General features: G+C 42.5%; 1 protein-coding gene and 1 long non-coding RNA gene across 2 annotated transcripts; both read right to left on the reverse strand.

The window, feature by feature from the left end:
* Nucleotides 1–3947: 3947 nt before the first annotated feature.
* On the reverse strand, nucleotides 3948–60754 carry LOC126198819 (facilitated trehalose transporter Tret1-2 homolog). The gene is made up of 5 exons (XM_049935390.1): nucleotides 60650–60754; nucleotides 47619–48067; nucleotides 28130–28280; nucleotides 12376–12678; nucleotides 3948–4709 (listed from the first exon to the last, which is right to left on the reverse strand). Exons 2-5 carry the CDS (start codon nucleotides 48044–48046, stop codon nucleotides 4422–4424), a joined length of 1170 nt encoding a protein of 389 aa, XP_049791347.1. The 5' UTR covers nucleotides 48047–48067; nucleotides 60650–60754; the 3' UTR covers nucleotides 3948–4421.
* A 63-nt stretch (nucleotides 60755–60817) lies between these two features.
* Nucleotides 60818–232952, reverse strand: LOC126199204 (uncharacterized). Its single transcript, XR_007540129.1, has 4 exons — nucleotides 232888–232952; nucleotides 145392–145527; nucleotides 128236–128372; nucleotides 60818–60912 (listed from the first exon to the last, which is right to left on the reverse strand). It is a non-coding gene; the product is annotated as an uncharacterized LOC126199204 (long non-coding RNA).
* Between the last annotated feature and the right edge of the window lie 55406 nt (nucleotides 232953–288358).

Genomic DNA, 288358 nt, shown 5'->3' on the forward strand with positions numbered 1-288358 from the left:
GCACGATGTTGGGGCGTGAGCGGAAGACGGGCTAACGGTGTGCGGGACCGTAGCCCAGCTTCATGGAGACGGTTGCGAATGGTCCTCGCCGATACCCCAGGAGCAACAGTGTCCCTAATTTGCTGGGAAGTGGCGGTGCGGTCCCCTACGGCACTGCGTAGGATCCTACGGTCTTGGCGTGCATCCGTGCGTCGCTGCGGTCCGGTCCCAGGTCGACGGGCACGTGCACCTTCCGCCGACCACTGGCGACAACATCGATGTACTGTGGAGACCTCACGCCCCACGTGTTGAGCAATTCGGCGGTACGTCCACCCGGCCTCCCGCATGCCCACTATACGCCCTCGCTCAAAGTCCGTCAACTGCACATACGGTTCACGTCCACGCTGTCGCGGCATGCTACTAGTGTTAAAGACTGCGATGGAGCTCCGTATGCCACGGCAAACTGGCCGACACTGACGGCGGCGGTGCACAAATGCTGCGCAGCTAGCGCCATTCGACGGCCAACACCGCGGTTCCTGGTGTGTCCGCTGTGCCGTGCGTGTGATCATTGCTTGTACAGCCCTCTAGCAGTGTCCGGAGCAAGTATGTTGGGTCTGACACACCGGTGTCAATGTGTTCTTTTTTCCATTTCCAGGAGTGTAACTGCTGTTCGTCAATGAACAAACTTTTGTGTTTTGTTTCAAATGATGAAAGCACCATTCAGTTTTTTATTTATGTTGGGTAAATACGTTTACCAGGACACCCGCCTTCGACAGAATGTACCAGCACAGAACTTTCTACGGCCAGTCACGCAGAACCTGTCCTTCGCATCAGGGCTGAGCACAATAGGGGCTGTACCTGCCAATACTCACCAGCAGTCAACTGCCTGCATTCTCAACAACAACGGCTCACCATCTGGTAGTCCCTTAGGGATCATCTAAACTGACAGCTGACAACAACGTCAAGTGATAACAGTTTGTATGTTAACAAATCCGCCACCACTGCACTAAAATCAGACAGTTTCTGAGTCGATCTGTAACAGCAACTAACTTGTTTGGGGCTGCACTGATCTATAATCAACTTCTTCACTGTGCTGCTCACAAAATTTGACATCATATGTAAAAATAACGAATACTATGTGTAATGACTACCTCGAGATTTTACGTCGGTGTACACAAAATGTGATCTACAATTAACAAATGCGTGACTGCGTTCACTCAGCAGACATTAAAATTTTTATAATATTTGCTTGGTGTGAGGATGAACATTGCTAGGCATCTCACTAATGCATTAGTTCCTAGTAATATACTTGTTTATTACAAGCAGGTTATCGGCGTGGAAAATAATATTATCCACTCCTTTGACCAAACCACAAAAATGTGTTCGATCAACCAATGAAAATTTGAATCCAACATCAACAATCATAATGCACTTCCGAGAAATGAACTATAAAACTCTGCGACCAATGACCGTTCTGAAATCGTGACACTTCATCTGCCGAAATTTCAGTTAGAACCATCCTAGTATTGAAAACTGTGTTTTTGTTTTGATACAGTGCAGTGTATTTACGTGTTGTACTATGATGTGTTTGTAATGACTACATATAGTTTATTTGTGGTGTACTGGTGCCTTTTATTTTCAGCATCTTGCCAGTAGGCCCATTCTAACAGACATTTAAAGCTGATCAGTGGCCCACTATCCACATTAAACTACCAAATTAATTCAAATTATTAGTGGCATAAGAAAATTCGAATGGAAATTAAATAAACACAGCCTACCGCGGTGGCCGAGCGGTTCTAGGATCTTCAGTCCGGAACCGCGCGACTCCTACAGTCGCAGGTTCGAATCCTGCCTCGGGCATGTATGTGTGTGATGTCCTTAGGTTAGTTAGGTTTAAGTAGTTCTAAGTTCTAGAGGACTCATGACCTCAGATGTTAAGTCCCATAGTGCTCAGAGCCATTTGAACCATGTAAATAAACACGAATGATTGTGAATGTAATAAGTACTTCTCAATTTCGTTTCTATTCAGTGCAGAATTCATGCAATGTTTTTCTGTATGTTGGGCTTGCTGGTACACCGTGTCAAAGTGAAGGACACAGTGGTCCAACGCCAATCGTGTCGTAAATATTTGCTAGATGAAAGGCGAGGTCTTGAGCGGGTATTCTGGACGGAGGGGCATTTTCAGAGACAATGTCCTACACTCCGATATAAGACGTGAAGGCTGCACTTGCACACGCCGAGTAAGCAACTCTTTCGGAAAGGTACGAATCTGCAAGAGGTGAAGAACACGATGCATTCAGGGCGAGATGAATGAGTGGTCTCAGAGGAGATCAGCAGGCAGCAGGAATTAATGTTCAAATCTTTATTGGGCTGTTTCATCACAATATTTGTGTAGTGAAGATGAAGGCTCATGGGTGCATATGTCCAGCCTCTGTCGTTGGCTGAAAACTGAAAGCGCTCTCATAGTGGGAGAGAAGATATGCTCTCTGCCCCACTCTTAGAGAGAAATGTGTATCATTGTTTCATCACAGAATACTTTTTGGGACAAGGAAAGCTTTGATATTGTTATAGAATTTTCATTGGTCGGAAGTCTGAAGGCCTATAGTAATTGGCTAAAGGCAGTGCCGTGTAACCGAACCACCAAGAGTTATCAGTAAGAGAACACATACACTCAAGGTCTCAGATCTCCATAGACGAGTCACTAAATCTTGCAACTGCAGAGACACAACATGTGGTTTGAGACATCCAAGGATTGAAGGGTTCATCTTGCAACTATTAAGATGAAGAACTGCGCCCCAATGCTGAAAATAGTTCACAGAGCTGGATTTATAACGCTCAACCATCACTGCAGCCTTCCTCTGCATCTGTGTTTTCAATCATTGGTAAGCATTAGTGGCATTTCATGCGTCGTGACGAGTGGACCACAAGATTGTTTCTTCAAGTTAGAGTTTTGTTTTCCCAAGTTAATTCACGCAGTCAGCGAGCTAAACACAAATGCGCTCAGTAGGCAAGGATGTTAATGCTTGCATGTTCTTTTACTTTGATCTGCTGACTAATTCCGCAGTGATTCAGGGTTTACGAGGAATTATCAGACTGTACCGTTTCATTTCCAGTTCCACCACCTGAGCCAAGTCCTTACTGTGTTCCTTGTATAATTCATTTCAAACTTTTTTGCACTTTATTTTATTGCTTTACCTGTATGTAGGCTGTATGAAGTTCAACAATAAACAGGATTTTATTTGACATTAGTTTTCATTTCGTTGCTCAATAAACGCCCTCTCTCATTATATCTGAGCTGTGGTACCCATAATTCATGTTTAATTGTGCAACACCTGTTTCAGTTCAGATACTAATTTTTTAATAATCCATATGATCTTATGGGGAGTGTATAGGTGACTGGGTTGCGATCTTATTAGCATCTCATGGGTATTATAAATGCCCAATTGAAGTCTCACATCTTGTATATATTCGATGCGCAATCTGCCAGTATACTGGACATAAAATTCTGTAAATGACTTGTGGCTTGAAATAATATACGTGCTAATTACTAAAATTCAAATAAAGAAAAGAAAATAACTTGATGTCACGAGCTCACGAGTTTCTAGCTCATTGAGTGAGAGGCCCCAATATGTTGTTGACTATCTGGTGAGAATCCGTTACATGGCTCGGTGTCTCCATTTCTGCAAAGTTGAGAGGAAAATACAATAACTTTCCTCAGTGTATGATGGCATACAATACCGAGTGCTGTGAAAGAGTATTCGGTGAGGCTCCTCAAACAGACATCCCCAACAGGGGATTTAATTTTTTTTATTTCGCCGAGTACTTGTGTCAATAACAATTAAGCAGATCACTTTTCATATAATACCCACTCCAAAATAAATCTGGTCGTTCACCACTAACATTGCATTCATTGTGAGATAATGTCGTGTAATTAAAGGTTTGTTAGATTCTAAGTCAAATGAAGGAAGTAGACTGGATTATTTTATTTGTCAGCCAAAAATACTTTCTTGTACCACGTCTTAATGAGGAGAAATTTTATGGCATGGTTAGAAAATGAGATCATTCGGCGACATTCAGTATGTATTCTTTGTATGAAATTAGGGAAAGGGGAGCTGACATGGCGTAATTTACTGACGATCAAACTTTTACTGACGTCACGTTCTTCGTCCACACACACTGTATGTAACAATAGTCTTTTACACAAGTACACAGGAAAAAAATATTGTCCTTAAGTGATAACGCGAAGAAACACAGCGGCCTGTTACCCATCTGCGTCTGAAACTCCCAAGTCTGCCTCTTGTCCCTGAGAGGCGGCACGAATAATGTTGTTTAGCAGTGGTCAGTACGGCGTATCTTACAGGCTGATTATGGTACCAACTAGAAAAGAGCACGATAGTACAACTGTGAACAGGGCACTGTGTGAAGTCCTCTTCGTTCTGCTCCTACGAGTACCGAGGAGGAGCGACAGAGGCGCCGTAGTCGGCCAGCGGCTGCTGCTCCCCGGCGCCGGCGTCTGCGCGGTCGGTCGGCTTGACGCGCTGGCGGCTGCGTGCGCAGCAGGGCAGCACGAACACGCTCTCCTCCAGCAGCTCCCTCTGGATGGCGTCCCGGGGCTTCCCCCGCGTCTCGGGGACGAACAGCAGTGCGAAGAGCGTCGTCACCGCGCTCAGCACGCCGAGTAGCGCGAACGTCATCTGGCGGCCCAGCTTTGCCACGCTCTCCGGGAACACCTGCCGATCAAGTCTCTGCTGTTACTGAGATCAAAGTGGTCGTTCCAACATTCGTTATGTGGCCCACACGTTGACACAAAACATTCATTGCAGAGAAACGTGATATCCATCCTCGAACTTCATGTAAGATTTTTATTCTTGGACAAAAATTTTGGTACTCATAAGTGGAGGAAGAGCACCTGAATCGGCAGAGAACTTCAATACAGGGAGAAAAACAATATTTCATGCTACACTTCACCTAGGTGTCGCGGTACTATGGAAAAATCCTCCACAAAACATAACAGAGATAACAATACAAGCTATTATGACCACTCACGAAATAGATCACATCAGATCATTCAGCCTAAAGACAGCGATGGCACTATTCAAAGCCAGCCTCTCGCCGATACGGACGTACGGCATAGAAATCATCGGACCATATCGCATCGAGCAAAACCTAACAACACAAGAAAAAGTGAAGGCGACCTATACAAAGAAAGCGATAAGATTCTGCACGATTCTGAGTCGTATACCTGCTGGCAAGAGAATCCTTCCTTAATGATAACGTACTGACATAACTAATGTTATCCAACACCAGTGCTTCGGAAAGATCACTAAAACATCGAAGAAAATAGCGGAGGTATACTTCTAAACTTCTGAAGCCGAGGAGCCATTACTGTGGTACATGGACAAAGGAAATCTCCAAGGTTATCAGAGTAGCAATCCACGACTTCTGTCATCTAATGTGTAACGTAACATACAGTGAACCAAAACCAACATGCGAGTGTCAATTGTGCAACCGAATATCTGAACGTTACCGTATACAACTATGGAGTAGTCAATAAGCGACTATGCAAACGAGGTGGTGTGAAATCTCTACGTTCTTGTATTACTATAATATTTTGAACTTGCATGCCTAGTTCGCTGCAATAAATGCATTATTTTGTTCTTCGGGCTTGTCCTAGAAGAGCTGTAAGAACCCAGCGAGAGACCAATAAAGACTTTTTCTCATGAAAACTGGTATACAGCGTTGCCAAATCTTTTTGTTCTTGTTGTTGAGGTCTCCAGTCCAGAGACTGGTTTGATGCAGCTCTCCGTGCTACTCTATCCTGTGCAAGGTTCTTCAGCTCCAAGTACCTACTGTAACCCTCTGAATGTGCTTACTGTATTCATCTCCTGGTCTCCCTTTGGTCTTCGCCAAACCTTATGTTTCACTATCATTATTTTTATTACATAACGTTGGTATTATGTGTGTGTGTGTGTGTGTGTGTGTTTTAGATTAGATTTAAGTGTCAGGAAGTCGTTTCTGAAAGTATTTGTATGGAGTGTAGCCATGTATGGAAGTGAAACATGGACGATAACCAGTTTGGACAAGAAGAGAATAGAAGCTTTCGAAATGTGGTGCTACAGAAGAATGCTGAAGATTAGATGGGTAGATCACATAACTAATGAGGAGGTATTGAATAGGATTGGGGAGAAGAGAAGTTTGTGGCACAACTTGACTAGAAGAAGGGATCGGTTGGTAGGACATGTTTTGAGGCATCAAGGGATCACAAATTTAGCATTGGAGGGCAGCGTGGAGGGTAAAAATCGTAGAGGGAGACCAAGAGATGAATACACTAAGCAGATTCAGAAGGATGTAGGTTGCAGTAGGTACTGGGAGATGAAGAACCTTGCACAGGATAGAGTAGCATGGAGAGCTGCATGAAACCAGTCTCAGGACTGAAGACCACAACAACAACAAGCAGCATTATCATTATTATATGTTATTGTGAGTTGTTAGCTCCTAACACGCTGGCTTTGCTTAGTGTAGTGCACAGTTTGTGAACTTCGTTTGGTATTTACTCTTATATTACTGTTCACCTAGCTAATCAGAAAATACATTTAACTTTAGTCTTGATCAAATTGGAGTTTTGTACTCTGTTGCCAGACAGTTACTAAAATGTCGTGTACACAGTAAAAACGTGCTGTAAAAGATATAATAGACATAATTCACCTGATAATGCAGGCATAACCCCCAAAACGCATAGTGTAGAATTTAAAATAATAAATTTTAGTGGGAACTAAAATTAGTATTTTCAATCGAACTTTTGATTTAGTGAATAATTCAATAACTTCTGTCAAGGTTTTTTGGTGTTCAGATCGCAACAAATTGGAGTTAAAACTCGAGCTTTCCGAAAATTAACACGATCTACTTCGTCAGGAGGTGACTGTATGCATCTGTGCATGCGACTATAGCCCTAGCACACTGGACTCGCATTCGCGAGGACGACGGTTCAATCCCGTCTCCGGCCATCCTGATTTAGGTTTTCCGTGATTTCCCTAAATCGTTTCAAGCAAATGCCGGGATGGTTCCTTTGAAAGGGCACGGCCGATTTCCTTCCCAATCCTTCCCTAAGCCGAGCTTGCGCTCCGTCTCTAATTACCTCGTTGTCGACGGGACGTTAAACACTAACCACCACCACCACCACCACCACCACTATAGCCCTCTAGATGACGTCACCACTAGTAGAAAGAATTCAGTGTGACGTCATCCGACCAGTCTCAAGCCTAAATACCACGATAAAGGAAGCAGACTTCACATCCGACAGACAAGTCGTCTGACGATGAAGATGGTGCTAATCCTTGAAAACTCTTAATACAATGAAACCGCTATGAAAAGCTACGGTGCCAGTTCTACGACTTGTACTGCGAAGCATTGAGAATGTACAGCGCTTGCCTGAATCAAACGCGCACCTTAAACTTTACACCTGTCTATATCTGTATCTATGCGCCGCAAGCTACTTCATGACGTGTGGCGGACGGTACTTTGTTTATAAATATCACTTCCCCATTTCCTCTCCAGTCGCGAATAGTGCATGAGAAGAACAATTTTTGGTAGCTTTGGTATGATCTCGTAACTCCATGATTTTAAATTCATGGTCTTTTGGTGCAATATGCTTATGAGTTATGTGTATGGTTGACTCTTGTAAGAAAGTACTTTCGCGGAATTTTACCAGTGGAGCTGGATCAGCACCTTCGTGACACCTCCGGTCTTACTAAAAGGATCCGTGACGAAACACGCTGCTATTCTTTGGATCTTTCCTATGTTATTCAACAGTTACTCTAGCTTGGTTCCCAGACCGACGATCATGTTGGATTTTGGAAACTGTTTATTTCATGGCAGGGGACACTTCATGAGAATTCTCTCAGTCAGTCTCAGCCTTGCATCTGCATCTCCAACTATTGGTTATTATGTGTTCATATCACTCTACATCATTCTGTATTCACACTCTAAAATATTTAATGGATGTGACTGCTCCCGGCCTTTGGTACTAATTCATGTAATCGTATAGTAATGCGTCTTTCCGCCGAGTTCTGTGCAGTACGTGGCAGTCAGATGTGCTGAGTGTGAGTAGCCAACTCTTGCAGCATTTAACACAGTTGTCTGGCTCTCCGACCTCTCTGTAAACGAGCTTCTAATAAATACAGCTTACAATTCCCTTTGAGACACAACCTGATCAAAAGTATCCGATCACCTCTATGTAACGCCGAACTGACCGACAGACATCACGAGAGACGAACCCGCCAGTATAAAAAGAGGCAGGCAGTATTGTGCTGTCAGCACAGAAGTACCAACACCAGAATGGCTCGATCAGGTGTGATCAGTGCCTTCGAACGTGGACTAGTCGTTGGATGTACTTGAGTAACGAGTCCATCAAGAAAATTTCAACCCTTCTACAGCCGCCCAGGTAGATTGTTGGGTCTTGGGGCATATGAGTTTGGAGTATAAACGCAATGTAACGACCACGGTGAAACCAAGACCAGGCAGATCTCATGTACAGACGGACAGGTACCATCAAGCTTTGCGAGGGGTGGTTGAAAAAAATCGCCTTAAGTCACTTGGTTCAAAAATCATAAAAGAAGGTTGTATACGTGGATGAAGCCTGGAGATACTGACAGATTTCAGATAGATTATATAATGGTAAGACAGAGATTTAGGAACCAGGTTTTAAATTGTAAGAGATTTCCAGCGGCAGATGTGGACTCTGACAACAATCTATTGGTTATGAACTGTAGATTAAAACTGAAGAAACTGCAAAAAGGTGGGAATTTAAGGAGATGGGATTTGGATAAACTGTCTAAACAAATGGTTGTACAAAGTTTCAGGGAGAGCATAAGAGAACAACTGACAGGAATGGATGAAAGAAATACAGTAGAAGAAGAACGGGTAGCTTTGTGGGATGAAATAGTGAAGGCAGCAGAGGATCAAATAGGTAAAAAGACGAGGGATAGTAGAAATCCTTGGGTAACAGAAGATATATTGAATTTAATTGATGAAAGGAGAAAATATAAAAATGCAATAAATGAAGCTGGCAAAAGGAATACAAACGTCTCAAAAATGAGATCGACCGGAAGTTCAAAATGGTTAAGCAGGGATGGCTAGAGGACAAATGTAAGGATGTAGAGGCCTGTCTCACTAGCGGTAAGATAGATACTGCCTACAAGAAAATTAAAGAGACCTTTGGGGAAAGGACAGCCACTTGCATGAATATCAAGAGCTCAGATGGAAACTCAGTTCTAAGCAAAGAAGGGAAAGCAGAAAGGTGGAAGGAGTATATAGAAGGTCTATACAAGGGCGATGTACCTGAGGACAATATTATGGAAATGGAAGAGGATGTAGATGAAGATGAAATGGGAGATCTGATACTGCGTGAAGAGTTTGACAGAGCACTGAAAGACCGTAGTCGAAACAAGGCCCCGGGAGTAGACAACATTTCATTAGAACTACTGACGGCCTTGGGAGAGCCAGTCCTGACAAAACTCTACCATCTGGTGAGCAAGATGTATGAGACAGGCGAAATACCCTCAGACTTCAAGAAGAATATAATAATTCCAATCCCAAAGAAAGCAGGTGTTGACAGATGTGATAATTACCGAACTCTCAGTTTAATAAGTCACGGCTGCAAAATACTAACGCGAATTCTTTACAGACGAATGGAAATCTAGTAGAAGCCGACCTTGGGGAAGATCAGTTTGGATTCCGTAGAAATATTGGAACACGTGCGGCAATACTTACCCTACGACTTCTCTTAGAAGTTACATTAAGGAAAGGCAAACCTACGTTTCTAGCATTTGTAGACTTAGAGAAAGCTTTTGACAACGTTGACTGGAATACGCTCTTTCAAATTCTGAAGGTGGCAGGGGTAAAATATAGGGACCGAAAGGCTATTTACAATTTGTATAGAAACCAAATGGCAGTTATACGAGTTGAGGGGCATGAAAGGGAAGCAGTGGTTGGGAAGGGAGAGAGACAGGGTTGTAGCCTCTCCCCGATGTTATTCAATCTGTATATTGAGCAAGCAGTGAAGGAAACAAAAGAAAAGTTCGGAGTAGGTATTAAAATCCATGGAAAGGAAATAAAAACTTTGAGGTTCGTCGATGACATTGTAATTTTGTCAGAGAAAACAAAGGACTTGGAAGAGCTGTTGAACAGAATGGATAGTGTCTTGAAAGGAGGATATAAGATGAACATAAACAAAAGCAAAACGAGGATAATGGAATGTAGTCGAATAAAGTCGGGTGATGCTGAGGGAGTTAGATTAGGAAATGAGACACGTGAAGTAGTAAAGGAGTTTTGCTATTTGAGGAGCAAAATAATTGATGATGGTCGAAGTAGAGAGGATATAAAATGTAGACTGGCAATGGCAAGGAAAGCGTTTCTGAAGAAGAGAAATTTGTTAATATCGAGTATAGATTTAAGTGTCAGGAAGTCGTTTCTGAAAGTATTTGTATGGAGTGTAGCTATGTATGGAAGTGAAAAAGGACGATAAATAGTTTAGACAAGAAGAGAATAGAAGCTTTCGAAATGTGGTGCTACAGGAGAATGCTGAAGATTAGATGGGTAAATAACATGACTAATGAGGAGGTGTTGAATAGGATTGGGGAGAAGAGAAGTTTGTGGCACAACTTGACTAGAAGAAGGGATCGGTTAGTAGGACATGTTCTGAGGCATCAAGGGATCACTAATTTAGTATTGGAGGGCAGCGTGGAGGGTAAAAATCGTAGAGGGAGACCAAGAGGTGAATACACCAAGCAGATGCAGAAGGATGTAGGTTGGAGTATGTACTGGGAGATGAAGAACCTTGCTCAGGATAGAGTAGCATGGAGAGCTGCATAAAACCAGTCTCTGGACTGAAGACCACGACAACAACAACTACAGCCGCCTAGGTAGATTGTTGGGTCTTGGAGCATATGAGTTTGGAGTATAAACGCGATGTAACGACCATGGTAAAACCAAGATCAGGCAGATCTCATGTACAGACGGACAGGTACCATCAAGTATTGCGAGGGGTGGTTGCAAAAAAATCGCTTTAAATCAGGGGAAGGAATCACTCGTGAGTGCCGCAGTGCTACCGGCAGTCCAGCTACATTATCATCTACTTCTGGGAGATGACTCTGCAATTCAAACTTAACAGTCTGGCACAGCGTTAATCGAAACACCTTCAGACTATTTAACTACGGTCGCATTCTCGAAAAATGCGTCGGAAAAATCGGGGACATTCCTTAGGACCTCTTATTTCTGTTATTTTATTGCAATGATATATTCTCCCCATGCAGATTTCCGTCAGCAAAATTATTTGTCATTCATAGGAGTAAGTTAGTGATCGAAATATCTTGAAAAGATCTCACTTCGACGAGAAACGGCTTTTTTTTTCTTAATATTTGCCACCCCAACCCGCTTATCATGTACGTGACACTCTCTCACCTATTTTGCGATATTACAAAACGAGTTGCTGTTCTTTGTAGTTCTTCGACGTCTACCGTTAATCCCACCTGGCAAGGATCCCTTAGCGCCCAGTAGTACGGTAACAGAGGTCGACCGAGCGTTGTGTACACATTCTCTCTAGTGTATCTGTGACATCTTGTCAGTGTTATATCAGTTAAACACAGTGTTCAGTTTGCCCTTTCCACAAAGTTTCCTTTGTCATCGTTCCAGTTTAAATTGTTCGTAACTGTAATTCCTAGGTAGCGCAATAACGGTGCGCAGGTAGCTATCGACCATCTCCTCATTATCCACATTAATGGACAGTGACTCCTGCAGTAATGTAAAGAGCGATGTCACTGCAGAGATGACGACTGGAAACGATTCGTGTGGAGTGCTGAACCAAGCTATGCTCTGTGGAAGAGAACGTTTCCTGCCACTAACGATGTACGGTGGAGGTGATGTTTCGCTAAGGGGGTGTTTTTCATTGCGCTAAAGAAAACGCTAAATGCACGCGGATATGAATGTGTTTTACAGCATTGTGTACTGCACGCAGTAGAGAAACAATTGAAAGACGATGACTGTGATAGTTCTCCATGGCATAAAACAACATCTAGGAGATAATGGTTTGTGGACAATAACTTCCCTGGCATGGACTGGTTTGCCTACAGTTCCGACCTGAAACCAATGGAGCCCTTTTTGGATGAGTTAGAGCGTCGGCTTCACTCTGGACCCTAGCATAGAACATCACTATCGTCTGTTGTTTCGGCTCTTGAGGAATAATGGACTGCCAATCCTCCACAGACACTAAGACAGCAGATCGGAAGTGTACCCAGAAGTGTTCAAGCTGTCATAAAGGCTAAGGGTGTACCCAGGTCATATAGAAGTCCACTGATTTATCCGGATGATTTTGATCAGATCAGGCTCTGGTGTTGGGAATACCTTGGTGACGGTGAAGATGAGCGCCCAGTTGGACGCGACGGCGAGCCCACTCATCCATGCGGCGTCTGGCGTGGGCACCACCTCGGCCGTGATGAACCAGGGCAGCGAGCCGAAGCCGGCCGCGAAAGCGACGAAGAAGACGTTGATGGCGAGCAGTGGCAGCCAGGTGGCGCCCGCCGCCCACGGCGACGCGGAGAGCGCGAGCGCAGCGTGGCTGATCGCCGCCGTGGCGCCGGACGCCAGCAGCAGCGGCCGCCGGCCCGCGCGCTCCACCACCGCCCCGGACAGCGCCGTCGCCACCAGCTGCGGGCAGCGCACCACACCGCGTCTCAACACCGAGCGTCCCCTATCTACTGCCTTGCAGGGTCTTTAGCGGAACGGTGAACATCGCTGAACGCCGTGAATCATCCTTCACTCCAAGAAACTTTGCTCAGACCTACCCTCGCTTACGCATAGCGGTTGGTTATAGTCAAACTTTGCCATATTTAACTCGTTATAACACGAAAACTAACTGCGGTAAGAGTAAAAAACTTGGCAGCACTAATGTCAAGGACATGGGGGAGAGAAATAATGCAGAATCAGCACTGCTACGGTGCATCATACCATTACATACCGGTGCCATTACATCTACAAATGTGGCTCAATATGTCACCCATCAGTGTCCAGAAGAATCTGAAAGCGCAGGATTGCATTCTGCACAGCAGAACGAAGCATGTCCGTAGTTGTGCCGTCTGCCTCTCCTAACGTGCTGCGCTTCAGATCGGCACAGGTGCGAATATTCCTCTGTTAAACCCTGTCGTTGAGGTAGCTCCACAACCGGAAATCACAGAGAGCGAGATCAGGTGACTGTGCCGGCCAAGCATGTGGAAACGATCGGCTGATAATTCGATCGTTTACAGTTGCGTTTCGGAGAAACAGGTGAGCTTCACGAGCGATGTGCTGTGGGGCCGCCTATTGTACGAAGGCTGTTGAGTTCAATGCGTCTCTCTCCTGTAGGTCGGATATGACATGCTTGCGAAGCATATCGCAGTAACACTGGCCAGTCACACTCCACGTCTTCGGCCCTTGAACACCAACGTGTCCAAAAAGAGATTGCACCAATCATGAACGTAGCCGTGAAGCCACACCATACTTTAACAAGTTCACCATATAGAGGAACTTCATGCACAGTGACTGGAGGTGAAGATCCCCACATTCGGCAATTCTGTGTGTTCACCTCATCCATCAGAGAAAATGAATTTCATCTGTCCGTAGTATGGTCCAGGGGCAGTCCTCGTCAACTTCAGCCCTTGCGAGAAAGTGGTGAGCGAAGTCAACGCGTCGTTGTGCGTCCTGTGGTGCACGCTCTCGTACGATATGGATCTTGCACGTATATCATCTGAGAATGGTTCAAAGCACCTTCCGTACAGTGGACCACGGGATGTTCAACTGTCGTGACACAGCACCTGCATTGCCTGACGATCGGGAATTGCGCGTAGCTTAGTCTGCCATAGCAACAGCGATCTCATCAACCACCTGTGGTGCAACCGGTTGTCGGCCCCTTCCCGGAGCGACGCCCCGTTGTCCAGTTGATTCTAACTTTTTCGTCATACCCATAAAAGAAGGTGGAGAAAGAACAACCTTCCGTAATCCTTTCAGACGGCGATATTCTAAAAGTGCAGATGCAGCATTACTGTTGTGTTGATAACAGAGTTTCACCACTAATGCCCTGCTCCTTTAGTCCAAGCTCATGTTGACACGTCAAAAAGTGCACTGCGACTTGTCAGGTATGTGAAGCTGCGAATCACGATGACTGATCACGACACCTGGTGTCCATAGTTAGAACTGGAAATCATGCACCCCATATTCTGGATGTTAATGCTACCAATTTTGGTACTCGTACGGTAGCTAATTTCTGTGTTATAATGTGTTAAATAGGGAAAGTTTAGTTATAACCATCCGGTGCATTGACAGAAACCCAAAGTGTTACATCGTGAAGCACGAGTCCAATACATGTCAAAATCTGTTGAGGTTCTTATCACTACACCGGGTATTGAATGGTTAGACCTTCATTACATTCGAAGCTGGTGCCCGCCGTTGACAGCAATGTAAGGTGTGACCCCCACGGAAACCTACACATTGTTTTCATTAGCAAGAGTTACAGAATACAAATTGTAGAGTATCTGAATAGTCAGCATCGTATATTCAGTGATGAGGACGATAATGTGGAACACTAACCGAAAAAATTCAAAAGTATTGTTCAATATGCCTGTGACAAGTATGTTCTGAGCAAGGTCTTAAGAGATGTGAGAGATCCGCGTGAGCCGGCCGAAGTGGCCGTGCGGTTAAAGGCGCTGCAGTCTGGAACCGCGAGACCGCTACGGTCGCAGGTTCGAATCCTGCCTCGGGCATGGATGTTTGTGATGTCCTTAGGTTAGTTAGGTTTAACTAGTTCTAAGTTCTAGGGGACTAATGACCTCAGCAGTTGAGTCCCATAGTGCTCAGAGCCATTTGAACCAACCAGATCCGCGTGGTTTAATACGCCTAGTAGAAGTCTGCAACGTAAACAAACAGAGCTTCATTATGAATTCAGGTGAAGTCAAAACGTAGCTGCAAACAAAAGCTAAAAGAAACGAAAATGAGTTTAAGGATAGTAATGAAAGTAGCGTTTAATGACTTTGAAACAAAAATTTTGTCAAACAATCTAAGTAGAGAACCAAAGAGTTATGATCTTATGAGAAATCATTGAGCGGTTCGAGATCTTCTATTCATCCGCTCGGTGACCATGCTGGTAACGAAACGAAGATAACAGAGATAAGGTTCAAATACTGAATTAGATCGTCTGGAATTTTTCTCCGCGAAATATTGTAACACGATCCATCCTTTCAGTCGTCGTACCAACGCCGAAAACTAAGCTACTGAAATGTTCAGTATTCTACTGTACAAATATTGTTCGAAAGAATCTGATCCTCTTTCAGCAGCAGTTTATCGAAGATCGCTGGAGCAACGAAGTGTACCTAGCGAGTGGAAAAATGTGCAGGTCATTCAAGTTTTCAAGAAGGTTCGTAGGAGAGATGCGCATAATTATAGACCTATATAGCTGACGTCAATCATGGAGCATGTTTTATGATCAAGAATTATGACATTTTTGGAGAACAAAAATCTACTCGGTAAAATTCAACTTGGATTACACAAATAGAGATCTCACCCCGCTACGTTCCTCCGTGAAATCCATTGCAACTGCAGACAACGGCGCTCAAGTTGGTGCTGTGTTCCTTGACTTCAGGAAGGCATTTGACATCGTCCTGCGATGTCGGTAAAAAAAAGAGCTTATCGAGTATCGGACCAGGTTTGCAACTGGATTTAAGACTTCCTTTCGTACAGAACTCTACACTTCACGTTCAATGGAACAGAACCGACAGATGTAAAGGTAATTTCTGCAGTACCGCAAGGAAATGGGATAGGACCATTGTTGTTTGCAGTCTATATAAATGATGTAGTAGAAAGCGTCGGATACTCTTCAAGAATATTCGAATATGATGTGATTATGATGTGATTGTCTATAAAAAAAAGTAGCAACGCCAGAAGACATTATCGATGTGCAGAATGAGCTGCAGAGTATTGAGGGGTTGGGTTGGGTTGTTTGAGGGGGGAGACTAGACAGTGAGATAATCGGTCTCTTCGGATTAGGGAAGAACGGGGAAGGAAGTTGGCCTTGTCCTTTCAAAAGAACCATCCCGGCATTTGCCTGGAGCGATTTTAGGGAAATCACGGAAAACCTAAATCAGGATGGCCGGACGCGGGTTTGAACCATCGTCCTCCTGAATGCGAGTCCAGTGTGCTAGCTACTGAACCACCTCGCTCGGCAGAGGATTGATGAATGGTGCTGGTTCTGGCAATTGACCCTGAACGTGAATAAATGTAACATATTGCGCAAACACAGGAAAAGAAAGCTGTCATTGTAAAACCACACTATTGATAACAAACTGCTAGAAACAGTACCTACCGTAAGAAAATCTAGGAGCCACTATCAAGAGCTACCTTATGCTGCAAAACTACATATAACTAATAGTAGGAAAAACTGACGCCAGACTGGAATTCAAGGGCAGAATCTTAAGGAATTCTAAATCAACCACGAAGGAAGTGGCATATGAGGCGCTTGTTCGATCGATTCCCGACTTCCGTTCACCAATATCGGATGTTTACCAAGTAGTAATGATAGAACGGATAGAGAAGAGCCAACAAAGAGAGCGGCGCGTTTGGTCACAAAATCGTTCAGTCGGCGTGAGAGCGTTACAGCGATGCACAACAAATTCCAGTGGCAGACGTTACAATAGAGGCGTTGTCCATCACGGAGAGGATTATTACTGAAACTTCGAGGGAGTGCATTCCAAGAAGAGTTGGACAACGCACTGCTTCCTAACGCATATATCTCGCGAAGTGACCACTACGATAAAATTTGAGAAATTAAAGCTGATGCGGAGGCTCTCCGACAATCGTTCTTCCCACGCGCCATTCACGAGTGGAAAAGGGAAGGAGGAGTCACAGATTGGTACCAGAAGTAAACTCCGCCACCCACCGTTAAGTGGCTTGCGGAGAATGATATACACTCCTGGAAATTGAAATAAGAACACCGTGAATTCATTGTCCCAGGAAGGGGAAACTTTATTGACACATTCCTGGGGTCAGATACATCACATGATCACACTGACAGAACCACAGGCACATAGACACAGGCAACAGAGCATGCACAATGTCGGCACTAGTACAGTGTATATCCACCTTTCGCAGCAATGCAGGCTGCTATTCTCCCATGGAGACGATCGTAGAGATGCTGGATGTAGTCCTGTGGAACGGCTTGCCATGCCATTTCCACCTGGCGCCTCAGTTGGACCAGCGTTCGTGCTGGACGTGCAGACCGCGTGAGACGACGCTTCATCCAGTCCCAAACATGCTCAATGGGGGACAGATCCGGAGATCTTGCTGGCCAGGGTAGTTGACTTACACCTTCTAGAGCACGTTGGGTGGCACGGGATACATGCGGATGTGCATTGTCCTGTTGGAACAGCAAGTTCCCTTGCCGGTCTAGGAATGGTAGAACGATGGGTTCGATGACGGTTTGGATGTACCGTGCACTATTCAGTGTCCCCTCGACGATCACCAGTGGTGTACGGCCAGTGTAGGAGATCGCTCCCCACACCATGATGCCGGGTGTTGGCCCTGTGTGCCTCGGTCGTATGCAGTCCTGATTGTGGCGCTCACCTGCACGGCGCCAAACACGCATACGACCATCATTGGCACCAAGGCAGAAGCGACTCTCATCGCTGAAGACGACACGTCTCCATTCGTCCCTCCATTCACGCCTGTCGCGACACCACTGGAGGCGGGCTGCACGATGTTGGGGCGTGAGCGGAAGACGGGCTAACGGTGTGCGGGACCGTAGCCCAGCTTCATGGAGACGGTTGCGAATGGTCCTCGCCGATACCCCAGGAGCAACAGTGTCCCTAATTTGCTGGGAAGTGGCGGTGCGGTCCCCTACGGCACTGCGTAGGATCCTACGGTCTTGGCGTGCATCCGTGCGTCGCTGCGGTCCGGTCCCAGGTCGACGGGCACGTGCACCTTCCGCCGACCACTGGCGACAACATCGATGTACTGTGGAGAACTCACGCCCCACGTGTTGAGCAATTCGGCGGTACGTCCACCCGGCCTCCCGCATGGCCACTATACGCCCTCGCTCAAAGTCCGTTAACTGCACATACGGTTCACGTCCACGCTGTCGCGGCATGCTACCAGTGTTAAAGACTGCGATGGAGCTCCGTATGCCACGGCAAACTGGCTGACACTGACGGCGGCGGTGCACAAATGCTGCGCAGCTAGCGCCATTCGACGGCCAACACCGCGGTTCCTGGTGTGTCCGCTGTGCCGTGCGTGTGATCATTGCTTGTACAGCCCTCTCGCAGTGTCCGGAGCAAGTATGGTGGGTCTGACACACCGGTGTCAATGTGTTCTTTTTTCCATTTCCAGGAGTGTAGATGTAAATACTGCGCTCATATTCTGACCTCAAACATAATGTGATAACTCGAACAAAATGACCTACTCCATGTCAAAATATCCATCATGTCAAACCCAACTCTCACTCTTCTCGCATGACGTACTGAAAGCCATGGAAGAAGACATTCGGGTATGTGCAGTATTTATCGATCTCCGAAAAGCATTCGACTCACTACCGCACCTATGTTTTTTATCAAAAATCGATCGTATGGGGTATCGAGCGAAGTTTGTGACTGGACTGAGGATTCTTCGTTAGGGAGGATGCAGCAATCTATCTTGGATGGACAGTCATCGAACAATGCAGACGTAACTTCGGGAGTACGCCAAGGAAGGGTTTGTATATTAATGAACTTGCAGACAAAATTAATAGCAGCTTCAGACTTCTCACAGATGATGCAGTTATCTACTGTGAAGTTCAGTCTGAAAGAAGCTGGACAAATATTCAGCCAGGCCTTGATAAGAATTGAAATTGGTGCATATATTGGAAACTTACTTTAAATGCTCATGAACATAAAATCGTGCACGCAACAAAATGAAAATACATAATGTTCAATAACTACAGTATTAACGAACCACAAACGGAACTGGTAAACTCATACAAATACCTGGTAGGACATGAAATGTAATGGTCACATTGGCTCACTCATGGGTGAAGCAAGTAGCAGACTTCGATATACCAGTAGAATGCTTGGGAAGTGCAATCAGTCTAAAAAAGAGATTGCTTACAAATCACTCGTAAGACCCATCCTAGAATGTTGCTCAAGAGTGTGGGAGATCTACCAAGTAGGATTAACAGGGGGTAAGTGCCAATTCTCGACGTAATATACCTGTGGCAGTACACATTTCTCACAACAGTGCAGCCATGACTCCATGATCGCTGTGAACGGTGGTAAGCATGAATGGTCTCGTATTTGTCCGACCCTAGAAGAGTGTCACAGGGATACTGAATGAACTTAACTGGCAGGCTCTTCTAGATGGGACGCAAACTACACCGAGACGCCGCCCGCTCTGGATGAGCGGTTCTAGGCGCTTCAGTCTGGAACCGTGCTGCTGCTACAGTCGCAGGTTTGAATCCTGCCTCGGGCACGGATGTGTGTGATGTCCTAAGGTTAGTTATGTTTAAGTAGTTCTAAGTATAGGGGACTGATGACCTCAAATGTTAAGTCCCATAGTGCTTAAAGCGATTTTTTTAAATACTGAGACAAGCTACTCACAAGTTTCAAGAATCGCCTTTAAATAATGGTTCTACGAATATACTTCAGCCCCCTTTAGGCATCGTGAGAATACGATTAGATTAACTGTAGCACGCACAGAGGCATTTAAACAGTCATTCTTCGCGTCTTTCCTTGCGCGAGTGGAATGGGAAAAATCTCATACAACTGCTACAATGGTACGCACTCTCTGCCATGCACTCCACAGTGGTTTGCAGATGATATATGTAGGTACAGATGTAGATTTATTCGTTGTGACACGGAAGTAGGTCCTGTCAAGGACACGTACATTCCACAAGCCGTTTGTGGCGTGAACGGGATTGTGAATCTTCTGTTATCCTGTCGGCAGTTGCCATATGGCACCCTGGTCATGAAGGATATGACAGACTGATCTACATCTTTTGCCACTTGGTGGCAAGGGTTCATGCTCGTTTGCGCAAATACCATACCAATCATCTTATATTATCCAATAGCCCCTTCCCCCAGCCCCCCCCCCCCCCCTACACACACACACTGCTCAAGGATTTGGAGAAATATTGGTCTCTAGCAATGCCGCTTCCTGAGAATTCTCGTCATGTCGTCTACGGACACTTTGACATCAATCCGATCGTCAAGAAGTGAAGCGAGTGTAATAGCTGAGCACCACAGACTACCACTCAGTGCCCCAGTTGACCCTCGCTTTACATCATTGAAGTCTCTTTGGTCCGTGGTGTGCTTCAGCGGTAAACACACAATGGCAGCTTCATATCTCAACCCAAATTTAAGTATTTTGTCTCCGACAAGTTCTGGCGATAGTACAGGCAACTTCTACTCAGGTTTGAGCTGTTGTTATCCATCAGCTCCTCACAAATACTCGCACAATCCTACAATCTTGTAACTGGCAGTCTTCTTGGAAGGGCTCGTGCCTCCTATCATTGTTATACCATTATCCTCACTCTACCTTGTCACCATTCACACTGCAATCTAGCGCTCACTCTCAAGCATATGTGACGTGTTAAGGGCTATACAAAGAGTCCATTCCTCTCTTCCTGACATGTGTATTCCCCACATATCTAAAACACAGAGCTATACTTAGTTCTGTTTTTTATGTAACCAGCCAAGAACATGTAAATCACGAAACATGTATACAACTCAATGTCTACAGTTACTTGTAAGCCATACACCCTGAAAGGTGCTGAGCAATCAATTAAAAATAACTTGTAAAGAAGACGTGGTAATTCCATGTAGCTAAACCTTCTCAAAAACCTGTGTTGCAGTGAGCGCATCCTTTCAGCAACGACCAGCTGACTGGTAGTGTGGTGGTCACCTCTGGAACTCAGTAAAGTATCGTTCCTGCGTGACATGGATTCGACAAGCACATGGTAAGTGTTTGGCACATAATTCCCTTAAATCACCAGCTGGTGTTTTGTGACGCCCGATAGCGTAACAAAATTGTTTAATCGGGTAAATATCAGGAAAAACAGGTGGCTAAGAGACCAACGGCAGTTCACTATCACCTTCCTCACCGCTGCAGCACGGTTGTGGCCTTGTGACACGAACTGTTCTCTTGCTGGTATGTACCCTACTGCTAACCGATCGGGGTGGCACCGAGCTTAGCATACTGGACTCGCATTCGGGAGGCCGACAGATCAAACCCGCGTCCGGCCATGCAGGCCTAGATTTTCGGTGATTCCCCTAAATCGCTTCAGGCAAACACCGGGATGGTTCGTTTGAGAGACCAGGGCCGATTTTCTTCCCTATCCTTCCCTAATCCGAGCTTATGTTTTGTCTCTAATGACCTCGTTGTGGACGGGACGTTAAACACTAATCTGCTCGTTATTCCCTTTACCATTACCATTGGGGAAGACATCAAGAATGAAGGGATGCAGCCGGCCTGCAGTGACGTCCACATAGACACATCTGTCATGGCTTCTTCGGTGATTATCAGAGGTCTTATGGATGCCAAATGAATGTCCCTCATAATATGATACTGTCCCCATCCATCCGTGGCTACGGTTCATGTCTCGTGCAGCCGTATACCTGGATGATGTTGGATCCTGGCATAACCTTCGATCTAATGTTATGATAAACAAGATTCAACCGACCAGGCGACACGTTTCTGATAACGATTATCCTGTGCCCAGAGTGATTCTATATGACGTTATCTCCGGTCGACGTCGGAACATGGAGGATTAGTCAGCTACGGAGCCTCATGCTCAACAATGTGCGCTGACCGAAGTGATCCGAAACACCCGTTCCAGAATCAACATTGTAGGCAGAGATCCTGAGGCCTAGTCTGTTCTACACAGCTTTTAGGCTTCTGACATCCACGCTATCTGGTGAGGCGCTGATCTGCAAAACCTTGACGTCTGCTTGTGGTTTCACTGTTCACAGTTTCTCACGATTGTAGCACGCGAACAGCCGACAAGATTCACAGTTTCCAAGACTCTTGTACTCAGGCACCGGCCGTAACAATCTGACATATGATAAAGATCCTTGTGTCAGGGTATTTCCCAATTTGCTGCCTGTAACGACGTCAGAATTATTCCCCATTCGTCTCTGCCTTACGTCTCACGTATCCACAACGCTGTAAGGCGGTTTTCACTCTCACTATGGACTGTGGTCATAATATTTTGGGTCAAGATTTCGTATATGTACAGGCTGAGTTCCGTCATTGCTTCTTCGTTGTATGGATTGAACAATATGGGCGAAAGACTACATCCCTGTCTTACACCCTTTTTAATCCGAGCACTAAGTTTTTGGTCTCATACTCTTATTGTTCCCTCATGACACTTGTACATTTTGTATACAACACGTCTTTCCCTATAGCTCACCCAGATCTTTTTCCCAGAATTTCGAAAACGTAGCGCCATTTTAAATAATCGAACGCTTTTTTGAGGTTGACAAATCGTTTTAACTTGTCTTCATTTTTCTTTGGTCTTGCTTCCATTATCATCCACATCAGACCAGCCTCTCTCGTGCCTTTACCTTTCCTTAAGCCAACGTCCTCTAACACATCTTCAGTTTTCTTTTCCAGTCTTGGTCCTGCCAGCAACGTGAATGCAAGAGCTTTTAAGCTGACTGTGTCAGAATTCTGGCACTTGTTGGTTCTTACAATCTTCGGAACTGTGTGAATGATATTTCTTCGAAAGTCAGATAGTATATCGCCCGACTTATACATTCTATACACCAATGTGAATAGTAGTTTTGTTGCCACTTCTCCCAATAATTTCAGAAATTCTAATGGAACGTTATCTGTACCTTCTGCCTTATTTGATCTTAAGTCTTCCAAAGCTCTTTCAAAATCTAATTCTAATACTGGATCCTCTATCTCTTCCATACCGACTGATGTTCCTTTTTTATCACTTCATCACAGATGTCTTCCACCTCATAAAGGCATAAAGCTGGTCGTAGGCTGTGTTCCAAAAATGAACAGCATAGAGACAGAAGTGAGGACACTTTCTGCAGGGCCTGATCATCATTTTGCAGGACAATGCTCAAGCACGTACAGAGCAAGCTGTTACTGATTTGTTTGATTGATGGAGCTACTAAGTGCTTTACCAAATACTTCACTCCTCTGACTTAAGCCCTCGTAAGTTCAACTCGATTTTGAAACTGAAGGACACACTTCACGGCATTCGCTTCAGATGTGCTACAAATTCGTCGGGCAATAGACCGCGCCGCTCAAACTGTCAACACAACTGGCAATGCTAAGAGTATCCTACGACTTCCACATCGCTGGAAACGGGTTATACACAATGCTGGTGACTACTTTGAAGGTCAGTAAAACTTTGAAGCGCGTATCTAATTTGTACGAGTTTTAAATAAATAGTTGCCACTATTAAAGTTCCAACACTCGTAGTTTGACCTTCGTAAATTATTAAATCGGCCGTTATAGGATTTAAGACGGTGGTCCCCAACCTGGGGATGATCACCCCCTGAGGGTTAAAATGAGATTTTCTAAGGGGTAAGAAACCCAAAGGGTTGACTTTGTTCCAGTTATGAAACTAAATTACTTTAAAAACATTATTACTACTACCAAAATTTTGTAAGGCTTTAATATTGATTATGGAAGTTATCAATATTTACTTTTTCCTCGATTACTAACATTAACGCATAACACCATTCGGTGGAGGTCACAAGCACCTCACATAGACCACCGATTGCACACACACTTTGTACTTTGGACTGTAGATCTGTGAAAGTAAAAGTAAGACATACGTGACAAAAGTTATTTATCTCATGAAGACATCTTCTGGAAGTTGTAGATAGTTCCTGTAATAGACGAGAAATTTCGTTATTACTTCCTTTGAAACAGATATATGAACTAACTGGTGGCACAACACTATAGTGCTGTACACATAATGATCATCATTATTGTTTTTAGTAGAGTGGTCAAACACAAAGCGTTAACAGCCTGAAGTATTGCAATGTCTGCCACTTCAGAAGTAAGTAGTCCAGCAGTCAAGTGAGTTACAAGCAGTAAGTACAGCAAATGCTATTAGTGAGAGGAGGAAGCAAATGCTGTTGATGAGAAAAGTAGTGCAGAGAAATAACGTTTTGTAACAACTACCTACCTTGTTGTGGATAATTAGCTTTCGTAACTGAGTTTGTAGGTAGTACTGCGCGCGCGCGCACACACACACGTATCCACACACACAATTACTAAATATCCTTTATCTTTTATTATTTTGGAAACAAAAGTTTTCAAAGAAATTATTTTCCATTCGAACTTTTACTTAGGCATTAAAGTGGATTACGGTGGCTGAAAGCGGTTGAAGGGTGGGAGTGGTGTAGGGGGTGACTACACTCAGGGGCGGTGGTCTAAGAAAGGTTGGGAACTCTTAATTTAACATGGTATGATTTATTAACGTGGTGGAACGGGTAGTACGAACAGCATTTATCCTACTGGGATTTTTAATAGGTGCAGCAATTGTTTGTTAACTTTGTCTGATCGCACAGACGATAGCGTCTTCGGAAATAATCTCAGGCCCTGTCGTTAGAGGTTGGTATTTCTCGTAAGCAGCCTAAACCGAATGGGATGATTTTCTGTAATCCACTTCAAGTGTGCTGTAGGGAAGATTTCTTCAATATCCACTAACAAGTAAATAATAATGCGATCCGGGGTGTAGAAACAATTCCGCTACCAGTCACAGTCATACAATGCGATCAGTCTTCCCAGGAGCCAGCATTTAAAAGTGTTATTAGAGGTATGATAATTAAAAAACAGTCTTGACCGCAAATTTCTTTTAATCGGAATGACCGGTTTCAATCCTTAAGGGTCATCTTCAGACTCTGAAACAGCACCCGTACAGATAGAGGGATCCTTACAGAAACGTATACACACTGAAATAAGAAACAGCAACAGTCTATACCGAAAACTAACAATACAAGAAAATTACTACATACAAAAGGCTATAGTCGAAGGGGAAAATGTAATAAATGAAAACACAACACTCTGCAACAACACACTCTTTACCGCTCTGAGAGAACTGACCAAGGACACAGAACAGAAAGCACACACACGCAAAAGAACCACTTCTCCATCACACACAGAGACATAAATAATGAACAGAAGTCCTCGTAATTCACGCTACAGTTTTTCATAGCCTTTCTCGCCACATGCGATACGCCTCTCGTGACACACGCGAACAGCAAGATGGCGTAATATTCTGGATCAGAAACAAAGTGTAATAGTTTTGTTTTTCTGTGTATAAAAGCAGCCACATACCATCCAACGAACGTGAGTAAACGAATAGCTAAGCAAACGGCTCAGTACACAACAAATAACTGGTTTCCACAACACTACCACAACCCCAAGTATATACTGCTGACATACAAAATTTACCTTTTAGTATTTGTTTACTAACAGCCGCTCACATGGTTGCAGATGACATGATGCTGACTAAGTAAAAATACGGTTACAGAGAAAAAAAGAGCACAGAAAATATGTTGCAAACAGCGTCAATAATTGCTTAAAACATGCTGTAACACACAATAAATAAGGTAGTATGAAAGTATCAATAGAAAACTATATTTCAAAAACGATTTGTAAAAATGTAATAATGTTTTACTGTGTTTATACAACCATGCCATTTTCTGCATGTTTTAGATTAAAAAAAACTCACTGATGATGGTGATATTTGTCGCCGAAACTAGTTTGGGATAATAACTAAATAAACGAATAACAAGGTGTTTTGCATCAAGGCGGACTCAATTGCCGATATTACTGTTTTTCATTGAAATCAGATTACAAACTACATATACCCAGAACGGCAGGTGGACTTCCATAGAACAGGCTGCGCCGATCCACGACGCTGAACTGATTGTTAAGCAGATAGGCAGAAGTGGTCTTAAACAGCACTAGTTCCACTCACCGTCCTGTGTATGACATCAGTCTTAACCAATCAGAAGTACATTGTGTATTATTAGCATGAAATGTATTACAATAGCCTATATTACTTAGATTTGAAGAAGAGTTATAGGTAAAATACACCGTAAAATTGCTATGAAATAGCTATTCGTCAAAAAATTTAAACTGTAGTAAATAATTAGCTTAAAATAAAGTAGTCTAGGCTGCCCTCTGTAATCCGTTGTGGTAGACGTATAAACGCCGAAAATAGAACAGGACCTGCCCGGATAAGCGAGTGCATGAAAGCCTCTACAGTACTTCCGGGACATTGAGAAATGCTCGTAGCCCGGTCAACAATGACCGAGAGATGTGTATTTGGGGGAAAAATCGCGTAATCGCAAAACGATCTTATGGTGATGCGACCGAGTTCCATGAACAACATACTGGAAATGTTGGCCGTTGGGCTGTGAGTGTGGGAGAGAGGTGGATGTTTAGCGCTTTGATGGTCACTCTTTTATATTATTCTTGGATGACGCAGAAACCGCAACTTCTTACGAAAATGTTTCATAGTACGAAATTAAACAGTGTGAAATTTCCTACAAGAGATCCTAGTCAATTTTTCTCTAGGACCAATAGTTTTAGTGTTGTAGCGGATGGAAAAATCGCAGTTATTTGAAAATAGTGATTTACTGATAGCGAGTTAACATCTGTTTTTAAATGAAGTGAGTTAAAAACAAATATTAAAAGTGTGTCCCACATCTGAGTATAAGTGAAATATTTTGTTCTGGGAGTATGACGAGCTAGCCGGACGGGGCTAGACATACGAAGGAAGGCTGGTCGCCGGATTTTAGTCGTGCCCTTAAGTCCTTTGTAAGTCTGCTGCAAACTGAAGATCGAGCAGGCGAGTCGCCACTCTCTCTACCCCACTGTCGATACAACGCGCTGAAACGCAGGGCGAGGGGGGGGGCGGTAGATGTGTGTTTTTTATTTTCCACCAAGTCCTTAAATACTATATAGAATACAGATATGAGTTACTTATAAAACTAACGGAAAAAACGCATATGGACGGTTTCGCCATAAATCTCTGCACCCCCCTTTACACTGCTAGAACGGAAACTGATTATTAGTTACAAAATAACTTCATCCAGCTCGAGTTGTGTATTGGAGTTGTTCTCAGTTTATTAAGTACTTATTTACAGTTGTTACGTGAGCTTTTATGTAAAATATTTTCCTATAAACAATACCTCAGAAGTATTTGATGTGCAAGAGTGAGGTTGTCAGTGACGTACGTAGCCTTGCAAAAAAGGGATTAGACTGGCAGTTTCGGCACATGTTAGTGTCTACTGTTGACAATATTCTACGAGTATAAAGCCATGTAACCATACTGCAGCCACTTGGTGAATTAATGAATGACCAGACAGTTACAGCACGTCTCTCACCATTACTTCTTTTTCTGTGGAACTGTGTAAATCTCTTCCGTTTCTTGTATGGTGGACTGGACTGGTTGGAGCCACTTACCGAACATCCACAATATTTATTGCGCGGTGTGCGTGAATATGTCTGAATGGAATGGGATCAGTCATGTTCAAGTCTAGAACTGTTAGTTGCAGAGGGAGCCAATTTGAGCCTATCAGCCTCTTCAGGTTTTGGGAAAGCTGAGGATGGGCTGATGCGCTTGATACATCTCATTTGTGACGTATGTTACATAATAGCTCACAGCCTGGTGAGCATCTGTACTGAAGAGTTCATTGTCCGTCTAGCCTTAATTATCTACACACGTTATGTCTGCTCTTACGTGCGTGTACGAAGGGACAGACAAGACGCATTATATAATTAAGCCTTGATTTAGTTTTTAGACGGTTTCCCACATTCGACAGGGTGAACGCCAAGCTAGTACCCACGTCCTGCCTCGGTTGCACGATTCGCTACCATTTAAAAAACATTCTCAGTCTTGCTTGCGACCTAACTCTCTAAGCAGAGAGATGGAGTACACAAATTCTGCCCCTGGAAAGAAGTGCTGCACTCAGGAATGGCATCCAGCTTCCCACCATCAGTAACAGCGCCAAATCCGTATCAACATGCCGACTCCATAGGAAAACACGATAAAACCAGGAAGAAGACGATAGCTAACGAGAGACATAGAAGTTACGTCCATCTACGTGAATGTAATGAAGTTGCTCACCTGAACGATTCCAACTACCAAGGTGGCCATCTCTGGCGATAATGAGCTGCCAGCTTGTTGGAAGATGTCGACTGTGTAGTAGATGAACGCGTTGATGCCTAGAAACTGCCGCAACGTCATCAGTCCCACGACTATCAGCAGCGCCCGACACCTGCCGAAAGACGATCGTGAGTGCTCACAAATTGACAGATTCCATCTGCAAGTACTGATTGAAACTGTAAGAAATGTGTCATATTTATCTCAGTTTATTGAAACCAGTAAACATGGTGCTAGCTCTTACTGCTGCGTGTCTCACTATCTACCGTGCGTGCTCACCTGTGTGTGCATGTATGCGCGCGCGCGCGCGCCCGCGCGTGTGTGTGTGTATGTGTGTGTGTGTGTGTGTGTGTGTGTGTGTGTGTGAGCGAGAATGAGAATGAGAGAGAGGGAGGGACAGAGAGAGAGGGAGGGACTGAGAGAGAGAGAGAGAGAGAGCGAGAGAGAGAGAGAGAGAGAGAGAGAGAGAGAGACTTGTAGCCTATCGAAACTTATGATGACTAGGCCAGTGCCCTTTCTGCGTCAGCACCCGGAGATAAAACTATTTTATGAATGTGCTTTGTCTTTTGTAGAAACAACACAGCTGCGCAGATGCATTTTTAAACTCCTCTACTTCACTTGACCAAGCACTCGTGCTGTACAGAATTATTCATAAGTAACTCCAGGGATCAGAAGACGAGTGCGTGAAAACTGCACGATATTATAATAAAAATGAAAATCAGTTGATAGAGTAAGTCACGAAGTTTCAGTCTGTAATATGCGCCAAAGTGTAGTTGTACAGCGCACCACTATGGGGCAGGCGTACTGAAACAGGTAGAGTCTGTGAACAAAACATCCGCTCCGAATGGCCGCTTCGAATTAATTCGCACTTGTAGATAGGCAACCCCACGAATAAATATCCAAACCGGGCTGCAGCTTTTCTGAATGCACGCACGCACATATTGACGCTTCGATGTCAGAAACGGTGCCTACAATGAGCACCCGTAAAATGAGTAACAAATTCAGAGAGGTCCTCTATCCACTAAATTGCGTCTAACCTACAGTTATCGCGCGGTCGTCTTCTGAAAGCACTACGTTACTTATGAAAAACGTTATATATCAAGTACAAAGGTTTATTCTACATTAAATAAGGACGGACAGACGATCAGTTGGAAAAAGTGGCCTCAATGATCCTGTTTAAAGCTGTTATGAACCAATATTGAAAAGGAACGTTAATTTTGTAAAATGTTCTAAACACAAACGTATTGTGAAACGTTTTGTATTCACCAAGTTTTGTGAAGGCAATATGCAATAAATGAGTAACATAATTTTTAAAATAATCATAGATTTTTGTGGCGATGTTAATATGATGTACAGCCATGCTCAAAAGTATCCGAGTGATCTGAATTGCATTTCGACTGATTCGCATGCAACCCACATAACGTAACTGTCTAGCAGGTCCTCTTATCGCTCCTGGGTACAGTCGTTTGACTATTGAAAATGGTTCCAACAAGTCACCACTAGAAAACGCTGCTGTGTATCGCAATAACTCAAGATGTAAAGTAATACCACGATACTAGAAATATCAGGGAACACCTTATCACAGATAAGACTGTCCTTAAGGCTTGTAAGCTCACATTTATTGCAATAAATGACATACCTGAAATGTTACCACTCGCATTATTGCGTCAGATAGGAAATGCACGTAGTAACTTCGTCGTATTCACGATTTCCTCTTCAAAGTAACATACCGTACTTGTTATTTAACACAAAATGGCGTTAAAATTTAAGTTAATCACGAGCAGCTAGTTGAGAACATGCATGAACTTCAAATGACACGACGAACCGTCTCGTTCTGCTTATGGATTCAAACCCAGGTCATGCAGACTAAGATTTCGTGACTAACGAAAACTAACAGTCATTCCTGACTAGGCATACACAGAGTGATATACCTCGACTTTAGACAGTATCAGTTAGCAAATATCAACTTTAAATTACATAACCCAGCAACTATTGTCCCTGTTAACGAACTACGAGAGATGTTAAATATTGCTTCTTCACAAGTAACTTAATTGAAATGCCGTGAGATGTAGATGTGTTAGACAGGGATTCGAACCCAGAACCTAATCGGAATGTTATCGAAGCACAATCAACTGTGGCATACCTGATTTTCTCGGCAGTAGCTAGTTGTTTTTAACTGAAATGACGAGAAGAAACATTAATTTTTTCCTTCCTAGGACTTCAGCCCGGCACCTATCGCTGTTATAGTCTAGAGAAAACCAACATTAAATGTGGGTTTCTTACACCAACAGCGACATGTGAGCATGCTGGAACTAGAAATAATATGACGAAGTCTTCAGTGCTGACTGGGAATCGAACCCAGCACATATCGTTTCTACACACGAACAGACGTCAGCTACCGAATTTTTCTCCACCAACAGCTCAGAATAACATCCTTGAACTTGCAGTGATCTCGCAAATAGTCATACGTCTCACTGGTAGTCAAAAACGTCAGATATCGATAGTGTTGGCAATGAATGAAAATGCATTAGAAATCGAAATCATTATCCACCAGCAGATAGGTGTTCTCATGCTAGAGCTTGATAATTCATAATGAAAACCTTAGTGCTGGGAGAGAATTCGAACTCATTCACGCGCAATGTGTGGAGATGTTGAGGAATATGCAGTTTTGAACAAACAACAAATTGTAGTCGAGCTGTATTGTCAGGCAAGGAATCAAATTCCGCGTTAAGGGCGGTCTGAGTTGCATTCCCAGTTCAGAACATATCTTACCGGCATACAGAAGCTCAAATAAAAAATGGAATAAGTGTCCTGTGACCCTACATAGCGTTTTTTTCGTCACTAGAAATAAATAACTAGTATAAGAAAGGATACTGGTGATAGAGTGTTTTCATGCTGTAGCTTTGATAGCAGTAAACGTAAGTAACCGGCCGAGCACTATCACCGATCGAGTTGTCAAGGTGGTAGACGACGATGCTGTCGACCCCAGTTATAATCATGGTCATGGCTATGTTTCAGTCGAATACCTCTATGTCCCTTTCTGCGTACTTCAAGATACACTTTTAAACACTTGGTACGCATCCAAATTGATAGCTGATAGAGCTGTATTTAGCAACATGAATCAGATATGTTTACCGTGCAATATATCGGACAATACGTCAGTGCAGCGAGATTTCGTTTGTGTGTTGCACATGGTGCAAGAAACATTTGTGTTTTGCTTGCTTTTGTGATAGGTTTCACCCCACTGAATGCGAGCAAGCTCACGAATAGATTGTCAATAACTGGAATTACGCAATAATACACTTCAAAGTTGTATTTTTGCATTACGTATCGCAATGAAAATAACTGTAAACAGGTTATATGCCTACTTGCTTGTCGATGCTTTCCTCAAAAAATAAGAAGAAAAAAAAAAAAAAAGAGAGAGAGAGAGAGGCAGAGAGAGAAAACAGAAAAGTATTTCAAATATCAGCTCAGTGACGCCATGTGCGTCTCGTGATGTAAAGCAAGGATAGTTGACAGGTAATAACTCGTTGTACTAGCGATATGTATGGCTTCAGGGTTCTTTCTTTTCTCTCTACAAACAACCAGAACAAAATTCAGTAACAAAGTGGTAAGAAGACCTATCTTGGTTTTTTTGTTAGTCGTCTGTAATGCAGTAAACATTCTAGATTATTGATTCGTTATTACTACCATTGTTACTGTTATTCTTCACCTCACAACAGCTTTCCTATCACTCGTTGCCGCCGACGCACGTAACGCATGGATCACGATGAATGGAATATGGGGTGTTTCGTCACGGAGAATATACACATTTATCTCGGATTCTTGTTTCATGGTAATATGAAAATCTCAATAAGAGAAGACGAGAACTGAAAGCCGGTGATGCAGGAAATAATACCCAATTATTTCTGCCGACTTAACACCATGACGACAGACAAATAGGCGGTTCACTGTATTTTGATTATAATTCGTTAGCCGTCTTGCGACCTCGTTTTAATACCTCGTGGGAGCACCCATTATATTTTGCTTTTTGAACACCGAACAATAACACACAAAGATAGTAGATGGAAGGATACAAAGAAACAATCAAACTCATGGGTGTTGATGCAGTTCATCATTAGAAGAGTAAACAAGATGGAAACATTACAAAGCCAATGAATACGCTGGTTAGTATACATTATTTGTATAGATCTGAAGATGAAAAAGTGCAGATCTGCACAGTGCCCACATCAGCACTTTAGTTTCTGTCTTAATGGGCATAATTTTTAGTTTCTTCTCTCCTGAATTTTCAAATGAACTGATTATTACGTGGTACAGAATAATTAGTTAACTGTGTTTCTTACAGCTTTCATTCGCACCAAAATTCTTCTACATTCTCGTCCAGTTCATGAAATTCTTCTTGTATGATCACAAGACTGCACATAGATGCAATCGATTTCTAGGTGCAAAGTGTTTGTTATCTTACTTTTCGTGACAGGTGGGCAAGGTTGATTTCTAAAGACTTTTTATTGTACTGAAATAATCTTTTGTCACAAAGTAACTAGGTAAGTGTTTTATTCCTATATATTTTGTGGGGAACTTTAATCGTGATGGAAGATTACACATCTAAATGTTTGACACAATTGGTAGGAGAAAACGCTGCATATTAACCAAACCCCGCGCCTCCTGTCCGTAACCCCCTATGACAAGAGCACGGGATTCTCCTCCTATAACGCTACATAGCTGTTCCTAGCACAGCTGAGAATTGGCAACATCGTCACAAACATTTGGCAACACTGTGACAGTGCAATCACTTCCGCGTATGGAATTGAATTGACTCGTTAAATTCACTTTATGTTCCCTTTCCATTTGAATGACTCGTGCTATATAATCATGTAAACTAAGACACTGAGACAGAAAATTCAATTTTTTGGCTACAGAAATTCTGTTCTTCACATGAGTGACAACTTTTATCATCATTCACGATGCGTTATGAGTCTGAGCGACCAATACCATGATGAGAGTGTAGCGCTGGAACCAGTGCGTCCATAGCCCCGTGGTACTGCCCGTGTCTCGTGTTGCACCGGTTCAAGGAGTCGTCAGTTCTAGCCGTGGTAGGAACCAGCAGGAGCGAGCTTTTTTTTGTGGTCTACTTTATGGAGCTGCGAATTTTCAGAAAAAGTTCTGTAACGAAAACCTTCACACATAAAATCTTTTTGGCAGCTCGACTCAGTAAGTAGTGTTAATGGTCATAGATCTCGGCTTTCTGACTGCCAAGCTTCTTCACAATACAAGCGTCTCCTAAGAAATTCGAATCGACCGTCAACGATACGAAATTCAATATTGTTCTTCACTTAAGACTCACCTGCCAAGGTGATAAGTATGAAGGAAATGAACTGATAAGCAAATCACAAGAAAATACTTTCAGCTCATAGTGCAATGGTGAAAAACTTACAATGCTGCACAACAGGTAACGCCTCTTTCCGCTGCTGACAAGCAAATTTTGGATTTCTAGGAATACATAACTTTATTTATGAAATGCCACATTTGCATACCTGTTGAGCATGATCCATCATACCAATTAAACACAGACGCAATCGAAATCTAAGTGAGTAGTATTTTACAAATTCGTGCCGATAGAGGCACGCTTGTGTACAGATACTCAGTTTTATTAAAACAGACTTTCGTAGTAAGGTTATCGTGGGTAGTTTTATTTCTTATAATACAGTGCACAATTTTCGTAAGGTTTCTTTTAGTGTTGTTAAAACAACACTAAACAGGAGAGAGAAATTAATCATCAATGATATATGCGGATCTCTGATGTCTGACAGTGCACATGCACTTCATTGATTACATGCACTTAGAAAACTTGTTCTGTGTTAAAGTTGTCAAACAAGGTTTGAAAAAGAATAAAATGCCACTACTACACGACAGCTAATGTAGAAAATAGTTTTCTAATTATTTTGGCATGATGCGCTCTCCCCATACATTATACAAATGCTTCGAGATGCATCTGCTGCCTGGCCGTCTATCAAACCTGTAAAGAACAAAATGTCGCTGAATTTAGCCCTTTTTCCACATGCGACTGCCGGCCGGTGTGGCCGTTCGGTTCTTGGCGCTTCAGTCTGGAACCGCGTGACCGCTACGCTCGCAGGTTCGAATCCTGCCTCGGGCATGGATGTATGTGATGTCCTTAGGTTAGTTAGGTTTAAGTAGTTCTAAGTTCTAGGGGACTGATGACCACAGATGTTAAGTCCCATAGTGCTCAGAGCCATTTGAACCATTTTGAACAGGCGACTATTTTGGGTTGAGCAGTGAAGGAAATTATGTTCAAAACTCCATTAGATTGATAACTTCAGCAGACAGCAGAATGCGTTATAAAAAGTGTAGCAGTGAAGGTACACGACCTCACGACATCTTATTTACAATGCACAACGCTTTCCACCAGGCTAGCAGCTAACACATAGATACAGCACCTCCAGCAGTCAACAACAATTCCTCTAGAACTTCGGCTTTCCACAGTGCTATAAGATAATGCATTCAGCCAGATCTAGACTTCTGAGAGACAGACAGTTGCAGCTTTTCTTTGCACTGCACGACGTTTTCAACAAACAGATAGGGCAATAGGATAGCTCCAGTGGAAAGGAACACTTCCTATTTAAATTTCTGCTTCCTTCACTGTTAGAAGTTTCTGTGTAGGTGACAGTTATGTTATTTTATTTCGGTGATTACTAAATAGAGTCCAATGTATGCACCGGATAGCCAAGGCCGCTAGTTCATGGCGATTCGGTCAACCAAGTAAATGAACGTACTGAACAAGCAGCAAACTACTACAGGGAGCCTGTGTGTCAGAATTCTCATCGAGTGTGCCGCATCTGCGTTCTTCTTCTTCTGTAGTGGTCAATCCAAGGATTGGTTTGCAACAGCTACAATGGCAGCTTGTCTCCATTCTGTGCGTCTTTCAGCTTTTCTCTTTATTTCTTTATAGGTGTTACATCCCACATCTTTCACGATTTGATCCATGTACCTCAGTCGTGGTCTTCCTGTTGATCTTTTTCCCTCGATATATCTCTCTATGATTGTGTTCAGGAGTCCTTTATGTCTTAATAGATGGCCTGTAAATTGCATTCTTCTTTTAACAATCAAACTCCAGAAACTTCTCTTCTCACCTGCTCTTTCCAGAACCACTTCGTTTGTGACCTTGTCGATATATTTTATTTTGAGCATGCGTCTATAGCAGCACATTTCAAAAGAATTTAGCTTCTGGTCTTCCTCTGTCCCGAGAGTCCATGTTTCACACCCATAGCATGCCACACTCCACACATATGATTTCAAAAATCTTTTCCTGATTCCACGGCTGATGCTCTTAGATGTTAATATGTTTTTCTTCTTGTTAAAAGGAGCCTTTGCTTGAGCTATTCTACTTCTCACTTCTGCCTTGCTCCTTCCATCCCTGGTAATATTACTGCCCAGATAAGTAAATTTATCAACTTGTTCAAGCAGTTCATTGCCTACATGAACTTGGACTTTTACATGATCTTCTTTGTCGCATGCCATTACTTTTGTTTTTGCTTTATTAATTCTCATATTATATTCTTCACCCATAACTTTATCCATTCTATTCAGTAGGACTACAAGATCTTCTTCACTTTCAGCCAGGACAGCTATATCATCGGCATATCTTATCATATCTATTCGTTGGCCATGAATTACTACACCTGTCTGTGAATTTTCCCTTACTTTTTTCAGCGCCTCTTCAATGTATACGGGGATAGTGCGCAATCTTGTCGGACACCTTTCCGTATCTGCACCTCTTCTTGTTTTGTCCGTCCACGCATAACTGCCGTCTTGTTTTTGTACAGGTTCCATATCATTTTTCTATCTTTATGGTCTATTCCTACTTTTTGAGTACCTCAAACATCTTATCCCATTTAACATTATCAAAGGCTTTCTCTACCTCTACAAAAGCTATGTATGTTTTCAGGTTCTTATCTAGTCGTTTCTCTATTATAAGTTTTAGAGCAACTATTGCTTCTCTGGTTCCTCTATCTTTCCGGAATCCAAACTGGTCTTCGGAGGGTGTAGCTTCGACTTTTTGTTCTATGCGTTTTAGGATAATTGAGGTTAATATTTTAGAGGTCTGCGTAACTAGGCTGAGTGTCCTATAATTTTCACATCTTGTAGCATTTGCCTTCTTTGGAATGGGGATCATAATGTTTTTCTCAAAGTCTGTAGGAATTTTACCCTGCTCGTACATGTTGAAAACAAGATTATACAACTCCTGATTCAGTGTTGCTCCTCCAGATTTCAGAAGTTCGGCTGGGATATTATCTATACCAGGCGATTTGTTGTTTTTCAATTTTTTCAGATCTAGTTCAAACTCTTCCTTTAATATAGGTTCACCTATGTTGTGTGCATCTACTTCTGTTTCTTATTCCATGATGTTTTCAGACAGGTCTGGTCCGCTGTACAGTTTCCTATTTATTGTTTCCATCTTCTTGCAACTTCATCATCGTCATCCAACATATTGCTATTTTCATCCATCACAGCCCTACAATTGTTTCTTCTGTCTCCAAAGCAATGTCTCACACATTTATAAGCCATGTCGATATTTCCCTTGATCATGTTGTCCTCACCTGAAATACAGAGATCATCAAACTATTTTTCTCTTGCTTTTTTTGCCTCTCTGTTGATTCTGTTTTTCAGACTCTTGTATTTCTCTTGGTCTTCCTTCTTCACAGAATTTTTTAATTTCCTTCTTTCTTCCATCATATTTAGTAGGTCATTAGTGATCCATTCCTTCCTTTTCTCTGTCCTTTCTTTTCCTATTACTTCTTCTGCTGCTTCTAAAATACCAGTTATTATTTTTTCCCAGCTGCTTTGGATGTCATTGCAGCCCTATGTATTTGTTTTCTTGTCTGTTTCTAGTTGATAGTGCTTCAGTGTATTTTCGTTTTTCAGGTTTGTCAAATCCCATTTACATGTACTTCTTTTTTTAATGTTCTTAAATTTTAGTTCAGTCGTCATCATAACGAGTATGTGGTCACTTTCCACATCACAGCCTGGATATGATCTGCTGTCCTTAACTTGGTTTTTAAATCTTTGCTTCACTAATATGAAGTCAATTTGATATCTGTTAATGTCACCAGGCATTTTACAAGTATACATTCTTCTTGGATGATGATTAAAGAAGGTATTTGTAATGCAAAGTTTATATCTGTGGCAGAATTCTACAAGTTTATCCCCTCTTTCATTTCTTAATCCTAATCCAAAATTCCCTGCCATGCCCGCATCTCGTGGTCGTGCGGTAGCGTTCTCGCTTCCCACGCCCGGGTTCCCGGGTTCGATTCCCGGCGGGGTCAGGTATTTTCTCTGCCTCGTGATGGCTGGGTGTTGTGTGATGTCCTTAGGTTAGTTAGGTTTAAGTAGTTCTAAGTTCTAGGGGACTGATGACCATAGCTGTTAAGTCCCATAGTGCTCAGAGCCATTTGAACCAAGCCATTCCCTGCCACATCCTCTTCTTTACCTTCCCCAACAACGGCATTCATATCTCCCATGCTGACAAGGTTTTCAGCTCCTTTAATTCTGCCAATTACTTCTTCAAGGTGGTCATACATCATGTCGATTTCATCATCCTCGCCGGCCGCGGTGGTCTAGCGGTTCTGGCGCTGCAGTCCGGAACCGCGGGACTGCTACGGTCGCAGGTTCGAATCCTGCCTCAGGCATGGGTGTGTGTGATGTCCTTAGGTTAGTTAGGTTTAAGTAGTTCTAAGTTCTAGGGGACTTATGACCTAAGATGTTGAGTCCCATAGTGCTCAGAGCCATTTCATCATCCTCGTGCCTCGTAGTTGGCGTGTATACTTGGTTTAGTTTCCAATCGGACGTAAATTATCCTCTCACTATGTTGAACAAATCCTTTTACTCTTAACACCATCTCTTTACTGAGGATAATTCCCACTCCTGCAATCCCGGGATTGTCTTGTGCTGTTCCAGTGTGTATGATTCTGTAATTCCCTGACCAAAAGTCGCCTGCGTTTGGCCATCTCATTTCTGAGACTCCCAGTACATCAATATGCATTCGTTTCATTTCCATTTTCAAGTTTTCCAGTTTACCACATTTAAGGAGTGAGTTGACGATCCATGTTGCTATTCTTCTTACATTAATGCTTTTGGATTTTGGTATCTCTTTAGTTGTCCCCGCCCGGAGATCCGAATGGGGCACAATTTTACCTCCGGAGAATTTAAACAAAGAGCTTTCCATCATAAGCTGTTGATACTTGGGATACCCGCCCGGGTTTTTGACTACCAGTGAGACATGTAACTATTTGCGAGATAACTGTAAGTTCAAGGATGTTATTCCGAGCTGCTGGTGGAGAAAAACTCGGTAGATGACGTCTGTTTGTGTGTAGAAACGATATGTGTGGGGTTCGATTCCCCGTCAGTACCGAACGATTCGTCATATTATTTCTAGTTCAAAGATGCTCACATGTTGCTGCTGGTGTAACAAACCCACATTTAACGTTAGTTTTCTCTATAATATAAAAGCGATAGGTGCCGGGTTGAAGTCCTAGGAAGGAAAAAATTAATGTTTCCTCTCGTCATTTCAGTTAAAACATCTGGCTACTGCCGAGAAAATCCGATATGCCACAGTTGATTGTGCATCGGTAACGATCCGATTAGGTTCTGGGTTCGAATCCCTGTCCGACACAAAGCTTTTACCTCACGGCATTTCAAGTGTGTTACTTGTGAAAAAGTAATATATAACATCTTTCGTAGTTCGTTAACAGGGACAATAGGTGCTGGGTAGGAATTCGCGTCCGTGAAATATGTTTACGTTATGTAATTTAAAGTTGATATTTGCTAAGTGATACTGTCTAAAATCGAGGTAAATCACTCTGTGTATGCCTAGTCAGGAATGACTGTTAGTTTTCGTTAGTCACGGAATCTTAGTCTGCTTGACCTGGGTTTGAATCCATAAGCAGAACGAGACGGTTCGTCGTGTCATTTGAAGTTCATGCATATTCTTAACGAGCTGCTCGTGATTAACTTAAATTTTAACGCCATTTTGTGTTAAATAACAAGTACGGTATGTTACTTTGAAGAGGAAATCATGATTACGACGAAGTTACTACGTGCATTTCCTATCTGACGCAATAATGAGAGTGGTAACATTTCAGGTATGTCATTTATTGCAATAAATGTGAGCTTACAAGCCTTAAGGACAATCTTATCGGTGATAAGGTGTTCCCTGATATTTCTAGTATCGTGGTATTACATTACATCTTGAGTTACTGCGATACAGGGCAGTGTTTTCTAGTTGTGACTTGTTGGAACCATTTTCAATAGTCAAACGTCTGTACCAAGGAGCGATTAGATGACCTGCGCGACAGCTGCGGTAGGCTGGTTGCATGCGAATCAGGCGAAATGCAATTCAGGTCGTTCGGATACTTTTGAGCACGACTGTACGTAATCCGTCTAAGGTTCCACAAAAAACGTAATACGAAGTATTTAGTATCTGTAGAGCTACCGTTCAGACAATAAGGAATAAATCTGTGATACAATTTTATTATAATGAGAGACTGATATGCAGACATTAAGACAATGTATATCTACAACTGTGTCTCACTGAGTCGTATGGAATACATTAATTTCATTTGTATGCGCAAATTACATGCAGTTCTTGAACTTTGTTTAAGTTTACGATTACTTACTCAGAAATTGATGAATCTATGGATGTTTATAAATAATGACATAGTTATCTGAACATAGTTACAAGTTACAAAAGAGTTGAAATAATAGAAAATTTCGTAATCCATACTATTACCTAAACACAAGACATTGTTTAACGTTCTCAGCAAAAACCTCGGAAAATTCTTGACGGATTCAATTCAACTTTCTACACGATACTCATTAAACATCTGGAACACTTCGGCAGGCGTAGGACACATGTTATATACACAAAGATAAACTTCGGTCAGTGTTGTTACGAAAACTCCCGGAAAAACCGATTTATTTGAATTTTTATGTGATATTGTAGTAAACGTTATGATGGGTATGGATTACATATTTTTAATACAAAATGGGCAAACGTTATCAAAAATCTCATGGAACTCTTGACCCATTTAATTCGTACTTCTATGCAATACTATAACATACATTCATATGGTCTTAGACCAGCCATTATATTTTTTGAACAACAATATACAGAACTTTTCCTAAAGCGCTCTACTGTGCTCTGAAAAGGTTCGTTTTTGTTTTCTTTGACTCGGTCAGCCTTAACTACGGTATCAGGGTATTTAAGCAACTATAAAAGAATTTTCCCCCATATACATTCTTTCTCGTGTCACACAAACTTCAACAAAAATTGATACACAATGATGTGCTGTTTTCTTTCCTCCCCCGCAGTCGGTTTTAACAGAAAAGAGCAATGCTGTGTTTATGGCTTATCGGTTCATGATTGGAATACTACTACAGAATCTGAATCATCCGAAACTTTGTAATCCTACCCATTCGCAGATTAAATCTATTCGGAATACAGCCACTCATCACAGATCCAGCAGAGTGTTCTCTCTCATGCCCCTTATACAAATGATCCCGTCCGATGTAGCTATTCATTTTAAGCGACTTCAATTCCCAATCAAGTTTTCATTTGAAATTCCAATAAACAAGGCTCGAGGTCAGAGAGTGGGAAAAAGAGGAGGTGGACTGAGAGGTGGGGCGTGGGTGGGGGTGTGGGGAAGGAATCGACATAAAGAACGGGAAGGACAGAGAGGTGGGAGAAGAAGATTAGGACGTGTATCCATTTCCCATATGTATGTAGCAATTACAAAACATTGTCGGGTTCGTTAGTTCATAACGAAACTCAACGGTATTCTCTCATTGTTATCGGTATATGAGAAGTTCCAACATCCTGAAGTATGACACTAGATGGTAACAACTGAGCTCCGTGACCAAAGTTCAGTCAGCTGGCACTAGTCTCCACGAAACTAACTGGCAGAAATTAATATATTTTAATATTTATGTTGGGCTGATACAGTTTTCTGTGGGAAGACTGGTTTCGCGCAACTCTCCTAACTTACCTGTGCAAGTCCCCTCGTCGCTGCCTAACTGTTGCACCTACATCTATTAGATCCTGCTACTTACTGAAGTCAAGCCATGATCTGCTTCATCAATTTTTATGGTTCATATTTCCGCCGTTCAACAATTTAATTATTGCTTGATACCTCCTGATATGTCTGTCAACCAACCCCTCGTTGTACTCAAGTTGTGCCACGAAATTTCCCTAGGAACTGTTCTCTTCTTGCCTCGACTTTTTGTCGTCCACCTTTCACTTCTGCACAACGCTATATTCCAGAGAAATATTTACAAAAAGGACCTCCTAGCACTTAAAATTATATTCACTGTCCACAAATCTCTGTTCTTCCAAACCGTTTATATCGCCATTGCAAGTATGCATTTTACATGCACCGAACTTCGGATAGCTTCAGTTATTTTGATTTCTGATTACCAATCCTAATCTTCTGCGGCCTCTCATTCCCCGACCTAATTAGCTAACCTAATTAGCTCTCATTCCCTAACCTAGGGCACCCGATTCCATTCGACTATACCCAAGTAAGTTGCTTTACTTTTATTGATATTAATACTTAATCTATCCAAGATCATATCCATTTTCTTCAACATTTTTCATAATGCTTTTTCGTGTCTAGCAGATTTATAATTTCATCAGCAAACCTCCCCATTTTAATTTGTGCTCCCTGAACTTTGATTTCCCTTATAATTAACATCTTGTTATTGTTTCACAAATTGCTCAATGTACACATTGAGTAATGTTGGGAACGCTGGAACGCTGTTATACTTCCTTAACAACAACTAGTGCCTATCAAGTCCGTCGATTGTTATAACTGCAGTCTGGTTTCTGTACAAGTTATAAACAACCTTGAGCACTCTGTGTCTTATCCGTGCTACCTTCAAATTTTCAAGCAATGTATTCCAATCACCATGGGCGAAAGCTCTTACTTTAATCTACAAATTCTATGAAAGTACTTGTGGCTTTCTTTAACCTATATGGTAACTAAAACTGTAGATTCAGTGTTGCGTCGGATGTACTTTCATTTCTCTTGGAAACAGTCGGGTCTTTATTGAGTTCAGTGTTTAGAAAAATTTTCATCATTGTATAAGTAATTAGTGTCAGTATTTTGCAAAAAAACACTTATGAGACTGAAGATTGCGTAGTACTCATACGTGTCAGTACCTGCTATCATCAGAAAGAAATGGTTCAAATGGCCCTAAGCTCTATGGGACTTGACAACTTAAGTCATCAGTCCCTTAGACTTAGAACTACTTAACCCTAACTAACCTAAAAACATCACACACATCCATGCCCGAGGCAGGATTCGAACCTGAGACCGTAGCAGCAGCACGGCTCCGAACCAAAGCGCCTAGAGCCGATCGGCCACAGTTGCCGCCGTTGTCATCAGACTTGGAACTGTTACAATCTTATTGGATTCTGAGCGTATTTCTCCGGGCTGATAAGGTTCAAATCTGTTCGAGTAGTTTTGCCATATTCTCCTAAATATCTCAAAAACTTTGAGGGATTGCGGTTTATGCAGTTGCTTTTCCACACTTTTCTATCAGTGCTCTGTCAACTTATTCTCTAAGAATTACATCTGTCATCTCACTTTCCGGAATTTCCTCTTCCCATTTCCATCGCTCGTTTCTGAATAACAATTTCTGAAGGTAATAAAGCACATGCTCAAATTGGCGTCACATTCTAGATAACCCAATTTGGGACTACCTTTGCCCCACCAGCAGCTTGTCTGGGACTTAAGTGAAAAGTTCCTGCCTCTACACAGATTATTAAACGTACAAACCACTCAACCAAAAACCCAAAAAGTATTCTAAAATTATTTGCTTGTACTACAACAGAATTCGTAAACGGTGTTTGAGCATCCCATTCACTCCAGAAAGTCTGAATGGCTTAAGAGAAATTTCTTCGGAAACCTGAGTATTATATACGGAACGTAAGAATCCAGAGCAGTGACTACTGCTGAATTTCGCATGCCTGTTTCTTCTAGCCACAAATCCCTAAACTACGCGGATGTTTATCACCCAAAAGCCCCGAAATGTCTAAATATCATTTATGTACTACAAAAGTCACTCGCAAAAACTGAATGTGAGGAACTCAGCGAAATTACATCTTCAAAGAGTTCTAAAATACACTCATGGAAATTGAAATAAGAACACCATGAATTCATTGTCCCAGGAAGGGGAAACTTTATTGACACATTCCTGGGGTCAGATACATCACATGATCACACTGACAGAACCACAGGCACATAGACACAGGCAACAGAGCATGCACAATGTCGGCACTAGTACAGTGTATATCCACCTTTCGCAGCAATGCAGGCTGCTGTTCTGCCATGGAGACGATCGTAGAGATGTTGGATGTAGTCCTGTGGAACGGCTTGCCATGCCATTTCCACCTGGCGCATCAGTTGGACCAGCGTTCGTGCTGGACGTGCAGACCGCGTGAGACGACGCTTCATCCAGTCCCAAACATGCTCAATGGGGGACAGATCCGGAGATCTTGCTGGCCAGGGTAGTTGACTTACACCTTCTAGAGCACGTTGGGTGGCACGGGATACATGCGGACGTGCATTGTCCTGTTGGAACAGCAAGTTCCCTTGCCGGTCTAGGAATGGTAGAACGATGGGTTCGATGACGGTTTGGATGTACCGTGCACTATTCAGTGTCCCCTCGACGATCACCAGTGGTGTACGGCCAGTGTAGGAGATCGCTCCCCACACCATGATGCCGGGTGTTGGCCCTGTGTGCCTCGGTCGTATGCAGTCCTGATTGTGGCGCTCACCTGCACGGCGCCAAACACGCATACGACCATCATTGGCACCAAGGCAGAAGCGACTCTCATCGCTGAAGACGACACGTCTCCATTCGTCCCTCCATTCACGCCTGTCGCGACACCACTGGAGGCGGGCTGCACGATGTTGGGGCGTGAGCGGAAGACGGCCTAACGGTGTGCGGGACCGTAGCCCAGCTTCATGGAGACGGTTGCGAATGGTCCTCGCCGATACCCCAGGAGCAACAGTGTCCCTAATTTGCTGGGAAGTGGCGGTGCGGTCCCCTACGGCACTGCGTAGGATCCTACGGTCTTGGCGTGCATCCGTGCGTCGCTGCGGTCCGGTCGCAGGTCGACGGGCACGTGCACCTTCCGCCGACCACTGGCGACAACATCGATGTACTGTGGAGACCTCACGCCCCACGTGTTGAGCAATTCGGCGGTACGTCCACCCGGCCTCCCGCATGCCCACTATACGCCCTCGCTCAAAGTCCGTCAACTGCACATACGGTTCACGTCCACGCTGTCGCGGCATGCTACCAGTGTTAAAGACTGCGATGGAGCTCCGTATGCCACGGCAAACTGGCTGACACTGACGGCGGCGGTGCACAAATGCTGCGCAGCTAGCGCCATTCGACGGCCAACACTGCGGTTCCTGGTGTGTCCGCTGTGCCGTGCGTGTGATCATTTCTTGTACAGCCCTCTCGCAGTGTGCTGATCAAGTATGGTGGGTCTGACACACCGGTGTCAATGTGTTCTTTTTTCCATTTCCAGAAGTGTATTTTTGACTGTCTCCTCCCACCACCCCATCCCTCTCCACCATCGAGATAGTAATCTGAAAAATGTTTCAGTATAACCAACACCTGAGTTGGCAAACTCAGGGGTCCGCGGTAATGTCGTTCTTTTTTACATTAAATTCAAATAGATAAAAAAATTGAGATAAAAATATTTAGAGAAAAATGCTTAGAGATTACATTTGGACATATTTCACATTTTCAGTTTTTATCCCACTTGGAAAATGCAGCTATCGGAATAACTGGAAATTCAGTGGTGCAATATCGGGTGAGGCAATATCCGACATCCCAATTCAATAATTCTTTAACCAGGAATCATTCTCGCGCAGTGCGGTCTTGCATTATAGTGTTGCTGAATAACACCTTTTCTGTTAATAGTAGCCGGGCACTTTTCAATTAAAGACTGATTTACTTGATGTAACTGTTCACAGCAAATGTCTCCGTTCACAGCTGGTCTAGGTTTCAGCACCTCAAAATGAACGGCCACGTGAATACTCTACCAAACACACAAAAGCTCCTTTTTCGTGTGTTAAGCTGGCTTAGCTGTACTTCGTTGTGATCCATTCGGAGAAGCCAATGCATTTTGCCTTTTGGATTATCAGAGAGAGCCTATTTGTCATTTCCAGTGATCAAGCTATCAAAAAACGCTTCTGTATAGTGTCGCTAAAGCAGTAAGTTGCAAGTGGTGGATCGGTTAGCTGTGTTTGTCTTTGCCGATCTCCTGCAAATGTTCTGCTATGGTCGATCAAAGACTGTTGAGGGTGTCTGTCATTTCCTTGATTGTCTGATAGTGATTTGATTTAATTTCTGCCCTTAATATGTCACTTCATAAAATTCTTCGTGCCGAGCGGTTCTAGGCGCTTCAGTCCGGAACCGCGCTGCTGCTGCGGTCGCAGGTTCGAATCCTAGCTCAGGCATGGATGTGTGTGATGTCCTTAGATTAGTCCGGTATAAATAGTTCTAGGTTTAGGGGACTGACGACCTGAGATGTTAAGTCCCATAGTGCTCAGAGCCATTTGAACCATTTCCTTCTTTGAAAGTTCTTGGTCTTCCTGACTAACAAAAGTATGAAAGATCAGTATTACCGGATTTGAAAGTAGAAAACCATCTTTGGATTTTGTGAACGTGTAATACACTTGGATAAACATTACAAATGTTAATTGTAGCAACTGGAGCGTTACTACCCTTACGGATATGTACTAGAACGTCGTGAAAAGTAACGCCTCCGAAATTTTTACGTGAAAACTCTTAACATATTTAAATAAAACAAAATGTTGTTAATGTTTTACACCTTTTTTCTTCATGTCTACAAATTGTATAGACCTCTGCCGCTTGAATGATCTGAATCGTAGCGTGTAACATGGTAGTGTGTACCAAAACTATGTCGGTGAGTGAGAAACAGTGTGCTGTAATTGGGTTTCGAATTCGAAGAATTTATCCACACATGGAGCATCCTCTCCTTCAGCATGACCACACATGAGTGCTGCTGCATGTGCAGCAATATGACGCACTGGGTTCATCGTCATCGATCATCCTCGATACAGTCCGGACTCAGCACCATCCTATTTTCATCGGCTTCGAAATATTAAAGAATACTTTCGAAGACTACACTTTGTAATGATGAAGATGTGCAAGCAGGGGTGAGGTAGTGGCTTTGTCAACAAGGCCAAACTTTCTGCAGTGACGATGTCAACAAACTGGCTTCTAGTTGGGAGAAATGTCTCCTTCACCAGGGTAACTACGTTTGAAATAAATATGTAGACAAGGAGAACAAAGATGTAGACCGTTAATAACGTTTGTTCTATTCAGGAGCTTCAATGAGTTGGGAATAACAGACTACCATTTGTAAAATACAGATTTATTGAACCTTGACTGTCGTTTTGACAGTTTTAAAACTCTCTTCTTCAGAAGGTACTGTACATAGAATCTCATTATGTATATCCAGTAAGGAAGCCGTCGGCACTGTCTAGTACATGTACGTGTTATTCACATAATGATCATTTAAAATTTGAAAGTATTTGCTCTCTGCTGTAGAGCTTTGTCTTAAAGTAAAACACACTTGACCGTGGATCCAACGACGCGAAGTGTAAAGTGTGTGATATTTAAAAAATTTTAAGGCAACGTCCTACAGTAAAGAGTTACTACTTTTCAATAATGTGTTTTAAATGGCGATTAAGTGCATGACATATACATGTACTGGACAGAGTCAACTATTCCCACATTGGACGTAGATAATGTGATTCTGTGTAAAAAAACTTCCGAAGTAGACAATTTTCAAACTGTCGAACCCGCGTCAAGGTTTAATAAACATGTATATGGCTATTAGTAGGCTATAATTCCCAATCCACTGAAGAAAATTCGGGAGAAATGTTTTACATCGCACCCTCGTACTACTTCTGGTATCTGGCTGATCATTTCACGATAAATAGCCAAAAAATATTTGAGGTGTAATTATTTACAAATAAATAGATCTCCTAATCTTAAAATGTCTTTGTTAAGTGCACAATGAACAGATAAATGTCAAAAGAATGTTGACATTAGCAGAAACGACATGAATACATAAATGTCGCTGCCCCGGTACCAATCTCACCACGAACGAAAGACCTCGGCGTATAAGGTAATCTAGAATGATTGTGGAACAGCAACAGCAGCTGTGTAACTGGTGACTCAACCTTCTTCCCATAAGTATTCTGAAGGTGTCGATTTGCTGCTATGCTGCCTTAGCTCGCTCAGTCAGTGCCCAGTCAGGAATGAATTTGTAGAGGAGTACCCTTCAACCTGTACTCTGTACTTCACCGCTGACCTGTCACCGTGTGCTCACCTGACCCTGAGTGGAGGCGTCTCCTTGCCGCCCCTCGCATCGGCCTCCCGCCTCCGCCGCTCCAGAGGGTCCAGCTCCAGCCGCAGCCATCGCGCCGCCTTGGGCGCCCGGCGCATCGCCTCGGCCTCCGGCGCCGCGGCCAGGTGGGCTGGGCTCTCGGGGATCCACAGCAGGGCTACCAACTGCACCAGCGGCACGGCCACCGGCACCAGGGTCTGCGTCTCCAGCGACGCCCCCGCAGCGCCCAGCGTGTAGGCCAGCAGGATGCCCGCGTCGATCTGCAGGTTCTGCGCCACCCCCAGGCGGCCGCGGATGGCCACGTCACAGCTCTCCTCAGAGTACAGAGGTGCCACCACCGTGGCGACGCCCATAGCGACACCTAGCAGGACTCGTCCGCTCAGCAGAATCCACAGTTTCGTCGAGTACATACCGCTGTCTGCTAACGATCCCTGCAGGCAAATTAAAGCGACGTGACCACTTTGAATAAATATTTTGGGTGTAAAGTGAATTCATTGTTCGTTCATGTAGCTACGATAGTCAGGCGTTTCGATACTGCTACATCAACTATGTACTCTAACTACTGAAGTGTGTGGCAAAGGACACTTAGCACACTGTCATTTGCCTTTGTTTCTAACTTCGGTTGTGATTATCAGACATTGGAATACATATACACCAAAATAGGTAATACACATGCTTTGCTAACCACTGTAGCGCATAGCACCGGGTACTTGCCACTGTGCCACAGTCATTGTTCCTTAGTTTAGCCGTGATAACTAAGCATTTGAGTACACCTACTTCTACATTCATATTCTACCTACTCTGTTATCCTCCTGAAATGTGTATTAGAGGTGGCTTAGCGTCGTACCATATGTCTCTGTGTTTCATCGAGCTTTGATAATTAGGCATTTCGTTAGTTATACGTCTACATAAATACTCAACATTCTCCTATAACCACTGAAGTGAAAGACATAGGATACTTAGAATTGTACGATGCTAGCGCTTCTTTCAACTCCAATGGCGTATGGAGCCCCTATTGAATGAATGTTTAAATTCTTGGTGCGAGCTGAAGTTACTCTAATCTTCTATTCACGGGTTCTACGGGATCGAGACGAAAGGTGATGAAGTGCACCTCCAGATTTTACATTTATTACTAGTTCTTGAAAACCTGTAAGTGGGATTTTCGTGGGATAATCAGTGCCTATATGCCAGTTATGGTTTTTACGAATTTCCTTCCAACTATCGTGTGAGGAAAAAGAACAGGTGACTACTCGTTTCGCACTTTTTATACTCTCAGTATCCCCTTTGGATCTTATCTGATATGGTCCCACGCACAAAGCAATGTGCTTAGATGAGATGCACAAGTATTTTCTAAGCAACCACCTCTGTAAACTCACAGCTTTTTCCCAGAACCTTGCGAATGAAGCGAAGTCTCACACCTGATTTACCCACGACTCCTAAATATTGTTACAAATATGCATTTGTGTGAGTTGACTGATTCCATTTCTGACTCGTCGAAATGTCGGTCTTCGTATATTAATTTTCTGCAATTTGAAAAGCTGCAAAAATCTGCTACTTTCAAAACAATACCCAAATTGTTAAAAGAACAAAGCGATTTCCGTAACAAGGATTTTTCAAAGTATTTTTTTATCTTTTATGACGCTTATTTTTCATTTCTTGTGATATTCTTCCCTTTATCTACCGGCTTTGTCTTACCTAGTAGCAGCCTGACTTAGGAGTCCTTCTTATAGCGGTTAAGTGCCCACATGCGACCGTCGTAGCTAATTTGTCACTCGAGACTCAGGTCTGTAGGCAGGCGTCATTTAACCAGGTTCTAGGGTACAACTAACAACTAGTTAAGTAACTATTTACAAGGATTCGCTTTGTGGAGGATATATCTGAGAAGCAATTTTACCTTGTGGACATATTAATCTTATATTTATGATTTCATACATTGCTCGACAACTGCTAAGAAACCGAGGCTCTGTTGCACTCGAACAAACATAAGCAATCATGGACAACATGGACCACAGTACATAGGTAATAGAAGTGTAACGATATATTTATAACGAAGAATGGTACAAATTTCACCATATGAGAAAGAAGGATCAGAGGCAATAATAACGTCCAAGTTTCACACATGTCGGGACTACCAACATGAAGGACGATATAGGGCTCTCAGTAAGGAACTGACGAAATCATATAAAGAATTCGTGAACAGGCTTCGCTGTAGTTAACACGTCCGGCCCTCTACATTTCCCTTTACTATAATTGCTCAGGTGTCCCTTGGCAAGTGTTGGTTGTTCTGTAGCAACTGGTAGTTGTGTTTTTAGCAACTTTCAGTGCTTCCTTAGCAGTTCTCATACAGTTACCGACAATAAACTATTACGTAATATATAGCAGCCTTCATTTCGAACAATCAGAGCGTAGATTTGTTTAAATCGTTATTACCTCAACTGGTCTTGTACTTTGGGTGACCACATTAGTTATAGTGATGCAAATAGTTACGTAAGACATATTTAGTGGTATAATGGAGCATTTAACATTATTGAATCTGTAGAGGTATGAGGGATTGTAAAATAATTGCACAAGTCAAGGTATAAGTGCTGTGTTTTGTTCTCGTATTCAATTTTGCTTATGTTAAGGACTCAAATGAATAAGCTGTGAATTTCTTCCTTAACTTTAATGTGTGTTGACCAAGTGAGTTATAAGTTAGTGATAGTAGTATGGACGGCAGGAACCCCGCTGAAAGGATGGCATACTAAACGGGTAGCTGGCATCCAAGTAATTTGTTTTTTTGTCTTTGCTGTAGTTAATGGCTCATACAAATCTTTAAAAGTGAAGAGTTTTGGTAACTGAATGTAAGACAAAGTTTTATAAAACTATTTACCATGTTATGTTAATTAAGATAGATTGATTTTGTTGATTTTGTATTATGTTTCTGTAGGGGCAGCTTGCTACCGGAGACAATAGGGTATTATTTGTGATACGATGTAATTTTCAGTATTTGAACCAGAACGTATGCTTCTCATTTTCATTTATATGCTATGTGATAATTTTTTCCTATTATTCTTTTTCGCCTGTGGCTACAAAGAAGGTTTTTAGGGCGGGGATGTAAGGAATCCGTGATCCCACGAACATAGATGCTAGTATCCGACGCCCAGGTCGATAGCAGACAGGAGTCGATTGTCGAGTGCTGCAGTAGGTAGTGAGACTAGTGTCAAGTGCGTAGTAGCACTGGAGAGTGTCGAGTGAGCAGTAGTCTTGGAGAGACGGGCAAGAATGGTGGTCGAGTGAGTGGTAAACGGTAAAATTCACCGGAGTATGACGAGTGAGCACGTCCCCCTGATCGTCGTGGGGTTGACCCTCACTAATACCGATTCGCGAGTGATATGAAACAGAAAGTGACAAGTGCCGAATTACGTGTTTCGCGTTAACCGCGTCGGCCAGCAACAACCATGGATTGCAATAGGATTGTTGTGAATGTTAACCACCAGCATTGCGTGTGACGAAGTACTGAAAATCAACAACCAATAAAAAGATATAACTGTGATTAGACGTGTAAGGCGAAGGTAGCAACTGCCTCAGAATTGGTGTGTTAGTAGGAAATATACATCAGTTTGTACATCGTAACCTTTATGGTCCTTAATAATAGACAAACTTTCAATCATTCCACTATTCAGTCTTAGAACATCCGCACTCGGTTGAAATACCCCCGAAACCACAGCAGGAAAACCGACAGCCTTCATCCATTAAGCACACGGTCATATAACCATAGAAATTAACTGTTAGGCGGCTTCGGTAAATTACACAAAACCCAGTAAATGAATTTAAACGGGAGTGTTTCAAGCCGGAGAAGACGTTAAGGACGAGTGGGTGCAAATGGTCCGTAATGACGTTCATGTATTCCAGAGCTGCCAATGTGCTCTGGATTACTACCAGCGAAGTCCAGGTGAGTGTCCCACATACCACAGTACTGCTCTCACAGCCTCCGTGGAGATAGTGCAAATTTCGAACATCTCTTTGACCGGATTGCGTAAAAATCCTCACAGAATGACGTGTAGCCTTATTTCGAAGCTATATTAATTACATGCTTCTTTTCAAATGGAATGGTATAGATTTCTGCTGCTGATGTTGTAGTTGTGAGAGACACAATTTTAAAAACGTTTCACCCAAAAAATCCAGTTAGTTTCTTCAGATTAATTAGAATGTTTGGAATATAGGATTTTTCCTGCTTTGGCCACGGCACCTGATGCTAGTCTATGCAGAAGTTGGTTTTATGGTACAGCACCCGTAGCCTCAGGCTGACGGGACACCTGATTTCATGTGCTTCGACCGGGAGATCAATGGAAGGAGAAGGACATAGCATCTAAGGATTATTCAGCGGTTCACTATTGCAATAGTTGTGGTCCTGTTTCTGCCACAACTTTGATAGAAAAGTACTCGTCAAAAATTGAATGGATTTGCAAAACAGCTAATTGAGGTGCACCAACTGTTAAATAATAACTTCTTCTCAAGAACATAATATCAAGATACGTAATTACATTGCTAACTTAATCAGCAACTACTGCTATAATTAAATCACATGTGATAAGGACTTCTCTGAAATTCCATTGATGTCGTCAGTCCATCGTCTTCTGAGGTACACTGAAAAAGGCGCTCATGCAAGAATTTCTTGTCAGACTGAACTGATTTCTTCGATATCACCGCTATAGTTGCACTCTACCAAACTACGGTTCGATATTTCTGTTACAGTACATAAATAACATAGTAAATGATAACATTACCGGTAATCTTGACAGCGTTGGTAGGGTGTGTGAGAGAGAAACGGGGAGCCGATGACTTTTCTTTGGTTTTTTGTTTGTTTAACACGTAATCAGAACGGCATATCGTTCAGTGTTAGCCCATTGCGTATTTTATAAACTTATAAATTTTATTTTATAAGTAACAAATTTATTTGATCATGTAAGTTCTGATTTTTTATGTAACAAAAGCAGATACTTTTAATGCAAGGACATTTTGCATATACTAACTTGAGAAAAATCTATAGAATTATTGTTGCTATTTTGTACTCATTGGTACTTTCTTCATCATTACGAACGGCAAAAGTTTCGTGTTATTATTGATAAGTTTAATAGTTGTTTATGAATAACAGAAACATGTTCCACGTATGACGAATTATTCAAGCGTTGTTTAACACTTTTTTTGGAGGAACTTGCGTTGTCTAGCGCTGTATGATAAATTTAAAATTTGTATTGATTTTTTAATTCTTATTTTTACTACGACATCGTCACGTTTCAAGATAGAAATCAATAATTGTCTAATAACATCTGAATTAAATATTGCCATTCTCAAATATTTCTGTAAATAAAGTTTATTTTTAAGTAACAGACAGGAGAATAACTATGTACAACAAAAATGTTCTGTGGTTATACGATCATATATATATATATATATCCGTGCTTAGTTTCTAGACAGTTCAGCACTTACAGTGTAGGGGAACCACGTAAGACACTGGTCGCGTACGCAAACAATGAGATCGAAATGAAATAACGCCCAAGAGATGTGCAACACACCTAGCGTACAGGTAACGCTCAAACGGTCCACACTCCACTGCGTCTCATGTTCAAACTTCGTAAGCCAGACCACATTTTCAGTGACACAAGAATGTAAATTCCTTACAATCAGCTTTCCATGATTTGTGAAGGGAGCTTCATTGGTTAGTAAGATTCTTTTGATGAAAGAATTTCATGCAATCTTCTGCAATTCCTCATGTTAGTCTGCTCCTGAAGCGACACATGATACAGACAGAAGCTGTCTGCACGCAAAATGGGAATAGCGCTTGTCTGACCCATTGTAAATCTACATCTCCATATATACTCCACAAGCCACCTAACGGTACTTGGCGGCTGATACCCGGTACCAATACTCGTTATCTCCTTCCCTGTTCCACTCGCAAATGAAGAAGGGCATAAACGCCTTTCTGTATTACTGTACGAGCCATCATTTCTCCAATGTTATTTTAGCGGTATTTACACGGGATGTACGTTGCCGGTAGTAGAATGTTCTTTACTCAGCTTCAAAATGCCGATTCTCTAAATTTTCTCAATAGCCAAGATGCACAGGATTATAGGCATTAGGTACCAGTATATTTAGATTAGTGGAACAATCTGAAAATTTGTGGCAGACCGGGCGACAGATGACTTTTACAGACGAATCAGCTATCAGCTTTTATGCTCCATCGGAGAGACTGCCGATGGATCCTCGGGAGGGTCCAAATTAGGAGATGGAAACTTACGGCGGGGGGGGGGGGGGGGGAATTTTGCGGCATACCATGAATGACATGCAGGTGGAATGTACTGGAAATGCAATGGATCAAAGCAAGTGTGCGTCTATCCTTGGGAACCATGCCCACCCCAACAACAAGCAGTTTGTTTCTCCTTGGCACAATGGCATTTACCAGCAGGGCAATGCAACATGCCACATAACTCGCAGTGTATGTGTGTGATTCAAACACCACCAGGATATGTTTAATGTACTTCCCTGGCCACCGAAATCCCCGGATTGAAACCCAATCGAGAATCAGTGCGACCACCTCTATCGGATTGTTCGCGCCATGGGTCCTCAACCGAGAAACTAGCGTAGCTGGCCATGCAAATGGAGTCTGCACAGCTGCTCATTCCTGTCGGAACCTTTCAGGGCCTAACTGACTTTCTTCCTGCACATCTCGCAGTGGTCCACGCTGCAAAGGATGGTTATTCAGGCATTTGACAGGTGGTCACATTTACATGACGGGACAATGTACCTTCCTCAGTGGTTCACGTGCCCGCTACAGCGTCAGTCGTAATTCAACCTTGCCGTGGACACAACGGTTTGGCTCGTCAATGTATATAGGTTGATTGCGTGATACTGTTACAAATTTGCATTGATGTTGGAAAAGTATAAATGTACCAGTTGCTGTTGAGGAGTCCTGGCCCGGAAACGACTAGGCAAAAATAGTTCTGATACCTCTGACGGTGGGCTTTTTCCAATGCAAGCTCTTTGCTTTCAATATTTTGAGAGGTATCGGTATAGACCAAAACAAGATAATACCACCCAGTAAACGTGGACTCTAACGTGTATGTCAAAGGGCTATGACCGCTGCTTCATCTTTGCTACTGTGAAACACATACCATCTCCTGAACAAGTGCTCATACCACTTAAGGTATGCTTGTTAGAGCCCTTATTTGCTGGACATTTTTTTATTGTTTCGATACACCCCGCCTCATCCCAAAATGGGGAAACCATAGAGCGTGCAGAGGAAGAGGTCAACTGTCAGATGTATCAGAAACATTTTAGCTTGTAACTTTCGACTCGGTCGGTTTTGGACCAGGATCTCTTACCTCACATTGATACAGTCACCGTTCTCCATCGTCTCTGAAAGTTTGTAACGCCGTCACGGTATTACCCCCAATATATCCACTACCATTGCTGATAATGGCAACACTAACAGATTCTCCGTCACAAGTCATTGGGGGTTGTTGACAACATGCTTGATTCATTAATATGCAGCTATTGAATTCGTAACTCCATGTCTACATGATGTGCTCTGTTGTACCTCTGTGATATGTAAAAAGTTTTACATTCCGATCAGGACTCGTTATTCACGTTGAAATTCGACAGTGTTTTCTCTTATCTAGCACGAAAAATGGCGTTTGCTCTCCCCGTTTGTTGGGCTTAATGGTGAAACAGAAGAGCACACGTATAGAATAACATGGTGTTTTTGTCAGCTCTACCTCAGTTGCACTGCCTTATATCTGAATGTACTCATACCAAAGCATCACAGGCCTAGTACTTACATGGAAAGTAGGTAAAGTACATTGATGATTATTTTTCAGAACGCAGTGGGGGCTAACTCTTTATACTCATGAAGTAATGAGTGCTATCGACAGGGGATGTCAAATTGATTACATATTTTTGGGTTTCCAGAACACTTTCAACAACGTTCTCCACAAGGTCTTCTAAACCAAATTGTGCGCCTACGGAATGTCCCCTAAGTTGTGCGACTGGATTCCTGATTTCCTGTCAGAAAGGTCACAGTTTGTAGTAACAGACGGAATGTCATCGAGTAAAACAGAAGTAATATCCGGCTGTCCCAAAGGAAGTATTATAGACCCTCTATTGTTCCTGATCTATATCAACGACGTACGAGACAATCTCAGTAGCCGTCTTACATTGTTTGCAGATGATGCTGATATTTAACGTCTTGTAAAGTCATCAGATGATCAAAACGACTTGCAAAATGATTTAGATAAGATATCTGTATGGTGCAAAAAGTGGTCATTGACCCTGAATAAAGAAAAGTGTGAAGTTATTCACATGAGTACTAAAAGAAATCCACTAAGTTTCGATTACGCGATAAGTCACACAAATCTCAAGGCTGTAAATTAAACTAAATACATAGGGATTACAATTACAAATAACCTAATTGGAACGATCACATAGATTATGTTGCGGGTAGAACAAACCAAAACTGCGATTCACTGGCAGAACACTTAGAAGGTGCAACAGGTCTACTAAAGAGACTCCCTACACCACGCTTGTCCGCCCTATTCTGGAGTATTGCTGTGCGGTGTGGGATCCGCATAAGATGGGAGAAATGGATGACATCGAAAAAGTACAAAGAAGGGCAGCTTGTTTTGTATTATCGCGAAATAGGGGTGATAGTGTCAGACATGATATGTGAACTGGAGTGTCAATCATTAAACAAAGGTGTTTTTCGTTGCAACGGGATCTTATCATACAATTCAAATCACCAGTTTTCTCCTCCGATTGCGAAGAGATTCTGTTGGCACCCATCTAAGCAGAGAGATACGATCATTACGAGAAAATATGAGAAATCAGGGCTGGGACAGAAAATTTTAAGAGTTCGTTTTCCCCGCGCCCCGTTCAAGAGTAGGACGGTAGAGACAGCTTGAAGGTGATTCATTGAACCCTGTGCCAGGCATTACATTGTAAATAGCAGAGTAATCACGCAGATGTGGATATCGGCCTCGTACGTGACAGCCATGTATTGTAACGCTGTAGAGGGAGGAGATGTGACACAGCTATTACTATTGTATGGTGACTGAAATGTCTGATAGGCACTTATCTACAGCTTTATAAATTGTGTTGTCACACACTCCAGGGATGGCAGTCTGTTATCCCTACATAAGAAATGAGGTAATTAGAGATTATCATTACTTTAAGGCTAGCAATGAGAGTACTTTATGAATTAATTTTGAATATAATTTAATTTCTGATTTTCTGTGTGCTGCGCGGGAGGATTGGAGATAGGTAGGGACATCTGAAAGTCTGTTAAAACATGCCGACACACGCTAAAACCATTGCCAACAAATGAGGCATATTGTAAGAAGGTAGTACATGTTCTGAGTTTTCTACACAGATAGTTCTGCTGCAGTATTGATAACAGGTGCATCACAGTGTGCGAGTGAAGTGGAGTGGCAAATGGAAAGGTTCTCCAAAGTTTAGGTTCAAAAATAGTACAACGTTCAAAAATAGTACCATGTATCTGTGTTACTTTGAAGAAGAAAAGTGCAAGGTTCAATAAAAGTTACTTGTCTTACCATAAAAATGTGTCACTTAGTTTTAGACAACCCCTCTTATCAAATAGATAGCAATGATGCCCCGGTACAGAGGGAATGTTCATAATTTTGGCTTAAGGTAATAGCAGTTAATTCAGAGGTTAGTAATTTTCGTCAAGACCGTGTTTCTCGTGGTTAGAGTACAGTTTGTACTAAGTCTGAACGGCCCTCCACGCATGAATGGTCCACAGAGGCGTCAGAAAAGCGGTTCTGGTTGCCAGAAGAAGTCATTGTCTAGCAGTCTGTCCTAAGTAAGCAACCTGCCCAAAAGTGTGCACATGAGCAGTGTTAAGTTGGCTGTGCAAAACAGTGTTCTCTGAGCAGTCGGTCGTTTTCTTCGAAACCAAAGATTTTAAATAAACCCTCACAGCTTGATCAGTGCCTCACCAGCAATCGAATTCTGCCGCTGTAAACTGACGTTGCCTGGCTTGTAGATCCGGCCTCAAGATCACATGCTCCTACAATTTCGGTGCTATGTTGAGATAAACTATATGAGGCCGATAAAAAGATTACCAGTTGGTGGAAAAACAGTTAATGATCTTCTTCCTCGCTCGTCACGGTAATCAGATCATCCGGATGGCGATGGTAACTAATAATTACGATTGCATCCATGCCACCGACGTCTCCATGCCTCCGCTGAGGTAATGCGACACGTTCACCTGTCACGTGCAATCACTAGACAGTATATTTATCCATCTCAAAACCTCAATTACGTGTTTTATTTCTCCATCTTGTACGTGGTCTCCGATTTCTTATGACTGTTGCTTTCCTTGATTAACTGAGTGCTGGCTCTGGGTCCATTATTTAGTGTCTCACATCATATCATATTAGATCATATATTTTGACATCTATTTCGTAACCTTTTCCTTTTTTTCAATTACGTGAGTGTGATCTAAAAACTTGACGCAGAAACAGCAGGCCTCATGAGTAGTATTGGTCTCCTTTGTTGAACTGCACTGCAGCGGCCACACTTGCAGTCAAGTATGCCTGTGTGCCTGTTGAGAAAGACAGAGGAGGGGATGGTCAGAGTTAGGAGGAGGGGGAAAGGACAGGGAGGGGAATGGGAGGGAAGTGCATGATGCAGGTGAAGGTGTTTAGGAGAGGTGTGCAGATGAGAAAGCAGGAAGGGAAGGTGGAAATTGAAAGAGAGAGGGGATGGACGAAATATAGTGTACGAGGGGGGGGGGGGGGGAGCGGATGAAGGGACAGAGAGAGGGGTTGGAGGAGATGGACACATAGAGGTGTAAGGGTGAGGTGAACAGACAGTGGGAAGAAGAGCTGTAGACAGAGAGAGGGAGAATGAGGTGTGTTCAATATGTGCATCAAATGCATGTCTGGACGAAGCTGCAGCTAAATACTAGTTATTAATATATTTGTGTGTCTTTATCAAAAAGGAAAATTTTTATTGAACGTGTAGTCCATTATTATCTAAGTAGACTTGTGCTATCCCATACCATCCTTAACCTATCATCACACATGGTCCACTCCACTGTGACTGTGAAAACAATGTCGAATTACACCAGTAGTAGGATATGAATTTGATGCTGTAGGCAAAGATGGACACTGGCTGCTTGCTTCCATGACATACTGCTGGGAATGCAGTTTCAGCTTTTCACAATCCTTTATACTGGATCACCTATTTGTTCCAAAATCGAAATCAAGTTTTTCTTGTTTTATGTCAGCAGACAATAAACCCCCCGCGGTGACCCTAGTGCTCTTTCCCTTACTTTCTGCACTCTACTCAGAACTTAACACTCTAATTCCCCATGAACGTTTAAGTTCGAGCTGTCACCGAAATCGTGAAGTTACTGACTCCGTAAGTGCTTGTACAGTGAGGGGACTAAAGTCATGGGATACCTCCTAATATCGTGTCAGACCTCCTTTTTCCCAGCTTGACATGGCTTGCACTCAGTAAAACGTTGCAAGTTCTATGCAGAAATACTGAGCCATGTCACCTCTACAACCATTCATAATTGCGAAAGTTTTGCCGATGCAGGACTTTATGCACGACCTGGCATTTCCATTATGCACCTAAAAATGTTCGATGAGGGTAACGTAGGACGATCTGAGTTGACAAACAATAAGTTAGAACTGTCCTGTATGTCCCTCAAATGAATGGTAAACAAGTGTGGCCCAGCGACTCTGCGAATTGACATGAAGTCCTATAGTGGCTACAAATGACCTTCTAGTTGCTGAACATAACCATTTCCAGTCAATTGTCGATTCAGTAGGAGCAGAGGACCCAGTCCATTCGAAGTAAATACAGCCCACACTATTATGAAGCCACCACCAGTTTGCACAGGGAATTTTTGACAGCTTGGGTCGCCGGCCGGGGTAGCCGAGCGGTTCTAAGCGCTACAGTTTGGAACTGCGCGACCGCTACGGTCGCAGGTTCGAATCCTGCCTCGGGCATTGATGTGTGTGATGTCCTTAGGTTAGTTAGATTTAAATAGTTCTAAGTTCTAGGGGACTGATGACCTCAGAAGTTTAGTCCCATCTTGCTCAGAGCCATTTGAACCATTTTGAACAGCTTGGGTCCATGGCTTTGTGAGGTCTGTCCACCAATCGAACCCTACCATCAGCTCTCACCAAGTGAAATCGGCACTCATTGGAACAGGTCAACGTTTTCCAATCGTCTGGGGTCCAACTGATATGGTCAATATCCTAGGAATGGCGCTGCAAGCGATGTTGTGCTGTTAGCAAAGGCACTCGCGTCAGTCGTCGGCTTGTCATATCCCATTAACGCCAAATTTCACCCCACTTTCATAACAGAAATGTTCATCGAAAGTCTCACTTTGATTTCTGTGGTTATTACTAACAGTGTTGCTTGTCTGTAAGCACCGATCGACGACTCTACATAAATGCCAGTGCTCTCAGTTGTTATGTAAAGGTCGTTGGCCACTGTTGTCCGTGCTGAGAGGTAATGCCTCGTATCTGGTATTTACGGTACACTCTTGACACTGTGAATCTCGGAATATTGAATTCTCTAATGATTTCCCAAATGGAATGTCCCATGCGTCTATCTCCAACTACCATTCCACGTTCAAAGTCTGTTAGTTCTCCTGCCTTAATGACGTCGGAAATCTTTTCTCATGAATCACCTAAGTACAAAAATTCTTTGGCCGTGCGCTGCCCTTTTATAGCTTATGTACAGGACACTACTACCATCTGTATGTATGCATATCACTATTCCATACCTTCTGTCACCTTAGTGCAATGTTGGGTGTTCTTGGGAATAATATACAGTACTGAGGAAAAAAAAAGACCTCTGTCTCAATGAAAACTGTGGGAATCGGTTATAGTGTGACGATTATGACGACCTGCGCGGCTGGTGTAAGTCGTATAGTGGGGCCTGTGATGAACAAGGCGTGAACGCTACCGCGCCGGTAACCAGCAGAGGCGGCGACCCACCTCCAGCGAGTCGATGTCGCCGATGGCAAAGTAGACGGCGAGCCAGGCGGCGGCGCTGGGCACGGCGGCAGCGGCGAGCAGGCGGCGGCGGCCCAGGCTGGCGGCCAGCAGCCCCGCGGGCAGCGCCCCCAGCAGCGCGCCGGCGGCGGGCAGCGCGCCCACCCACGCCAGCGAGGGCTCCGACAGGCCGCGCAGGCGCAGCGCCGGCGCCGCGTTGCTCGTCCAGCCGCCCACCAGGCCGGCCGTCGCCCCGCCCAGGGTGGCTGCCCCAACCCAAACACGCTACGCTACACATCGTTACTCTGAGCATCCACAGATTTACCTGTAAAACGCAGCACTGCTTGTAGATATTTAAGCATTATTCTACGTGAGAAAAGAAACCTTCTAGAACATGTAAAATCTGTTACTCAAAAATAGTTCAAATGGCTCTGAGCACTATGGGACTGGACATCTGAGGTCATCAGTCCCCTAGACTTACAAGGGAACCTCCCCATCGCACCCCCCTCAGATTTAGTTATAAGTTGGCACAGTGGATAGGCCTTGAAAAACTGAACACAGATCAATCGAGAAAACAGGAAGCAGTTGTGAGGAACTATGAAAAAAATAAGCAAACTATACAAACTGAGTAGTCCATGTGCAACATATGCAACGTCAAGGACAGTGTCAGCACAGGAGCGCCGGGGTCCCGTGGTTAGCGTGAGCAGCTGCGGAACGGGAGGTCCTTGGTTCTTGTCTTCCCTCGAGTGAAAGGTTTACGTTGTTTATTTTCGCAAAGTTATGATCTGTCCATTCGTTCATTGACGTCTCTGTTCACTGTAATAAGTTTAGTGTGCGTGTCTTGCGACCGCAACGCAAAACCGTGCGATTAGTGGACGAAAGGACGTGCCTCTCCAATGGGAACCGAAAATATTTGATCGCAAGGTCATAGGTCAACCGATTCCTCCACAGGAAAACATGTCTGATATATTCTATATGACACTGGTGACGGCATGTGCGTTACATGACAGGAATATGTTTCGATGTTTGTTTAGGTGTAGCGTCCCCATACTACGGCGCAGTTACCTCGCATCGGACGGACGGACGGACACATAATAATTGCCTGAATATAAAAAATCAAACTCTCCACTCGAGGGAAGATTTGAACCAAGGACCTCTCGTTCGGCAGCTGCTCATGCTAACCACGGAACCACGGCGCTCCTGAGCTCACACATTCCTTGGTGTTGCCTATCTTGCGTATGGGATACTCAGTTTGTATATTTTGCTTATTTTTTCATAGTTCCACACAACTTCTTCCTGTTTTCTCGATTGATCTGTGTTCAGTTTTTCAAGGCCTATCCACTGTTCCAACTTATAACTAAATCTCAGGGGGGTGCGATGGGGAGATTCCCTTGTTAGAACTACATAAACCTAACTAACCTAATTACATTACACACATCCATGCCCTGGGCAGGATTCGAACCTGCGACCGCAGCCTCAGCGCGGTTCCGGACTCAAGCGCCTAGAACCGCTCGGCCTCACGTCCGGCAATCTGTTACTCAGAAGCGTTTAAGGTTAGGCATCAGACTGCCTATTCTGCAACTACTGACTATAAATTACCGTTGCGTGTGGTACAGCCACTAGAAGCACTGCAAGGTGGGTTCACAGTACATCCAAAAACATCAGGAACAGAGTGAAACAGAGTGACATTGCTCCTACTCGAGGTACGGTGGAACTATCATAAGATCATTGTCCACATCTCAAAGATTTTCATCAAGTGGGATGTAGTAACACACTAATCTGTGAATGTGGAGTGAAAGGTTCCGCTGTTCATGCCTTTTTTAGCTGCCCTCTTTCTCAGGTAGAGACAGATTGCAGACAATTTGACTGCGACCTGGAAACAACTGTATGTGACCAGAACTAGTGAAAAACGGTTACTATGATTGCACAAAAAATATCTGAAAGGCAAAGGCAAGTGCTTAACTTTCAGTCTATAATATCAAGTGGACGCTCTGAATATCAATATAACAACAGAGCATAAGAAGCTATTCCTTCACTATAGACAATGACAGGAACATACAAATTTCATTAGGAGAAAGATTTTTTTCAAAAAACAGAGGAAAGAAGGGAAGAAAGAATGCCATGGCCATTTACACAGGTAAGCATAGACTTGAGAATCGCCGAGGTATGCACTTACCAGTGTGGGAAATGTAGAGTATTATAGCAGCAATAGGTTTAGAAGTACATATGGTTGTAGTTATGGGTCAACCTCGAAATATTCCTAGGCTTCCTGTAAGATGTCTAGTGATAAAAGCTCGAAGTTATTCACTTATAACTTGAATTAATTAATTTCAGTTTACGTTTTCTTTAACAGACTCTTATTTTCGATTTTCTGTTTAATTTCTACATTAATATTACCAATCGTTGCTGTTAACGTACTTCATTACTATTTACATAATATAAACCATTATATGTCACTATGATTATTGAATATGTACTACCCGTTTAGAATTTGTAGATAATAGCTCAAAAATTTGTGACAATAAATTAAAATTTAATTGAAATTCAACTACACATTGCACAACTTTCATCTTTCTCCAAGAAAGTGCGGACGTCAGCTGATACACATTCTGTGCAGGGAACCTTACACCGATGAGATGAAAGAATGTGACCACAACCAACCACGAAACTCAATGCCACCTATTGGTGTTGGGGGACCGTGACGCGTTAAGGAAAGCGCTGTGTACAGAGTGTTCCAGAAATGAATGTAAAGTATATATGTAAATTGAAGTTGGAGGTGGGGAGGAAGGAAAGAAAAGGGAAGGTATTACTGATGTTAGCTGTTTCAGGACATTAAGCGGAATCAGCGGTGACGAGTGAAAAAGTGTAGCACACAGGGGTTCTAAACTTACTAGGCTGGTGCGGTAACCACTGCGCCATCCGGGACACAGTGCTAAACCAATTGCAAAGAATATCTTGGCACCTCTCACAGCAGATCCACATTCCCAAATAGCGCCAACTATCTGCAGTCCCTATCCATTTGCCCCATGCTCGCTACTCTGAGATTCCCGCAGGGGGTCGGACGTAGCAGTAACAAGGTTAAAAGCGGTGCGCGCCGCTGGGAAGGTAGGCATACAGCCTGTCATCCTGGTCGAAATGGTTACAGGTATACCTGGAGGGGCAACACAATGGAGTTTCGCCTGTCATTTGCTTGGACGCGAACGCGTCGCGTTTGCCAGTGCAAATATCTGTTTGATACGAAACGGTATAGAGAGCGGCATCTATGTACAGTGGAGAGTTGGATTCGCCCATCAACAAATGGGGAAACTCTTGAGCGTGGTTCTATGTTGAGAGGAGGGAAATGGCGCGCTTTCCGTCAGAGGAGGTAGTAGAAATGCACTGTGCTTACGGGGTGGCAGATGGAAATACTCTCTCTGCTCAACTGTTGTACTTTTAGCAGTTTCTGAATCGTCGAGTGCCAGAGCCATGCATGTCCATCTCCATCCACAGGTCCCAAAGAGAGGCAGGTGCACCAGAGATGACTTATCGGCTAACAAGGTATCGTAATGCCGTATGAACACTTACGGCCTACATCGAAGTCCGATGCATTCGTTTTGTGATGCGGGTTCGAAGGCCAGACAGACATGGCCGTCGACGCACAGCGCTTACACCATAGTCTGAAGAGAAGGCGTTAGAACAGATGCAAAACACGCCCTCAGCAAACTCACGGCAAGCAAGCTCGGAGTCTGGCATGTGCGGAATGAAGACGATTTGCACCCTTAACCACCATCAGAAAATTCAAGCCGTTAACAGAGAAGATTTTTCGCATCACATTTGCATGGGGGCTTAATTAAATGAAATGAAAATAATTTTAATTTTTGATTTTGTTAGCTGTCTGTTCGATTACGAAGTCTCGTAAACGGTTGGCCCTGACTAGTATTATTACGCTATCTGACTGCATAGAACAATAACAAAGAATGAAATGGAAATTTTCATTAACACAATTAATTAATTAAGTCCCCAGCAACTATAAAACCTACGGAACCAAAGCACAAGTATAACTGTTCTGTGTGTGGAAGTGTGATTCAACGTACGCATCTGGCACGGTTCTTCTTCAATAACACAAGAAATTTTAAATATCATTTATACTGAATTAATTAAAGAAAATAGAAATACCATAATTACTCAAGAAAACCAGAATTACACTCTAATGCAAGAACACAAGCCAGATGCTTTGTTGACTGAACCTGTAATGACGCATTATTCAGGACATTGAAATAACGAGAAAGAAAAGAAAAGTAGTTTGTTACCTTAATTTATATTGATGAAAAGCACTCTAGACATTACAATCTCTCCACACCGACTCGCTACTATCACATCTCAACAAGAACTTTTCAGTATCACATCTCAGCAAGCATTGCCTACTAGCTCATCTCAACAAACACTCCTCACTACGACATCTCAGCACTGACTACCTCGAGCTCTCCCCAAGCACTGACTACTACGAGTTCTCAATAATCACTGCCCTCTACGACATCTCAATAATCACTGCCAGTGGAGGCGGCGGAACAATACTCTCTAGCGCGATCTCTGGCGCTGTGGCTCAGTGTAGCCACCTTTCATATGCCCTTCCTCCACGGGCTAGAATTTGATGGTATTTTTGCCAGCATTGGTGGTGAAAATACCACCAAATTCGTCAAAAAAATACAGACAAAAATAAAAGATAATATTAATGCGTAAATATCATATAACTAGATAAAATTTTGGCTTTGCACTGACCTTTCAATAACCTAATATATAAAATACAGTAAGCAATACAAATTCTTTCATACATGTGACTTTACATAATAGTTTACACAAGTATTATGTAGTTAAACAGTTCAATCAATAGCGTCAGCAATGACGAATATGTGCAGGTAAGAGTCTCATAACTTTTCACAAACAGTAATACACAAAAAATCAGTTTATACAAATATTCACATAAACGCTTTCCATAGCCCAAGAAACAAGTAGTTGACAGTTCCAGCAATAGCACCCAGAAATGGTCAACAGGTGCAAAAACCAACAAGTGACATTTTTTCAGTAGAAACAGTCCATCAGTGGCACCCAGCAATGTTGAGCAGGTGCACACAGCAACAGGTGACATCTTTTCAGTAGAAGCAGTCCATCAGTGGCACCCAGCAATGCTGAACAGGTGCAGACACCAACAAGTAACAACATTTCAGTATAAGCAGTTCCATTAGTGGCACCAGCAATGTTGAACAGGTGCAGACATCAACAGGTGACATCTTTTCAGTAGAAGCAATCCATCAGTGGCACCCAGCAATGTTAAGCAAGTGCAGACAGCAACAGGTGACATCATTTCAGTAGAAGCAGTCCATCAGTGGCACCCAGTAATGTTGAATAGGTGCAGACACCAACACGTAACACCATTTCAGTAGAAGCAGTCCATCAGTGGCACCCAGAAATGTTGAGCAGGTGCAGACATCAACAGGTGACATCTTTTCAGTAGAAGCAGTCCATCAGTGGCACCCAGCAATGTTGAGCAGGTGCACACATCAACAAGTAACACCATTTCAGTATAAGCAGTCCATCAGTGGCACCCAGTAATGTTGAGCAGGTGCAGACCATTTCCATCAGTGGCACCCAGCAATGTTGAGCAAGTGCAGACATCAACAGGTGATATCTTCTCAGTAGAAGCAGTCCATCAGTGGCACCCAGCAATGTTGAGCAGGTGCAGACACCAACAGGTGACATCTTTTCAGTAGAAGCAGTCCATCAGTGGCACCCAGCAATGTTGAGCAGGTGCAGACACCAACAAGTAACACCATTTCAGTAGAAGCAGTCCATCAGTGGCACCCAGCAATGTTGAGCAGGTGCAGACATCAACAAGTAACACCGTTTCAGTATAAGCAGTTCCATCAGTGGCACCAGCAATGTTGAACAGGTGCAGATATCAACAGGTGACATCTTTTCAGTAGAAGCAGTCCATCAGTGGCACCCAGTAATGTTGAATAGGTGCAGACACCAACAAGTAACACCATTTCAGTATAAGCAGTTCCATTAGTGGCACCAGCAATGTTGAACAGGTGCAGACCGCAGTCCATAATATTCACTTTCACTAATCACCCTGTTCATCAGCAGAAATTAAACATGACTAAATGTCACACATCATGTTGAAAAGTGCAGCACCATCACTAATCAGACAGTTCAGGCATGAACAATAGTTTGAATACACATACAATGCTTTTACACTAAACATACAAATCATAACAAACACACAAATGATATCAGATAATTGTCCTATTAACTATTACAATACACAAATACCAGTAAACCTATAATATTTATGGGTGTCAGTGCAAGCCACAACAAACAAGTAAAATAATATTTAGGAGATAGGTTGGGATCACTTCTCTGGGATTATAAAAGGAAAACACACAAAACACACTCACTCATCTTTCATCCACATTAGTGCTACTGTGTAATTGAATAGTGTTAACTGTGTGAATGCAATTCTGTCAAAATTTTATGTTCATCACGTGTATCAAGTAGTAGTGGCAGCAATGTATAACAGTCAATAATAGTTAGTCAACGTCATAGTCATCATGTCAAGACCAATGTTTGCCAAGCCAAATCAAATGTACGGTTGCTGAACAACTGTCAGTGTGCCAAGATATGCAAATGCTTCCTCTCTCCAAAAAAAAAGTATATACTGCTTAGTGATTTAACAAAGTGTGTGTGTAGACAATCTTCCTTCTACTTGAGTGTTGTAGTCTGCCATCTTGATCCTCCTTGTTCCATATAGACCAACAAAAAAAAATATGCTCCTCACTTACTTTACCTCTTATCCACCAAAACTCCAATAATCATCAACTTCACATAATCTCAATACCTCTATAATAACTCTTCAATACGTTGATACATATAACCTCATTGCCAATATCATTTCACTTCCATAACAACTCTTTCCTCTAGTCAGTCTCCTCGAACAAGTGCAGACAAAATCCTAATGCAAACCTCAATTCATCATCTCATACAATCCGAAGACACAATGTCAACACACAACCTCTCGTGTAATCCATCTGATCCAAATCTGCTACTCATTATAAATTATAAGATACATTTTGTTTACCTTGTCCATCATTAAATAAAAGAAATGCGTACATGACCTCTAACAGACTTAGTTCGAATAACTCTCAGTAATTAATTACGATTACGGAGTGTGAATGATCATAATATTTCACAGTGTGTACACCACTTCAAGAATCATGGCAGAAGCAAACATGTGGAGTATTTCTTGTGTCAAGTGTCACTTCCTATTTCAATTGCTCACGAAGAATGCAGTGTAATAACTGTTAATGGTCTAACCTAGTGTTGGTATGTCATGTCGTTAGCTTCCTTCCTATTAGCATAAATTTATACAGCTTCCATAAAACCTCCGGCTCATGTGACTTCTACGCAGTTTCTTGTACCAATGTCGTTCGTAGAATTATAGCAGTTCATTTTCTTATCTTAAAAATATAAGGCACTGAGCGTAAGCAAAACATCCAATAGCGAGTAAATATACCAGTAGAGAACAGAATGTCAACAAGTGAATGCAGCACAATCCTTACAACGAGGCTCTGCCAAGCGAACAATCTACAATTAATACCATAGTGTGGCCTAAACTCCATGTTCGTACACCGTATATCAGCATTTCTACATACCAAATTAAAGAGTAGTTATGACAACAAAACAGAAACGTGTAAATATGCAATCCATACGCAAAGCAGCAAATATATATCTCACATAATAAACAGGTCATTATCATCATATCAGCATAAGCAAATAAATGTTCGTGTGTCATCTTAATAAGTAAACATGAAGGCGCAAGCAGATAAATCACAAAGTATAACTTACATACATAACCACAGTCAGCACAATTAATCAGTTGACAATTACAATTTAAATAAATAAGCACAGCAGGCACATATATGACATCAGTGTAAAGGCAGTGCAGCCAAGCGATGCATAATATACGCAAGTAATAACACTGTTCATTAATAAAACATTGTCAAAATCAGTTAATGTACGCAAGCACGTCGCTTCACAGGTAAATTCATAGAACATAAAATTTAGCACAAAGTATAAATCACGTAATTGCGAACAGCAAATTACATCTAAAATACGTACCTAAGTGGAATTATGTTACCTGAAAAATAAACTCAATTAATAGTTACCATTTTTAGTTTATTACTTTTTTCTTCGAATTACATTCTTCCTGAAATTTTCTCCATAGCAAGTCGTCTTAACGTCGGACACGCACAGAATTTACCTGAAGGTCTTAAATATTTTACACAACCGTATCCTGAAAAATACTGAACGTTAATAACATAATTTATAAAGTCACCATAGCTTTATACAGAATTTAGTCGGAGAAATTAGACTGTGTATTTGTTTACGTCTGTCAGAGCATTCGCACTGAGCGCTCGATCAGCTGTAGACGCGTGACGTAGAAAGTAATTGTTTGCGGTCAACGACTGCCTTGTGCGGCGCGCAGACTGACTGTTGCTTTGAGTATGTGCCGCCGCCAAAACACAGCGCGGTATCCTTGTATTCTCTGCATGTTTACATGTAGCTGTTAGTTTCTCTAAAGTATGTCATTCCACAAAAATTTTAACGTTAGATATGTGATGTATTCCCTTAGAGCGCCGAGATTTAAGAGTTTCTACTTCAACAGTATTATCATGAATAATTTTGCGAATCCTATATGGACCGTTATAAAGCAGAAAAAATTTGCGACATAAGCCTTTTCCTTTATGAGACAAACGATGAGACTTAATTAACACCTTTTGACCAACTGACAAAATTTTTAAACGACCATGACGTTTATCTGATTTCTCTCTTCTTGCAGCCGCAGACGCAATATTTCGTAGAGCCAGGTTGACAACTTCAGAATGCCGCAGTTTCCGTGAAGGCGGTAAAGGAACGATTTCAGAAATGCGATTTGTTGGTACTTTATTTTTTAATATCAATAGAGGCGGTAAAGAAGTTGAGTCATTAGGAAGTTCATTCAGAATGTTTTGAAAAATATGAAGATACTGATCCCAAGTTCTGTGATTCTGATGACAATAAAGACGGCACAATTTATTGATTTCCTTCATCCATCTATCTGAAGCGTTAGATTGAGGGTGAAAAAGTGGAATGAAAATTGGTTTAATCTTACGACGCCGTAGAGTACGAAGCCAAATTTTAGAGCGAAACTGTGTTCCATTATCTGATATAACCTTATCAACATGACCAACTTCTTTAAGAAAATGTTTGATGAAAGCGTTAGATACTGAACGAGCTGTTGCTTTGCGTAAAGGTGTAAAACACACATATTTTGATGTCAGTTCCACTGCTACGAAAATGTACGCAAAACCATTAGTAGAACGAACCACTGGACCGAACAAATCGACTGCATCCATGTCCTTTAATTTCGCTGGAATGATAGGAAACAACGGTGCTCTGTGAGAAACAGATGGCGGCTTAGCCTTTTGACATAATTTGCATTTGGCAAGAACAGATCGAATACGTTTTTCCATATTACTGAAGTAACAATTTTCTCGTAATTTATGAAAGCATTTTCTGGGACCAAAGTGCGCATAACTGAAATGCGTATACCAAATCAGCTTATTAACCCACTCATCAGGAATACAAACTAACCAAACACAGTTGTCGACCGATTTTCGTTTAAAAAGAATGTCGTTGCGAACTAAATAATGCTGTCTAATCGCTACGCTTTCCTTTCTCCTCCACTTCTCCTTAATGTCCTTCCAGATTGGATCCTTATTTTGCTCCATAGCGATGTCCTGGAGCGAAGACGAAATAAAGTTCTCAAACGCAACACCTTGAATGTACATCAAACAATAATGGTTTTCTTTGCAGTCCTCTTCAGCACTTTGTTTCAAACCCATAGGTGCACGTGATAAAGCATCAGCAACAATATTTGAAGATACCTGTATGTAAACAATACTAAAATCAAATTCCTGTAGGTACAACGCCCATCGTGACAATCTGCCATGAGTTAATTTTTTCGACATAAAAAATTCCAGAGCTCGATGATCAGTGTAAACCTTAGTATGTCTACCGAACAAAAATGTGCGAAATTTTGTGAAAGCCCAAACAACAGCCAAAGCTTCAAGTTCCGTAATCGAATAATTCTTTTCGGATTTAGAGAGAACACGACTTCCAAATGCAATAGTCTTCTGTACTACAACGCCGTTTTCTTCTATCTCTTGAAATAAATGTGCACCTAGGCCTTTGTATGGTGAGTCCATCGCCAAACAAAAATCTTTAGATAAATCCGGATGTGAAAGAAGTGGAGCAGCAACTAAAGCGTCACGAAGTTGTTCAAATTCTGATTGAGCTTCCTCATCCCATCACCAATTAGAATTTTTTCCAGATAATTCACATAAACGAGGTGTGGCCAAATTGTCCAATCTAACAAAGCGTCTAAGAAAATTACAGACACCAAGGAAACTACAAACATCACGTTTTGTGGTAGGAACAGCATAATTACGAATAGCGTCTAGTTTCTCTGGATCAGGAAGAATACCGTCTGTAGAAATAATGTGACCGAAAAATTTCACCTGAGAACGACCAAATTCAGATTTTTCCAAGTTCTCTGTAATGCCAACTCTTGCAAAAATACGTAATAATAAATCCAAATTTTTTTTATGCTCACTCCAAGAATGTTTAGCAATAAGAATATCGTCAACATATGAAGTAATATTGTCACGAAGATAAACAGGTAAGATTTCGTTTAAACTACGAATGAATGCTGCAGAAAATATAGTAAGTCCAAACGGTAATTTCCAAAGTCATTTTTGGGTAAAACAGTCAAATCCGGTTATTTTTTACCTACTGTCTAGATAGTTAGATAGTAGAACAGTTGTTTTTATAGATGCAAAGAATAGTATAAGAGTAGGCAGCGGTGCAGAAAACTAAAAGGAAAATAGCACCACTACAGCTCGGGGCCCTGTGATCGCTACGGCACATATTCACTTAGTGTAGTGAATCCCCTGAGGACTTTAATAGCTGCACATAAATTTCAGTTTGTGATTTAGTGGCAAATTTGGCGGAAGTGCGTACATAAATTGATCTAACCATGCACATGGATGTATGTCATTCTTAGAATTTCGCAAGATCTTAAATTTCCGAACAGTTAAGAAGTGTTTATAGTCAAAGCTTCCGCCTCGCGGCGACAAAGACCTACCGCGTCTGTCCCAGTCCCAATGTCGATTATTGTCAAGTTCCCGCGCCTGGCGCTCTCTTGTTACATCCCGTAAATGAAACAAATTACTTTCTTCAAAGCCCTCTGCTATCTGTGATACTAAAATTCGTCTGCTGTCTTTTCCTACGATTTCGCCTTCAATTTGTTTGACTTGCTTTCGTAATGCCTCAACTTCCCTTTTAACGCGTTCATTAAATTTTCCCTGATTTTCAACATGCTTATTTATTTTCTGGTACTCTTCGGTTTCTGCAAATGGTAATAGAGCTGTATCATCTGAATCTCTATCCCCATTTAAACTAAGACTTGTCAATTTATCTGAAATCTCCTCAACTCTTTCCGATAAGTCACCTATTTTTTCTTTCTGTTTATTTACGTCTTCCGTAAGTGTCGCGACTCGGGTTTCAGTATTGACACATTTGGTAGTTAACTGTTCATATTGTTGTGTTAGGTTATTTAATCCGTCATTTGGTACGGATTCCTCGATTTTCTCAAATATTTCTTCCTTATCATGTGCACGTTGTAAATTTAACTCTGAAAATTTTTGTACTATCACGCGATCTCTTTATTCCTGTTCTCTATCCTGTTCCCTTTGTCTAATCTCTACCGCAATTAATCTATTATTGTGAGCATTCAAAATCGGTTGTACTTCTTCTCTAATTTCTTTCTTTAATTCATCCTTCATATTTTTGAAACATGTCCCTATTCGTGAGTCTAACCGTGTTTCCATTGTTCCCATCTCAGTTCTAATTGTTCCTATCTCTATTTTTAATTCAGATCCTAACTGTGATCCAAGTGAGTCTAACCGTGTTTCCATTGTTCTCATCTCAGTTCTAATTGTTCCTATCTCTGTTTTAATTGTTCCTATTTGTGATCCCTGTGAGTCTAACCGTGTTTTTAATTCAGATCCTTGTGAGTCTAACCGAGATCCCAAATTTAATATTGCATTCATCAACTGCTCCATGTTAACTGTTTCAAAATTCTTTTTGCCCCTAACATTTCCCACAAAACCAGCTTCCTTCGTCATAGCTGTAAAGCTATCTGTGTTCGATACTATTCCAGAATCTTCTGTCATTAATCTCGTATTCTGAAAATTTTCTGATTGAGAAAAATTTTGAAATGGTTCCGGACTATTTTCCCGACTTATTAAATTGTTTTCAACTTCATTATTCATGATACTGTTTTCCTCTGTTGGAGAGTTCGCCATGTTAACAATTTCGTCATTCTCACTATCCATCATTTTTGCCTTTTTCATCGATCGCGTAATCATTTACAAAATATACAAAACTCGTCACTATACGAAAATTACACACAATGACATTATATTTCCAACAATACCATTCACACGAAATGTTTCCCTCAAACACGATTAATCGAACAATTGAAATAATTGCACTAAATTGTCAACCCATAGACAAGACAACAGAAATGAAATTTTGCAAAATACCATTAGAAGAATGCCAATTACCCAATCTACACATGCAATATAGACTACAATTACTAAACTACAAATTACTACAACAATGCTACTGTCTACTATTTTTACAATCAGAAGAATTCCAAGGGACGATCCTAAGCAGCGGTCGCCACGTGCATGGGGGCTTAATTAAATGAAATGAAAATAATTTTAATTTTTGATTTTGTTAGCTGTCTGTTCGATTACAAAGTCTCGTAAACGGTTGGCCCTGACTAGTATTATTACGCTATCTGACTGCATAGAACAATAACAAAGAATGAAATGGAAATTTTCATTAACACAATTAATTAATTAAGTCCCCAGCAACTATAAAACCTACGGAACCAAAGCACAAGTATAACTGTTCTGTGTGTGGAAGTGTGATTCAACGTACGCATCTGGCACGGTTCTTCTTCAATAACACAAGAAATTTTAAATATCATTTATACTGAATTAATTAAAGAAAATAGAAATACCATAATTACTCAAGAAAACCAGAATTACACTCTAATGCAAGAACACAAGCCAGATGCTTTGTTGACTGAACCTGTAATGACGCATTATTCAGGACATTGAAATAACGAGAAAGGAAAGAAAAGTAGTTTGTTACCTTAATTTATATTGATGAAAAGCACTCTAGACATTACAATCTCTCCACACCAACTCGCTACTATCACATCTCAACAAGAACTTTTCAGTATCACATCTCAGCAAGCCTACTAGCTCATCTCAACAAACACTCCTCACTACGACATCTCAGCACTGACTACCTCGAGCTCTCCCCAAGCACTGACTACTACGAGTTCTCAATAATCACTGCCCACTACGACATCTCAATAATCACTGCCAGTGGAGGCGGCGGAACAATACTCTCTAGCGCGATCTCTGGCGCTGTGGCTCAGTGTAGCCACCTTTCACATTGACGTCTGCCAGCGGTTTTTATAGAAGAGCGCCACTCAATCTCAATTCCCGTACTTTGTACTTCTTACATACGATATGTCCTTTAGAAGGGAAAGTGGATTCAACAGCCATAATCAACACTTATATACAGGGGAAGATCCGCATGTCGCCTATGTTCGTGGTACCAATGGCGCTTCGTCGTCAATGTTTGGGCTAGTCTGGTAGGCGATTGATCGATACTTGCTTTACCAACGACTGAACGTAAACAGATACTTAATCTTCATAAGGGAGACAGTGTCTGAGTAACTGGAACATGCCAACATGCGACAGTGCATGTGGTATCAACATGATGGTATGTCTTCGCACTTCGCTCATGCGGTGCGAAATCATTTGCGTGAGACTTTTGGTGCGAGCTGGATATGGCGCCGTGGGCCAGTGGCATGGCCTGCGCGTTCTTCCGACTTAAAAAACCCTTGACTTTTTCATCTGGGGACGCCTGACATCTGTTGTTTGTGAAACACTTATCGAGATGAATGAAGAGCTGAAAGACCGTCGTTACGGCAGCCGCTGATGTAATTCACAGTTTTCCCTATGTATTAGAAATTGTGCGAGAATCCCTCAGCCATCGTTGTGCGCCATGCATTCAAGGAAGACGGCGTAGCTTCCAGCAGTTTTTTAAAGTTTGCAAGTAAAACGTTACTCCGTAGCCTGCTGCCGTTTCTAATTGTGTGTCTGATTGTATACGCAAATTCCTGGCGGCGCGCTGCGCTGTTAAATGACGTATAGGACCGAACGCTAAGGGGTGCGGACATGGTTTGTTGCTATGCGGAAGTCACTTATTGTGAGACACGCTACAAGCCCTCTAATTTTTTACATTCATTTTAGGAACACCCTTTATAAACTGAACAGCTATCACAGGGCATTGGTGTTCAGGTAAGATAAGCACTGAGAAAGAAAGAAGTGACGCTTACAAGGCGCAGATTGTCATGGCCTGGCTCCTAGCAACGAGATTCTCGGAAAAGGCGAAGCTGGTGGTCTGTTAGAGTACTACGGTAGTGAGCAGCTTTGAAAAGTGGTTGAAGGATGGTGAAACAACGAGTAGGCAACAAGGTGTTGGACGACCACGACTCATCACAGATCGGAGACTTGGTCGTGCTGGTAGACAGCACAGGCGGAGATCTGCGGCAGAGTACGGTATTGATGCTAGCACGAGTGTTTGGGAGCACGGCGTTCAAGGCTCCTTGTCGAACCTGGAGCTCCACAACAGACGACTCCTACGTGTTCCAGGACTCGATCATCAGTTACGATTCAAATGGGCACCATATCATCGGATCTACAGTAGATTATGGAACAATCTTAACATGTTGCCTGACTGGATGCACTAGTTTTCTGGTCATATCTATGTGTGCCATCAGCCAAAAAACAAGCAACGTGTGACAGACGGAGTATAGTGGGGCACAGTTACTCTGTGGGTTGACATTCGCCTGGGTACGTGACATCTAAGAACTCGCAATTGGATTCCTACATGCATGATGAATTCCGTGACGGTGATTGACCCTTCCAGGAAGATACGAGGGCCATTGGAAAAGTAAGGTCAGATCGATTGCGAAATGGAAATGACAGTGAAAATCCGATGAAACTTGGCACAGAAATAATGGGCAGTGTCTCCACTATGCCCGTCGATTGCGTCACGTCGCTCTTTTCAGTTTTGAGCGCACCCTGAGAACCTAAAATTGCCTAGAGAAAATGCACCCCCCTTCTAAGTGTGAGGTTCTAGTGAGAGCTTTCGCCTGAAGCAATTGAGCCCACGTAACGTGACTGTCATACGTTTCCTCCTTCATGCTGGGCAATGGAGATGCTCCTGCAGCGTTTTATAGGGGATGTGTTTGATTACCCACATTACAGCTCACAATACTATTCACATGAGCATCTGGCTATGAAGACAACATTTTGTCACAGACAACGAGCTGTAGGCCAGCGACGAGGTGTGGGGCGGCGGGTAGAATTATTGTTATTTACATGTAGAATGTTTTGTAATGTAGAAATTATGCATTTCCCGGCCGATTAACTATATGTGGGGCGGCGGGTGGAATTATGTTGTTTAAAATGTTCCTATTATTTATGCTATCTTTTGCCGTTCTCAACACTGGCTCTCTAACTACAATATTGACAACCAGAAAGTGATTAGCAAAACGTGAAGCCTGTAATTAGAATTCCTAGTGCTCACTTCATCTGAGAAATACACTTATAGCTACAGCATATAGCTCTGTGGAATTAGGAGATCGTGTAAAAAAAGTTCTCTGTATTCTGGAAGTCACAGATGAAAAAAATTAAGAATCCACACAATCTGACTAACAGAGCAGTTCAGAGTCTAATGCGCTGATGCAACTATAACTGTCCAAATAAAATGTTTAAGAGAATGCTCGCCATAATTTGATGATAATGTTCATCAAACGCCAAGCTAAATAATGGTAGAATGTCTGTCCCGCGTCGGCACGTGAAAATACGACATACGCAAACTGAAAATAGATAATTAAAGTCATCCAAGAAGTAACACTTCACTCGAAAATGATTTCATGGTTACGCGTATCCCGAGTAACTTAATACGGCATCCGAGACTGTTTATAGCAATGATACCGACGCGTCTGGAGAGAACTGGGGCCTTGCTTCCTCGCGCAGCGTTCTTATATACAAAGCCGCGGTGCGGACGGCTAAGGGAACGCCTGATCAAATCGGCTCTCCCGACTAGCCGCTGGGCTAACATCAAGTTATCGAATAAATCATAGCTTCTTTTGCTGATGGCAGATGAAGCTCTCAATTTAAATGCGCCATCAGCACACATTTAAGTAATCATAATAAAAGTTTGACGTGGCTAAGTTAAATATTTTGGGCGAGAGAATTAATTTAATTACACTACACGCAGTAGACGAGCTCTGAACTTGCCCTTTGGAGATACGCTATCGCTATAGTTTTACAGTTATTGAGTTGAAACTTCTCACATCTTTATGATTATAGCGGATCTCCCTTCTACTTAAATTTAAACAACCTAGCCTTATTTATTAGCCTACTTAATCTATCTTGCTTCCTTAATTTTTAAGACAAAAACCAGAAAATCATGAATTTCAACTAAAATCTTAATTTGTGAGATCCAGAAGACTGTTTCTATTAAATTATTATGAAAAAGGAATCTAAATATAAATTTTTAAGTCTCTAGCTCTTTTCTGTTGCGCCAATGATTTTTACAGAAAAACGTCCAAATTTCGAAAATGGTTAAAGTTATTGAACCGATATTCAAAACATATTAATTTAGTATTACTCCTGACATGCTAGAAACATTTTAGGTTATTTACTTGATTTTTAAAGTATTGCGCAACATTTATGACGTCAGAGCTAGTTACAGCGGACTGGCTGGCACACAATGGAAAGACTGATGTGAATTTATTACGGCGTGAGTAGGCTGCTTCCCTACAGAGGGCATTGAGGAATTGGTACAGCGCAGAGATAAATGTCTAAGTCGGAGCGGCGACTATGTAGAGAACTAGCTGGAAGCTGTATCTAACTGTTGCAAATAAAACATTTTTGATTTTCACAGTGCTTTCCTTTTCGCGACCGATCGGACCATACTTTCCGAATAGCCGTCGTAACTGTCCACGTCCAAGGGTAGACCCGTGCTATAGTGGTGCCGGCCGTGGTGGCCGAGCGGTTCTAGGCGCTTCAGTCCAGAACCGCTCGATTGCTACGGTCGCAAGTTCGAATCCTGCCTAGGGCATGGATGTGTGTGATGTCCTTAGGTTAGTTAGGTTTAGTAGTTCTAAGTTCTACGGGACTGATGACCTCAGATGTTAAGTCCCTTAGTGCTCAGAGCCATTTGAACCATTTGCTATAGTGGTTTGAGGAGCATAATAGCGAACGCGTACTGATGACTTGGCCACCAAATGTGCCATATCTGAACAGATGAAACACACCTGGGACGCTATATGACCCTAGCTTCATATCCACAAACCACTTACCCGTGTTTCGTGGGAATTGTGCGACCAGTACCTAGGCATCTGGTGCCAAATACCTTCGAACATACACTATGGCTTCGTCGAGTACATATCGCGCTGCACCGTTAATGTATTTCGTTTCAAAGTCGGACCAGCACGCTATTAAATTTGTGGTTATAATGTTTTCGCTCATGATTGTGTATTGTCTTTATAGCGATATCAGCTTAACACCTGTATTTAATGTTTTTTATTCATCGTAATTTTTTAAATTCTAGACTTAATAAGGATAACATAGAGAGAGAAAAATTGTCTACTATATGTACAGAAACCAGACTGCAGTTTTAAGAGTTAGGGAACAGTTGAGAAACGGCTGAGACAAGTTGCGCTACCTCACAGAGCTATCTTCCTACGCGGAAACAATGAGAACTTATTTCACTTTGCGAGCGCGGTAAATATTGACAGTTCACTGGTATTGTAAACTCATTTCCTTTCCAGTATCGGACAGTGCAAGGGGTCGGCAGCAATCCTTCTTGTAGGGCGTCCCTGATTTATTTCGATTTCGGGAAACATGGGAGTATATCACAGAACTAATAAGATACGAATTAAGGAGTAAAAATCAGAAATACGTTCTGAGACCGAAACAGAGTTAACAGAACACTACGCCGAGGGTAATCTTCGCCGACATCGTTATCAGTCGGAGCGAGAGACAGCAGAGCACGCTGAGCGAACGAAACGGCGAGCGAACTCGGACGAGAGTGTTGTGATCTGTTTTAGACGAGTGTGTTGGGTGAAAATACTGAAGATTTATTTCGTAGGGGCGGATCCTATTTCGTTATGATGGATCGTTATCAAGTATGGTATCACCTTTACTGGCCAAAGGCGGATCCATGCTTGATAACGATCCATGATTAAGGAATATCGTAATATACTTTGTGGTTCTACGGCACAAATTATGCCTGGGCGCTTCGAAATCGATAGTGATTAATAAACAAATGCAGGTGTGTGAAGTGGATATGATTATAAAGAGGTTGAACAAGCTCAACGCATAGTCTTGTCTTACTTGCTGCAGACACCACAATTAATAAAATGTGTGCGGGTCTCAAAGCTTGTAAGGTACCCCTTTGCAGATAAGAGCGCATTTTCTTTATTCCAAATTTTTCTGTTTTACATAAGTGGAATGAATGTATCAGCATTGCAGTACGTATGGAGTGACCAGTAGGTGCTGTGTGTGTGTAGCAAAGGCGGTTGGCCATGTTGTGCTTTGAGAGCCAGTGGGATGAGGTGCCGCTGCAGAAAATGCTCGTGACTTCAGCGAAGAGTTACGTAGGGGACATAAATTTACTCTGGAGCGAATCAAGTAAATGGTATAGATAAATATTTGCTGACAAAAGTTGCCTTCTGACACTCAGACATTAGGAGGAGTCATAGATGCTATTATTCAGTACTTTTACAGTGCGGGAAACATTTATATTAATAAATAAATGAATAACTTTGGCATAACGAAGATGTTTGATCTTATAGAAACAATACCGGTTGTACGCTCAAGTTACAGACTGTGCGCCATAGACGGCAGTCATCGATAGGATACCTTTCGATCTAGTCCTCCGGTAGACCATGATTTGGTACCGTTGATAGTTAGCTTGTAATTAGTGTGAGCAAGTTCATTTCACGCTGTTTCTTAGAAAAACGCACCATAACGGCATCCCGTGCAAAAATTATATGCACAAAAAATTTCTTCCCGCTTCATTCTATAAAACATACACAGTAGTATTGCACTTTCAGAATCCGACAACGCTGCTACGATTCTGCAAGAAGAACTACGAGAGCATCTCCACATAACAGATAGGAAGAGCTCCAATGCGGCGCCTCACTAAGTCAGTTCAAGGACGTACTGGCTTAATTACCACTATACTCGCGTGGGACAGCGTGGCCAGTTATACTGTACACACCTTGTACCACCATCTACGGACTCAAGGGCTAAACTGAGACATTTCTGGAGGTTTATTACGAGTCCGGGGGTTTTGCAAGTTGTTCATACTAGCCGAAATAGCACCAGCAAGAATTTATCCAAAAGAGGGCAATATTCTTCAGTCACCATTCTTGGTATCACTGATGCATTATTCCCAAGGCCCAAATTTTGCTGAAGATACACACAAAGAGACATATCTCAAACGAGTGGCAGATGTGCAATTATATTCTATTTTTTATTTTATTGAGGAACATTAAAGCAAGTTCTTGATTCCCCGGCTTAATGCAAATCCGACACTGCACGGATGACCTAAAAAAGCTTAATTCAAAATTCTAACGTTTTTTTGGTTCCGTACTGTAAAAACGTAGCCGTTATAGGAACACTTATTGTCCGTCCGGTTGTCTGTCTGCCCAGCTATTAACACCCGTTTTCCTTAGGAACAGCCTGACGTATAAGGTTGAAAATTATATCGCATACTAAGGGGCAACGGTCGCTTAACTACTTAAAACGCTTAAACGTTTAAGTCATTGCTGCCAAAACCTACGGCCATTAATGTCACATAGAAAATGTTGTGGGGAAGGTGACCAAAGAAGTGCGTTTTGTTACCAGAACACTTAGGTGATGCAACGGATGTACTAAAGAGACTGCCTACACCACGGTTGTCCGTCCTCTTTTGTAGTACTACTGTGCAGTATGGGATCCTTACCGGAGAGGATTAACGGAGTACATCGAGAAAACTCAAAGAAAAGCAGCACGTTTTGTGCCACCGAGGAATAGGGGAGAGAGTGTCAAGGACATGACACAGGCTGCGGATGGACTTCATTAGAACAAAGGCGTTCTTCGTTGCGGCCGAATCTTCTCACGAAATTTCAATTATCAGCTTTCTCCTGCGAATGTGGAAATTTTTTTTTGGCGCTGATGTACATAGGGAGAAACGATCACCATAATAAAACAAGAGAAATCGGAAGTCGCACGGGAAGATAATAAATGTTCGTTTCTTCCCCACGATTTTCGACAGTGGAATAATAGAGAGTTATTGTGAAGGTAGTTCGATTAAACATCTGCGAGGCACTTAAGTGTATTTGGAGAGTATCCGTGCAGATGTGAATGTAGATATAGAAGTAGATTCTGATACTCGCAGAATCTGTCATTGAAAGCGATAGTACTCCCCACTGACGTAGAATCACGAAACTTGGTAAGAAGCCAAGTAAGAGAAAAAAATACGAAAGTTGTTAATTTGTAATTACATCGCACGGACAAAAATTGTTTTTTATACGACAGTCTGTCTGTGCGTCTATTAAGATTCGTTTTCTTAGGAATCTACAGACGTATCAAATTATTTGTGCAACATTCCAAGGTCGACGGTCCCTTGGAGGTGTAAAATGAATGCTTCTACGTCTATGCATTAAAAAGTACAATCAGTTAGATCACATATTTTGATACTCCTAAACTCATTCATCAAAACCTATAGAGTACTTCCCGTTGACCTACCATCAAGAAAATTTGCAAGAAGCGAGGTTTTACAGTACCTGTAAATGCGTAATCACTCTTGCCTTAAACATACCAATATTGTAGTTCGACGTTTCATGAACTGTTTTGTTTTATATAAAATATCTACTTTTATTTTTGACGGGAATTTAAGTCCCTGGAATAAATTTCGAAACTCCCTATGGTTTGAAAGGATGTATCAGATGTCAGAATCTATTAGTCAAGTTCTGTCACAATTGAACTACTTTTAATAATGTAATTTAAAAACTTAAATGATGCCTGAATCCATAGGATCACAAAAAATTACGCTCAATTATCTTTATAATGTAACTAAAGCAAAATTACACAAAAAATTGAACTTAAAATTAAAACATTCTCGAATATCTTGGAATTCCCGGAATCTGTATTTCACCAATATTGTTATCAATAATTAGCAAAAATCGTCGACATTCTTTATTCCCGTTATGGATGATCTATCTGTATACACAATTAAGATAGCAAGGAACTCTTAAAACGCGAGTCCTACCCGCACTTGGCCACTTTTTATAGAAATTTTACAAATAGTTAAGTCGTATGCCGTTGTTGGATGGGAGACCCTGAGTGGGAAAGTGTTTTGTTCCAGCGCGCAGGATGTCGCCTTTTCTAGCGGATATCAGAGAGTTGCGTCTTATGGAGTGTAGGAGGGTGTATGGATGTGCGTATAGTGTGGTGTTATACTTGTGTTGTATAGAGAGGAAGAGAAAAGGGAGAGGGTGAAACTCGGTGCGAGCACACAACCTGCTCCTCTCTTCTGCCACCGACGGAGACGCCAAACTTAACGTTGGAATTTAATTCAGAAATTGGCGCACAGTGAGGTGATTTGTAGCCTTACACCATCACCTATCCGCGCTCTTCCTATCCATATAATCGCTGTGTAAATTTCATCCTGGGCCAGGATTTAAAGCGGGATACCTATTAGTGTAACGTAACTGCACAGCCCTGCGATAACGACCCCACATTCGGAGGCAGGAGCCGGAATGTGATAGATACCGTATTTGCAAAACGTGTCACGTTCTAAAGCCCACTACATTATACACAGTCCAGTCACATTAATGTGTCGACCGCCTGTGTTCGACGTCAACGTGCAAAAAACACTCAGAGACCGTAGGTGCTAGCGCTAGCAGAGGAGGGAGCAGGGTGTATAAAAGATGCCCGGGGGACGCAGAAAACAGTGCTGCCGTTGTGTAATGCACAAACGCACCTGTTTATCTGACGTCCAAAAGTGTGTGATCATTGGCTTTGGTAGGCATTTCCGAAACGGCTAAGTCTGTGATCTGATCGTGTGCCGCCGTGGTTGAAGCATACCGTGCAACGGAACGGTGTTATCCAAAACCGGCGACGAGGGAATTGTGGCGCATCTCGGGCCATAGATGATTGGGTAAACGACGGCTGTGGAGATGTGAGCACGTGAATGGACGTGCGACTGTTGAGCAACTGACGCCCAGGTGAATCAAGGCTGTACAGTAGTGCCTCCTGAACGATCGTTCTGTGAACGTTTCAGTGAATGAGCCTCTGCAGCAGGCGCCTGGTTTATGCACCCACGCTGACTGCTGTTCACCGGCGACGAAGGCTGGAATTTGCACGCCAGTACCACTACAAGACGTCCACTGAATGGTGACAGGTGGTTTTTCAGATGAATCACGTTTTATGGTCTGTCGGGCACAGGTCCGTTGCCGTGTGTGGACCTTCAACAATCGTGTTAATTGTCGAGGCCGGAGGAGGGAGAGTTGTGACCTGAGGAATGTTTTCGTGTCTCACGTATCACACAGCTCGAGGTATACGCGCGAGGTTCGAAGAGCACCATATGAGCTTACCATACTACCCTGGCCACGAAACTCCTCGGATGTAAACCCAGTCGAAAATCTGAGGGACCTCCTCGATCGGCCTGTTCGCGCTATGGATGCTCAACCGAGGAACCTAGCGCAGCTGACCACGACACTGCAGTCGGCATGGCTCCACTTCTCTGTCGGTACCTTCCAGAACCTCTTTGGCACTCGTCCTGCATGTCAACGCTGCAGAAGGTGATTATTCAAGCTTCACGCAGGTGGCCACATAAATATGCCTGAACCGTGTAATACTTGTGCGCTACTCGCCGAAAATTTGTATGCGCTTTTCAGCGTCAGAAACATGTCTCTCGAATAACCTGCCTCTTTACATTAGAGAGCTAAATGACATCTACAGTCTCAAAAGAGATTTAATAACATATATACTTTGGCAGCAATAATGATGTCATTGTTCCTGTACGCACTCATTATCACTTAGATTATTCCTTCCAGCCTAGTCTTCCAGGTCCACTCGGGTTCCTGGGTTCGATTCCCGGCGGGGTCAGGGATTTTCTCTGCCTCGTGATGGCTGGGTGTTGTGTGCTGTCGTTAGCTTAGTTAGGTTTAAGTAGTTCTAAGTTCTAGGGGACTGATGACCATAGATGTTAAGTCCCATAGTGCTCAGAGCCATTTTTTGAACCAGGTCCACTCTAGGAGCAGTCCCAGGTAGCACCTGATGGAGGTTACGAACTACGTTACCGAAATATCGAGCCAGTACGGCGCTGATATCCGGCAGAACACCCGACAACACAAGATGTCATAATATAGGAACTTCAAAATGGGTTATTTAGAATACTTGTTACCTAGGAGTTTATTACATGATGTAATAATAAATACTGTAGTCAGCACTTACAAATAAACGTGCAAATAGAATTGCAGCTCGTTCATCCCGTCATTTATACAGGGTGGTCCACTGATCGTGACTGGGCCAAATATCTCACGAAATAAGCGTAAAAATGGTTCAAATGGCTCCAAGCAGTATGGGACTTAACATCTGAGGTCATCATTCCCCTAGACTTAGAACTACTTAAACCTAACTAACCTAAGGACATCACACCCATCCATACACGAGGCAAGATTCGAACCGGCGACCGTAGCACCAGCGCGGTTTGGGACTGAAGCGCCTAGAACCGCTCGGGCACATCGGCCGGGATTTTCCAGCGCCCTTCGTTGCTACAGTCTCCTTAAATTTCCCTTCCCAGAACTCCTTGAATCATAAAATATCTATATTGTATAACTACATCTTCTTTTTATATATACCGCTACCGTTATTATTCACATTCTCTGTACAGAAATTCAGATCATTATATTAATATTTGTCCTATTATAATTATTGTTATTTCTGAGGTAATTGTGCTGTAAAGGAAGATACTGAGCATCTGTGCAACTCTGGGTCGGATGTAAGCGAGGACTCGAACGCCCTGGCCTGATCGGGTTAAACACATAAATACAAGTAAATAACATAAATAGTAGTCACAACAATGCGTATATCCACACCTCCGAACATGGTGAAAATGACAAAATGCTGACAATGCAATCGCAATAAACATTTTAACATATATATGAGGAACGACTACATACAATAATAATAAGCAGTAATAAATATAGATATTTAAAACTTCTTAAAAGCTTCATATATATAGTAGTACTATCGTTAGCGTGTATTCGATGTTTAACAATTTATAATGTAGTTCCGTAAATACAGCAGGAGAGTGAGGTGAGAAGAACTTTTTTGCGTAAGAATCCATTCGTCCTCTCCATGCCGAACGTGGTAGGGTCCTGTCTGCTGTCAAGATTTTATCTGACAGGGTGGAGAAGGAGAAGCAGATAGTGTAGAAAAGCGTCCGCCTGAAGAGGGAGTGGTGGTTGGTGGAGGGGTGGGAGGTTTGGGGGGGGGGGGGAGAGCGGTCGGAGGCAGGCTGCTATTTATATGCCCAAGGACCGTCGGCAGGTCGCTGATGAGCTGTTAAAGGGCACAGTGCCTTCGTCTTAGTTCGGTGGTCGCCTTGCGAACTTGTGGGGAAACACGGAAGAATATTTTCCATAGGTTTCCACTTTCCAACGATACGTTTAAAACGCACCGTGTAAGACCAAGTTTCTTTTCTTCGATAGGATATAACAGCTCTTCGAAAAGAAAATGGTGTTTGTTTTGGTCAAATATTAGTAACCTGTTCAAAATATTCTGCACCAGCTATACATCTGTGAAGATAAGTGAGCTTAGATTGAAGGAGACAGACAGGGATTGAAAGAATAAACATTAGGAAGCAAAAATAATATCTTTATTGAGAAATAAAAACAGAACAATATCCAGACCTGGGGCAGTTTGCACCAAAGTGCTCATGTTTGGACGTTAGTGAAATCAAAATCTGCTCCTGGATAACTTTTAACACACTGTTGCACAACTCTGGGTATCGTATCATACTTGTATTGTCATTTGGATGATGTTCACAATGGGGTCTAGTCATTGCTTCTAACTGCTGTCCAAACGATAACAACCATACCAACATACATAAGAATTCAGTCTGCTGAAATTTGTTCCAGCATATCTTGAGCTTCTTTTGCGTAAGAAACTACAGACTGTACGAGAAGAGTTCCTGCGAGTTTGATCAGGTCTCATGCATGGTCAATCGTTTTCATGTAGCAGACGCCACAGGTCTGCATCTTGCAGGGATGTCTACACGGGCTGGCGCGATGTGCACTTGCGTTATCATCACGAAAGAGGAAACCATCTACGTAATGATAACATCAGGGCAGGATAACAGGTTGAAGGATTCTGCTAGGATAATACATGGCTGTCAAATAACCACCCATAACGATGAGAGGCGTCCGACACCTGGCCTCAACAGGATTGACCCATCTTCCTGCTGTTTCAGTGGGACAGCACGCCTTAGACATTTGTTGCTGTCAGATCGCTTCCACACACTTCTACGACTGGCATCAGGATAAGACGAATCCTGTGATTGCCAACGAATGGAACCGGATACCACTGATTCAGGGCCGGCGAGAGTGGCCGAACGGTTCTAGGCGCTACAGTCTGGAACCGCGTAACCGCTGCGGTTTCAGGTTCGAATCTTGCCTCGGGCATGGATGTGTGTGATGTCCTTAGGTTAGTTAGGTTTAAGTAGTTCTAAGTTCTAGGGGACTGATGACCTCAGAAGTTAAGTCCCATAGTGTTCAGAGCCATTTTTTTGAGCCACTGATTCAGGAACCCTTTCAGGTATATCCTAGCCCACCCTCGATCACCTCAGTTCTGTGGTGTCTGTGCTGTTGATCGTAATTGACACCCAGAGGCAAATTAAATCATGCAGGGGCAACTGCGTCTGTCAGCAGTACACTTCGATTAATCGCTTGCATGCTTTCAGGCCTGAACGTAAGTCATCAACAGGCGACGCCGAGAAAAATGGCGGTTCATTGCTTTACATATGACGTGAAGTCTTTGTGTTTTGAAATTTCAGATTTCTGAACAGGAAAACTAAGCGAACTTATTGAGACAAGCATGCTCACTGCATATTGCTCGATTATAAGATGGGTTCCTTACATGTGTTTAAAGTATGGCTATGAATATATCACGAGGTATAAAGCCTTTAGAATTCAGTCAAATCATCATATATACTCTTCGTTATTACGTTCTAGAAAATAAAATATTCATATCCTCTAATTTTATTAGTTTTTAAAGTACTGAAGTCAAATAACTTTAAAATATCATGTCATGAACCTAAACGTTACAGAAGATTGCATTCTTGTTCAGGGCGTGTTTAAGAATACACTTTTCCGTTCTGTCTGAGTTTCAGAGAGAATGAGATGCTTGCAGTATTAAAAGCAATCCTGCGTTGCTGCCACAAAACCGTTTCCCACGATCACTTTCCGTGTTTCATCTCTGAGATAGCTACATGTCCTACTTTGAACTGGAACGTAGCTATAAGTAGCCACACACCCAAGTTATTTACTTCTGCAGCGTTGTGTGCGATTCGTTTGGTCCAATAATAGTTCGGCAGCTAAAAAATGATCTTGTCAGCACTATCAGGTTTGTGGGGGACCAGCTGCCCCAGTCCTCATTCTGCCTTCCTCACCACAAATTTTGGCATGCGACGATATTTGCGCTCTTTTAACACAGAACATTCAAAATCCTTTTACTAAGTCTTTCTTTATCTTTCTCTCCCATTACTAGTGTCCTCCTCCTTCTCTCGTCACTGTCTCCCTGCTACTCCCTATCAGCATAAGAAACGCGAATGTGTCCGCAATCCAAAATGGATTATCATGCAGGTTGAACGAGGATTAATGCGGTTGGTTCCTCTCTTCCTTTGTTTTAAAGAGGAGGATATTCGCATTTTTGTGTCCGACAGGGTCATTTTGCAGCTAGTCCTCATTTTTCCTGTTACTGCAGGGTGTGTTGGTTACAAAATACGGATTCGGCAGGATAATAATTTATTTATACACTTCGACCCACTTACATGCTTTGACACATATAAACAACAAAGTACACACAATACACGGTTTACGCCAAAACACTACCCTACACAACGCACAACATTTTTAGGCTGCACCTAAAATATTCCAAGATATGTGGTATTTCGTTTGCAAGTACAAAGAATTTCATATAAAAAAATAAATTTTTGTAAGGTGCTTACCGCACCACGTTGCTCCATCGAATAATATCCAGTTCAGGACACCCTGTATAGGCGTGACATCCCCATTATACAGAGACAGAGCAACATAAAGATTTATTAGTGAAAAGATGGAGACTAAACGTAGTGACCTCATAAATCTTGCGATGATACTAGAGCCCTTGCCATGCATTCAATGAATTAGTTACAGACCGATGGCCCTAGCAGTCTGGTCCCCTCAATCCCACACACCAACCATAATTAGTTACAACTACATTCATGCCTGGCACCGGATATTATCTGCATATTTCACGTGTAAATGTACAGTTAATTTGAGCCTCTGGAGCTGGGCAACGCATTATAATACAGAAAAAAGCTTCGAAGTTCACCGAGAACATCATCATATGAAGTTACTGGAAAAATTTCGAACATTAGTTCTGAATGGAATTCCTCACAACTGGTACATTTTGCACCCACAAATCATAGTTTTTCGGGATTTTCTGAGGAACCATTCACGAACAAATGGAGTTTTCGTAAGCTGTATAAGGCCCATCCTAGACTACACCTAATGGTAAAGAACCAACCTAGTCGGTCAGTTTGCCTGGGCTGGAGTAAGTGTGTAATGCTCAAATTTTGTTCCTGTTCTCTAGAGTAGCTAGAGTATGCACGTTCTTCCGATAGGTATACAAATGGTAGCTAGGCCAAGGGCTATTCAAAACCTGACCCCTTATCTCTGTGATCAATAGAGCCCGAAAAGTGACACACTGAAAAATCGCATTTTCACGCAAGTCTTTTTGAAACATGATGGTACAGTGCACAGTCGTGCATGGACCGATGTACGTGGGCGACACAACATCGGCGGTGCAAGGACCTTCTTTCATAGCGACTGAAGACAGACTAACAAGCAATTTAAAAATCTATCAATCCAGGTTTATCCAACTGACTACAACCAAACTCCAATTAGATGCTGTTACGTACCTTTCACTTAAGCAACGAGGTAAAGAGAGGAGAACTTTGTCTTGCACCAAATTCTCTGGAAATAACGAGGGACTGCACACTGGGATTTAAACAATACTACACTTTAATCAAAGGGAAAGTATGCGAATGGAATAATATTATTCAGCCTTTTTACACTCAGAACATCTACCCATGCTCATGCGTATTTGAAGCTGAGGAACGCCACCTTGGAGGGCATCAGCTGTCACGCAATTCATCCATATTTCCATGATTAATACTGCATGTATAGTGAGTGACCAAGTGAGACGTTACAATCCCAGTCCACTGTCTTTAACCACTACTTCTGGTAGATCTGCCTCATAACAGAATAAATGTCGCTACAGATACAGAAAGGAGCTCCGGAAAGAAGAATTTCCGTCAACAGCTTTACGGACGCACACCAGTTCCAGCAGATAAAGTAGTCCAAAAGTAGTCCATGAGGAGATAACGTGATCGTAAAATTCTTTAAAGCAGTATTATTAGAGAATTGGTAATTTGGGAACCAGTTGGTAGCGTAGTCTCATCAGAATTGTACATATTAGGAAAACTAACATGGCTGAGATCACAGTTGGCCCAAAAGTTAAAAATCAGTGTCGAATACTCTCATTGTTATAATGTGTTGGGTGTTGACAGACTTGTAAGAGTAGCTGATAGTCTCTCTGCTTCAGTTGCACAATAAGGTTTCTATATGTTCATCTTATGCTAGCAAAGTCAAAATATCAACAGGCGCTCATTAAGCGACTTCAGTTTGTTTTGTAATGTTAGATTTTGGACTATGACAGACGATGGCAGCACAAAAAAATAACTGTAGTACGCCATTACATAATCTCACACCTTGCTGATCGCTAAGTAGGACGAACATTCTTATATGGTTTTGATCATTCTCAGTGTGATGTTGAAAAGTCGTTACTAACAAGATTGGCTGCGATGGTGAGTGTGAATTTTTATCATCCTTGAAAATATGGTGTGTAGTGTTTACGCAGATTTAGATTTACCCTCGCTTTCTTATTCAATATCCCACGTGGCATCAGTATTATTGTGATATCAGGCGGAAGTGTCTAGCGATCTACATTTAAAATTGTTTCTTATTAATCAGAATTATCCGGCACTATAGAGGCTCCGGTGATTATGGTACGTGGAAATTGCATTTTTCTACTTGATTTGTTGCTGTAGTACTCGAAACTAATTAGAGGACATGGGGCTCCCATAATATTGTGTAGCATGCCGTTTATGTAGTGGCGTACGAACCTTTTCCTGGACTGTATTAGTCAACTCAGATAGCAACTACGCCACACCAGTTGGATAACAGCCTAAGGATGACCGTAGACCAGGACAGACACTTTTTAACAGGTAGAGGACGTGCAGATGGATTAGAACTACTCATACCCAGAAGGTAGGTACCTTTTATTACTTGATCCCGCACCCTCGTTATTACTCCACTTATAGCTGCAGATGGCGCATTCTGACATCTATAGCAGGCGTGTTTTTGACGTTTTCTTCCTATCTTGTCCATTCGGGAGAACGGCGGTTCAATCCCGCGTCCAGCCATCCTGATTTAGGTTTCCCATGATTTCCCTAAATGACTCCAGGCAAATGCCGGGATGGTTCCATTGAAAGGGCACACCTAACTTCCTTCCCCGTCCTTCCCTAATCCGATGAGACCGATGACCTCGCTGTTTGGTCTCCTCCCACAAAATAACCCAACAACCAAACTCCTACCTTGTCTAAATCGATGGATTAAGTTTTAATGGGTATGGAGGTTTCACGTTCCAGTCTTACCACAGTGAAAGATACAGTTCGTTTTCTCGAGCTGAAACATAATTTCTCATGAAACTTCCTGGCAGATTAAAACTGTGTGCCCGACCGATACTTGAACTCGGGACCTTTGCCTTTCGCGGGCAAGTGCTCCACCATTTGAGCTACCGAAACACGACTCACGCCCGGTGCTCACAGCTTTACTTCTGCCAGTATCTCGTCTCCTACCTTCGCAGGAGAACTTCTGTAAAGTTTGGAACGTAGGAGAGGAGATACTGGCAGAAGTAAAGCTGTGAGCATCGGGCGTGAGTCGTGCTTCGGTAGCTCAGCTGGTAGAGCACTTGCTAGCGAAAGGCAAAGGTCCCGAGTTCGAGTCTCGGTCGGGCACACAGTTTTAATCTGCCAGGAAGTTTCATATCAGCGCACACTCCGCTGCAGAGTGAAAATCTGATTCGGGATAATTTCTCCTCCTACAACTAAAGCGTATTCAAGAGAGCACCGGTTGCAAAACTATAACTAAACTCCATACAGTGTTCTGCAATTTTAAACCTGCTCACCAATTGGATCATTTTCTTTAGTGTTGTCGTCAAAAGTAGTTCTCGTAAACCATAATGTTATAGCACACTGGTGAACTTCTCACCTGAAGACATATCCTCGTTGAATACCAAAAATTATATAATTTTTTTTTCATAAAGATAACAGCAGTCGGCCATGAATTTCATGCATTTGTCGTATTATTCTCGCTTACAGAAATTCGTTAGATGTGTATACTTTATTCATAGGCCTTCGTGTGACCTTTGTTGTTAACAAGTCGCAATACCTAGCATGAAAGTTCCTTTTATGTATTAGGACAACACGAAGTAAGCACAACAGATAAAAAAAAACACTTCTGGAAGCTACGCTAATTGTGTGTAACGTTACTTCTAGCCCTAATAAGGGAATCAGTTTGACGACAAAGGGAGTTTGCAGTTTGGTTCCAATTCTGAGGACTCCATATCGTTAACTCCGTATCGTTACATGTCTAGACATCTGCAATTACGATGGGCATTCAGTAAGAAAAGCTACACGTTTTTTTCCTGAGAGCAGGTTGGTTTTGTTCATGATTACAATACACCATATTATTCCCCACTCGTTTGGCTATAAAACTCGATTTTTTAACATTATCCCCGTTTAAGGCGATGGCCTTACGCCACCTTACTGGCAGGGCACTTATGCCCGTACCGTACCAATATAATCGACACGGGAGCCAATATCTTGCTGCATCAGTAATCTCTCCATCATGCTCCCTGCGGAGTGCATCCTTCACTGTGCTAAGCAGATGAAAGTCGGAAGGTGCGAGATCTGAGCCAGAGGGTGGATAGGGAAGAACGGTCCAAGGTTCTGAAGCGTGCACAGACTTGTGTGCGGCGATGCGTTATCATGAAGAAGAAGAAGAAGTTCGCTTGCATTTTTGCGGCTAAGAACACACTAAAAGTCGTTTCTTCAATTGCCTGAGGGTAGCAAAATACATTACAGAGTTGATCGTAGCACCGTGTGGAAGGATATGAATATGAATAACTCCTTCAGAGTCCCAGAAGACTGTCGCCATTAGTTTAGCGACTGAGGGTGCGGCTTGAAAACTTTTCCGAGAGGTGAAGTAGTGTCACTCCATGGACTCCCTTTTTGTGGTAGCTATGTTTCATAGTCCGTTACGATGTTCTTCATTGCTCTTTAGGGGCTTCTGTTAGGTGGCGAGCAAGTCAGTGGGCACACACCTCTGAATATCCCATCCGGTGAACGAGTGTGTTAACACTACCAACAGAGGTGTCCCGTTGAGCAGCGAGGTGTTTTATTCTGATCCGTCGATCACTTCGAATGAGTGTCCGCACTTTTCAACACTGCGGAAGCCACAGCTGTGTGCAGCCGGCTGGCAAGCGGGAGGTGAGACAGGTTTGTGGGACTTTGTTGGGATGATGACAGACGCCTCGCTGAATGACTCGCCGTACTTCTGTTCACTATCCGGTCTCCGTAGACATTCTGCAAGCGCCTATGGTTTTTCGATGAAAGCACCTCAGTGACAGCTCTTTATTTGGAACGCACCTCCGTAACAGACGCCATTTTGATAGCTGCAACAGGTCCGCCAACTATAGGAGCTTCATTAAACTGCAGGCGCTGAAACGGGAATACTGCACGATGTCCAACAAGTTCCACATCTTTTCAGGCGAAATTGGACGGAAAAGAAATGTGTTTCATTACTTATTGAAAGCCCCTCGTATTTATAACGTTGGAGAGTAATGCGATATGAGGTGGAACTAGCGTGTGAGAACTGTGGCAGGGAAGGCGAATTGTCGACTTCGGTTTATTGGGAGAATATTAGGAAAGAGTGGTTCACCGGGACCGCATAATAAGACGCTGGTGCGACCTATTCATGAGTTTTGCCCACGTGTTTGGGATCCGTACCAGGTCGGAATGAAGAAAGACATCGAAACAATTCAGAGGCGGCCTGCTAGATTTGTTTCCGTTAGGTTCGAACAACACGTGTTGCGAAGATGCTTCGGGAACTCAAATGGGCATCCCTGGAGGGAAGCCGACATTCTTTTCGAAAAACACTATTGAGAAAATGTAGAGAAACCGTATCTAAAGCTGACTGCCCAACGATTCTACTGCCGCTAACAAACCACGAAGAAAACCCAAGAAAAACTAGGCCTCATACGGAAGCATACAGAGAGTCGTTTTCGCCTCGCTCTTTTTGTAACTCGAACAGGAATGGAAATGACAAGCAGTAGGAGAGGGTAGTCTCCACCACGCACCGTACGGTGCCTTGCTGAGTATTATATAGATGTAGAATTTATTGAAGTGCTTTATTGTAGTGACGATGTTGTAGCTACCTCTGGTTTGGCCAATGCGGAATTTTAGAGTAATCACAGCCAGCGGACAATATTTTAAATATAATATGATTGTCGTTCCTGCCCGAGATTAGAACTGTTGATATTTTTAAAAACATCGGGATTCCGATACATCGATATTGAAGAACATAATTATAGCTGCGCGGTTTGGGGCACCATGTCACGGACTGCGCGGCCCCTCCCGCCGGAGGTTCGAGTCCTCCCTCGGCCGTGGGTGTGTGTATTGTTCTTAGCATAAGTTACTTTAAGTTAGTTTAAGTAGTGTTTTAGTCTAGGGACCGATGACTTCAGCAGTTTGGTCCATTAGGTATTCAACACATTTGAACATTTTAACTATCGGAAATTTATATATCGACGATTAGTAGCGATATATCTAACAAAAAACATCCATACATTGGCCTATAAAAATATGGGATGCTCATTCTTAACATACTGCCGGTTTGAGAGGTGTATATTTAAGTACTGATTTATTATCGTATATTTGTAAGTAGGCTGTTTAGGTTTTTTTATTGGTTACGCCACCTCTGTATGAAAATCACTGGCTGTGCTGTGTGCAGTCTGTGGCTGCTTTGCATTGTTGTAATACTCGCCATTGTAGTGTGAGCCGCCAGCAGTGGTGGATGTGGGGAGAGAGATGGCGGAGTTTTGAAATTTGTCATGAACTGCTATATATACACTCCTGGAAATGGAAAAAAGAACACATTGACACCGGTGTGTCAGACCCATCATACTTGCTCCGGACACTGCGAGAGGGCTGTACAAGCAATGATCACACGCACGGCACAGCGGACACACCAGGACCCGCGGTGTTGGCCGTCGAATGGCGCTAGCTGCGCAGCATTTGTGCACCGCCGCCGTCAGTGTCAGCCAGTTTGCCGTGGCATACGGAGCTCCATCGCAGTCTTTAACACTGGTAGCATGCTGCGACAGCGTGGACGTGAACCGTATGTGCAGTTGACGGACTTTGAGCGAGGGCGTATAGTGGGCATGCGGGAGGCCGGGTGGACGTACCGCCGAATTGCTCAACACGTGGGGCGTGAGGTCTCCACAGTACATCGATGTTGTCGCCAGTGGTCGGCGGAAGGTGCACGTGCCCGTCGACCTGGGACCGGACCGCAGCGACGCACGGATGCACGCCAAGAGCGTAGGATCCTACGCAGTGCCGTAGGGGACCGCACCGCCACTTCCCAGCAAATTAGGGACACTGTTGTACCTGGGGTATCGGCGAGGACCATTCCCAACCGTCTCCATGAAGCTGGGCTACGGTCCCGCACACCGTTAGGCCGTCTTCCGCTCACGCCCCAACATCGTGCAGCCCGCCTCCAGTGGTGTCGCGACAGGCGTGAATGGAGGGACGAATGGAGACGTGTCGTCTTCAGCGATGAGAGTCGCTTCTGCCTTGGTGCCAATGATGGTCGTATGCGTGTTTGGCGCCGTGCAGGTGAGCGCCACAATCAGGACTGCATACGACCGAGGCACACAGGGACAACACCCGGCATCATGGTGTGGGGAGCGATCTCCTACACTGGCCGTACACCACTGGTGATCGTCGAGGGGACACTGAATAGTGCACGGTACATCCAAACCGTCATCGAACCCATCGTTCTACCATTCCTAGACCGGCAAGGGAACTTGCTGTTCCAACAGGACAATGCACGTCCGCATGTATCCCGTGCCACCCAACGTGCTCTAGAAGGTGTAAGTCAACTACCCTGGCCAGCAAGATCTCCGGATCTGTCCCCCATTGAGCATGTTTGGGACTGGATGAAGCGTCGTCCCACGCGGTCTGCACGTCCAGCACGAACGCTGGTCCAACTGAGGCGCCAGGTGGAAATGGCATGGCAAGCCGTTCCACAGGACTACATTCAGCATCTCTACGATCGTCTCCATGGGAGAATAGCAGCCTGCATTGCTGCGAAAGGTGGATATACACTGTACTAGTGCCGACATTGTGCATGCTCTGTTGCCTGTGTCTATGTGCCTGTGGTTCTGTCAGTGTGATCATGTGATGTATCTGACCCCAGGAATGTGTCAATAATGTTTCCCCTTCCTGGGACAATGAATTCACGGTGTTCTTATTTCAATTTCCAGGAGTGTATTATGACTATTGAGGTAAATACATTGGTTGTTCTCTATCAAAATCTTTCATTTTGCTAACTATGCCTATCAGTAGTTAGTGCCTTCCGTAGTTTGAATCTTTTATTTAGCTGCCAGTAGTGGCGCGTCTGTATTGCAGTAGTTCGAGTAACCAAGATTTTTGTGAGGTAAGCGATTTGTGAAACGCATAGGTTAATGTTAGACAGGGCCATTCTTTTGTAGGGATTTCTGAAAGTCAGATTGCGTTGCGCTAAAAATATTGTGTGTCAGTTTAAGCACAGTCATGTATAAATTGTTCAAATGGGACGTTTCATATTTCGTGCATCAACAAACTAGCAGCCTGTTCTAAAATATGGTTCAAATGGCTCTAAGCACTCTGGGGCTTAACTTCTGAGGTCACCAGTCCCCTAGACTTAGAACTACTTAAACACATCATGCCCGATGTAGGATTCGAATTGCAACCGTAGCAGCAGAGCGGTTGCGGACTGGAGCGCCTAGCAGCCGGTCTATCATCCTTAGAACGAGAACTAAAAGAGAAACGCTTAATTTGGAAATCCAGAAATTAAAAAGGGGAGAGTTTGCAGATGAAAAGCTTGTATTACAACACTTATTTGGTCGACGATTGTGTTGTTAGGCAACAACTGTTTACCTGTCATATTATCAGACAATATTCCATTCCAGTCACTGACTACATGTCGAATAAACCTTTTTTTTTCACGCTGATGTACGAAAACCGCGTGGTGACACTAAACATTAAAGTTTCTGCTGGTAGTGCTGAGAGCCGACTGCGTTAGCATTTACCTTCATAGTCTCTACCCGCCGCAAAGTACAGTCTTGTCACTTAGATTTTTTTCATCATTTTCAACAACTGCTTTTCAAGAATGCTGATGTGAGGAACTAGCACACTAGTTGCGTTAAACTTGTTCTTTAACGCAATTCGTATGCTATTTATTCACATCGGAAATCTTATTATTCCATTCACACCGCCGCTCCCCAGTGCAATTGGACATTTTCTTTTGTGGCACCTATACTTGCTTCACACAGTCAAAGAGAAAGGTTCGATGTGATGAAAACTAAATAATTTTTTTCCACTACAGTTTATACCGAAAATTAGGATAATGGTATAATATGAAATAAAAATATCAGCACTCTGTATTGTATGTTAATATCGACATATTTTCTTGTAGTGATGTCGATATTTTATGAACAGCCCTAGCTGCGAGTGCTTAGTAGTAGTCGCAGGTAGAGTCGAGTGGGGTGAGTCGAATCTAAGGGTCGGGATAAAATAATAGGCAGGCCGACACTGTCATGTCGAAGTTGTTAAATCGTTTTTAATATGATTATTCGCGTCGTGTTTGATCAGTTGATAGTGTCAGAGTGATAATATCTGTGTCGTATAATGGCACGTGGACTCTTAATTTATTGTACATACTTAAATAGGTTGTCTGTGAGTCGTGCATCCAACAATAAATGAAATGCATTCATAGATACGAACAAGAACAACCATCAGGTGTATAAGGGAATGAGGATAATGAAAATTTGTGCAGTACCGGAAGTCAAACCCCGATTTCCTGCTTCATGAGAGCGGTTGCTTTTTCCGGTTTGGCTACCCGTGTACGACTCACTACGAGATCAAAAATTCCATATGTCGTTGTTCCTGTGTCGCAACCTGAACTCGTACAATCATTCTGTAACTGTCGTATATGAGAGGACATTTTTAATTGAAAGTTGCTGCCTGGCATCGGTGGATAAATATGATACTGCAGTGCCTGAGTTGCTAAGAGGGAAAATTCAATGTTGTTTGCGCCGCGCACGCATGTCCAAAGTACAATACAGGCACTGCAATATCGTACTTCCGACGGTAAATTGTTCTGTTCAAGTTATGCTAACAGTAACTGTTCTTAATCCAACCCGATATTATCCTTGGATTATCTGTCTCTTAATTACTAGAGTTGAGGGGGACAGCAGAAGCGTCGTAATGTGGCTTGCTCCCAAGGGTCGTGATATAAATTGATCCACATACAACCGCAGTCACTCATTGATGATTAATTTACGTAGAGCTTCTAATTTGCGGGATTTATGATTACAACGTTTCATTCACTGTTGCAAATAGTCCCAGACATTTTACAGGGGATTAAGATATGGTGATTTAGCGGGCCAGTTGAGGTGTGACAGAGGCATATTCACGAAACCGTGTGAACACTGTTGCTACCCTGTTGGAACATGGCCGTGTGCACAACAATCTCATCACGAAGATGTGAAATAAAGCCATACTTTCGGTCATCGGGTATCTTGAACCAAATTCATGTTCCGTGTATATCAAAGTTCGTCTTGTTTCCTGTACATCACAGTATCGTTGCACACAATGAGGGCTGAACTTCTCTTTGGAACATCGGTCCATTCGACACCTTGCATCGTTCGGAGAGAATATAAACTGTGAGTCATCGGACCACACTACACGTCACTCGTCGGCTTCTGTCCACTTTCTGTATTGTTTAGCCCTTTGGATACGAGCATCTCCGTGTGACTGTGAATAGCAGGACATTGTGAGGTAGCCTACTCACCCCAAATGTCTATTCCATGTTATTCTCTTCGCAATGTTCGATCGGAAACTAGTTGAGATTGACCAGCATTCAACGACAGAAACAATCCCTGTCGGGTTCGAATCTAATTCTCATTCACAAGGAATTTCTATGATCTCCCGTCCTTGTGTGTTATTATATTTTTGTGACCATTATTCTTACTCTGCATCATTACTTGTAGACACGTTGGTACAGGAACAAATCGGGCTGCTTCATTCACGGTGTCATCGTGGACACGTTGAAACGAGATAGCTCCTCCTACTGCGCGTCTCCATACAACCAACTGCCAGATGCACATCACTTCACTGCCATGATTTACGTCAGCGGTGGTGGGTCACGTGATCAGATGGTAGCAGTTCTACACCGTCTACAGTGCTCCAAAGCGACCAGTGTTGTATTTTAAAGGGATCTACAAATGACGAAGTCATCGTACGAAACCGTCAGTGGAACTGCCCGTCTTCATCGCTACTATGTCTTTATTTTAAGAGTACATCTTCACGCGTTTCGGCCACAGCGATCAGCAGAATATGTCTGATAAACAAAACAAGGGAGAAGTTATATTTTTACAATAATTACAATGAAATGTTCATCGGGGCAGTCTGTCTTAAATAAACCTCTGCGGCCTTAGGTGACGTTAAAAGCAGTAAGACTTCACTGTTAAATTCAAATTAACGTCTACAAATTAAGCATACAGTTACATAATGGAAGAACAAACTACTCTCTCAAAATATCACGCTTAATGATAACGAGTAGAAACTGTTCTTAGACTCATTAGAGTGGCACACAGATATACGGCGAAGAAAATGTATTAATACTTAATTTAGACGTATATGGCTATGTGAACAATTTTGCATATATTGTTTCAAAATACAATATGTTACCTGTAAGCATCGTCGATCACAAAAGATGCATTAGCACTACAATAAAATTATACAGTGTTGTTCCTCTGGCCGAAAAAATGGCAGTATTTTTCCCTACTGCATCTGAAATTTCTTAAAACAATTCGATTTTGGTGCAAAGCATTGAATCATTCGATATTTTCCTCATATTTACAGTCGATTATTCCAGAGCGAAAAGTCAGCATCTGAATTTTGTCCCTTACTCAGGCAAGTGAACGAAGCTGTCGTATTCTATATCATTCATTGGCGTAGGAGCTGCTGTTTGCTTCTTATTCTGCTCTTGTCCCTCCAAAAAGCCAGGCGTTCTCTTTCCAAAAAGGAGAAGTCCATTTGCAATGTCCCAGGTGAGAATTTGCTAATACATCTGTATAATATTTCATCTTCAAGACTACCTCTTTCTGGCTGGAAGCAACTTTCGTTTGCACAATAAAAATAATACAGCCACAAAATCGAAAGAAAATGTTGCACCTTTAAGTGATATTCACATAATCTTGCACGATGTCTGCAACAGATGCGCAGTATTCACGAACTTTTCACCGGAGACGACGGAATGTCGTCGTATATGAAAGCTTAAAGTTTACTAGCAAGCACCATTACCCACCCAAATATGAAATTTGAAACACGTTGCAAATAATAGTCCGCAATTTTTATGTAGATTTAGAGCAACATTACGAAATAAAGGGATAAAAAATTACTGTGAAAGTGATGAATACGACTTGACGCGTGAAAAAGTAAGATTTAGGTCATTTCACAAAAATTAATCTACAGAGATTAAACTAGAGAAACGTGTTGATAAAATATTATAACGTACAGCTGTCACATTATACAAGGCGAAGCTTAGCGTAACTATACCTCCACTATATGTTATGTAACAGCTCTCGGCACACACTTTTATCCCACCTTACCCCGAATTTGCGAACCATGCAAACGAACAGAAAGAATGATGTGTGAACTTCTTGCCCCCAGTCATGGTACATTTGTACAAAAATGGTTCAAATGGCTCTGAGCACTATGAGATTTAACTTATGATGTCATCAGTCCCCTAGAACTTAGAACTACTTAAACCTAACTAACCCAAGGACATCAGACACATCCATGCCCGAGGTAGGATTCGAACCTGCGACCGTAGCGGTCGCGTGGTTCCGGACTGTAGCGCCTAGAACCGCTCGGCCACCGCGGTCGGCTACGTTTCAACATGTTTCAAAATACACATTTGCACGTTAAATTACCAGGCAGTTAACTTGTCAGGAGATCTCATGTACATTTTGAGCATTATAGAATTAGAAAGGGTCGGCTTCGGCTTTCGGAAAAAAGATACTTTTCCCTTCCTCTAGTGATGAATATAGTTCGTCAAATTCGTCTGTTCCGAGAAAGAAAGTTAAAAGATACGCAAACATCTTTTTAAGCCTACATTTTACAGCACGAATATAATTTGGAAAATGCATGTTAACTTTATTGTAGTGAATTTTACACATTTATTCCGACCAGTTTCGATTGTCAACCATCATTCTGAGACGACACGAAATAGACAAAAACAAAGAATACATGTTACTGACGAAAAATGCAAAATCCTTAATCGTTAAGCAAAATAAAAAAAAAATTAAAAAACCTTTTACATCTCGTACATCATGCTACAGACACATATCAACAGCAGTCAGTGAAGTATTGTGAACCATTCAACTCAATTATATAGAGACTCAGCATCAAGGACACTTGAATAACAACAGTAAACATATGTGTCACACCAAAGCGCGTACCCGTGAAAGATTTCAAAATACGGTCGAAATACTTGCGTAAAATTCAGTACAGCAAGGTTACACGCATTTTCTTAAACAACAGATGCGGGGCTTTCAACAAATTCTGTTTACAAAACAGAGATAAAAGAAAACGACTTCACTGAAAAGGGTGTGATTTTTCCTGCCATGTTTTCGATAAAATTTGAAGAAATAAAAGCTGTAATGGATGAGAAGAAGACAAAAAAAACACTTCCTGTCACAACAGCAGTGCTATAAAAGTAAAACAGCAACAACTTTCTTTGTGAAAAGAAAACGACTGTAATAGATGCCGTGATACGGGCTGCAGTTGCATCTATTTATCACAGTGTAAAAAACGGCCTCAGCTACAAGTTAATGGATTGTCAAATGAAATTGTATCATCCAGTCAGTAATATTGCATCTAATATTTGGTTTGGGAGAATGAAGCTAACGGCTATCTCTGAAACTGTTATTGGCCCATACAGTCAAAATGTAGTCGAAGGCGAGCTTCACAAAGACATATTTTTCTGTGTACTCAGATACTTTAAACCGAGGAATTACAGGAACTTATTCTTATGCAGTTCAGTACTTTGATTTTAACCATGGGATAAATCAGTGATTGCTAGATCTTTGTGAAGACTCCAAAGAAACCCACAAAGACATTTTCCATGCAATAAAGACCATTACAGAATATAATGTCTACCATGTAAAACAGGTAAGTGCATACAGTCTAACATTGCTCCAACGAACATGGCAAGAAATTTCAGTTTTTCTCTTACTGGAAAACTAGCTAAATGCACAAAAACGAGCTAAATGCAATTCCCATACCATAAATAATACTGCAGAACATGGTCTTACAACATTTGATTTTGATTTTGTGGCACTAGTTCTCATGATCTGCAGTGAATTTTGTTCCTCTGCATCGAATGTTCAGTCACTGGGAGTATTTTCAGAATGTGTGGAGGTAGAGTTTAAGGCAACACGTCCGTACATGATGACTCTCGCTACATCCTGAACCGACCGAATTATGCACTGCTGGTCTACCATTAAGTCATACATCATTTCGGAGGGCGGGGAAGTTTGTGACATCACATAGGGAACATGGTGCTAAAGAAACGAAACATTCACTTTCTGAATGCTACCACTTTTTTGGCAGAGTATTTTGTCCCTGTTTGGAAATCAGTTCAGTTACTTCTCTTCAGTTGGACAAAATAATAAGGGACCTTAAGAGCAAGCTCAAGAGCAGATTGGTCCTATGATATTTTCCAAGACTTAACAATGTAGCAGTTCCGCGACAGGATGGCAGCGGGGGTGCGCCTAGGAAGACACTGGCCTGTCGTGCTTCGTTTGTTAACTGTCTATGGGCCTCGGCTGATACACAACAACCGCGGGCTGGCGAAAGGTACCGAAGCCTGTAGTAAAGTCTATGTTAATGTTGTAATCCCTTGCTATTTTAAAATAAAGTCTTTACATTTTGTATCCCCAACTTAAGAAAACAAAAGTGGTTGCAATATGGATTTAAATACCTAAAAACAAGGGTAAAATTGGGTCAAGCTCTGTCTGTATGCTTGGTACGTGCCATTATTTGAATTCTTAACGTTGCAGGTCCTGCTCATTATTTTTGTAGATTAGTTTTTATGTTGTGACTCTATGCGTAATTAGTAGACTCCATTAGGAATTTTAGCGTGAGGGTTGCAATTCGTTACTTTTTACTTGTAATAAATGACTGTATACTTCATTTGTAGACGCTAATTGGAATTAACATTGATACTTTCTATTGGTTTAAACACCACCTAATGGTCGCAGAGTCTTATTTCAAGCATGGTGCCTCAATGATCAGCACTAGTCATAATAAAAGTATCAAGAGTGTGTTAAGAATACCACATTTGCCGGCCGGTGTGGCCGAGCAGTTCTAGGCGCTTCAATCTGGAACCGCGCGACCGCTACGGTCGCAGGTTCGAATTCTGCCTCGGGCATGGGTGTGTGTGATGTCCTTAGGTTGGTTAGGTCTAAGTAGTTCTAAGTTCTACTGGACTGATGACCTCAGATGTTAAGTCCCATAGTGCTCAGAGCCATTTGAACCATTTGAACAGCACATTGCAAGTATTACCGCTCACCAAGCACCACACAGTGGCTGACCGCCTTCACTTAATGACTGAGACCAGCGGCTGCTTAGAGGAGTCAGTATAAAGAGACAAGCAGCAATGCATGAAGTAACCGAGGTAATCAACTTAGGCCTTACGACGAGCGTATCCGTTAGGATATTGCGGTGGCAAAAGACGACCAAAGCGAGGGTCTTTGATAACAGCACGACATAGCTTGCAGCGCTTCTCCTGGGTTCGTGACCATATCGGTTGCACCCTAGACGACTGGAAGACTGGCCTGGTCAGAATACCGCCGATTTTGTTTGGTGAGATCTGATGGTATGTTTCAAGTGGAGCGCAGACCCAATGAAGCCATGGACCAAGTTGTCACAAAGGCACTGTGTAAGCTGGTGGTGGCTCCATAACGGTGTGGGCTTTGTTGACACGGCATGGCCTCGTCTCTCTGGTCCAACTGAACCGATTATTGACTGGTAATGGTTGTGTTTGGCTACTTGGAGACCATTTGCAGCAGTTCATGGACTTCATGTTTCCAAACAATGAGGGAATTTTTATGGCCGTCGATGCACCATGTCATAGGGCCATAATTATTTGCGATTGGTTTGAAGAATATCGCCGGACAGAGTCGCCGAGCGGTTCCATGGACTGCAGTCTGGAGCCGCGCGACCGCTACGGTCGCAGGTTAGAATCCTGCCTCGGGTATGGATGTGTGTGATGTCCTTGGGTTAGTTAGGTTTACGTAGTTCTAAGTTCTAGGGGACTGATGACCTCAGAAGTCCCATAGTGCTCAGAGCCATTTTAACCATTTTGAAGAAAATTGTGAACAATTCGAGTGAATGATTTGGCCACACAGATCACCCGATCCGAATCCCATCGAACGTTTACGGGACATAATCGAGAGGTTAATTCGTGCACAACATCCTGCACCACGAACACTTTCGCAATCATGGACGGTCCTACAGGCAAATTGGCTCAGTATTTCTGAGGGGACTCCAGCGACTTGTTGATTCCATGCTGTGTCGTGTTGCTGCACTACGCCGGGAAATAGGAGGGCCGACAAGACATTAGGAGGTATCCCAATATTGCTTCTTTTGTTTTTTTACTTTTGTCACGGCATTGTGTAACTTCTCATTTGTTTTGTTTATCTGATAGTTTCTGATAACAGCTGTGGCCGAAACGCATTAAGGTGAATTTTTAAAATAAAATAAAGGTACAATAGCCGTCAAGATGAACCATGACATTGACTTTTAACTGTAATGTACATACATGTGCCCTGTATAAATGAGAGTTAATGGGGTAGGTAAAACTTAAGGAAAGAACGAAAGAAGTGGGTCTTTCATGACCTTAAGGCATCTATCTAATTTTTAGCATCCCGGTTCATTAATTCAGCGACACAATCAAGACGTAACTAAACAAAGAGGGGAGTTTTAATGCAATCCTTACAAAAAGCTTGTCAAAAAAGTAGTAACTTCAGAGACATTGCCCAGCCGTGTGAGAGAGAGTTCATCAAAATGAGCGCAGCTTTGGCAAAACGTATTCTTAAATGGTCTAGAATTCGAAAGACACGGAAATAGGATACCAGTGTAACTCAACGACCGATGTCACTCTGTGGTCCCCTACACAAGCAGACTAGAACACAGGACCAGTACTGGAGTGTCAAATAGGACCGTGGCAAGTATGCAATCGCTCTCCCAGAAAAAAACAACAGTATCTCGTACGTTGATTCTTTCGCTTTATGTTCCTACTCTGCTTCACTCTCGTTCACACTGGCGTCGAAATGTCACATGTGTGTTTGTTCAGTGACAAAGGTCGCGGCTTCCTCCACGCATCAGTACACACGAAGCGTCAAAGCGGTGCGCATCTCTTTGCGCACAGTACCATGTTAGTTCTCCTTTCCCACTCAGCACTGTGCAAATAACTGCGATTTATGTGTGCTGACAAGCAGTGACAGTACTCGTATGCTGCAAGGACGTCCTCCAAACTGCTCAACAAAATGAGAATGGCGTACAGATTCACTATCATTACGTAGCTAAAATACAAAAGCACTTAATCAAATCATTATGCGGTTTTCTGTTTAAAAATTATTTGTTAATACTTAATATGCCGAAAAATGTGCCTAACGGTTCTTGACACTGTGGAGTGAGGTAAGTTAGATAACATTAATAGTTAGATGTAAAAGCATTTTTCAGCTTTGTAAATTTTAATGGATCTTCTTTCAATCTATAATAAATTATTTTCACTAAGACTATACAGGGTGGTCCATTGATCGTGACCGGGCCAAATATCTTACGAAGTAAGCGTCAAACGAAAAAACTACAAAGAACGAAACTTGTCTAGCTTGAAGGGGGACCCAGCTGGCACTATGGTTGACCTGCCAGATGGCGCTGCGATAGATCAAACGGATATCAACTGCGTTTTTTTTAATAGGAACCCCAATTTTTATTACATATTCGTGTAGTATGTAAAGATATATGAATGTTTTAATTGGACCACCTTTTTCGCTTTGTGGTAGATGGCGCTGTAATAGTCACAAACATATGGCTCGCAATTTTAGACGAACAGTTGATAACAGGTAGGTTTTATTAATTAAAATACAGAACATAGGTACGTTTGAAGATTTTATTTCGGTTCTTCCAATGTGATACATATACCTTTGTGAACTTATCATTTCTGAAAACGCATGCTGTTACAGCGTGATTACCTGTAAATACCACATTAATGCAATAAATGCTCAAAACGATGTCCGTCAACCTCAATGCATTTGGCAATAGGGGTAACGACATTCCTCTCAACAGCGAGTAGTTCGCCTTCCGTAATGTTCGCACATGCATTGACAATGCGCTGACGCATGTTGTCAGGCGTTGTCGGTGGATCACGATGGCAAATATCCTTCAACTTTCCCCACACGAAGAAATCCGGGGACGTCAGATCCGGTGAACGTGCGGGCCATGGTATGGTGCTTCGGCGACCAATCCACCTGTCATAAAATATGCTATTCAATACCGCTTCAACCGCGTGCGAGCTATGTGCCGGACATCCATCATGTTGGAAGTACATTGCCATTCTGTCATGTAGTGAAACATCTTTTAGTAGCATCGATAGAACATTACGTAGGAAATCAGCATACATTGCACCATTTAGATTGCCATCGATAAAATGGGGGCCAATTGTCCTTGCTCACATCATGCCGCACCATTCATTAACCCACCAAGGTCGCTGATGTTCCACTTTCGCAGCCATCGTGGATTTTCCGTTGCCCAATAGTGCATATTATGCCGGTTTACGTTACCGCTGTTGGTGAATGACGCTTCGTCGCTAAATAGAACGCGTGCAAAAAATCTGCCATCGTCCCGTAATTTCTCTTGTGCTCAGTGGCAGAACTGTACACGACGTTCAAAGTCGTCGCCATGCAATTCCTGGTGCATAGAAATATGGTACGGGCGCAATCGACGTTCATCTAGCATTCTCAACACCGACGTTTTTGAGACTCCCGATTCTCGCACAATTTGTCTGCTACTGCTGTGCGGATTAGCCGCGACAGCAGCTAAAACACCTACTTGAGCATCATCATTTGTTGCAGGTCGTGGTTGGCGTTTCACACATGGCTGAACACTTCCTGTATCCTTAAATAACGTACCTATCCGGCGAACGGTCCGGACACTTGGATGATGTCGTCCAGGATACCGAGCAGCATACATAGCACACGCCCGTTGGGCATTTTGATCACAATAGCCATACATCAACACGATATCGACCTTTCCCGCTATTGGTAAACGGTCCATTTTAACACGGGTAATTTGTCACGAAGCAAATACGGTCCGCACTGGCGAAATGTTACGTGATACCACGTACTTATACGTTTGTGACTATTACAGCACCATCTATCACAAAAAGAAAAAAGTGGTCCAACTAAAACATTCATATTTCCTTACGTACTACACGAATATGTAATAAAAAATGGGGGTTCCTATTTAAAAAAAAAACGCACTTGATATCCGTTTGACTATCGCAGCACCATCTAGCGGGCGAGCCATAGCGTCATCTGGTTTCCCCCTGCAATCTAGACGAGTTTCGTTCCTTGTAGTTTTTTCGTTTGACGCTTATTTGGCCGGCCGGTGTGGCCGTGCGATTCTAGGCGCTTCAGTCTGGAACCGCGTGACCTATACGGTCGCAGGTTCGAATCCTGCCTCGGGGATGGATGTGTGTGATGTCCTTAGGTTAGTTAGGTTTAAGTAGTTCTAAGTACTAGGGGACTGATGACCATAGATGTTAAGTCCCATAGTGCTCAGAGCCATTTGAACCATTTTTTTTACGCTTATTTCGTGAGATATTTGGCCCAGTCACGATCAGTGGACCACCCTGTATAAATGACGGGATGAACGAGCTGCAGTTCTATTTGTACGTTTATTTCCAAGTGCTGACTACAGTATTTATTATTACATGATATAATAAACTCCTAGGTAACAAGTATTCTAAATAACCCATTTTGAAGTTCCTATATTATGACAATCTTGTGTTGTCGGGTGTTCTGCCGGATATCAGCGCCGTACTGGCTCGATATTTCGGTAACGTAGTTCGTAACCTCCATCAGGTGCGGCCTGGGACTGCTCCTCGAGTGGACCTGGTCCAGTACTTATATCTGTGACCTTTCCCCTTCACCGGTGGTTGCAGGCGTTCCCTCTGCGGTCCGCGCCCGCTGCTGCGATCTTCTGGAACGTTGCCGTTCCGTTCTCCGTCTAACCCACTCCTGGACGTTCCATCTTCGGTCCGCTGCGCTTGGTACTCTGACTGGTAATCGTTTTCCATGCCCTCGCCTCCCGTTCTTCTATTCGTGGAGTGCTGCAGCTGTCCCCGTTCCTCCTTTAACAATCCCAGAGCATTATCCCAGGCTCTATTTAGCCTGAACCCCATGTCACGGTTCATAAGATTTTCAGTCACTGTTATCTCAATCATTTCCCTTATAACACTGTCCCAAATTCTGTGTGCCTGTGCTATAATCTTGGTTTCATCATAGTTCATGGCATGATCTAGTTCTAGACAGTGTTCAGCAATGGCTGACTTCATCACCTGTCTTAATCGTGTGTGCGTCTGATCTTCTTTGTACCTGATATCCACTGTTCTTGTCGTCTGGCCAATGCGGGAAATGCCACATTGACAAGGTATATTATAAATTCCTGGTTTCCGTAACCCCAGGTCGTCTTTAACACTCCCCGCCAGCGCCCCGATCTTGTTGGATGGACAGAAAACACACTCGATATCGTGTTTGCGGAGGGTCCTACTGATTCTGGCAGAAATAGGACTAGCATAGGGCAGATACGACATCTTCTTTGCTTCATCTTGCTCTTCTTCGGGAACCTGTGGTGTAGTGGCTGGTTGGAGTGACATCTCAATTTATTTTTGTGGTGTATTCGGTTTTCCAGAACACAGTTTTAAGATGCTCTGCTTCTGTCGGTATACTCTCTTGGTCTCATAAGTCACGTTCTCTGTGGACCAATGTTTAAGTACCCCGTCCTTCTGCGCACGATGGTGACAGCTGATGGCCTGCAGATATCAGTCAGTGTGTGCGAGTTTTCTATATACACTGTGGCGAATTCATTCATCAGCTTTCCTTTTGACTAGTACATCCAGAAACGGCAGCTGGCCATTCTTCTCCAGTTCTATGCTGACATTGATATTTGGATGGCATAAGTTAAGATGTTCAAGAAACTCATTGAGCCTGTCCTTCCCATGAAGTCAGATCACGTATATGTCGTCCACATACCTGCAGAAGCATCTGGGTTTATGTCTGGCTGTCTGTAATGCCCTTTTCTCAAATCTCTCCATTAACATGTTGGAAACCAGAGGAGTCTGTGGGCTACCCACAGCTACACCTTCAGTTTGCTCGTAATATTGGTTCCCGTACAGGAAATACGTGGATGTCAGTGTATGCCTGAACAGGTCCTACAGAGCACGTCAAATTTCTCCGCAATCCGTTCTAGTGAGTCGTTCAGTGGGACCCCAGTCAACAACTTTTGCAGAAACCAGACAGTAGTTACAAGAGTCGATTGGCGTGAGAGAGAAGTAGCAGTTGAGAATCGAATGATGGTTGTAGCCTATTCCCTATGTTCATCAACCTGCACGTTGAACAAGCAGTAAAGGAAATCAAAGACAATTAGCAGTAGGAATTAAAGTTCAGGGAAAAGAAATAAAAAAAATTGCAATCTGTTGATAATATTGTAATTCTGTCAGCGACAGCAAAGAACTTGGGAGAGCAGTTGAAAGGAGTGGACATTATCTTGAAAGGAGGATGTAAGATGAACATCAACTAAAGCAAATCAAAGATACGGGAATGTAGTCGAGTTACATCAGGTGATGATAAGGGAATTAAATTAGGGAACGAGAAATTTAAATGTGTTTCGCTATTTGGGCAGCAAAATAATTGATGATGCGTGAAGGAGATAGGATATAAAATGTAGACTGACAATGACAAGAAAAGCATTCCTGCAGAACAGAAATTTGTTAACATCGAATGTAGATGTGAGTGTTTGGAAGTCTTATCTGAAAGTATTTGTCTGGAGTGTAACCATTTGTGGTAGAGAAACATGGACGAAAAACAGTTCAGACGAAAAGGGAATATAAGCTTTCGAAATGTGGAACTAGAGAAGAATGTTGAAGAGTAGATGGGTAGCCTAGGTAACTGATGAGTAGGTACTGAATAAAACTGGGGAGACAAGAAATTTGTGGCACAACTTGAACAAAAGAGGGAATCGGATGATAAGACATGTTCTGAAGCATCGAGGGATCACCATTATAGTACTAGAGGAAAGTGTGGGTGCCAAGAGATGAATACAGCAAGCAGATTCAGAAGGATGTAGGTTGCAGTAGTTATTCAGAGATGAAGAGGATCCCACAGGGCAGAGTAGCATGGAGAGCCGTATGAAACCTGTTTTCGGACTGAAGACTACAACAACTTGATTTCTGGATCGCAAATTTAAAAGATTCTGTGCTGTAGATCTTACAAAGCGTTAATGACGTATAAATTTTACCTTTGAATGCAAGAAAAACGATGTGTTTAAATCATTATGTTCGGAGTTGAGAATCACTGGCCACTTTAACTTACTAGCATGAATCATCATAGTTTTAGAATACACTACGTCGTGTTCACTCTATTCTGGTCTGTTCTCCTGAGTTCAGTACTGCACTGGTGCGCTTAGTTCTGTTATTTGCAAAACTCAAGTGATATACTACTGGAAGGTACAAATTGTAATGCAAAAAAAGAAAGAAAAAACTAACAAGGCTCTACAGTATTTTATTTCTAAACTTTATCCTTTACTGATACAAAATCTGCACTCCTCCCAGTTTGGTTGGACCATACCCAGAGTTTGAGACAATTCATGGAAACTTCGAGAAGGCATCGGGAAGGAAATCAGTTTAGTCCTCTTTAAACATATACATAAATTGTCCCATCATTCTATCTCGTCATATGAAGCTATGCAGCTCTGATTAATTATCGCCATTGAAGACCGCGGGAGAAATATAGAATTTAAATGTTCGAAGTATCGGCAATAGAAGGAAGAGGTGAGAAAATCAAGTGGGTTATTATTATCAGTATTATTAGGGTATGGCCCTTGTTTGATCACTTGTTGCTTTCAGATGTTTTTTCCAGAACTTCCGCGTGGCTGTCACTCTCTCTCCGTGCAGTATTTCCCTTTCTTCAGTCCACTAGGGTCTTGAAATTTTTGGAACCACATTGTCTAGTGGTGCTACCCAACAGTTCACATTTTTACTCAAGATATTCCTGTCTTCTGCTTCCGAAGCTTCCCGCTGCGTTTCCTCGGGGTCATGTTTACTTGATAGGTCGATGGTACATTTTGTATTTTGCCACGTATGTCAGTTTTTGGAGTAAAATTCGTTGCTGGGAGTTTCTGAAGGCGGTAAAAATTTTCGTTTTCTAATAACTTTTGATAATTTCTCTGATGCTTTAAGGGATTTCAATCTGTATTCGTCCTCTAGTTTTCGTGGACAAGGAATTTTCCTCTTAATCATTCGTTATTCCTACACGGAGTTTTAGAGTTCGCTACTTCCGTTGAGAATTAAAGCGGCATGCTAGCCCATACTTTGTAATCAATTTGTGAAGTTTAAATTTACTACAGATGAACTGAGCCTCTTCAAGAAAGATTTGTAGTCCAGCTTTTTCGGCACAAGTTTTGCAAACTTCTTTCTGTTCTATTTCTGTGATTGCACTACCCACAAGTACCACTAAAGCGTCAGCGAAAGTTTAATGAGAGGTCTTAATACCATCTATTGTTCGTCCAAGACGAGTAGATTACCAGAGATTTATTTTGTTTTAATTCTTTTTCCCAGTCTCTAGAGGCACTGTCTAGGAAGAGACTGAAGAAGAGTGACGACAGTTAATCTGTTTGGCAGACATTGTTTTATTTGCAAAGCTATATTTCTCCCATAAATCTTGCTTTGACCTTTCTGTACGTAAGTGTCTTCAGGATTATTATTATTTCTCATTATTATTATTATTATTATTATTATTATTATTATAAAATTCTGCTGCATTTACGCTTTAGTAAATGCGAACTGAGGTTAAATTTGTCCGAAGTTTCATGTCTAACTGCAGGTGGTTAAATATTGCGTTCTTGGCCAAAGCATGCACTCTCTCTTTTCATTTTCGGTCAATGGCTTCAGTCCGAGTTTCTGCCACTGAGTCTATTTCTTCCATGTGTTTCACTTACTGACGGTTTACTACTCGAAATACCCAACCTCTAAAATGAATCTAAAAGAAAAACTTCCTTTAGAAAATGGAACAAATGGAAAGCGCCAGTGCCAAAATCCGTGTTTGGGGCAGATGTTCCAGCAATCCGTAATTCAAATCCCTAAGTATTTTCATTACCAAAGCAGCTTGTTGGGCGTGCGTATCGTCCAGAAGAAAGATCCTGTTTCAATAGAGGCATCTTGTCATTTATGTTTTGCTGGAATTGGTCTGGCAGGCCTGAGTAGTACTAGACTGTTGTTATCATATCGGTTGCAATGCAGTTACTAACACCAATGCCGTTGGATACCATTTCTAGGGGGTGCAAATGACGTTCTAGACACCGTTTTGTTGCTGTTCTCTTACGCCGAGACGTTGTATTCCCACATCGCATACATTTTAATGAATCGAAGCACAACAACAGTGAAAGTGTTACTGACGTAAGAAGTGGGAGTGAAGTGGTGAGAATGTGCCGGCGGGATGCACGGAAGCAGCACTTTGAAATGTGTCGACATGGAGATTTAACAAAATGGCAGAAAAGAACTATCGTGTCTGGGCGTGCCGATCACCACACAGTGAAGGGTTTGACAGATTCGTCCGTGTATCGTCGTGGACTATTCAAGATGAATAGATGGAATACTGTATGACTCGCAGCTCCATGTAACACGGCATAAAAACAGAGGTCTTAAAATGCGCATTTGAATAGAAGTGGTGGAGACCCCTTCAAACCCTGTCAATGATAAGCTGGTTCAAACATGACAACAATTTCTGCTGACTGTGAATGTAGATCCTTATGATCTAATTTCTTGGGGGGATACTGCGAAGGGAAGTTTGTGCAGTAGGCATATGGACCCGGATACCTTGCAAGAGGCCATTTCTCACAGCATCACATTAAGCTGTACGTCAATAATTTGCCAAACAACTCAAAAACTTGCCACTAGCTGGCAAGAGGCACGTAGAATGCATCTACGGGTCTTGATATGACCACTTTTTAACTCATTTTCATTATGTCACCTTCTTCTCTGTTTGTTTAGTACAAATTTTGCAATTGATTTGAAACTATTCTCCCGATGAGCTAGAGATGTGAAACTTCCAACATAGTTCAGCTGTATGACAATGCAATACTAACTCGCTTTCATGTCTGGTGAATGGCAGAGGGCACTTTGCATACCTCTTCAATTTCCTGATGAATTAGAGTCTTGAAACTAATCCACTTACATCGCTGGTGGGTGACGGAGGGTACTTTGTGTACCACTGCTACTTCTCCATTTCCTGTTCCACTTGCCAATATTTCATGGTAAGAGTGGTTGCTAGTATGTCCCCATGTGGGCTGGATTCTCTCTAATTTTTGTCTTAGAGGTCTTTTGGTGAGATAATCGTAGGATGAAGTAATGTACTGCATGACACAGATGAAGAAAAACGAAAACAGTCCCGAAAGTTACCACATATTTATGTTGTAATCTCATCAAAATATTTGAAATCGATTGAAAAATTTGACACAGACGTGAATAAATAGCAGAGAATAAAGATTTGAAGAAAAAATATTCAGTATAAGATTATTTAAGAGACAAACGAAAAAGCATGGCCCAATAAATATTCCAAACCCCTAAAAGACTGCAATGAAAATTTTTTCTTGTGAATTTTTAATATCAATGAAAATACACGTAGAAGCTAAAACGAAAAACGTGGGCCACACGAAATACATAAGTGGTGCACGAATAGTTCACCTCCTTTACTATTACCTATTGTATGCACCCCATATTTTAAGTTTTAAAGTCTATAAGTATCTTCATAGCTATGAAAAATCACAAAAACAAATTTTCAGGACTATCTGTAGGGGGTTAAGGATTTGTATGGGGCTAGGAGAAATTGTCTCATACTTTCTACTCCATCTGAAAAACGTATTACATTGAAAAGCTTTTTATTTACATAATATTTAAATAATACAAGGCAGAGTTGTAAAGGTGATGTCTTTGATTCAGATTACTATGGACATAAATCAAGATGCTCATTTCTGCATTCTCGGTGACGAATTGTTGATTTCCTTCTATGTAATAATGACAAATATGCTGAAGACGTTACCGCCTTTCAACATGACAACAGTCTTGTCTGCAGGATTGTGTGTATAAAGTGTGATTTTACGAACTCTTAGGCAACCTATCGTATCCCGACTGGCTCAAATTTACACCATATGGGAAAGTGTAGGAGTATTTGGAACAGCATGCTACTCTTGTGCATTAACTCCCCCATAATCCGGCAACTCTTTGAGGTCTAAGTATCAACGAATGTTTCCACATGCATACGTCACGCTACGAAGAATATTTTTAAGTCCCTTGCTCGCCAATTTGAGCCCATCCTCAAGGCTAGTACCGTATTACACTGTGTTAATCTCATGTCTCCTGTTTGTTGTTTGTCCGTGCGCTTATAAATTTTTCAAAGTGCTTGAAGTATGTCTTGAAGTATGTCTTTCAGATACACTCTTATGACATTGTAAACATATCATACAGTACAACGTTATGTCGGTGCTAAATGTAAGATGAAGATTCTTGCATTTGTAGCGGTATTTGCAGTGACTATGTTATACGATGTATTGTGCAATGTCCTTCAGACATGGATGTATGTCTGAAGGACATAGGACTATACATCGTGTAACACAGGCACTTTAAATGCCATTTCACTCCTAGACAACTCCGTGATAATAATATTGAAACGCTCTCCCCGTGCGGGAATCATAGCAACTATGCAAGTGCAGATCGTATACACCCAGTGATATATGGAGGTTTGGGTCGTCTTGAAGGCGTGCTCAGGTAGCCTACGTGGTTAAGCCGACCCCTTGCTGTGAACTGGAAATCCGGCTTCGAGTCCCAGCCCGGCACAACTCTTCACTGTTATGAATCCATTGTGCAGCTGAAGAGTAACTGTAATTGGAGAATCGGATACATGTAAATCATTTCTGCATTACGTGTATCTATTACGCCAAGTGTCTCAGACATCTTAGCTCACTCTGAGTCCATTTCCATATTCTGTGTTTCCTCAGTGTTTTTCACGACGGAGTGAGGTGTCCGAAGACGGTTAGCCGTGGACTCACGAGTCGGCACCGTCACTGTTATCGGAACCTAATGGGTCTTCCGAGACACGACCAGCGAGCGCGGTTACCTTGCTCGGTGCGATAAGAACGACGAGACCACGTGAATACTGTATCCCAAGAAACGTGTGCTGGATGAGTTTTGTGGCAGCAAGTGAAGAAAGATTTGTTTCCATCTTAAAGTTTGTTTTTCTGTCGCCCTCAGCTGTGCCTAATATTACGTTGTCAGTTATCACTTTGAAGCTCTTTGATTGACACTGAATAAACCGAAGTTTTTTGTGTCATACGCATTTCGCCTTTATTATTTAGAAGGCATCAGCATTGGCCTGAAATATATACTTGTTTGAGTTTATACGATTTTGCTATAAATCGTTCTGGCACATTTTATTTCCTGTGATGTAATAACCATTTAAAATTGCATTTATGAATTAAGACGATACTGCTCTACGGGTGGTCTCTACTGTCTCTGAACTCTCTCTCTTTTTCTCTCTCTCTCTCTCTCTTTCTCTCTCTCTCTCTCTCTCTCACACACACACACACACACACACACACACACACACAAACAAGCAAACATACACACACACACACACACACACACAAACACAAACATGAAAAGCTCGCTTGGAGAACGCTGTCAAAAGGAAAGATTGAAAGTTGACCGAACTTAGGAATATATGTTTTCAGCATTTCGGGAAGACAATATAGATCGAACATCCGTTTCGTCAGTCCGTATTAAGGAAATAGCTGGATTACGAAAGCTGACTTTTCAGATCATGTACTTGGTTGTTCGATACGTGTAACAAAAACATACTTACATTAACGATCCAAAATTCGCCGTATTGCTGTGTGAAATATGCATTTAAGACTAGAAACGCGTCTGATAATGCCCTCCTGACGCTGTGTTATCCATGGAAGAACTGCAGTATTTTCTGTTTACGACAACTGTTGGGTTTAACACGACACAAATTAAGAACAAAAAGCAATCGCAGAACTGTAAATGAAATGTCGAACAACTGTAATAGCGGAAAGAGAACTCATTAATGTATACTTTTTGGTTATTGTTTAGATATTCACTCATTTTACACTGTCTTTTACAACACTCAACATAGCATTCTTAATTGTCCAGAAACTTTTCCATTCAGCTTCCGATATAGAGTACGACATGTCTGTCCCTCCAGAACTCCTGAAACTGAGTGACTTTCGCAGCCGATGTACTTCGTCTCTTAGGCGCGGCAAAGCGACCCGAATGTGTCCGAAGCAGTTTGGTTGCAATATCGTTACTCTTATGTTTCTCCACGCTGGTGAAATTTAATAAACGAAACCCATGAGAGATTGTCATGCTAAAAACTGTCTTAAATACGATGAAAAGTACATGAATAACACCCGAATTTGCCGAACAATCGGAAGCAAGTTCAGTACTACTGGTGGTTCTCCCACGGGACTTGTACATACTGTACCACATGTCGCTTGTACTTCACTCCATTTTTTTACAATATGCTACTTTGCGTGTATCACGCTGCATCAAGGCGAGCTTCTAGCAAAACAAAATACTAGCGGCCACAGCCAGGCATATCACAGATTTAAGGTAATTTATATTATGAATTGTTTATTACATTCCTGTAATCCTTAGTGTACTTGTGCGAGTAAAACTCTGTTATTTGTAAATAACTAGTTTCTGAGAAACATCATTTATGTAAAACATTTGCTTCTGTTTATTTGACTTTATTTTATTTACTTCGACACTGAGAGATACCATGGAAATTCCAGTCACAGTCAAAAGCCGGGATAAAACAGGAGAGTTGAACGTGGGGCTCAAAATTCTACCCCAGTACAAAGAGTTCGTTACGGAACCAAAGGAGAAAGGAAGCCGGACGGATGTAATGGACAAACGGCGGCCTTGGCAACGGAAACGGCATATGAATTGCTATTTAGCGACATGGATTGTGAGGACACTGAAGAAGACTGGACGACTACAGAATCTGAAAACGAAAATGAAGACACATAATGTGACAATGACGGCAACACAAGAGGTGAAATGGAATGTTACCATTTGGGACACTCACATTATCTTACAGCTGTGGAAGCAGAGGATATGGAGGCACAGACCTTCTGGTTGATATTGTTCATAAAGCTGCCATATTGAACTTTAAGCCTGTCAGCGAAAGAACCTTCGTCCTACGAAGGAAAACTCGCTGCTTCAATAAATCCTTCATACGTAAATACTATATGCTCCAAAAGAAGATGCAGAGTCGGTGGAAAAGGTATATTCCATGAGCTACTACAACAGGAAATAGGAAGGGTTGCAAAGCATGATTTTAAGGTCGTTATGTGGAAATTCAGTGCTCAAGTAGGAAGAGAAGATGCATACAGAAAAACAGCTGGTAACGAGAGTCTGCTGAAGCTTCTAATGACAATGGTATCAGACTAACTGATTTTTGCCACGGGCACTAACGTGATTACTAAAAGCACATAGATGAAAAGGAAGGATATAAGGGAAAGTACATGGTGCTCTCAGATGGGATCACAGAAAATCAAACTCATCACTTAGTCATACATAGGAGACATCCTTCAGGTATATTAGATGTGGGGGTTGGGTTGTTTGGGGTAAGAGACCAAACAGCGAGGTTATCGGCCTCACCGGATTAGGGAAGGACATGGAAGGAAGTCGGCCGTGCCCTTGTGAAGGAACCATCCCGGCATTTTCCTGGAGAAATTTAGGGAAATCACGGAAAACCTAAATCAAGATGGCCGGACAGGGGATGAACCGTCGTCCTCCTGAATGCGAGTCCAGTGTTGTAAGCACTCCGCCACCTCGCTCGGTTATTAGAAGTGGATAGCTGTCGTGGTGAAGATGGAGATAGTGGTCACCATTTGGTAAGAATCAAATACAGACAGAGGAGGGTAGCCAATTACAGACAGACCAAGAAATGTATTGTGCTAATGTTTAATAGTGCCAAGTTAAGAAATGATGAAAATACAGTACAAAAGTATTACACTATTTTGACAAATAATCTTAATGAAGCCGAAGATCGGTAGGAGACGGTAATGAAGAAAGATGGGAAACGGTCAAACATACAATACGAGGCTTGGAACTTAAATAGTGGCAACTATTTATTCATAACCGATACAAAAGAATTACATGTTTGTACCTGTTACTGTCCTTCAAAGTAGTCACCAGCGTTGTGTAGAACCCTTTGCAAGCGATGTGAAAGGCGTAGTATAGCGTTTGCAGTGGCTGTTCTGTTGATGGTGCGAATGGAGCGGTCTCTACCTGTCGAATATCTGGAACAGTTCTGAAGCGAATGTCACGAAGTGGTGCCTTCATCTTCGGAATCAAATCAAAGTCACAAGGACTTAAGTCCGGGGAGTATTGTGAATGGTACAGTACTTCCCGGTTCAATCGCTGTGTGAGCTGTATGCGTCCGCGCATTGTCGTGGAAAATGATGGGTGGGTTGCGCAGAAAGAGTCGCCGCTTCTTACGCAAAGCTGGTCGCAGGTGATGCTCCAAAAACGAACAGTAATACTGTGTATTGACGGTCTGCCATGGAGGAATGTAATGCATTAGGTTAACATCATCACAGTGGTACACCTGACACACCATAACTTTGGACGGCCCTATTCGCACCATCAGCAGAACAGAGTCCGTAACTGTATTCTACGCCTTCCACATCACTGGGAGACGGGTTCTACACAACGCTCGTGACTACTTTGAAGGACAGTAACAGGTGCAAAAATGCAATACTTTTGTGTCGGTTGTGAACAAATAGTTGCCACTATTTAAGTTCCAATCCTCGTACATGAGAGCTGAAACTATACCATGTGGAAAGTAGCAGTCGAGAACACAGGTCTGGTTTCATGAAGATTGTAGGAGAAAGATGAAAGGAAAGAATGAGGAAAGAAAACGAATGCTGCTGAGGAGAACAACTACTATAGAACAATACCAGGAGAAGGAAAGCAGATGACGAATATAGGAGGAAAAGGACAGAATTTGAAAAACTGTTGATTGATGGATTAAAAGAAATACAGGCTGCTCAGGGTACAAGGAAATTCAATATGACTGTGAAAGATATAAAGAAAGGATGACAACCCTGACCAGTTTTCTGTAAATATATAAAGGGAAATTTGATTGGTGGAAAAGATCAGATTTTAGACAGATGGGTGGAGTATTTTAATGAACTACTGAACACAGAATCAGAAACCGAAGGTGAGCTTAATGCTTGTATGGTAGAAGAGATGGAGCAGGAAGTCAACAGAGAGGAAGAGTACCAGGAATCAGTCGCGGGACATACACTGGAAGAAGTTAAAGCCAGTATCAAGACTCTTAAAAACCATAATGTGCCGGGAGAAGACAATATTGCCGCAGAAATGATAAAATATGGCGGAGAAATGCTAATAAGGGTTTCGCATGAGATTTTAGTGGAAATATGGCAGTAAGAAAATATGCTAGGGCAGTAGAATTCAGCAATACTCTGCCCTGCACATGAGAAAACATGATAAAGCCTGCTGTGCGAATTATAGAGAAATTGCACTGCTCTGTATGGTATATTAAGTATCAGTGATTGAACAGAAAATACAAGTTACAGTGACAGTAAAGGTGCTGTATTAACCTTTTTGACGATCGACATGATCGACAAATCGACGCGGGTGACAGAAGAACGGTGAAAATGTTCAACGTACAGCGACGAAACCTATTCTATTCGAAAAATAGTTCTTCGAAAGTTGATAACTATGTTCAGTACTAGTCTTTGAGTGACTTAAGAACTGTGGGAATAGACAAATCCGTGTATGAGTCGACTACTACCGCGACTCCATTTCAAACCGGCTGTTCATGTTAAAGAAATATTTATATTTCTTGGTGGATGGTTTTCGACGCTCTTTCTATTAGCGGGATATTGGTGAGCCGTAGCGTTACAACGCACAGTAGGCTCTTCATCAGATGTTCATATTTCGTACCAAGTGCTACTTACCTCTAGCATTGTGGAAATGTCTTGTAACTGTGGTGTCACAGCCAGACACCACACGTGCTAGGTGGTAGCTTAAATCGGCCGCGGTCCTGTAGTACATGTCGGACCCGCGTGTTGCCACTGTGTGATCGCAAACCTAGCGCCACCACAAGGCCGGTCTCGAGAGACTGACTCGAACTCAGCCCAGTTGTACGGACGACAGAGCTAGCGACTAGACGTACTAAGCCTTTCTCTCTCATTAGCCGAGAGGCAGAATAGCCTTCAGCTAAGTTAATGGCTACGAACTAGCAAGGCGCCATTAGCCTTACAGTGATTGTAATTGGAGTCTCACTTGTGTTCACCATAGAGATGTACAAGAAGACATTAAAGATAAGTATATGAGAAGCTCCGTTCTTTTCTTCATAGCATTAATTACGTATCCTGTTCCAGTACTTCACGCCCGTCTGCGTTAGTCTCGCGTGCCCTTTAAGCCACCTCTATCTACAAGGTGTTGGCCCAGCTGCCGACACATCAGTAACACCGGTAACCGAGCTACATGGTGATGTAGTGAGACAATAGACTCGCATTCGGAAAGACAGAGGCTCAAATTCCCGTCCAGATATCCCGATTTTTTTGTGATTACCCTAAATCACTAAAGGTGAGCACTGGCATTGTTCCTATGAAAGTGCACGGCCGATTTTCATCCGCGTTCTCCCCAAATCCCAGCTTGTGCTACGTCTCTCGTCATAGACGGGAGGTTGCAATTTAATCTTCCTTACTTCCTTCTTTAGTCTGTGGCTCCACAGGAACGGCAAAGGAAAAGAGGACACGCACAAGGCACGTTCACGCAGACCACTTTTCTCGGGAACAATTCTTGCCAGGGAGCTACGGACAGTGGAACGTTAGGCTTGCTGTCTTCTGAGGGCTCTCACAAACTTCAAGGCATCAGTTGAGTAAAACTGTTAGCGCGAGAAACGTATTTGTGCTTTTGTACAAGTTGAATAAATTTTGTTACTCAAATATCGAAGCTCCTAGGGAACATACCTTTCAGAATTGAGAATAGATAAATGTATGTTCGTTTACAGAAGATTAATCTTCTTTATAAGGTACGTTAGTATAACTTGAATCCTTAAAGCTACTACTTGTAGTTTCGAAACTAAATCAAATATGGCGATGGGGGACATTTAAGCAGTTCTGTAGAGACACGTTAGGCACTATTTTGCATTGCCTTCCTAACTGATACCTTAGTCAAGGAAACTTTAAGACACCAGTAGTTGGAAATGAAATCTAAAAAAGTGAAGGCATGGCAGAATAAAGGGTAGAAACTGTTATAAAACTATTTGAACCCAATAAATTTCATTCACAAAGATTAATATTATGTGAGCAAGAACTGATAAGGGCAAGAAACTGCTAAAAGCAAGCCGGCCGGAGTGGCCGAGCGGTTCCAGGCGCTACAGTCTGGAACCGCGCGACCGCTACGGTCGCAGGTTCGAATCCTGACTCGGGTATGGATGTGTGTGATGTCCTTACGTTAGTTAGGTTTAAGTAGTTCTAAGTTCTAGGGGACTGATGACCTCAGAAGTTAAGTCCCATAATGCTCATAGCCATTTGAATCATTTGCTACAAGCAAGAACAAGGAAAAATGTGGGTAACCTACCTCTGATGCCATCATTTGGCTTCTACCCAAATCAAGGTTCCGCATGACAACTCTTTACGCTGTCCTGTCTTCTGCCTTCCCCTTCAGGTCCGCCAAACTTCTACTTCCCTTTATGCCGTCTTGCATCTTGTATCTCCTTCTTTCTCTCAATTTCCTCTCACCAACTAGTCCTTCCGAAGCATCCGTTAGCAATCACGGGATTCCTCTCCTGTTGGGCCAGTGGTCGATTTTCTTGCCCGGTCCGGACAGGTACAGAAGGTGCGTATGCTAGTCATTGGAAGCTCCTTTATTAGGCGGGTGATGGAGTCAAAAAAATGGTTCAAATGGCTCTGAGCACTATGGGACTTAAGATCTATGGTCATCAGTCCCCTAGAACTTAGAACTACTTAAACCTAACTAACCTAAGGACAGCACACAACACCCAGCCATCACGAGGCAGAGAAAATCCCTGACCCCGCCGGGAATCGAACCCGGGAACCCGGGCGTGAGAAGCGAGAACGCTACCGCACGACCACGAGATGCGGGCGTGATGGAGTCCCTCAGGGAGATATCAGGCAAGGTGGGAAAAAATACAAGTATGCATTCGGTATGTTTGCCGGGAGGTCTTATCCGTGATGTGGAGGAGGCCCTGCTGGCGGCTATCGTGCGCACTGGGTGCAATCAGCTGCCATGTAGTGGCACATGTCGGCACGAATGATGCCTGCCGCTTGGGTTCTGAGGCCGCTATCTGCCCCTTTCGGCGGTTGGCTGATTTGGTGAAGGCAACTAGCAACGCACCCGGGGTGCAGGATAAGCTGTCTATTTGTAGCATCGTACCCAGGGTTGATCGCGGTCCTCTGGTTTGGAAAAGAGTGGACGGTCTAAACTAGAGACTCAGACAGCTCTGCGACGGTATCGGATGCGAATTTCTCGACCTCCGCTATCTGGTGCACAATTCTACGGTTCCCCTTATTAACACGTCAAGCGTGCACTACACGCTCGAAGCGTCTACTAGGGTAGCGGGGTACGTATGGCTTGCACATGGGGCCTTTTTAGTATATGGAGCAAAGACGAACAAAGACGATCTGCTTGTTAAATCAGCCACAGCGATCGCAGAGAATCTTGATCCTCGCAGATCAGAGATAGAAAAGATTACTACGATTTTAGTAAGCAGCAGGAACATCCAAGGATAGGTCCCAGAACTAGTATCGCTTACTGAAGGTTATAATGCACAGATTGTATTGGGAACAGAAATCTGGTTGAGAGCAGACGTCAATGACAACGAAATCCTAAGTTCAGATTGGAATGTTTATCTTAAGGATAGGTTAGTTGCATGTGGTGGCGACGTGTTTATTGCGTTAAAAAATTCGATAAAATCCAGCGAGATTATCATGGCTTCTGAACATGAATTAATCTGGGTAAAACTGAATATCAAAGAACGGTCAAAAATGGGGTGTTATAGACCACCTGGGTCAGGATCTGTAGTTGTAGAGCGCTTCAGAAAGAACTTGCAGAATATCATTATTAATTTTCCTGATCATGCCGTTATAACAGGAAATGACTTCAACTTGCCAGGTATAGATTGGGAGTGTTTTGTCATCAAAACTGGTGTCAGAGACAGGGAATCGTGTGGCATGGTTCTTGATGTTCTAACGACCCTACCACAACAAAGGTCAAAAATTAATTATGATTGTAGTGTTGCTCACGCTGCTAAATATTGCATTTTCGGGCAACAACAAAGTTATATTATGTGGCAGGTGTCATTAGAGCACAGTTAATAAAGTCATTTCTTGAAATAATGGATAAACTAGGCACTCATCTTTTCCTGTTCCCCACGCTGGTCTCATTGTGAACTCATGGCTCAATCTTCTAAAATCTAGGTATTGATGATTCCAAGCTCGGATGAAAAGAGGCGTAGGTGTTATTCTGCGATATTCAAAAGTTTTATAAATGTGTTTCATAAATCATTCTTGAAGATTAAACTTTTGCAAGTTAGGACAATGGTGATGTAAAAAAGTAATCAGCACTCCGAATTTAAGTTACACTTCTTTTTTATTACTTTTGTTGCAATATCACTTCACAATATAAAACATACTTGAAAGTATCTTCCTCACTGTTAAAGTTCACATTTCATAAACTGACTACAATTTGTGTCTTTTCAACATGACGACCAAGACTTGACTCTCTAATAACCGCTTACCCCGCCAAAAATCAGAGTTACAAGTACGTCAAAGATCATAGTGACAAATGAAAGAATACACATAAGATAATATCATTGCAATATAAACATATCGATGTATCAAAGTACCTCTACATTAATGAAATCAAATCTGAATGTTGTCACAGAAATAAGTTAACTATTTTACAAAAACACAGTAGAATATTGCTGGTATCGAGAGGTTGAGGTGAGGTGCCCTAATGGTTACGTAATTCAAGTACCATTACAATGTTTTGTCCGAAAATTACCTTGTGCGGGTAGTTAGAGAACCAACTCGTGAGGGTAACGTCTTCACCTCTTGGCAGTAAACAGACCTGAACTTATCGAATAAGTTAAAGTAGAAGAAGGTATCAGTGATCATAAGGCTGTGACAGCATCTATGACTACGGATCCTACAACGAATGTTAAGAAAGGTAGGAAGATATATTTTTGCAGCAATGGTGACAGGATACAAATTTCAGAATATGTTAGCAGTCAGCATCAAATACTCGGCGATGAGGACGAAGACGTGGAGAATAAATAGAAAAAAATCAGAGGCATCGTTGAATACACCCTGGACAAGTACGTTCCGAGTAAGATTTTAAGAGATGGGAAAGATCCATCGTGGTTTAATAGTCGTGTTAGAAAAGCGCTACGTAAACAAAGAGCACTTCATCTCAGATTCAAGAGAAGTAAAAACCTAGCTGACAAACAAAAGCTGAACGAAGCGAAAATGATCGTAAGGAGTGCAATGAGAGAAGCGTACAACGATTCTGAAAGTAAGACATTGTCAACCGACCTGAGTAAAAACCCTAAGAGATTTTGGTCGTATGTAAAATCAGTAACTGGTTCAAAATCATCTACTCATTCTCTCAGCGACAACACCGGCACCCAAACGAAAGATAACAGAGAGAAGGCCGAAATACTGAATCCGGTCTTCCGAATTTGTTTCACAGCGGAAGATCGCAACACTGTCCCTCCTTCCATTCGTCGTACAAACATCGAAATGGCTGATATTGAGATAACCGGAACTGAAAAGCAGCTACAATCGCTTATGTAAAGTTTTCTTTTTTTAATTACCGCTACCAGTCACAAACTTTGTCAACTATTGTATTACTTATTTATTTAGCGACATGTTTCGAGGGTTAAACCTCATCTTCAGGCTAAATGGCATTACAAAAACAAGTTTACAATAAGGTCTTACTGATATTACATAGTCTTTTCGTAAATGCTGTGGTCATATTTGTCCTTCTGTCGTGGCAGTTTCGTTGTGATGTGTTGCGGTGTATCCATTTCCGTGGCTCTCTTCGGCACTGTTCACAAATTGTCACTAGTATAGCAGTAACTTGGAAATACGATCAAAAATTGTTATGTTCTGTTTGTGATCGTATTTAAAAGTTACTACCATATTAGTGACAATTTGTGAACAGTGACAAGAGAGCCACGTAAATGGATACACTGCAACACATCACAACGAGACTGTCACACCAGAAGAACAAATATGGCCACAGCATTTACGAAAAGAATATATAATATCAGTATGACCTAATTGTAAAGTATTGTAAAGTTGCTTTTGTAATGCCATTTAGCCTGAGGATGAGGTTTAACCCTCGAAACATGTCGCTAAATAACGAAGTAATACAATAGTTGATTGAATTTGTGACTGCTAGCAGTAATTAAAAAAAAAAATCTTTACATATTTCTTGAGACAGTCATGGCTTCAAATTCTACAATCGCTTGCTAGTTGAAAGGCTTCAGGACCAGATGAGATACCTATAAGATTCTATAAGGACTATGCGAAAGAACTTGCTACCCTTCTATCGTAGAACGCTTGAGCAGCGAACGATATCTAACGAGTGGAAAAAAACCCAGGTCATTTCCGTTTTTAAGAAAGGCAGTAAGGCAGATCCACACAATTATACATGTATATCGGTGACGTCATTCTCTTGTAGAATTATAGAACATGTTTTATGCTCAAGAACTATGACGTTCTTCGAAAATGAATATCTTCTCCCTAAAAATCAACATGGATTCCGCAAACGAAGATCCTGTGAAACTCAGATCGTTCTGTTCCTCCACGAGATCCACAGCACAGTGGACAACGGCGATCAGGTTGAGGCCGTGTTCCTTGATTTAAGTAAGAAATTTGACACCGTCCCGCATTGCCGTTTAATGAAGAAAATACGACCTTACGGTGTATCGGAACAGACCTTCGATTGGATTCAAGACTTTCTTGCAGGCAGAACTCAACATGTCGCTGTTGACCGATCTAAATCGACAGATCTAAAGGTAATACCCGGAATACCACAGGAGGAGTCAGACACACATTACTCTCCCCCACACACATCTTGCGTATTGACCACCAGGAGCTTATCGACAATCATTCTTCCCACGCACTATTCGTGAGTGGAACAGGGCTGGAGGGATCAGATAGTGGTACCGAAAGTACCCTCCGCCACATACCATTAGGTGCCTTGCGGAGTATGATATAGATGAAGCAGTCCCGCCTCAACGAACGTCCTATCCAGTTCTCCTTCCTTTCTCTTATAACCCGCAGCAGTCTGATGAAGAAGATAAAATTGTCTTAGTATTTAATAATCAAAACGATACAAGCAATAAGAAAAATCAAGAGTTTGTCCATTGCCTTAGATGTAAACGTTGGGCTCAAGACAATTATCGTTCCACAGGAGGAACATTTGTATACATAGATAGAAACTCGTACAATGATAATGAATAGGCCTTGTTTTAACATTCAGACTTCTACGTAGGCCATATTATGCTAACAAATGGAAGTTCGACAAATTTTTCTTTACTGCCAGTAAAATTGCTGAGTTTTTTTCATGTTAATTAGTATAAGTAAGACTCTAATTCTGTTCATTGCCAACAAAGCTTAAATTGGATAATTAAGTAGTGTGATTTGGTTAGTCATTATTGCGTTCTGTGACATGCCCCTAGAACTGTAAACCTGCCCCATAGCTAAGGCACGTTTACGCACTTGACTTGCGCCTGTATAAAAATTGCGCTCTTAAATATAATGTTGAGTTAAAAAATACATGCCAAGCTATACTTTAATAACCATGTAATGCCATTAAACAATTTTTAACACGAATGTAAACGAAACCTTTTTAAAAGTTCCGATAAGAAATCCGCGTAAATGTGCCCTGATCACCCCTACTTAAATTCAGTACTCAGCAGCACTGGAGACACACTACTTGACGTCCATGTTCCGCAGAAATCTTACAATGATGCTACCAGAATCGAAGTATTGTGCGTCCACCATGAATAAGATAAATTTACCTTTCTACTCCTTTTTTTACTTGGGTATGTTCTAATTCTTCTTCTGTTCTTCGATACAAAATTTTACTTCTTTATTCCTGAGCTGTTTTTATATTAATGAAGTCTGAGTCTTTGGTTGATACTATTCTCACCATATTGTAATTACAGTTCATTACAGTCTCTCAAGAGACAGAGCCAAAAGTTATTCAGTAAACTAAGTTAGATGAAATATTGACATGTTCGAAGAAAACACGCTCATCATGGTCTACAGTAAGTACCAGGTGGTTATAAGTAATGTGTAGCTACGCACAATGTGGGCTGTAATTAACGTATGGCAGCGGCACTTGCTGTATATGCTAATGCCTACATTCAGAACCGATTTACACTGCAAAGATATTAGGTCTAATTTTTGCTGCCATTTGAAACTCTGGCGCTGTGAATACAAGAAAGACGTGTAATGCATTTGGAATTAGACGTGAGTAGAAAAGGTCTAAGGAGTGAGAAAGGCATAATGTTGGTTTTGTTATTAATCCTTGGGTGTTGTCAATTGACATAGTGTGTCATACCGTCATACATACAGAGCACAGTGCCAGATTTCCACCTGGTGGCCGAAAATGGAACTATTTTTTCCAGTGTAAATCGGTTTGTCACTAACGCAGTAGCATAGCTACTAAGTTTCGGTGCCACGCGATAATTACAGCCCACACTGGACCTCCATGAGTAAGTGTACTTTCATTATATCTAGCCGTTACGTTTGTGGGCCATCTAATGGGAAGTACTCGCGTGTTTTTTCCACTAGCAACTCCCGTGTTGGTCAATCATATAACTTTTCTAGCGACGCTGTCTAGTTAATGGTAGTGCCGCGTGTGGAGGTCAATGTGAAGGAGACCGTTAATTGACTGCAAAAGGGTTCCGGTTGATGTAGATTAGAATTAACTGTCGATCTGCATTTGAACATGAACATTTGCTGTGTCTGAGAGCCATCTCCGTATCTTAATCAGACATAGGTTTGGCATTTGGCTATAGTCACGTTAACGTAGTATAAATTATACATTAACGCAGTTCCGGTAAGCGCCAACAGTAATAAAACTTCATCAGTACATTACCAGCTCATGTGCGTGGCAGCTTGAAGAGACCTACCGAAAAAAACTGCAATATACTGCGGCCACCTCCTGAATGTGGAAGACCTCTCGAAATTAGAATGGCGCAGCGGCTGCCGCTCTTCTGCTACTGTTTCTGCGCTGATATCCTGAGTGGCCATCTTGCTTCCTCGTCACCTGAAAGGGAAGTGTTTCTTATTTGTAGGAGAGAGCCGTAGATGCAACCTCTGAATGCATCATATTTACACATTTCAACGTCTTATAACATTTCTTGGATGGTTTATCTCTTAGAAAGTATTGGTTCCATAAAACGAGCAGTGTCAATAATATATGGTATTTAACCTGTCAGCTTGTAGGCATCTCTTTAAGAATCTGGGATTTCTAATGACACGTATCCCAAACAACGTTGGGTACGATTATGACATTCTGAAACTAATGGAATTGCTGACTCACCTTATCATATTTTCGGTTTATTAAGTATGCTACCCACAGCAGACAGTCTTTGTTCCTTCAGTGCAAATTTTAGAGCAATAGCCTTTTTCTAACTGTATACTGGTATTTCACCGGTCATCTAATGACCAAGTTCTCTAGATAAATCAGCAATTCGAAATTTTCATTCTGATGTTAGGAATTCTCTAACATATCTCCCTCAGTACCTATTAATAAGTCCCTGGTGCTTTACCAACATGATTATCGTGATATTACCACTATTATTTATAGCCTCACTCAGTTTTACGTTGTATTAATATAATGATAGCTGTGTAAGTAAGTAGATACCACTAAATTAAATATGTTCTCCAAGAACACGACAAACTATTCGGCACAAATAGCACGACTGTCTTCTGTTGTTGACAAGAAATGAAAGCAAGCAAATTGTCACATCCTTTGGCAGAACTTTAATTGCAATTGCATCAAAAGCATCGGAGCGTGGAATGTCAGATCCCTTAATCGGGAAGGCAGGTTAGAAAATTTAAAAAGTGAAATGGATAGGTCAAAGTTAGATATAGTGGGAATTAGTGAAGTTCGGTGGCAGGAGGAACAAGACTTTTAGTCAGGTGAACACAGGGTTATAAATACAAAATCAAATAGGGGTAATGCAGGAATAGGTTTAATAATGAATACAAAAAATAGGAGTGCGGGTAAGCTACTACAAGCAGCATAGTGAACGCATTATTGTGGCCATGATAGACACGAAGCCCATGCCTGCTACAGTAGTACAAGTTTACATTCCAACTAGCTCTGCAGATGATAAAGAAATTGATGAAATGTATGATCAGATAAAAGAAATTATTCAGGTAGTGAAGGGAGACCAAAATTTAATAGTCATGGGCGACTGGAATTCGACAGTAGGAAAAGGAAGAGAAGGAAACGTAGGTGAATATGGATTGGGGCTAAGAAATTCCAGAGGGAGCCGCCTGGTAGAATTTTGCACAGAGAATAATTTAATAATAGCTAACACTTGGTTCAAGAATTATGAAAGAAGGTTGTATACATGGAAGAACCCTGGAGATACTAGAAGGTTTCAGATAGATTATATAATGGTAAGACAGAGATTTAGGAACCAGGTTTTAAATCGTAAGACATTTCCAGGGGCAGATGTGGACTCTGACCACAATCTATTGGTTATGAACTGTAGATTAAAACTGAAGAAACTGCAAAAAGGTGGGAATTTGAGGAGATGGGACTGGATAAACTGAAAGAACCAGATGTTATAGGGAGATTAGGGAGAGCATTAGGGAACGATTGACAGGAATGGAGGAAAGAAATACAGTAGAAGAAGAATGGGTAGCTCTGAGGGATGAAGTAGTGAAGGCAGCAGAGGATCAAGTAAGTAAAAAAACGAGGGCAAGTAGAAATCATAGGGTAACAGAAGAAATATTGAATTTAATTGATGAAAGGAGAAAATATAAAAACGCAGTAAATGAAGTAGGCAAACAGGAGTACAAACGTCTCAAAAATGAGATCGGCAGGAAGTGCGAAATGGCTAAGCAGGGATGGCTAGAGGACAAATGTAAGGATGTAGAGACTTATCTCATGAGGGGCAAAATAGATACTGTCTACAGGAAAATTAAAGAGACCTTTGGAGAAGAGATAGCCACTTGTATGAATATCAAGAGCTCAGATGAAAAAACAGTTCTAAGCAAAGAAGGGAAAGCAGATAGGTGGAAGGAGTGTGCAGAGGGCTATGTACTTGAAGACAATATTATGGAAATGGAACAGGATGTAATTGAAGATGAAATGGGAGATACGATACTGCGGGAAGAGTTCGACAGAGCACTGAAAGACCTGTCCCTGGGAGTAGACAACATTCCACTGGAACTACTGACGGCCTTGGGAGAGCCAGTCCTGACAAAACTCTGCCATCTGGTGAGCTAGATGTATGAGACAGGCGAAATACCCTCAGACGTCAAGAACAATACGATAATTCGAATCCCAAAGAAAGCAGGTGCTGACAGATGTGAAATTTACCGAACTATCAGTTTAATAAGTCACAGCTGCAAAATACTAACGAGAATTCTTTACAGACGAATGGAAAAACTGGTAGAAGCTGACCTCTGGGAAGATCAGTTCGGATTCCATAGAAATGTTGGAACACGTGAGTTAATACTGACCCTACGACATATCTTAGAAAATAGATTAAGGAAAGGCAAACCTACGTTTCAATCATTTGTAGACTTAGAGAAAGCTTTTGACAGTATTGACTGGAATACTCTGCTTAAAATTCTAAAGGTGGCAGGGGTAAAATACAGGGAGCGAAAGGTTATTTACGATTTCTACAGAGAGCAGATGGCAGTTATAAGAGTCGAGGGGCATGAAAGGGAAGCAGCGGTTGGGAAGGGAGTGAGACAGGGTTGTAGCCTCTCCCCGATGCTATTCAGTGTTTGTATTGAGCAAGCAGTAAAGGAAACAAAAGAAAAATTCTGAGTAGGTTTTAAAATCCATGGAGAAGAAATAAAAACTTTGAGGTTCGACGATGACATTGTAATTGTGTCAGAGACAGCAAAGGACTTGGAAGAGCAGTTGAACGGAATGGATAGTGTCTTGAAAGGAGCATATAAGATGAACATCAACTGAAGCAAAACGAGGATAGTGGAATGTAGTCGAATTTAGTCGGGTGATGCTGAGGGAATTAGATTAGGAAAAGAGACACTTAAAGTAGTAAAGGAGTTTTGCTATTGGGGGAGCAAAATAACTGATGATGGTCGAAGTAGAGAGGATATAAAATGTACACTGGCAATGGCAAGGAAAGCGTTTCTGCAGAAGAGAAATTTGTTAACATCGAGTATAGCTTTAAGTGTCAGAAAGTCGTTTCTGGAAGTATTTGTATGGAGTGTAGCCATGTATGGAAGAGATACATGGGCGATAAATAGTTTGGACAAGACGAGTAGAAGCTTTCGAAATGTGGTGCTACAGAAGAATGCTGAAGATTAGATGGGTAGATCACATAACTAATGAGGAGGTATTGAATAGAATTGGGGAGAAGAGAAGTTTGTGGCACAACTTGACTAGAAGAAGGGACCGGTTGGTAGTGCATGTTCTGAGGCATCAAGGGATCAAAAATTTAGCATTGGAGGGCAGCGTGGAGGGTAAAAATCGTAGAGGGAGACCAAGAGATGAATACACTAAGCAGATTCATAAGGATGTAGGTTGTAGTAAGTGCTGGGAGATGATGAAGCATGCACGGGATAGAGTAGCACGGAGAGCTGCATCAAACGAGTCTCAGGACTGAAGACCACATCAGCAAAATCAACAACGAGTAAGTCCAGTTGTTCAGAATATTAGATGTTATCTGCTTGTTGTAATAAAATAAGTCCTAAATTGTGCCCTATTGGATTGCATGCCATTCTGGTTTCAACTTGTGGTTGGATAATCTTTAAATAAAAGCTCGTGTACCACTAAGAAGTGTACATGCTCATATGATTTACTTTCTACCTGTCTTACAACACATATTTGTACTTTACTGGTGCTCAGCTTCCCTCATAGCGCCACGCACTGCACAGGTTTTGCTGGTGCAGTCCCCAATACCTTACCATATTTTTACCTATGTGTGCCAGTACATGCATTATTGACAAAAATATTTCAACTTAGTTATAATTACAGACAGTAATTAAGACAATATCTAAATGCACTAAGGGGTCCATAATAAAACCAATTTAAAATTTTTGTAGTGAAAATCAAAAAGTTTGCATTTTTTCATATAAAAACTCTTGTCGTAAGTGTCTGTGGTAGTTAAATTTATTAAGTCTTAAATATGGATATAATTACTTATGCTTACTTTTTTCTGAGATTTGTATATGAACTCATTGTCATATCATGTCATTTTATGTTTCAATTCTACTTTTAATCATAAAATAAAAACTTCAGAAGGTAGCATGTATTCATCTGAGAAACAATCACTGGTTTTACAAAAATGGGTAAAGATACAATTAATTCACTTTCCGTCTAATACAATGAATACATACATAGTTGTATCGTGCAGTATTCTAAATTAGATTCTGTCTATTGCGTTACAAGTTATATGTCTAGGTCCTGCTGACTCTTCACAGTACATTTTTGGACAACGTGGGTGTCCGATATTACCATAGGGATGATGTGTACATACTTCCGTTTCCATATGGTTTTTATATCGATTTCCCAGTCCCTATATTTGGCCATCTAGTGTTTGCAGGTGTTTGCAGATTATGGACATTGATGTTTGCAAAGAAGTTAGCTTGCGCAGCTTTATTAATCAATCTCCAGTAATCGGCTATTTTATCGATTATTATTGTGCCATGCTACTATATTTTCAAATTTTAATTTTGTACAGCACTGTGAGGATCATATCTGATACACAGAGGAAGTCTTTGTTTACTGCATTGACGACCTTAGCATACATTTTCAAATATCCAATGGGAGAGAAGGTCATAAGTGATATAGTTTCCTTTTTACCCACAAACGTCTTTCCGCCATGGTATATACCGTGCTGTTTCAGGATATACTGCCGGTAGTTCCTCGTCGCAAGGATCTGGCATAATAATAATAATTATAATAATAATAATAATAGTACCACACTCTATGTGACTTCATCTGTTGACACTTCTGTAAAATCTCGTTTGCATGTAGGTGAACAATAAATGTGACAGGCTACAGACTTCTCATAATCGTTGATTGACTACTGGGGCTTCCCTAAAGAAAATTATTTAGGACAAATGTCAGGTTACAAGATAAAAAAATCTATATTCCACGTTTTTGAAACTGTCATAGGTTCTCAAAATATATTTCTATATGTAGAAAGAAAATATTCTCGATCTTGAAGGCGAAACGATAAAAGTCTGGCAGGTATCAAACAAAATTTACAAGGCTAAGCTGAAATCACTTTTTCCAGGTGCCTTATACCATTTAATATATCAATCTTTTGTGGTAATTTGGTAGCATGTGTTGTTTGAAAGTCAAAAGTGTTCTCTCTAGTTATTAAATTCACTGGCAATGTGGGTTGTGCCAGCCACTAATACTCTTATATTAATTCTTACAAACTTTAACTCAGAGAACTATGTATTAAAGTATAAGTATATATAATTATTGATTAATGGGTCTGTCTTTATCAAACATAAAGTCGTCTTGCGTGCTAGATCGCACAGGCGACACAGAGGTTTGAAAAAGCGGTATAAAAAAAATACTACTTGGAGTAGGATATCACCTGTACTGCAACTACCAGGCTGTAACATAAGTGCCCATATTTGGTAATAATAAACTCAATGCACCCACTGACGGTAATAAAACTTCATCGAAACGTTTTGAGCGTAAAAACAAGAACAATTTATGTCTGATCAAGATAGAATCCAGTCTTCACTGAGGTGACAAAGGTCATGGGACAACGATATACATATTTACAGATGGTAGTGGTATCGATACACAAGGTATAAAAGCGCAGTGCATTGGCAGAGCTGTCTTTTGTACTCGGGTGATTCATATAAGAAGGCTTCCGACAAGATTAATGCCGCACCACAGGAATTAACAGACTTTGAAATCGGAACGGTAGTTGGAGCTGGACGCATGGCCGATTCCACTTTGCAAATCCTTAGGAAATTCAGTATTCCGAGGTCCACAACATCAATAATGTGCAAAGAATACCAAATTTCAAGTATTATCTCTAATCACGCACAATGCAATTGCCGACGGCCTTCAGCTAACGAGAGGGAGCGGCCACGTTTGTGTAGAATTGTCAGTGCTAAAATACAACCAACACTGTTTGAAATAACGTAGAATTCAATGGGAGACTACGACGAAGTCTCTGTTAGGACAATGCAGGGAAATCTGGCGTTAATGGGCTATGGTAGCAAACGACGGACGCCAGTGCCTTTGCTAAGAGCACGATATTGACTGCAGCGCCTCTCCTGGGCTCCGTACCACATCAGATGGAAACTAGACAACAGTTCAATCTCAGCCTGGTCAGATGAGTCCCGATTTCGGTTGACAGAGCTGACAGTAGTGATCGAGTGTGGCGCAGACCCCACGAAGCCGTGGAGTGCAGTTCTCAATTCATGTGCAAACTGATGGTGACTCCGTAATGGTGTAGACTGTGTTTACATGGAATGGACTGGGTCATCTGATCCAACTGAACCGATGTTCGGCTACTTGGAGACCATTTCGGGCATTCAACGACTTCATGTTCCGAAACAGAGTGCAATTTTTATAGATCACAATGCGCCATGTCACCGGGCCACAATTGATGGCAACTGGGTTGAAGAATATTGTGGACAATTCGAGCGAATGATTTGGCCATCCAGATCGCCCGACGTTTATGGAACATAAAAGAGAAGTCTACTCTACCACATAATCCTGCACTGGAAACATTTTTCCCATTATGGGCCGGCCTATGTGGCCGAGGGGTTCTAGGTGCTTCAGTCTGGAAGCGCGCGACCGCTACAGTCGCAGGTTCGAATCCTGCCTCGGGCATGGATGTCTGTGATGTCGTTAGGTTAGTTATCTTTAAGTAGTTATAAGTTCTAGGGGACTGATGACCTCAGATGTTAAGTCCCTTAGCGATCAGAGCCATTTGAACCATTTTTTTGAACCCAATTGTGGGCAGCTAAAGAGGCAGCATGGCTCAATATTCCCGCAGGGGACTTCCAACGACTTGTTGAGTCCATGCCACACTTGGCTGGGGAAGCGGAGGCTCGACATGATATTAGATGTTGCCCCATGATTTTTGCCACATCAGTGTACACTGTCTGACAAAAAAGTGATCCTCCCAGAAGGCATAGTCGGCGTGTATGTGAAAGATTAGAGTAGGAATTCTGTGTGACAAATAGAACAACCACCAGAATGCATTAGCGTTCTTCGTGTTTAGTGTTGTTACCAAATGAAGGAGGAAAGATAAAGTGCGTGAACAGCGTCAGATGTTGGAGGATCACTGTCAACACGCTCGGCGCCTCCGCCCCGCCAGGCGTGGAAACTCGGGAAGCGGTAGATGATCGATGCCACGTCTACCTTATTCTGATTATTGGCAGTGTGTAGTCTCTGTTTTGTTTACTGTGCGGGTTTGCATTTGCCTCAGACCGCGTCCGGGCACTCTGCAGTGAGTCTTGGTTGAGATGTAGCAGTCGGTTATCTTTGTAGCGTTCTGTGGTGAAACGTGTGCACGTAAGTGCATTTGCTTTCAATTTATAGTTCTTGATCTATAAAATAATTATATTTACCGTGATTACACACAAATTTTATTTTTATAGCGATGGCTCGAAACAGACGTGGGCGTAAGAGGATATTATTTCCTGTTCACCGTAAATTTGTAACAAATATAGATTAAAATGCATACCCTTCGTATTTCGTTTCACCTTTTATTATCGCTGTTCGCCATATGTTTTGCATAAATATCGTATATTGGATATCATAATTTTGTTACAGAATTTTCCACTTCATGTCTCACAATTATCATTTTTTTTCAGTTGAATGCGAGGATAAAATTTCTTCTTATAATTTACCATTTTCTTCACATTCTACAGGCTCGACCGAAAATGAAGGTAAAATTGGCATCTTGGGCTACCTCTTGTCCAACGCTGACTACAGAGTGTTGCCACTGACTGAGAATATCGGGCTCGACAGCAAACAAAAGATGGCGCCGATAGTCAGAACGCGTAAGGCATCGTGTCGGACACATTCCGTTTCCCGAGCTACCATGCCAGGCAGGGCGGGTCACCGAAACTTTTAATGAAATAGAAATGCCGTGTACTCATGTGAGACGTTAATATCACCATCTAAGAGAGTTTTAAACAAGCCTCATGTCTGTCTCCATTTGCCTGGTAGGCCGAATTGTTCAATATACAGATTTGGGGTGCATTCGCATGTGACATTGGACCGAAGCTGGATTCCACTAGAACGTGATGGAGACCAAACTTATCGCCTAGGTTACAGGTGACTACGTCTGCCCGCCGTAAGGATGAATCGCTGTTTTGTGCACCGAGCACCTCGTAACCTCTTCACATGTGCTCCTACAACCCAAGAACAAGTATTGGATTCCCTGCAAAATTCTGTGCGATCGTGCACTATTGGACGAAAACTAGCGGCAGCTGGAGTGTGGAATTATGGTCCATGCGTAGGCTGCTGTTTACATCAAAACGCAAACGGCTGCGTTTGGAGTGGTGTCGTGAAAGAGAACCGTGGGCAGCTGATGAACGGCATCACATAGTGTTCACCTATGATTCGTGTTTCTGCATTCCATTCCATTTGATGAACGTCGCCCTCCAATATGGCGGCGACAGGAGGAGGGGTGCGATTATTGCAAGGTTTTGGATAGGCACAATGGCGTAAGTCTCTGAGCCATCGTGCGTGACCTCAGCTCGCGGCTGATGGTGAGCGAGGGACCTCTGACGGAACAGTGGTATGTCATGGACATCCTGTGTCCTCAAGTGTTGTGTTCTCACATGTTATCTCTCATGTTACAGTAACGAGGTGCCGTTTTCCAACAGCCCAAAGCTCGTATATACATGACACGTGTCTCTAAGCAATGTGAGTTTGCTTTTGTACTCCCATAGCCGCAAGATCCCAAGATTTGTCTTGGATAGGAACTTGTGTGAACAGTTCAGGCGTTAAATCCGTCCCACTGACAGTATTCAGGATATCAAGGACCAGCTGCTACAGTTGATGGCTAGCTTGCCTGAGCAGAGAATAAAATGACTTTATGATACCCTTTTCCTTCTCAAATGGTTCAAAATGGTTCAAATGGCTCTGAGCACTATGGGACTTAACGTCTGAGGTTATCAGTCCCCTAGAACTTAGAACTACTTAAACCTAACTAACCTAAGGACATCACACACATCCATGCCCGAGGCAGGATGCGAACCTGCGACCGTAGTGGTCGCGCGTTTCCAGACTGTAGCGCCTAGAACCGATCGGCCACCCCGGCCGGACTTCTCAAATAAATAAGGGCATGCATCGAGGATAGAGAGGATCAACGTCATACTGATAAATGCACTCGCACTGCCAACTCCTTTCAAAATTTTGCTCGATCTTGTAATTGTTGCAACAGCAGCACATACCCTCTCAATTGGTGAAGTTTCGTTTCGTTTCCCTTCAGTGTGCTTAAATTTTTTTTGTTTGTGTATTTGGAAGCATATACAGAAACAAAGTGAGCTTCTGGCACACCGTGAAAATTGCAGGTGGTCTCATGTAGCTACACATAAAAACAAATTATCAACTGGTAGTGTGGAAACTGACTCGCTGTATCTTATTTCGATATAAATACTAGAACTGATCAATAGGATGGCTACGTGAAATAAAGATTTAAGTGATTGTAAACGTCGACGTTGGCAATGATGGCACTGATCATAAATCAGTATTGAACGTGATAACGAAATAAATTTGCCTTCAGCATTTGTTCACAAACACTACAAATGAGTGTGTGTATAATAGGGAACTTGAGATGAATGCCAGTAACAGGATAATGAAATTATCAGACATGAAAATATGAACAGTGCCTAACCAAAACGCACACAACGCATGCAGATAATACACATTCACACATACACACAAAAGTAATGACATTAAACTGAAACCCACCACGCTTTTATTTTTTTGCGTTACTGTCTCCTAAACAGCCTTGGCAGCAGAAAGGAAGTGTTGGAATGTTTATTCTTCAGGGCGGCACCAGGGAACAAGTGAGTTACCAGGATTTAGTCTAAGAAACCTGACGTCCACTATGTGTCACTTTAGAATGAGCGATCTAGCCAGGAAATGACTCAGTGTTCGGTCCGAATGAGGAAACATATGAAATGTTTCAACGTCTCGTCGAAATCATGGATTTTGTTCTTCTTGGCCACTAGAAATATTTGAGCGGAGAACTTACCTGGATAACCATTACATCAAGATGTGTAGCGGCAGTCCACCTCACGACTCGGAAAGTATTTTAATGAAATTCACGAGGTAGCGGTACCCTCGCCGAGAACTGACATTCCAGGAGTTCCGGTTAGTTTCGCCTAGTCTCTACATTAGGTACTGAAGCCACCATAAGTTAAACGTTGACAGCGTTTGAGATGGGAAGTTTATTAACCTTTATCTGCCTGTGTTTACCCATTTACTTATTGCTTCTTTGCCGGCCGCGGTGGCCGTGCGGTTCTGGCGCTGCAGTCCGGAACCGCGGGGCTGCTACGGCTTCAGGTTCGAATCCTGCCTCGGGCATGGGTGTGTGTGATGTCCTTAGGTTCGTTAGGTTTAAGTAGTTCTAAGTTCTAGGGGACTTATGACCTAAGATGTTGAGTCCCATAGTGCTCAGAGCCATTTGAACCATTTTATTGCTTCTTTGTGTCAAGCATAAATTTTACATCTTATTTATAAGCCTATTTCTGCCCATACATATGACATTAATTTGTTGGCGTATTATGTTACGTAGTAGACTTGTTTATAAAAATGTTTCTGGTATGGAAGTTTGTATAATGTAATAAATTTCAGTACATACTTTTCACGTACTTCTCCCAGTTAGGTGGTAAATACAATCCGTGTCTAAGCAAAACAGGATTATGAAGTCAGCTGGGGCTAGGGTGAGTTATTGCGAAGGAACCGTGAAATGCAGAAAAGTGAGAACATGTAGGAGCAATAATTTTTTTTGTATCGGTCGTACACAGTCTGTGTCAAATCTTTTGGGTCAAACTGAAACAGCTGATAGTGGTTCCACAACCGATTATATTGAGATAGGGAACAAATGGTAGGAATTGCATGTTTATTGTGTAATGGACACACACAGCGTCCACCTCATAGCAAACCCACAGCTCACAGAAACTGTAGAAAACGACGACCGACGGTCTCAGAGCATGAATTGCAACGGCGCATACAGTTCTGCCGCACTCTCATTAAGATCCTGGGTGTCTGTTGTGCACTGGAACAGGTAGCGGGTGATAAACAGGGTACATCCCCGATCCAAAACAGACCTACTGTACACAGCTTAGCTCAGAACACGAGTGTCATGTGACGACCGAGTGCGTCGCACCGGCACATTAACCTGTGCCGCACAAACACTATCATCCCTGGTGTTAGTTGTCCATTGCATTAGACAGCTTCTGATGTGTCCGTTGTGAAGTCAGAGATCGAATGTTACGCGTCACGAGAGTGGGCAGACATGCATTTAATGTACGGTGCAGCGGGATGTGCCCGTAACACAGCACGAATTTACACGGCACACCAAAAGGTGTCATCCTAATTGCAAGAAGTATATTTCCGTGGAAATCAGCCTACAAGAGACGGGGATGTTCACGCTACAGACAGCCGTCCCAGGTTCTCGCCAAACACATGTCTGAACTCCAGACTTTAAAGATGTGGGGTTGGATCGTGTGGCCGAGCACCCAACAATAAGCACCCATCAATTTCGCTTTGAAACGCACACTCCGAAGGATACAGTGTTGAGACTAGAGAGTACTGGTGGTACAAATATTACACCCCTATCATAAAGAACGTTTGGAAGCACTGGGACCGACAGGTTTTGAGCCCCTCCTTCACTTTATTCAACGGACTACCCACTGCAGCGCCTTATTTCCGTACTTCGTACAGCTTGTATGCTCACCGATGAGGCCTGATTAGCCCGTTATGATGTTTCTGACAGCCGCAACAGTGATGTCTGGAGTTAGGACATTCCCCACGACGCCCACATCGGTGTCAACTTACGGGGAGGGGGACAGGGGGGCTTGTCCCAGGTTGTTTGCTGCCACCATGCTTAAACTGTACACGTTACCTGTGGTTCCGGTAAAATGTACTGCCACAGTTCTTGGAATGTGTACCCCTTGTTGTCCGCGAAACCATATGGTCTCGACATGATGGTGCACCAGCCCGCTCCAATGTAATGTCCACGAGCACCTCAACAACCCTCATCGTTGGATTGGAAAGGGAGGTCCTGTCGCATGGCCACTGCAATCGCAGAATCTCAAACCTCTGGACTTTTCCCTCAGTGGTTACGTCAAGACGTTGGTGTATGAAATCCCCGTAGAAACGGATGAAGATCTGCTTTCTGGGGTCGAAGCTGTTAGTCTCCTGCTACAACGGACACCAAGGATCTATGAGAGAATGCGGCATACGCCATTGCCACCCATGCGTTGAGACTGGCAGTAGTCACTTTGAACAATCACTATGAGCGTCACTGTTACGCGATGTACGCGGTGTACGGTCATAACATATTAAACATGGATTTCCGACCATTGGTTGCCTATCCCAATATAATTGGTTGTGCACCCAATATAACCTGTTTCAGATTGACCGAAAGGGTTAAAGACAACCTATAATTTATAGCGGACTTTGTGCAGGAGTCGCCGTTTGTGGTAATGTACAGGGAGTGACTACAACGAGAAAAGAGCTCAGATCATGCAACATCTCACCGCTGCATCTGGTGATGTCTGCAGGTTAATAAAAAAAACATCGTCGGTCACTGAATCAAGATAAAAATAAAAACATTGTGGATGAGGAGAAAACTGTCACAGTACAATCTCAAATACTGCTGTTAATTATCATAGTGAGAGTAACTATTTAAACTGTTAGAAATTCAGGGTTAACTTCTCGCTGTAGGAAACGTTTTAATTTAATAGGCTAAATTAGAATGAGAGTTTATAACGTAGGAGGGCACTGCAGTTATAATTAGCGCAAAATGTTTAGTGTGATACGGCGAGGACAGAAAACTTTCTCTCGTGCAAAACATTGTTGACCCATTATGGAAGGGGGTAAAAAGGTCCTACACTGAATGCGCCGCAATATAAAAATTCTCTTATTTACAGAATCTGCAACATAACGCTTACTCCGGATATCGCAGTGTTAACTGCCAGTTTGTGCGTAAGGCACAATTGCCATATGATCAAATTTTACGAAAAGTTTACCCAGTGTACTTGTGATGTATTTGTATGAATGAATAAAAATGTGTGTGTATATGGTTTACGTAGATTAAAGGGAGCTTACTAAAGAAGCAGTTCATTTGAGCATAACAGTTTACTAAAGGGATGTCAGTAGCCATTTTATCGAAGGGTAAAGCGTTAGCGCTTAAATTCAGAGTAGAAATAGTGGCATAGATTTAGCAGTTACAGTGACAAGAAGGTACAGCAGAGAGATTAAATATACACATTTTAAGTTCTAGCTGTAGACGAACTTAAAAAAAAGAAGCTGCCCAGTGATTCAAAGTGTACGCCGTCTGGAACGTCACATCTCCTGTGCAGAGCTTCTTACATTGAATGAGCTCTGAAGGGACCTGCGGCCGTTCGTGTTCAACAGGCCGCAATTAATGTGTAACCCTACAGTTCCTGAGCTATGCACTCACTGATTGCATCTCAACTTATGATAGTGTCGTCAGTATCTCAGTCTCACCATAATAGTTGGCAAAACTGGAAAACGTTGGAAGACCTTCACACTGTCTTACAAAGTGCATCCGCCCTAACTACCCCAAGTCGCGTAGTATACCAACTCATTCATTGCCAGGACCTCCTTCCATGCTTCAAACACTTTGGGATTCATTACATTAGCCGGTTGGACACAGGGTATATTGAAGTGTCTTCCTTATTGAACATGATAATTTTCATACACCACAAGCGTCCCCATATAATCCACGATTACATTACGACTGTGTGTAAAATCATTTAAGTAATTTCAAAAATCTTAGAAAATTCTTCATCAAAGCATATTTTAAAATTTAAATTATTTCATTTGTTTTATTTAGAACTTCATACTTGATTCCTTTAGTGATGTGGCGTTTTTATCAATGCCGGACCGCCCCATTCTTGGAGAAATGAAATTACAATATGGAAAAATGCTTACGGTCGTCTATAATTCATTTTTTCCCTTGGATCGACCCACTAGCAGGATCTGACACTGGCTGGATTCTTTATCTATAGGGGAGAGTGTTAGATATATATGTTTCGCTCGGTACTTCCGTCTAGTAATTGATTTTAGAATTACACGAAGTAATGCGTACTAGACACCGCCATAAGCTGTTACCGCCGTTTTCTACAGTTTTCCTTGTCGTTATACACGACGTTGTGTTTTGTGGTGCATTTCAAAATGCTACGCCATTTAAGTCCTATAATACACAAGTATGCGAAACTGAAGAACGAAAATAACTTTCGCATGATATGTCACTGCTAAGCAACAGCTCAATGAAACTTGGGTCATATACAGAACGAACTCCTACAGTATAGTACAGTACAGAACAGTACAGTAGGTAACAGAAAGAAATACGCAATGGGACACACATTTTTATTGAAATTCACTAAGAAATTTCACACACTCACAAGACTAAAAAGAAGAAAATATTACTTAAATAAAAACAAATTTACAATACACTGTGAAAATTTTACTTCTGAATTTTTAATGTCTGTGACAATACTTGTTAGATTTAAGCAACAAACGAAGATAATAATTAGGAGGTGAACTATTTGTGCAGCAGTTATGTACTGAATGTGCTCCACGTTTATGTTATAAAAATTACATGTATTGTCATGCGTATTATAAATTCACAAAGATATATTTTTGGGGCAGTCTGTATATTTGTCATTTATTTAGTTATTTGGTTACGTATTTAGTTTCATGTTGCGTAGACCATGTGCAAAATAATTCGTAATGTTGTAGATTGAGTGATTTTAAACTCACATTGCAAATTAATTTGTAAGTATGGGTACATGCTGATATGAGATACTAATTCCTACCCACTATCTTTTACACATTACAGTTATAGAAATTCCCCTATGGAAGAGAAGCAGTTGTCAGGGAGAAACTATTTTAATTTGTTTTCAAATTTTACTTTGCTGTCTGCCAGACTTTTTATACTGAAGACTACCTTAATGTGGAGTAAAGAGTATCATTTTCTCCTCTGGTATTGTAGTTGTATACATAAGTGTTTGTTTTGAACTGCAGTGGAATACTTACAATATACTTCATGAGGGGAGAAATGAACTGTGGACCAGTACTCAGAATACACAAGTTCTTAAACAGAAGTCTACAAGAGGATCACGGGTGGGCATCACATATTGTTCTGACAGCATGTATTTTAACAACTGAGACTTACTTTCGTAAATATAAGTTACCGCAGATTATTTTTATATGACATTATTTGATCAAAATATGCAAAATACTTCAACTTACTGATTTGTCTCTAGGCAAGAATTGCAATGATTGTAATTGCTAATTTGGCTGAACTAAGTCGTCTTAGGACTTCCAGAACATACGTTTCCCGTTTAAATTCTCATCAGTATGGACACAGCTTATTGACAGTGTAGTATCCCTACATGAGCAGAAATGAAAGTGGTGTGTCTTTGTAAAACAGATCACCAGCTAATAATATGTTAAAGAACGTTATTTACCATTTCCATCTACAATAGTAGTGTCGTCTGCGAAAGGAACTAATTCTGCTTGTTGTATATTAACAGACGAATGTTTACATATATGACGAGTAACAGCGAACCTAAGATTGAGCCTTAGGGAATCCCATATGTGATTTCTTCCTAATCAAAATAATGTCCCAGACATCATTGGTTCAGTTACTAAGTACAACTTTCTACATTCTTTTGGTTAGATATAACATCATTCATTGGTTGACTATGTCATCAATGCCATAAAACAACAGTATATCTAGGAGAATACTGTGGTTCATACAGTCAAAGGTCATAGATAGGTCACGGAAATTATCAACACACGAAATTTTATTATTTAATGCTTGTAAAATTTACTGAGCTGACATGTGAATGGAATATTGAGATCTTCTGAAATCCTTTCCTGACGGTATTATTGTTGCACACGTAAGACACTTTAACTAGAATATGCAGTCAGAAATCTGTATTGTCTTTGAGAAACTATTTTCTACTATTTATTCCGATTTAATGACGTGTTGTACTAAAATTTATTTTTAATTAAATCATTATTTTCATATGTACTTCTCGGAAATGTCGAATGTCAGTATCCCCCCAAAAACCAACCACGGATCGTTCTTACAGATTTTTCCTTTTCTTTAACATATATGCTTTATATAAAGCAGCAATGACGATTTTATAATCGAGGACTCGAACTCTCGACATTCGGATGTATACCACCGGAGTTTATTTACAAACGTAATAATGAAGAAATATTGCTGGAAGATACAGAAAATAATCAATCGTCTATCGACTGGACAAAATTATTGGTTCGTACACCAGTGTTCATTGTACTTCGTTGATATCAGTATGCGACGTTTTCTGAACGCTGTTCTTCGCATCCACTGAGAAAGTTGTAACGATTCTCTGGTCTAATTTTATCTAAGGTCCAATCCATATTTATTTAGATTCATTTGATTGTTCTAAATATAATGACAAATTCTTTTCTGATTGTAACGTTAAGTTTACATCAGTACTTTTTGTGTTTTTTCAAAAGGTAACGTGACACATCCTTGTTGTACAAATCTCGGTCACATAATATTAACCCGTTCCAATACTTCACTACAAACATATCTAAGTAATTTTGATCACGTGGTCCAAACTGACGTCAAGAGTTTTGTTATCATAGACTTTATCTGTTACCTCGACATAGACATCGGTCAGACACCAACAGATATGACAAGGAAAGGAAATTGCAGTTCTTCAGTGTATTGTTCTTTTCCACAAAATCAGGCCAGAAAATTCTGTCATAAACTGGTGATTTAGACAACTTAATATAATGTGGAGTAATTTGTAAAGCTTCTGTATCTCGTACACAAAAATGCAGATCAAAGAGAAACAAAATATTTATACTTACTTGTGATTTAAATCTCGGTTTTTAATCGTATAACACCTTCCCCAATGCTCATTCCATCCATGTCAGATTGCGTTCATCATTTGCACTTTTCTTACGTCTGTTGACTCTTCTTCTATATTTAATATCCCATTAAACTCTGAAAATAGAAAAAATACCAAAATTATGAATCAGACAATAAAAGGCTTAATATTCTAATGAGTAGTTCACATGTTTTTGTACTTATCTCACCATTTCCTCTTCGTGGATCTAAAAGTATCTAGTGCTTAAGAAAACACGAGATTTAGCATTTCTGGCGCTTCTAGCTTTCGGTACCATAGTCCAATCACTTCTTAATGTCCTAAAATGTGAACACCATTAAAGCCGCTAATCCGAAAAGTTTAGACAACAATCCACATTAGGAAACCGTAGCATGGAAACAGACACTTCTTTCATGCTTGCTCTGCTAAACCTGATACATATCTTGTAAGAGGGGCGAGGCATCAGCATAGAATATATCACAGAAAACGCACGGTTTATACGATAGTTCCGAATTTTTAAATCATTATATATGCCAGCTTTACTGCTCCACAGACGTTCCTGCTGATATATTTACAACTATTGGAAATTTCACTGCACCACGTATTTGTCTTTGTATGTGACGAGGGCGTAACAGACGAAAACCAGTTTGTGGAATAAAAAAATAAGTATTATAGAATATTACATCAGTGGCTTATGTATTTTCATTCATAAAGTCTAGTTAAGTTATCGGAAGATCAAACCAATAGCAAATTCATTCATCAGAATATTTGTGCGGTCCGAAAAGTGTCATTTGGCCCTTAATTATGAAAAGTGTGAGGTCATCCACATGAGTAACAAAGTAATCCCTTAAATTTCGGTTATACGATAAATCACGCAAATGTGAAGACCGTCAGTTCAACTAAATACCAAGGAATTAACGGTCTGAACGGCTTAAATTGGAAGTATCACACAGAGGATATTGCGCGGAAAGCAAACCAAAGATTGCGTTTTATCGGCATAACACTCGCAAGAAACAAAAAATCTACCACAGATACTGCCTACACTGAACTTTTCCGTCCTCTGCCTGAGCATTGCTGTGCGATACGGACCCTTACGTTCAAAACGTTCAAACGTGTGTGAATTCCTAAGCGACCAAACTGCTGAGGTTATCGGTCCTTAGACTTACACACAACTGAAACTAACTTACGCTACGAACCACACATACGCACCCATACCCGATGGAGGATTCGAACCTCCGGTGGGAGGGGCCGGGCAATCCTTAACAAGGCGCCTCGAACCGGGCGGTCACTCCGCGCGGCACGGATCCTTACATACAGAGTAGACGGAGGACATCGAAAAAGTTCAAACAAGGGCAGTTCGTTTTGCATTATCGCTAAACAGGGGAGAAAGTGTAACGAATATGATGCGTGAGTTTGGAGGACTATCATCAGAACAAAGGCATCTTTCATTGCGGCAAGATCTTTCCCCCGAAATTTCCATCACCAACCTTTCCATCGAATGCGTAAACATTTTATTGACAAGTAGATACATAGAGATAAATGATCGTTGTAATAACGTAAGAAAAGTCAGGTCTGGATGGAAACATTTAAGTTTTAGTCTTCTTCCGCATGCTGCTCGAGAGTAGAACGGTAAAGAAATGTAATGAAAGTGGTTTGGTGAACCCTCTGCCAGGCACTTACGAGTGAAATGCAGCGTAGTCATGTAAATGTATTATTTTCTCTCATTGATGTACGTCTACCTTCAGTGGTACCTAACAAGGTTTTAATCACTCAGAGATATTGACAGAAGGGCATAGAAATCTGAGATGTTAATTATACCCTTTAAAGTGCAAGTAAGTTATTGAGTCTTAATCATATCTCTGTGCGTAACTTCTCTAAAGTATGAGCGTTATTAAATATACTACATACCGAAGTTCTCCTGGTAGCGCGACGTTTCAAACAGTGTACTGTTCCCTTTTCCATCGCTGTCTGGAAGGAATACGGTAGTAGATATATCTCCTTAGTTAACTGACTAATGACCAACGCAGTGTTTCCCGTTCACGTCTTATCCTATACTGTATGCTGAAAATACACTCCTGGAAATGGAAAAAAGAACACATTGACACCGGTGTGTCAGACCCACCATACTTGCTCCGGACACTGCGAGAGGGCTGTACAAGCAATGATCACACGCACGGCACAGCGGACACACCAGGAACCGCGGTGTTGGCCGTCGAATGGCGCTAGCTGCGCAGCATTTGTGCACCGCCGCCGTCAATGTCAGCCAGTTTGCCGTGGCATACGGAGCTCCATCGCAGTATTTAACACTGGTAGCATGCCGCGACAGCGTGGACGTGAACCGTATGTGCAGTTGACGGACATTGAGCGAGGGCGTATAGTGGGCATGCGGGAGGCCGGGTGGACGTACCGCCGAATTGCTCAACACGTGGGGCGTGAGGTCTCCTCAGTACATCGATGTTGTCGCCAGTGGTCGGCGGAAGGTGCACGTGCCCGTCGACCTGGGACCGGACCGCAGCGACGCACGGATGCACGCCAAGACCGTAGGATCCTACGCAGTGCCGTAGGGGACTGTACCGCCACTTCCCAGCAAATTAGGGACAATGTTGCTCCTGGGGTATCGGCGAGGACCATTCGCAACCGTCTCCATGAAGCTGGGCTACGGTCCCGCACACCGTTAGGCCGTCTTCCGCTCACGCCCCAACATCGTGCAGCCCGCCTCCAGTGGTGTCGCGACAGGCGTGAATGGAGGGACGAATGGAGACGTGTCGTCTTCAGCGATGAGAGTCGTTTCTGCCTTGGTGCCAATGATGGTCGTATGCGTGTTTGGCGCCGTGCAGGTGAGCGCCACAATCAGGACTGCATACGACCGAGGCACACAGGGCCAACACCCGGCATCATGGTGTGGGGAGCGATCTCCTACACTGGCCGTACACCACTGGTGATCGTCGAGGGGACACTGAATAGTGCACGGTACATCCAAACCGTCATCGAACCCATCGTTGTACCATTCCTAGACCGGCCAGGGAACTTGCTGTTCCAACAGGACAATGCACGTCCGCATGTATCCCGTGCCACCCAACGTGCTCTAGAAGGTGTAAGTCAACTACCCTGGCCAGCAAGATCTCCGGATCTGTCCCCCATTGAGCATGTTTGGGACTGGATGAAGCGTCGTCTCACGCGGTCTGCACATCCAGCACGAACGCTGGTCCAAATGAGGCGCCAGGTGGAAATGGCATGGCAAGCCGTTCCACAGGACTACATCCAGCATCTCTACGATCGTCTCCATGGGAGAATAGCAGCCTGCATTGCTGCGAAAGGTGGATATACACTGTACTAGTGCCGACATTGTGCATGCTCTGTTGCCCGTGTCTATGTGCCTGTGGTTCTGTCAGTGTGATCATGTGATGTATCTGACCCCAGGAATGTGTCAATAAAGTTTCCCCTTCCTGGGACAATGAATTCACGGTGTTCTTATTTCAATTTCCAGGAGTGTATTTTGACCGCTTAACATTCTAATGTCATTACCGTTCTTATCCGTCCTAGGTCATTATAGATACATTAACACCGATATGAAACGCAGTTCAAAGCAGAACCATCTGCTTGCCATAAATGGGAAAGAAGAAGTTTGTACTGGTTCAATGCAGTTCAGATGTGCTGTGCTGGATACCTCAGATTAATTTAAGTTATGACATATTTCAGTCTCAGTCTGGTTGGTTTCCTCCAGATGAATATCAAATAGGTGATTAAGCCTTATTTCAGTCTGCTATTTTTTCTTCAGTTAAATATCAAGAGTGAGCTACCAGGTTTTCTTATCTAGGACGAAATTCGACGTCTCATGCTGGATGCAGGGCACCACACGTTATTGATTCATGAGTGGACGCAAGAAAGCACGGGAGTAGATTAAGGTTGAGTTCTACTTTGAGTGGATAATTATCAAAATAACTCTGTACAGTTTGTCTGAAACTACTGAAGGTAATGACGGAAAAACTAAATCAAGAATATCCCTCGATAACTTGAGCAGAGTTCAAGTGCTTCACCGAAGTGGCATCCAGCTCTAAGTGCGCTGAACATCTCAAGTGTTTTTTCCCACATTAAGTCCATTTGTCAAAATGTGAACGGGTGTGTTAGGGGGTGGGGGGGAAGGGGGCTTCCAATACAGGAGTTTTCCGTAGAATCTACATCTATAATATGCATGCATCCTTACGGTTTTTAGCAAGGGTGCACTGCGAAACATTGCAACTTACCCATGTCCTGTGCTAATCGAGATATGTGAGAGCGGAGAACGACTGCAGGTAACCTACTGTTTGAGCTCCGTTCTCTCTCTTTCACCTTCATAATCAGCCACGGGGTTTATCTAGAAGGAAGCGTTATTCTGTTTCTCTCTTTTTAGGAAGGCACACTCTTGGAATTCTAACACTAAACTACACCCTATGATCACTGTTATTGTAATCGTTACAATTTAAATAGCTCTGTCGTACGCATATATAAATGGATGTAAGTGTTCTGTGACAATTCAGCAATCGTGTGATCAAACAACAGCGGTTCTTCCTTCCCATTTGTGCGCTACACGTAGCCTTTGCTTCTATTGAGGACACTGACGTCATAACGAATGTATATAAGCGGTAAAGAGACTATTGGTTAAAGATTTTAATGAAGTTACGGTCCGCAAAAGGAGGAACCCAGTGATTTAAATGACTTAGACAATAGGGCAGATTGCCATGGCCGACCACTGGCAATGCGCACCTCGGAAACGACCAATCTGATCGACTGTTCGTGGACTACTGTCGCGCGTATCTATGGAACGTGTTCGAATGATACTGATAGTGCAAGTAACGCTACCCTAGAACGTATTGGAGGGCAATGCGTCCTCACACAACGTAGAGGATGGGAGCTTCCCTTCCTTCACAGCCGGATAGGAAGCCGTCTGTGACACATCTGACGACACGAGTATTTCGGAGCACATCTTTCGGCACACCATCTACACTAATAATAAAGCTATAAAACCATTTTGTCTGATTGTTTGAACACTCTAATCTTCAAAAGTGCTAGACGAATTTGCATGGGATTTTTGCAGGTAACGAGAGCGTAGATTGAGGTAACGTATAGGTTTTATTTCACCAAAATCGGATCACATGTAAAGGATATCCTGGTTTAAAGTTTTACTTAAAACTGTAGTGTCTGTCAGTCTGTTTGTGGGTGTGAACAAAAATCTCCACAAATGCTAGACTAATTTTGATGGGATTTCCACATAGCGTCAGCGAAGCTTGGTGCAAGTAAAGGCTTTATTTCAGCAAAATCAGATCAGGAAAACAGAGATATCGTATCCTAAAGTTTTAAGAGGCTGTTCGGCTTACTACGAGGGTTTATTTAGGAGGTTTATCTACACCAAAGAATCAATTGACGGCGAGGTTTGTGTTTTTACCTCAGTGACAGATTTTCGGAAGTGTAAATCATTGACAGAATTAAGTGCTGCAGTCTTACCTTTACGAATATAAACTAACATTGAGTTTACTTGGATAGGATATCGAGATTTCGATTTGTGTATTAGAAACTTGACGAAACTGCTTTTCTTCTTTGGATAGATTTCATTTTCATCTGACTTCCCGACGAGGAAAAAAGAGAGTTCCGTTTTTACTGACTGAGGTATGGAACACTAAAAGCCGATAGTATTTAAGGCCCATTTTGACTTTCGTTGCGATGAATGGTTTTATGTTCATCCAACGACATCGTAAATTAAGAATTCAGTGCCTATTGGATCACCGAGATTGGACCGTGAATCAATGGAAAAGTGCCGACTGTTCGGATGAATGATGTTTACACTAGACTAGATTCATAGTTGTATCCTCAGTCGCCTTCTTACTGGCGAACAGCTACTATAAAATGCAACACGGACTTCGGACGGTGGTGGCAATATTCGATGATATCCTGAGAGCTGTGGACAAAAAAAGCGGTGACGGATCACGAACTATGTTTGCCCCCGTGGCCATGGCATCTTCCAGCCGGACAGTTGTCCGTGTCATTGATCCGGAATATGGTTGCTGGGAATTGAGTAGCATGTGAGTGTACTCATGTTGATCCTTGGCCGTCAAATTCACCTGATGTAAGCGCGATGGAGCACATCTGCGATGTTAGCAGACTCCAAAGTCGTCACAGAAGCCACCGGCTTCTAATTTACGGGAGTTACGTGGTGTGTGTGCACACATCTGTTGCTGCATGTATACCAAGGCTTGTCGAACGCATGGCACGCAAAATCGCTGCTCTATGTCTCCAAAGGTTCACCAACACGCTGTTAAGCATCAGTGACTGTTAAGCATCTGTGAGAACTTCAAAATGGTTCAAATGTCTCTGAGCACTATGGGACTTAACATCTGAGGTCATCAGTCCCCTAGAACTTAGAGATACTTAAATCTAACTAACCTAAGGACAACACACACATCCATGCCCGAGGCAGGATTCGAGCCTGCGACCGTAGCAGTCGCGACGTTCCGCTCTGAAACGCCTAGAACCTCTCCGCCACCGCGGCCGGCCTGTGAGTACTGTGGGTGTTTCATTACGAACAGTAAATATTTACGATCTGGTAATATTTAATAATTCGAATAAAGCATTCCATATTTCAAGTGTTGTAGTATCTCAGTTTCGTTTCTGCGCCTCCAGCGTAGAAATTTCCTTCCATACGGTATTACTTAAATATGTTGTCCTCTGTGATCTATAATGAGAAAGTAATAAACACCTTTTACTCTTGGATATTTATTTGTCTTCCTCGCTATGGAGACGTGGACACTGCCAAGATTCAGTTCCGGTTCATCGAGACTTTCACGTATTTAGTCGGCATTTTAAAGAAGTGTAATTCAAGACAGTGTGTGTTCAAGGAGGAATGATCAGTATTCAAGGATATGACAGGAACGGTCTTTCGAAGAAGAAAGTCCAGTAAGCATGAGGTCTAAAATGTGTCCTTAAGAGCTGTGGGCATTTCTTCATCTTAGATGCTGTGAAACAAATCTCTTCTACTGCAAGCTCATCGCTTTCCGTATTTTTGGAGGAAGTAGTGGAAACCCAAGAAAACAATTTTGAGGTAATCATGTACTCTGAATTACTTCAATTATGAGTCATGTTCGTTTGTTCGGTAGAAAGGAAGTGTTCCGCAGAAGCTTAGGTTAACAACTGCTAACAGCTCATAAGGTATACATTTTTGATTCCTTGTTTAGTGGATATTTCTTTCTTGTTTTCGTCCATACTACCACCTGTCAAAATTTGTAAAAAGAGAGCTTAAAACAGAAGCAGTTTGTTTCTCGGTATCTTACAAGAGACAACATTCACCTCGAAAGCTCGAAACCGCACGAAACTGTGCTTAGAATAACACTCGATCTTTAAACAAAAACTGTGATCTGTATCATTTGTACACAAAACGTTGCATTCTACAGCAAGTGGCATTTTAACAGAGAGAAATCAGTAACAAGATTTCAGACCATAGGATGGAAATTATATGTAATTTAGTGGATTCAGTAATACTTCAAAACTTACATATTATACACACATGTTAGCGCTTATATTAGTGATCATAGTGCAGATGCGAGATTTGGGTAAAGCGGCTGAAACAGAGCGAAAGAGAACAACATGCACAATTCACTAAAGCTACGTTTTTGGATTCAGCATCACTTTCGCATTCAAGCAGTGCAATATCAAAATCGACACTAACAAAACTTTCAAATGATGGTACTACGGGAATGTAAATGTCTCAACCCATCTTTCGCTAAGCATATTGCAACATAGGCGTATACTTTGGTGCAGAAAATTAATTGAAAATTAAATAGGAAAGTTTGATGATTAAATAACGACCAAATATCTTCACTAATGGTTTGTCACACTGTAGTCTTAGAAAATCAACAATCCTTCTGATATAGAGCTTATATTGCCCAAAGAAGTAAACATCCAAGCGTTACCATCACCTTGTTGTTTTCTGTGGCAGCATCTTCAGCATAACATCTTTGTTTGGGGAACTAGCATCTAGAAGGGTATAATCTGTATGATCTGACTAGGAGTCACACACCAATAGGCTCATTTCACCTGTTACATGTTCTCCGAGAACTGAAGTTAGAAAACATTTCAAGTGTGCTTTAGTCACTTTCCCACTTTTATTTGCCTCCAAATGAATGTTTCGTGGAGGATTGTATCAAGTTTCTTCGAAATATTTGGGCCGAAAGTGTCTTGTGCCTCTTTACAGCAGATGTACCATTTGTTTCCTAGTCTGCCGGTCATTGATAGCCACACAATTGTTAAGCTATGGGTAGAGCTATGTGCAGACCGCAACACATTAGCGGTAATTTCTCTCCTGCAGTGCTGAAGAACATATTTCATATAGGACTTGAACTGGTCACTCTTCCAAACTTTCCCTTTCTCCACTCTGTCATAAACACATTCACCTGCTCCACAAACTGTTCTGCCTTATGACGTATACTATTTTTGTCTTTTGTGTTCTTACATGTGACAAATGTAGTGATATGCCTGGATGAAAGTCATATTCAGCCTCAAAATTGTTGACATAAGAAATCTAAGCTTTGAAATTGTCCAAGGCAACCATTTTAGACGATTCCAGTGCCCACATATGCAGATGCCAATAGTGAACAGTGGATCCATTCGACCTTATTCTATCAAATTGCGGTATTATATACTCTTTTATAGTTTGTAATTGTGACAGCCCGTTTCCTTTAATCTTCTGCTCGTCTTTGCCAGAGATATGACCTAGAATTAATTTTATTTTCTTGTAATGCAGTTACAGCTACATCATTAGTTTGCTATAGGAACTAAAGCCACTATTGTGATAGTCTTCATAAATGTTCTCTAGTACACTGCCATCACTACCTCCCAATACAGTGGGCCTCGACTGTTTGGATGGAGATAGTTCGTACCCACTTTGACTAAACTAATCCTTTTGATCTGGAGACTACCATCGTCTACTGCTTGAACCGCTACACTTCTTCCCTTCCTTCAAAATCATTATATCTATCGTGCGTAACGTTACGTATTTCTGTGTTATCCTCATTGTATTTCATAATCATTATGTTATAATATATCTCTGGACTCTCTATCCTCGACGCCGATATCATTTGCATATTCAGAACGTCGCAAATTTATCCCTAATACTTTGACCGTATTCGCGGGATTAATACTCTTCATGATATCACTGACCAGAATTTTCAAGTAACCCGCAAATGAACACTTCAACGGTCATGATCGTACTGCAGCTATACCATTCACGCAACTCGAGCACTTCTTAGTGCAGCTACAACAAGCCACTTTCTGATGGCGCTAGTAGACAAGTGCGGAGTTTTGCATGGAAATGACACAGGCTACTGTGGTTTTCGTGACTGAGTGGTAGTCTAAACACGGTTTCGTGCCGTTCTGGGTTTCCAGGTCAAAGTTCCCTTATGAAGAAGTGCTCATAGCTCTTAAGGTATGTATTTCAGATCCCATGCTTAATAGACTTCTTTGCTTCGAATGATCTTTGCAGTCATATCCATGAATACTGATCATTCCGCCTGCAACATATTGTATTATCAGTGTGCATAAAAAATGCAAACATACTCTGCGAAACAGAACGCGAGGTCCGCTTTTTGGAATTTCTCCCATACTAACATGGAGGTTTTAAATTTGACTCAAAAGTGCCTACAACGTTCTTCTAAAATGATGCAAAAGTGCAGCGTTCTGCAACCTCACCCTCAGGCAGTTTTCTTTTGAGTGGCTCAGGAAAGCAGTTAAGACACACTGCCGCTCAGAATTGACATAAGAAAGTTTCAGGAGGTGGTACAGAGGGTGTTACTGGAACCACCCCCTTCCGTGGGGCCCTGATTCCCACATATTTCGCTGTCGAAAACTACAGTTCGCAGTGCGATTAGCAAAAGGACTTTGTTCTTGACAACATTTGACACCGTTAACACGTCTCGGGCGATCTAACCCTTCTCCACGGACATCATGGGGCAGCAACCTCAATGAATGTGCTCTCACCCCTTTTGTAGCCCAGTGCGACCGCAAATGCAGGGCCTGAAGCAGGAGCACGGAAAAAGCATGGGTAGCTTTGCTGCTTCAGATCACGCTTAAATTTCGTCGATTTGTTTTTTTGAAAGGTTCCGAATGGTTCCAAGCTGTAAATGAGAGGAAAAATTGCGGTCGCGCTGCGCTCCAAACGAATGCATTCAAGTTCAATACGGATGCAGCCCCAAAATGTCCATATAGAAGGGTTGAAGCGACCGAGGGTGTGAGCAGTGCTAAAGGTTTTTAAGTACGTCTTCGTGTTGCAAACTTCACTGCGAACTGACGTTTTCGACAGTGAAATGTAAGGGGAATCAGCGTCCCACGGTAGGGGAGGTTTCATTGACACCCTTTATGCAACCGGCTGAGGCCTTTTCGTTTCCCTTCTGCACGGCGGTGCTGTTGAAATATTTTCCTCCTCCACCTATAAGAAAACCGCGTGATTTCGACGTTAGGCGTTGCTGTTCTGACTTCGATTGCAGACGAGGAAGGAAAAGAGGTGAAATGTGCGTAAGCGGAGCTGTGACGACCTCTCCATCGTGTCATACGTGAACGGTGGCACTGGGCAGATTGGTGGTCAAATTTGGTGTCAATATGAAATCCATTCTCCGCATTACACGTCACATGGACTTCTGTGTTCCAGCCTTTTCTTCGGAAGTATCAATTCTTTTTTGTTTGGAGCGTCGTCGAGCCCGAAGCTGACGTCGCAGCGTGCCACGCTTTTGCACCAATGCAGAGGACGGCTATACGAACCTGTCAACCAAATTGTGGGATTTTGCGTTCGAATGGGACACACTTAAAGGGTTTCGAAACAGTGATCCCTTACTCCATTGCGCAGTGTATTTACAGAATTATTGAGTATATGCTGGCCAAATGATAGATGCAGTGACCAAAATAAAAAAATTTATGTAAATTAAATCTTTGCATTCGTTGTCTACCTATTTCAACTAATGTCTCTCATGCTTGTGTTAATAGTGGACGCTGCTCAGCAGCAACAGAAGTAAAAAGATCACTGTTCTAATCCTCGCAAGAAAATATTTTCTCTTATTGAAAGTCAAGTGCATAAAATTAATATTCATTCATACATTTCCTTGATTTAATCGACACCTTCAAGCGTCAGTTTTTATTGGTTTCGAAGATATAGTAGATTAAATAGATTAGATTCCATTTCGCAATTTGCTACTCCAGTGCTTTGATTCAATTTTTGAGTGGTTTTTGTGCTGAAATTCAAGTTTTGAGGTTGTGTTTTAATGAACATATTAGAATTTTTCAACTGTGACTGAAACTGATATTTACTAGCCAATTTTACTATATCGGTTATGCGCATATTTACGAATGTTACGCCGATATGATATTTGTGTATTGGCTTTGTATTGGTAACGTTGCTGCTTCTTATAGAGAATAAGTGGGAAATATCCTAAACACAGAGCACAGGATTAGAGATTGTTTACTTGTGATTTCACTACAGTACATGAGACTGGTGCAGTGCTTGGCACCCATATTTGATCTGAAATTGCAAATAAACAGAGTGTGGATGAAGTAGATGAAGCTATTGAGATGTTAGAACATAGCTCTTCAACAAGTAGACGCTGAATATCTACACGAATCGATATCCTACATACAAGGATATGTTGGACGTTACGTATTCACGGCCTTATTCACGGCCTCTAACCCTACCATTTACAGCAGATTCAACGCCTTCGAGAAAGTGACGAAAGCAGACGACTGAAATTTAACAGTTGGCTAATTGCAGTTAGACGACTAATGGTGTTAAATGTGTTTGCTCATGAAGCAACTCTCACTCGTGAAACTATCAACAACATTTGTAACTGACATAGGTGGTTCGACGAAAACCCTCCTAGCTTTGTTGAGAAATATTTTCAAGAACATTTCACTGTAAATATGTGGTGCATTGTGACAGACAATCAGTTGACTGGACTTGTTGTGTTACAGCGTCGGTTACAGGGACATGTGACCTACACTTTTTCTGAAAGCGAGCTTCCAGTATTATGGAAAAATGTTCCTCTGGGTACAAGGATAGATACTTTCTTCTAGCACGACGCGCACCCTGCACATTGAAATCGTCAGAGGACACGTCTTTTAAATCTAACATTCCCCGGAAAATTGATGGCCAGAAATAGTTACTTTTCTTCGTCGTCTTGTCTTTATGAGTGGCTGTCAAATGAAAACGAGACAGAACGAAAAAAAGTAAGTAAAGTGTTTATTATTTGAAAAGCATTTGTCACCACTGTTGATAAATGTATCTCACCGAGATACAAGGAGGTCAATGTCTACCTGGAATAATGTTTGGACCCTTGATATAGTTCAACTGAATCATACAATTATTCGCCTATCGAATTAAAATGACAAGTTGTTGTTGATTCTTTAAACTGATGCAACGAAAAATTAGATTACGAAATTAGCTGGACATCTCGAACTGTTCTATGTCTGCATCTGGATTCCACATGCTACCTTACTGGCATGGAGGAGAGTACTCTGTAACACTTTCTACGGTCGCAGGTTCGAATCCTGCCTCGGGCTTGGATGTGTGTGATCTCCTTAGGTTAGTTAGGTTTAAGTAGTTCTAAGTTCTAGGGGACTGATGACCTCAGAAATTAAGTCCCATAGTGCTCAGAGCCATTTGGACCATTGCAACACTTTCACTGTACACCCCACTGTTCCTGTTTCAGTGGCAAACGGTGTCCGAGAAGAACAGTAGTTGAGAAACCTCCGTGTGAGCTCGAATCCGTCTAATATTATCTTCACGAATTTTTTTCGTTATAAGTGATAGATAACACACACTATCTAGTCAAAAGTATTGGACCTACGTACGTAATGTGGAATTGACCACTAGACAATACAATGGACGGACCCACCACTGTAATGGGAGCCGGCGACTGCTGTATTGCAAATACAGAAGCAGTAATTGCAAAATGGCTGGATCAAGAGGGTTCAGACTTGGAATGTGGAGTAGTCATTGAAAGTCACCTGAGGAACAAACCCTTGAGTGTCATTTCAACCCTCCTAGACGTGTCCACGTAGAACAGTTGATGGCGTGATTGTCAAGTGGAAAGTTAAAGGAACAAAACTCCCGCGAAGTGAGTGGAAGGAATCACTCGTGAGTTCCAGAGTGCTACCAGCAATACTGCGTAAGGAGTTAAAAGAATGGGTTACAGTGATCGAGCAGCTGCTCATAAGCAGTCAACAGTCAATGCGAAACGACACTTGAGGTAGTGTTTGCTATTGGACAGTGGCATTGCAGTATGGAGGTATTTCTCGTGGTTAAGGTGTGGTCCCTTACTGTGCGTAGCCAAACACTAACTGCGAAAGTAGCTGAACACATATTACAGCGTTGTCTACAGCGTACAGTAGAGAAACAGTTTGGAGGCAATGACTGTATCAACATGACAGTGCTCCCAGTCATAAAGCAGCATAGACGAGACAATGGCTTTTGGACAACGGCATTTCTGTAATGGAATGGTCTGCCCCGGGTCCCTACCTGAACCCAATAGAATAAATTTGGGATGAGTCAGAATGTCGACTTCGCTCGTGACCCTAACGTCCGCATCTATACCGTCTCTGATTTTGGGTCTTGAGAAAAAATATGCTCCTATTCTTCTACAGCCATCCAGTCACGACATTGAAAGTGTCGCCAGCAGAGTTCGAATTGTCATAAAGGTGAAGGGTTGACGTACACAGTATTAATGTCCACTAACACGAGTACAGACACTTTTGATCAGATAGTGGCCCTTTTTCAAGTGCGCTATTAGAGCGTGGAGCGGTAGAGAAATTGTATGAGATTCGTTCGATAAACCCTCTGCCATGCACTTAAGTGTGAACTTCAGGGTAGTAAAGTAAATGTAGATCTAGATGTAGATGCAGATGTAGATTGATTCTTCTAGGAAAGTATGTTCTTAGAACTTCGACAGTAAACAACACCGTGACGCGGGGCATTTACCGAATGTGGTCAGGTGGCACTACGGAAACGTGTTCCAATAAGGAAAGTGTACACGTGGAGAAGAAACAATTGAGGAATCGAGCGTTGACACGGAGACGTCAGAAGTGTCGGCTTTTCGCGTGCAGCTATTCTGAACAACCACGGAAGGTGGTTGTACAAGGGCTAAACGGCGAGTGGGTGACAAGGTGTTGGACGCCCACGCATCACAGAACACGGAAGTCGGAGTGTTGTCCGCTCTGTAAAGCAAGATGTATGGCGATCTCTGACACATACAACGACAGAACTCAATGTTGATACAGGCAGAAATGTTTCCGAGCTCACAGTTCGGTTTCTGCGAACATTGTTATAGATGATTCTATGCAGCAGACGACCACTATATGTCTCCTATCCACCCAACGATTCCTTCACTTACGATTGCAGTGTGCACTGGATCATCGAGATAGGACCGTGGACCAGTGGAAACGTTTTGTCCCCTTGCATATTCTACGTTTCTAGTTACACCTGGTCTATGGTTATGTTCGTATATAACGTTACCCAGGCCGAGTGGTAGTTCTAAACTTATACCATGCTACAGATGCATATCGGTGGAGAGAGTATTTTCCTGTGAGCGACATCCACCTAGCTTTCCATGTAATCTGTAGTAGTAAACGATGGCACCATGACAGGTGTGGAGTACGTGAACATTATGGTAGAGTGCCTGCCGCCCATCGTTCTTTAAGTATTCCCCACCAGCGATGTCATCTTCTAGCAAGCTTACAGACCATGTCACGAGGATAGAATCGTGCCACAGTGATTTGGAGAGCATGCTATTGAACCCACGTTGAAGTCTTAGCCACGAAATTTGCCTGACGGATCACATCCGTGACGGTATCTGACTCCAGCTCCGGTACCTCAGACCACCGTAATTTACGGGATAAGTCTAGCCTGTTCCCAAACACCTGGTGCCTCGTATCTCTGCAAATCTATCACGGACTTCTAGAATCTGTGCCACATGGAATCGCTGCTTTACAGCGTTGCAAAGGGGAAACCACATGCTGTTAAAGGGAGACGGAAGGCAAGTGGGCTTCAAAGATTGGATTGTTAGATTTTAGCATATTTGAAATGCCTGGTGTTTCCTGCTTGAAACAGTTTTTGTTTTATATAAATACGACCATTTTTTCGTGAGATATGATGATTTTCCAGAAGCTCTGCGCAACCTGGCATTTAAATGTCACACCTTCCGTTTTGCGCCATGCAGAGATAATGCACAGCATTCTTTTACTCCTTGTATATTATTTCATGCATCTAATGTGTTATCACTTCAAAATTTGCTACCCTGTATCTACTATCGATACACGTTCTTCCTATCGTGTTTGTTATTGTTTTCGAGCGTTAATGGTTGTACTTAGTGAAATTTGTTGTGAGTGTTTTCATAAAAATGAAGTAGAATACAAGGGAATCTAGAAAACATGAGAAAAGCTGTATAAGCTGTCTTTTTCCGAAATCTTTCCACAAATGAAAAGCCAGAGCACGGTCTTTGCCCGAATTATCCTGACACTTGGTGCAAGTACAGGAGAAGTGCCAGATATGACCACAAACATTCTTTACCCGCATCAGTAATGAATGAAATTAAACCCATTTTAGAGACCTTTGTAAAAATACGTTTTTGAAGAAATGTCTTCATGGGGAAACCCCAAAGTTAAACGAATGTGTGAATCCTGTCATTTGGAACCGGTTACTGAAAATTATATTTGTTCAGCTTACAACCCTCACATTTTGTGTTTATGATGCTATTCTAAGCCTCAATGAAGGTGCTATTAGAAAACTCGATGTTTTGGAATTATTGGGAAAAATATCTAGTGGAAATGCTGCAAAATTCTTGGTGCAAATAGATAAAGAGAGAATATGCAAAAAATGCACAAAAGAAACCAGACAGAAAAGAAGAGGGACCAAGAGAAGAAAAGAAGATCAGTATGATTCAGATAATGCTCAGTATGGTGCAGGAAAATATTAGTGGTAAGTGATTTCATCAATAACAATACTAGAATTGCAATATTAAACTTTGAATGGATTTTTCTCAAAATTACATTTTTTTTACTTTCAGGTACCATCATTTGATAAAGTAATGGGGTTAGTAACATGAAATTTGGTCAATTTGTACTGCAGATGGCAATACGTTACTACAAGTAAATTGAGAACCACCAAAAAACAATCAGAAATTGTTTTATAATAATTAATGTAAAAAAAATTTAAATTTTACTAGTGAAAACCATGAGAGGTATTATGTTCATTTTACTTGTAAATTGAGACATATATGTTATATTTACATGCAGTAAAAATTTCATTGTTTTATCACTCATAGTTCTTTTGAACAGTGTAACAGGGTAAAATATCATTGACAGAATGGGGATACAAATTGCCATCCGTCTCCCCTTAAACAGATGGACATAGTGTTTCGGCTCATTAGTGTATATTTCCAGTTGTCGTTATGCGCTGTTCAGCGTCTATTAGTGCAATCAAAATAGGACGTTACAATATTTCACACTGATCAGTGGAGAACTGTACGCTGCTGGAAGACGCTATGTTCATTCTTTTATTTATGAGGTGGACTGCTAAGCTTTGTAGATGATTGCTTAGATGTGCTATATGATCAGAGTACTGATAAACTGCACCGTATGTCTCTCTTTACTGCTGCTATTGCAGGTGATATATGATGGGTGTTCGAAAGTATATGGTATAATTGAAGTTTTTATTAAAAAATAATCACCAGAAGCCTGTGTATAGCCATCGCTCTGTTTCACGAGCCGAGGGATTCCCTGTTAAGAGAATTCCTATGGTTGTGACAGGAGTCAATCCTCCACTGTGTTCGGTTCGTCGTCCGAGTTGAAGCTCTTCCACTTCGAGATGTGTTTTAGCGGACCAAGCACGTAGAAATTACAGGTCGATATGTACGGGCTGTAGGGAGGATGCTCAAGGTGTCACACATGAACTTGACCATTATACTTTTTGTGACCTTGGAGACGTGTGGACGCACGCTATCATGGAACAGGATCACTCCCTCCGTGAATATCCAAGGTCTTTTGCTGTTGATGGACTTGCGTAGCCTACACAGCGCCTTACATACGTGTCACTATTAATGGTTTGTCAGTGCCCGAGGAACTGGAAAAGATCGGCCCTTTGACGCTGAGAATTACCCTGCCCGCTGAGGCCACAGCTTCGAATTTTTTGGAGGAGGTGATGACACATGCTTCCATTGCCTAGATGTCTCAGTACGTCATCCCAAAGTGGCATATAAATCTTACAACTGGTTTGCTTCTTAAGACATCTCGTACCTTTCGATTTTAACACTATGGAGTAGACCCAAGACATGCTGATATCAACCGAGAGACTGCATTAAAGGAGATTTCTAGATGTCTAGCACGCGACTATAACGTAATGACAACATCATATAACAGACCATTAAATTTTTAGATTTTTGTGATAATGTTACATCTTATTATATATCGATACAGTTTTGATCGACACCAACTTGTGAAAGAAGCTGGTGAAACTATGATATTGTATTATACTTAAACATCTGAATATTTCGTTTATATGTGTCGATTATTTATTGGAGTACAATGTAAAGCAAGTTCTTAACTCAATATTATTGCTCGATTCCCAAAAGATCTTTACTATATCAAATTCATTTTCGCAGTGATCATCTACAATGAATTTAACTTGACGCGTTTTTTTGGGCGAGCTCTGGGCTCTCTGGGGCGATGGCAGTTTGGACTGCGAGAGAGAGACTGGCTTGTAGGCATTGACGTCGTTCATGTGACTCTCTATAGCGTACTGTTAAAATGTTCATTGCTGTGCGACAAAATTTTAATTACATTGTCTATGAAGTGGTGTGGCATGAGTTTGTAAAATTATAAGTCGTCCCTAAAAGTAATTTACCGCGGATGCTAGAATTTCCGGACCCAAATTGTAGCAAAGTAATTGCCCACTAGTATTTCCAGAACAATGCCTCGGGATGGCTGCATGATGGGCCGTAATTAATTAACTGAGCCGTGAAGAAATTGTGTAAGCTGTTCGTCATCACAATTAACGACTGCTCAACTGCTGAAAGACAGAACTTTTATGTACTCTCATAGTTAGCAGTGTATAGGGAGTAACAGGTATCAGTGCACGTTTTCTTACATTGAAAGTTTGGAACAATACATTTTATAGGAGTATCTGTAGTTCTATATTTCAGTATGAAAATTAATGGCTAAGAATTTTTTATTCCGTTTCCAATATCAGTTGAGGTATTACATGTCATCTGCATTGCTCGGTCTCCTTACGTACATCGTTCAGGCAATTTGCTACCCTCTGCGGCTAGAGGGCTCCAAACTGTAGCGTTTAACACGGTAGGGTGGAGCTAACTGTATCTGTGAGTGTGAAACCTTGAGATAACTGAAAGCACGAATCCGAAGAGTTCGCCCACACATGGGGCTCCGTTTCCTTTAGCATTACAGTATCGGGCATTACACGTCGTCTGCGACAATCCGACGCCTTGGGTTCACGGTCATCTATCATCCTCCATTCAGTCCCGACTAAGCCCCATCCGATTTTCGTGTGTTTCCAAAACCAATAGATTGCTTTAGAGGACTTCTGTTTCATAGTGCAAGCAGAAGTGAGATTGTGGCTCCATGAATAATGTCAAACATCTACAGTGACGCTATTAACAAAGTGTTTTTTTCATTGGGGGAAACGTGTTCGTCGCCAGTGTAACTTTGTTGAGGATAAATACGTAGACAGGGAGAATGAAGATTTATAATGTTGATAATGTTTATTTTACTTAAAAAGTTTTAAAAATTGTCACATAAAATCGGAGGCATTACTTTTCAACAATCGCTCATTCTTATAGACATGCATAATCCTAATTCCATTGTCATTTTACAAAGAGTTGATTTGTTGCTGAGCTACGGTATCGGGAAAGGTAGTTACCTGAAACTACAATGTCAATGCGTTCATTTAACAAAGAAACTACTGGTATAAACTGCCAGAAATGAATATGTCTTTTTGATACGTCCATCTTTTAGTTCGCTGTGATTAACTTCCTTTCCTGTCGTTTTCAAGTTTAAGGTAAAATATTTTCGGTAATTGTTTCAGGTAATGCCTTTCAAACACACCTAGAAACCTAAGCAGTAAAGTCGTCACTTTTGAGTACCTTTGCAATGATAAACTAAAAGTTTGCATCAAAGTTATTCACGTAATTACGAAAATAATATACAGATATAGCCTCATCAGGGTTTCCGAACGCCTTGTGTTATTTTTAATATTTATTTCAGAGGGATATACTAAGAGTAACTGAGCTGCTGCTCTCATTCTGGCTCTGAATAGTCACTCCTTGTTTGGTATATATAACTAAGTGCTAAGTGATCAAGACGATAACGCAGTGCAGTGAAGAGTAACTTGCATGTGTTCTCTGTTGGAAAATCCGAATGCCCATATCCACCTAACGCTTCGAAATTAAATATACGATTGCCTTTAACAGTAGCTTCTGTTGTAAGTTGTCAGTACTGCAGTCAGTAACATGGTTTCTCATTGTAACAACAATTCTAAATTTAAATGGTTATAACAGCAGTTAAAACCGTAAATTTGCGACTTTTTGCGGGGGTAAGTATTAAGAGACGCTCGGAAGTCAAGATCACTCAAAAAACGCAACTGTACGGTCTACTCGGTCGACCCACATTAATGTAATAGCCAATCACGTTCGAAGTGAAAGTCAACTAACCAGTTACAGACGGCAGGTGCCAGCACTAACATGGCAGCACTAACAGTGAAGGCTGTATAAAAAGCGCAGAAGGGACTTGAAAAACAGTAGACTCGTTTTCGCAATGCGGAAACGGAGCGATTTCTCTGACGTTCAAGAGGGAATGATCAGTGACAAAAAACAGAAACCTCCACAGCAGTCCCTACGATTTTATTTTATTTTGTCGCTACCAGTTTCAAAGTTTCATTCCGTCATCTTCAGGCTGTTTTGACGCGGTACAGGTTGATATGATCCCGATGCATCAAAACAGCCTGAAGATGAGGTAATGAAGCGTTGAAACTGGTAGAGACAAAATACAATGAAATCGTTAGGACGGCTGTAGGTGCTTTTATTTTTTATAATTTATTATTTGTTATTTATTATTTTTTGTCACGATAGTAAACGGCCGTCGTCCCAGAGACCTCCTGCTAAAAGGATGGACATACAGAAGAAACTATCAGTCTCTTTCGTGCGAAGGGTGGCAGCATTTCCGAAGTGGCTAGATTTGGAAACTGTTCTCGCTATGCCGTATTTAACGTATACCGTGCATGGAACATAACGCTGTCCAAAAACGGTGCCCAGGCAACTGTGCTGCACCACGGCTCTTAGATACAGCGGTGATCGACGGTAGACGAGCAACTGTTGAGCAACTGACCACCCAGATGAAATAAGGGGCTACCAACCATCTCTCCTCAATGCCTGTTTAGCGAAATTTGATACGTGTGGTCCTCTGGAGCAGGCGGCTGCCCTAAGCACCCATGATGACTGCTGTTAATCGGAGACGAGGCTGCAGTTAGCACACCAGCACTGCAACTGGACATCTACTGAGCTGTGACAGGTGGCCTCTACAGATGAATCATGTTTTATGCTCAATCGCATAAAGACCGTTGGCGTGTAAGGCGTGAAAAGTCTGAAAGCAAAAATACTGCAACAATTTTCGGAAGATTCCCGGCTGCAGGTGGTGGGGAATCTTCTTGTGCCTTCGCTGGGAGATGTAGCTATTCTGGAAGGCACGATGGATCAACACAAGTATGCATCTATCCCTCCGGCCTTTTAACCCCTTCATGTCGTTTGTTTTTCAGTGGCACAGTGTCATCTACCAGCAAAACTATGTGGCGTCTCATACGGCTTCCAGAGTACGTGCGTGTTTCGAAGCGCACCATCATGAGTTCACCCTACTCCCCAGGGCACCAGACTCCTCCGAATGAAACCCAACCGAGACTCTGTGGGACAACAACCTAGAGCAGCTGGGCTCGGCACTGGAGTCGGCATGGTTCCACATCCCTGTTGGCACCTCCCGTGACCTAACTCGCTGTCTTTCTGCTCGTCTTGCAGCTTTCCGCCTTGCAAAAGATGGTTATTCTGGCTTTTGACAAATGGTCAATGTAATGTGAGCCGTGCGTGGCTCATTTTCGAGCCATATCTAATTTGACTTCCTGTTTTTCCTGTACACCACCACGTCGTTATGTTAATTTCAATTACTGGTGTCACTGAGTTGCCGCCTTGCCTGCCCGTGAGCGCTTGTCAGTATAAGCCCTGGCGTATTATCTTTTCTGACTGCTATTACTTCCAGGTTGTCGTGCGTTCGGGTTAGTTCGAATCAGCCAGTGAGTTGGGAGGGGCTAGCAGTGCAGTTCGGACCTGGCAATGTTTGAATTAGGACGTGGAGGCACGGCTCCAGTGAGGTATGGACAGCCATGACTCACCTGAGTGCGGACCACATTGGATGGTCGTCGGTCGGTCGTCTTGTCGGACGACGTTTATGTTGGCTGGTGATCGCTTATGGGTTGCATGCATGTGCCGACTCGTGATTCGTCCTTGTTATTGCACAGCCGCGGCTGTTAGTATTGTCTAGTCTTTCATGAAAGTGTTCGTGAAACTGCCTGCCGCTTGTGATGTCGACTGCTCAGTTATTTTAGTGCTGCCTCCGTGCTGAGGCGTGGGAGTCAGTCGGTTGGCGTGGAGCAGCGAGGAAATCTCCATGAGACGTGGTTTGGCTGGGCCCACTGGCGGTCTCTACACAGTGTTGGAGTGTGTGGGGCTGTTCCCATTGCTACTAGGTCCGTGGCTCACCGACCCTGGACACGAAAGTTGAGTTTGGACTTAATTTACCAGCAAGTCAAGACTGTTCACATTGTGCCGTTTGGTTCTCGTTGTTGGCTGTTGAGACATTCCCGCGAGCAACAACGTGTGTGTTCGAGTTGGCGAAGGTTTAGCCACGGTCCAGTGGAGTCTAACTGTATTTAGTTATTTGCAATTAAAGTGCACCAGCGGAATTTTCTGCCTTGTGGCCGTTAACGTTCCGATTACCTGCCCTGGCCATTGACGTAAATTTAGGCAGTGTCCTTTACTCATCGTGCTGTCGCTGTCGAGTACAGTGTGTAGTTCGACAGCTTAATGTATGATTGGTTGTGGGCGTCGATTCCTTTTATGTTTGCATTGAACTCCCAGTTTTGTGCTGGTCGAGTGGAGCGCAGCTTACCTTGTCAGTGGGTCCGTCGACTGTGTGTTGGTTGAATTGTCGTCGGATCGAGAGTGGATGGGCCGACTGCCTATCTCACTTAAGTGATCGTTAGTATTTCAAGTGCTGACCGACCCCGCGAAAATTCTGAGCGCTGTTAGCTGCACTGCCTTTTCTCATTATCTTTTGTGTGTATTTGTATGGCTGATAGCCGATGGTTTTGAATTAAAGTTGAATTGTTTTTAGTGGTGTTTTAATCCATGGGCCTTCAGCCACTTTATAATTAATGTTCCTTGCTTGCCAAGTATTAGATTGCTTGAGGCCATCAGCCTAATTTAAGATAGGCTCTTCTGTCTTGTGCTTTTTATTAAATTTTATCTTCAGTCTTAAATCATGGGTCTTCAGCAGTCTTTAAATTAAGGTCGTTGCTTTTCAAGTGTTAGATTTTTTGGACCTTCAGCCAAATTATAGATCTTACTTAACGTGAGGCCTTCTCCTTCTGCCTTCTAAATATTCTCTTTGGCGTCTGAATTTTGAGTTAGTGGCTTTTAGTCGTTTTTTTTTAAATTAATGTGGTTGTGCTCTTAAAGCATAAGATAGTGTGGCTTGTGTTGTTGTGGTCTACAGTCCAGAGACTGGTTTGATGCTGCTCTCCATACCACTCTATCCTGTGCCAGCTTGTTCATCTCCCAGTACCTACTACAGCCTACATCCTTCTGAATCTGTTTAGTGTATTCATTTCTTGGTCTCCCTCTACGATTTTTACCCTCCACGCTGCCCTCCAATACCAAATTGGTGATCCCTTGATGCCTCAGAATATGCCCTACCAACGAACCCCTTCTTCTAGTCAAGTTGTGCCACAAATTTCTCTTCTCTCCAATTCTATTCAATACCTCCTCATCAGTTACGTGATCTACCCATCTAATCTTCAGCATTCATCTGTACCACCACATTTCGAAAGCTTCTATTCTCTTCTTGTCTAAACTACTTATCGTCCATGTTTCACTTCCATAAATGGCTACGCTCCATACAAATACTTCCAGAAACGACTTCCTGACACTTAAATCTAACTCGCATTCGGGAGGACGACGGTTCAATCCAGCGTACGGCCATCCTGATTTAGGTTTTCCGTGATTTCCCTAAATCGCTCCAGGCAAATGTCGGGATGGTTCCTTTCAAAGGACACGGCCGACTTCCTTCCCCGTCCTTCCCTAATCCGATGAGACCGATGACCTCGCTGTCTGGTCTCCTTCCCCCAACCAACCAACCAACTTAAATCTATACTCGATGTTAACAAATTTCTTTTCTTCAGAAACGTTTTCCTTTCCATTGGCAGTCTACATTTTATATCCTCTCTATTTCGACCATCATCAGTTATTTTGCTCCCCAAATAGCAAAACTCATTTACTCCTTTAAGCGGCTCATTTCCTAATCTAATTCCCGCAACGTCACCCGATTTAAATCGACTACATTCCATTATCCTCGTTTTTCTTTTTTTGATGTTCATCTTATATCCTCCTTTCAAGACACTGTCCATTTCGTTCAGCTCCTCTTCCAGGTCCTTTGTTATCACTGACAGAATTACAATGTCTTCGTCGAACCTCGTAGTTTATATTTCTTCTCCATGGATTTTAATTCCTACTCCGAATTTTTCCTTTGTCTCCTATACTGCTTGCTCAATATGCAGATTTAATAACATCGGGGATAGGCTACAACCCTGTCTCACTCCCTTCCCAACCACTGCTTCCCTTTCATGCCCCTCAACTCTTATAACTGCCTTCTGGTTTCTGTACAAATTGCAAATAGCCTTTCACTCCCTGTATTTTACTCCTGCCACCTTCAGTGTGGCGTATTCAGCCGATAACTAAGTTCAAGAATCTGTACTGCAATGTTTGGCCAAATAAATAAAGTTATATGTGTTCGAATGTAACTGACAGCCGCTCATTTTGGCCCCTTTCCACAACTCCAACTACCTGTCCTCTTTGGCGGGTTTAGCAGGGCGTTTCATAATGTGCCTGGACAGTGTATATGTATTCTTGTGTGATAGGATCAAACATAGCATTTACTTTACGAGAGAAGAAGGGGTGAAGTTACAAGTGATCTGTACAAGATAATGAATGCACATTCACGGCAGAGAAACACAGAGCCAATAATGAGACACACACAATCTTATAAGCTAACGTGCCTGTTTACGAATCAGATTCTTTCACAGGGATTTTCATCCCATTATCATTACATTTTTACTTTCCTGTGAAAGCATTGTGAAATCAAATCGACCTATTTTAGTGGTGTAGTTAAATTCCTGGTCGTTTTAGTGGAATTCATGTTGAGAAAAAGACAGGCTGGAGCCTTGGTTTGAAGTGAATGCTTTTGGGTAAGCATTGGTTAGTAGCGTAGATGTCGGAGGCGAATTTTCGATCTGGGAGGCAGGTTAAGGCTACACCGGGAAAGGTATCTGGTGTATGGAGATGAAGAGCATGTGGGCTATGTTGACAAACGCGCGGCTCTAGAATGAGATTCGAGAGAGTGGAATACAATTAGTGTGTTGGGTTCGAGTTTAGGGAAAAACTGTGATTCACTTATGTGTTCCCTTTTTGGGAAGCTGTGGTATTTTTTGAGCGGGTAGGAGAAAGTAGGAGAAGGTAATGGGTTACGGAATGTTAGGCGAAGTGCACGAAGTCATAAGATTTGTAAAGTGTAGTAAATGTTACGTGTTTGTATCAGAATTCTATGCGATCATTGCATAGGAGTAGATGGGACGGTTGAGGGTCATTTATGTATCGGTTTTGGGCGTAATATTTCTTCTCAGTTTTCCGCTAGTTAGTAGTTTTTATTGTGGGCTGTTGAAGTATCGAAAGTGTTCAGCTCCATTGCCTCAAAAAGTGAAGGCCGCGAAAGGGGAGGAGGAAATTAAATGAATCTTCACCGTCTGAGAGGGTATATGATGTTATTTCAGTAATTACAAAAATAGTCAATGTGCAAAGAATTTGGCTGTATTGGTCCAATTATCAGTATGGCATAACACCACTTCTGGTCTGGATGAATGCGTCGGTCGTCTTGGTAAGGGTTTCTCAAAGCCGTTATATCGTCTTCTGAGGCTACGTAATCGTTTTAACAGCTCCTTGATATTCTGAATACTGGCACTGGCACCGAGCTGATATCCTAGCTAGTCACACACATGTTCTGTGGGGGACAGATCTAGGGATCTTCCTGGTTCTGGGAGTACCTCAACATAAGGTACACAGTTGAGAGAGACACATGCTATGTGTTGATGAGCATTTTTTTATTGAAAAATCGTACCAATACACCGTGACGTGAGCAGTAGTACTTAAGGACGGAGGGTGACCGTGATGTATCGTTCTGCCTTCAGAGTTCCCTCAGCCACCACCAGCCGTGACCCTAGGTCATACTCCATGGTCTCCACCCTATGACGCCAGGAATAACACCTTGTTACCATTCCAAAACACTGAATGGATTGGATATCTCCCCAGTTAGTCGCCATACTGATCGACGATGGTTATCAAGAGTTGTGCAGAATCACTGTTCATTTCTAAATACCACGTGATGCCAGTTAACAGCAGCCCATTTCTCCCTGTCAGGGCACCAATCCAAACGCAGCCACGTCTGTTGTGTTAAAAGCAGTCCATGCATGGGATTGTAATTCCCGAGTCAAGCTGCTGCTACTCTCTGGCCAGTGAAACGGGATGACAACGTCATGTTGCAGGTAGTCCATTACTTTTCCTTGGATGACAGGTGGAAATGTGAAGGGATTACGATGCGCGTTGTGCTCCCTCGTGGTGGTCAGACATGGTGGACTGGTACTTTCACGACCGGTATACCTGCTCTCACTTCCCCATGCAGTCCAACATTGGCTCACTGTCACGTCCAAATGCACCCCAAACGTGAATACAGCTCGATTCAACCAGCTGGCCAAATGGAGCAGCACAATGAGGCCCTTTTTGAACTCTGTCCGATGGTGATAAATCTGTCTCCCACGAGTATGCGGCATCTCGGGTCTTTTAAGAGGTGTAGGTATGAAAAAGAAATTTTTCTGACCGTTTCGGATTTCTATCCCATTATTGTGTTTGCAGTTATCTTACTAAAATGATGTATAAATCAATTGTAAACTCACATGGGATATAAATACATATCGGCTGCACCTGTTTGAAGAGTTAAGAATTTAGCATTCATCACTTGAAGATCAAATAAAGTCTGTAACTTTTAAGTAGAAGGCTGAAGTATGTGTATTTTCTATTGCTAACACCTTCGAAAACAATGTGAAACATAATACAAACGCATATGATATGTAAACGTTCTGAGCATTCTGTTGCTATAGTGACCAGACTGGACAGCGGAAAGGTAATCAATCGACTTTCAGATTCTGAGCAAACTTTGCTCCAAACGTAAATTAGTTAACCAAGCGGAACGTATTTGGGATAGGAACTGTGAAGACCTCTGCAACTGCTAAAATTTTCAGTCGAACTGTGAATGAAACTGGTGTTTGCTATTGTACGTTCTTAGCTGATGTGGGTTAAAAGCGTACAAAGTGTAGTAAAACCTTGACCTCATAATGATAATATTTTCACAGAACTGGACTTTGTGGATCACTTCCAGAACACTATGTGCACTAAGCGGTGGAACTGAAAGTAAGTTTGAGAAACAAGAAATTTTCTCCATGTAGGCTTTCACGGCCGGCGTCTTCATCAATAAACACTTCCGGGCTAAGTTTCCGTGGTCGATCTGTAAAACTTCTTCTCCCTAACGTTTCGTTCTCAACTACGGAGAACATCTTCGGAGGTGAGTCAACGACTGGCTGCTAGGAGCTGGGGCCGCCGCTTATATGGATATCGTAGAGGGCGCCACCGCACGTCACGTGGCGTCGATGTGCAGCTATCTCTGGCTATCGTCTGTTCTCTCGATTTCAGGCAATCGATTGTCACGTGATTGATGCAACGTCGACCGCCATATCTTATCCAATTTTAATCCTTCTTCTTTACGATTAAAATTGTATTGATGTTTGTGGATTTCAATTGCCTCTCTACACATACGTGCAATAACTCCATCCAAGATTCCTATGGAGGACATTATTGCTAATATAGAGGCAGGAATTCGTCAGTTACCATCATATTCTGCCGACGAAATTAGAATGGAAACCTCCAGGATATTACGCAAAGCTAAGCCACCCAGTAGCAATCTGTCTCAAGGGGAAAGGAAGGCATTGCGAGAGATCATTGCAGACAAGAATGTTATTATAGTTTCCGCTGACAAGGGAAATGTTACTGTTTTAATGAATACTGAGGATTATCACAAGAAGATCAGTGATCTCCTGGAACCCAGCACATACAAGAAGTTGAAAAAGGATCCCACAACGAATGTGCTGAATGCCACCAATCGTCTGATAAAACAGTCTTCCATTCCTACAGAAGTTAAAAAGTATCTTTGTAAAACGGAGGCTTATTCTCCGAGATTATATGGATTACCAAAGATACATAAGCCTGATGTTCCTTTGAGACCAATAGTCAGCGCAATTGGAGCTCCTACCCAAGAACTAGCCAGACACCTTGCCTCTTTGTTACAACCTTACATAGGCAAAACTGAAAGTCATATTAAAAACTCTCTACATTTCATTGAGAAATTGAGGGAAATTACTGTCGGTCCTAATGACATCCTTGTCAGTTTTGATATAGTGTCTTTGTTCACGATGGTTCCAGTTGATGAAGCTCTCTCCCATATAGCCGATATGTTCCCTACTGATGAAGTAGCCTTGTTCCAGCACTGTCTATCCTCGACCTATTTTCAGTACAATGGCGAATTTTATGAACAGATCGATGGGGTAGCCATGGGAAGCCCCCTAAATCCCGCAATTGCGAATTTATTCATGGAATATTTTGAACATCAAGCACTGCAGTCGGCCAAAAAAAGCCCCTCGAAGTGGTATCGGTATGTGGATGATACCTTTGTAATATGGAATCATGAGGAAGAAGACTTGAATGATTTCCTGGTACACTTAAATAGCATCAACCCAAAGATTAAATTTACTATGGAGAAGGAGAAGAACGGACAACTTAACTTCTTGGATGTATCAGTTATCAAACGGGCGGATGGGACCTTAGGCCATAAGGTCTACAGGAAAGGTACACATACTGATCGCTACCTCCATAAGAACTCAAACCACCACCCTAGGCAAAAGAGGGGGGTCATAAAAACATTAGTGGATAGGGCCAATAATATTTGTGAACCAGGCTACTTACAAGAAGAACTAAATCATTTACGAATAGCCTTTGCAAAAAATGGTTATACGAAAAACGAGATTAACTGAGCACTTCACCCAAATAGGAAAATGCCTAAAAATAGGAGAGAGCAACAACCATCAGCTGGAAAAGTATTTCTTCCGTTCATCCATAATATCACGGATCGCATTGGGAAAGTACTAGCCAAGTTTCACGTAGAGACCATTTTCAGACCTACTAAGAAAATTAGTGAATGCCTAAGATCAACAAAAGATGCTCGTCACCCCCTAGCCACCCCAGGGGTATATAAAATTCCGTGCAGTTGTGGCAGGGTTTACATAGGAACTACAAAAAGAAGCATCAATACACGGTTGACGGAGCACAAAAGAAACTGTCGCTTGGGACATATCGACAAATCGGCAGTAGCGGAACATGTTTTTAAGGATCGAGATCACGAAATAAAATTTGGTGAAACCAGCGTGCTAGCAAGGACGTCGCATTATTATACACGTATGTGTAGAGAGGCAATTGAAATCCACAAACATCAATACAAATTTAATCGTAAAGAAGAAGGATTAAAATTGGATAAGATATGGCGGTCGACGTTGCATCAATCACGTGACAATCGATTGCCTGCAATCGAGAGAACAGACGATAGCCAGAGATAGCTGCACATCGACGCCACGTGACGTGCGGTGGCGCCCTCTACGATATCCATATAAGCGGCGGCCCCAGCTCCTAGCAGCCAGTCGTTGACTCACCTCCGAAGATGTTCTCCGTAGTTGAGAACGAAACGTTAGGGAGAAGAAGTTTTACAGATCGACCACGGAAACTTAGCCCGGAAGTGTTTATTGATGAAGAAATTTTCTGATGGTAAAACTGTAAGGGGTAGGCTAGCAGACAAGATTATTGATGAATTACAACACTACTAGGGATGTACATTAAGAATAACACTGATGATGTATTCAGAATGAGCCAGGCAGCAGAGGCTTCTTCAAACTGTCAACAGATGAGAAACCAGAACATCAGCCTGCTCTTCCGAACCTGATTCATGGTGCAAGTATCGCAATTATGAATAATCATACTCCATACAACCAGAAACATTCCATGCCAGCAGCAGTCATGGATGAAATAAGGCCATTTACGAAATCTGACACATCCTAACTTGTTGAAGAAATCTGTACACGAGCAGAGTCATAATCCCAACGAGTCTTTCAACGGTCTCAAATGGACTCGCATAATGAACAATATTTTTGTTTGGTGAAAGACACTAAAACTCTGATGCTCTTCATGATGTCAACATTTGTAGGGTGAAAGTGCTACAGCACATAGGAATTTTCCTGGAGTAAACAACAGAGAACATCAATATGTGGACAACATTCGTATCAATAAAGCACTGTATCCAGTCGAAATAGCCACAGAAGCGTCCACAAGGCAGAAAAGAATGAAATCCATGAAAAATGATTAAGATAATGATATACCGTTTGGTGCAGGGTGCTTCTGAACGTCTAAAAATAAAAATTAAAACACATACTAGGTAAGTTTTTAGTCAATTCAAACACTAGAAGCTGTTTCGAAAAATTTACGTTTTCCGTTGCATTATTCCCTAAATCTCGGAAACCACTTGCAGTAGAGTATTCAAATTATCAGGGAGTAGCAACACAGATATACTGAGTATATTGAATTAAAATGAAAGTATAAAATAATGTTCAGTGTCATTAAAATTGAATTGGAAATAGTACAAAAGAGTACACAAAAATTTAACCGTGTAGTTAAAAAATTGTATTTCACAAACCACTGACTGATACGCAAAGATTTAAGTTCGGTGCACTAAGAATATAATGTGCAATGCCCTGTAAGACTTTCATGTCCATTGCCACAGTGATTTCTGAAATACAGGGGAGGAAAATTACGAAATTTAACAGTATCGATAAAGGGCGTTCCAACCCCCATTTAACAGTAATCACTCGACACCTGATGCTGTTCATGACCTTCATCTTTCCTACCCAGTTCCCTCTTAACAACATACTTTTCCAAGTAATTGCACATTGGTTTTACGTAAGCCTGGCCAGTGTGTCTTCTACGCCGTGGAGCGGCAGTCGCCAGCCACCGTTGGCTTGTGGTCCCACCCCCACCAGCCTTTTCTTTTTGATTTTGTTTTTCTTTTTCTTTTTTTGAGTCATCGGTCTTCTCACTTGTTTGATGCGGCATGCTACGAATTTCTCTCCTGTGCCAACTTTTTAATCCCAGAGTATTACTTGCAACCTATGTCATCAATTATCTGCTTGATGTATTCCAATCTCCGTCTTCCTCTAGAGATTTTGCCCTCTACAGCTCCCTGTACTACCATAGAAGTTATTCCCTTATGTCTTAATAGATGTCCTACTATTATATTCCATCTTCATGTCAGCGTTTCCCAGATATTCCATTCTTCGCCTATTCTGCGGAGAACCTCGTCATTTCTTATCTTATCAGTCCATCCAATTTTCAAGATTCTTCTGTAGAAACACATTTCAAGTGCTTCGATACTCTTCTTTTCCGATTTTCCCACAGTCCATGTTTCACTGTCGTACAATGCTGTGTTTCAAACATACAATCTTAGAAATTTCTTCCTAAATTATTGCCTATGGTTGATACTAGGAGACTTCTATTGGCTAGGAACGCCCTTTTTGCCAGTGCTAGTCTGCTTTTTATGTCCTCCGTCCGCATGGGATATTCTGCTGCCTACAAAGCACAGTTCCTTAACTTCATCTACTTCGGGACCACCAATCTTGATGTTCAGTTTCTCGCTCTTCTCATTTCTGCTACTTCTCATTACTTATGTCTTTCTTCGATATACTCTCAGTTCATTTAAAGTACTCATTAGACTGTTCATCTCATTCAGCAGATCATGTACCTCTTCTTCCCTTTCACTGAGGATGGCAATGTTACCAGCGAATCATATCGTTGATATTCTTACACCCTGAAATTTAATTCCACTCTTGAACCTTTCGTTTCTGAAATTGCTTCTTCGATGTACATACTGAACAGTACGGGTGAAAGACTACATCCCTCTTTTAAACCCTTTGTAATTTGAGCACTTCGTTCTTGGTCTTCCACTCTTATTGTTCCCTCTTGGTTCTTCTACAATTTGTATACCATCCGTCTTTCCCTAAAGCTTACCCCTATTTTCCTCAGACTTTCCAAAACCATGCACCATTAGAAATGGTCAATGGTATATTCAAGGTCGACAGATCCTAGAAACGTGTCTTGATTTTTCTTTAGTCTTGATGCTATTATCAACCGCAACGTGAGAACTGCCTCTCTAGTGCTTTTACCTTTGCTAAACCAAACTGATCGTCATCCAACAGATCCTCAACTACCTCACTCCTAGGATACAGAGGGAAGCGTTAGGGAACGGTTGACTAGACCAGGGGAAAATAATAAAGTAGTAGACAAATGGATAGCTTTCAGAGATGAAATAGTAAAGGCTGTAGAGGATGAAATAGGTAAAGAGACAAGGCCTAATAGAAATCCTTGGATTACGAAAGAGAGATTGAATTTAACTGATGAAAGAGGAAAATATAAAAAAAAACAGCAAATCAAGCAATGGGAAGCGAATACAAACATTAAGAAAATGGGACTCACAGAAAATGCAAAGTGATTAAGCAGGAATGGCTAGAGCACAAATTAGGAAGCATATTCACTAAGGGGAAGATAGACACTGCTTACAGGAATAAAAAGAGGCCTTTACGGAAAAGAAAAGCAGCCGCATGAATATCAAGAGCTCAGATGGAAAAACAATCCTAAGCAAAGATGAGAAAGCTGGAAGGTGGAACGAGTATATGCGGTGTAGTATCCTGCCCACTTGTGCGATGTAGGGTGCCTTGTTTTCTCGGATCGCTAGACAACAATTCAAGCAAATCTGATTAATGGAGGTTATTGCAGTAAATTAAATTGAGAGTACTTAAATTCGCAAAAAGGTGTGTCGGAAGCAAATGGCGACATGCAAATAATCAGTGTCCTTCCGTATATACAATTTCAATGCATATTCTTCATAAGTCACTGCTCTAGCGTTTGTACGACGGCTCTTCTTCCATTCCACCGCTACTCGGCCGCGTGGCGCTTATATTCTCTTTGTGTGGATGCCGCTCCAGTCGTGGTGTCGTCCTAGTCAGCGTACTGTTGGCTGACGTCGTCTCACAGCCCTCTCTCCTCTTCCTTTCTTCATCGTCGTGCCGGCGCTTGTCGCTACGCCGGAACATACGGCGTCCGTACAAGGGAGATGAAATTGAAAGCAATATTGTAGAGAGAAAAGTGGACGTAGATGAACATGAGATTGGGGATCCGATACTGAGAGTAGAATTTGGTAGATCTCTGAAAGAACAAGGCACTGGGAGTAGGCGATATTCAGTCAGAACCGTTTGGGAGAGGCAGCCATGACAAAACTTTTCATCTTGTGTGCAAGATGTACTGTATGAGACACCCTCAGATTTTAAGAAAAATGTATTAACTTGAGTTCCAAAGAAAACAGCTGCTGACGGGTGTGAATATTACCGTACTATCAATTTAATAAGCCATAGTTTCAAAATACTAAAACGAATTCTTTACAGGCGATTGGAAAAACTGATAGAATCAGAGCTACAAAAAAATCAGTTTGGATTCCGCAGAAATGTGGGCACACGTGAGGCAATAATGACGCTTCGACTTATCTTAGAAAACAGGTTAAGGAAAGGCAAACCTACGTTTGTAGCTTTGTAGACTTAGAGAAAGATTTTGAAGATGTTACCAGCAGAATACCGTCTTTGAAATTTTGAATGTATCAGGGGTAAAATACAGGGAGCGAAAAGCTGTTTACAACTTGTACAGAACCCAGACGGCAGTTACGTGAGTCTAGGGGCGTTAAAGGAAAGCAGTGATTGAGAAGAGAGTGAGAGAAGGCTGTAGTCTATCCCCAACGTTATTCAATCTGTACAATGAAAAAGCGGTAAGGGAATTTGAGGTTTGACAATGACATTGTAATTCTCTCAGAGAAAGCAAGGACTTGGAAGAGCAATGTCATTTCAAGACCTGGAAGAACAGTTGAACGGAATGGACGTAATGTTCGCAGGAGGATATACGACGATCGTTAGCAAAAAGCAAAACAAGGACAATGGAATGTATCCGAATTAAGTCAGAGCATGATTATGAAATTAGATTAGGGAAAGAGACTTAAAGCAGTTGATGAGTTTTGCTGTTTGGGCGGCGAAATAACTGATGATGTCCGTAGTAGAGACGATATAAAATGCAGACTGGCAATGGAAGCAAAAGCATTTCTGAGGCAGAGAAATTTCCTACCATCGAATATGGATTTAAGTGTTAGGAAGTCTTTTCTGAAAGTAATTGTCTAGAGTGTAGCAAATGGTTCAAATGGCTCTAAGCACTATGGGATTTAACATCTGAGGTCATCAGGCCACTAGACTTATAACTACTTTAACCCAACTAATTTAAGGACATCACACACATCCATGCAAGAGGCAGGATTCGAACGTGCGACCGTAGCAGCAGCGCGGTTCCGGACTGAAGCGCCTAGAACCGCTCTGTCAGAGCGGCCTGTAGAGTGTAGTCATTTATGGAAGTGAAACAAGTACAATAAACATTTCAGACAAAAATATGAATAGGATCTTTCGAAATATGACGCTACAGAAGAATGTTGAAGATTAGTTGGGTAGTCCTCGTAACTAATGAGGAGATACTGAATAGAACTGGAAACACAGGAAATTTGTGGCCCAATTTGACCAAAAGATGAGATCGGTTGATAAGACACGTTCTGAGTCATCAAAGGATCACCAACGTTAGTATTCAAGGGAAGTGTGTGGTTAGGGGGGAGGGGAGGATCGTAGAGGGAGGCCAAAAGACGAATACAGTTAGCAGATTATGAAGGATGTAAGTTGCAGTAGTTATTAGGACATGAAGAGTCTCGCACAGGTTACAGTAGAATAGAGGGCTGCATCAAACCAGCCTTCGGGCTGAATACCACAACAGCAAAAATGGCTCTGAGCACTATGGGACTCAACTGCTGCGGTCATAAGTCCCCTAGAACTTAGAACTACTTAAACCTAACTAACCTAAGGACATCAGACACATCCATGCCCGAGGCAGGATTCGAACCTGCGACCGTAGCAGTCGCACGGTTCCGGACTGCGCGCCTAGAACCGCGAGACCACCGCGGCCGGCACAACAGCAACGCGATGCATAATGTGCGATGTTGCCATTGCAGCTGACTCGCCAGGTAGTAACGCCGCCAATGCAATGCGAGCGTGGTCTGGCAGCCCAGCCGCTTAGTGAGTCACCTCGGTGCGCCTCGCCCAGGCGGCCTTGTTATCCCGTGAGGCGCTGGGTCTCAGAGCACTGACCGTGTCTCAGGCAGTTGTGCCGGCTGCAGACACAACTTTCCAGAGGCAGTACTTGACAGCAGTCACCAGCAACTTACTTGTTATATTTGGCTAGCAATTTTAAGTTGCCACAACTGGCGCCGGGCCGACGTGCGAAGTAGATGTTTCTGCAAATTTTCTGCAGCAGTTCAGTCCCTAGATAAGATAATGTGGGTGTTGAGGAACACCATCTCACATTATGCCAGCTCTTGAATTTCACCACCACATCCCGTGGACCAACGTCTGGATGTCATGGACCCAAACATTTGGAAGGGGATGTGTTAACATATTAGCCAGAATGGAGGAATTGGTGTCACGTTTCGGAAAGGCGATAATTCGAGATCTTTCGGATTGGTCCAAGCTTCCTCCGTAACCCGAGGTGAGGATCCTATACCAAACTGTTTTAAATTTGTTTAAACTGAAAGATTAGGTGATTGACTAAGATAATACGAAACTTTTCGAAAGAGAGAGGAAATTCTTTAATACGGGGCTTCTCAATGGGGGCGTTTCTGACATAGTGTCTCATTGGACAACCAGTAATTTTTTACAGAATTTCCGCAGAGAGAGCAAAGGAGCTTCGTTTTAACTTTTCTCTTGGCTGAAAAGCTAAGGTGAACACTACTCTTGGTTATAATGTGAGGTTGTAGACTCTTGGTCGAAATCTGAGGACGACATTCATCCACTGTGCAGGCCTTGGCAGCCTTTGCAGCGGAGATATTATCTGCAGTTTCTGAGGTCCAGCTCACCTTTGCGCCTCTCAAATTTAGTAAATTCTGGCAGCAAAGCGAGGCGAGATGTTAATGATGAGATAGGAGTAGACGTGTTTTTAGCTAAAGGACGGGGGTATCGTTTAAAAGCACACTCATGCAGTCGAAGGCCCGGCCATGTCTTAGTGATATGGACTACCGCATGTATTTTCCGAATACCACCCGATCGATGCAACATTATATCCGAAGCGAAACCGTGTCTTTAATTTGCTTGAGAGACTACATGACTTAATAACCAGACTTCCCTTCCCTCCCGGACTTTGCCACCCGTACTGGCAACTGTGTAACTATACTGATTTCATGTAACGATTGCTACTCATCTCTAGTGTGTGAGTGAGCGAACTACCACGTTGTTTTGTAGTAAATGATGGTCTAACTTACTGCTCTTTCACTGTAGTATTTAGAGATGAACCCCTTCACACCTCTCAGCACTATTACCTTCACCAGGAATCATACCCTCGACTCATTTGCTAGGGCTGACCCTTCTCTTTCCGTTTCTTTGCGAATAGTTTATTAAATACTTCCGAATCGTAGAAGGGTAACCTTCATATCGAACTCGTTCATTCGATTCAGATCAGGGCACTGTATGTATTTAGCCATAGCGCAGTGGCGTTTTGTAGTGCGAAATCAGAATGACATCTTCTGGGTTCTTCACTTGAAGTTCCATGCAGAGTATAACAGATTCGCTATGTTGTAAAAGTATGATGAAAAGCACTTTTCAGGTAAGTATTGTTCGTGTTACATAAAAAATATAATCTTGACTGTGCATGGTTAAGCTATTGTTCTATCCATATATTTATAAAACGACCGTTGTATTCACGGATGCCAATAAGAGTTACTCACAGATGCTCCATAATGAAGATGGAGCGCAACCCTGCATAAAGCAGAACCCGCTGCCGCAAGGAGCTCGGTAGGATCAGTGGCTCCCCTTCCACGGTACTGCGGCAGCAGACACAGTACAGGTGCCTCGGGGTGATAAGCTCAAAGCTGGGCGCAGATTGTCAACATTCGCGACACTAATTCTCTCGCAAGTAAGCAACTGCGGACGGCATCGGCTGTGTGTCGCCCCCGCAGGATGCCATTCCAGTGCTTGAAATACACGAACAGGCATCCATGATCAAAGACGCTCAAAAGCGAATGCTTGTTGGTATTCCCAGTCAGTAATGGCCTTACCAGCCATTTTAAAGACGTCAGACCAAAATAACGAGAAATCAGCTCGCAAATGCCTGCATGTTGTCTAGAAACGTACTTATCTACATCTATATCTGTACTGCTCAATTCACAGTGTTTTCCGTGAGACGTGTGATACAAATTATCAGTTTCCCCCCTCGTTATTCACCTCATGGTATCTTAGAGGTTAAAACAGTGGCTGCACGTGCCGGCATCTAACCTAATGTCTCTAGTTTCATAACATCAACTCATATGAAAACTGTATTTGGAGAGGAACAGCACGAAATTTTGTCAAAAGTGCTGTCATAATTTCAAAAGGTACATCATGATTTTACTGTCTAATTACCCGTTAAAGTCTGTCAAGCATTCGAGTAACACTCTAATAACGGAAAGACATGTAACAAATCGTTGAACATCATGATTTCATTCAAAATGTCGTATTTCGATATCAACGATTTAACCAAGAGAAGTGTTCCACAGGAATTAAGGGCATCACAAAAGTTATAACTATCCTCCTCCTTCGTGTGACTAGATAGACTTTCTCGATGTAATAGTTTCTGGTAGATGTTTGACAGTGAACTACAGTTTCAAATATCGGTTGATGAAATTTTGTAGTTTAGTGACGCCTTTCAGCTATATTTTAAAGCACGTGTGCCAAAATATGTAACTCACTTGTCAATATTTGCGTCTGAAGAAAACATATTTATAAACATCGAAACCAAGTTAAGGGACTTTAATAAACCTTCCATTTTTGCAACTTACTGGTTGTTTATTATTTCTACAAGCAGATTTCGTCCTACGGTTGCTGTTCGAGCCATTTACAAAGTTTTTGAATGATATTTATTGCCGAAATTGAACTTCAGTGGTGCACACAAACCTATTCAGTTAAGGTAAACTTCAGAAATATATTTCATTATTAGAAACTATAGTTCGTCAATAAATATAAATACGTATTAAGCGAAGACGGGTCTATGATGAAAATGACAACGATAATCTATGACTTCACGTTATCTTTATTATAAAACCCGCGTGGGAGTCACGAGAGGTACGAATGTGAAGAAATAAATTAATAAGCTATGGGAAGAAGTAGAGACACATGGAAGTTTGGCTCGGCCCAGGGAGCGTATTCAGATAGCCTAAGTGGTAAGGCGCCGTTTGCCATAAGCGGGAAATGCTGGTTGCAGTTCCGGTCAGCTACAATCATTCATATGTCGTCTTAGGCAGTACATCTAAAACTGTTAAAGTTAAATTGAATTTAAGGTATAAATTTCAATGCTTGAGAGTCTCCTCCGGTTCGCTGTCCATCTTAAAATCCACATGACTCGATATTTCGGCGATCCATCTGTCCATCATCCTCAGGAGTACGCCGTTGCTGAGTCCCATTGAAAACTGATGTCAAGACTGCGAATCATCGTCCTATAGAGGCAGCCCTACTGTGCACGGTGTATGGCCCGCTCACCACATTTGTTGCTCCCCAAGATTAGACTAATAACGCCACCCCTAGCAGAACACTGACGATATGGATACATCGCACTCGAAGAATATAAGCTATTTCGAAGCGGACAGTTAAACCCAGGTACGTGCACATTTTACGGCTGTCTTTAAGGAAAATGAATTCTCTGAGAAGCAGGTTCGTTGTTTTATGTAATGTGGACCATCTCCGGAGCTGCCTGAAGAGGAACATAGATCTACATTTATTCCTTATGCTGAAGGCATATCGTTTAAGATGGGAAGAGTTATAAGGGGTTATATCATTAAGAGTGTTTACCGTACACATTCCAAGGTTAGGACACCGCACGGCTCTGTCAAAAATGATCTGGGACTTAAGAAGCCTGGCATATAGAGAATTCCGTGTCATCGTCCGAAGGCTTAGATCGGCATTTCGATTATCACAGTTTCACGACAATTGTGAAGCAGGTCGACTGCCAAGCGAGGTTACAACAGCTTGAAAAATCGGCGGTAGCTGAACATTGTTTATAAGAGAGCACAAGATGAATTTTAAGAGGCTATAATACATTGTCAGTACTTCCGCATTTTCGAACAGTGTTTATAAAGAGGCAATTTCAATTATATTGCTAGATAATTTGATTAATGGTGGCAAGGCTTCTCCTCATAGCAGGTTGTGGAAACCCAGTACTATTTCGCATCGTAACACAATGTTCTTTGGTGCGGCCAGCCCGAGTATTTGAAAATAGTCTTTGAATATGACAGCGTCCGTATTCTACTACGGGCTACGCCATCAGCCCAGTCTTGGGGACAGCAATTATGGTGAGCTGTGCATGCACCGTGCACAATACGGAGGCCTATAAAGGACGACGGTTTTCAGGTTTGGCATCGGTTTTCAGCGGGACTCACCAGCAGCGGAGTTCTCATGAAGGTAGAGGACAGGTGGCTAGCGTAAATATGAAATTATTTTTTTCTTTTAGGAACCATGAACAAACGCGAGGAAACTATTAAGATTTCCTTTAACGTCATAATACACTGCCGGCCTAACTGCTATGAGGGGTTGCATATACAAACGATTATCATTGCTGTGAGATTGCAGAAAGTGAGTAGGTGTAACACCATCTGCATCCTGTACATAAGGAAAGAATGCACAGAGAGTTTCTCATTCAGAAATACACTCCTGGAACAGGAAAAAAGAACACATTGACACCGGTGTGTCAGACCCACCATACTTGCTCCGGACACTGCGAGAGGGCTGTACAAGCAATGATCACACGCACGGCACAGCGGACACACCAGGAACCGCGGTGTTGGCCGTCGAATGGCGCAAGCTGCGCAGCATTTGTGCACCGCCGCCGTCAGTGTCAGCCAGTTTGCCGTGGCATACGGAGCTCCATCGCAGTCTTTAACACTGGTAGCATGCCGCGACAGCGTGAACGTGAACCGTATGTGCAGTTGACGGACTTTGAGCGAGGGCGTATAGTGGGCATGCGGGAGGCCGGGTGGACGTACCGCCGAATTGCTCAACACGTGGGGCGTGAGGTCTCCACAGTACATCGATGTTGTCGCCAGTGGTCGGCGGAAGGTGCACGTGCCCGTCGACCTGGGACCGGACCGCAGCGACGCACGGATGCACGCCAAGACCGTAGGATCCTACGCAGTGCCGTAGGGGACCGCACCGCCACTTCCCAGCAAATTAGGGACACTGTTGCTCCTGGGGTATCGGCGAGGACCATTCGCAACCGTCTCCATGAAGCTGGGCTACGGTCCCGCACACCGTTAGGCCGTCTTCCGCTCACGCCCCAACATCGTGCAGCCCGCCTCCAGTGGTGTCGCGACAGGCGTGAATGGAGGGACGAATGGAGACGTGTCGTCTTCAGCGATGAGAGTCGCTTCTGCCTTGGTGCCAATGATGGTCGTATGCGTGTTTGGCGCCGTGCAGGTGAGCGCCACAATCAGGACTGCATACGACCGAGGCACACAGGGCCAACACCCGGCATCATGGTGTGGGGAGCGATCTCCTACACTGGCCGTACACCACTGGTGATCGTCGAGGGGACACTGAATAGTGCACGGTACATCCAAACCGTCATCGAACCCATCGTTCTACCATTCCTAGACCGGCAAGGGAACTTGCTGTTCCAACAGGACAATGCACGTCCGCATGTATCCCGTGCCACCCAACGTGCTCTAGAAGGTGTAAGTCAACTACCCTGGCCAGCAAGATCTCCGGATCTGTCCCCCATTGAGCATGTTTGGGACTGGATGAAGCGTCGTCTCACGCGGTCTGCACGTCCAGCACGAACGCTGGTCCAACTGAGGCGCCAGGTGGAAATGGCATGGCAAGCCGTTCCACAGGACTACATCCAGCATCTCTACGATCGTCTCCATGGGAGAATAGCAGCCTGCATTGCTGCGAAAGGTGGATATACACTGTACTAGAGCCGACATTGTGCATGCTCTGTTGCCTGTGTCTGTGTGCCTGTGGTTCTGTCAGTGTGATCATGTGATGTATCTGACCCCAGGAATGTGTCAATAAAGTTTCCCCTTCCTGGGACAATGAATTCACGGTGTTATTATTTCAATTTCCAGGAGTGTAGTATCCGAAGAGTGTTTGTGAAAATACGCTGTTAAGGTTCCTGTAAGAAGGAGAAGCGTTCAGTAGCACATGTCGGATCCGACAGCGCTGGTTTCGTGGCCTTCATAGATTGCGGTTCACTGTTTTGTGACTTGGCTGCTCGCCTTATTCAGGATCAGAGTCGTTCACTATAGTTGAGCGCTCAGCGCGTCTGACTACCAGTCAGAGGACCCGGCTTCGATCCCGGTACTGCAAGTGATTATTTCCTTGTTCTGAACACTGGAACGGGATCCATTCGCGCTCATGGTGCCAACTAGAGAACTACTTAAGTAAGAAGCAGCGGCTGGTAGGCCGCCAACGACAGGAAGAGTGTTAGGGCGATACCATGCCCCTCATTACCCACGTGAAACACCAACAGCCTTGCCTCGTTGAATACAACTATTCTCGTCAGATCACTGAACATAAGCAGCGCCGGGTGTGGCCAATACTTCGATTGGTAACCGCCCAGGCGCGACACGCGCTGCTGGCAATTTACCCTTTTGCGAAAAGTAGGAGGAATGGTGGCGTAAAATCCCTTATCACTAGACTCTGCGCCTGTGTCGTGGACTGAATTGCAAACCTCTCCGCCGTGTCTCACAGAATGAGGGGTGCCACTGGTGATGCTGATCCGAGGGTTGGATGGGGACGTTGTGTTCGCCGCCTCCCTTGGTGCTGCTCAAGAGTTGTAGGGTACGTACTGGCAGGGGTTTCACCCTCTCCCACATGATGCCACAGTACACACACACACATTACGGTCATCTGCCCATTTCAGACACTGTTATCACACAAGTCTCATATTTCGCGAAGGAGATGTGCCATTGTGCGTGACGGACACCTTAAACCTTTCCAATTAGCAGGCTGAACCTTCCGCACTGGTCTTCCACCATGTCATTCCATGTGACCTTACATTTTACTTACGTAATAAAAGTAAGCCGTTCGAAGGCTTCTAGCTTGCCATTCGTTGACCAGTTTTGTCTGGCATTAGAAGACAGCAAAACGAAAGCTGAAGTTTCAGATTTCTTGTTTTAAGAAAATCTTTCACGCAGGGGTATCGTGCAGACATACCATCTTTTGAAGTCGCACATATTCCCGAATGAAGGACATAAAAGTTGGCAGCGTTGGCGTTGAGAAGCCTGTGAAGGAGATGAAAAAAGTCTAATCCCAATTCGGTTCTACGGGGAGAACTCTATTGCACTGGCACCTTACTTAACTTACATTTATCACGAATCTCTCGGCCAGCACAAAGTGTCAAACGACTGGAGAAAGCTCTGCTGACTCCTGTCTCTAAGAAGGGTAAAAGAACCTAATCTAAAAATTAGACACCTGTATACTTTACACCGGAATGCTTCATTCTTCAACATATTCTAGTTTCGAATATAATAAATTTCTTTGGTAAAGAAAAGCTTCTGTCCATAAATCAGTGCCGATTTAGGGAGCCCTTTTTACGTCAAAACTTTTGTAGAATACCGAAGTTAAGCGTACTAGTCTGTGATTTTCGTCTTATATTCAGGAGTCACCAGAACTTGTTTCCAGTCGCTTGGCACTTACCACTGGCCGAGAAATTTGAAATAAATTCAAGCCAAGTAAGGTACCAATGCCGTGCGGTATTATCTGTAAAACCGAACTGGGTCCCCATCCCTTTCAGTTGCTTCTCAATGCCAGGGCTGTCTATTTTTATGTCTTTCATGCGGGAATCTGTGCGGCGATGAAACGATGGTATGTCTGTACGATCCCCCTATGCGAATGATTTTCTTAAACGCGAAATTTAAAATCGTATTCTATGAAGGGCAACAGTTCGACTCCATAGTCCTAGATTTCCGGACGGGATTGCACAAGGCCTCAGATATGTGAGTGTCTCGAAGGCTTTTTAAGTAACAAAACCCAGTTCGTGATTCACAATGGCGCGTGTTCATCAGAGACAAGGGTAACCGTCTGAACTGCTGCAGGGTAGTTGATGGGACCCATCTTGTTCTCTATTTGCGTAAACAGTCTGGCAGATAGGGTGAGCAACAATCTTCGGCTGTCTGCTGATGACGCTGTAGTATATGCGAAGTGACGTCAGTGTGCGACTGAAGAAGGACACGGGATGATCTAGACAGCAGACCTATTTGGTGCGACCAATGGCAGCTTTCTATGAATGTAGAAAAGTGTAATTTAATGGAGATATTTCGAAAAGAAATCCTCAAATGTTTTAATATTGTTTTGCTGGTGTGCTGGTTGACAGAGTGACGTCTATTAAATATCTATGTGATACGTTGCCAACTGCTATTAAATGGAGCGAGAGTGTAAGGACGGTTGCAGGAAAGGCGGAAACCCGACTGCGGTTTATTGGGAGAGTTTTAGAAGCCTGTAACTCATCTGCAGAGGTGGTCACATACAGAACATTTGCAAGACCCATTCTTGAGTACGTGATGATCGAGTGTTTGGGATCCTCACCAGGTCGGCTTAAAGGAAGACTTTGAAGCAGTTCAGAGGCTTATTGCTAGATCTCTTACTGATAGACATTTCTTTATTATTTTTTGAAGAAATTCCCTCCTTTTCACTCTAAACTAGTGCTAATTTCTTTCACAATGTCATAATTTCGGCGTTGTAGCCATTCTAATACGTATGCTGAAATGTTACAATACATATAACCTGTCAACGTGACATATCATCCCCGAAAAACATATTTCTGGCGTTACAGATTTACGATGATTTATATATGCGCTGCGCTATTGTCATATTTTACCAGATAACGTTTTGTATCATTCTAAGTGTGTCGTATATCAACATCAATTTAATGAGACAACATAAATGAGAAAGAACCACGCTCTGGCAGACATAGTCTAAAAAACGTGGCTGTGGGAGAGAGAGTAAGACCGCAGTGGAAACCAGAAGGCTAGTACACTATAGAAGTCAATATAAGCAGTAGTTCCATTGACAGGACAGAGTTTCGGGAGCTAGTCCGTAAACATGGCGTGTAGTTTTACGTACCACAGTGGTCCCGAGCAGCGTGCGAGAGAGAGGGAGATGGTTCAAATGGCTCTGAGCACTATGGGACTCAACTGCTGAGGTCATTAGTCCCCTAGAACTTAGAACTAGTTAAACCTAACTAACCTAAGGACATCACAAACATCCATGCCCGAGGCAGAGAGAGAGAGAGAGAGAGAGAGAGAGAGGGAGGGTGGGGGAGACAGGGGTTGTGTTTATCGTGGACAACCTCTAGTTTATATGACCCACTGTGCTACTGGTTCCGACTAGTGCACAGAGCGGCGTTGTTACTAGCGATGCTGCGCCCCAGAGTCGTGAATGTTTCCATGGATTCAGCTTATTTAGATCTTTCCGGTCTGCCTGGGACACCAGAGAAGTGGCTTTCATGCAGAGTGAGTGGGCGTGCAGCCTGTAGTGGTGGGAGGAAAAGAAGGAAAGGGCAAATGGGTACGAATTGGAGAGCTTCTAGAGTAGCTAATTTCATCGTGAATAGTACCCCTTCGATCGTTCGTCATCTAAGACAGCATAGTTTTCAAAATATAACCTATCAAAAAAAATTTTCATTACGTTATGGATCCTGAAAGACGAGTATAACAAGTAAACATTTAGTGTAAAACGCTCGCCACTGACTCACTAGCAATACTTAAGACTATGTTTTCTACAACTGCCACTCTGTCCAGCCATTGTGACAAAGAGTGTCATAACAAAATATATTTTACTTTTCTGACGGTCGTTTTGAACTGTACGTAAACTTACGAATCATTTGATACATCAAAAAAGATCGGTGCGATTAATAAGAGAAAGTCGATGAATTAATCGTCAATTAAACCATGTCAAACTAATTTCGCCAGGTTGTCAGATATCACCGTAGGATTGCCTAGCGAAAGGACTGTTGTCTCGGGGACGGAGTAATTTTCCGAGCCTTCATTTAAATATTCCTATTAATTTGCAACACGGTGAACAGCCACAAAAGCTGTTCGAGCCGTTACTTTGAATTCTGGATCACGGCTTCATCGTGGCAGACGGACACCAATTTGTCCCTCCACTTTAGCTGAGGTGCCACCACTCCAGGGAGCCCAACTTCAGAACCGTGACACCAGCCCTTGCAGGCCACAACAAAACTTAACCGTCACTGTGTTTAGGTTGGCTACGGGCTTCTCTTCCTGCCGCCGAACGCTTCCAAGGTTGCGGTACTCCCGCAAAAAACTCACCGGCGATGCTCTCGAGCCCTCAGTTGCTTGCAGTTGTTCCCCAGTTTGAGTATGTCCGTGGAGATCAGCAGCTTCAGATTTTGTCGTCATTAGTGCGTCTTTGTGCTTGCTTACTCAATAGCAGCCGTGGACCTTACGACTCGGGTTAGTATTGTTTCGAATTAAAGGAAATGCAACTGCGATAATTTCGGTCGTGAACCATCATAAATGCAACGGTATGTATATCAATCGGTAGGCGCGACAAAACTAACCATGCTTTCACGGTAGCGCTTTGTACTGCCTCTGCCTGGGCTTCAGTTTATTCTTTCTCGTGAGTAATAATCATTGCCATTTATCTCTTAGTGTAAGTGCACTCTCTCCCTCTCTCTCTCTCTCTCTCTTTCTCTCTCTCTCTCTCTCTCTTTCTCTCTCTCTCTCTGCGATTGACAGGACGAGTTAACAGAATGTTGTTCTGCAGCAAGACGCTATCTGTGTCAGGTTTGTGCTATTCCTGTGGGTGTAGTATCCAATATTTTAACTGTAAAACGCTACCGCGGATTTACAAGTGTGTCTTTATGAAATCATATAAAAGATTTTACCAGATCAGTCCGACTTCTGGTCTGAAGAAATTCCCCTGCTGCCTCCTATAACCTATTAATTAATAATTAGAAATCGCTGCTAGGAGAGATAAGGTCTGACGCTGACCACTAGACAGCAGAAGATTAGCAGGTAAGGTCAAATGTACCTGTTAATTTGTCCGCAGCTCGTGGTCGTGCGGTAGCGTTCTCCCTCCCGCGCCCGGGTTCCCGGGTTCGATTCCCGGCGGGGTCAGGGATTTTCTCTGCCTCGTGATGACTGGGTGCTGTGTGATGTCCATAGGTTAGTTAGGTTTAAGTAGTTCTAAGTTCTAGGGGACTGATGACCATAGATGTTAAGTCCCATAGTGCTCAGAGCCATTTGAACCATTTTTTTAACGTGTTAATTGGGAATCTGAAGTCAGGCAGCCATTTTCATTTCTATCACCCTATCGTCACGTTCGTTCATTCAAAAGAGAACCGACGTAAGCCGCAACATCTACAATAGTCCTCACATCATGATACATTTAACAATGTTACAGTGCCTACTAATCACTAGATAAAACACAAATTTTCTACAAACCTATTGTTTGTAAATATGTCTGGACAGAAGTTAGCTAAAATATAACTGGATAAAAGACGAAGGGAAAGTCCTTTATAAGACGCTATTCAGCGATATTACTTGACTAAGGGTATATAAGGCATTTACTAGCATAGTAATAGCTATCATGACCTTTACTACATTTTAAGCAATATTAAACTAAACACTGAGTACCACGCTGCGTAGCAAATAAATGAAAAACTATTGGATACGATCGTAGTTCAAGTATCTCAATCTTACGCCACTTCTGTGGAGTGTTTAGAAATTTCGCTGTTTATTTTATTAAGCAGCTTCTTACTTGGACTCTCAAAAGGTGGAAGATCCTTTCCAGACCATTCCACCACAGAAATCTCTGTTGTGGTCACCGAGAATCTTACATGAGACATTCGAATTAGTAGCCAGCTATGCTAACAGCTAGACCATTTTTATTTTACTTCCGTCACATTCTACAGTTTGTCTATGTGGTCGCTGTAACGCTCCATAATCGGCCCAACCTTGTAGCAATGGTCAATTTTTCCTACGTAAAGTTGTTCAGTAAGATTGTTCGCGCTAGCTGTGCTACTAACCCTGAAAACAAGATGATTCAAATGGCTCTGAGCACAATGGGACTTAACTTCTGAGGTCATCAGTCCCCCAGAACTTAGAACTACTTAAACCTAACTAACTTAAGGACATCACACACAGCCATGCCCGAGGCAGGATTCGAACCTGCGACCGTAGCGGTCGCGCGGTTCCAGACTGTAGCGCCTATAACCGCTCGACCACCTCGGCCGGCTGAAAACAAGATTCTGATACTAAAAGAAAAATAGTATTGGTAATGGTGGTGACGTCGAATAACCTCTTCACGGTTAGAATAACCACCTTCGGAAAAACTGAAACTCCTGTTTCAGAAATAATGAAACTTCTCTTTCCTATTATTAAGGCTCTTCTATAAATGTATTTACATCTATATTCCGCAAGCCAGCTTACGGTGTGTGGTGCAGGGTACCTCGATTGTGACTGTATGATCGCCCTTTCGCTATATCTTTCGCGAATGGAGCGTGGGAAGAATTAAAGTCAGTATAATTTCGTATTAACTAAAATTTCTCGGATTCTCTCTTTGTGGTCATTCCGTGAGACGTATGTGGAACGAACTTATATGTTCTCCGACTCCACCCAGATAGTTCTCTCTCTAAATCTTATAGTAAATCACTCTGTCACTCAGAACGTCTTCCTTGTACTGTCTGCCATTGCAGTTCGTTGTAGTCTTACTATAAAAGAACAACATTTTCTAAAGCACAGAACTTGTTCTTAGGACAGAGATTAAGAGTTTTTCATCAAGAAACACTTCGAGAAAACCGAATAATACCTTTCTCAGAAAATTTCATTTTGAAGGACAATAATTTACTATCAAAATAACAATCTACTCTTGGGAAACTATGAATCATTACCACAATTGTAAGTCGGCCCGCACTAAGCAGAGATATTTCTAGAAATGTGATTTGTTCTTATTGTCAAGATGACCATGTTTGATCCAGTCGTATTTGTGTAAATATTCTCGCCAGTCATCCATCAACGCTGACTTCGAACGGATAGTTACGTGATGTACCGTGAGCGTGGCTCTAGCGTTAATTTTTGATCTTGGATAGAGAGACCAATCTGGAGTCAATTAATTCTCCACCGTAGTTTCCGTCAGATAATTTGTGTTTTAGTCCCGCAGCTGATCTGGTTATATATGCCAAGTTGCAAAGTAATATTTGACTCTGATCGCTACAATTGAGGATGAGTGTGTTAAAGGATTTTATTTAATACGAATGACAATAAGGTGACTGTGCCGAACATCACCGACAACCGTGTTTTACATGTTCACGGTTTCTGTAACCAGAGTTTACCGGGCGCTATTGACAATGGACGGAAGTGTTGTGTGTGTTAATATTCTTCCAGAATTTTTCCCAACCCCGTGATGGTTGTTTTATTACTCGTGAATGTGGCAGTACATCTGTTGTAAGGGTTTTATAGTTGTCTGGAGACTTACCTTGTAGGGATTCAATACCTTAAGTATCTGCTCTCGATAATATTCCGACACATACTGGAATCGCATGATTGTGACAAGTGCAAGGGCGGCTGCAATCTGCTTGATTGTAACACCGCATTTAACTGTACCGGAACTGTTGCTACTGTGGCCATTGTCAATAATTTTCAATTCCGAATAATCATAGCTTAAAATACAAGTTAAATAAAACTTAAAGTGATTTATTAGCAGACTCCTATATAAAGTAAATACAGGGTCGTCCATTGATCGTGACCGGGCCAAATATCTCTCTAAATAAGTGTCAAACGAAAAAACTACAAAGACGAAACTTATCTAGCTTGAAGGGGGAAACCAGATGGAGCTATGGTTGGCCCGCTAGATGGCGCTGCCATAGGTCAAACGGATATCAACTGCGTTTTCTTCAATAGGAACCCCCATTTTTATTACATATTCGTATAGTACGTAAAGAAATATGAATGTTTTAGTTGGACCACATTTTTCGCTTTGTGATAGATGGCGCTGTAATAGTCACAAACATATGGCTCACAAGACGGACAGTTGGTAACAGGTATGGTTTTTAAACTAAAATACAGAACATATGTACGTTTGAACATTTCATTTCGGTTGTTCCAATGTGATACATGTACCTTTGTGAACTTATCATTTCTGAGAACGTATGCTGTTACAGCGTGATTACCTCGAAATACCACATTAATGGTTCAAATGGCTCTGAGCACTATGGGACTTAACTTCTGAGGTTATCAGTCCCCTAGAACTTAGAACTACTTAAACCTAACTAACCTAAGGACATCACACACATACATGCCCGAGGCATGACTCGAACCTGCGACCGTAGCGGTCGCGCGGTTCCAAACTGTAGCGCCTAGAACCGCTCGGCCAACCCGACCGGCCGACATTAATACAGTAAATGCTCAAAATGATGTCCGTCAACCTCAATGAATTTGGCAATACGTGTAACGACATTCCTGTCAACAGCGAGTAGTTAGCCTTCCGTAATGTTCGCACATGCATTGACAATGCGCTGACGCATGTTAGCAGGCGTTGTCGACGGATCACGATAGCAAATATCCTTCAACTTTCCCCACAGAAAGAAATCCGGGGACGCCAAATCCGGGCCACGGTATGTTGCTTCGACGACCAGTCAACCTCTCATAAAATATGCTATTCAATACCGCTTCAACCGCACGCGAGATATGTGCCGGACATCCATCATGTTGAAGTACATCGCCATTCTGCCATGCAGTGAAACATCTTGTCGTAACATCGGTAGAACATTACTTAGGAAATCGGCATACATTGCACCATTTAGATTGCTAATTATCCTTCCTCCCATAATACCGCAACATACATTAACTAACCCGCCAAGGTCGCTGATGTTCCACTTGTAGCAGCCATCGTGGATTTTCTGTTGCTCAGTAGTGCATATTATGCCGGTTTACGTTACCGCTGTTCGTGAATGACGCTCCGGCGCTAAATAGAACGTGCGCAAAAAATCTGTCATCGTCGGTAATTTCTATTGTGCCCAGTAGCAGAACTGTACACGACGTTCAGAGTCGTCGCCATGCAATTCCTGGTGCATAGAAATACGGTACGGGTGCAATCGTTGTTGATGCAGCATTCTCAATACCGACGTTTTTGAGATTCCCGATTCTCGCTCAGTTTGTCTGCTACTGATGTACGGATTAGCCGCGACAGCAGCTAAAACACCTACTTGGGCATCATCATTTGTTGCAAGTCGTGGTTGACGTTTCACATGGCCCGCATCTCGTGGTCGTGCGGTAGCGTTCTCGCTTCCCACGCCCGGGTTCCCGGGTTCGATTCCCGGCGGGGCCAGGGATTTTCTCTGCCTCGTGATGGCTGGGTGTTGTGTGCTGTCCTTAGGTTAGTTAGGTTTAAGTAGTTCTAAGTTCTAGGGGACTGATGACCATAGATGTTAAGTCCCATAGTGCTCAGAGCCATTTGAACCACTTTTTTTTGAACGTTTCACATGTGACTGAACACTTCCTGTTTCCATAAATAACGTAACTATCCGGCGAACGGTCCGGACACTTGGATGATGTCATCCAGGATACCGAGCAGCCATTACATAAGACAAGCCGGTTGGGCATTTTGATGGCAACAGCCATACATCAACAATATATCGACCTTATCCGCAATTAGTGAACAAACGGTCAATTTTAACACGATACCGTCCGCGCTGACGGAATGTTACGTGATACCACGTACTTACACATTTGTGACTATTACAGCGCCATCTATCACAAAGCGAAAAAGTGGTCCAACTAAAACATTCAGATTTCTTTACGTAATACACGAATATGTAATAAAAAATGGGGGTTTCTATTAAAAAAAACGCAGTTGACACCCGTTTGACCTATGGCAGTGCCATCTAGCGGGCCAATTATAGCGCCATCTGGTTTCCCCCTTCAAGCTAGAGGAGTTTCGTTCTTTGTAGTTTTCTCGTTTGATGCTTATTTCGTGAGATATTTGGCCCGGTCACTATCAATGGGCCACCCTGTATAGCGTGTGTTACCTCAGTGTTTCAGACTTTGAGTTAAAAGTGGCGAGTGTAGGTGTTTGAATGAGGGGCGAGCAGAGAACGCCAGCCGAAGGCCGCATTCGGATACAGCTAGGGCAGTGGTTTCCAGATAGCGGGTAAATAACCCAAGAGGGTGAACAACCCAAGAGGGTAAACGTAACTACCTGAGGGGGCAAAAACAAAAGGGTTGCACTGAATTCCTGACACAATTGAAAATTATTTTCAAAAGATTATTACTATTATCACTATTTTGTAAGACTGTAATACTGATTACATAAGTTACCAGTAATTACTTTTTTCAAATAACATCGTTAACAAGTGAAACTAATGTATGAAAATCATCTTCCTCACACTATTCACCCACTACACACATACTTTGTGCCAAGGACCTGCGACAGTAAAACTGTGATACATACATCACATATATTTACATATCTTAATAAAATACCTTCTAAGAGTTGTACGTAGTTCCTGCAATACACAGAAATTTCCTTATTGTTTACTTCACAATAACAAAAAAAAGTTCAAATGAATGTGAATTCCAAAGGGACAAAACTGCTGAGATCATCGGTCCCTAGACTTACACATTACTTAAACTAACTTATGCTAAGAACAACACACACACCCATGCCCGATGGAGGACTTGAACCTATGGCGGAAGGGGCCGCGCAGTCCGTGACATGGCGCCTCAAACCGCGCGGCCACTCCTCGCGGATACGTCTCAACAATAACAGAACTAATTGACAGCAGACCACAACAATAATTCTGTAAAAGCTACTGCACTGCTATAGGGCTAACGCTGCAGTGTTACTGTTATTATTATTATTATTATTATTATTATTATTAGTGGCAGTGATCAGACACAAAGCATCGGCAAATCCTGAAGTCTTCAAGTTTCTTCCAGTTCAGAAGTGAGCAGTCCACCAATGAAGTAGTGTACAAACAGTACACAAAAGTATAGTCCACACATTTTATTCTGATTGAAGCAAGTGTCGCTAAAGAGATAAGTGGAGCAGAGGAAGCACGTTTTGCAACAAGTATGTACCCTCATTGTGGCTTGTTAGCATAATTTTCAGAGACCTGTTGTAGGCAGCACTCGTGAAATTACTTCATCATTCTATAACCATGATTTGTTAGAAATAAGCGGCACCAGATGTCTCACTGACTAATTAGTTAGAGTTTTAGTAAAACACTTAGAAAAGCAAAACCATTTACCCTTTTTTTCGTTTTTAACGTGACAGTATTCTAAAGAAAATCCTATTCATTCTGAAGTTTAGTTAGGCGCTAATGCTGATGATGGTGTGGGGAGTGGAGGAAAGGGGCCTCTAGCTAATATGTGATCGCACCAAGAGGTAATGGTCGCAGGTTAGGTTCAGATGGTTCATATGGCTCTAAGCACTATGGGACTTAACTTCTGAGGTCATCAGTCCCCTAGAACATAGAATTACTTAAACCTAACTGAGCTAAGGACATCACACACATTCATGCCCGAAGCAGGATTCGAACCTGCGACCAGAAAGTTAGGAAATCACTGAGCTAGAGCAAGGTAATCGTCATTTAATACTTTACTGAAAATGCTATGTTAAACTATATTTATGTTGTGGATTTGGAACTCCATGGCGTATGTGAACTTGCCAATAAAAAGAACAAGTGAAGAAGCTACATCATTAAACGCTGATTGTGAACTGCTTTACTTTTCCTCTTGTGTGAAGGCCACGCAGAGAGCCTATGAGTAGGAAAAACAATCACTGGAATTTCGTTTCAACACGACCAGATAGGCAATGCGATGCGTTTGTCCTCTGAAGTACGAGAGTGAGTGCTGGATGACCTTAAGGCGGCCATACCGAAAAAATTAATTTAAGGATAAATAGAGCACTGAAGACTTCTGCCATGGTCAACACCATCAGTTTCGTGAATTCATTAAGTCTTTTAGTGCAAGGGGACAGCAATATCCTAACAGATGCAGTGGACGACATTGATACTATGAAACAGAAATTAATACTGTGGAAAAATCAGTTCGAAGTTCATGACATGGAACATTTCCTGGAACTCAAGGAAGTCATCTGTCGACCAGTCATAGCTAGGTACGTTTAAGTAACTTAACTAGGTCCTCATGAGTTCTCAAAGAGATTTTAAGACTTTGCACGTCGAAGACTGATTTCAATTTGTTTTTTATAGCGTTCTCGCTTTTGGCTGCTAAAGTACACTGAAGAGCCAAATAAAGTGGCACACCTACCTCATACCGTGTATGGCCCCCACGAGCACGCAGAAGTGCCGCAACACGACGTGCCATGGACCCCAATAATGTCTGAAGTAGTGCTGGAGGGAATTAACACCCTGAATCCTGCAGGGCTGTCCACAAATCCTGTCCCACTGTATCTAGACATATCAAGGGTCCAATATCACTCCAACGGAGCACGCCCCACACCATTACAGGGCCTCCGCCAGTTTCAACAGTCTCCATGCAGAGTCCATGGATTCATGAGGTTGTCCCCATACCCGTACATGTCCGTCCGCTCGATACCATCTGAAACGTGACTCGTCCGACCAGGCAACATGTTTCCAGTCATCAGCAGCCAAATGTCGGTGTTTACGCGCCCAGGCGAGGCGTAAAGCTTTATGTCATGCAGTCAAAAAGGGTACAGAGTGGACTTTCGGCCCCGAAAGCCCATATCGATGATGTTTGGTTGAATGGTTCGCACGCTGATGCTTGTTGATGGCCAAGCATTGAAATCTGCTGGAGTTTGCGGAAGACTTGCACTTCTGTGACACTGAACGATTCTCTTGTGTCGTAGTTGGTCCTGTTCTTCTAGGATCTTTTGCCGGCCGCAGGTATGTCGGAGATTTTATGTTTTACTGGATTCCTGATACGTGAAATGGTCTTATGGGAAAATCAACAATTCATTGCTAACTCAGATACGAGTATGTCCTCATCGCTCGTACACCGGCTACAACACCACCTTCAAATCCACTTAAATCTTGATAAGCTCCCATTGTAGCAGCAGTAACCGATCCAACAAGTCCGCCAGACACTTGTCGTATGTGGGCGATGCCGACCGCAGTGCCGTATTCTGCTTTGTTACATATCGCTGTTCTCGAATATGCATGACTATCCCAGTTTCTTTTGGCGCTACAGTGTATATCCTCATTACCTCCAACCTGAACTGACAGAAGAACAGTATAGCACTCAGCTCAATTACCTTTTTGTCTAATCTAGAAAATTACAAGACTCTTATTAAATATTACTCCGAGAGCAATATTCTCTAATGCACAGACAAGTTGCTACTGTTATTTCAGTATTTGGTTCAACGTATGTAAGCGAACGGTTTTTTTTCTGTTGTGATACTGACAATGGCCCTGAAACTTTCCAATTTAACTTAATGGCAAATGCCTGTGTGTAAAACTTTTTTGTAGTTCTACTCACTGTCTAATAAACTGATCGAATTCAATACCAAATACTAAGTCCATTGGTAGAAAAATAAAGATGAAAAGAAACACTAGTAATAGGACCTCGCTTATAGAAGTATGCTGCAACACTTGCCTCTTAGTAGTAGTCTCAATGTGTTGCTAACCGTCTTCCTATGTTTCCTATGTGCACGGCCTTCAGCATATTGCTGTCACACTCACGCACCTAATCTGAAAGTGTTGAGGCAGAAGGAACGCAGCACAAGTACGATCAGCGAGCGCAAGTCTTGCCTAGGCCTCTACTGAACTCAGACCCAGTGTAATTATATGAATGATATTAGTCGCATAGCATTCGAGGTAATCACATAGCAGTATCAAGTTCTAGTAGATCTCTACAAGCTTACGGTTCTTTGAAATGAACACCGTCCTTCCCGCCGACAATCAAGTCTTCCTTTTAATTCGCATACAGACGCAAAGTATGACATTTCATGAATCTATTAGCGTGCAGTATATGGTAGAATAATGCCCGCGAAACATGAGTGTCACGTTCCCATACCAAGACGCAGATATTGGACGGTACATCCTGCTGAAACATTAGAAGAATTTCGTCACATTGCATACAGTTATTATAACTGCCTGGGATTCGTTACAATTGCTCAAGCTCTGCATCACATTTACGCCACACAAGCAAACTTTGGGACACTTGGTACTTTACATGTATGATATGACGTACGGTTCCAGTCATTTCAAGAAAGTAAAACAAAAGAAGGAGATAATGCAAACGTGGAATTCTGAAGTTGCGTCTAGGATGAACCGTCTTCATTGAGGGGTTGGACGTCCTGAACGTTCTCATACAGATTCTACAAATTCCAGGTGGTCAGCAGCGTTACCTTCTATGCTGAAACATGTGGTCTGCATACCCTGTTCGTCTCTACTTGATTCATATACAAAAATTAACGATTATCGATTTCAAGTTATAATCTAGGTTGGAAAGAGAAACACGTATGCACGCACTCACACACGCACTCACGCACACACACACACACACACACACACACACACACACGTCAGCTCCCGCGCAATCGCGCGAGGATGTGGCATGAGTCAGACAAGTGACCCGCGGATTCTCTACTGACATAAGTTCCATTCCTATCACGTCTCCATCCATCTAGAACTGCATGGAAACGACTATAACAATCGTGTTAACATCTGTGCACGGGCATTAAGACAGGCTGCTCCAGATGTATCATGTAACTTGTTTAGTAATGACGACACATTTACCAATTATGGCCAGGTGAACCGCAGAACTTATCGTCCATTGAGGGTAAACGTGTAGTGTGCGATAGTGAACCAACAGCTCAGAGGCCGTTTTTCGTACACGGAACACTGAACGAGCACAAGTATCGCAGCTTCCTCACAGACCATCTTCCCCTGCTGACTAAGAAGAACCTGTGGGCCCAGAATGACGGCTTCCTAGCTCACAGTGCAAGAAGTGCTACAGCATGTCTTCACGAAATTTTTCCAAATCGTTGTTTTGGACGCAGATGACCTGCACCTTCTCCAGCATGTTCTCAGATTTGATGCGTTTAGACTATTTTGTGTGGGGAAGTTTAAAGACATATCAACTACACCCGATCATATGCACCGACGTATTACCTCAGCCTGCTCGGACATCTTCGCTGAAATGCTAGCATGTACCAGTCATTCCATACCAGGTGGAGGCGTGTATTTCCGCTCCTGGTGGTCATTTTGAACACAACCCGTGATTATCAATTGTTTCGTTATTGGTCACAATCAACGTAACTAGTGTAAGCATTTGTTCTGTTCCTTAATGTGTGCTACTACAGATATTGTACAAGTGTGTATGTGGGAACTTTTCAAAATGCGATACCTCATTAACGACTTGCTCTAGAATCCTGCAACAAGCACCATTGATATTCAAATATACTTGTCATACTTTTAGTTTGTTAATGTCAATAGGCATTGTTCCATTTAAGAAATACACTTTATAAGTATTATTACAATCTGTTGTCTGGCTGACAATATTAGCCCCTGACTACCAAACCATTCTGTGAAAACCGCACATCAATAGCTCAACAGTACTTAGTATTTCCGCAATATAACAGTTAAATTGTAGTTTTTGTTGTCGTCTATGGAACGTATGTAGCTGCCAACCACAGATTAAACTTGATGTTATTACCCATCTCCACCCTTAATTTGCTTTATAATATTTGAAAAATGCTGAATAATATGTCATCCATATATAAACTGTGAACAGTGGAATTCATGAATACACGAACATACCTACGGTTGGTGTACAGGACGATAAATAGTAACAGTGTAATCGGCTTTTCTCGTTTCTACAGAGTATTTGCAGGCTGAGCACGATATCATCTACGACTACGTTCTTAGTGGATTTAATAATGCTTTTAGATTTGCTTCTGACATTTGTATCTAAAGGTAACGAACTTACCGTTTTTTCAATCAACAACTATAACGATAATTCGTACAAAGTTTTTCGTGTTATGATTCTTTATATTAGACTGAAAATCTTTAAGGAAGTGTCACAACACAACGAGCAAGTACATATCACCAAACGAATCTGCTGGCGAATGTATGTCACTTAAATGAGACAACCAGGTCTACACATTTTAATCAAATCTCTTATTGTCAATGAAGAATCCCCGAATACAGAATCCGATCAGTATGTCTACGAAAATATATCAGAAACGAAAGAACTCAACTGATATCGATTGCTCAGACCTACTCCACCGTAATTTTGTTTCCTTATAATGTTTGCGGGAACTTGCTTTCATTAAAGTAACCAACAACAGCGTTCATTAATAGGACACTGTGAGTTACAATGACGTCCTCTGTTCACAATTTAAATATGGAATACATGTTATACAGCATTTCGAGTTTTCGAGTATTATAAAGCACATTAAAGGTGGAGATGGGTTTAATTTGTGGTTGGCAGCTTCATACATTCCATACACAAATACTTTCGTATATGGAATTTGTGTGTGTGTGTGTGTGTGTGTGTGTGTGTGTGTGTGTGTGTGTGTGTGTGTGTGTTTATGTGTGAGAGAGAGAGAGACAGTGACGGGCGAGCGGGGTCGGTGGGGGGAGAGGGGAGGGAGGATGCAAGAGTTCGTGTGATCGCACCTATGCTTGTACCAGTTAATTCGTTAACACTTATGCATCTATTAGGTAAGCATACTTTAAAATTATTCATGCAAATTATTAGTATAGCGTAACCGCTTACATGGAATACGGCTTTTTGGGAGCTTTAAATACCCCTGAGAAAAATAATACAAGACCAAATTGCAATAATAATCTCAGGTGTATCTCATACGTAAATGCAGGATCGTACGCAAACTTAATAAAACCGGCATACCTTATGTAACTGCGTCGCGATCTGTTTATAATACAGCAGCGCGCCATAAAGGTGAGGTTGTATTTTCCTTGTTAAGCCCTTAACATTTAAACTGGAAAACAAAGGGATAAATTCGTAACATCTGCAGGAAATGAAGACCACTAAAAGCAATATTTGCAAATGCTTCTCACTGCAATGGCATAAATTTATTAAGGCAGCGGAATGTACAATATAATGAATCAGATAAAAATGGGGCAGAATAATTATAGTATACTTCTTTATTAATTTACTGCCGGCCGGAGCAGCCGTGCGGTTCTGGGCGCTACAGTCTGAACCGAGCGACCGCTACGGTCGCCGGTTCGAATCCTGTCGCGGGCATGGATGTGTGTGATGTCCTTAGGTTAGTTAGGTTTAATTAGTTCTAAGTTCTTGGCGACTGATGACCTCAGACGTTAAGTCGCATAGTGCTCAGAGCCATTTCAACCATTTTTTAATAATTTACTGTGAATCGACTACAAATAATGAAGAGCAGCAGCTATTCATGCGCAGTGCACTGGGCGCTTCTGCAATAATACAATAGCCACGTGACAATATTATTACCGGCTGATTTCCTAAACCTCCGGAGTTTTAATGTATCTGACGTAATATCAGTAGCAAACCTTAGATTCAAGGAGAAAATTTAATAACATTGTGAACTAGTTGACCCATCCTAGATCGTGCGTGATATGCAAAAATAAAAAAGGATAAAACACTCACTAGTAGCAGGTGATGGATAAACTGCATTAAACACAATTAATCTTTATCTTGATGAAGACCTGTCCGTCTCCAAATCGAGGAAAGGAGGTCAGGAGAAATGCCTTTCAGATATATAATGATCTAGGTGTTCGTAACTTCGCTAGATCGCTAAAGCAAATAACTGAATGGCAAAAAATGGAAATGGCAACTCCAATATCATTCCCCACCGCTGCTCCAATCCGAGCGCGTTCTCCGTCGCTAATGACCTCATCGTGAATGGGACGTTATATCACATTCTTCTCTTCCTTCTGCTTCTCCTAAAAACATTCTTTTAAAACTACTTCCACTATATACACTACTGGCCATTAAAATTTCTACACCAAGAGGAAATGCAGATGATAAACGAGTATTCATTGCACAAATATATTATAGTAGAACTGACAAGTAATTACATTTTCACGCCATTTGGGTGCATAAATCCTGAGAAATCAGTACACAGGACAACCACCTCTGGCCCTAATAACGGTCTTGATAAGCGTGGGCATTGAGTCTATCACAGCTTGGATGGTGTGTATACGTACAGCTGCCCATCCAGCTTCAACACGATACCACAGTTCATCAAGAGTAGTGACTGGCGTATTGTGACGAACCAGTTGCTCGGCCACCATTGACCAGACGTTTTCAATTGGTGAGAGACCTGGAGAATGTGCTGGCCAGGGCAGCAGTCTAACATTTTCTGTATCCAGAAAGGCCCGTACAGGACCTGCAACATGCGGTCGCGCGTTATCCTGCTGAAATGTAGGGTTTCGCAGGGATCGAATGAAGGGTAGAGCCACGGGTCGTAACACATCTGAAATGTAACGTTCACTGTTCAAAGTGCCGTCAATGCGAACAAGAGGTGACCGAAACGTCTAACCAATGGCACCCCATACCATCATCGCCAGGTGATACGCCAGTACGGCGATGACGAATACGCGCTTCCAATATGCGTTCACCGCGATGTCGCCAACCACGCATGCGACCATCATGATGCTGTAAACAGAACCTGGATTCATCCGATAAAATGACGTTTTGTCATTCGTGCACCCAGGTTCGTCGTTGAGTGCACCATCGCAGGCGCTCCTGTCTGTGATGCAGCGTCAAGGGTAACCGCAGCCATGATCTCCGTAAGATGCCTGTCATCTCGACTGCTAGTGATACGAGGCCGTTGGGATCCAGCATGGCGTTCCGTATTACCCTCCTCAACCAACCGATTCCATATTCTGCTAACAGTCATTGGATCTCGACCAACGCGAGCAGCAATGTCGCGATACGATAAACCGCAATCGCGATAGACTACAATCCGACCTTTATCGGAAACGTGATGGGACGCATTTCTCGTCCTTACACTAGGCATCACAACAACGTTTCACCAGGCAACGCCGGTCTACTGCTGTTTGTGTATGAAAAATCGTTTGGAAACTTTCCTCATATCAGCACGTTGCAGGTGTCGCCACTGGCGCCAACCTTGTGTGAATGCTCTGAAAAGCTAATCATTTGCATATCACACCATATTTTTCCTGTAGGTTTAATGTTGCGTCTGTAGCACGTCATCTTCGTGGTGTAGCAGTTTTAATGGCCAGTAGTGTATATGTGCATGCAACTTGGAAAGGATGTACCAGTAAAAGATGGCCTGCATTGCAGAGCAATGGTAGAAAAATAATGAGCACTAGCGTCGAAGAGCAAAAGCTGATGGCATCGATTCGAAATTCTTAGAGGCCAAGAGTATTGTGCTGGCAAAAAGTGACAGCCCACAAGCGTAGCGGAATACTCACCCAAGGAGAAAGTAATTAATGTTAGAGGAACCACTATAGGTAAGCCAGGTTTAAGACGTGCTAAGAGCTATAAATGACAGGAGAAGCTTCATGAGTCTCTTCGTGGTATGAACCCAGTTATACTGGTCTATTATATAGGAAATGAGCTGCTACGTTTGGTAAATGAATAAACAAAAGCGTAGTGGACAAGAAAAAAAATTATAGAAGATCAATGTGAAGACAGCGAGAGAATGAGAAAGAGAGAGAGAAATAAGCGATATCTATCGGAAAACACTGATAACCCCGGGGGTAATATCAACAACGAAATGTATTAAAAGATTCGTTCTAAGATATAACGCTATGTGTCAAAAAATTCGCTCATGTCTCAGGAACCTCAAGGTAACAATAAATGTTGATCAAATCCGTGCTCCAGAAAGTGTGTTAACCAACAAAGGCACCAAAAGTAATTGCGGCGTTATCTACTCACATTCGTGAATTCTGATTGTTTAATCCTAGCACAACTAAGGGGGGGGGGGGGGGGGAGGGGGGCAAAATTGGCTGAAATATTTGTGTTATTTGAGTAATATATCTATATGTTGGACTGGAGACGCAAGAATTTAGTATGTCCTGTAATGGTTTTACAGTTTTAGTGAATTATTTAAATCTGCCTATTATATTTAATTTAAGTGTGGGCAGTTTTTGCCCCCTCCCCCTTAGGCATCGGTGAGAACACTTTTCTCATTAAAATATTTCTCAATATGGCAGAAAGAAGTGCACTATCTGACTGTTGGTACCGCTGTATCTGGTGCCACTGTTGTTTTGAAATAAATCTCCTTTGTTGTTCGACCAGTTGTATATTACTCGCAGTTCTAATAAAAAGTCTCTTCAGTATCAGAGGTTACTCACAGATATAGTTGTCACCAATAATAAATGAATCAAGCGAAAGTGATGAAAGTGATCCAGAAGAAGATGATACAGTTGTGGTATACGATAGTTACACAGCAATTGACAATGAGTCAAGTTCACAGAGTTCAGCCCCTGATGGACAGCATGCAGCTGCTTCCAGCGTCATTTTTACAGCAAAAAGCGGTAGGGAATACATTACTGTGCCTCCAAGGCAAGTACTCAGGTCAGTGCAAAATATAGTAAATTTTCATGAAGGTTTGACTCATGTAGGCTTGACCTCTAGTGTGAGAATCTTTCAAAAACCTTATAACTCCCGAAATAATGAAGATATTATCGTGGACTATACAAACCAAGAAACTCGTAATAAGAACTTAAAACTTACAACCATAGAAGAAATGTACACCTTAATTGGTATTTTGATACTCACAGGCACAGATAGTGACACTAGACTGCCTCTTGAGGACTTACTGGGGAAAGTACTGGGAAAGAACATCTACATTGATACAATGAGTCGTATTCGATGTGGAGAACTTCTGTCCATCGTTAGATTTGATGATAAAGAAACAAGAACTGAAAGACAAAAGCAGGATAGGTTTTGCCACCTTCGTGAGATTTTCGACAAAACTGACGCAATGTTTGTGAAAGACTACATACCAAGTGCAGATCTAACGCTCGATGAAATGCTCTCCCTATTTCGAGGAAGATGTTCCTTTAAGGTCTTTATGAAAGACAAGCATGCACAAGATGCACACACCCGATATGTCCTAAAAATGTAGGTCTGTGAAGGGATGGATGAACGACCTGCCAAGGAATGGAGTGCTAAGGCAGCTGTCAGACGCCTCGTGAACCCACTGGCAGGAAGTGGAACAAATATGCGAACAGATCCTTATTATGCATTCATAGATTATCCGAGGAGCTCTACAATGATGATATATTAACTTTGGTGGGAACATCGAAGAGTAACAGAAAACACATAACAGAACAGGTAAAGAAAACGCAGGGTCGAGAGCTATATTCCTCTATGCTCTTACTCACAGATCCGAAAACAAGCAACGCCCCAGTTACCTTGCTATCATACATATCCAAACTGAAGCCTACTAAGAATCTCCTACTTCTTCTCACACAACACAATGATAAAAAAATGGATGAGTTGTCAGAGAAAAAAGACAAACATCAATCTCTACTACAATGAAACCAAACGGGGCATAGACAGCATTGATCAAATGACACGACATCTTTCAGTATAACGAGGAATGAGAACTTGGCCATTATCTCTCTTTTTCACCTTGATAGATATTGCCTGTCTCAATGCTGGAACAATTTTCATGATAAACAATCCAAACTGGAAAAAAGAGGAAGCATAATGTAGGAAGGCTGTATCTGCAAGAATTAGGCCAACAGCTCTTTAGGCCTGGTGTGGAAGATAGAGCAAAGAACATCATGGGTTTACAAAAGCCTATCATCTCTGCAATGGAAAGTGTTCTTGGGAAAACGTTGACCAGCGTTACTGCAACTTTTCAGTCTGCTGAATTTTATTCAAGAGGAAGATGTCACATATGTTTAAAGAGTAAAAACTCTAAAAAGGAAAAAGACAAGATGACAAAAGTATCTATCGTTTGTTGCAGGTGTTCCAAGTATGTGTGTTCCACCCATTCTGCAAAAACAATCATAGGCAAAAGGTTGTGAAATTGAAAGTGAAAGCGAGTAGGAAGGAAAAACTCAATTGTAATTTCTGACATTGATTTTCTCTTGTTTTATTTGTGTTTTGCTATTGCACGTTCGTTTATGACATCTGGACATAGGTCTGATGTAAATGGAAGTGTTAGTTTCATGATTAAAATATAATAATATTTCTCTTATTCATTACTTCATTTATTGTATTTGTATATCTTATAATGTTCCTGATAACTATGTGAAGTGTGTTCGTTAAATAATCAAAACAAAACAAACAAACAAAACAATGTTAAAAAGTGAAAAGAAAGAGAGGGCAATTTTTCCCCCCACCCCTTTAGAAATCCATGAGATAGATCCGAGCTTAGTGATGCTACGGTTAATGAAACTATCTTCTGAGGTGTAAGAAGAAAGACCGAATATATTTAATCTGTTTCTATATACGATTTCCGAGGTGTAAGAAGAAAGACTGAAAATATTTAATCTGTTTCTATATGCGAATCTTACCACAGTCTTAATAAATGAATTAGTAGCTACTATAAGCTTGCGATGTGAAGTTTATTCTTTAAAAGGTCTTATTCCGTCGAAAACATCGATAATGGTAGCATGCGTTTAATGAAAGACAATTTCACATAAGAAAAAAGTCTTTTAATTGAACTCAAACGCATTACAATATTTTTACAGCACTTGTGATTTCGATTATTCATTATTAACCCAGCAAATACAAGCTCATGGAATGTTTCCTAACATACCAAAGAAAAAACCTCTGTAAAATACCTCACGTAATATGTAGAAAACAATAGAAAACATCGAACAACTTTCATAGCTCGCTATTCCCCCACATTCCTAAATCTTTGTCATAAAATGACATGGAAAGTTGAAATATGACCACGACAATGTGTTTGTTAAACTAAGACGTATTCAGAGCGTGTGTAAATTGTTTTGAAAATGTTAATGGATCAATAGACGGGACAACATTATGCTGTCAAGCCCTACAATCTGTTAATGGTTTTGCAGTAAGAAAACCTTAAAATCTACTCGATGGTGGAACTTTGACATGCGAATAAACGACAGATTTACGTGTTTCTTAAACTTTCATTAAGAGAGTTGAAGCGAGAAACTCTCCAGTTACTGTCTTCGTTACAGTGAGATTTAATGTACTTATAACAAAGAACTGAGGCTCCAATGTGCAATTATTTCTTTATATTTGAAAGAGTAGTCGAAAAACGGATGTAAAAACAAAGAAAATCTTTTAAAGAATTTAATTACCTGTTATTACGAATAATGGAAGATGTTAAAAATTGAAAACTGGGAAACTGATATTGTATTACATAATTTTTACGTATTAATATGAGAACTACGAGTTACCTTTGTCACCACTAATTGTGGCTCGAGGTACTGGGAACCTCAACAGACATTTACAGACAAAAATTAGAGCGGTCATTATATAAACGATGAAAGTTAAGCTAAGAATATACGAGGCCTGTTCAGGAAGTAAGCTCCGATTGATTGCCAAATTGAAACCACAGTGAACATCAGAAATGTTTTACTTGTAACAATTAGCTACACCTTTCAGCTACTTCTCTACGTAGTCGCCGTTCTGACTTAGACTTTTGTCATAGCGTTGTACCAACTTTTCAATAGCCTCATCATAGAAGGCAGCCGCCAGTGCTTTCCGCCAATTCTCCACGCTGGCCTACACCTCGTTGTCTGTGTCAAAATGTTGTCTTCAAAGACAGCGGTTCATGTGACCAGAGATGAAACTCAGGGGGAGACAATTGCGGACTGTATTGTGGGTAATCTCACATTTCCATTTGAAAACGATGCAGGAGCGTCTTCATTGCCCCTGCAGAATGCGTCTGAGAATTGTCTTGAAGAAGAAACAGCACGACAGTTATGTAATGTTAGCTGCATAGCTTCAGGCGAAATTTCTCACCAGGCCCTCGTACTTGGCGGCAGACACTATTTTCTAGACATCTTTACGCACTCACTGCGAGCTCAGAAATGAGAAGAGCGACGTGATGCTAACTGGGGTTATACTAGAGACACTACCCAACACATCTGTGCAAAGCTTTATCGGATTTTCATAGTCGTTTCCATTTCGCGACCGATCGGAGCTTACTTTCTGAACGCCCCTCGTATCTTTTAATTGTTATTAGTAGGTACATCACCGTTTATTGCGCAGCATTTCATTGGAATTTCAAGAAGTGGATTAGACGACTGAGCTAACAACATACAGAGGCCGCCAATGCTCTTACACATTGCAATAACGTGACTACGAAAACTCTCTACTACGTTCTGATGGCGGTTCTCAGTCTCGAATCATCAATGACTTAGAAATCTCGGATGTTTTAAATCTGAAGGCGGTACACTCAAATTCCGATGCTTTTGAGTGTCTGTTCCTCCAAGTTCTGGTTATATTCACTGCGTGCATAGTTCTTGCCGTTATCGTGCACTCTGTTCGTGACTGACATACCTTCTTCTGGATAATAAGATAGAACGACTGCTAACATTTTTTTTTTTCAGCTGTATGACACTTCAAGCAATTCTAGCGATCCAGGTTGCACCGTAGCTACCACACAGGATTCGCATTCGGCAGGACGACGGTTCAAATTCCCATCGGGCCATACAGATCTAGGTTTTCCATGATTTCCCTATATCACTCCAAGCCAATGCCGTAATGATTCCTTTGAAAAGGCGCTGCCGATATCCTTTCCCATTCTTTACAGAATTTGAGGTTGTGCTCCGTCTCTAATGACCTGGTCGTAGACGGGACATTACCTCTAAATTTTCCTTCCTTCCTTCTTCAACGAATGCTCCCACTCCATCGGCACCCATTCACTGCTAAACAGCCAAGCTTATTCCTTCAATTCTTGCTGTTGCTTTACTGTGATCTGGAGAGTAGCTATCGGTCTTCATTCGAAAAGGAAAACCATTTCTTCTGACTATACCAGCAGTTCGGAAAAGTCTTTGCCAACTGAAATTGAACTATCGGATGACTAAATAATGGCGTATTTCTTGTAGCTTTGTGGTGACTGAAACCAAGAACATGAAGGATTAGCACTCAGTGGTAATTGGAAGATTCTACCAACTCCCGTACCTAACAAAATTATTGGCATTATAATTGGCTTTCGTCCTTGGTAGTTGCTTTCGGTATTCTGAAATTTTGGAAAATACGATGACTTTTTCCGTTCTCGTCGTCGTGAACTCTTATTCACATTTCCGAAGTTACTTTGAAAATTTGTGGGACCAAACGGCTGAGGTCATCGGTACCTAAGCTTACACGCTACTTAATCTAACTTCAAGTAACTTACTCTAAGGGCAACACACACCCATGCCGGAGGGAGGACTCGAACTTCTGAAGGGGGAAGCCGCCCGGGCCGTTACAAGACGACTCAGACCACGCGGTTGCCCGCGCGGCCCCCGTTTACTCAAAATGGGTTCAAATGTTAAATGGCTCTCAGCACTATGGCACTTAACATCTGAGGTCATCAGTCCCCTAGAACTTAGAACTACTTAAACCTAACTAACCTAAGGACATCACACACATCCATGCCCGAGGCAGGATTCGAACCTGCGACGGTAGCAGTCGCGCGGTTCCAGACTGAAGCGCCTAGAACCGCTCGGCCACATCAGCCGGCTCCGCAGTTACTGCTGGGACGCCAGTTGCTTCATCAATACGACCAGGCCCCAGTTACAAATAAGACAAGCTTATAAACGAACTACTTCCCTTTAATCATTTGTTTGTCTTCATATAGCTGCTGACACATATCACACACACGCTTGTGGAAATCTCTCGCTGCAGTGGCGAAAGTAATGAATGAGCAGATCTCACATTTATTGACAGTTCTGAGCTGAGGAATGTAGCAGTGAAAGAACAACAGGCATGCTGAAGAAATTTGTGTGAGCCTTCAATTTAACCTGTGAGGTATGTAATAAAATTAATGTATCCACGGTCGTAAACGTCGGATACTATAGGGAAACGGCAAGGAATGCCGGTCAATTTGTGACGAGACGATAACAGAACAACTAGATGTTGAAGAAAGAAAAATCTTATGGGCCCTAGCAGATGTTCAAATGTATGTGAAATCTTATGGGACTTAAATGCTAAGGTCATTAGTCCCTAAGCTTACACACTACTTAAACTAAATTATCCTAAGGACAAACACACACACCCATGCCCGAGTGAGGACTCGAACCTCCTCCGGGACCAGCCGCAGCCCTAGCAGAGATGGTGAGATATGTTTGCGAGGACCTAGGGTAGTTCTTTACCGCAGCAGCATGAGGATACAATCAGAAGGCAGAACACTGAAAACGGTAAGAATGGAGGGCCATGTAATCTGGATAAATACGAGTAGAATGAGCAAATCAGTATGGAAAACAACAGGTAGAAGAAGAGAAAAGAAAGGAACTGACTGATTTGAAGAACTCAGAATAATTGATTGGAAATGCGGATTGTGGTAGAAGGGAAGGAAAAATGGAGAAGCAAGTGCACACCGATGAACGTACCAGATATCAACGACAGAGAAGGATATGGGAAGTTAGAACTGAGTCAACAGCGAGCAGAATGGAGAAGAGTTTACTGAAGATCTTTGAATGGCGCGAAAGAAGAAGAGAAAAGATAAAGGGGTTCTGGGAGCAGAAGAAAAAAAAAAACAATTCGTGAAATGGCTACAAGTCGCCCTATAGAGGCCACACCGGAGGAGGACTGAATTCGAGCACAGTGATAGCTTCCCTACACTTGAGATTTCAGCCAGCTGTTGTCGCCAGATAGTTCTGATCGGAGCTTTACATCGAAGTATGAGTGAAGCAAAGATCAAGAGCTAGTACGAATTTAAACCGACGCTTATGGTAGAGGCGCATGTGGAAAATTGTCCTCCACAAGTGTCAAATAAAGTGAGTACACGTAAACATCAACACAGTCATGTACAATTCTTACAACCAGCACAAATTATTTTCACACTTTTCATACGTCATTAGCTATTTAGAACTTCAGTGTGCTTCTTTCAGAATTTCGAACACATTATCTCAGTTTACAATATATAAGACTCTTTGTAGGGTCCACAAACCCACGAAGGTATCAGAAGTATAATAACTCCCCTTTCCCGCTTCAGTTCTGACTTCTATTATTAAAGTGTGTTGCTCTCCCCCTATATTCATAAGGATATATAGAACCAAACTCTTCTTGCAGTATCAGTTTGCTCTCTATTCTGATTTCTAGTACTCACTTACACAGCCTAATAAGTATGGCACGGAAGGCAGAATATTAGGTGCAATGATCAGTTATGTGATGGTATGTTGATTTTGTTTACTGACTTACACTGTGGAATTAAGGAACACCACATAATGATCTTAGCGCCTCTGCCAGTATAACGCAATGCTCAGTCACACCCTGACCGTAGTTGTGAGTCATCTATTTACTCTCGGACAACTTTCAACTTTTTTACCTTTTCTCCATCGTAAACACTTGATATTCTGCTAACATGCTTGTGCTTTTTCTTCAGCAAGCAAAAGGGGGCTTACTATATACACGTCATATGCTGAGAGCCTGGCAGGAAAATTTGACCTTCTTGTATCCAGAGCCAATGTTTAATGAAATTTGTTTTTGACTTACTTCACATGCAAACACAATTTAACGCTATTTATCCTTGCATATATTTCATCTTGATACGGCTTACAAGGAATCAACGACCCTGGCGTTACAGCACACCGTTTGTATTCTCGTATTTCCACACTGCTTTGATATAGTCACGTGTTATCTGATACAAACATTGTTTTTATCACTGATATTTGGCCTTCATAACTTCTACTTTCTTTACTGTAATATTATAGCCATCTTACTTTAGCTACTGTTATTCAATATCGAATCAGCTAACATAATTAAACTCGGAGTCTTGGAATTCATAAATAGACACGTTCATTACAAGGCCAAGTTGTTAGCACCAAGAGAAGAACTGACTGCCTATGTTTGTTCCTTGCGAAGAAGACAGTTACCTGAAATTCACGTACAGATATCACCTTCTTTGGATGACAGCAAGAGTAAGGGGGAAAAAGAGCACCAAGTGATACTGAAACCAGAATAAACATCGTAAATCACCCAGAACCATTTGTATCAGTAATCTGAACGTATACCGAGTTCTAACACTACGATTTAGCTGGAACAAAATAGCCTTATTCATGGATATCTACGTGGATTCCGAAAACATAGGTCATGCGGAACATAACACGCGTTCTTCGCACATGTCCTTGGTTCCATGATTAAAAAATCAGGTTGATGTGTTGGTTCTAGACTTCTAAATATCTTTTAATTTAGTACCGCATCGAGGCGTTCTTAAGGAAATACGTTCAAATGAGAACAATTATCAAGTTTTCGACAAGATGAAAAACTCCTGAAGGGCGGGACACTCAACATTAGTCTGGATGGAGAGTTATTTACAGAATCTAAAATCTGGTTAGCCTCGTGGTAGTGTAATAGGATGGTTGCTGTCAGTCATGTACGTTAATGACACAGCAGATGCTATCAGTTGTGTAAGTATGCTGTTTAGGTTCTTATATTGGTAGCGCCGCCGCCACGTAGCGCTCTGTATGAATATCACTGGCTATGCTGTGTGCAGTCTGTTGCTGGTTGCCATTGTTGTAATACTCGCCATTGTAGCGTTGGGCAGTTGGCTGTTAACAGCGGGTAGCATTGCGCAGTTGGAGGTGAGCCGCCAGCAGTGGTGGATGTGGGCAGAGAGATGGCGGAAATATGAGAGCCGATGATCATGACGTGTGCCCATCACAGACAATACATTTGTAAGACTGGATGTCATGAACTGCTATATATATTATGAGTTTTGAACACTATTAAGGTTAATACATTGTTTGTTCTCTATCAAAATCGTTCATTTGCTAACTATGCCTATCAGTAGTTAGTGCCTTCAGTAGTTAGAATCTTTTATTTAGCTGTCAGTAGTGGCGCTCACTGTAGTGCAGTAGTTCGAGTAACGAAGATTTTTGTGAGGTAAGTGATTCATGAAAGGTATAGGTTATTGTTAGTCAGGGCCATTCTTTTGCAGGGATTTTTGAAAGTCAGACTGCATTGCCCTAAAAATATTGTGTGTCAGTTTAAGCACAGTCATGTATAATTGTTCAAAGGGGACGTTTCATATGGCGATCCTGCCAGGATCATTGTGATACTATGAGAGCTTTGAATGATGTATTTGTTATGGGATCATGATTTTAAAGTACGTTTGAGGTAGATGACACTATTGAAATGAGCAGAGAATATTTTTTTAGGTTTTGAAATTATTGCAGAAAGATACGACGATTTTGAGATTTGACTGTGGTGTTATGATGTTATTATTAGACGACAATGTGTATTATGCTGTTGAGGTATGTTTATGATCAATAAGCTGATGCTATATGAGGAATTTGATTATGCTACGTATTTATTATGATGAAATATTGAAGAAGTGTCGACAAATATGTATATGTGTAATAAGGTAAGGAATAAGGAGTAGTGGTTAGGGACTCTGATTTATGAAAAGGATGTTGGAAGCCAAGAATCGTACTTTAAGAGTTATGATTTGTGTGTCCATGCGTGAATGTATCACAATGCCGGCGAAAATTTTTTGGACACTGTTATATTCATAGGATTTTGTTTCTACACATTTGCAACGCAAATTCTCGACCTGTGAAATTTTTTTAATGAGACTGTCACTGTAGTGCAAACTGGTGTCGTAAATATTTCGGTTAGAAAACTAAGTGACCTTGATGTGATGCGTTATGGGCGACCAGCTGTGCGAGTCGCCTGGAGAAAAAGCCATTAGGCAGAAAAAAAAGAGAGACCATTATCCTCGCTATTGACATTCCTTTGTAGAAAGCATCGCAAATACGACACGGTCGAACTTGAAAACATATGATTACACTGTGGAGCTCTTAATTTATGATATTTACTAAAATGCCTAATGAAATGATGAGAAACATTGTACATCTATTGTCTTTCTAATTGAGAGATTGCTCATTTTGTTTAATATCTAGTTTCTAGCTGCACTGCAGCATTGGTTAAAATAAAATTTTATAGGTGCACTTACATAAATATTTTATGCCTACACATCCAGTAAATAATAATTTTATGATGTACTTAAAAAAAGCGAAGGAGCACAAAAAGACATTTCCATTCACAGGAATTGCAAACAGAATTTTCTTTTCACGTACTTAGTAATTTTTGGTAGAAACACCTTCTTGTGGTGCACCACTTTAATTACATAGACATTAAGATGTGAATATACATTTCCCTTATCTGCATTGTTGTCTTTAGTGTAATATTTTTTCTGCTCTAGCTTTGTCATGTTTAGATATAAGTTATTGCGTTTGCTGCTGCTGTTTGCCAGGCATAGTGCTACTAAATTTCACTTTGTATTACTCTGCTAAGCCAGTTTACTACTGATTTATTTGTCTTGTTTGCTGCACATTGGCTTATATTAGTTGTAATATTGCAATTGCTTTGATAATTTCTATAATTCTGCTTGCTTTGCAAATCTGCATTTTTTGTCATTGCTGTTTGTGTTAATTGTTTTGTGCTGCTGCGTTGCCTCGTTCCTTACTTTAGCATCTGAGCTCAGTAGATTTAAGTTAGCTTCAGATGGGGTAGGCTATATAAGAAACTAACTATGATGCATTGGACGAAATGCATTGAGAAACTACAAGAAAATGGTTTGGCCAAAAAAGTAGTGTACAGTGGAGAAAAACTATTTTTTAAAGAGGATGTGAACAGAATACAGAAAGCATGCTTGGATAGGATTTTTTTGGTGGAAACAAATGTTGAAATAAGAGGAAAGATCTACAGAATGAAGTTTTGGGTTGGACTGCAGTACCAAATGTCACACTGAAAACAGACCCTGTCCTGAACGTTTGTGTTATTATGCTATGTGAATTTGTGTTTTTCCTGTCTTTATGTGTTTAGCTAATAAGATTTACGTTGTAGAATTTTTCTGATGTTTAGATATTATTTATTCTGTTTTGTTTTAATGCTCATGTGTGAAGTTGATGTTTCAAAAGTTATTCTGATCTTTTATGTATTTACTTATGCCATAATTCCTGTAACACTGATGTATATGTTTATTTCTGTTGTTTTGTAAAGCCTGCATTACTACAAATGTTATCTGTATTATTATGTCTTTAGTGATGTATTTTGTACCTTTGTTATTGTATTCTTATGTTATAAAATTGTAATTGACACCAGTTCATCAAATTAAGTAACTTGTAAGTTACATTTCATGCACACATTTCGGTGGGTAATAGTATATGGACAATATGTGAGAAGTAGGGACAGTTAGTTTTTGCACATGTGTTGATAATTCAGCAAGGGACTGGTTAACAGCACTGCTGGTTCTAAGGACAATTCCAAAAACTTTATGAGTGCACAATTGGTGGTTTATGGACTTGCTATATTGTCTGCAAGACTTCTAAAGACAATTCCAAAAAACTTTGTGAGTGCACAAGTGGTGGTTTATGGACTTGCTATATTATCCGCAAGACTCTTCGATGGTGATTTTGCACCTGCACAGTCGCAACGGATGGCTGCTAGCCATCTCTACAAGGACTACAATCGGTCTACACCTTTGATGACTCACCAATCCATTATTTCTACAAGGACTGCAGTGGGTCTGCACCTCTGGTGGCCCACCAATACCATAATCTCTACCAGGACTACAGTGGGTCTACTCTGTGATGACCTACCTACCAATATTCTTCAAAACTTCGACTGAGTCTGCGGTGGGTTTGCTCTGTTGTGGCCCATTACCTGTCTGCATGTCAAGAGTCAGCACTGCCTTTCCGTTGGAAGGACAACACTACTTCTTCAAGGCTGCATGGAAATCCACTACTTCCATGTGCATTATCTTTTACTGCTCAGACATTGAAAAACAAAACAAAACAAACAAAAAACACTGCAATTTTACTGTTATGAATGATCAGGACTGTGTTTATGGACTGTAAGAAAATTTTAGCTATTGACCAACATTCTATCAATAAGTGTGTGTATTTGATATCTTTGTTACTGTAATTATGAAAAATTTTATCAAATCATTATTGGCCACTGCCCAAAACAATTTGTAAAATTTTTTGTGGGGAGCATGGGGACTATGTAAGTAGGCTGTTTAGGTTCTTATTTTGGTAACGCCGCCGCCACGTAGCGCTCTGTATGAAAATCACTTGCTGTGTGTGTGCAGTCTGTGGCTGGTTGCCATTGTTGTAATACTCGCCACTGTAGCGTTGGGCATTTGGCTGTTAACAGCGCGTAGCGTTGCGCAGTTGGAGGTGAGCCGCCAGCAGTGGTGGATGTGGGGAGAGAGATGGCGGAAATATGAGAGCCGATGATCATGACGTGTGTCCATCACAGACAATACATTTGTAAGACTGGATGTCATGAACTGCTATATATATTATGAGTTTTGAACACTATTAAGGTAAATATATTGTTTGTTCTCTATCAAAATCGTTCATTTGCTAACTATGCCTATCAGTAGTTAGTGCCTTCAGTAGAATCTTTTATTTAGCTGGCAGTAGTGGCGCTCGCTGTAGTGCAGTAGTTCGAGTAACGAAGATTTTTGTGAGGTAAGTGATTCATGAAAGGTATAGGTTATTGTTAGTCAGGGCCATTCTTTTGCCGGGATTTTTGAAAGTCAGACTGCGTTGCCCTAAAAATATTGTGTGTCAGTTTAAGCACAGTCATGTATAATTGTTCAAAGGGGACGTTTCAGTTGTAGTTCTCAAAAATGTTCAAATGTGTGTGAGATCTTATGGGACTTAAGTGCTAATGTCATCAGTCCCTAAGCTTACACATTACTTAATCTAAATTATCCTATGGACAAATACACACACCCATACCCAAGGGAGGACTCGAACCTCAACTGGGACCAGCCGCTCAGTCCATGACTGAAGCGCCGAAGACCGCTCAGCTAGTCCCGCGCGGCAGTTGTTGTTCTCAGATATTTTACCGATTGCAGTTTGACCCACGAGGAAATTTCATTAAGTGGAACTACCATATAGGCTCCGGATTTCAACAAAGAAAATAGTGAGCTACAGTTCATTGGTACAATATTGACAGACTGCAGTTCGTCTACAAACGGACTGCTTACAAAACTATTGTGCGGTCTTTGAGCACTGTGCAAACATGTGGTATCCATATTAGGTAGGAAGGACAGAGATATGCAGTGTGAATAGTCAGAGGTTTGTTTGAATAAAATGTTTTCGGGGGTCTGGGCGCATCGAGTGGTTAAAATGTCACAAGATTTTGACCAACCTCTCCTTGGCCATTTCCCCGTGGAATGACTGCTAATATACTCTAGCTGCCTCGGGGCCAGCGAGATATACGGGCCCAGCAACGAAACTTGAGACGTCACACTAGTCGGGTTCTCCGCCACAAGCGAACGCTCGGTTCCGTGCAGGGCCCACAGGAAATCGATATTTAAATGAAAAGGACTCCCTAATGGTACCTTCTTGTCGTGTGCTAACGAGAACTTGTATGTACCTAAACACACCGTCAGGAATTATTAAACTCGTGGGAAACAGGTACTCGCTCCCCGCCAGAGACGGCTGCTGGCACTCTTACACCTGCAGTGTCACGTGCTCTGACGTAACCGCTACGGCCAGTCTTTCTCGCGGGGCTCGAGCTGCCGGCTCTGACGTCACGGGCGCTCACGCCATCGGCGCATATAGACAGTCGTTGACTCCGTGTTGGATGTGCCCGCTTCAATTTCGCGATCGCTGGATCTCAAGCCGCAATGAGTTGCTGCCGCTGTCTCTGTTAGCGGTGTTGTCAATGATTTTTCTTTCGACGGCTTCTTTAATTACATGGTTCCGGAAGCCGTTAGTGCGTGCCACGACAAAGATTTCGTCAAATTTAATTCGGTATACGTTTTCTAGAACACACTCAGTTAAAGCGGATATTTGTATTTGGGGATACCATAGGTGATAAGACCTCCTTGCGTTGTTCCACAGTGCACACTGTTTGTCCGACATCAGAACGGCCACACTCCCAAGGTAACTTGTCCACTCCAGGCGTTCTGAATCCTGCCGCACATTTAACTGCACTCAGCAACTGTCATAATTTTGACGGATGTCTGAAGTTCAATTTGATCTTGCGTCTTTTCAGCAGGAAGCTTTTGTTGCCGGACAAGGACCCACAGAAGAACAAAAAAGCAAGATTCGCTTCCTACTGCTCGTCGGCGGTCTTATTGCGATTCACCCTTGAGATCACTTCATTTATTTGGCGGTAGTTGCCGCCGTTGTTCCTGAAAATTGTGATTAGGTGGCTCAGATAGGCATCGGCATCTGACACTGCACTATGTACCAAAGTTTGTAACACAGCGTGATTCTGTGCCGTGTGATGATCACCGGTAGCGTGTAAGTACAGGTCGGTGTGCGTAGATTACCTGTTGACAATACACACAAAACTTCTATTTCGGCTGTGGCGGACAAGCACTATGAGACTTAACATCTGAGATCATCAGTCCCCTAGACTTAGAACTACTTAAACCTAACTAACCTAAGGACATCACACACATCCATGGATTCGAACCTGCGACCGTAGCAGCTGCGCGGTTCACGACTGAAGCGCCTGTAACCGCTCGGCCAAAGCGGACGGCGTCGAGGACAGGAAATGTATCGTTACCTTCTCTTTCCATAGAGGCTTCTCTGATGCTAAGAGTGTGCAACAGAAGTGTTGTGGCACACACACGAACAAAGACGTTTATACCGCGAGAACCTGCTTAGTAAACATCAAGTCCGAAACTACGAATATTCTTTAGATCTTTACGAATCTACTCCACAGATGTGGCGCAGATAAAATTTGTAGTTAAAAACGGGTTTAACAGAGGTTTACACACTATCTTATTATCTCCACCCGTTAATGGAACGAGAAGTTTCTTAATATGTTGCATAATAAAAGTAACCTCGGCTATGTACTTCGTACTGCTTCCCGAAGTATTATGTATATTTAGGGCATGTGACTGTTAAGTCTAAAGATGGTACATCCGTCACTGTGGATGACCAGTGATACAGGCGGTATGTAAAGATAAGTAAAAGCACCAGAGACTATAAATACACTGAATAGCCAAAGAAACTGGCACACCTGTCTAATATCGGGCTGCCGCGAGCACGCACAAGTGCAGCAATACGACGTTGCATGGACTCGACTAATGTCTGAAGTAGTGCTGGAGGGAACTGACAAGATGAATCCTGCAGGGCTGTCCGTAAATCCGTAAGAGTACGATGGGGTGGAGATCTCTTCTGAACAGCACGTTGCAAGGGCATCTCAGATATTCTTAATAATGTTCATGTCTGGGGAGTTTGGAGGCCAGCGGAAGTGTTTAAACTTGTAAGAGATTCCTGGAGCCGCTCTGTAGCAATTCTGAACGTGTGGGGTGTTGCCGAAGTCCGTCGGAATGCACAATGGACATGAATAGATGAAGGTGATCAGATGGGATGCTTACGTGTCACCTGTCAGAGTCGTATCTAGACACATCACACCAACGGCTCATGCCCCACATCATTACAGAGCCTCCACCAGCTTGAACAGTCCCCTGCTGAGATGTGGGTCCATGGAATCATGAGGTTGTTTCCATACCCGAACACGTGCATCCGCTCGACGCAATTTGGGACGAAACTCGTATTACCAGGCAACATGTTTCCAGTCATCAACAGCCTAATGTCGGTGTTGACGGGCCCAAGCGAGGCGTAACGCTTTGTGTCGTGCAGTCATCAAGGATACATAAGTGGACCTTCGGCTCGGAAAGCCCATATCGATGATGTTTGGTTGAATGGTTCGCACGCGGATACTTGTTGATGGCCCAGCATTAAAATCTGCAGCAATTTGCGGAAGGCTTCCACTTCTGTGACGTTGAACGAATCTCTTATGTCGTCGTTGGCCCGGTTCTTGTAGGATCTTTTTCCGGCAGCAGTGATGTCGGAGATTTGATGTTTTACCGTATTCCTGATACTCACGGTGCACTCGTGAAATGGTCTTATGGGAAAATCCCCAAGTTATCGCTACCTCAGAGATGCTGTGTCTCATCGCACGTACACTGGCTATAACACAACGTTCAAACTCACATAAATCTTGATAAACTGCCACTGTAGCAGTAGTAATCAATCTAACAACTGCGCCAGATACTTTTTTTCTTATACAGACTTTCGGCAACGCTCCGTATTCTTCCTGTTTACATATCTCTGTATTTGAATACGCATGTCTATATCAGTTTCTTTGGTGCTTCAGTGTATATCAGGAAGTATTTAAGCAGTAGGTAAAAAGAGTATTCATAGAAGAAAATACAGCTATAGTGAATTAAAGTAGAGCGTAAAGTGATTGTTTTAGTAAGAGTGAGATGGCTCGTGTCACACTATGCCTTAACTATCGAAGCAATAACATACAATAATTCCACGAGAATGTACGCTTGTTCCTAGATATGAGTAATTTGCATCATTAAGGGAAGCCACTCAGCTCAAGTGGATAATCAGGAGAGGATTGCGTGACACAAGCGAAATGCGTCGATTAATTAACTGTCGTCGTTTACTAGCCTGCATTCCGTGACGCAACATGCCGTGCTCGTAGTCATGCTGGAAAAACAAATTTCTTGCTAGTAGGGTGTGCTTTATGTTGTATTGGGTGTGATACATAAGGCCAAGACAATAGGCAGATGGAGTTCAGGAAGATATTCCAGCCAGACGCTGTGGCCGAGCGGTTCTGGGTGCTTTAGTCCGGACCCGCGCTGCTGCTACGGTCGCAGGTTCGAATCCTGCCTCAGGCATGGATGTGTGTGATGTCCGTAGGTTAGTTAGGTTTAAGTAGTTCTAAGTCTAGGGGACTGATGACCTCAGATGTTAAGTCCCATAGTGCTCAGAGCCATTTGAACAATTTGAAGGTATGCCAGTGTGTGACAGTGACAGTAAAAACAGTAACAAAATGAAGCTATATGGAAGCAAGTATGACTTGCTTCAGTCTCTGCAACTAACTAGACTTCTGACAGAAAACACTTATATTATGCATCCCCATTTTGTATGTCACTGAAATAAAAATCGAAACAAAACATTCTTCTCATTATGAAGTAATTCTGAAAAAGGGTTATGAAACCGTCACCGTTATATACCTTCTTCTATAATGTGATCATCGGTGGATTCATAGACTTCGTACATGCAATTTGTTACGCTTGTAACACTCGTCCCAAAGTTCCGGGGCTGATTTTAGTCCTTGCGTAGAAGCGTCTTCTGAACAGTAACTACTTGGAGAGCATGTACCAACTACTGCAAACAACAGACGTGCGTCATTCATCAGCCGTCCTCATGTAGAATGTTCAGGACATTCTCCAGAATGTTTGAAGAAGAGAGAAGTGTGTGGAAAGACTATCCTGCACACTTCGCCTAATGAACACAAACACGGCACTTGCACGCCTGCTGTTGGACTAAAAAGAAAAGAGCGGACAACTCTTTTCAGGAAAAAGTCATCACCGGTGAGGAGATTTAGTGCAAAATGTGAACCTACCACGCAAAGACACAGAGCAGAATGGGTCTCTGATGGTTCACCGAGATCGAAGATGTGTAAGTGTCTTGCAAACTGAACATCCCGAAAAACGACCTTCTGACTACTGAACATGGTTTTATAGACGTCCTGTGTGTAATACTAAACTGAAGGCGGAGTTGGTAGTTGAGTTGTAGTATTAAAACCACCATATTAACTTTTCTCTATTTATTTGTATTCCAGTACACAGATTTTTTAACATACGTAGTGTATTTTACCGCTAGAGTGCAGTTTAATAACCGACCTCCTTCTGGGGAATAACGTAGTATTAACATCAATCACTTAATTATAAGGTTTGTATTCTCCCACGCCGAGTTTTCATTGAATGGTCTCAGGAATAAGGTTGTTTGTAATATTTGAAGCAAATAGCTCTTGGTGCTAAATTTGTCACCGTCTAAACGTTCCCTTGACGAACGCGCCGCTCTTGGTTGAATCTTGCGTATCTCATCTGTGACTCTTGCCTTATAAGGGTCCCACGTTGATAAACAGTACTCAAGAATCAGTCAAACGAGCTTCTTTTAAGCTACTTCTTAAGTGGATGGATTATGTTTCCTTAAGATTCTTTCTGCGAATTACAGTCTGGCATCCGCTTTTCCTGTTATTTATTTTATGTGATCATGCCACTGAATGTCATTCCGGATAGATAGGCTTCTCCTGGATATTTTACGGTGGTTATTGTTTCCAGCAATTTTTCGTCGATAGTTTGGTTGTGCAGCAGCGGATTTCTTTTTCCTATGTATGCGCAATATGTTACATTTATTTAAGTTCAGGGTGAATTTCCAGGGCCTACACAATTTATCAATCGCGTGTAGGTCCTCCTGGAAATCGTTATAGGAGAAGGTCCAAATATGGGCAGTGGTCTACATATGGGATGGCAGGCCTGGGGGTGCAGAAAGTGCTGCAACCTGGCAGTGGTGCGTGCAAGCCAACGACTACTGTAAACAGTTCGTTGTGCGAACTCATGTTGTTTGGGTGCACTGAGATTTTGCGCGTGAAAACCTCGATGTGGACTGCACTCTAACAGCAGGTACGTGCGTAACTATTTTTTTTTTAACATTTTGACTTAGCCCTGCATGCAGTTCGTTCAAATAACTGTATTACTGGTACGTTAAAATATGTGTTTCCCAGTTTTCATTGTTCCGTCTGTATTTAGTAACGACCGATAGGGCCATTTGCAGGAACCACAGTGTGGTCCAAATATGGGCTACCATGGAGGGTCTAATTATGGGCTATTCTGTATTTGGATCAATTTCCATTCCTGTAATTTTATTTGTAATCTACTCAAGATCTGTTTTCCGCGGTGCCGTGCTACAAGACTAAACCACCAAGCCAAGAGAAAATGAAAACGCACGACCCTTTGAAGATGCCTGAAGCCGTCACTGCTGTGAGGAACTCTAGAGTATATGATGTACCTCGTTCTACCCTGCTGACTCCAAGTAAGAAAACAGATCTTACCCCTACTGCTGCTGACAGTGCTACGCTAGGCAGGCCTTCTGTTTTAGGACCATGTCTGCAAGAAGAGCTTGTTTCATACTTGTTGACTAAGGATCAAAGGTTTTCGGTTATACTGCATCAGATTTGAAACGAATGGCGCTTGTCTTAGCAGAGAGCAGTGACACTAACGCACCTCTCACCACTAACGAAGCTGGTAGAAGTTCGGCAGATCTTTCTCTGAATCACCATTCATACTGTCTATCGATTCGTGAGCCCTAAGGCACTTCTTTCCCTAGAGCAATTGGCAACAAATTCACGGTTATCCTCTTCAAGGCCAAGAATGTTTTCATAATTTCCTCTGCCCATTTCTTCCTCATCAGATTCACAACCAGGAACTTCGGCTCTTGTTAGCCCTTTTGACATTTCCCCACCAACAATTGCAAAGGAAACAAGAAAACAGAGGTCGGAACTCTCTAAAAGCTTGCTTGATTGCAGGATCACATACAACGGAGAGCTCACAAGTTCCTTGGACTGGTCACTGAAGAGACAGCTACTTTGCCTTATCAAAAACTGAAACAAAAAAAAAAAAAAAACCATGGAAGAAAAAGGAAGTACACCCCAGGTTTTGGCCTTTTATGCCATTTTCAAGTATGAGATTTTGCGCCTTTAACATACAAGTATATTGCAAGACACTGAACATGTTGTCACGCTCAAAGCTGGCCATAAATTAAGAAAAATGTTGGCTTCCCACGAAATGCCGGATGTAAAATCACCATTTTGTAGCATTTCAGATTATTTACTGATCTGTTCAAGATGATGATTTTACCTCAGGAATATCGTGTGAAGCCAATATTTTTCTTACTTTATGGCGAACTTTGAACTTGACGACATATTAAGTGTCCTGCAGTATATCTTAAAGATGTAAAATCAAATACTTCAAAATAGCATAAAAGGCCGAAACATGAGTTGACCTTAAATAGACAATAAAGCAGTCAAATGGCGCTATGTTCCTTTAAAAAGTATTGTATGACTGTTGCTTAGCACCATAAAAAAGGCCTATATTTGCGTCACGAATTATCTAATGAGAATGAGCCTACCCTAGACGACGAGGAAAGTGTTTTTGAGGTTTCTGAAGACCGCACTTCTTCTGGGACGGATAGATCGTGTATATTCTGCGACAGTCCATTTTTAGCGGACGCCAACAGCCAAATTTGGATTCAGTATATCTAGCGCTATATGTGGATGCATACTGAAAGTGAGGGATTGACAATGGAGTTTATACTTGCAATTATTGCAAATAAATTTCCGCTTCAAACTTGTTCTTAAATACTTTTTTTTTCCTTCGTGTTAATGGTAGCCCATTTTTGAAGCCAATAAGGAGTTTTTTATTGGTTTATGAAATAAATTATTTAAAATAGGAAGGATGTTTTTTAACTGTTTAACCCCATTTAACTTTTAATGGCACATGTTATTGTTTCATCCCAAGGTTTCCTCAATAATTTATGAATTAACAGAAATATTTTACAATGTATAACTTAAATTAGCCAATATTTGGACCTTTTCCTCTACGGCCTTCTGGGATTGCTAGCTTCTTATAGACAAGCGCATCATCTTCGAAGCCTTAAAGAGCTTCCGGTGCATTCATCTAGATCAATAATATACACTATAAACTGTAACGGTCCCTTCATACACTTCCTTGGGACGCCACTGAAATTACTTTTATGCCTGTTGGTTGTTTTCTTTTAAGAGCAACAAGTTGATTTTTATATGTGAGTAATTTTTAATCCACCCCGTCAGTCGTATCTGGTAAAGATCCCACACCGCGCAGCAGTGTTCTGAAAGAGGACGCACAAGCATAGTGTAGACACTCTCCTTAGTAGATCTCTTACATTTTCTAAGTGTCCTGCCAATAAAACGCAGTCTTTGGTTCGCCTTCCCCACAATATTTTCTGTCTTCCTTCCAATTTAAGTTGTTCGTAATTGTAATACCTAGGTATTTAGATGAATTTACGGATTTCAGATTAGATTGATTTATCGTGTAACCTAAGTTTGACGAATTCCTTTTAGCACTCATGTGGATGACCTCACTTTTCGTTATTCAACTGCCAATTTTCGCACCATTCAGATATCTTTTCTAAATCGTTTTTCAATTATTTTAGAACTTCTGGTGACTTTATTAGTCGATAAACTAAAGCGTCTTCTGCAGACAACCTGAGACGGCTTGCTCAGATTGTCTCCCAAATCGTTTATATAGATAAGGAACAGCAAAGGGCCTTTAACACTACCTTGGGGAACGCCAGAAATCACTTCTGTTTTACTCCAAGACTTTCCGTCGATTGCTACGAACTGTGACCTCTCTGACAGGAAATCACAAATCCACTCGCATAACTGAGACAATATTCCGTAAGCACGCAATTTCACTACAAGCCGCGTGTGTGGTCCAGTGTCAAAAGCCTTCCGAAAATCCAGAAATACGGAATCGATCTGAAATCCCAATAACACTCTGCACTTCATATGAATAAAGAACGTTGTTTTCTAAAGCCAAGTGTCAATAGACAGTTTTCTTCGAGGTAATTCATAATGTTCGAACACAATATATGTTCCAGAATCGTGCTGCATATCGACGTTAACGATATGGGTCAGTAATTAAGTGAATTACTCCTACTACCTTTCTTGAATATTGGTGCGACCTCTGCCACTTTCCAGTCTTTGGGTACGGATCTTTCGTCAAGCGAAGGGCTGTGATCGTTGTGTTCGTTTGTGCTTGTGTTGGCTGCACTTTGCTTAATCGGTGTTGAGTTGTCTGTCCTATAGGCTATTTTTAGCCCTTGTTCTTTGTGTATGACCCCTATTCTGTGAGCAACAAACTCAGACAACAAAGTCTCAAAATAGGCTACAGGTCAGACAATCCAACACAGATAAAACTAAGAACACCCAACACAAGCACAGACAAACGCAACACATCTGGTATTTACCAGCTAACACGACAGGACTGCAAATCAGTTTATACAGGACAGAGAAATAGAATCTTTAATACGAGATGCATGGTACACAGAAGAGCATTATAAAGTACCAGCTTCCATTCCACATTTGCTGAACACCTTATGGACACGAAACACAGCCCACCAGACATCAATACTGACTTGACAATTCTCAAATGTAGCAACAGCCCGCACAAAAACTAATAATTGAAGGCAGCAATAAAATACAAAAAGCCATTGTTGAGTGAAAGGAAGTAATAAATAAATACATGGCTCTCTGTAATGGAGCTCTGTTCTCTGCCGTCAAGGAATTATTAGATAATACCACCCCCCCCCTCCCGATTCAACACACACACAGACACACACACAAAATTTAAAAAATCAATAAATAAAATAATAAGAACAATAATATAACCTTCAAACCTATTCCTTCTCTCTCTCTCTCTCTCTCCTCCTTTTTCGTGCGCACACACACACACACAAAATGGCACGTACACCTCTGAAAGATTGAAAACAACCACCAAGAACACATTCAACTGTTCCACTGTCCGCCATATTGTTTTTCCAGCTGGTAAAGAGTGAAACAGTGACAGTGACAGCTCAATATGCAGAACTTCACAGTGAAGAAGATGAGGAAAAAAGAAAACGTAAGTGAAACATAACGCAAATAGACACACACACGCACACACACACACACACACACACACACACACACACACACACACACAGAACCTTCCACTTAAAATTAATTAATTTCTATCATAGCCATAACAGTTTCCAAATCGTAATTTTTGCATAGATAATAATGAGTTGTATATGGTTACAAATGACAAACGGTGAAAGAAACCGCCACTATGTAAACATAATACAGCAGGAAAACCATACCATGCGATAAAAAGATATGAATACATAATTTTATGTGTTCTTCGGAATTCTGTAATTACGATTTCAAAAATAATATTTGCATGCACACAATCAGTAAAGAACAGTATTTATGTTTAACAGCCTTAAAATAAAATACCATTGATGATATTGAAACAGTAGTGAAACATGTTTGGTATAAAGAACAAAACTGTATTTTGCCAAAGATGGACCCTTCCAAAAATATCACACATATTGTTAAAGCAAACACGGACAGAAGAGCATCAACTTCTGGGAAGTTTCTTATCAAATTGCACATTCCATCTCGCAGCCTAACGCTTTTTACCAGAAAACGCGGTTAACGTCTTCCAAATGCTCAGGACATCGCGTGTCCTAGTCACCAGCGAAGTCGACCTTGGAACGTGCTCCACTCGAAAACGTGGGATTCACACGTCAGGCATAGAAAATACAGTTTCGTATTTACTACGAATTGTTTGAAGTTCTATATCGACAAGGAAATATCACGTCGTTCTGAAGTTACATGCAGAAGTAATTTACTGTTAGATGAACAAAAAGTAAGTGTGCTACGTGATAAACGACAGTACCTCTGAAACTATTAATGGACGACACAGTTTAATGCAGGAATATCGCATCAGTACAAAATTTCTATCAAATGCAGTAAGAATAGCACCTGATTAATGTTTGATACAGAGACTGATTGTTTACTCTAAATGTAATCAAGTTTTAAAGAAAATGCGAAATTATCAATCGTAAATAATGACCGTAACAAAGATAAAAAGTATCGGTTGTATCCGATTACAGGGTCAGTGATATACTACTGAAGCAAGTGTTACGGTGTTATATTTTAGTATCAGGAGCCTGCCATACGGTTACATATTTCACCCTTCGTTTGGCACTCAAAAATATGGTGAAAGGAAAATATTAAGTTACTTAAATTAGATCTTTACTGTCAGAAGAGAACTTTTTCATCCATTTTTTAATTATATTATAGTGCCTTTAAGTATTATTACCCACAAAAGGTACACATGTGCTACAACATAAATACTACAATGTTTTTCCTGTGGCTAAAAAAAATGGTAGCATTTGGCACTAATTCATATGAACTGTCTTCAAAAATCCAATATTGGGCAAAGCACAGAACAGTTCCACATTTTACACAACACATAGTCGAATGCTCCTGAAGGCCAAGTCCACCGCTTCGTTTTTGGTCCATAGTCCGGAGACTACGCAGAACTATCGTACCATATATCACTCACTAGCATTGAAGCTGCAGTTTTCATCTTCTTCTGGGCTTGTTGTCCATCAGATAAAGCCAGGCCTCCTCTTCCCATAAAAATCAGTCCATTTGCTATGTTCCTCTTTGCGTTTATAAGCAGTTTTCTTTGCACAGAAAAAGCACAACAAACCAGAAAGAGACTTCGACACTGCTAATAGCTACTCACGTAGTGTCATATGTGTCTGTTAAACACACACACCGTTCATAAAATTTCCACCAGAGACAGAAAAATGCCGCTGTATATGCGAGCTGAAATGTTGCTTGCAAGCACTATTCCCCATCGAAGGATAAGACTTTTAGCATATTGCAGAAAACAGCGCTCGATTTTGATGTTATTTGAAAGCGAGATTGCTAAATAAAGAGTTATGGGTAATGCTTGAATTCGATGTCAAGTAGGAGCAGCATTTGACGTCAGTAGCAGGTAAGCAAATAAATTAGTTGATTTGTTGGGCGACGTCTGGGAAATTGAAGTGCACCTATAAATGTGTTTTGTATTGCTCATTCTAGCGGGTGGAATCATTATTAGCACTTATGCCATCAGGCTTTCCACGAATGAAGACAAACATAGGTGTCATGAGAACGGAGGAGCACCACCCATATGGCAGGTAAACTTAAGAGGAATATTTAACAAAAAATGCGACATTTTCTAGCGTAAGCATCTTGGATCATTGCAGGGAACCGGTAGACGTTGAGAATTGTAAAACAAATCTGTTGCCCTCTTTATACATGTTGCTTCGGGAAAACGAAAAACCACTGCAATTTTCTGTGCTTGTAATTACTGTACTTGTATATTCCGTCATTCATGTAAACACCAGTTTAAATCAATGTATTTGTCCACATATCGATTTTGTTACACACACAAAAACAAATTGCTAGTGGAGATGATATTTGTACATACCTCACTTTTACTGCAGGTCTTGGATTCTTGCTGTAAATTGGGGGTGATCAATATTTGTAAGGGACGATCAAAACGTTTCCGTTTGAGGGTCTTGCTGTAGCGTATATGCAACGGAAAGCGACTCCGATGCTGGTATATAAACACCGACAAGTGCGACATTCGTGTCTTTCTTGTATGTGTGCGGCAGGTGCGGCAACGTGAACTATAGCGACATTGTTACGATACGCGTCCTGTCAGGATTAACGTGCTGTTATTCTGGTCTTGGAAGCCGAAGGACAACACCGGTAGGCATCCATCGGACAACGAATAATGTATATAGGAGAGCATATCTGTCGAAAACCGCCCATCTGGAAAGGTTCACCAAGTTCCTTCATGATAGTGATTCGACACAAGATGCCAGTCTATCTGGGTGGCCAGCAGAAGTTATACCATCTCAAACAGTAGATACTCGAGCATCCGCCCTATAGTCCTAGCCGGCCGAAGTGGCCGTGCGGTTAAAGGCGCTGCAGTCTGGAACCGCAAGACCGCTACGGTCGCAGGTTCGAATCCTGCCTCGGGCATGGATGTTTGTGATGTCCTTAGGTTAGTTAGGTTTAACTAGTTCTAAGTTCTAGGGGACTAATGACCTCAGCAGTTGAGTCCCATAGTGCTCAGAGCCATTTGAACCATTTGAACCTATAGTCCTGATCTCCTCCCCCCCCCCCCCCCCCACGTTATTATCACGCCTGCGTCCCTTAAAAATGGCCTTGAAGGCTCGACGATTCCTGTCGGACGAGAATGTGAAACCGGCAGCTAACGAACTTTCTCACGGAGTATGATACGATGTTTCACCAAACGGGTATCCTCATCCTAGTGCGTCAAAGAGATAACCTCAATACACTCGGCAATTTTTCCTAATTGTCATACCGATTCTCCACTCTACGGCATTCGGACGGAAAATTTTTGTACCAACCCTTATGCATCATTGGTACAGGACATATTGGATATTTCTGGATTTTTCGTGGCGATCAATATTTGTATTTATAGTGAAAAGTGACCAATCTGTAGCCACTTGGTAACTGAAAAGGAAGCCAACTACAGTGGTGTGCATACAGTCGCCGTGAGTAAAAGAATTCATTTATCGGCAGTTCTTTATATAAGTATCACGCATGACGATAAATCTACGTTCTTGTCACAGAGCTAGTACCAAGTTACGGAAAGAAAGAAGTAATTACCATGAAAGCAACAGAAGTTTAACTTGAATAGCTTCGAAACTACAATATGGGAATGAACAAATATTTGAAAAATTGGGTGTTGATCATTATCTGTGTTCATACTCTCAGATTCTAGAACGTCCGTAACGGGTAAGTTGGTAAGTTCAATTTATGATGAAGTCGACGTAAATATCATCGCATTCAAAAATCCCTTTCAATGGTAATGTATTGTATCTGAGCTAGCATTACAGTGCGAATAATCAGGATGAAGCCGTAAAGTTTATTGGGCTCCTTAATGTCTTATGATGCCAGGTACATATACGGAAGCGTACCAACCTCCATGGTTACAAGCGACATCAGGAAATGATGAAAGACGATAATGGGACACAAAGTACCCTCCTCCAGCCATGAGTAACGCAATACGTACGTATAACGAGGTGGTAGTCCCAGACAAAACACAAATTCTGAATTACTTGAGGTCAACGCCCTAATCCTTTTCTTTGCTTTGCTCACCGTTTTCCTCGTTCCCCAGTAGTCTCAGTTACAACGTATCTCTAGCTACTAAGAACACGTGTCGAATAAGTCAGCAAAGTCGCTTGTGAGAAGTACATATTTAAGTGAAAGTGCGACGAACTCACCTGCTAGCGAGGCGGAAGTGACGATGGCCGCTGTCAGCCACAGACTGGAGTGGACTGGACTGGCCGTTCGCCACGTGTGTGCAGCTCGCCAACGCGTCACGTGCCTTCCAAGGACAGCAGCCGCGGCGTACCGCCGGCAACTGGTAGCGCAGCTTCAGACTAGCCACTTGACCTGACGCAACACCGGCAAGAGAAATCCGAGAGCCACGATTGGATGTCCCTTTCCCCGCACAGAGATTCGCTTCACCGAATCCTATAGACGCCCAAACAACTTACATAAACACAGGGTCAGCCAGGAGGAAAGGTGATAGTATTGATGATTCTGAACAAAAAACTTCACATGAACGTATGCTCTCCTCTTAACCGAGTCAGACCTACAGGTGACGGGTGCCAGTCGTATGTCCTTCCCGACCAGCACTCGTATGCGAATACGACCACAGCGACGTCAGTCTACATACTGTTATTCTTTTCAGTGAACGTGTGTGCTGCAGTATTATTGATGACCAACTCATCGGTCCAGTTGTTTTAGACAGCAGTCTTAATGGAGTATGTCGTCTTCCTCTCCTTCAAAATGTGTTACCGCAATACTTGGATGTTATTCCTAATGCCGACACGACGTCGTACGTACTTCCAGGTCCTGCGGTGTGCGGACATTTGCCATGATTTTACCTGCTCCGGAGGGTTGGGTCCCTTGTCTCTCCCCTCCCCCACCCTCCTCCTCCTCCTCTCTCACTGAGCGTTTCCGCTGGTTTACTTAACATAGAACCAGAATCTCTTTGAATTTTCCGCCACATTTCAAGAGATAGTTTCGTTGTGGGAACTATTAAATGCATCTCGCATTCAAATCCGCACCAAATTTCGAGCCTCAGAAAAACTTCGCCAATCTTGCAGATTTGGCGTTCGTCTAAATTATACTTGCCTTTTTCGGTGCTCCTGCATCAGCTTTCTGTCGTGTTTTGTGTACCATGGGGGATCAGTTCCGTCTCTTATTAATTTATTTGGTATGAATCTCTCGAGTGCTGTTGATACTATGTCTTTGAAATTAGGCCACATTTGGTCTTAACTTACACAGTTTGGAAGGATTGGAGACTATTTCTTAGAAAGACGTCAACCAAATTTTTAGCTGCTTTTATAAATAGATATATTTCACTTTTAGTTTTGGTGAATTTCTTTGTTATGGAATTGAGCCTCGCTACGACTGTGTGTTCACTAATCCCTGTATCCGTCGTGATGCTCAGGAATATTTGTGGCTAAGAGGTCAAGCGTGTTTTGGTAACCATTTACAATTTGAATGGCCTCGTGAACTAATTGTTCAAAATAATTTAAAGAAAGCATTTATAACAATTACAGAAGTTGTTTTCTACCTACAATAGGGTCTCAAAATGTATTTTTGTCAGCATACGGAAGGTAGATTGAAGTCACTGCCAACTATAATTGTATGAGTGTGGTATCTATTTGTTGTGAGACTCAAGTTTTCTTTGAACTGCTCAGCAACTGTTTCATCTGTAAAAGGAGCCAGTTATTACTTTAATCCATTTGTTGAATATAACCTCTGCCCATACTAAGTCACAGGAACTATCTGCTTAATGACGCTTGTGAGCTGGAACACACATTACATCATTTTTCCTTAAGTTGTGTTTCTTGTTTCTGTTGTAGTGCAGATCATTACAATTACGGCTTTTCCCTCCAAAACCTAGGATGCTTTCTCTGCGACCCTGTAAATACCAGAGCTAAACAATTTAGAACAACAACGTACGTTACAAGCATACCATTCTGTATTACTTCATTTCCTTCTTTCTAACATTTGTAAACTGTATGTCGACTTTAGATGACATGTCGATCATAGATGATCTTATCTCTATTTAGCGAACGTATTTTCAGTCATGTTTTGAACACTGTCCCGCTACACTTTATTAACTAATGTTTCGCAGCAAGGGAAATCGTATTTTAGAGAGTAAATTAATATGGAGTATGTCGTTCTTCTTTTCAAACATTAACATACTCATTTCTTCTTTCCTTATTGTCTTTTGGGCATGCAGTTGTTGTAATTAAAGTAGGCACAAATGCAGTGATCAAAAAGAAATGATTAGCGTACATTCGCATTCTCTCTACATCGTTCCTTTCTTGTTGCTCTCATGGCGATAGACTCTCTCTATCGCAATCAGTAAGCGTGAAAGGAAGCTACCGTACAGACAGAGGGATCTATATTTATACTTGGCAGAACTAATTACATACTGACATAATCGCTGGTATTGCTTTTGTTTCCCAAAGTTATAAATATTTTTATTTCGGAAAAGAAGCTCTGCATTTGGCCAAGATGTCGAAGAAGAAGGTGCCTTACATACTGGTTGTATCGAGTAAGATGTGGAGACGACGGTTTGAAAGCGGACAGAAGTAGGAAGGGCGTCCCTTACCTGAGGGATCGCTACCTGGCGAAGGGGCAATTGTGGCAAATGTCCGGCGTGGCAAATGTCCGGCATTCGGTCCTGCACATTCCGCACACCCAGCGACACAGTACCTCACTGAAACATATCATGGCCGCTGTATGGGTTGCCGTGGAATCATTTATTGCCAACCGAGCTAATCCGATCCCAATGTGTCAAGTTACTGATAGTGGAACTGGCTTAAGAGCGAAGTCTACAAGCGCAGAGGGGACACAGTGCGCGAACTTCCCGCTCTTAGTTTATATGTAAAGGACCGTAAGAATGAGCTCAGATAGGTAAAACGACTACTGTCGAGAAGAGTTACAAAATGCATCACAGTTCATGGTGGACATTTTAAACATCTTCTGCGAGAAAAATAAAAAATTAAACAAAACGTTAGATCACGATGTATCATTTACCATCACCTGCTTATGCCTTTCCTCCACTGTTCAAGTACATACACTGATACGACCCTTTTGTTCAGAATCACTAATACTTTCACCACTCAATGCGTGTAACTTTCCTCCCGACTCACTGTGTATGTGGCTTCGTGGAATGGTTTGCACGACATAACACCAGACGAGTTCAGGGCGACGGCTATGCTTCCACTGGTAGCATTGCCTAGGAAAATATTGGAAATTTGTCGTAAAATGTAATGGGACCTAACTGCTGAGATCATCGGTCCCTAAGCTCACTTGCTACTTAATCTAACTTAAACTAACTTACACTAAGGACAACACACACACCCATGCTCGAGGGAGGACTCGAACCTCCGACGGGAGAAGCCCCACGGAGTGTGTGGCAGCAGTGTGTAGCCGTATCACAGTTACCAGCCCTGGAAGTATTAAAAGGATCGCGATCAGCGTCAGATGTTGAGAGCACAGTACTGAGACCTCTTATGGTGGTAAAACTGACAAGTAGATGGATAAAAGTGGGATTACAAATTGTAGTGAAATATTCCAGAATTTGAAACACGAACAGCTGCTAGCATGAGTTTCTTAGAAGTAGATACCTTAGGGGTTGCGAAGCAACTCAAATCGCTTGATACGGGCAAGTCTTCAGGTCTAGATTGTGTACCGATTAGGCTCCTTTCAGATTACGCTGATACAATAGCTCCCTACTTAGCAATCATATACAACCGCTCGCTCTGCGATAGATCTGTACCTACAGATTGGAAAATTGCGCAGGTCGCACCAATGTTTAAGAAGGGTAGTAGGAGTAATTCATCGAACTACAGACCTATATCATTGACGTCAGTTTGCAGTAGCGTTTTGGAGCATATACTGTATTCAAACATTATGAATCACCTCGAAGGGAACGATCTATTGATACGTAATCAGCATGGTTTCAGAAAACATCGTTCTTGTGCAACGCAGCTAGCTCTTTATTCGCACGAAGTAATGGCCGCTATCGACAAGGGATCTCAAGTTGATTCCGTGTTTCTAGATTTCCGGAAAGCTTTTGACACCGTTCCTCACAAGCGACTTCTGATCAAGCTGCTCCCGGTTTCGATTCCCGGCGGGGTCAGGGATTTTCTCTGCCTCGTGATTACTGGGTGTTGTGTGATGTCCTTAGGTTAGTTAGGTTTAAGTAGTTCTAAGTTCTCGGGGACTGATGACCATAGACGTTAAGTACCATAGTGCTCAGAGCCATTTGAACCATTGATCACGCTGCGGGCCTATGGGCTATCGTCTCAGTTTTGCGACTGGATTCGTGATTTCCTGTCAGGAAGGTCGCATTTCGTAGTAATGGACGGCAAATCATCGAGTAAAACTGAAGTGATATCAGGTGTTCCCCAGGGAAGCGTTCTGGGACCTCTGCTGTTCCTGATCTATATAAATGACCTGGGTGACAATCTGAGCAGTTCTCTTAGGTTGTTCGCAGATGATGCTGTAATTTACCGTCTAGTAAGGTCATCCGAAGACCAGTATCAGTTGCAAAGCGATTTAAAAAAGATTGCTGTATGGTGTGGCAGGTGGTAGTTGACGCTAAATAACGAAAATTGTGAGGTGATCCACATGAGTTACAAAAGAAATCCGTTGGAATTCTATTACTCGATAAATAGTAAAATTCTCAAGGCTGTCAATTCAACTAAGTACCTGGGTGTAAAAATTACGAACAACTTCAGTTGGAAAGACCACATAGATAATATTGTGGGGAAGGCGAGCCAAAGGTTGCGTTTCATTGGCAGGACACTTAGAAGATGCAACAAGTCCACTAAAGAGACAGTTTACACTACACTCGTTCGTCCTTTGTTAGAATATTGCTGCGCGGTGTGGGATCCTTACCAGGTGGGATTGACGGAGGACACCGAAAGGGCGCAAAAAAGGCAGCTCGTTTTGTATTACCACGTAATAGGGGAGAGAGTGTGGCGGATATGATACGCGAGTTGGAATGGAAGTCATTAAAGCAAAGACGTTTTTCGTCGCGGCGAGATCTATTTACGAAATTTCAGTCACCAACTTTCTCTTCCGAATGTGAAAATATTTTGTTGAGCCCAACCTACATAGGTAGGAATGACCATCAAAATAAAATAAGGGAAATCAGAGCTCGAACAGAAAGGTTTAGGTGTTCGTTTTTCCCTCGCGCTGTTTGGGAGTGGAATGGTAAGGAGATAGTATGATTTTGGTTCGATTAACCCTCTGCCAAGCACTTAAATGTGAATTGCAGAGTAATCATGTAGATGTAGATGTAGATGTAGTGCTACATTTGTCAGCCCTTCGTTTGGCAACATTTTCCTAGTGGTAACCGCTTTGTGACACCTACGATGAGGGATAATTCTGCACCGAGTGGCAAAAAAGTGAAGCACCCAAAACACAATTTCGGATGAAAATGTAACTTCATGCACGTACACGCCATCGTCGGGTATGTATACGATTAGAGTTGGAATTCTCTTTAACAGACAGAGTGGTGACCACAGTGTATTAGTGCTATTCGTGTTTAATGTTGTTACCAGCCGAGGAAGTTTTACAAGGAGCGTGAACAGCGTCAGGTGTTGAGAGATCAGTATGAAGGACACGTAGATGCCACGTACTCGTGTGCGACAGCGTTATCAGTGCTTGACAGAGTTGGAAAGAAGCCATGGTATGGGCTTCAGTTTCGCTATCTGATAGAATCATGGAATATCCAGATTTCTCCACCTACGTCTACATCTATATGACCGTTCTATAACTCACTATTAAGCGCCTGCCGAAAGGATTCTTCAAATCACCTTCAAGCTATTTCTCCGCCGTTCCAGTCTCGAAGAGCTCGCACGAAAAATTAACACTTAAATTTTTCTGTGCGAGGTCTCTTATTGTATTATTATTACCACTTCTTTGTCTGTAGATGGCTGCCAAAAAAAATATTTTCACACTCTGAGAAAAAAAAAGTTGATGATTGAAATTTCATGAGCATCGAAAAACACCTTTGTTTTAATGATTCGCACACCAATTCGTGTATCATATCCGGGGCCCTCTCTCCCCTATTTGGCTATACCCCCAAAACGAGCTCCCTTTCTTTGAACTTTTTCTTTGTCCTCAGTCAGTCCTATCTGATGTAGATCCCGCACTGCACAGCAGTACTCCAGAAAAGGATGGAGAAGAGTAGTGTAAGCAGTGTCTTTGGTAGATCTGTCACATTTTGTAAATGCTCTGGCGATAAATAACGGGGCATTCGAATGTTGAGGTAGTCCACTGTTGAACTGCATGGGAACGTGAGTGAGGTTAGCCACACTCTCCGCCAAGTTTTGGTTGACGACGTCTGCCCTCCTAAAGGCAGGATCGCCGTAGTGCGTACCAGACGCACTTCACATCTATACGTGCCAGTCGAGAACAAGTAATGCACGCCGTTCATTATTCTGTGTCACACAGCACCACTGACCGGAGATAAGCAGCAGACGGACTGGAGCATAACCATCTAGTGAGTAGGCAGCCGCTAACACCAAAACGCAAACAACTGTATTTGGAGTGCTGCCGTGAACAGGAAAAACGGACTGCTGATGATTGGCGCCGCATTTTGTTCAACAATGAATCATATTTCAGTGCCATCCTAAGTAATCATGGTTAAGGAGTACGGTAGCGACCTGGAGAGAAGTCGCATACTTCCATTGTTTTGGAAAGGCACAGCGCTGTTGCTCCTGGCGTCATGAGTAATAGGGAGACGGGGTATCAGCTCAATTTTTATATCAAATTGATATGCAAATTAATTAAATTGATCAATTAATAGCGCCCACGCCCACCCAACCCCACCCTCTCGAAAACGTCCACCCCCACCGACAGAGGACGTTGCTTGTTTTACCAGCTGCACGTGTGCCCCTGCACCGTCCGCCCCCTGCCCCCTCTACCATCCCCACCACTCCCCCAATCTACCCTGTTGGTGGGAATTTCGAATTTTGGCGGGAATTTCTTTGTCCCAGAGTTTTGCTGACGTCCCACCCCACGCCACCCAGCCCCACCTGGGATTTGGTGGGAAAAGGACTCAGCCTGTGGTGGATAGGATGGACGTATGTCTTTATTTAAACAGTTTTCATTTAAACAATTTTAGGCAGTGCCTCCATCTGGTGTGTTCACCATGGGCTCTGGAGTCCAGCTGACCTAGTACACAGCAGTACCACGAGAGGGCACCGTCGTCCCTCCCGTGATGTAATCCAAGATGGCGGTCTGGAGGGGAGTGGCAGTGCCTTTTCTGGGACTTGAACCCTGGTGCTTCAGGATGGATAGCCCAAGTGCACCCTCTGCACACGGAAACTGTCCAGATGCGGGAGAGAAAGGTTAGGTAAGTCAACTTTATTTATTTTGGTCGAGAAACTGACGCAAATATCCATCCTAATTACGTAATTAATCACAAAGATCGGTTATAATTACACAGCTAGAAGCATAGCGCTGCACAAGGATGGCGTAAAATCGCAATACAGCGCAAAAACTGACGACGTCAAACAACTATATTACTGTATGCATGCAGCATATATCGCTGTTTGACATCGGAGTTCCCTACATAAGCCTACAGCCCAGCTAACCGAATCAAATACACGTTTTTGGAACACCTGAATTCAATCCACCCGAATATTCAGTTCGCTATGGAGGTGGAAAAGAAAGCATGCCTTCACTTCCTTGATGTGTTGGTCAGAAGGAAGACTGATGGTACGTTGGGGCTTTCTGTTTATAAGAAGCCTACTCATACTGACTTGTACCTGCGAGCTGATAGTTGTCACCATCCATCTCAGCGTGAAGGAGTACTTCGTACCTTGGTTCACAGGGCCCACCTTATATCAGACTCTGAAAGTTTGGCAGCCAAGCTATCACATCTCGAAGTCACCTTTCGTCAGAATGGTTATAGTGAGAGGCAGATCAAACGTGCGTTGCGCCATCAGCCTTCTGTGCAACGGGTGAGTGACGATAGCAACGAAATGGCACCTAGGTCTATGGCCTTTTTGCCTTACGCAGGAAGCATTTCGAACAGTATTGGCCGTATTTTGCGGAAATATGATGTGAAATGTGTTTTTCGACCACCTTCTAAGATTAAGGCTCTGTTGGCGTCCGTAAAAGATGATCTTGGTTTGCGTAAGGCTGGTGCCTATCGTATTCCTTGCATGTCATATACTGGTCTGACAATCAGGACTGTGGAAGACCAGTGTATTGAACATAAGCGTCATACACGCTTACAACAGCTGAGCAAATCCGCTATTGCAGATCATTACCTTGACACCGGTCATCCTATGGAATACAACAACACGGAGATTCTGGCTTGCACGTCCAGCTATTGGGATAGTGTTATTAAGCAAGCTGTTGAAATCAAACAATCAATCAGTCTTATAAACAGAGATGGTGGATTTCATTTAAATGCTGCTTGGAATTCGGCTCTGTCTCTCATCAAAAACCAGAGGAACAGAACTGGTGCTACCTCACCTGTTGATTAATAGTCACTATAGATATTTCTGATGTTGGTTATCTTTGTTTGTGTTGACACTTGTTCTGTGTGTGGTATCTTTCTTGTTTCTCGTCTGTGAACCGAGGTATTAAATTCCCTTGCATTTGCTTCCTCCTTGCATTTGTGTCTTGAGAATGGCAGGGTGTGCTCCTGTCGAAATATCGGCGGTGGTCGACGACGTCACCCGGCAGCAAACGTTTAAGTTATTTGAATAGAAAGGTGTTTTTCAAAACAAGCTCAGCGAGCCGAATTGTTTATATGTATCCAACCAATTGTCGGTTCGTGACGCCATCACGCCGCTGCCCCAACGAAGTATACGGGCCCAGCTAAGAACTTCAGACGTCAGATTAGTCGGCTTGTCCGCCACATTTCGCGAACGCTAGGCTCCGTGCAGGGCCCACGGGAAATCATTATGTAATTGGAAAGGTGCCAGATAAATATGTTAAACAGTTTCCCGCTCCCCGCCAGACACTTCCGCTAGCACTCGTAAGACCTGCAGTGTCCTGGTGCTGTGACGTTAACGTCACGGCCTCTCTTTTTTATGGGAATCGACCACTTTCTATGATCGTGCAGTCACGCCGACGTACGCTACGGAACTTGAGGATAGGAAGAGCTGGCTCTGGCCGTTTCATTTATCAGTAGAGCCCACAACTTGTCTAATTTTAAACCGTCTTTTCTGTTTAAATAGTTTCAGTGCTTTTGAATTTTTGTGTCCTATCTGTACATCGTAGATTAGACTTACAGGGGTTGCTGTTGACGCTGAATCAGCGCACCCCAGGCTTAATGATCGAGCTCGAGGCACCCAAGAAAAAGAATAATTTCAGCAGAGCGTGGTTTCGATCCACGGACCTCTGGGTTATGGGCCCAGCACGCTTCCACTCCGCAACTCTGCTGCGTGGAGCCGTCCGCGCTCTTCGGTGCGTGACATGGGACACTTGGAAAGCGTTGTCTGCGTCGGTTTCACGCGCCTACCGTTTAATTAAGTGCGTAACATCTCTCAGCTTGACTTGTCTACTTTGCTAAAACGACAGTGTAAGAAAACGAAATTGATGTTAGTGTGATATTGCATTGTATTTTATGGAACTGGAGACCTCGAAACGACGGAGAGGCCTCGACCCCGCCGTAGCCCGCAGTGGCACACAACCCCAAAAGAGGCTACAGCAGTCCACTCACCCCACCGCCGCCCCACACCGAACCCACGGTTATTGGGCGGTGCGGCCCCCAGTGGACCTCCCTCCCCCCCCCCCCCGCCCCCAACTGGCTCCTGTAACGTCTCACACCACACCAGACGAGAGTAAGCCCAATGTATGCGCGGTAGAGTAATTATGGTGTATGCGTACTTGGAGAAAGTGGCTGCGCAGCGATCGCCGACATAGTGTAACTGAGGCGGAATACGGGGAACCAACCCGCAGTTGCCGAAGTAGAAGGAAAACCGCCTTATAAACTATCTACATACTGGACGGCACACTGGTCCTCGACACTAATCCACTGAGCGGGTTCGTGCCGGGGACCGGCACTTCTTCCCGCCCGAACTGTGCGATATCTACCACAGCTGATTTATCCGTCTTGCCCAGGCGGCAACTGCTCTTGTGTTCCTTGAGGCGGGTGATAACGCTACTTTTTGTAGTTGCTATGTACACTTGACCGCTACAGCATGGGATTTTATACACTGGGGTGACGATAGACGAGAGATATCTCCTAATGTCGTGCCGGACCTCGTTTTGCACACCACACTGCTACGGCTCAACGCGGCATGGAGTCAACAAATCGTCGGAAGTCCCCTGCAGAAATATTGAGGAATGCTGCCTCTCTAGCCATCAATAATAGCGAAATTGTAGGCGGTGCACGATTTTGTGCGTGAAATGACCTCTCGATTATGTCCCATAATTGTACAGTGGCATTCGTGTAGGACGATCTGAGAAGCCAAATCATTTTTTCGAATTGTCAAGAACGTTCGGTAAGATGTTGCATTGTCATCCGTGAAAATTCCATCTTAGTTTGGGAACAAGAAGTCCATTGAATGGCTTCAAATGGTCTCCAAGTAGCCTAATATACCAATTTCCAGTCAATGATAGGTACATGTGGATCACAGGACCCAGTCCATTTGAAGCAGACACAGCGCACATCATAACGGAATAACCGGCAGCTTGCACAGTGCCTTGTGGACAACTTGGGTGCATGGCTTGGCCGGTTCTGCGCCAGACTCGAGCATACTATCAGCTCGTACGAACTGAAATTGGGACTCATTTGACCAGGACACTGTTTTCCACTCGTCTGCCGTCCAAAGAATATGGTGACGAATGCAGAAGAGATGCTGCGGGCGACATCGTGCTGTTAGGAAAGATACGGACATCTACTTCCATAGTCCATTAACGCCAAATTTCGCTGCACTCTCCAAACGAACCGGTCTTCGTACGTCACACATTCTCTTCTACTGTTATTTCACACAGTGTTGCTTGTATTTTACCACCAGTAACTCTACACAAACGCAGCTGCTTTCTGTCGTTATGTGAAGGCTGTCGGTAACTGCGTAGTCCGTGGTTCGAGGTAATGCCTGAAGTGTGGTATTTTTGGCATACTCTTCACACTCTATCTCAGAATATTGAATCGCTAACAATTTCTGAAAGGAAATGTCCTCTGCGTCTAGCTCCTACTATCGCTCCATGTTCAAAGTCTGTTAATTCTTGTCGCTCGGCCAAAATCACGTCGGATACCGTTCCACATGAATTAACTGTGTACAAATGACAGATCCGCCAATGCAGTCCCCTTTTATACCTCGTTTAAGAGCTATTGCCACCGTTTTGATACGTGTATCTCGCTGTCCCACGACTTTTGTCACCGCAGTGATTAGTTCTACTGTGGAAAGCCGCAACCAGAAGCCCTCGGTACATATTTCTTGTTGGTTTAAACACTTAATCACTGCTGTTTTTCCTAAGTACTTTGCTGATGCGATGTGTGATAGTTTTTAAGTGAAAGGAAAACTTTGCCTTTGTTTGCCTCTTGCAGGATGTAGCGCTCTATTTATCACCTTTTGAGCATAGTCATTTTACCTGTAAACCGTTTATAAATGACGGAGCTCGTCTGCCAAGTACTGTGCTTCACAGATCCTTCTAGCTCGGTCTACTAATGTTTCGATACCTACCCTTTTCTGCTCGGGACGGCAAGCGGGCTTTCTGTAGACTTCATACCCTGAAGTTCCGTCAGGTTGTTTCTAATTACCTGCACGTCCGGAAATGAAATGTGACAGATTCTGTTCTTCCATAGTGAATTAATATTATTCAAAAAATGTTGTCATTCAGAGAGTTCTTCTCCATGACGTCATATAATGGAAGTATCATCCACATACCAAAGCCAACATTAGGATTTCCTCTTACTCGTCTGAAGAGCTGATCCTTCTAAAATTTCCATATAAAAAATCGCTACAACTATGCCGAGTGTGTTCTCCGCAGCTACATCATCAGTTAGTTTATAGATGTAGCTATCCCACTGATAGTAAGTTGATATGAGACAATGTTTGAAGAATGAGATTTTCACTCTACAGCGGAGTGTGCGCTGATATGAAACTTCCTGGCACATTAAAACTGTGTGGCGGACCGAGACTCGAACTTTTGCCTTTCGCGGGCAAGTGCTCTACCAGAGTCTCGGTCCAGCAAACAGTTTTAATCTGCCAGGAAGTTTCAATGTTTGAAGAGATTTACCACACCCTTTGCAAAAACACTTTCCAACTGTAAGGTAACCTCATCAAGAGGAACGTCTGTCTCCATAGCTGACTGGTCAGAGTGGCAGAAAGCCGTGCTAGGGGTCCGGGTTCGATTTCCGACAAGGTTGGAGATTTTATCAGCTCTGGGACTGGATGTTGTCTTTATCATAATTTATTGTCATCGACACGAAAGATGTAGATGTGGCGTCAACTAGAAAGACTTACACCAGGTGACGGGTCTACGCGATGGGAGACGATACCCACACACACATTTCGTTAGGAGGAGCCAAAGTAGATAGCGGACTGATGACGTTACGAATCGACCGTTGAGTGGATACGTATGAGCAGTTTGGCGTCCTTAGCTCGTCCTGCGTCTGTAGCAGCTTTCTGAATCGTTAAAGTCTCTGATGAAGTCACCAGGAGTGGAAGATGATACGTTAGGCAGAGAAATATGCCTTGGACCAGGCATTATGCCCATAAATCAAATACCAGCTAGTGTTTTCATTCGCACAAAATTGAACTATATCTCATCCAAAGCTAACTTCATTGTAGTCGTCCTGCAAAAAAGTTATTCTCAAATGGTTCAAATGGCTCTGAGCACTATGGGACTTAACATCTATGGTCATCAGCCCCCTAGAACTTAGAACTACTTAAGCTTAACTAACCTAAGGACATCACACAACACCCAATCATCACGAGGCACAGAAAATCCCTGACCCCGCCGGGAATCGAACCCGGGAACCCGGGCGCGGGAAGCGCGAACGCTACCGGAGGACCACGAGCTGCGGACAGTTATTCTCAAACAAGTGATGTCTTTCCATCACATACTAAGATTATGAGGAAAACAAGAGTATGTGCACTTTTTTACGTGTTAGTTCACAGAACACTGAAAGGCGAAGTTAGAGATATGGCTTAGCGTACTTCATTACCAGGTAAATGAGTTTGTACGAAAGCCTTATATACAGGGCTATTACAAATGATTGAAGCGATTTCATAAATTCACTGTAGCTCCATTTATTGACATATGGTCACGACACACTACAGATACGTAGAAAAACTCATAAAGTTTTGTTCGGCTGAAGCCGCACTTCAGGTTTCTGCCGCCAGAGCGCTCGAGAGCGCAGTGAGACAAAATGGCGACCGGAGCCGAGAAAGCGTATGTCGTGCTTGAAATGCACTCACATCAGTCAGTCATAACAGTGCAACGACACTTCAGGACGAAGTTCAACAAAGATCCACCAACTGCTAACTCCATTCGGCGATAGTATGCGCAGTTTAAAGCTTCTGGATGCCTCTGTAAGGGGAAATCAACGGGTTGGCCTGCAGTGAGCGAAGAAACGGTTGAACGCGTGCAGGCAAGTTTCACACGTAGCCCGTGGATGTCGACGAATAAAGCAAGCAGGAAGCTAAACGTACCACAGGATGGTGCTCCACCGCACTTCCATCATGATGTTCGGCATTTCTTAAACAGGAGATTGGAAAACCGATGGATTGGTCGTGGTGGAGATCATGATCAGCAATTCATGTCATGGCCTCCACGCTCTCCCGACTTAACCCCATGCAATTTCTTTCTGTGGGGTTATGTGAAAGATTCAGTGTTTAAACCTCCTCTACCAAGAAACGTGCCAGAACTGCGAGCTCGCATCAACGATGCTTTCGAACTCATTGATGCGGACATGCTGCGCCGAGTGTGGGAGGAACTTGATTATCGGCTTGATGTCTGCCGAATCACTAAAGGGGCACATATCGAACATTTGTGAATGCCTAAAAAAACTTTTTGAGTTTTTGTATGTGTGTGCAAAGCATTGTGAAAATATCTCAAATAATAAAGTTATTGTAGAGCTGTGAAATCGCTTCAATCATTTGTAATAACCCTGTACATGCAAGATAGAAGTAAGTCCAGTCGGTGGTTGTGCTGTTTAAATGTAGACGGCAGGCAGACTAGGCTCAAAGTCATCAGCGATGATTTCTGCTGATCACTGTCAGATTCACCAGAGTCTCCTAGCAGTCGAAGTTTCTCATACCGGGCCTCGCAGCAAAATATTCGGTAGGAGGAATGTAAGCAACCTGTTTCCTCCAAAATAATTTGAAATTCACTCTTAATAAAACCTCACAGTACAGATATACCATGTCATCACTCTATTGTTCACTAGTAAGTATTATAACTTCTGCATAGCTCCACGATTTTCTACAGTGAAGGAAACAAACGTTACCCAAAACATGCCTGTTTTAAAACCTTCAATAACGAGTCCTTGGCTTGTAGATATCTGTTCAGAATATGCACCATTCATATTGTGTTTAAAATGTTGTAATCTTCATGCTCGACCAGTACGCGGTATCATTGTTGACAGACTGACAGAAATTATGGGGGGGGGGGGGGGGAGGGCTGTTTGATCTAGTGTATCATTGCAATAGTTTGAAGGAGTTTTCATGGCTTGCCATTGTCTAACTAGACGCTTTCTTTCCAGAGCACTCTGTACGGCCAGAAAACAAGTTCAGTGATGAAACTTCCTGGCAGATGAAAACTGTGTGCCGGACCGAAACTCGAACTTAGGACCTTTGCCTTTCACGGGAAAGTGCTCTACCAACTGAGCTACCAAGCACGACTCACGCCCCGTTCTCACAGCTTTACTTCCGCCAGCATCTCGGAATCTGCCAGGAAGTTTCATAACGCACACTCCGCTGCAGAGTGAAAATCTCATTCTGGAAGTTCAGCCATCTTCTTTTGGATGTTGTTCGTCTTCTTGTTTTCCGTGCTTGCTAAGAGATGAATTCCACCTTTTGACGGAGGTACTTTTAAGGTTTTGTTACTACCCAGATATTTTCCAGTACTTCATGTGCTGCCTTCAGTGAAATTTGTATTTACTTTCTTTCTGAAAAAATGTTATTGGATGTTAGCCTCTTGCGTATGTTGTCAGAATTTTTGGCTCAAAATGGAGCGATTATTAGGTCTCAAATATTTTATGTTAGTTAACGTATGGTATACAATTGAGACATATTGAACGGACTTGAGGCATTATATGATGCTCACAGACTCTATGCCTATAAATTTAGGTACTGCATAATGAATTTGGAAATATAGGTGTATACTGTTGTTCTCATACCTCACGTGACGTTGTTATCTGTGCATGCTGATACCAGTACATCTACCAAGCATTCTGTAGTTTGTCATCTGCAAACAACGTATTGTTCTGGGTTTCGCTCATTTCAGACTGAGAAACTCATTATTTAGCGTGTCACTTAGGTTTTTATGATGTTGCTGTCTTGTTTCTCCTGTTTGTTACATGTTATGGTACTTCTTTCTGTTCCTTTTATCATTGCTTGCTGTCATACGCGAATTGATATAATTTATCAGCAAAGCCCAAGGTTTATTTTCTGTCGCATTTCGCGAGTTGTTGCGGCTATGTAGTAGTCTTATGTCTCGTTACGTGTTCGTTTCGTTACTTGGGAGAGCGACATGCGATTTCAAAATGTTGTTGATGTTTTCAGATGTTCAGCCTCTGTGTTTGTGCGAGTGTGTGTGTGTGTGTGTGTGTGTGTGTGTGTGTGTGTGTGAGAGAGAGAGAGAGAGAGAGAGAGAGAGAGAGAGAGAGAGAGAGACTTTAATTTAGATAACCATACGCTCTCTTTGTTTTTTTTTCTGGGGAGGGGTATGGGGTAAGGTTTATTTACAAGATTCTTCTATAGCTGCAAATAATGTTTTATTGTACAATGATATGTATGCATTTAGTACTGTAGTTCGTTGGGCTATTTATTTCCGAATGTGATAACTCTCTTCTATTGTTAATTTTTGGTGCATGCTTCTTCTAGTTTTAAGAAGGTCTAAATCAGTTTCTGTGTGTTCTCTCTGTGGTGATTCTGTGCTGCTACATGATTTGTAAAGTTTGAATGAGAGCAATTACTTAATGCTCTGAGATGTTCTACACATCTTTTTCTAAGATTCCTACATGTTTCCTTCACATAAACAGACTGAGAGCAAATACAAGTTACCAAACTGGTTATCTCCATCAGTGTTGGTGGTTTGTCTCCCAGATCTGATTGGTATAATAGTATTGTTAGTTCGGTATGCTATTACGAGTGCTTATTTCGTTAGTATTTTTCTCACCGTGTATGTTTTGCTTCTTCAGTTTTATTGGATATGGAGAACTTCACCAGTTGCTGGTTAATGAGAGAACACATTGACTGTAATGTTATTGGATAAATAATTCAAGGAGCACCACAAGAGATAATAACGAGACACAGTTTCAGCCGTCCACTTTCCGTATAGAGCACCACTTCAGCAATATCGTGCAAATACCTTATACAAACACTATTCTTCGTAAGCTTCTTTGTACTTGTTGATTGCGAGAGTTTTAAAGGCCGACTTGTGATGTGCTGGGGTCAGTGAACAGCTTCCTGATAGGGTAGACAGTAACAACAGGCAGTTGCTTTCCATGACTACCAACGAGAACGGTTCAGTAAGTTCCCATGTTAGGAACGAAGGCACCACTTATTTCGAAGAAGAAGGTATATATATTTTTATTGTAGTCCACTTTGAGAGACGTAAATCCTACCGAACCACCCAGTCATTACTAAACCCTCAATAGTTTAGGAATGATCAACCTTTCTAAGACAGACTTTTGTTTCGATGACGCCACCCTCATTCGAGTAGAATTTTTTACCTGTGGGCCATTTCATCTCGGCTGTAAACAAGACGAATACGCAGCGAGCCAGATCAGAAAAATACGATGACATTGCATTAATTTATAATGCAGTTCTTCCAAATTTTTCACAACAACAGCATTTGAGTATGGTGGCACTTTATCGTAGCGAAACAGCACCTTTATTCCTCGTCAAATGCTGCTGCATTTTCTTCTAATTCTTGTGATATTGGTCCAGTATCTATTGATCAAATGAAACCATATGGTTCCAGAGACGTTTTCAAGCCTCAAACATCTCTGATGTATGTATGCAGTCTGAAGCAACGAATTAAAATTTGTGCCAAGGCTGTTAGAATCTCTACCTTGGTACAAATTTTCATTCGCCGCTTTAGTCTGCATATACCCATACGTCAAGGTCCGGTATCTTCCTGTAGTACTGTAAAGTACTTAATTAGCCTATTTCATAATCCAACAAATCATCATCGTGATTTTTTTCTCCTGATGCGACAGTTTTCGTCTTCTTGAGAGCATTTTACCAGATCTAACATGTTGATTTGATTGTTGTTTGAGTTCCGTGGTATAAATTCGTATTTACTCCGTTGTAATAACTCACGCCAAAAGTGTTGTGCAACTCCCTTAAACTGTTCCAGTCACAGCTATTTGCTCACCGTTAACAATCGCGTCACCCATGGGACAATTTTTTTTTCATCGCCTACATAGTATCTAAGGTATCAGTTGCCGTTCACTTAAGGTGTCTGCAAGGTGGTGCATTTTCGTTCTATGAATGGTGGGAATCTAGTAACAAACTTTAGCAACGAATTCACCATTAACCACATCTGCCAGGTGCTCAAGGAATAAGTTTAAATACGTTTATCAACATCCAACTGTCGTCACTGATAGCAAAGTGTCCCCACAAACAACATCTCGTCAAACGTTCCGACATCCAAATATGAAAAGCAAATAATTTACCGAGTCTTCACGTTTCATTATTGACTGATAAACCACGTAGCGCTACTTGCTAAAATAGCTGAAAATCCAAAATAATTTATGAGTCAGAGTGGTTCACGTTTTAGTGTCTTATTGCAGCACACAGTGGTAATAAAAACTTGTATCAGCATCGATTTCTGTAGTCAAGCACGCATCCTTTTAGAAAAGGGCTGCTGATAGAGAGAAATATGAAGCGACGATACTGACGCAAGGTGCTGAAAGAAATTGTTAATGGTTTCATAAGGTCATTGGAGATGGGGAATTACCCGTGTTTTAGAGGGATGGATGCAAGTGGGGAAACATCGGCTGTTATTTTATTAAACGGACCATCCATGTACGCACCTAAAATGGTTTAGAGAAGCAGTGGATAAATCAAGTTCTAATACTGAAAATCAGAAATTGACTTCCTATAGAAACGAATATAATTCCTTATTTATTATATTACCTTGTTTACAAATTCACTTCGTCTAGACACGAATATAAGTCTTTAACCAAATCATTACCTCCTTTGGTACGAAGGTTAATATTTTCAGACAAGTGTGGTTCAAAAATGGTTCAAATGGCTCTGAGCACTATGGAACTTACCTTCTAAGGTCATCAGCCCCTAGAACTTAGAACTATTTAAACCTAAGTAACCTAACGACGTCACACACATCCATGCCCGAGGCAGGATTCGCACCTGCGACCGTAGCGGTCGCGCGGTTCCAGACTGTAGCGTCTGGAACCGCTCGGTCACCAGGCCGGCGACAAGTGTGGACCCAATACAACGTACGTTCCTTTTTATTATAGATTTCTTATTCCTTTGCCAATTAAAATTAATTGCAGTAGCCCCTTCCAATCTTAATATTTCAAAACTGGTCTCATACGAATCTATAGGGCATGGAAAGGAGTTACAGCAGCTTCCCGGAAATCGATGTTTCTTCAATAGTCCACTAAAAAACTAAAAAAACATTTTTGCACCACCTGCGTTCCTTTCTCATGTTTTTAACCTCTTGTACCAACATTCCATTTGCGGTCGAAAAGCAGTCGTTGTACACACCTATGGGACAGTCAGTTGCTGAGGAGAGAACCGCTTTGCTCCAGTATGTTACGTTACACCGTATGAAATTTTACTCACTAAACGCTAGGCTGTAGCTTCGACCTTACCTTGACGGCATTACCTTTGTTTTGTATGCTGACCATCTGAAGGCAGTGTCGAATCATATTCACTTGCCGGAAAATATACGAGGGCGTATTGAGAAGTAATGCTTCCAAATTTTTTACGTGATGACCCTAAAAGCCTTTTAAATAACATATACGTTGAAATATTTGTTTCTCAACTTAGTCAGCCTGGCGATGAACACGTTTCTCCCAATGAGAGACTAGTTTGCTCATACCGTCACTGTAGAATATTTGAGTTGGTTGATGGGGCCACAATCTCACCTCTGCTTGCACTGTTTCATCGCTTTCAAAGTAAAGACGTCGAAGTTGCTCTTTAAGTTTAGGAAGCAGGTGAAAATGGGACGGGACCAAGCCGGGAGTGTATCGAGTTTGATCAAATAAAAACCCAAGGCGTCGGATTGTTGCTTAAGCCGCTCGGGTGTGGTCAGGTATTGTCATACCGATGAAACAGAGGTTGTACCAAGTGTGGACGAACTGGTCGAATTCTAAACTCGATTACATCACGCTATTTGTCACGAACCGACCTAGTTATGTTACACATCGCCATGTTGCACTCTGTTGTTCATAGCCCTCTAGCGGTAAAGGGCGGCAAACATGTAGCCGTGAATAAAGCGTTTGCATTGCACTCTGCCAAACAAAGGATTTTTCTGTAGGTGCTCATCACTTCGCTACCTTCCACAGTGTTGATATACAAAGCCCAGTTCCGGAATGCCAATTGCATTCTCCAGTTTTTCGATGCTGTTTTATGCATCACTGCGCACTAAGCCCAGAAACGCCATACTGTACCACGACCTCCGACGCGGATAAATCCCCTTGATAGAAATAGCAATGACGAGGTCATGAATGGCTTCTTGACGTTGGGGTATAGATCATGAATAAAGTAGCCTGTCTCAGGGCAAGGTGATTATCTCTGTTACTAATTATCCTAAATGTGTTTTCACTTTGCTTTCTTTTGCCTTTGTATCAAATCACTCTCCTTGATAAATTATCTCTTACCTACAATTATATTGCTGTTTTCATATTACTGCAGGTAATGTGAGCACTTTTTGCTGGCAAGAAGATCCTTTGAAAATTTTATGATTTTATTAATTTGTTACTGTGTATGCCAATTCATAGACCCATATATATAATTTAAATCTAAGTAAAAAGCTTTCTGCAAAACGGTGGACAGTGGCCGGAGGCCAAATAAAACAAAAAATTGAAAGAAGCAAACAGTACGTATCCAGGTTCCGATCTTGACGCGCTTGTAAATGGTATATATAACTCACTGGGTTCGATGGGATTACTATGTACTGAATATTCAGTGTATATTCCAGTGTACTAGGCTATTGTACACGTAAGTTGCTCCAGAATGACACTCTAGGTTGGGAAAAGTATCTATATAACGCCAGATGGCATACTGCAGTGGTAATACCATTTCCCATCAAATCATCGAAGCTAAGCTCTGGCGGGCTTGGCTAGCACTTGGGTGGTTCACCGCGGGTCTGTCGAGTACTGTTGACAAGTGGGATGCACTCAGTCCTTGTGAGGTCAATTGAGGAGCTGTTGATTCGGAAATAGCGGTACCGGTCACATAAGCGGAGAATGGCCAGGAGAAAGATGTGCTGACGACATGCCCCTCTGTATCTGCATCCAGTGACACCTAAGGACTGAGGATGACACGGCGGCCGGTCTGCATAGTTGGACATTAAAGGCCTATTCGGACAGAATTTCCTTTTCTTTTTTTTTAAGTATCTATATCAAAATTCAAAAAGTTCGTTTCTCAACACCTTGCCATATAGAATCGTAATACTTCGACACTCTGCATGCCATGCTCTCTGATCACAGTATCTGATCAAAAGAATCAGGATGCATACTAATGGACATAAAAATGATGTGTGGCCTCCCTCTGCGTTTCTGGCGGCTTGAACTCTACTTGAGACACTTCTGGAAAGGTGTCTGGATGTTTGAGGAGGAAAAACAGCCAATTGTTCCGTAAGAGCGGAAACCAGGTAATGTAATTGAGCCGTGCATAGCTCGTGTTCGAGCCATATCTCATTTGATACCCTGTTTTTACTGTACTACCACCTCGTTATGTTAATTTCAATTACTGGTGTCACTGAGTTGCCGCCTTGCCTGCCCGTGAGCGGCAGCAGCGGCGCTTATCGATATAAGCTCTGGCGTATTATCTTTGCTGACTGCTATTACTTCCCGGTTGTCGTGTGTTGGTATTTAGTTCGGATCTGCCAGCGAGTTGGGAGGTGTTAGCAGTGCAGTTCGGACCGGGTAGTGAAGTCGGTTGGAACGTGCCAGCAGTTAGTTCGGACCTGGCAGTGTTTGGTTGGCACGCGGCACAAGTAAAGTGGGGGCGCGGCAGCAGTGAGGTCCGGACCGCCAAGAGTCGCCCGACGGTTGCCGACTCACATGATTGGTGTAGCGACGATTTTGGTTGGTCGTCGGTCGGTCGTCTTGCCGGACGACGTGTATTTGGCCGGCGATCGCTTGTGGGTTGGCTGTGAGCGCCGACTCGTGATTCATCCCTGTGGTTGTAGAGTCACCGCCGTTAGCATTGTCTAGTTCTTCGTGCAAGTGTTCGTGAAACTGGGCGTAATTTGTGTGATTTGGACTGACAAGTTAGTTTAAAAGTTGTCGGCGTACTGGCTCTGAGGAGTCGGTCGGTTGGCGTGGAGCAGTGAGGAATTCTCGGCGGGGGATGGTTTGGCCGGGGCCCGCTGGCGCTCTCTACGCCGTGTCAGAGAGTGTGGCGCTGTTCCCATTGCTACGAGGTCCGTGGCTCACCGACCCTGGACACTGAAGTTGAGTTTTGATTTAACCTGCCAGCAAATCAAGACTGTTTACATTGTGTCGTTTGGAGTTCGTTGTCGGCTGTTGTGATATTCCCGCGAGCAACAACGTGGTTTTCAAGTTGGAAAATTCAGGCCACCCTCCTGTGGAGTTTCACTGTATTTGGTTATTTGAATTGAAATGCACCAGCGGAATCTCCTGCCTAGTGACCGTTAACGCTCCGGTTACCTGCCCTGGGCGTCGACGTAAATTTCAGGCAGTGTGCTTTCCTCATCGTGTTGTTGCTGTCCAGCACGATGCGTAGTTTGACAGCTCCGTTTATGATTGGTTGTTGGCGCCAATATCTTTTACGTTGTTGTGCAGTGGTCGGGTGAAGTGGAAGTTATCTTGTCGGTGGGTCCGCTGACTGTTGGTCGGTTGGGTTTTCGTCGGATCGTGAATGATTGGCCCGACTGCCTGTCTCACCTAAGCGAGAGTTAGTGTTTGAATTACAGGCCGACCCTCGAACATCTGGGCGCCCTTGTGTGCATTGCCTTATTTTATTTAAATTTGTTCTTGTTGTTGGTACTAGTGTGGATTATAGCCAGTGTTGTGTTTTAAATTAGAGTTGTTTTACTCTTAAGGCCTTCAGCCTAGTTGAAAGCGCTGTTTCACGTAAGATCTTTGGCATTTTCAAAAAATTGAATTTTTAAGTCTTCTGTCTTCTGCCGATTTGAGTTTAACTTGTTTATTTCAGCCTAACTAAAGAAATGCTTTAAGATAAGGCTTGCCTTTTAAATTTGTGATTATGCTTGCGTTTTAAGTTATTGGCCCTCAGCCGTTTTTAAATTAAAGTGGCTACCACCCAGTAATTAAGTCCCAAAAATTAAAGCTGAGTGTTTAAGAAATTTTTTGGGCTCTTGTAATGTTTGACCAAATAATAAAATTGTATGTTCGAGTGTAACTGACAGCACCTTATTTTGGCCTCTTTTCACAATTTATTCTATCTGTCCTGTCCTGCGGGTGTTGAACCCTGGGACCTGGAACGAAGTCGACGTTCTAACTCATAATAAGGATGTTCATTGGGATTCAGATCACGGCTTTGGTTAGACTCTTCCATTTCAGGAATATCGTTGTCCACAAACCATTGTCGCACACTTTCTGCTTTACAATAGGACGCAATGTCATTCTGGTACAGTCATCGTTCCACAAATGCTCGTCTTCTATGCGCAATACATAATGCTATAAAATGTGTTCATATCTATCTGCAAGTAGCGTGTTTTTACGAGCAATAAGTGCACCAAGCCGTAACCAAGAAAACACTTCCATACCATGAGACGACATCCTGCATACTTTACCGTTGGGAATACACATGTTGGCGGGTAACGGTCTACAGGCATTCGCCAGACAAACTCTTTCATCCCATTACCACAACGTGATTCATCGTTCCAGATCACTCGTTTCCCACCATCCGCGGTTCAGAGGCGGCGCTCTTTACACCCCTTCGAGTGTCGCTGAGTGCTGACCACAGAAACGTGTAGTTTGCGACGAGCTACTTGACCACTGTACACCACTATTTCAACTTCTTACGCACAGTCGTTGTGCTATCTGGACGTCTAGTAACACTTTTAAACCCACGAATGAGTCCTTCTGCTGATGTCACGCGATTTCTTACAGTCACCCTCTGCAATGATTGATGGTCCTTGTGTGCAGTACGTGAGGTGGGCCTGGTCTTGGTTTCGAGAATTCACGATAATGTATGTAGTCAGGTGTTTAGCCCTGCGGGTATTGTTCTAAATGAAGCCAAGATGTGTGGTTTCAATCCTCTGAAGAAATCCATTTCTGTACTGACTTACGATTTTATTACCAGTATATTATTTCACATTTTTTAGTAAGTTAGGAGGATGTGTTAATTTAGAACAGTTTTGCTTACGGTCACAGAAACTATACCGTTGCAACCAGAAGTTTGGTATTAAATTTGATCGCTAATATGCTACCATCAGTTCCTGTTAATCTTCACAGATATCACGTTCGCAATTCAAATAAGAGTACTGCATATTAGATATTTAGGCCGTGTAACTAATCTTCAGTCGGGTTGAGGAGAAATGAATTTTATGGCACAACTTCAACAAACAAAGGGATTGGTAGGAACGTCCTGAGGCATCAACGAATTATTAAGTTAATGATGGCGATAAATTTGGGAGGGTAATAGATGTACGGGGAGATAAATGCTGGGAAACAGTCACCATTTAAAAAAAAATGTAGGTGCATGGTAAAGAGTTCTTAGAATGCAAACACCTGTTAGTTATAGTTTATGGGGGGTGCGAGAAGACCGAGTGCTTAAATACCTCCCTACGAGCTGTAATTCAACTGATCCTCCGTAACCTGCATCTACATTTACATTTATACTCCGCAAGCCACCCAACGGTGTGTGGCGGAGGGCACTTTACGTGCCACTGTCATTACCTCCCTTTCCTGTTCCAGTAGCGTATGGTTCGCGGGCAGAACGACTGCCGGAAAGCCTCCGTGCGCGCTCGAATCTCTCTAATTTTACATTCGTGGTCTCCTCGGGAGGTATAAGTAGAGGGAAGCAATATATCTCGTGAACAAATAAAGCGAGTTCGGTCTCACACGATCTCTGTTTCCGGAATCCATGTTGATTCCTACAGAGTAGATTCTGGGTTTCCAGAAATGACATGATACGCGAGCAAAAAACATGTACTCAAATTCTACAAGAGATCGATGTCAGAGATGTAGGCCTATAGTTTCGCGCATCTGTTCGACGTCCCTTCTTGAAAAATGGAGCTACCTGTGCTCTTTTCGAATCATTTGGAACCTTCCGTTCCTCTACAGACTTGCGGTACACAGCTTTTAGAAGGGGGCAAGTTCTATCGCGTACTCTGTGTAGAATCGAATTGGTATCCCCTCAGGTCCAGTGGACTTTCCTCTGTTGTGTGATTTCAGTTGCTTTTCTGTTCTTTGGACACTTATTTAGATGTCAGCCATTTATCCGTTCGTGCGAGGATTTAGAGAAGGAACTGCAGTGCGGTCTTCCTCTGTGAAACAGCTTTGGAAAAAAGTGTTTAGTATTTCAGCTTTAGGAGTGTCACCCTCTGTTTCAACGCCATTATCATCCCAGAGTGTCTGGATATTCTGTTCCGATCCACTTACTGATTTAACGTAAGACCAGACCTTCCTTGGTTTTTTGTCAAGTCGGTACTTAGAATTTTACTTTCGAATTCACTGAACGCTTCACGCATAGCCCTCCTTACGGTAACTTTGACATCGTTTAGCTTGTTTGTCTGAGAGGTTTTGGCTGCGTTTAAATTTGCAGAGGAGTTCTCTTTGCTTTCGCAGTAGTTTCCTAACTCTGCTGTTGAACCGCGGTGGGTTTTTCCCGTCCCTCACAGTTTTACTCGGCACGTACCTGTCTAAAACGCATTTTACGATTGCCTTAAACTTTTTCCATAAACACTCGACACTGTCAATGTCGGAACAGATATTTTACTTTTGATCTGTTAGGTAGTCAGAAATCTGCCTCCTATTACTCTTGCCAAACAGATAAACCTCCCTCCCTTTTTTTATATTCCTATTTACTTCCATATTCAGGGATGCTGTAACGGCCTTATGATCACTGGTTCCGTGTTCTGCGCTTACAGAGTCGAAAAGTTCGGGTTTGTTTGTTATCAGTAGGTCCAAGATGTTATCTCCACGAGTCGGTTCTCTGTTTAATTGCTCGAGGTAATGTTTGCGAGGGGGATAAACAGAGAGAAGAAGATTGTCTCTGCAGTGTTTGATTATTACCGCTTCTTTTAACTTTGTAAGTGGTCTTTCTCAGGAAAGTTTGCGTCTCTCTTCAAGAATCAGCTAATTCAGGTTATTCAACTTTTCTGTGACGCTCTGTTGTGAGTTAAACAAAGCTTTGACCGTTCGTGCCACACTTCTTTCTATACTGTTAATATCTTCTGATAGTCCTGTTTGGTATGCGTCCCACAAAACTGAGAGTTATTCTAAGATGGGACGGAGAAGTGTTTTATAAGCTGCCTTCCTTGTAGACAGACTGCATTTTCCCAGAACCTGGGCTATTAATCTAAGTCTGCAGTCTGCTTTTCCTCTGACTGGGACCATGTGGTCATTCTGTTTATAACTCATCAAACCGTTACTCGTACTTAGTTGTACGAGTTACCTGTTTAGAACTGTGGCTCATCGAAGTGCGTAGGATATTACTGCTCTGCGTTTTGCTAAGTGCACAGTTTTACGTTTTTGAACGTTTAAAACAAGTTGACAGTCTTCGCACTACCTCGAAATCTTCTGAAAATAAGACTCTACACGGCGATTCACCTGCCACTACCGATCAGTTTTCAGAAACCCGCGCTACGTCTAGTTCAGAAACCTTATCAAGACAGATAATGTAATTGACGTAATCAATATGACTTCCCTCCCAGAACTTCGAGGGATTGCTAGCAAACGGAATCATACTCTAGAATACAAGTGAAGATTTGCTATGAGCTTCACAGTATTTCTGCACCAAGATATACCTTACTTCTACCATACTTATCTAAATATCTCCAATAGTTCTTTGTGTGATTAGCTGTTTAATGATAGAGTTTTTGGATGTCCCTGTCAGTTTATTCCACTTAATCTTTCGTAAATGGTTCAGAAACGTTGCCTTATAAAGTGTGTCTCACCATAAGAAACTACGAAATTTATACGTGTAATGAAAAAGGGAAGAGTGGAAGTAGCAACTTTCAAGTACACAACGCTTCGACCACTTACGAAAAATTAAGTGGTATAAACGGAATAAACATACAGAGACATCCAAAACCCGTACGACTCCACCAGCCAATTACACAAAGAAAGATTGGAGACACTTGGATAAGAACGTCAGAAATAAGATATATCTCGTTCCAAAAATACCATGTAACTCATAGACATTCCTCACTTGTATTTTCTACAGTATGATTTCGTTGGTACCAGTCACACAAAGCTCTGGGACGGAACTTACACAGATTTCATGTCTAACTCCTGTGTGGATACTGTTCCTGATACAGACTCATTGCGTGTTATGTGAAACGAATCGGCAGAGGCAGCTCGGTCACCCTGCATATTCGTGCAGGTTTCCATAGACAGTACCTTTAAAGAAATATTTCGTGCATTTCAACATGGAAATGTAATAACGCATACGTTTCGTAGTATCGAATCTTTCTATATAAAATGAGAATTATGAACTGTTTAGAACAAAATTAGACCATAATTAACTGCTGACTGACAATGTTTGCGGTACGCATGTTATGCTCAACAAGAACTGAATGATAACGGCACAGTTTATGCTTTGAGTATACTGGTGACATGAAGAAGCTAAATCCTAATAACCGTACAGGGTACTGTAAACGGGAGACTTCCCTTCGATGTATCTGCCCCCACATACACACCCACACACTCTCACACACACACTCTCTCTCACACACATACACACACACACACACACACACACACACACACACACACACACACACACAACAAGCGCGAGCGCTCGTGGTAAGTGATCAAGACTCTTTTGTCTAGCCCTTACAATGAAAGAGCGGCTAATTTTCAGATTGATAATACTTCCAACCATGGAATAAATGAAGGTTAGGGTTTAACACCCTATCGATATCGAGGTCACTTGAAACGGAGTACAAGTTCGGAATATTTAAACGATGCGGACGGAAATCGACCGTAGCCTTTCGAAGAAACCATTCGAGACTTTCTCGTTGGAATACAACGGCTTTTTTTTTTTTTAGGGAGTTTACGCCTGGGCACATACTCTCTGTTTCCTGCTTTCTATTATATCACGCCAGGGCTTTCCTGGGACGCTAAGTTAAGAAGAACACTTAGCATCGAAGTGTTGACAAACGTTGACATGCTATTCTTCTTAGACTGCAGCATTCACGGGGGTTCAAATGGTTCAAATGGCTCTGAGCACTATGGGACTTAACATCTGTGGTCATCAGTCCCCTAGAACTTAGAACTACTTAAACCTAACTAACCTAAGGACATCACACACATCCATGCCCGAGGCAGGATTCGAACCTGCGACCGTAGTAGTCGCGCGGTTCCGGACTGAGCGCCTGGAACCGCTAGACCACCGCGGCCGGCTGATTCACGGGGGTATTTGGCTGTGAATGCACAGGTAAACCAAGCAAATAACCCACGAATGAGCGAGGAAGAGTGCAAGCCACTGAAGACTTAAGTTGCACCGAGAGAGGTGGCGCGGTGGTTAGCACACAGGACTCGCATTCGGGAGGACGACGGTTCAATCCAGCGTCCGGCCAACCTGATTTAGGTTTTCCGTGATTTCTCTAGATCACTTCAGGCAAATGCCGCGATGGTTCCTTCGAAAGGGCACGGCCGATTTCCTTCCCCATCATTCCCTAATCCGAGCTAATGTTCCGTCACTAATGACCTAATTGTCGACGGGACGTTAAACACTAATCTCCTCCTCCACTTAAGTTGCACCCTCTACTTGGATGTAAACAACCTCTACAGATACGCCATGCCACAAAGCCTATCGTTTGGGGGATTCTGATGGAAATCGAAAAGGGAAACAGTGAGATGGAAGGAGAAAATCCATTTTGTGGCTCAGAATTATGGTGAGTGATGTGTTCTGGAGATAGAACTAGCATATCCTATCCATTTGCATTATGCGCACAGCGACTTCCAATTGTGTCCAGGGTGCATAGTCCCTTTAATTTATTCTGTCCTGAACCTGTTGGCAATGCTGCGGAACAAGCAGCGATAGAACCCTCCAGCAATGTCTCTATACTTGTTAGTATCATCTGTAGCATCTCCTTCGACAGAATTGCTAATTAAAGGAGTATATTCATGAAACATAGAACTGAGGGCTCTCGAGACATGTGATTTCGGAAAAGATGTTTGCAAATTAGTGAATAAGTCAGTTTTTGGAAGAACAATGAAATATATAGAAAATATCCGGAAATTCATTTAGTTTACCGATGGGCTGGGTGTTATGATGCAAGAGATTGCATCACCTGACCAAATTTAAATCCAGTCACCATCTTCCATCAAACACTAGTATACATGGCGCTGTGGTCTGGCTAAGGTTCCAGTGCAGTTCGCGAAGCCTATCTATATTTGTATGTGAGCTCTGGACCCTTCCAAAATCAACATGTACCCATTCCACGACGCGGTTGCGAAGCGAAACTTTGTTGATTGTCCAACTCGGTAGGTATGCAAAGGCGCCAGGGCTAGTTTCCTGTCGCATCGTAGACTTTCCTCCGCTTGGGGGCTGGGTATTGTGTTGTCCATACGCTCAAACCGTCAGGAATGACAGCCCACCCTTGAGATGCCTGTATGGGCACGTCCCGTAAGCCAATATATTCGAAAAAAAAAGCCTCACTTGAGCCAAATTACTTAATATAGACCACAAAGTTTATCTATTGGGTGAAAGACTATGATCCTTATGAAGTAATCAGGACAATCACCAAGAATTCGATACCTCTCGACAGGTGGGCTGTAGTCGTTTCGGAATAACACCACAAAATAAGACGAATATTGGTCTGATCAGGAGAAAGAAAACTGGCATTCTACGGATCGGAGCGTGGAATGTCAGATCCCTTAATCGGGCAGGTAGGTTCGAAAATTTAAAAAGGGAAGTGGATAGGTTAAAGTTAGATAGAGTGGGAATTAGTGAAGTTCGGTGGCAGGAGGAACAAGACATTTGGTCAGGTGATTACAGGGTTATAAATAGAAAATCAAATAGGGGTAATGCAGGAGTAGGTTTAATAATGAATAAAAAAATAGGAGTGCGGGTTAGCTACTACAAACAGCATAGTGAACGCATTATTGTGGCCAAGATAGACACAAAGCCCATGCCTACTACAGTAGTACAAGTTTATATGCCAACTAGCTCTGGAGATGAAGAAATTGATGAAATGTATGACGAGATAAAAGAAATTATTCAGGTAGTGAAGGGAGACGAAAATTTAATAGTCATGGGTGACTGGAATTCGTCAGTAGGAAAAGGGAGAGAAGGAAACATAGTAGGTGAATATGGATTGGGGGGAAGAAATGAAAGAGGAAGCCGCCTTGTAGAATTTTGCACAGAGCATAACTTAATCATAGCTAACACTTGGTTCAAGAATCATGAAAGAAGGTTGTATACCTGGAAGAATCCTGGAGATACTAAAAGGTATCAGATAGATTATATAATGGTAAGACAGATTTAGGAACCAGGTTTTAAATTGTAAGACATTTCCAGGGGCAGATGTGGATTCTGACCACAATCTATTGGTTATGAACTGCAGATTGAAACTGAAGAAACTGCAAAAAGGTGGGAATTTAAGGAGATGGGACCAGGATAAACCGAAAGAACCAGAGGTTGTAGAGAGTTTCAGGAAGAGCATAAGGGAACAATTGACAGGAATGGGGGAAAGAAATACAGTAGAAGAAGAATGGGTAGCTCTGAGGGATGAAGTAGTGAAGGCAGCAGAGGATCAAGTAGGTAAAAAGACGAGGGCTAATAGAAATCCTTGGGTAACAGAAGAAATATTGAATTAAATTGATGAAAGGAGACAATATAAAAATGCAGTAAATGAAGCAGGCAAAAGGGAATACAAACGTCTCAAAAATGAGATCGACAGAAAGTGCAAAATGGCTAAGCAGGGATGGCTAGAGGACAAATGTAAGGATGTAGAGACTTGTCTCACTAGGGGTAAGATAGATACTGCCTACAGGAAAATTAAAGAGACCTTTGGAGAGAAGAGAACCACTTGTATGAATATCAAGAGCTCAGATGGCAACCCAGTTCCAAGTAAAGAAGGGAAGGCAGAAAGGTGGAAGGAGTATATAGAGGGTTTATACAAGGGCGATGTACTTGAGGACAATATTATGGAAATGGAAGAGGATGTAGATGAAGATGAAATGGGAGATAAGATACTGCGTGAAGAGTTTGACAGAGCACTGAAAGACCTGAGTCGAAACAAGGCCCCGGGAGTAGACAACATTCCATTAGAACTACTGATGGCCTTGGGAGAGCCAGTCATGACAAAACTCTACCATCTGGCGAGCAAGATGTATGAGACAGGCGAAATACCCACAGACTTCAAGAAGAATATAATAATTCCAATACCAAAGAAAGCAGGTGTTGACAGATGTGAAAATTACCGAACTATCAGTTTAATAAGTCACAGCTGCAAAATACTAACGCGAATTCTTTACAGACGAATGGAAAGACTGGTAGAAGCGGACCTCGGGGAAGATCAGTTTGGATTCCGTAGAAATGTTGGAACACGTGAGGCAATACTAACCTTACGACTTATCTTAGAAGAAAGATTAAGAAAAGGCAAACCTACGTTTCTAGCATTTGTAGACTTAGACAAAGCTTTTGACAACGTTAACTGGAATACTCTCTTTCAAATTCTGAAGGTGGCAGGGGTAAAATACAGGGAGCGAAAGGCTATTTACAATTTGTACAGAAACCAGATGGCAGTTATAAGAGTCGAGGGGCATGAAAGGGAAGCAGTGGTTGGGAAAGGAGTGAGACAGGGTTGTAGCCTCTCCCCGATGTTATTCAATCTGTATATTGAGCAAGCAGTGAAGGAAACAAAAGAAAAATTCGGAGTAGGTATTAAAATCCATGGAGAAGAAGTAAAAACTTTGAGGTTCGCCGATGACATTGTAATTCTGTCAGAGACAGCAAAGGACTTGGAAGAGCAGTTTAACGGAATGCTCAGGGTCTTGAAAGGAGGATATAAGATGAACATCAACAAAAGCAAAACGAGGATAATGGAATGTAGTCAAATTAAATCGGGTGATGCTGAGGGGATTAGATTAGGAAATAAGACACTTAAAGTAGTAAAGGAGTTTTGCTATTTAGATGATGCTATTTAGATGATGGTCGAAGTAGAGAGGATATAAAATGTAGACTGGCAATGGCAAGGAAATCGTTTCTGAAGAAGAGAAATTTGTTAACATCGAGTATAAATTTAAGTGTCAGGAAGTCGTTTCTGAAAGTATTTGTATGGAGTGTAGCCATGTATGGAAGTGAAACATGGACGATAACCAGTTTGGACAAGAAGAGAATAGAAGCTTTCGAAATGTGGTGCTACAGATGGTTGGTTGGTTGTTTGAGGTTTAAGGGACCAAACAGCGAGGTCATCAGTCCCTTGTTTCAAATATACTCCATTCTGCTAACGGGACATCTCAGAAAAGTCAGAACAATAAAACGGAAAAAGGGAAAAAACGTAAAGGGCAGTCACGTTGTCATTGGTAAAAACAAATGAGGGAAGTCGGCAAGAGAACGAACCCAAAACTATGCTGAAGCAGCATAGGCAAGACCACCTGTGACTTAAAAGGTACAACTGCTATAATGCAGAAAATACGTATGGGAATAAAAAGACTAACCAAGCCTTAAAAAAGGGTAAAAAGAGTAAAAGGGGAAGAAAAGAGGATTCCGGTCAGGGAGGTGAATCGGGAATCTCTAAACACTGCCTACAGTGGGAGACACCCAAACACTCACCGCCCTGCCCCAACACCAGGGAGATTAAAAACCTTAAAACTGAGAATAAAAACCACTCTCCCGGAGGAAACCGAGAACCAGAGAGACCATCCGGGAATCGTCAGCCAACATCAAAGGTAAAGTGTGGGGGAGTCTGTACTTAGTACGCAGAGCCAAAAGAAGGGGGCATTCAACCAAAATGTGGGCCACTGACTGGAAGGCTCCACAACCACATAGCGGGGGTGGCTCATCACGCAAAAGAAAACCATGGGTCAGCCTGGTATGACCAATGCGGAGACGACACAGTGTGGTCGAGTCCTTTCGGGAGAGGCGATAGGAAGAACGCCATGGGCCTGGTGTCACCTTAATTGCACGAAGTTTATTAGACAGTGGAGTAGCCTCCCAAGAATTGGCCCATGACTGCGCGAAGTGGGATTTGATGTGAAGCCGTAAATCCGCTGCAGGAGGGGTTACAGGAAACGGGGGGTAAGTAACTGCTCCCCCAGCCAAACGATCAGCGAGCTCATTTCCCGGGATACCCACATGGCCAGGGACCCATAGGAAGTCAATGGAACAAGCAGCACGGTGAATATCAGCGAGATGGTCATGGATGGCAGAGACCAAGGGATGGCGCGAAAAACACCGGTCAATAGCAAGAAGGCCACTCATCGAGTCCGTACATAACAAAACGCGGTTGTGTTGGGATTGTTTAATAAAGGTAAGGGCCCGGGAAATTGCCATCAATTCCGCAGTAAACACCCCACATGTAGGGGGCAGCAGATGATTTTCCGTTCCAACAGAGGACGTGAAGGCATACCCAACATGATCAGCAGATTTAGAGCCATCAGTGTAAAAAACAACAGCATCCCGAAACTCCCATAAAATTTTGCGGAAAAAGGAACGAAACACCACCGGGGGGATGGAATCTTTCGGACCGCGGCGGAGATCCATCCGAATTCGAGGCCGAGGAACTAACCAAGGAGGGGTTGAGGGGAGGGAGCGAGGAAGACAGGACAAAGAAGGAAGTTGAAAATCACGGTAAAGAGACGCAAGGCGCAGCCCAACCGGTAAACCCGCCCGAGGGCGGGAGTCGGGTGGGCGACGTCCATGGTCTGGGAACAGGATAGAATAGGAAGGATGAGAGGGAGAAGAACGGATAGTGAGGGCATAAGACACCAGAAGCTGGGACCGCCGAACAGAAAGGGGTGGGATCCCAGCTTCAACCAGGAGACTATCAACAGGGCTAGTAGGGAAGGCACCGGTGGCCAAACGGATACCACGATGGTGGACTGGATCCAGCACGTGCAGTGTGGAAGGAGCAGCTGAACCATAAACTTGACAACCATAGTCCAAACGAGACAGAACTAGAGCACGATAAAGACGGAGGAGGAGAGAACGGTCCGCACCCCAAGAGGAGTGGGCAAGGAAGCGAAGGACATTGAGTTTACGTAAACATCCTACCTTCAGGAGTCTGATATGGGGCAACCAAGTGAGCTTGTTGTCGAAAAGAAGACCCAGGAAACGAAACTGTGAAACCACAGGCAATCGTTGTGCAGCGAGATAGAGCTCTGGATCAGGGTGGACCGTAGTACGGCGACAGAAGTGGACCACCCGCGATTTTAAAGGAGAGAATTGAAACCCGTGTGAGAGGGTCCATGCAGAGGCACGCCGTATAGCCACCTGGAGCTGCCGTTCTGCAGATGCCATCGAGGAGGAACTAACCCAAATGCAGAAATCATCCACATACAGGGCAGGGGCGACCAAGGGACCGACAGAGGCCACAAGTCCATTGATAGCAATGAGGAAAAGAAGGACGCTCAAGACAGAACCCTGTGGGATGCCCGTCTCCTGGGTCCGTGGAGAACTAAAAGCAGTACCAACTCTAACTCGGAATGACCGATGGATCAGGAACTGGCGGATAAAATTGGGGAGTGGGCCCCGAAGACCCCACTGATGAATGGTTAGTAAGATGTGATAGCGCCAGGCCGTGTCATAGGCCTTGCGAAGGTCAAAAAAACACTGCAACCAAATGGCGGCGCTGGGAAAAAGCCTGCCGAACTGCGGATTCCAAGCGAAGTAAATGATCGATTGGAGATCGTCCCTCTCGAAAGCCACACTGGTAAGGGGACAATAGATCCCGAGATTCGAGGACCCAAGTGAGCCGACGGGCTACCATCCGTTCAAGTAACTTACAAACAACATTGGTCAAACTAATTGGCCGATAGCTGTCAACAGATAGGGGGTTCTTACCAGGCTTAAGGACAGGAACCACAATGCTATCCCTCCACTGAGAAGGGAAGTCACCCTGGAGCCAGATACGGTTAAACACCCGAAGAAGATGTTGCCGTTGTGGAGCACTGAGATGTTGAAGCAGTTGGTTATGAATGGAATCTGGGCCAGGGGCCGTATCATGAGAAGAAGATAGAGCAGAAAGAAATTCCCATTCAGTAAAAGGTGCGTTATAAGATTCTGACTCACAAGTGGTGAAACATAAGGTGAGAGCTTCAGCCTGCTGTTTGTGATGAAGGAAAGCAGCGGGATAGGAGGCTGACGCCGATGCCACTGCAAAATGGGTCGCAAGATGTTCGGCGATAACTAATGGGTCCGTACAAATGCCATCTGGGAGGTGAAGGCCTGGTAGGGTGGACTGCCGATGGCAACCTTGGAGAGAACGAAGTGTAGCCCATACCCGTGACAGAGGGACAGTGGAACCAAGGGAAGAAACGAATCGTTCCCAACATATCCGCTTGCTCTGTTTGATTAAATAACGGGCTTTAGCGCGAAGGCGTTTAAAAGTAGTAAGGCTGGCTACAGATGGGTGCCTCTTGAAGTGTTGCAAAGCTCGACGGCGGTCACGGATGGCAATGGCAATGGCCGGACTCCACCACGGGACTTGCCGGTGACGAAATAGTCCAGATGAGCGCGGGACAGCAACGTTAGCAGCGCGAACAATCGCGTCAGACACGTCACGTAGGACGTCATCAATACAACCCGACAAAGAGGGAGAAAACTCGACCTGTGCAGTGTATAGAGGCCAATCGGCGCGGTGGAAAGACCAACGAGGTAACCTGTCCATCGGGGAGCGCGAAGGGAGCGTGAGAATCAACGGGAAATGGTCACTATCACAAAGGTCGTCGTGTGGCGACCAGTGTAATGAAGGGAGGAGAGAGGGAGAAGAAAGAGAAAGATCAATGGCAGAAAAGGTACCATGACCAGCACTGAAATGAGTAGGGGAGCCATCATTAAGAAGGCACAGGTCGTGGTCTGCAATAAATTGGTCTATAAGAAGACCTCGTCTAGATGGAAAGGCACTGCCCCACAAAGGATGATGAGCATTAAAATCCCCAAGGAGGAGGAAGGGAGGAGGAAGTTGCTGAAGAAGGGTGGTTAAGGCAGCAGGTGTAAGAGCCCTGTCAGGAGGGAGATAAAGATTGCAAACGGTGACTGCAGAGTCTAAGTGGACCCTAACAGCAACCGCTTCCAATGTAGTTTGGAGAGGAATCCACGTGCAAGCAATGTCGGTACGGACCAACGTACAAACGCCACCAGAAGCCCGCAAGGGTCCGACCCGATTGCGACAGAAAACACGGAACCCACGGAGGGTCGGTGAGTGAGCATCAGTAAAATGTGATTCCTGGAGAACCACACAAGCTGCAGAGTAGGACGAAAGAAGGGATTTCAATTCCGGAAGGTGTCGATAGTAGCCATTACAATTCCATTGGAGAACCACAGAACGATGGTTTAAATGAGGGCTGAACACGCTAAATCCAGTCATACTGCCGGGTCCCCACCCGTCACAGACAAGGAGGGGGCGACATCCATAAACGACAGGTCAGAATCCAGTTGTGAAGTCGGGGAAGGGACCTCCGGGGACACCAGAGGCTCTTTGTCCCGGGACTTATGTTTCTTCTTCTTTTCAGGCTGAGATCGAGGAGGGCTGTGTGGCATAAAGGAGCCAGCTGCAGCAAGATCAGGAACAGAAAGAGACCGGGCGACCTGGGGGCCGATAGACCGCGGCTCTCGCGGTCGCCGCGCGGCAGCAGACCTTTGACCTGGAAGGTGCCGGGAAGGGGCATCCCGGGAGAGGCGCCCTTGACCGGCAGACGCCGAAGGAGTGGGACACTTCTCCGGCTGGGGAGGGGGAGCAGCACCCAGAGGAGAAGGTGTGGGAGCCGCAGGGGAGGGGGGGAGGAGTGGGGTCCGGGATGGGGGTAAGGAAGGGGGGGGGGAAGGGGGGAAGATGTAACCAAGGCGTAACTTGATGTCATAGACACAGGGTGCAGTCGTGCATATTTCTTACGGGCCTCTGTGTAGCTTAAACGATCGAGGGACTTATACTCTTGGATCTTTTTTTCTTTCTTATAAACTGGGCAATCTGGTGAACGTGGAGAATGACTACCACGACAATTTACACATACAGGAGGGGGAACACAGGGACTCCCCTCATGGAGTGGACGTCCACAGTCACCACAGAGAGGGTCCTGGGAACAGCGAGAAGACATGTGGCCAAAACGCAAGCACTTAAAACACCGCATAGGAGGTGGGATGTACGGCTTCACATCACAGCGATAGACCATAATCTTAACTTTCTCAGGAAGGGTATCCCCTTCAAAGGCCAGGATAAAGGCACCAGTATCAATACGGTTATCTTTAGGACCCTTCTGAACACGCCGAACAAAGTGAACACCCCGCCGTGCGAGATTGTCCCGAAGTTCCTCATCAGTTTGAAGGATGAGGTCCCTGTGGAAAATCACACCTTGTACCATATTTAGAGACTGGTGAGGGGTAATAGACACAGGAATTGTGCCAAGATGGGTACAGGCACGAAGGGCCGCAGATTGGGCAGCTGAAGTAGTTTTAATCAGCAACGAACCCGACCGCATCTTGCTCAGGGAGTCCACTTCGCCAAACTTGTCTTCAATGTGTTCCACAAAGAATAAAGGCTTGACACTGGTGAAAGTATCTCCATCAGTCCTGGTGCAAACTAGATAACGGGGGAAAGGTTTTGCCCCTAGACGACGGGCCTGACCCTCTTCCCAGGGGGTAGCCATGGAAGGGAAGGCCGAAGGGGCAAGAGAAGCAGCACTTGAGGAATCAGTACCACGCAGAGAGACGGCCGCAGAACGGCCAGAGTTTTGGACCCTTATGCGTTTCATCTGCATAGCGTCCGCCCTGATACCACCCACTCCGATCAGGGGCTCTCCTCACGGGCGCCACCCAGCCACAGCAAGGGCCGTCTGGCACGGCGGCCATTGCCGGGAGTTCCGATGCTCCAGGATGACGAGCAACCACTCCAAGGCATGCATGAGGAGGTCACAGCTCAGGTATCAGAAGTGTGATCCCTGTGTGTTCAGGGGGCTCAACCAAAAGGGTACATAGCGACCCCACCACACGGGCTGGCTACCGTGCTGGCTATGCACCCTAGCATCAGACCACGACGTGAAAGAAAAGGTGGAATGTACTAGGAGGGCGCACGTCGGAGACACTAGGTAAGGTGCTCTTCCCCAAATGGCTCACACTACGGAAGAGAAATTTTGGAATGGAGGTCAAACCCCAGAGGGGGACCAAGGAATGCCAAAAGGAGGAGATAAGTACGCAACAAAGCCAGAGAGTAAAACCAACAGAACCAGGAAGATAGCGGGGCCAACATAAGCAAGGACACCAAGAGAGGGAGAGGAGAGGGCGAGGGGAAAGGAGCATGGAGGGGAAAGGAGGGGAAGGAAAAGGAAATGCAGCCCGGGAGAGAAAGAAGGCTGCAATGGCTCGGGGCCCCGTGCTCGCCACGCACGTATCCACAAAAGAGATGTGGACCCCCTGGGGGGTGGTGCTACAGAAGAATGCTGAAGATAAGGTGGGTAGATCACGTAACTAATGACGAGGTATTGAATAGGATTGGGGAGAAGAGAAGTTTGTGGCACAACTTGACTAGAAGAAGGGATCGGTTGGTAGGACATGTTTTGAGGCATCAAGGGATCACAAATCTAGCATTGGAGGGCAGCGTGGAGGGTAAAAATCGTAGAGGGAGACCAAGAGATCAACACACTAAGCAGATTCAGAAGGATGTAGGTTGCGGTAGGTACTGGGAGATGAAGAAGCTTGCACAGGATAGAGTAGCATGGAGGGCTGCACCAGACCAGTCTCAGGACTGAAGACCACAACAACAACAACACATTGGTCTGATGAGGTGACACGGATTTTGAAGTTTTCAGGACGCAGCTAGAAAATGTACCGCGTAGATGCAGGTGCCACCATGAGACGGGCTAAGATGGTTTATCGTGAGGACTCAGCGGCTGTTTAGATAGAGGATTCCAAGAGATTCGTGCTCGAAGGCTTAGTCACAGTTCTTCATGTGGTGTGTCAAGTATTTCTATCGTCTTTGTTCATAGACCTGAAGTCTAAGGAAATCAAGTAATAAACTTAGCGGCAGCCAAATTGGTTTAAGATGTGTTTCACTGGCAAGCCAAAATAATTTAACTTACAGTTAGGTACAGTTCAGTAAACAAAGTAACAGCGCAAAGCTAATCCAATATCATTCTTAGCAACTACTCCAAGGGCTTAATAAAACCCAATGCTAAAAGCCTACCATAGTAAGATATGCAGGTCGAGTGAGAAAACAAAAAACAAATTACTGATTAAGAACATAAATTCTGAAACCAATGATTATAATCAAACAACATAAGGCCCCCTAAAAGTGCTAACCACTATGAAGCAAAACAAAATTTTGTAGGTACTACGAAATTTTCATTCACTGAACTTCGGTGGTATCCAAACAATAAAGAATATTTACAGATTAACTGAATTAATGGCTGATGACCATGCAATCAAGTTTTACAATCGGTGAAGGCGCTTTAAGGCTTGCCTGAGATTCGCCTAAAGCGCAAGAAATCCATTAGTAAGCATACATATAGGGATATTAACAGTACAATGGACAAGCAAACAATAGATTGAACTTATATTACACATCGAATCTAGGTGTTGTTTTCATTTACTTACACATAAAAAAAGATTTATCTAAAATTATATACAATCTAGATAAATGAAAAATTTCAAGGGAAGTAAACGCCCAATGTCGGAGCAAATGGAAAGCAGACAACTACAATAGCCGATCAAACACACACACAGAATAGGCAAGGCTGTTAGCTCAAGATGGGAGCAAATAACGATAATAAAGACTAGTTGTAATCAGCTGTCTGGCTGGATCACCAAAGTAGATACTCGTATATTTGAACAGTCGTATTACAAAACTATTTGGAATATTACCCGATTCATTAAGCATTACAGTAAAGACTAACAAATTATTCATTAAATAATGGCTAATTTGTCCTCCGTTCACAATATGGCCAGGCAACAGTTCCCCCAAATTGACTTCATTACTTCTGTGGTCAAGCAGTTGCAAGTTAAGTTCCTAAGAGATGTGACTGCACCAATGAGCACTCCACAGCCTAGGCCACCGTATTATAGGAACGTTTGGCCAAAATGGAGAACTCGCATGTCCCAGGGAAATGCGGACTTTCTGATGTCACTGCTGCTAGCCAGTCATTCACTACAGCTATCCGAGCACTAGATAGGTGTTCCACCCTCCACTGCTTAAGTGCGCACTCTTGCACCCAAGTGTACAACTCTAGTACTCTTCTAAGTTTTTTGTTTATTTAATTACAACATGCTCCATTACAGTATTACATGTACGTTATACTATATGTATGGATTGGGTGTGTTTGTGTGTGTGTGTGTGTGTGTGTGTGTGTGTGTGTGTGTGTGTGTGTGTGTGTGTGTGTAATGTTTGTATTGCATGATGATGATGAGAGAACGGAGAGGGTGAAATCCAGTGCTAGTACTTGTACCTAGTCCACTCCTCATGAGCAGCACCAAGGGGGCTGCCAAACTTAATGTCCCCATCCAATAGACAGACTGCCATCAACAGTGTCACATTTCCTCACCTACTGAGAGACTGATGAAAGGTTTGGTGTTGAAACAAGGACATTGGCACAGACTCTGGTGATCAGGAACTTTATACCACCGTCCTTCCTCCCCTTACTGACCAAATGATAGCACTGAAAGTTTTTTACACCACCAGGATTTGAATCACCACACAGGCGTGCGTAAGCGACCTCGGCCACAGAAACAGAGAGGTCGCTGCTAGTAGTCATGGATGGCAGAATGATACGTCATGGACATCATGCTTCCCCATGTGTTGTCTTCCTTGAGACACTTTCGTGGTGTTATTTTTGAACTCGTCCACACATGGTACGTATCTCTGCGAACTTTCTGCATGATGCTGATGTTATCTCAAGGCCGCCAAAATCCACAGATTATTCTTGGGCACAATATTTGAGGAACCAGCTCCGATTTTAACTTCATCACTGGCTATGAAGGATGTGTTACGAGAGTTGTGTACCAGGCTGCCTCAGGAGAAGATACAACGGCTTAAGGAAGCCTCGTAACTGAATCAGAGCATACATCTTGAGCAGACTGTCTACAACATTATACCGGCAAATGGGCTGATATTGCCAAGTTCTCTATAAATTTGAATCGGTTTCGTAATCATAGAAAAAACTTCACATACCCTGTAAAGGTGAAAAGTTTCATTTCACTTCCTCCTCTCCTTCCGGATGCTTCACATTTTTGTCAGGCAGAGCATGTTGAAGGAACTTTGTGTCACGAAGCGTCTAGTAGCAGAGGTCCTTAAGTTGGTGCACTCAAGCAGTTTTAAAACTGGAGGATAGAAACTTCTTAGTTTACAAGTACTCCGCTAAAACTATGTCAGTCAGATAGTATAAATTTTTAGATGTCAAAGTTATGAAAAAAAGGACGATCTATATGTTCATTTGCAGTACTGTGGTTGAATCATGTGATAAATTAAGGGTACTGTACCTTTTCAAGCTATGTGCGATGTCACTCTGCTAGAGAGACGATTGCGGGAGAAGTAGTGTTAATGCTTTCTTTTTTGTTGTTTGTGTCGTATTAGTGGTAAGGTCTCTGTGAAAGCCAAACCCAAGACCTAAGAGAGATTCGTGCACAGTGGAGCCACCATTGCAACCATCTAGTCAGCAGATCAAAGGCAGTGCTTCCTCAGACAGAAGCTAATCATCATTAGTGTAATGGGTGGTAGACGCTCTCAGGGCCCCAGGGGCCAGAGGAAATGTCCACTGACATATGAGTGGTTGTTTCAGTCAACCGAGCTTAAAGGCACCCCATCTCAAAGGGATACAGGTGTCGTCAGCTGACAGTCAGCACCAGTGACCATCTCTTTCCCAAGGTCTGAGCAAGTGACCAACAGTTTTAACTAACAGCTGGCTTAGCGCCTGGTTGAACTGCCGAGACAGTTAGCTCAACACAGGGACAACGCTGCTGCCCATCTACCGTTGTATCCTGCCACCGAATCAACTCCTGAAAACAGTTGAAGTGACCAGGTTGAAATAGGAAATGCTATGTAACGCTCGGATCCCCTCCGCACTCGGATCCCCTTGACAGTCATAAACTAAATTAAAATCCGTCTGAACAAGCCTTGTAAAGCCCAACGGTACCGACCGGCCGCCATGTCACACTCACCCACAGGCGTCACTGGATGCGGATATGGAGGGGCACGTGGTCAGCACACCGCTCTCGCCGCCATACGTCAGTTTACGAGAACAAGTAGCTCCTCAGTTGCCCTTACAAGGACTGAGTTAACCTCGCTTGCCAACAGCGCTCTGCAGACCGTATGGTCACCCATCCAAGTGCTAGCCCAGCCCGACAGCGCTCAAATTCGATGATATGACGGGAACCGGTGTTACTACTGCGGCCAGGCCGTTCGCTTGAAGGTCATAAATTCCACAAATTATATATATGCACAGTCATCTAGTACGTTATCATCATACTGTGTTTGAGACAACTGATAATCAAAACTACAGAAAATCTATTCTAATTGAGACTAATATGAATCTTATAAATTTTGTTTTGGGATGTTGTTTAATAATACGAAATGTGTGACAAAATAATCCACGTATACATTATTTTTAATTTCAAAAGTATGTACATTTTAAGTGTTGTTCCTCCTGTTATTGTCAAAAGCTGGATTTCTAAATAACTGCTGTGGGGTTAGTACAGCCAGAGGAAATATTTTCGTTTATCAGAACTATAATTAAGGTAGCCTCAACGAAGCGCAGTTTTAAATTTTTTTAAAAATCTTATCACCTATGTTTCCCTTTCATGTTTAGTAGTGTAGCGTATGTTTGAAACTATTTTTTGAGCTAAAGAAATGATACGAAAGCAGGGATCTGGGAACGCAACACCAAGGAAAACATTTTGCCAAAAGAACAACTCTCCGCTTTCGAAGCCAGATCTACAATAAAGGTAATACACAATTATATGTTTGTGAGGCTCAACAATAAAACAATGAAAGACTGGAGTGTCAAATGACACCACAAAATTAGCACAACGAGAGTTAAAGCAGGCAAAAAGCGATCAGGAGGCAGCTGCCATCAGTTAGACTGGACACACTCTGGACATGGCAAACTTGGGAATGTGGAGCTTATTGGCGACACTACAAAATCATTCAAAATCCAGTCTTGTTAAAACATGGCAGTAAACATCGTTACACAATAAAGAGGTATCATACAACTTCATAAACATTTAACTTGAATCTCTGAATTAAAATATTAAGTACAAGAACTCTTAAAAGTTAAGAAAACTTAGAACATGACATAACTAAAGCCGATACCAAGCTCCTTAGCACAAAACAAAACAGTTCCAATGGAAGCAGTTTACAATTTTACAAGTAATATTAGACAGCACTAGATCAAGACCGCACTGCCCTAACATTGCCACAGCCACTAAAGTGTGGCAACAAAATAAATTTATATTAAGTCCGTATTATACAAAGATACCTGCTGAATGCAGAAGGCCAAAATTCTGAGACTGTTCGCAACAAATTAATTCTCGTCAGTTATCTGTTGGTGCTTCATGGAATGAAGTTGCCAGCAGCTACTTCGTGAGGACCAGCCAACCTCTGAGACCCGCTAGAGCCTTCTGGCTGCAACACACACGCCTAAAAAAAGCAGTCCAGCGCGTGCGTTGGCTCCATTGTTTAGGGTGAAGAACTGCAGCGCTCGGTAGGGACCCTCTGTGCTGGTTAGCTGCAGCACGAAAACTCCTAACATACTGAGAGCGAGCTTCCACAGACAGCGCTCTACAACCCAGAAGTCTGAGAAGGTTGCGCACTCTAGCAGAATGGCATTCGATTCGTCACTAGGCTACTGCTATAGACTGTGGTAGACAGAAATTCTCTACCGGTATGTACCGGTGGGTGCAAGTCTCAATATCTCGCCCTTAGTCAAAACTTTGGAAGAGACAGTTTACAATGACTAGTATTAATCTGGCTGAGATGACTATAACTAGATTTATTGGTAGCGAAAGCTTTAATCTAGATGCTAATAAGGGTCAAAATCTTATCAACTTTGCAAGATCCAATACACCGTGGCAGTATCTTCTTAATTTACTACTTTAGACCGTATATCGAATATTCAAATTAGTAGGATACTTACTGCAGTTATACCTTCAAGCCAGTCGGTGGTGCGCAAAACAACAGTAATTTCGCCCTACCTACAATTCCTTTGGACGATTTCCGGATTGATCGTTTCCGTCAGGAGGCCATTAATCGATGTGAGATTAGATACAGACAAGACAAGAGGGTAGGAAAACATAAGAGTTGCCGGAGTTGCCACTGGATCTCGTAAACATCCGAATAAAATGCCAAATTAAAACAACCGACAGACTCATCCCACTGTCTGACGCTGAGCATAGAAAGTAATGAGAGCACTTCTAAAATTTTGCTTACCCTTTCTGCAAAGGGAGGCTGCCGATAATAAGGAATGTAGGAGATATCGCATTAAACTCATTCCCTAAAAAAAATTACACCTGACTCTGGCGCTACCGTTCTAGAAATATCGCCCTAAACACACTACAAGTTGAACTTCCAGCATGCTGGAATAGCTGAGGGTCACCAACTTATGTTAATCGGTACAACGAAAAACCGGTCCAAGTTGCCAATTTAACTTTTATTTATTCACTCGATGGCTAGAGTCCATGCACGAAACTACTTATACAGTGAATAAAAGGAAAAAAAATAGGGAAATTTGCTGCTTTGGAGTGGTTTTTCGTTGTACTGACACTAAAAGACGTCGATGTAATTTCGATCCTATAAGAATACTGCCCGCAGTTCAGTCGTCAATAATAACATAAATCCCAATGAAAATCAGATTAAAAATCTGTCATATGGAACTGTGAATGATCTTCCTATGGAAACTAACGACTTATGTGAATTTAGCGTTTCTGACGAATCTAGTACTAAGGCTCACATAGCGTCAGGCGCAATAACTACACTACTGGCCATTAAAACTGCTACATAACGAAGATGACGTGCTACGGACGCTAAATATCGAATATGACCTGAGAAAAATTGATGACATTGTAACCTACAATGAAGCAGTTGGTTTAGTAATTGATGTGAATAGCAATGCAAAAGCTGGCATGTGGCAGAGGAGAGGAGGTGGAAGAATTTCTGGATTCCACTAGTCTGTTCCTACTGAACGAGGTGAATCACGGACCAACTTTTGGAAACAGTAAAGGAAAGATCAGTATCGATTTAACTAATGCCACTTATCATCTACTGCCGACGCCAAGCCAATGGACGTGTGATGAAGCAGAGAGTTGTCTCAACCATTATTATTTATAGCAAAGGACTGTTCGCAAGGGCATATGCTGGATGCAAAATTCAAACAAAAAATTTTCTTGTTAGAGACGGAAAACCTGAGAGACTTTGACGGTTACCTGTTGGAAGAACTTAAGCACAAATATTTACCAAACATGTACCTACACAACTTAAAAAAACAGACTAAAATTTGGCAACAAAAGTTCAAGCGGAAATAAATACTAAAACTGTTATCACATAATAAGAAGTAGTTTTTGATACCTCATGCAATAAAGTGTTTAAGATACAAAACCAGGTGGAGCACAGAAGTGGGAGAAAATCTACCCCTGGTGAACATCTGAATTAACTGCAATTCAAAATAAAGCCATCTCTTTACGGCGAACACAGCTAGCTCTTTATTCCCATGAAGTAATGAGTACTGTCGACAAGGGATATGACATCGATTCCTTTTTCCTAGATTTCCAGAAGGCTTTTGATACCGTTCCTCACAAGCGACAGAAGTGTTATCTGGCGTTCCGCAATGTAGTGTCATAGGCCCTCTGCTGTTCCTGATTTGCGTAAATGGTTCAAATGGCTCTGAGCACTATGGGACGTAACTGCTGTGGTCATCAGTCCCCTAGAACTTAGAACTACTTAAACCTAACTAACCTAAGGAGATCACACACATCCATGCCTGCGGCAGAATTCGAACCAGCGACCGTAGCGGTCTCGCGGTTCCAGACTGTAGCGCCTCGAACCGATCGGCCACTCTGGCCGGCTTTGCGTAAATGATCTAGGTGATAATCTGAGCAGTCCCCTTAGATTGTTTGCAGATGACGGTGTAATTTACCGTCTAGTAAAATAATCAGACGATCAACTCCAATTACAAAATGATCTAGAGAGAATTTCTGTATGGTGCGAAAAGTGACAATTGGCACTAAACAAAGAAAAGTGCGAGTTCATCCACATGGGTACTAAATGAAATCCGATATATTTTGGTTGTACGATAAATCGCACAAATCTAAGGGCAAATTCGACTAAATACCGAGGAATTACAATTACGAGCAACTTATGTTGGAAAGACCACATAGATAATATTGTGGGGAAGGTGAAACAAAGACTGCGCTTTGTTGGCAGAACACTTAGAACATGCGTCAAACCCACTAAAGAGACAGCTTAAATTACACTTGTCCGTCCTCTGCTGGAATATTGCTGCGCATTATGAGATCCTCACCAGGTAGGATCGCCGAAGGACATCGAAAAAGTGGAATGACGGGCAGCTCGTTTCGTGCTATCGCACAGTAGGGGTGAGAATGTCACTGATATGATACGCGAACTGGGGTGGCAGTCACTGTAACAAAGCCGATTTTCTTCGCGGCGAGATCTATTTAGGAAGTTTAAATCACCAACTTCCTGTTCTGAATGCGAAAATATTTTGTTGAGACCCACCTACGTAGGGAGAAATTATCATAATATAATACGAGAAATCAGAGCTCGAACGGAAAAATTTAGGTGTTCCTTTTTCCCACGCGCCACTCGAGAGTGGAATGGTAGAGAAATACTATGAAAATGGTTCGATGAACCCTCTGCCAGGTATTTAAGTGTGAATTGTCGAGTAACCATATAGCTGTACATGTAGAAGAAAGACAAAGGACAATGAAGAGCTGAGGGAACTACGAAGACAACAATATTGTAAAAAGAAGGAATACAGCACAGCCATACAGAAAGCAAAAACGTAGTCCTGGAAGCAATACTGAAGGTTGACCCCAACGAATGACGCTAAGAACGTGGTCTGTCGATTCGCGTCAGGGAAAATCAGAAATAATACTCCCATGGCAAAGCTACAACGCGACAACGGATTTAACCGAAACTGCCAGCAATATGCTCGAATATTTTGTGCTTTAGGACGATCGAACATAAGACACGAAATATCAAATTAATATCTCAAACGCTACGACCGAACGGAACGGTAAATGATATAGTATTTACACGGACATAAATAAAGGAAATAATAAAGACCTTGCCTGAAAACTAGACTCTTGTTTAAAATGATTCTACTAGAAAGATTTTTCGTTGAATTTATAGTGTTTCACCTAACTATCTTACCGCTTTACATAACAGTGTCCTAAAAAACTTTTGCTTTCCGAGACTGTAGGAAAGAGCTGAAATAGTACCCATTCTCAAAGCTGGTAAAGAAATCAGCATAAACGTCTACAAATTTCGTCCTACCAGCCTCCCGTGTACGGAGAGAAAAGTATTAGAAAGCTATTAATTAACATAATTATGCTCCATGTCTTCTCTAAGGCTCACCTAAACAACATTCACTGTGGTTCTACTCCACAGAAAGGGACAATTGGTCCATTGTTTGCTATTAAGAACTTCGTAGAGGAAAGCGTACCACAAGGACAGTGTGTAATAAAAGTCACCCTTTACGTTCATGTAGCTTTTGACGCAGCTTTGTGGCACAGAATCCTTAAAGTGGTACTATAATTTGAATATCCTAGAACTTAGAAAACTCAGTAAACAACTATTGCAGCAGTGTTAGCATTTGACATCATCAGACAAGAAAAGAAGGTGACAAAATGGTGCCAACAGAGGTCTTACTGTGGCCTAAGTTATTGGAATATATAGTGTAATTCTCTGCTTAATTTGGATTACACAGTGAGCACAAGAACGGTAGCATTTGCAGATGACTTCATGATGTTGATCAAAGTAGATACCATCATTATTGCTAAGGAGATCTAGAATAATCGAAAAATTTATAACTTGGGCCAAAAACAACAGAATCCGTTCTAAGGAACAAATATCGAAACTCATACAAGGAAAGGCGTAAAGACAAAGCAACATTTAATATCGTTCTCAAAAATAATGTTTTGCAACATGTCGAACGATTAAAATACGTGGGTACAATTATTGACTCTAAATTTATGTTTAAAGGACATATACAGTACATGACTGAAAACTGCAGAGAACTTATACATTCTTTGTCTAAATCACAAGGCTCAACTGGGGGAGCAACGAAAATAATTTACAAAGGCGCTCTACTACCAGTATTATAATATGCAGCTCTTGTTTGGAATCATACACTAAGAAGAAAATATAACTGCACGAAGATTCAGTTATTCTTCGAATCTAGGGCTTGATCAACACAAAAAGGCTTATAGAAGGTCTACTGAAGCGTTGTGCACACTAATAGGCCTTACATAAGTAATTATTAAACTAAAGGCAACAGCTGAAGAACAGATAATTACAAAAATTGAACGGACAGCCCGTTCCATAGACGCTCCTTTAGACTACAAACAGTAGCCCTATCTACCAAGTAAAGCAACTTTAGAAGAAAATTACAAACTCAAGGAATATCCTACAGAGATTTATATCGATGGAAGTTATTGAGAAAACGGGACAAGTTCAGGAGCGGTAATAATGATTAATGGGATACCTGCCTGTCAGTTAAAGTGCACCCTAATGCACGGACCATTAACCAAGCAGAACAATTAACAATCTTGCAGAGCCTTAGAGAAATTAGAGAACTCACGAGAAGAAAATGTTAACATGGTCGTGGTAATATGCAAGGAGAGCAGAATTACACTGAATTCGTTATTTCAGGAATCATAAATATTTGATAGAAGAGATTAGAAAGAAAATTAGGGAATTGCGGCAGAGGAAATGATATATTAACGTCGAATCGACGAAAGCACGTGTAGGAACACCTGCAAATGAACTGGCAGACAAGTTTGCCAAACAAGGAGCTAGAGAAAACGCAGCAGAGATCTACAGCACAACCCCTTCGTCTGTGACCAGGAGGAAGTTAAGATACACTGCAAAAGAAAAATGGGAATGAGAGCGCTCTGTAACTACAAATGGTGCAATCACAAAAGGTTTTTTTTCTGATTGTTCAGAATTGTCTTTTCATAAAGTTACCACAGTCATCTAATATTGCAATGATGATAGCCGGACATGGAAAATTAATGTCTTACTACCATCGGCTCACGCTAACTCCAAGTGCTGCTTATAGGTGTGGAGGGAGAGGGTGATCAAACAATAGATCACCTTTAATGGGTGTGTCACGATCTTAATACAGAGAGAGATACCATAAGGAAGAGTAATACAGGAAAGAGAGGGAGCTGGCCAATCTATAAACCAGCGTTTTTCCAGCATACGAATATTTATGTTACTGCAAGTTTTAAAAACAGAAGTGTTTCCTTCGCTTTCGAAATCGAGTTGAACTCACGAGGGATTAAGTCAGGGGAGAGCAGTACGTGGTGTAGCACTTTCCAGCTCCATCCGCTGTTAATTTTTGGAACACAGCCTGCGAGCAGCTTAGAAGTGATGACACTTTCTGCAGGACCTGACCATCATTTTGCAGTACAATGCTCAAGCACGTACAGTGCAAGCAGTTACTGATATGTTTGAGCGATGGGGCTGCTAAGTGCTATACCACCTACTGTACCCCCCCCCCTTACTTGAGCCCTCGTGAGTTCAACTTGATTCCTAAATTGAAGGAAACACTTCACGGTATTCGCTTCAGAACTGCTACAGAATCGTCGGGAAACGGACCGCACCGCTCGAACTGTCAACTCAATTGGCACTGCCAAGCGTTTCCTGCGACTTCTGCATCGCTGCCAACGGGTTATACACACTGCTGGTGACTACTTTGAAGTTCAGTAAAACTTTGAGACACGAACCTGTTTGCACGAGCTGTAAATAAATAGTTGCCAATATTAATGTAGCCACCCTCGTAGTATTACAAACACATTAATGCGGCATGTTGAATAAATGAAATGAAAATAAAAACCGTAGGTACACATCTGTTACCATTTTTGGTTCGAGTAAGGGGACCCAAATAATCCGCAAGCCGTTTTCCATGGGCTTGTCTTCACGGACAGAATGAAGAAAATCATGAGTATTAGGATTAGACCTCACTCTCATTGAGCAGCCTTGTCACATCCTTGTTAAATAGAGGCCAGGTGAGGTGCTCCATAACTTTGCCTACGGTTTTATATATACCCGATTGCCTTCTAAGCAAAGAATTATGAAAGTACCTAAAAATAGAAAGGACACGTTTCTTGGTGAGACAGAATTTTTATATTCCCGCATAACAGGTGAAACAACAAAGAAGCCGTTTATTAATTTGGTAACCCTTAAACTGTCCATCAGCGAGAAGCTTCTGTTTAACAATGCCTACACCTGGATTCTGATGTCAATTTCATATTAAATAATCGAATAGAAAAAGTATTCCAAGCATTATTTAATATCTCCAAAGTGAACCTTACTGGTGCGCTTCTAAATTGCAGACGGAATATTTAAGTTCATCGGCAGACGTAGCCCTAGAAGTGTACACGACTGATCCTCTGTCGCTGTCAAGCTGCTAAAACTGTGTAGCTCCAATCCCACAATGTGTGTCATCAGTTTCAACTATAATGGGGCGTTCAAAATCTGCGACAGGCAAAACCCAAGTTTGTATCAAAAACAGTCGGCTGACTTTCGATCCACTGAAAGATTCCCGCCTTATGGCATAACTGAATCAAACTGATTCGAGGATGCGGCTTACTGGGGGAATAAATTGAGTTATACATCGCTTATTTTTAGTTAGAGTAAATTTCAGACTTGTACCCTCTGTACCAATTTTAACGCCAGCGCCAGAAACTAAATGCCATAAAAAGGAAATTCCTTGATGGGCTAGATTAAGTAAAACAGCCAATCATTATTGGTTCTTCCATCTTAAGTTTATTGCAGTTTGGAGAAATATATATGTAGATTTCGTTTCTGTGATTGAAAATAGTATTTTCTTGTCTCTTTATTTATCTATGAAATCAAAATGTACAAATAATTTATGTATCCACATTTCCAGAATGACCACAGACTTTTCTCTGTAAATAAAAGCAAAACCACTCCTGTGGAAAAAGCGCTTTAATTAAGATGGTGAAACCAATAAATTGATTGTAACAACTGCTGCCAACGGGCTTGCCACGTTCGTAATGCCGGTTCCCACCAGATCACCGATGTTAAGCAACGTCGGACCCGGCTAGTACTTCTAGTAGTTAAGCTGCCTTCTCGTAAATAAATTTCCCTTAAATGTTCTAAACGTTCCTCAGTCGTCTTGCTACGTACATTATCCACGAAGTTAAAAAACATACACTTGCGTAAATTCGGTAACTGCACTGACTACAAAATAACCTTCTGTTTCAGCCCAAGATAATCGACAACCGGCCTATGGACCACGCCATTCCCCTTAGGTACAAGAAAGATGCGTAAAGCATAGGATAAGATGGATGGCCTAACAATGCCATAAGCCATAAATGTGTCAATAATCTGGCATAACTTTTTCACTTTTGGACAGGATAAGCGATATGGTGATTGGTGACGTATGTACCATTTGTCAACTGAATCTGATATTGTTTCTTAGCAGCCGCTCACAACCTGCTCAAGAACCCTTAAAATCTTGTCACCTTGCCCTTCTTTCAAATGTGCAACAACAAATTCAACGGAACTACTTGGACCGTCGCTAATGCCTTGGGTGGAATTATGATTACACAGCCTTACCAGGCCGAAATTTAAAATAGAACCACGGTAGCCCTCTTAATAAAGGAAAACACTGATTGAATACCCCTCTTGCAGGTGTAAAATTCACTGGTCATGACAAAAAAATGGTTCAAATGGCTCTGAGCACTACGGGACTTAACATCTGTGGTCATCAGTCCCCTAGAACTAACAAATTAAAACCACTATCTCGGTGTAATGTTTAAAGGTCACCAAAATGGAAGCTGTCAATAACAACTTGGAGGGAATGTATCCTGAAGATCGTTCCTGTATGTTGTTTACTGAAAAACCCAGAATCTTTGTAGAAATCGGCAGGATTGTTCTAAGTACAGAGAGCATTAGTGTCCCCCTAACTAACCTAAGGACATCACACACATCCATGCCCAAGGCAGGATTCGAACCTGCGACCGTAGTGGTCACGCGGTTCCAGACTGAAGCGCCTAGAACCGCACGGCCACAACGGCCGGCTTGGTCATGGCAAATCCTGAATCCTTACACTCGTGACGAAAGGCAAGAACTCTGTTTACGGTGCCAAACAACTGCTATCTGGTTGCAACAGCAAAAATTAACAACTGTGATGGTACTTAAGGCAACACCCATAATTCAAGATGCAAATTTGGTACTCACAGGTTCACCTTTAATAGACGCACCTACAAACGGAATCGAGTACTTGGAAACTGCTTTCAGTTTATTAGATCTCTGTGCGGCAGTTTCCCCTAGAATCGGACAGTCTTCCCACTGCTGTTGTTCCTGTTCCGGCTCCGGTTCCTGCTTCGAAATCTATCCTGTAAACTGGGCCATCACGAACCAAGTAGGACGGTATCTTACAACGATAAAAATTATTATTATGTTGAATCGCACTTCTCACTTGACTCTTAGCTGAATGAGTTGTGAGAGCGCACTCGTAAGCTTGTTGACGAGTGTCACGTTTTTCGTCACTGACACGAATGCTCTCTGTACTTAGAACAATCCTGCCGATTTCTACAAAGATTCTGGGTTTTTCAGTAAACAACATACAGGAACGATCTTCAGGATACATTCCCTCCAAGTTGTTATTGACAGCTTCCATTTTGGTGACCTTTAAACATTACACCGAGATAGTGGTTTTAATTTGTTTTATAAGTCGAAAAATGTCCCATCGAGAGCCTATAACCAGAGAAAATGCCTTTTACCAAGCTCATTCCTAACCCTATTGGATAATTTCTCCTACATAATGTTGTCACGTAAATCTTAACTTGCTTACATGATACCAAGCCCCGTCAAGAACAAACTTCAGAATATCTTGAGTTAATGCGTATATTACTTGAAGAGTGACTGAATGAGATATTTGAAATATACAGGCAAGTTGTTTTAAGTAAACGTAGGACCACAACAGTTTACCAATTTCGTGACTTTTGTGAACTGATAAATTAACAATGCTCTGAATCATGGAGAAATGGGTTAGGCAATCTCTTAAAGTGGCTGAACATCTCTACAATTGCAGTATTGAAAAACCCATCACCTGCCCCTGACCTTCCACCTCACACAAAAAGAATTCGCTCTTACTATCAGATGTCATGCCTTTCCAGATTAACACTCTGGAACACACCGGTGAGTAACGAGCACTAAATACGAAGAGACACCCACCTCGCAAGCTTAGGCCACTGTGACTTACAGAGGGCAGCGCCACAAACCCCCGAGCGACGCGCACAGCCCTGCCACACATTCTTGCCTGGGTTGACAGTGAAAAATTCTCATTAATTTACTAATTCCTTTTTAACGCATGATAACCTGTGTTCTTTATATCTGGTGACAAAGGTAACTGTAGCACAAAAACACAGTAGCGGACATAGCATATAGCAGAAAAAAAATCTTTTTAAAATATACCTATTTTAAAATTTGGAAACACCGAGCGAACCACGCTGTCGCAACTGAAAGATAGAAAAGCGCGAGTCCAATTAAAATTTGTGCCCAAGCAGCAACTTGTACTAATTTTAAAGCCACTGTTCGAACAAAAAATTAATGAATAAATAAATAACACAGTTTTATGGCCACAAGGCTTAACACTAAAACTATGAATGATTCATGTATGAAACTGACACTACAGAATTAATAAAACTTGAGATGAAGCAAGAAAACTAGAATGATGGGCCAGCTTCCATCTGTAAGACAGTATACACACTACGACAAACTTCAGAATATGGCACAGCAAATTGGTTTCACTACAGCATTCAAAAGATAATCTTCTGCAATCATGGAAATGAACAAGATTACAAAATGGAGAGGTGTAAAACAACTTCAGAAATATTTAAACCTGAGATGTCTCTAAGATGTCTACGATATGAAAACGTAGAACATGTCAATCAAACCCAATACGAAGCCCCTTAGCGCAACACAAAACAAATCTAGTGGTAGTGGTTTACAACTTTACAAATAATATTAGACACCACAAGACCTAGACCACACTGCCCTAACACTGCAGAAGCCGACGAAATCTGGCAACAAAACCAACTTAGATAAGGTTCGTCTTATACAAAGACATCCGTCACTGGCTATGGAACACCAAAATTCTAAAGGTGACAAATTTGACAGCGTGCTACTAATATTAATTGTCCTCAGTGTTGCGCTACTGGTGCATGAAATGAAGTTACCAACAGTTGCTTTCTTAGAACCAGCCAACCTCTGACATTCGCCAGTGCCTTCTGGCTGCAACACATCTCTTCAAAATGTAGTCCAGGAATGCGTCGGCCTCAACGACGAACTAGTGTGAACAGCGGATGGGCCTCAGCAGGTCAGCTGGTGTCCTTTGCCCTGGTCAACTGCAGCACAAAGACTCTAGTCAGACCGAGAGTGAATTTCCACAGACAGCGCTCTATGAGCCGCAGACGGCAGAGCTTGTGCGTTCCATCGGAACACCACCAGAATCGTTGCTTGGGTACAGTCACACATGAAGATAGAGAGCCATCGATTATCGATTCGAGCCAGAACACAGTGCACTAGTTTCTAAAGTAGAAGGGAATTCTGTTTCTCAGAAAGTTGGCCGTATACACTCTCAAAATCCTTTATCGGGCTATTGTAAACGCGACACTATTGGACGATTTCTCACACACATACGGAAAAGGTTTACAATAACTCTTTTGTCCAGTCGTTACAGAGTATTTAATTATTCAGTGAATAACACTTCCAATCATGGATTCATATAGGTGCAAAACCAGAAATCCTGTGACTGCAGTTGCGAGCTGATCGCTTGAATATTTACCAATCACAAAACATAATAATATAATTTCAGTTAAAGTATCGATCTTTGTCTTTAACCGAGACTGGCTAAAATGTTGATTAAAAATAGGACGGTCAGATGTTGTTGTCCAAGTAATTTAATACCACTGAACAGATCATTTAAGAAAGTCTCGAGATGCAGTATTTCTCAACCTTCCAGTACATGCGATCCAGTTTTCGATCATAATTTTCATCACTTCCCCTGCCCCGCTTCCTCATACTATAACAATATATCATTTCTACACTCCTGGAAATGGAAAAAAGAACACATTGACACCGGTGTGTCAGACCCACCATCATTGCTCCGGACACTGCGAGAGGGCTGTACAAGCAATGATCACACGCACGGCACAGCGGACACACCAGGAACCGCGGTGTTGGCCGTCGAATGGCGCTAGCTGCGCAGCATTTGTGCACCGCCACCGTCAGTGTCAGCCAGTTTGCCGTGGCATACGGAGCTCCATCGCAGTCTTTAACACTGGTAGCATGCCGCGACAGCGTGCACGTGAACCGTATGTGCAGTTGACGGACTTTGAGCGAGGGCGTATAGTGGGCATGCGGGAGGCCGGGTGGACGTACCGCCGAATTGCTCAACACGTGGGGCGTGAGGTCTCCACAGTACATCGATGTTGTCGCCAGTGGTCGGCGGAAGGTGCACGTGCCCGTCGACCTGGGACCGGACCGCAGCGACGCACGGATGCACGCCAAGACCGTAGGATCCTACGCAGTGCCGTAGGGGACCGCACCGCCACTTCCCAGCAAATTAGGGACACTGTTGCTCCTGGGGTATCGGCGAGGACCATTCGCAACCGTCTCCATGAAGCTGGGCTACGGTCCCGCACACCGTTAGGCCGTCTTCCGCTCACGCCCCAACATCGTGCAGCCCGCCTCCAGTGGTGTCGCGACAGGCGTGAATGGAGTGACGAATGG

This window comes from Schistocerca nitens, chromosome 8 (assembly GCF_023898315.1).
Source record: "Schistocerca nitens isolate TAMUIC-IGC-003100 chromosome 8, iqSchNite1.1, whole genome shotgun sequence".
Classification (NCBI taxonomy): Eukaryota; Metazoa; Arthropoda; class Insecta; order Orthoptera; family Acrididae; genus Schistocerca; species Schistocerca nitens.

What these genes read in the sequence shown, in the direction of transcription:
- LOC126198819 (XM_049935390.1), bottom strand. Translation starts at nt 48,046, where the DNA reads ATGTACTCGACGAAACTGTGGATTCTGCTGAGCGGACGAGTCCTGCTA. An exon ending in TGGTAGTTGGAATCGTTCAG is followed by an intron (nt 12,679 to 28,129) that starts GTGAGCAACTTC and finishes CGCTGCCCGCAG; the next exon opens with CTGGTGGCGACGGCGCTGTC. An exon ending in TCATCTTCACCGTCACCAAG is followed by an intron (nt 4,710 to 12,375) that starts GTATTCCCAACA and finishes CTTGATCGGCAG; the next exon opens with GTGTTCCCGGAGAGCGTGGC.